Source organism: Arvicola amphibius, chromosome 8 (assembly GCF_903992535.2).
Source record: "Arvicola amphibius chromosome 8, mArvAmp1.2, whole genome shotgun sequence".
NCBI lineage: Eukaryota > Metazoa > Chordata > Mammalia > Rodentia > Cricetidae > Arvicola > Arvicola amphibius.
Window position 1 is genome coordinate 127788890 of NC_052054.1, and position 288358 is coordinate 128077247.

At 42.0% G+C, this 288358-nt stretch overlaps 2 protein-coding genes across 2 annotated transcripts; both read right to left on the reverse strand.

Annotated features, from left to right (window-relative positions):
* Nucleotides 1-6487: 6487 nt before the first annotated feature.
* Nucleotides 6488-165948, reverse strand: Adam23 (ADAM metallopeptidase domain 23). The gene is made up of 26 exons (XM_042055634.1): nt 165856-165948; nt 165276-165422; nt 133646-133722; nt 91144-91207; nt 78045-78127; nt 76617-76680; nt 72680-72752; nt 71835-71908; nt 69986-70051; nt 63463-63534; nt 61065-61228; nt 60207-60291; nt 59265-59355; nt 57289-57337; nt 55244-55343; nt 51834-51905; nt 51123-51212; nt 49610-49690; nt 38457-38507; nt 37750-37813; nt 35767-35872; nt 34451-34570; nt 32269-32437; nt 29532-29643; nt 16986-17076; nt 6488-9731 (listed from the first exon to the last, which is right to left on the reverse strand). Exons 1-26 carry the CDS (start codon nt 165946-165948, stop codon nt 9683-9685), a joined length of 2307 nt encoding a protein of 768 aa, XP_041911568.1. The 3' UTR covers nt 6488-9682.
* A 56868-nt stretch (nt 165949-222816) lies between these two features.
* LOC119821397 (zinc finger CCHC domain-containing protein 10-like) lies at nt 222817-223537 on the reverse strand. The gene is given in 2 exon segments (XM_038340393.1): nt 222817-223219; nt 223222-223537. Coding segments are annotated over 2 exon segments (498 nt in total). The 3' UTR covers nt 222817-223037.
* Between the last annotated feature and the right edge of the window lie 64821 nt (nt 223538-288358).

Below are 288358 nucleotides of genomic sequence, written 5' to 3' on the forward strand. Positions count from 1 at the left end.
AAAAGTTCTTTCATCCTAAATTTTTCTTTTTCATATATTCCATTTTCCTTGGTAACGGTTTTGTGTTGTCCTCTATAAAAACCCACTTTTCATTCTGTAGCATATTCAGAAGGAGGATCTAATTCATTCTCTCTGAATAAATTTTGTTCTCGTGAACAATAGCATCTGACTCTTTCAGCACACAGAAAGCACCTCCTCGAATTAATGACTTCTTGCTGTATATTGTTCCTTATTTTGACCCAGATACTTTAGCCTCCTCTCTCCATTTCCATTTTGATGATATCCCTCCTTAGAAACTGCCTCATGCTTTTATGGCTTAAGTTGTATCTTGAACTGACTCAAATGCTAATGTCTATCATAGTTCTCAAGCAAGTACTTCCAACTGAATCCCACTGGAGAATACCATAACTCCGTTGCAGCAGCCTGTAGATGTCTTTGCCTAGATTCCTTCGCCTGGATCCCCTCGACCTCAACAGTCCAGCAGTGTAACAGATCTTTGCTTTCTGGGCCAAGTTCTCTCTCAGTCTGTCTCTGTCATCCTAAATCCCTAGGTGTCAAACCCAACCTTCATCTTTTACTCCCCTCCCCACTTGCTTCACACAATCAGAGGCTCCACTTGCTGATTCTGAAGGATCCTTCCCTGCCTCTCCATTTTCAACAGCAGTTCAGTTGCTCAGATCAGTGACTCCTCATCTTAGATCTCTACTGTTGGCCCCACAGCCTAAACGGTTTGTCCATGATCTGCATCTTCCTCCACAGTCCATCCTGGAGGTTATTTTCAACAGCTTCCATTACTCTGATCCATAGAGATCTGCTCACAATTGCTGCAAGAATCAATTCTACATGTGACAACTCTGGACATCTCTCACTTCACCCCGAGTTAGTTTCCCTCTTATTTGCTTCCTTTCCAAAAAGTTGGTTCAGTGATCATCCCAGATGAGACCTTTCAGAAACAGTCTGTGGGGAGTGGCTTACAGATCAGAAGCATTTTAGACATGAATTTTCCATAACAGTAGAAAGGGAGGGGAGAAAATAGGACAGATTATACAGGGAGGAGGATGAGCTTCCCCTCAAAATAACTTTTTGAAACTGGGATGGCTTTTCAGAGCTGTCCTGAGCTATGGGAGAGAGAACAATCTGATTGGTCCCACTTAGATACATCATTAGATACAGTTACTTTGAGGAGGACAGTTTCCTTTAGCAGAGACAGCTATCAACATGGCCCTGCAACTGATGTCCATCTTCCCATGACATTCCCAGAAGATGAATAAACAAACAAGCCCCGGAAGCAAATCAGAGAAGTATTTCATGATGCCAGTTTATTGGTCACACTTCTACAGTTTTGTGGGGGCAGTATTTTTTAAGTTTTGAAGCAGACTGTGCCACAGCTTGAGTGTGGCCCCCAAAAGCCCATGTATTGAGAATCTCGGTTCTTCAGCGTGTTCTTGCTGGGAGGTGGGGACTAGTGAGGGTTTCTTTGGGCATGAAGGGTGTATGCTCAGGTATGGATTTTTTTTGGAGGGTGACCAGTACTGGATTAGTTGGCAACAGGGTGGATTGTTATTAAGCATGTCCCACCCTCATGTCTTACCTTTGCCACACTTCTTAACTTTTCTACCAAACTATAATATCCTGCAAGGGTGAGTCTGAGCCTAGTTCTGACCCACCATGTCTAGCTAGAATTCTTCTACTGAGTAGATATTTGCATTATAGGTTAACTCAGTGACGTTCCTAATGATAATTGGTGTTCTTATAATTTTCCTTCATAAGCTTCGCGACAGGAAACTGTTTAACTCATCACACACAATCAAAAAGTGCCATTTCTTCTCGTCTCCTTTCTGAAAACACCCATCCTTTTCAAGTGAGTGCTCCAGGAATGTGTCTGCAACCTTCCCCCAGAAAAGGCTTGCTAGCTGCCCTGGCTCCACACCTGCTGGGTTCAGTCTTCTGAAAGGGTTGGAATTCCTATCTGGAGAGTGAAGTATTTCAAAAGCACATACCCTCCATGTGGATGCTTTCCCCTTGTCCTCATGGTTGGCAATGGCACCAGGTGTACCCAGGAATGCCACAAGTAATTCTAACTGGGGTCTTCTATCTCAGAGGGCTCCTGCCACCCTGCTTGTCCACTTCTTTGGGTCAAATGTGCTATGGTCTGTAGTCTCCTGTGTCCAGGAAAGGACTTAGAATGGAGATCCCTATATCATGATTTTGGGCCTGGTGCTTACTAGAACAGTTACTTCAAAGAAGATGCTTCAAATCTGCGACTTTGAGCTTTATCTATAGCACAGAGGAACCTGAGTATGGACTCTGAGGCATGAAATGCCTGGGCTCTCATCTTAGACCTGCTACTGACTTAAGCCCCTGCATTCTCTGTGTATATAAGAAGTTCTGGAAGGATCAAGAGTGAGGTCATGATGTTTGATGAAGTGACTCAGGGTGTGTGACCCTTTGATGATGTGTCTGATAGGTGGAGGTACAGGAAGGCTGTCTGCCCCCAAGATACTGATCTATTCTTTTCTGGATCTACTGGCATATGGAACATGCACATAGAAGTGAGCACGCGTGCACACACACGCACACACACATACACATGCATACAGATAGAATGTCAACCCCTCTTCCAAGGGCATCTTTATACAATGCCCCTGGGATTGGGGGAGAGGGGACAATTACAAGAAAATAAAAGATCAGAGGGAAACACTGAAGAGATTACAGGTTGATTAGAGTACAGTGATCTTCATTTTCTTCTTTAAGATTCTATTTGTTTTCCAAATATGAAAATCTGTACATGTAGGTTTTTATAATTAGTAAGGAAATGATTGCTTTAAACAACTAGCAGCTGGTCCTTTCCTGCTGTGTTTGGAGATTTTGCATCTCTTAGGCTAAGAATCCTAATTTCACTGACACAGAAAACATGAGGATGCTGGGGCTAACTCTATAGATGAACAGGCCTTGAAAATCAACAATAGAAAGAAAGGCCTTATAAAAGTAGAGCCAGTCGGATACGGGAGGATGCTGCACAACAGACATTTGTAATCAACCACAGCACTCTGATAGTAGCTGTGACTCTGGGCTCAATGGGTAGCCTGTTACCCGCACTGGAAGCAAGGCCATATTTGTATTCTCATAGGAAAACTAACATATTTAATATGTCCTGTTAGTTTAAGCTCACTTGCTTTGGAAGGACCAGCAGCCTATGAGAAGATTGTTTCCATTTCTACTGTCTTGATTCATATAGACTTTTTTATAACATGAATGAGTTTTGATATTAGAGAAATGGATTATGTAAAAACCAGGTTCTGACTATTCTAGGAAAACAAATGGAATGGGCACTGGCAGGCCCACTTTCCATCGAGTGACAATTGGCTGGATCTGAGCAGAAACTGCTTCCTTCAGGACAAGATGTGTGCTATCCAGCTCAGCTTGACCATCCTCAGCCCTTTGGGCTCCCCTTCTGTTCAACTTGGTAACCAACTCTCCTGCAGAAATTTTGCTTTGTGATCCTTGCATTGTAACCACTTTGCCTCCACAGGAAAAGCGCATGAAGCTGTCATGTGAGATGGCCACACTATTCACCACCTCTCTGTGAGTTACAACGATGTTAGAAGACTGTGACCCTTAGGGAAGCAGAGGCCTCTCTGCTGTAACCCACAGTCCATGCCACTTTTTTCTGTCTTGATCCAAAGACCAGGAACTGAAGGGGCAGCTCTGCTTCTGGCTCATTTACCCCCTAAGGGCTAGAGGCTATTTAAAGCTCCAGAGAGTCCTGAAGGACTCTTGATACACTTGTGATCATTCAAGATGCAGAAATTTTTGTTTTGCTTTGCCGTTTTTTGAAGGACTTCATTAACATGCCAATTGGGATTTCAGTGATCATACTTAAGATATTCCTCTACTAGTGGACTCTGGTGTCATGACCGTCATAACAGCCACACCAGGGCACATATGTTCACATGCAATCAGCTGGCAAAGGAATATCCCCAGATCCCAGGAGGGCAGCTATTCCATATAACAAGGGCCATGGCATTTCCTTCGTGTGGCTACAGACTTGTTATAGGCAAGGAGCCAGACCTGCTAATGCATTTCTTACAAGGTTGAAGAAGAGCAATCTTCCCTCCAGGGTAAAACAGAAAGGCAAACCCTAATTTTGGTTGGCTGCGAAGTATGGCTGCCCTTAGAAAATAATGCTGACCCTTCATTAGTACAAAGACTCACTAAATGATGCTTTAACCGTTTATGATTCTTCTCCATTCTCTCACTCCTGATTGAGCTTAGCCAGTATCTTTATGGTCAGAGAAAAAAATACTACAAGGTTCACCGTTCAAGTGCAGAAATTCTCTTTGCCATTACTATCATCCCAAGCATAGAAGACAGATTCATAATAAACACCTTAGTGAGAAAATATCCAAAAATATAAAGTTCTAACAGCCATATTAGCCTTGACACAAACAAGATACCCCAAAATCTAGATTTGACAATTAGATCTGAACCTTACTAGATATTCTACCTCCAAGCATTTATGAGCAAACTTTCCTACCAAAATGTTAGCTATTGCTGAATATAATTTGGCATTAGATCCTTTGGTACAATCTTTTACTCAAATACCTCCTCCTTTTTGAAATCATCCTAATCCCAAGTGTAGGAAAAGCCTCCATCCTCTCTAGACCCTCTACTGTATATCGAGAGTGAATTATGTCATTTTTAAAGGATGCGCTTTGCTCACAAAATTGAGATCGCATCACTGTGCTTAGGATACGGAATAGGACTAGACTCATATTCAACCAGCGTTTGTCAAAGGTGAGAAGGTGGATGAAGGCAGAAAAGGAAACTCAAGCCGAACATACCAGACACTTGGGTCTCCTTTCCTTAAAGGTCTGGCTCTTTCTACGAGGTCTGTGTGTACATTGCTTCTGTGACTTGAGTATGATTTTCATTTTATTAGTGATGAAGTCTAAATATCTTTTCAAATATATCAAAACTCACTTTTGTCAGGAAGCCCCCTATACCCACCTCTTCTTTTTTCCTTTTATTTACGCTCTCCAATAATTAATTTCTTACTTTGGGCTCAAAGACTTCTACTTAATGTTTTTCTCTTAGTGATTAACTGAGCAACTGGAAGGCAAGAGTTTTCTTGTGTTTTTTCATTTTCTAAACTCTTATCACAAAGCACAGACTTTTGGGTGGATGAATGGATAAGAAATCTCTGACCTTTTCATGTTAATTTCAAGAGATTTTAAGTTATTCAGAAATTCTATCTTGAGCAAATAGATCATCTACTTAACTGAGCTCTTGTTTAGGAAGTTTTCTGAGTCCCATTTCTGGGTCACTTTTTCTGTTGCTGCTGTCAAGGGAGAATGAACAACTCATTTCAATGTCAGCCTCAAAAACTGGACAACCTAAAGGACAGTGTATCACAGATTCGGATCATTCCTTTAAAGTCTACTATAAATGGCACCATGCTTACTTTCTTAAACTATGTTATTTGTGCTGTTTAAGTGTTTCTGCATTTCCCTTACTACACGAAGTTACACAGAAACCAGAGAATAAGAGACAATGGACACAAAATCTTGAGACAACCATTCCGACTCGGTAGATGGGGAAACTCTACGATGACTAAGAGGAAGAGTGAGTTCTACCGAAAGCAAAAGGGTGAGGTCATGAGATCAGCAGCTCACAGGCTCATTACTGAGTCTATAAAGTAGCCTTCGGAAATAAAGATGGCTTCTAGACTTTTGTGATGAAAGGAGGGAAACCAGCAGCTGTGTGTGCCTGTGCTATATCACACAGATAACTAAGGCACAGCTGGATGCAGGGAAGTGCTATTGAAGATGTTCATCAGGAAGGATGTAAGTTGGTCGCTAGTTTTATATGAGCTGTCAAGGTAACTTACTTTATGTCTGATAATATTATGTACATAACTTCTTCCTCCTTTATCCTCCCTTTCATCTCCTCCCACCTCCTCCTCTCTCTCCTGCCCCTCCTGTTCTCCCCCCAACTGTGTGTGTGTGTGTGTGTGTGTGTGTGTGTGTGTGTACACATCCTCACCTTCATTGTTAATTTGGTACCAAATCAAAGTGTGGATGTTACTGCTAGCCATCAACTCTTTAAACTCAGATGACAAGACACTAAAAACACAAAATAAACCAACAGTGGTATGATTCTCACTATTTTCTTTTTGCTTTCCGATCATATGAGGCAAAGGACTTCCAGTGATCCCCCAAAAGTTCTAATCCATTAACCAGAGATTTTCTTTTGCTCCATTGACTGCCTTGATTTTCAGTGAGCCTTTGATTGAGACTGCTAAATCCCAGATGATATCAGGCACGTGGCCACTTAGCCAATTATGCAAGAAAACACAGAGACAAGAGTTAAGAAAAACCAAACAAAGCACAAAGCTACAACATTCTACATTAATAAAAGTTTTAATGTGCACTCAACTAAAAGATGCATATAAGGATGACAGAATCTCCGTTCACAGGCAGCTAACAGGATTAGAATTTATCAAACAAAAGTTCAGGTTGCGCATTTAAAGATTACAAACTATTAAAGTTGAAGGGGAAAAAAATAAAGTTAACAATGGAAGCATTAATGACCTTAAAATGGGATGGGGTGATTAAAGAAAGAATTCAAGTATTGTTGTAAAGTTTTTCAGACATCATCTCTGAAAAGCTGTGTTTCCCATCTTTGCATAGTGGAAACGAAGGACAGCACGTCACTTGGCAAAATTCCACAGCTCTATGTGATTCATGTTTCAAACATGCACCTATGTGTACTGCTCACTTAGCCGAGAGGAGTGGCTCTAGTCCAGTGGGCTCATGCACTACCCCAGTGAGCAAGGGCATTAGCAAGGGCGTTAGCGCACACCTCCTCATCCAGACACATGTCATTCGTCATCGCAGGAAAAGAATAGCCAGTGAGATGGGAACTCAGTCTTCATGAACAATGGCCAGCTTGTGCTCTGAATTCAAATGGATAAGGAGTATTCATACCATGAATAAATGGCATGTGCAAGAGAAAAGGTAGCAAAGGGTTAGAAACTTCATAACCTAACACCACTGAAAATGGCGCTAACCCATTGCGTACAGTACGACCGCACTCCCCTTTATGTCTGTGCACACATAGCTCAACACTTGTGCGTTTTACATACACGCACAGACAATTTAACACTGGAGCATAGGTTTGCCTACCTATGAAACTGTCAGTGTGACCAAAAGTTACACTGACATTTGTCATATGTACATAATATTTGGGGACCACTGTGGTCTGATTTAAAACACAGTAACATCGCACATTTACAATGTTGTTTGTGAAATGCTCAGAAGTTAACAATAGAGATCCGTTTTCTAACTGGCATGGTTTCGTGTCCAATCAAGTCACATGGTGCCTCGGAAATAGTGAAATGAGCGCAGTGTGGTTGTCAGCTGCTTGGTGTGCGTGGACCCCTTGACAATGCAACGACAGGGAGCAATGCCAAGTTACCTGAATTTCCTCCAACCTTCCTCCAAGCTGAGCCACTGCCTTTCCATAAAGGGGTGCAACCTGTGTCTTATAAAACCAGGAATAAGGCCAATAAACCTTATAGATAGCCCTGTTGTCGTTATATAAGCAAACAGCAAGTTCAAGCAAGAGACTGCATACCCGCATAGCACCTGATTCCCAGAAAGCCACCCGAGGATTCAGATGTTAGGTTATGGTCTGGGGTAGTATACAGCAATCAAGATGTATGTGCTGTGAGTGTGAAACTTCCATAACTAAAGATATCTGTGAGGGAAGAGGAGAAACTCCAGCTCTAAGCAGCCCATTTTCAGGAAATCCTCCCTTCTAGTCCAGAAGAATGTCAAACTCGCTGCTTGAGTCTTGTTGGAAAGGGGTTTAGAGCTAAGTGCAGATCTCGGGGGTTTAAATTCCAGATGGGGTTCGCTGAAGCCATCCTGCACAATTCTGAGGATCTAAAACAAAGACTAAAGCAGAGAATTTCTTCAGGAACCTGTTGCCCTAACACTTCAATGGACGCTATCCTGGCTATATGTTAAAGAAGGAATGGGGGAAGGAAAGGGAAGGGAAATCTAGAATCTCAGGAATGCCAAGATTCTCTCTCCCGAGCTACTGTAGGAAAAAGAGTGTGGGTTCATATGTGGTGGAACCCCATGACAGTCCCCCAGAGTCCACAGGCCAGATAAACACTGAGGGCCAAGCGAGCTCCCGAAATCACCAAGCTGAATGACAGGCCGAAATGACCAGAAGGCTACCCGCTGCTCTGCCCCATCGCGCTGGCGTTCTGAGGCGGGAAGATGAAGCATAAATGAAATTTGACAAAAATATATAGGAACAGAATGGAAAGCTTAACTTTTCTCCAAGCTTTCAACATTTAAAAGTTATTAATTTTTATTTAAGGCTTTAAGTTTCTCCTCCTTTCACATTTAAGACAGGGAAACCAAAAACTAAGATCATGAGCTTGGCACTTTTGTGATTCATTTGAGAAGGGTCTCTGTTTTCTTACATTATATACATGTGCTTACGGTGACATCAAAAATTTTAGACTAATCAGAACATATATACTCACATTTACATAATTGTTGTGTTCTTCATATGGGTTGTTTTGTGTCCTCTTTTTTTTTTTTTCTTAATTTTGGTTTCAAGCATAATAGCTTTGTTTTGTGCCCAAACTCCCTGTATCTGGGGCTACATCATCTGTGCTGTTAAGCAAGCCCAACAATCATTGGACATGTTATAAGAGAGGACAGAGAAAATGAAGGAAAGAAAACGAGAGAAAAGAAAGAAAAAGAGGATGTGGAGCAAGCAACAACTCATGTAGGGAGAATCTTCGCAAGGAAAACATTCCAGTATAGACAAGTGAAAATGGCATGTCAAAATCTCCTATTTCCATATTTACATTTATAAAAGAACTATACAACAACATTGTTCAAATTCCAGATCCTATTTCCAGAGGATGCTTGGTCCAGGGGAGAAAATGGTGGGGAAAGGGAATTCAGCAAGAGTGTAGTCTGGCTCAGTGCTGCCGTGGGTTGGTCTAGAGCAGGAGGGACACGGAGGTGAGGGAAAGGGATGGGGGGGGCGGGTGGAGAGGATACGGAAGGGGGATAGAGGGAGGAAGCGGTATCCAGGCCTAGGCAGCTTCTGTGTGTTCCTCTGTCATCTTCCCCTTAGGACTTGCATTGTGGGTTTTGCTGAAGATCGGCTTGCTAGCTTGGTGTTATATATGCCATGCAGTTTTTTTATCCTTTCCAAAATTGGATCTTCATGCCACTGGAGTTTGTCTTTGATAGCAAAGGGGAAAAATCATGCCAAATCACTTAGAAGATACTAGGTGTCAGCAGGCTAAAGGGAAAATCATTTGCTATGTGTTCTTTATTGCGCTTTGCTGTTCTTCCTTTCTCCTTTAGTTAGAAAGAAAAAAATAGAGGATTCTGAACAGTTTTTTTTTAATGACATGGTCTTTAACCCCCTCCCCTTTATGGACAGGTGACTGGAGGGTTTACTTGAAGTTATTTCCAAAAGGGACAGTTGTCTTGTACCCCATCCCCATTTCCACATTTAAGTTCTGTAGTTATTACCACCCAATGGTCTTGTTTCCAGACTTCAGAGTTCCGGCAGCATGGCTGAAAACCCATCACACCCAGAACCCAACAGTACAAGGTGGCCTTCCTCCAGTGCGGCTGACTCAGATGGGGCCTTGCTGAGTGGGATCGAACCTCCTCTTCTTGACGTTTCTTCCAGAGTACATTAAAAGAAGATTCGGGAAAAGGGAAAGAAAAGCCACAATATTAATCAGATGATGTTGTAGGATAACGGATGGCAACAACAATGGTGCTAGTTCCAGAGCAGAGTAACCAGCTCACACGGAGGCAGTCTCCAGAGTAACCCAGAATACGGAAGAGCTAATTGTGCTGGAATGGCTTCCCACTCCCTCATAAGATGACAAACTTTGGGGAGGATCAAGAGAAACTTCATTTTCAATCACAAATGGACTAATTCCAGAGGTAAATGCCATTGCTAATTGATTAGAGGAAAAGCACTACAGGATAGCCTCCCAAGGGAACTAAGAACAACCCGGAAGGTCCTGTAGGTGTTTCCCCCAAGCCCCCAGAGTTCTGTAGCAATGGAAGGCTCTCATATAGGTGGCAAAAAAAGCCTGGCTGTGCCTGGTTATTTCTGCCTTGGCTGTGTCAGGTTGTATTCCACTATGGAACAAGCACTTTTAATGGCGGATAGTTGGCAGACAGAGTGCACGGGGAGGTGGTACACTCAGGAGAATGAACACAGGCTGGGTTAGCCAAGCAAATGCAGCAGTTAAGCTTTGCCGAGAGGAGCAAGTTCAAATGCCTTGCTCATAGTGTCCAGTCTCCTAAAAAGTGACTCCTGTGCAGAGAGAGAAAGAGAGAGAGAGAGAGAGAGAGAGAGAGAGAGAGAGAGAGAGAGAGAGAGAGAGAATCAGCAAGGCACAACAAGGCAACAACATGAGTTGACTATAACCTCCCCATGGTCTGGCTTCATGTGGGGCATCAAGCAAGGGGCTCATGCATTAGTCTGCAGACTGGCGGGCGCAACACTGCCGCCACCAAGGCATCATGCAAAACTGGAGACTGAGGAGCCCTCTGCTCCCTCATTCCCACGCCCACATACTCAGGGCCAACTGGATGCCTTCACAGGCCCTAAGCACCAAAACATTGCAGCAGACTCCTCCTCACCCACGTCCTTCCAAACAAAACACAAGCAAAGCTTGAAGTAGGCAGAAAAGTGCCCTGCAAAGTTCCTGTCTTTCCCAGAAGACCCTCTTGGCTGCTCCTCTTTCGTAACATCAAGCATTGCCATCTGCAACAAAAATATCCCTTTTCTTTTTCTGAAACTGCCATTGGAAAGTTTTTTCATGAAAGCTTGGACATGTTGTATTCTGGCTTAAGGACTTAATTCACTGCTGTAAACACTCTTTGCACTAGGGTTGCTGACTTTTCTTACCACCCAGACCTCTGTGAAGGTCTTGAACACAGGCATCACTGACTGCGCCGGAAGCATAGGTAAGGATGCGTGGGACATCTCTAAAGTGTGTCTGTCACCAAATGAACTTTGTGGAACTCGGGACCTGCATCTGCCATCAAGACCCGTGCTCTCTGAGAAGATGTTTAAGAGAGGTAATTCCTACTAAAGACTCATGGAAGAGAAACACCAACTGTCTGACCTTGAGAAATTCGCCCTGAGGACCAGGGACCCTACCCAAGTCAGCTGCCTGTTGATGGAACTCAGAAGAACCATCAAACTAGCTCAACATGTCAACCCAGAGGACAGAACAAACCCAGTGAGCACTGAACAGGTTGTGCCCTCACTACACAACTTCGGATTCTTTAATTCATGTAGCTACTGTTCAAGGCTGGAACCAAACTAGGCAGCCTGTTTTTAAGGAGAGATCTAAAATTCTCATTCAGCCTAGCACCCAGGAAACTCTAGTGTCCAAAGTGTGTGTTCCTCTTAAATGTAGGTTTTGAAGCTTAGATTGCACTCTCCCATAGAACAACAGTCTACAGGGTTACCAGGATCTTAGGCCAGACTAAGAAGTCGTTACCCTACTGGAGCCCCATGTTTTCACTGAACGTACCAACAGCAGACTGGAGGACATTATCTCTTCCACTGAAGTCCCAGCAGTGGAGAAAGCAAGCTGCAGCACAGGGGAGAGGAAAACCAGAGATGAGCAGAGAAAGAACCCTGCAAGCCCTCTGTGAGGTTCCTTCATAGTTAAACCATACAGCCACTAGGGGCCACTATACATTGAACACTGCCTGCTCTGGATTTTCTACATGTTCATAAGGCTCTTTCCGTTGAGCTTTAGTATGAAAGTGAAAACTATAGTATATGGGTCCTTGATGGCTCCCTTCCCAAACTGTTTTGTCTGAATGCCCTCTGCTCACTGAATTTTGAAGGTAACTTTGCTATTACAACCAGAAAGGTATTTCTGGATCATCGTAAAATATCAACACGATCCCTTAGGATTACCATGACACCATGTTTACCAGTCTTTTTGTACTTGTGGGAAATCTAAGCTTTTGCCTAAATGTATGTAATTATATACATCCACATGACATTAAGATCTCTAGGTAACAGCAGATGGGTCTTCTGACAAGGATGGAGAGTTAGCCACTACTACAGCCTTTAACAGAAATATGTGTGAATGTTGTGCCTGGACGGATGTAAGTGTGTCGTTCATGCCCAATGCCCTGGAATTGAGGAAGAGAGCACCAGCTCGGCCGGAACTGGAGTTTTAGAGAGTTGCAAGCTACCATGTGGGGACCAAAGCCCAGTCCTCTGAAAGAGCATAGAGTGCTCTTCACTGCCGACCCACCTCTAGCCACTTATTGTCACCAAAGACCCCCCAACATACACTTAACCTCTAGGCCACCTTGCATTGAACTCATTTCCTTGGGGGTTTGAGTCAGGAAAGTCATGTTCTCGGTTGGCCTGGCATCATGATGTATGAAGAATAAAGGGTCTAATCCAAGGGTCTTGGACAATAAGGAAATGTGGCTCTGCACTGGAATATGACATGGAATTTAGAAGCGAAAGCAACAATTTAGTTATTCTGCTCATAGAGAAACTGAATAAAATTTATTCCACTTCCTAACTTCAAGAAAGTTAAAATAATTCCCTTCCCCATCAAGACTCAGTTATTTTTCTGGCTATAGCCCATTCACCTGTCATTTTAGAAGAGGACCAATTATGACAATCTTTTATTTGGATAAGAAATGGAATACAATGGAGCCTAGGCTAACAAAAAAATGGTTTCGAGCTAAGAGAAAGTGCTAAAGCAAGTGCTTCCTCAGAGAGAGAGATGAGAGAGTAGTTTTTCCGGACGATGCCTTAGCAGACCGAGAGATGAGAGTTGAGGAGCTGTGATGAGAAGAGAGAGAGCCGCCTGTGATAATCACAGGCTCTGATAAAGAGCCATCTCAGCAGGAACTGCTCCAAGAGGGCTTATAACCGCCCGTATAGTCTCTGCTGGCAATGGTGGAAACCTGTTTGCCATTGGGACCTATGGAGATCAGGTGGGATAGTGGGCCAAGTGATAGTTTTCCAATATGAAGACATTGTAACATGGTGGAAGGGCCCACTCTCACTCTGGCATCAACGCCAGCAAACTACCTCACTGTCAGCTTCATGTCCTTCTCTTGCCCTGCCAAGAACTTTGTTTTCCCCATAGCTATCACTTGAAATATTGGTAAATATTGTGCACATGGGCTCACATCTAAATTCTTGGGTTCAAACTTTGGGTGCTGTGCTGAATGGTCTTAAACTCGACACAGCTCGAGTCAGACAGAGGGATGAGCCTCAACTCAGGCAAGCCTATAGGCAATCTTAAATAATGCTTGATGGGGGAGGGGCCAGAGCATTGTAGGTGGGGCATCCCCTGGCTGGTGGACCTGGGTTCTATAAGAAAGCAGGCTGAGCAAGTCATGAGGAGCAAGCCAGAAAGCAGGACTCCTCCATGGCCTCGGTATTAGTTCCTGCCTACAGGTTCCTTCCCTGTTTTAATTCCTGTTCTGGCTTCCTTCAATGGTAGACTATAATACAGAAGTGTAAAACTAATAAACCCTCTCCCCCCCCAAGTTGTTTTCTGGTCATGGTGTTTCGTTGCAGCAGTAGTAACCCTAACTAAGACAGGGGTGTTACATTCTTCAATGTAATAATAGCAGCACAGTTAATTTTTTTTTAATGCATGTGCAAAATCTAGTTCCATTTTCCCTAAGCTTAGGGGAAGATGCTACTAAAATAATCTATCGTCTACTTTATGTGTTCAAATGTCCAGTAAAAGCCAGTTACTCTAGTAGTTTGGGTATCATTATTACTCAGCATGAATTAGGGATCAGGGGCCCGTGGGTCAACCAGGACAGAGTTAGAGACTCCCTCACCACAGCTCACAACTTCATTCTGTAGAGGAAGAGGAAAAGGATGGAGCCAAGAAAAAAAAAAGGAGGTTCAGGAAGAAGCGGGCAGGTTGGTGTGCCAAAGCCTGTGTTTGTTTTCCACATAATGCCTCAGAAGTAACCACAAGATTCTCAACACCTGGAAACTTGGCCATTCAGTCATGCCTTAGTACCCTCCAGACCTCAAAACGGAGTCTGAATTTACCCAACATTACTGCATGCCCATTTGACATTACTCTATATATCTGAATGCATGAATGTCATAACAGGAATCCCAACAAAGAGTACTTTTTTCTTTTTGGGGGGAATTCTACAACTTGGTATGTGGATGGCCTGTGTACATTAACCAAGGGTTTCAGACTCTATGATCTAAAAAGAAGCAGCCTAAATTTGTGTTAATTTCAGATCACAATACTTCTGATACATTTGCATAACGTTATGAACATAAAGTGCCCCCCTCCCACATATCCACATCCTCCCAAAGTCCTGTCCTTCAACATCTAAGGCACAAGTGTGCTGTAAAAATCAACGAGACAGTGGTGACTGGCAGCGCTGTGTCTCCTGCCTGGCTCTGTGCCTGTCCAGGTAAAGCGTGGCTGTGACCCTCCTCCACATCTAACCCACTCAGCAAATCACACTAAGGGGAGGTGACAGCAGGGAAAAGTGCTGTCACCTGTTTACCCACCCACAAAGGTTTCCGGCAACTTTGCTCTCTCTGCTTCCAGGAATAATGCCCCCATTTCAGGAAGGATTTCCAACAGTGCTATCTAGAACAATCTTCTTTACCAGCTATTTCCAATTTCTGCTTCTAAAGGAAACTTTTTATTTACACTGAACTCAGTGACGCTCTGAAACGCTTCCCACTCAGTACTTCAAATTATCTCCATTCGTCTTCAAAACTGTCCAAGTGGTGGGAAAACGTGAGCATGATTGCTGAGCACAGACAGCCTTCCATTGTGAGGTAGGAATAACAATTCCCAGCTCAATAAGAACTACCAGGCCTCGGCAAGATCTAAAGTAAACAGCGTGGCAACTCGTAGCATGGAGTACAAGAGCGTCTCCAAATTCCAGTTCCAGAAGTTAAACAAAGGAGAAGTTAAAGCTTTGAGAAACACTCTCGGTCAGCTGTCCCCAAGGCATCAAAGTCTTTACAGCACACTTTGTGCAGGATTGTGCCTTTCTACACTTTATCAGAAGTGACAGCAGGAAATCAAAAGGGGCTTTAACTGTGCTCACCAGGAATGGTCCCTGTACCACAGTCCCCACACAAAGTTGGCTGAGCCGGTTATGAAGCCTTGCTTGGTTGACAGTGTCAACCCCTCACCCTGTGCCCTGCTCTTCTGGTGACTGCACAGCTCTCTTAGATGGAAATCGTTCGCACAGAGCCCAACCCACAAATCGACACAGTGATAAAGGCTTCTCCCCAGGACATGCGGTTCAAGCTGAGAGCCAGCCAGGCTGCTGTTTGAGGTCCTGCTACAGAACAATGCGCTCTCATCAAGAACAAAGAAACAGTGCATCTGGCATCGCATGGCATGGCGTTGGGTGGCCATGAAGCGCAGGAGACAGTTTCTTGGGCCTTTGAAATGAATGCTTCTTAAAGCTAAGGAGGCGAACGCCACAGTATGAGCCGACTTTCTTTTCTGGAGGCGTATGTATTTTTTTTTTAAAAGGAAGCATTATAAATAGAATGCACAATTTCTATAATATATAGTGACTTTTTCACAGTAGTGGGGCACTAAGAAAAGTTTTCCCCTGCAATGGGGAAAAATCCAAAGAAAAACGCACCACTTCTGAGATTCCCCTTATGTGATCCAGGATGGACAATGGTCTAAAATGAGAAGAAATCCAAATATGAGGGGCCTGCTCAGTTTGCATGTTTCTGCCAGCGTGCTGACGAGGAAAGTACTATTTCACTGAGCGCGACTTTCTAGACAGCTGCGTAGAAAGCAAGCTCCATTCGATAAACATTCCAAGTAGAAGCCCCTGAAACGCTATGGACCTATTCATTAAATCTTAACACTGTAATAAATTAGCAGAAAAAGGTTCATTTATTTTGATCACATCTTTTCTTTCATAATCAACTTCTAATAATAATGTTTTAACTGGTTTAATGAAGGCCACTACACATTCATGCCAAATAAAGCTTCTTCCACTGAGTGGCTGGATGGAAGCAAAGTGGGGGCTTTGGTTTGACTACAGGTTTTATTTCCCACTTAAATTCATCCCAAACAATATGGATGAAACTTAATTTATGAAAGAGACTATAAGGCAGAGGAAGGCTTACCTACAAATAATAAAAACCAAATCACCAGAGATCAAAACATATGGAAGTGACTCTCTATTAAATCTGAGATTCAAAATATCCAAAATAGATAAACCATAAATAGGTTTAAAAATGTTAAACACAATAGGGTTTATCTGTGATTATGCAGTATGGTCTACTTTAATAATCTTGGTTATCAATATGCAATCTAAATTAAAAGTCATTATGAAAGCATAGCAGGCCACTCAGCTATGTAAATGTTACAGTAAAGGCCACAAAGCCATTGCTTTCAAATTTTGTTGGTTAGAGAAATAATAAAAGTATTTTTTCAAGTAGGTTGTAAGTAATGAAGGTCTTCAAATTACAAAGTTGCATGTTAGGTGGTGGCTGAGGTTGTAGCTAACCCCTGTGACTGACTAGAATCAGTGCCTAGCAGAAACAATTAGGAATTTATGTACACTTATGTCCAATATGTCTCCATGGTCACATAACTGTACCCAAAAGCACCCCCGGAGACTTGCTCCCACAAGCAAGGAAGTCTCCTACTTAAGTGCTCTGGCTTCACATTCAAGTGACCACCTTCCATTGCCAATGCTTCCCTGTCTGCCTGCAGATGGCATTTGAAGCTCATGTCCTTCGTTTTCAGCCCACTGCTGGGTAAAAGCACATTCTTTTTGTGGTTGTGCTCTTAACAACAAAGTCTCGTAGCAGGAACTCAAAACCAGGTTATGTAAGCAGAAAAGAGAGGTGCCCGAGCCACAGAGAAAAAGACATGCGGCATTGCTTACTTAAATCCCCAGCCTGTGCCCCCAAGGACAATAGCTGCTACCAGGATGGCACCAGCGATGGAGCCTATTATGAGATTGGTGGCACTAGGACCTGTGACAAAGGATCATGGGAAGAAAGTCATGTGAGCCAACTACTTTCATTACCACAAGGGAAAGGCAGGTAAGCAGCTTCAGGAACTAAACCCCTGCTGTGCAAAGTCCCTAAATGTGTTTGTTCATTGCTTTCTTGTGTTAGCTTTAATTCCATGCCGGATGCCTCCATCAGTGATTGATTGGATTAGTTGCCTTTGAATCTACCCTTTCTTTGCCACTGACGTTAAATTCATCTTCCTGAAAACCTGAAACAGAGCAGCACCATCTGCTTTCAGGGCACGTGTGTTGTCTTTTCCTCCTCTTTCCCCGTATCATAAATCAAACAGGTTTGTGCAAATACAGAACACGGCTCCATTAGCACTAGCTCCAGCTGATTGTCAAATACAGGAGATAAATGATCCTGTGACCGTGCTTCTCCAAACAACAAGACAACCAACACAGCACATTCTTGATTTTTTTTTGTTGTTGTTGTTCTATACTAGGAGACAGGAAGAATTTAGCCAGAAAAAGTCAACCAATAAAGATTTGGCTTTGAAATTTTGTCTTCAGATATTTCTTCCTGGTTCTTCAGTGTTAAACCCCCCAAATGGGCTTGCAGGTACAGGAGACCTAAAATTTATAAAAGTAATCTCTAGGAAACAGAGGAGGGGAAAGATTTCTTTATATTCCATTTGAGAATATCTTTTAAATTTTCATTTCTCACTGAGAAATCTGAAATGTGGCAACATATTTAAAAAGTGGAGAGGACGTCAAAGACGACAACATAGTGAAGAGACCACCATTGATAAGTTGGTAGAAATTACAGTAACTCTACTCTTCTCCTGCATTCGTCCCTTAAAGATCAAAACAAAGTTATACGTAGTTTAGATGTTTAAACTAAGAATGAAATTTCACATCCTCTAAGATCTACTATGTATACGCATAGCAGTGCAATACCCAAATACCTTCAAGTGCTAGCAACATATACCTGCCCATAAGTCACAACTAGACAAATTTGCTGGTTTTCCTAAAACCCTTAGGTTTATTACAGACATTCATTGCCAGACAGAAGAATCTTTCTTCTCTCTTCATAGTAGTGAACGCCATTGCTTACATTATCACAACTGTGATGGCTCTGCCCAGAAACTACGTAGAACGAGAGGTGGGAGTGTGTGTGTAGAGGGTGGTACAACAGAGTTGCAAGATGGGGTCATCTTTGGTTCCTGGGTTTTGACATGCTCTTAAAACACAGAGGGTCTATAGAACATGAATCTCAGTGGCCTCTGGAGACAGATCGAGGAATAACAGCAATGAGAATGATAAATGCCTTTGAAAGACTGTATAGTGAGCACCAACTCCACTCATATTTGACATATCTCACTGATTCCTCACCAAGGAACATGTGAGGCAGGAATGTGGGCCATCCTGACTTCAAGACTTGTGTTATAAATCAAGGGTCAGCAGACCAAATTTGTCCTCACTAACTGATAGGGCAAAGACATTTTGCTGTAGCAAAGCCATGGTTTTTTTTAAACCTATATACTGGCTATGGCTGCTTTGGGCAGCAACATTGAATGGTTGTGATGGATACCTTGCAGCTAGGAAGACAAAACTATGGACACCTGGCCCGTCACAGAAAGTTGGTGAATGACTGCTCTGACGAAACTTCACTCTACTTCCCACATTTCCTTCCACTTCTCCACGGTGCAATCTGAAGAAATCGCTTCTTCAAAAGTAGTCATAGTACCATGTATGCACCTACACTTAAGTCAACCTGCATTTTGTTGGCTCAGAAAACGGGTTGGAATCAAATTCAATACAGAATCCATGATAAGTGATTCCTGGTGTACAGCTCTAAACTAAGGAATAGAAATTTAGAAGTTAAATCTGCCCCTGGAAGCCTTATTGATTAAGTGAACATCGTACTATCAATTATTCCAGGAAGTATTAAAACTCTCTTGTACTATATGGTTCTATTTTCTAAAAATTTATTACTTATCAATTACAAATAAATGGAACTTGATGGGGGAAAGACAGTAAGCCACTAGAGAAAACATTCATGAAACAAGAACAACATTACTTATTTTTATGGAAAACAATGTACACTTACACACTTACCTGTCACAAGCATAAATAGCAACAAATTAGCCACACTGGAAAGGATGGATGGGAACAAATGCTGGCAACAGGGCTGTTTACAACAAAGGTTTGTTTTTTGGTGTGTGTGATGGGACCTATCCATCTCTAAGGCTTGAAGGATGACCAGAATTTACTGCTTTGGCTGTATCAGAAGGCACTGAAACTGTGGCCAGTAAGCGTCAATTGAGAGGATCTTTTAAAAACTACCTTTCTTCTTTGAAGAATTTCACATAAATTTCCATGCCTAGAATTTGTCCCTGGGATAGGAACATTTAGCCAACAGTCACAAGGTGCAAGTTCTTGTAGTCAAACATATTAGCACTGTTACATGCTTCATTTTCTCACGATAAAAAGAAATACAAGCCCCTTTCCAGTGTTCCTCCCTCTCTCCTGATCTAACTAGCTTCACAGACTATATTGATGAAACTTGAGTTAAAGGGCATAGTGCTAAACTGGGCATGAGAGCTCATATCTGCAATAGCACTTAGGAATCTGAGGCAGAAGGATTGCTGCAACGTCAAGGCTAGCCTTGGCTACACAGTAAGTACCAGATGAACAAAGCAGTTGAGAGACAAGACTCTGTCTCAATATCATTCTGGAAAGACCCAAGGCTAGCAAGGCCTTCTGACTATAGTAGAACAGCTTCATGTATACCCTACACACCTGCTCCCCTCCTACTGCTATCTTGTGCCCAAATTGCCTGACTCGAGTATGTAAGGAGAGCTGATGTGTCCCCAAATAGTGCAACTGAGGGCTGTGCTCACAGTGGCCATGCACACTCTTTGGGCTAAGTCAAGGATAGCTGGTGTCTCCTTAAGACTCTGATAATTCATTCTTTGGCCACTATAAAGTGCTAGCAGAACCCCAGTACACAGAAACACAATGTGTGAAGGGTGGTTCCTGCCGTGTGTGTGTGTGTGTGTGTGTGTGTGTGTGTGTGTGTGTAAATGCTCTCTGGGTAATGAAGAGAAACAGGCTTCTGATAAGCTAGCCAGCGCCTAGCAACCTCAGCCATCCGGAGGGTGTGGATCAAGGGCAGCGAGAGAGCTAACTCAAGCCTCAGGAGCGTTTAATGGGTAAGTGACACACGACACACTGGGTAGACACCGCATATTTGAAAGACAAACCAAGCAGATGATTTGCAGCTGTTCCCTAAGGTTGTGTGGGTTTGAAATCAATATATTTTCATTTTTCATGTTCCTTGCTCCAGTGTTTATGAAAACTTCAAAGCTGAACTATGAACCAATGTTATAACAACAAAAAAGAAAAAAGAATAAGAAAGCAGTGTCCTTAATATCTTCTTTTGAAAAACTGAATTGAAGCCCTCTATATCATTCTAAACAAATAGAAAAGCAACCAGTGGCTATCATTATCACCATCTTTAAAAAGTGTGATAGCTGTTGGTATTTCTAACTGTATACAGATATATATAGATTAATTTGAGTGGTAAAGGTAAATTTATTATAATGCTTCTATAAAACTCTCACACAAAATCATTTTGCCAATTAATAGAAAAAATTAAGATCTGTACAAGTGGGAGAGTAAAGGAAGTTTTGGGCTCTTGCCTTAATTGTAAATAAGTACCCCAACATTGTTTTATGCCCCACATTGTTCCAGACAGGAGAAGGTTCTAAAGTGCATGAGAAAATCACAAGACACAAAGACGTCCACATCACCACAGATCACAGCAGCACAGGAACGACCAACAAGACAAAACACGGAAGGGCCAGGGATCAAGCATCACCTCATACACCAAGAACCAAAGAAAGACACGCAGAAACTCACGAGGGTATGCTTACTCTATGCCCCACCCTGTGCCTCCAAAAATCACCCCCAGGGCCAGAATGGTGCCAGCTACAGCCCCTATGAGCCTGCTTGTGGCCATGTTCACTGTGTGGAGGGAAAACGGAGATTTTTTTTTAACAAAGGAAATCACACACTGATTTCACTATCATACAAAATAATCTCTCCAGGAAATGCTTTGAAAGGTAGCTAGATGTGGATATCTTTGCTTTTAAAGTTTGAAAATAAGATGGACATACACTGGAGAATATATGAAATAATTTTTATCTTCATACTCTATATGCCCTGCTTTAAAGAATAATCCCTTTAAATATTTTTAAGAAAAAAATATTTTTAAGCTCATAACTAGCCCAATTTGAGTTATACTTCTTAGCAGTATGAAGTAAAATTTAATTATATTACAGCAAATCTGTTTAATTATAAACTAAACATTAATGCATATTTTTTCAAACTGCAAAATATACTTAACATCATCTAAATGAAGAACGCATTATCTAATTTTTTGAAAAGACATTCAAAAGAGTAGCTTTGAAATTCTGTGCAATTTTCCTGGGAAGTTATTAGAGGGTATATTCTGAATAACTACAAAGTTTGGATTTCAGTCATAGGAAATGGACATTTGGTTCTTTGGCCACAGATTCCAGCATCTATCTGTGTGCTGAGAGGAAGCCAGGGTCTCTGAAAACTGTAGAGGTTGCTGTAGGACCACCAGACAGTTATTGCTGCACAGCAGAAACACTCAACACCATGCACCACCACTTCTGTGCAACGCTTGCAAGTGCTGGCAAGCAGCCCTGGAACAGGTAAACACCCAACACTTTCTCTACAAGACTACTTACACGAAAGCAGATAGTTGAAATAGGAGGAACTGTTATTTAGGGTTGGTTTTGTCTACAAGTGTTCAAGGGAACTCGTTCACAGACACTTAGCTCTTGTTTCCACATAGACGAAAGGCAGTGAATGCCGATGACCTTACCAACGGTAACGACTCCCGTCAACAGGATGATGTTACACAGACTGAATGAACAGAGGGGATCGGAACCAAGAGCGGAGACTCACAGCCACAACTGTAATGGTTCCTAGTGTTCATGGATCTTTTGGTAAGATATTGTCTCAAAGGAAGAGACCCCTGGATCTCCTCTAAGTTCTCTAAGCCTGTCTAGCAATTTCACAATTACTTAATTTTATCACAAGGCAAATAATATAAACAAGAACCTAAGGGTTATTATCTAAACACAACCAGTTATCCTCTAAGAAGTAAAAAGATAGGAAGACAACAAAGAACAGAGAAAGTCTAGTGAGAACTAAGGGGAGGAGAAGGAAGTGTTAAGGTGGTGACCCATGGCATGACCACACGTGCCCAAACAAAATGATCCTACTATAGTGCAGAGTTCCAAACTGTGTAAAGGGACACTGGGAAGGAAAAGGTGGTACAAGTATAAAACTTGTTTTTTTTTTTTTTTTAAAGAAAATCATTGATTTCAGAATACTAAATAAACAAATGTGTTAGTTCATAACTTTTGGGGGGAGGATGTTGTGTTTAAATTCTAAGTGCTGGCTCTCAGAGCTGAAACCAGTCAATCCTACTTTCCCTTCGACCCTTCTATAAAGTAGCTACAATCAATGACAGAAAAACATTTCCTTCCTCTCCCATAGAATGTGATGCTAAATGAATACTTGCTAATTTTTAAAATTATAACTACCACATGAAAGAGGAATAACAATTTTGAGAACTCTCCCATGTTTGTTGTGGTGTAATTCCTCCTTGGAGAAGGGAGAGGATTAGGTGATCCCGTGTGCATGTATTAGAAACCTTATCAGGGAAGCAAAAAGAGAAAAAATGCTGCAGATACTTCAAGCACGTATTCCAGGCCAGCAGATGGGCCTTAATCAGTACTGAGGAAGAATAATTATCTTCAGATTCGTAACAGACAAGTACTCTTAACAAAAGCAAATGAGAAGAGGCCGGGGAAGTGGCTTCAGAGCCCATCTCTGTGTGCGTTTGACGCTCTCAGCCCTGGCACACTGGAAAAACACAAAGATGCACCAGGTCCCTTGTTATGCTCCCGAATGGGATTTTACTTCTTTAAATTCAGACTCAATCTGTTTTCAGATCTGTGTGGCAGGGACTGATTGCGTGACCACCAGGTGGGCAGCGTTCCACAGGGTCAAGTTTGCAGACAAACTGCCGCAGTTGTTAACAGCTACAGTGGAAAATTGCAAATATTTTTCCTTGGGCCTTCGGAAGCTCACGACGTTGCTTTTCTCCATACTCATCAGTTTATTGTGTTTTTGTTCATTATTTCGCTCGTTCATACTCGTCCATCATCTGTGAATGCCTCTTTTTCTCCTAGGCTCTAGGCTGTAGGCACAATGGCATGCCTTTGTTTTCTCCTATGACCTGACCATGGCACTCTCAAGGCTCACAGCTGATAACACGGTACTGGTTGAGGGAAGCTTGATTTTGTCCCCTCGCCGTCTGACACACTTGCCCTGCTTGACAGCGTGCGGGTCGATCACGCTCATTACCTCGATATCTTTGCACGTGTGTGTGTGTGCTGTCTGTGGGTTTATTATTTTTAGTCCTGCTTCCTGTTCTCTAGGTTGACTGGTCCTTAAAAAAGTACAACTTTTAGTAACTGTGTAATATTAAAATGCAAACTATAAATTGTCTCCTTTTATTGAAAAAAAAAGATTCTCTATTTTGCATGTAGAATTTCTGCACAGGTAAGCAGACTTCACATATTTAAAGGATGGGACTCACTTAGAAGTTGCATGTTCCTTTCTGAGTTTCCAAAGTAGGAAGGTGCAGAGTTTCTCCTATGTGATTCCAGGGGCTAACAGGGGCTAAGAGCTTTCACCCCGTGGCACTTCAAAGGCCGTCGGCAGCAAAGCCATCGGCAGCGAAGCCGGTGGCGGCAGCGAAGTCGGCAAAGCCGGCAGAAGTAAAGCAGACACTGCTAGTCTCTAAGGCCACAGTTCCTCTGCCGGGATTTACTTTGCTAAACTGAAGGTTAGAAATAAACACTAAATGCACCCTTTTATTTTGAAGCATAATATTGATATTATAGAAATATTTTATCTTGTTAAAAATTTCAGTTTGTTAGACAAAAAATCAGATCTCTTTTCCATGAAATACAAAATAAGTTCAATTTTAGTCTACTGGGAGACATGTCTGGAGGGACATGGAATAACTTACTTAATGACAAATATTATTTCAACTGACTATAAAGGCACACATTTATAATACCAGCAGCAGGGGTCTGTGGGTTTCCGGGCAGCCAGAGAACTACATAGCAAAATACTATCTCAAAAGCCAAAACAACAACAATAACAACACTTGAAATACTGCAATTTATGCTATCAACAAAAATACAGAGGCTTTTCTGGATCTATACAAGATAACTTCATAGCCACTAAAATACTTTAAAATACAGTAAATCCTTAAGCTTTGGTGAGTCTACAGTTCATAAGAAAGTGCCTGACATATGATTATACATAATACATCATACTCACACATGAGAATCATTTAATGCTCTAAGCTACAAAATCAAAGGCTGGTCATTTGGAAGTCACCTAAAGGCTCTATGCTAAAGCTACAATAAATAATATCTGGTGAATTATAAACATTTAGAAGTCACTGTTTTCAAAATTCTAAACTCTAATAATAGACTGTTTCTTCAGAGCCATAATAAGCTCTGCAGGCGAATAATGGGTCCTCTAATGGGCTTAATTGCTGCTGGGCTATAGTCATGGCTTCTTCTATTGTGCACAAAGAACAAGCAGAAGGGCTTAGCATTCTGCCTTAAATGAGGCAGAGGCAGACTAGGCACTCAGGTTAAGCTCATGTGATCACATTTTATTTAATTATCTGTTAGCGCTGATAATTAGTTTTCTCATTTGTGAAGCAGTGGGTCTGGATGAATTGCCTTTAAGGTCCTTTCTATCTCAATTCGATGACTATGGTCTTCATTAAAGAGTCTGGCCCAGCCTTCCTTCCTAGGAATCCTATCCATGCCCACAGCAGTGAAAGTGACATAACCCACTTTCTCCTCTTTCTCTTGTCACCGTGATGCTAGCCATCAAGTGAGAAGAACTCATGATAGCCACAATATGCACTGAGCAAAGTGAATGCAAATAATAATAATTAATAAAGAATGAATGGGCATGACTCACCTTTCAGAAGGTAGTCTCTCTCTCTCTCTCTCTTTCTCTCTCTCTCTCTCTCTCTCTGTGTGTGTGTGTGTGTGTGTGTGTGTACGCGCGCGTGTGTGTTTATGGGTACATGTAAATATGACTGCGTATTAAGAGTGAGGACATATGTGTGGAGAAGTTTGCATTGGGGTCTTCCCTGGTCACTTCTCTACCTTAGTTTTTGAGGCAGGGTCTCTCATTAAACCTGGAATTCACCATAAAGGTTCTAGACCAGAACTAAGGTCTTCAGGCCAACACTATTGTCACAAAGCCATTTCGTCAGTCCCTAGAAAGTCCTTTAAACATAACTGTAGGGCATCCTATCCTTGTATAATAAAGGGAAAGAAATCTTTTCAGTTGTCTCAACACAAACAGGTTGACGTAAGAGAACTCAAAGGTTTTCACACATACAATCAACGGCAACATAGGTATGGATGACGTGTAATAGTAAATAGTTTTCTGAAAATCCTTTCATAGGTATCGATGATGTGTAGTGGTAAATAGTTTTCTGAAAATCCTTTCCCAGAGGACTGGAAATATAGCTCAGTGGTAGAACTTACCAAGTAAGCATGAGACCCTGAGTTCCACTGAAAAGAGAAAAACGGGGCAGGAAAAAGGACAGTAGAGAGGAAGGAAGGAAATCCCCATCCACATGCCTTGAAGGTCTAGAGATCTTTCTCAACTGTCTGTGGTTTGGGGTCTGGCAGGAATAACTTAACCATGGCACTGTGGGTCCATCATAGACAGCCTTGGCCAGTCAATGACTACACAGCATTCATGTTTAGATTCTACCCAGATCTATATGATCTGCCTAGAATTGAATTTCAAGATCTCTAATATAAGGAAGTCCATTTCTGACATTCTCAAGTCAGTGGAAAGGGAGCTGAAGAATTTGCCTATTCTAATGTGGTCTTGATCCAAAGGGCTGCAGTTGGGTTCTATTTATCTCTTATGCCAACTTGGCATGATAAAAAGGCAATATTTCTATTATGCTTCTTAGATTTTTCTCCATTTCAGGTGAATACAATTAAATAGAGATAGATAGGTTTGTTTTATGTTCTTTGGGGTTTAGAGATAATCTCACTACCTAGCCTGGCCTGGAACGCTTGTGTATTCCAAGCTGGCCTTAAAGTTAAGATCCTTCTGCTTCAGTCTCCCAAGTGTTGAGATTACAGGAGCACATGGTAGCAATATGACAGGCAGATTACCACCATGTCTGCCTCTAACACATAGTATTCTGGTATGTTCTTGCTACATCTACCCAGGAGACTTAATTTGTAGATGTGAATGGCTAGACCATGTGGCTGCTACTCACTATGTATGGCAAGCATCTGGGGAAGGCAGAACAAGTGCAGCCAAACCAACTGGTTGCTGGAAAAGATGATACAGTAAGTCACTATCAAGGGAAGCGTGGCACCCATGCAGAACCGACAGTTGAATAAGTTTGGTTTATTGCACGGATACACTGACTTTGTACAAACGAGCATGTGTAAACGGAAGATCAGCACTAACTTCCACATTCCTTTTTGTTGTTGTTTTTGTGTTTTGTTTTGTTGTTTCCTGGCTGCCCTGGAACTCACTATGTAGTAGAGCAGGATAGCTTTAAACTTGAGCCTCCTTGGGCTCGGCTTCCTGACTGCTGGGATTATGTGCCCATTCTACTTCTTCTTCTGGGAGGGGAGAGACTATTTACTAAACACCCACGAGGTGCAGAGCACATGTTCCCTTAAAATACTAGACAGACAAAATATATCTGCCAAATGGGTGAATACCAAGGTCAAGGGTACAGCTATACTCTCTTTCACTATGTTTTATGAGGGATTATAAACACTAAAATTATAAAAATTGACAACAGCATTGTGGAATGAATGTCTGATTTCTGTTGTTTCTCATTTTATTAGCGTATTCATTAGCCCCATATTCATATAGAATATGAAGAGATACAAATAGTTAATGGGGCTGTTATTTAAGTGTTTCTAGATTTATTTTGTGTGTATGTGTGTGTGTGTGTGTGTTTTGCTTATATGCACGTATGTATATCATATGTAGCCTGACCCCCAGGGAGGTCAGAGGAGGGTGAGGGATCCCATGGAACTGGAGCTGCCGTGGGGTGCTGGGAACTGAACCCAGGTCCTCTGCAAGAACAGCAAGTGTTCTTAACCACTGAACCATCTCTCCAGCCCAAAAATAGAGCTATTATTTACTTGTACTAAAATTGTTTGATTTACCTGGACATTTGTTTACAAAATAACTGATTTACATTTATGTTAAATAATGACATTTTTGTTTAATCAAAATTGTTAGAAATTCACACTGACAGCCGGGCAGTGGTAGTGCACGCCTTTAATCCCAGCACTCCAGAGGCAGAGGCAGGTGGATCTCTGTGAGTTCAAGGCCAGCCTGGTTTACAAGAGCTAGTTCCAGGACAGGCTCCAAAGCTTCAGAGAGACCCTGTCTCAAAAAAAAGAAAAAAAATTCACACTGACTTCAACCATTTTTATAACCAACTTGCCCCTATTACTTGCTGTCATCAGTAAAAGGAGAAAAAGAAAAAAACGTGTGAAGAGAGTGAGCAGTCTGAACGTGCACGCTAATTACCTCTGAGCTGTGGCGCCACCAATAATTTTTACTGTCTTTCATTCCTTTCTTGTATTTCCTAAAATAAATACTTATTTACTATAATGAACATGCATGATTTGAATTACAAAAAAGGGCGGAGTATTTTCTTAAACATAGTAAAGATTGCCATCACATAAGACGGGAGAAGGTCAAACAAAAGACAGTGGCAAACGTTCTCCCCGCTAGACAGTGAGGTTTGCTTTGTGGCTCCAAGTTTGGCTTTTCTTGGTGAATGAGCAGGTGAAGAGATGGCAAACCGAAACAGCTAATAAAGTCCCACCTCATCTAACACGTGGGCATGATCTAAAGAAGCTCTGTCGGCACACAAACATGCTAAGTGTCAGGGAGGGAAGGAGCGCGGGGTGTCTATGACAGTCAGGGCTGCACTACGCAGAGGGGTTGGAGACAGAAGCTCAGTTCTCTATTCAGTGCCTAAATCTCCCAAGCTAACTTCTGAAGGTGGAGCCAAGAATGCTTTGTTCTAGTTTTAAAGTAACAAAAGCCTGTGAAAGTGGAGTAGCTTTGTTTTTAGAAACAGAGGGAAAACAGAAACAGACTGTGCGGGTGTGATACTTATTCTTATAGAATTTCAATATCCTGGGCATATTAAGCCGAAGAAGGAAGGGTACTTGAACACACTCACTGTTGTGGGACTCACACGCATCCAGCTCAGGCTATGTCTCTTCAGGAGCTTTGTCTGCTTTGAGGGGCATGTTTTCCTACATGCAGAGTTTAAATGAGCTTTCACAAAATGAAGGTGATCAACTCCGTGCTAGTCCTGTGTGCATTTTCCTGCTTGCAGGGGGAAAAAGGAATGGCAGATGATTTATAGGATACCAGAAGCAGCACCATCGAAAGAAGCTGCAGTACAACGCCGTGGTCAAATGTCAAAACTGCTACAAGCAATTGTTTGCTTTCTTGGGTACCAGAGGCTTAGATGCCTCGTGAAGCTTATTGTAACTGACAGCTTTTCAAGATCGAACTGGGGGGGAAGGGGGAATAATGAGAAAATGACTGTCATATTCATTTTTACATAGGCAATACTATACAATAATGTAATCGAAGCAAGCACGCTCCCAGGTTGGCCTCTGGTTGCCTGGGTAACGGGTATGTCACCTGACCTCAGGGCCTGAGCGTTCTCATCTTCAGATCACGTGGTGACTATGAACTGCACAGACTCATTATGCTAAATTCTAATCTCGCTCTTCTCCTAGTGGCTCCCTAGAACAAAGCTGCGGCCTTTCCTTACGTCTCCTTTGAAAAACTGAAGCTATCTGAAGAGCTGATTCTTTTGCCAAATCAAAAGAATTCGTTAGAATGGGGCATAAAGGACTACAACTTTCGTCTGCAGAGAACGCGATATTGAGGAAAGATAAAAAGTCTCATGTCAGCCCCCAAAACTGTACCTATTTGAAAATGGAATGGCTTGTAAAAATAATTAGCTTTTGTGAAAGTAGGGGAAGTCTAAGCTTAAAGGACAGAGAAGAAACTGGGATTAAAGGACGTCAGTATATTTTTCTCTTCCTAATTCAGTTCTAGGTTAAGAAGTAATTTAAATATGCCCCGGAAAACAGGACACACACAGAACTGTGCATCTTACGGCAAAATGATGTATTCTGCTGTGCCTCCTTCCACAGCCATGGCAGTGTGGTACTGGAGCAGTGGGGGAAGTGCAGGCGAATGCAGCCTGCAATGAGACAAAATTGAAATCACACAAACCCTTAGGTCCTTCGTCCTTCGGGGGGTTGGGGTTCCGAACGGGATCCCGGATGCTACAGTCTGTGCCTGCCCAAGTGAAGTCACAGATGCAGGTGGCTTCATTGCTACACACCTAGGAAGGAAAGAGAGAGATGCAGTACTGTGGATCACCAATGGAAAATATAATCTAAGGGGCAGGGTGCACAAAGGAATCTCTCAACGTCATTTAGAAGGCTTTGGGGCCTGGGTTCATTGCTCAAATTACTGAATTTTTTTTCCCTTGATAATTATAGAAAAAATAATGATTAAGATGAAGAAAACTTTTTAAACTTGTAGTAGTCATGATTACTTAGATACACAAATGTCCAATAAAGTAGCCTTTTTTCCCAAAACAAACATTTCTAGAAACATTCATGAAAAACATACATGCTTAATTCAGTAAATTAACAGTCCCGGGGTTCAAAAGACACTTCCAAGGGGTTATCCTTGAGATAAAAGACCGAGAGACACAGTCACTAGCACACCGCGTGACCTCAGCACGCCTAGCTCATTTGGTGGCACTTTGCTTGCTGGATAAGCACTCCCCCCCCCCCCCCCCCATCTGTGAAGTCACTCTTTCCTAGCGGAAGCTTCCATCAAGCCACAAATGGCATGGACTTCCAATTTACATGAATCAAATAAAACCCTCTGCAAGCTAGAAAGAAAGGTGCTTAGACCCTTTTATCATTAGGAATGATCAAATCAAATGCCAAAGCTTTTAAATCTCAGGTACTGTGGTATATGATTATGATTATTAAGACTGAACTTTGCTTTTTAAAAAATGGCAAAAATGAGAGGGGGAAAAAAGCAAAAAGGAGCTTTTATGTCTCATTTTTTTAGAGCAATAACTAAAATGTTTAAAAAGTCTGCCTGGTGATTTTATTTTCCATAGCAATTTTGTTGAACACTCATTAGGTGTCAGGGTCTTATGCTAAGAACTTTATGAAAAACTTCTCATTTCTCCTCACACCAGCACCTAAGGGTAAGTACCCACCTACCCAGACCTCTAAGATGCCAAGAAGTAGAGCCAGGATTTAAATCCACAACCCTCCCTAACCCCTGAATCCATGTTCTTAAGTCACCAGGTAAGATGCTGACTTCAGTCTCATGATGGGAATGAGTGGGGCACACCTTTGGGGGGCGTCTCTGAGTGAGTTTCCAGAATGGTTAGCTGTAGGCCATAGGGTAAAGGCCCAGCCTGAATGCGGGCCACTGTGTCATCCCATGGAATGGGGTCCTGGACTGAATAAATGGGGGACCTGTGATCCCCGTTCTTGCTTTCTGACTTGACGAGAGTGCAGAATAAGCTTCGGGCATCTGCCCTTTCCCATAACGCTGGACCGTGGCCCTTGCACCATGATCCAAGCCACCCTCTGCTCTCTGCAGTTGTTAATGTCAGGTACCCAGTCACATCAGCCAGCAGAGTGACTAGCACACCAGGCTACACGGCCTTCCTGTGAGTGTGCTCAGCCAAGCATCACCGCAAGAGGGGCTTTGTGAGCCTATCTGCTTGACTCTGCCTCTGCTCAGCCTCACCTGCCTATCTCTCGACGTTGGGTTTTTCTGACCTTCATTCCAGACCCTCCTTTTTTTAATTATTATTTCTCTATTTCTTTGCACCCATTTTTCTGATTTCTGAAGTCTGTATAAATTTTGAAGCGCTTTAATTTCACTAAGTCCAATATAAATCACTGTTATAATTTAAGTACTATTATTATCAGTATTAAACTTCGATTTTTCCAGGAAAGGCAACATTCTCAAACACTTTAGTCACAGAATTAAAGCTATGCACAGGTTTCAATATGGACAGCGTCTTTTTCCAGGGGTGGGGACTGGGGGGGATGAGGACAGCCCAAGCATAACTGGGCATCATTAGAAGTCTGGAACCATCTGTGTTACGTTCTCCTGTCAGTGTGACCTGAGATGAAAGTCAGTCACTAATATGACATATGTTGTTTTGTGCTATTAAAAAATACGGATACAGAGCCTCCAGTCCCTTAGCAACCACATCGATTTTCTCCCAACTTCTAAGATGTCGTGGTGGCTAATTTTATGTGCCAAGTTAACTGGGCTGTGGGGTGCCCAATTGAGCATCGTTTCTGGATGGGTCCATGAAAGCGTTTCCAGACAAGAGCAACGTCTGAATGGGTGAACTCTGCGGAGCTGATTGCACTCCCAACAGGCACTGAGCAGAGCACAGAAAGAGGAGCAAACAGAGTTCAACCTCTTTCCTTCCTTCAGCGTTCACCCTGAGCCTCTTCATCTTCTCCAGCCCTAGAACTCGGGTGTGCACCCTCAGCTCATGTCAGCAGACTCAGAATGTACAAGATCTCCATTTGATAAACAGCAACAGTGGGACATCACAGCCTCCATAATCATGTGAGCCAATTATTCATAATAAATCTTCTTAGACAGATAGAGGATAGATACATAGACAGGTGAGCAGATAGAAGATTTATGGCATTTTTCTACAGACTATTGACTAACACAGATGTCCAGTTATAGTTGGGGAACATGGTCAAAACAAATAATCAATAATGATATGAGAAATAACAAAATAAAATCAAATTAATTTATAAATAATTACTTTAGCAGATAAAGCTACTGAGAAAATGACAACAGTTAGGGCATAGAATGTGTCCACAGCCTCAGTAAGAAATGACTGTCCTGTCACTGTGAGCTGAGGAAGAGTCAAACTGCAACACTGAAGTCTACTTACCCCATGGCCTGAACAGACTTTGCCCTTGGAGTCAAGTGGGCAGCTGCTCATATTCAGGGCTTGAATCTGTAGGCACTTCCGGTCTAAGCACATCATGGATGGACCACATGGAGTACCATCTTCTACGTAGCCCACATCGGTATCGTCATCTAAAACCACATGAGCACCACTGGAAACAGAGAGAGATCCACATGAGCATAGGCACCGCACCCACAGTCCTGTGCCTGCGCCAACAAGACTCGCCATTCACGAAACAGAGAAGATTGTTACAGCTCACAGCGCTGTTCAAGCCTATCTCCGCTGCCCCCACCCCCAGAGGAGCGCCAGGAAGACACTGCCTCTCCTCATCAACAGCAGACATCCCCAGGAACAACTATTATTGCTAGGCAGCCTTCTGACTTGTCCATTGTTTCCAATATTAAGGCTAAATGAAGGTATTTGTGTAAAAAGAGAAGAAATGCCTGGTTCTCCAAGGCGTTGTAGGGAAAGGCAGAATGGGGGGAATAATGGCAAGCAGAAACAGCAAAATAAGGTATTTAAAAATTATTATTACCCTCAAAGGATTTAGCTATCACAATTAAAAAGATAAATCCAGGCGAAGTCTTCTTTACTAACGTAGACTTCTTATGTTTCAAAGTGAGGGGCAGTTAGAGTTTGAATGATAATTAATGGCATAATTACTAACAGAGAATCTTGCTGAATGTTCTACAAATATGACAGTTTGCAATATAACCATATAATTTAACAAGGTTATTAAAACATGCGAGAATGTATACATTGAAAGAGTGCTTGTGTACGTAGAGGGTACTAAATATAATACAACAGATGTATTCCATGGACGAGCTTACTGCCTAAGGCCTCATTAGAATTACCTCAGAGTCATTTAACAAGATGGAAAAGTAGCAGTCATCTGATCAAGACATTATCCAATTGTGCAGAATTACTCTTCGATAATTTCCAATAATCATTCACTCCCAGAAAAAAAATGCTTTCGGAGTCTCAAGAAAGTGAAAGGGCAGATGCTGTGTAGTAGGTGTGGGGTGTTTTTCTAACATCAATAAACTATATTTTAATAACTATTTTCTGTATGTGATTTGGTGCTTGTTAGGTCGTCATCTAAACCAGACACATGCAACATAAAATACAGAGAAAAAAAATAAAACACAGTGGAGTGTTACACTCCAGTGCTCCAAAGATTTATCTAGGGGTAAAATGAGCCCAGGTTGAGTGTTCCTAACCCAAAACTCTCTGAAATGTTCCAAACTCTGAGCACTGGCAGGATGCCATGACTGGAAAAATCCAGCTAAAACACAGCCGCACTTGAAATGCAGGGACAGCGAAGGTACTGGAGAAAAACCGCTGCTCGAAATCAGAAATAGAAATGGCCAGTAATTACAAGAAAGTCCAATATGATTCAGGGAACTGCAATTCAAGCCGCACTAAGATGCCATCTCAATTTACTTAATGCAGCTACCATAAAAAAAATTACAAACACAGGCTAGAGTAAAGAGAAAAAAAGAACCTGAATATACTAAGAGTGGCGGTGTAAATTAGTATAGCCTTCAACAAAACAGAATGGGGGTTTCTTTAAAACACTAGGTAGCGCTACCGTGTGTTTACTGAGGCATTATCACAATCGCCAAGCGGCAGAGTCAACCGACCCATCAGCAGAAATGGACGTGGGAGATATGGTGCATACAGAGCAGACTACCACTTAGCCACGGAGAAGAATGGCTGTCATTTTTAGAACGTATGTGAACTATGTTGCACACTGAAAGATAGGTGCGACGTGCCATCTCGCAGATGCATGAGCTTGTAAACGTTGTCTGAGCAGTGGAATAGTGAAGAGTGGGGTTGTAGATTATGCAGTGTGGGGTGGACGTAAGGATCCATGCTACAGCCCTGCGTGGAGGTCTTCAGTAAGCGCTGCTAACATACACGGATACTATGCTAATAAAACAGATGCAAAACCATAAACATTTCCTTCAGTCTGTAGTTTAAGGTACAAATGAAACATGAGTAAATTCCATTCTTAGTCCTGGGTTTCATCCTTGGGATGAAATGTTAGGTCGTTGATGTTTCCAAATTTTGCTGGTCTGAGACTGTGATCGGGTCGCCTGATGTGTTACCTGCAGTCAACGAGTCGGCCTTGAAACTGTGATCAGGTCGCCTTACACGTTACCTGCAGTCAATGACTCTGCCTTGATGGTAGAAGGACGTGGGGATGATCTCTCCTTGAAGCTGGCCAATCCTCGGCGCTCGGGTAAGATTGGTGCAGAGTAAAAATCCACAGAACACATCGCTGCACGGGTTTCAGAAGGCAGAAGACAAAAAGGGTCTGGCTCAAAACTCACAGACCTCACTGCACACACATTAGCTCTCATACTGTGCGGCTCTGGGAAGCGAACCCAGAGCCTTGCAGATGCCAGGCAGGCAGTTACTGCCGAGCCCGATCATCTCCACTCCTGAAATCTCTCAATCCTCTCTCCACTGCGGAATAAAAGCACTCGGGCCCTCTGGCTTAGCTAGGACCCTCCTTGCCCACGGGACGGCCTCACTCATGAAGTGTGCACCCTTGAAAAGAAAGGCCGGGGGTGTTCTCAACAGCACTCCTATCCCTACATCCACTGGTCTCACACACCCCTCCTCTCCACTCCAGACTGACAACAGCACAGCCAGATCACAGGGCTAGAAGGATGGCACTTGCAGACAACAGAAGACAGAACCTGTGAATGTGTGGTTTCTACATCTTGCAACCATGAATTCACGAGTGCACGAATTTAAAAGTCAACATAATAAAGATGGCACAGCGGAAGGGAAGCCATCATCTAGATCTTTGGTGGCATTATTCAATGACTCACCTGCTGCCGTGAGGACACTTCTACCTCCAGCCTAGCTGCTCAATAAACAATGACTCATACAGGATGACGGCAAGAAGTGAAGTTGCCACATCACCAGAAAGGAAACCTGCGTGGAAATGAGCTAAATTCCACTCATAACCCGAGAAACGCAAACTAAAACCGTGCCAAGATAGCTGTCCACAGACACAAGAACTGATAAAGGTAATATATACACACACATATATATATATATGGTAAGGTGAAGTATTGGTGAAAGCAGCATATATTATGGAAGGGTTTCCTAGAGCACAACTGTTTTTAGGATTGATATCATCTGCTGACAATGAAAACATGCATCTGTGACCTAGCAACCGTCTTGCTAAGTACACGCCCTGGAGAGACGGACGCGGTCTACACTGCACTATATGGACAAGAATGTCCACAGCAGGGTAGTTCATGTTTTCCTCTTCTTTTCACATTTATCTATTTTAAAATAGGGGAGTTGTGGATGCAATGTATAATTCATCTTCTGACAGTTTCATACAGGTATGCATTGCATCCACAACTCCCCTATTTTCTGTCCACTTTGTGCTTGCCTCAGCCTGGGAGTGTGGTTGCTATGCCCCAGCGGTTGCTATGCACCAGGGTGCTCACTCACTGTTTGCTGCATTGGATCCACCGGTCTCCGTCTTTGCCACAGTTGCCCTTCTCAGTGCCTTCCGTGTTCAGCTTCTCATAGCAGAACTTGTCTGACCCTGCAGCCTCTATCAGAGACGGATGAGAGAAGAAAACACATTCTACTTCTCTGGGCTACTCACACGCAGTGGGCTGCCGCCAAGTGTCCATCAACTGCCTCTCAGAGACAGGGGGAAAAGGGACTCTTGATTGCCAGTTCCTACGGTGAAAACATTCAAGGGCTGACTTCAAGCTGTGGATGTGCCATTCCCTGGCTTATCAAAACCTCCAAAACTCAGCTGCTTTTGTAGGCTAGTGCAAAACTGCTCCAGCACAGCACTGTCTGCGATATGAGAACTCTCTGGCCAGATCTCGCTGGTGGGTTTAAGGGGACCAGTGAGGAAAATCACTAGCAGCAACAAGCACACCACCACACACAGTAAACAAATATGTATTCTTAATCCTGTTTTATTTTAGCGTGTGTGTGTGGTGGGGGTGGGTATCTGTGGGTGTCATGCTTAGATGTGCATGCAATGTCAGATGAGGCCAGAAGAGGGCATCAGATCCCCTGGAAATGGAGTTACTGACAGCTGTTAGACACCATCTTAGTGTTGGGACATGTGGAAGAGCAACCAGTGCTCTTAACCACCGAGCCATCTCTCCAACCTTCTTAATCCTATTTTATGTTAATATTCAGAGATGAATTTAAAAGTCTCAGTCACTGAGGTTGTTAGGCTTTGTTTTGTTGTTTAAACAATCCACTCTTTAACCAAGCTGGCCTTTAGCTAGTAGTAGTCGTCCTGCCTCAACTTCCCAAATGCTAAGACTGCAGGTGTGAGCCATCGTGCCTGGTTCTGCTGACTGATTTTTACATCAACTCTTGAATTTTGATATTTAAATTTTAGGAAGACGTTATGTCCTAATCATCTAAGTGAAGCACTGAGTACAAATCATGCGTGTGAATGACACCTGTCAAACACTGAAATCACTCATATGACCTCTTTTGTGCACTTTCTTCGAGATGAAAGACCCAGCCTCAGCCAGCTAGAGAGTCTCAGTTCTCGTCCTTCCAGTCCTGAGCAGTTTTTATCAACTTGATACAACTAGAGGCACCTCAAAAGAGGGGAGTTCAATTGAAAAACTACCTCCACCAGATGAGCCTGTAGGCAAGTAGAGGGGCATTTTCTTGCTTAATGCTTGATGTGGGAGGGCCCAGACCTCTCCTGGGCAGGTGTTTTGGGGTTGTGTAAGGAGCAAGCCGGGTAAGCAGCACTCCTCCACGGTCTCTGCTTCAGTTCCTTCATCTGGCTTCCTGCCTTGAGTCCCAGACCAAACCTTACTCAGTATGACAGGAACACACAAGCCAAATAAATCTTTTCCTCCCCAGGATGATTCTTCTCGGTGTTTTTATCAGAAAGCAAAGCAGGGCAATTCTTATGTGGCTCTCCTGAACCGAACAGTTCTGAGTCACTGCCAATGTCAGCCAGAGACATGTGTATTAACATTCAGGCAACATGTCAGAGATTTGTCACCATGGTCCTGTCTGCTCCCAGGGAAATTCCTGCGTGTCATCACTTTAACTGGGACAGTGAATGACAACAAAAAACCAAAACAACAACGAAACCAAGTCTGCTCCTCTCCCCAGGCGAACCAGCAAGGCACACAGCAAGGCATGCGATTGTGTAAGTGGTCAGATAATGACTGTGACCGTGGCACCCAGCCTTGTGGTCGCAAGTAAAGGCCAAGGAAAGACACTTTGGTTTGCATGGCAAGATCTCACTTGGTTATCGGTTTGCCACAGCTTTTGCTGCATCATCATCACTATTTGAGGTTGACTGGGAATTGAACCGAAAGCCTCTCACGAATTCTTTCACATCACTCCGTGCTGGGTATCTCTGTCACGGGCTGGAAGAAAGAACTGTGAAGAGAACACTGTACGGCCGTCAGGCAGGAGGATGCAACCTACTTGTTCCCCAGATGTACTGACACTGGTTGTCCCTCGTCTTGCACTCCCCACTGTAGCAGCGACCCTGAGAGAAAAAGCAGGTATGTTGTGAGTCACAGATCACAGGGCCGTTTTCTCCAAAATTCTGAGTTCAAGGTCCCTCTCTGGGTGAGCCACACAACGTTCTCTTCACTCCATCCCCACGTATCTCCACAGTGGCCAATAAGAAACATAAACATATTTAAAGAAGTGGAAGGTGCACCATATTAAAATGTAGGAGCTCAGGGTACACTTAATAGCACAGCTCTTTAAATGTAAAATAGTTATTGTAACTTAAATTTTTATGGGGAACAAAATTTGTACCATTCTGCAAATGATACCAAAATGACTATTAGCCTCTCTTCTATGTGAATGGTCGGGGCTATAGTGCTGACTCGAGAAAAGTCTCATAGAAGACTGTCATCTTTCTGCTAAATAGACAGGCTAAAATTATTTAGGGATGGTCACAACCCAGCAAATTAGAGCCCCAGTTTCTGCAGCCATTACATTTCTTTTCCTTCAATCTGGACAATTTGTCACTGATCAAACATATGTAATATTTAGATGAAATAAAGCTAATATAAAGCAGCACCCCACTTCCCTCTAAAGTTACACTTAACAAAAAGGGGAAATAAACAGCACTAATCCTTTCAAAATTACACTGAAATCTTACTTAGAGCCTAGCATACCTGATTTTGATTGCAGGCATAGCCATCTTGTTTATGGAGATTTGGCGGGCACTGAAAAAATATTATCATTTTAGTTGATGTACAGCATATAAAATACTTTCAGAAAAACGTGTTTAATATAATAACGAGAGGGAAAGTAAATATACAATTAGGAACATTTAGAAAAGCACATAAAACTCCATTAATGGGTTATTTAATGTAATTATATCATTACTAAAATGAATAAAGTCCATGCAGTTAATCATTTTTATGTTTCTCTATTTTACCAGGAGATGGGCCAGATAATAAATAACGTTTACTTGTCAAGGAGTTACAAGCAGAAGGGGCTAAAGTGGGCAGCGAAAGGAATGGATCAGCTTGCTGCACAGCAGTGGACACATTAAGAACTAATTTGTAGGACCTTTTGCAGCTTCTTGTACATGTCGAATCTGCATGTGAAATGGGGACATGTGCCTACAGGACACTCTACAGAAACAGGAGAAACAGTCTCGCACTGCAATGCCATCAACGTAGGTGCTGTACCGCCGTGGCAGTGCTGACCTCTCACACCTGACTTGGACTAGAATGATCTATGGGGAAGTAGGGTATTTTGGTTTTGTTTTAGCCAAACTATCTATCACACCATTTTCAAGTGCGCTTCATTTTCCCCAACAGGTATCCAGAGTAAGTGACGTCACACTTTTACGGAAAGGCAGGTGCAGCCGTGTTGAAAGAGTTTGGACAAGGACTCCAAAACATAGTGAGACACACTGAGGGCCTCCTTGCTCCCCACTTCCTCGGAAAATGGCTTTTCAACCTAACAGTGGCTCTGGCCTCAATCCAGAGTCTCCATCCTTCTTCATCTGTCTCCCCGTACTTGTCTTTTTGTCTCTCACACACCATCCAGTATGGCTGCAAATCCTCAGATTCACTTCGAAACATCAGCTCTTTTCCTCAACTTCTACCATTTAATCCCCAGGCAGGTTAGGCTGCCACGATTAGAACCGGGACTGTAATCTCCAACCGATGCCTCCCTGCTTAGATCCGGTTCCCTGTACTGCTCCCAGAGAGATCCCTTAAAACACAGACGCTAAACCATGTTGGTAGCCTGCTCAAAAGTTTTCAATGGCTCCCAAGTTCCATGTGATCTGCTCCTTCCATCGACACCCCACTAGATCCCTGACCTCATTCCCAACTATCTCAACAGTTGATGTGGCTCTGTGCACTAAGCCAGGCATGTTGCCAGCCCACTGCCTGATTACTGCAGTGCTCACTCCATCTCCTCCTTAGGGGTTTGGCTCAAATATCACCCTCCCCAAAAGCCTTCTTTAACCACGGTCTTAAAGTGGCAGCACCCTCCCAAGCTGGCATCCTCAGTTCCCCATTGCCTATGTTCTCCTTCTCCACCACACCTGGCACCAACTGACAAACTATGCATTTCCCTTGTTTGCTCACTTTTGTTCCCATAGCTACATGGGCTCCATGCAGGCAGGATTTTCTGTTTGGTTTCCTGCTGCATAAAGCAACATCAGGATGTGGTGGGTGCTCAATTACTACTAGCTGACCAAGAAAATGAATGGATCACCCATAGTGGTAAAATGGAGTTCTTTAATGTGGCACACATACGGCTGTGCACTGAGCTTGCCACAGAAAGATGAAGGACTCGTGCAGCGTTCCCAGGGAGCAATGACACACTCCAGAACACGTTGCAATAAAATGGCAGTTTGATATCTTCCTAAAGGCTGGAGCCCCTACGGTTTCATTCACCACAGCTTTTCACTCGGCCTGGTGCTGAGTATCTCAGGGATGCATTGATTGACACCAGAACAAACTTTACAAAAGCAGAAATCTCTGTGGCCTCTTCTATCTCTCTAAATTCTCTCAGAATACAATCATCATCTCATTAATCAGCTTTCATAAATTATTCACTTGCCCTAAAACCAGTACAACCACTGTAAATAGAAATGGGTGGGGGGAAGGCATTCCTAGAATAGGCATGTCATTCTTATGAAGTCTTAAAAGGAGAGGAGGGGAGGGGAGGGGAGAGGGGAGGGGAGGGGAGGGGAGAGGAGGAAAAAGGAAGATTGCTTTACTGGAAAAAAAAAAAAGTCCTCATTATAAACTGTCTCAGCTACAAGTGAGCCGATTTCTAATCCACCTGTTTTTAGTTGAGGCCAAGAAAAGACAGTTGTTCGACAGGTGTGGCAGGGCACACCTGCTGCAGTGGTCTGAATGAGAGGGGCCCCATGGGTACATGTATTTGAATTCTTGATCCCCATTGCTAAGTTTGGCTTTTATAAGTCAAGGCACTGTCACCATGATAGTAATCGGGACCACCAGGAGGTGGCAATGGAATGCTCATGACTAGCCTGAACCTCGAACAAACACACAAACAAAAAATCACTAAGGGCAGTTGCTCATCACTGAAACGTTTAACAGGGAACCCGTTCTTCTCACATCCTCTAAGGGTGTTCAGAACACGAGCAAATCTGGACACTTTCCTCCCGGAGTAAAGCTGGGGAATCTGACCACCACTGCACCCCTGGCCCACCTGGGATACCATGCAGCAAGATTCACCTGGAGCATTTCAACGGTGCTCATTTTAAATTGTGGAATACCCCCGCTGATCGCTAGTGCTTGCAGGGAGGGACCAATTCCACAGCTTTCAAATATCTTTGCTATGCCACTGTGTTGTTTGCCAAGAATTTCTTTCAGTTGCTCGAGTATTGATTATTCTGTCATAAACTGTGCAGTGAAAAATAAACAAAGGGTTCAACATAGCTCTAAATGATGTGCCACTATCAAATCCCTCCCCTCAGAACTCAGAGAAATCAACAGAAGAGAAGTTAGGAGTGGGGGAGACAGGGGCTGGAGGACACCAGGAAAACAAGGCCCCCTAAAACAACTGAGCAAAGCTCACATGAACTCAGAGACTGAAGCAGCAAGCACAGGGCCTACACGGGTCTGCACCAGGTCCTCTGTGTAGATTACAGCCTTCAGCTTTGCACTGTTGCAGGATGCCTTAACGTGTGAGCAGGTGGTCTCTGATGTGTCTCCTGGAGCTCTTTTAGTGTCATCTTGGCTTGGATTGTTCAACTTCAATACGACGGTTTTTGTTTCATCTTATTCTATTTTATTTTGTTATGTTTTAAAATGAAGAAAAAGGAGTTCAGAGATACCAGTAAATGTGAATATAAAAATGAATTAGAAACATGGCATCAAAAAGATAAGGGTATAATACAGTCTTACAGACACTAGTTCTCAGGGATGTAAAAATTCTGTTTTCATAAAAACTCTGAATATCAACAAATTTAAAATTCTTTGTCCCTTACAAAACAGAAGAAAATATTATGGCTTTTATGTCCTTCTACTTCAACTACATACTTTGCTTTCATTCTGATGATCAGATTTTAAAATTACTAATAAAATAGCATTCTATTCTAATGTGCCACTCACTGAAAGATTAATTTAGCAGTACAATTTTCACCATCAAAGATAAAAGAGATAAAAAGAAAAACAATTGCATTTCTTAGACAATAAAATGGGTTGAACAAAGAGGCCCTATTTTAGTCTACTTGTGTGTATATGTGTGTATAGTGAATGAGTATATGTGTATTGTGGTGTGTGTGTGTGCGTGCATGTACATACGTGCTTACGTATGTGCACACTGGGCTCCATGTCTGCCTGTGAAAATCAGAGGTTGATATTGGGTATCTTCTTACCTTACTTCACATCTATGTTTTGAGACAGGGCCTCTCACTTGACCTGGAACTCACCATTACCTAGACTAGCTGCTCAGGTATTCTCCTGTGTCTGCCTCCCGTGCTGAGATTACAGGCGTGTGACACTCCCTCTGGCTTTCATGAAGCTGCTGGAGATGCAAACCCATGCTCCCAGGCTTGCACAGGAAGCCCTTTATCGACTGAATCACTAGCCAGCACCAATATCCTCATTTCAAAATCCTTATTTCCAGAAAATTCTTTGGCAACTCAGGAATTAAAGATTGAAATTGAAACCTATCACTCTAAAAAGACTGAACATGATAGCCAAGGGCATATATTGCAGTTGTGAAAAAACAATAGTTAATTCTATAAAACTAACAACAAAGTCAAATTCTGTGTCAGGATAGTTAGACTCGTGAAAGACAGAATCCACAGTTCTTGTACTCTGTCATTACACTATAGAAAAAAGTTACAAAGGAGTCTGCTAACACATCTATATATAAGAGGCAGATGTGTAAGAAGAACACACATATAAAGAGTCAGGACTCCATTTTTCCATTTTTCCATTTGCTATATATAATTAACAGAGCCACGGGTAATAAATATGAAGACCTTTCTAAAGGTTAACCAGCATATTTTCTTTCTCTCTTCCCATGTTCCCTTTGAGCAAATAAAACTCAGTACAGTGTCAACTCTCTGCTCTTCCACCACTGGAATGATTGACTGATACATTAGCAAATAATAATTAGACATTCTGAGCCAGAAAGTGTAATGTGGTTAGAAAGCAAGCATTGCCCACTGCTTCTCCAGGCTGTGGAAGGGCCTGCCTCTGCAGGAAGTCACCCTGGAGCCCACTGTGTCAGTAACCTGTCACTACAATCTGAACCAGGATCTATTAAGAGACACATGTGGCCCTTGTATGGTTATCTCTAGCTGGTCATTTTTGTTATTTATAGTATGATCTTTGACATCAAACTGTTCTACATTTGTTGTGATCCCAGTGGAAGCCACTATATCTTACAGTGGGTAACTCCAGTCCTTGGACTTAACCTAGAGAGATAACCCTACTTGAGAGATAGTCCTACAAGTGCACGGAGGTCTTTACTTCCATACTGACAAAACAATGAAAGAATAGAAAATCTAAATGGTAACCTCTGGATAACAATCAAATGCTATATTAGCATCATGTGACAATAAAGCAACACAATAGCACAGGAGAGCCTTCGGGAGACACATCAGAAAGAAAATGAAGTCAAACGAGATCCCACGTCCTTTCTGTGGTGCAGAGGCCCTGCGGGCCAGAACCCTGATATTCTTTTTTTAAATGTTTTTATTGGGCTATATATTTTTCTCCGTTTCCCTCCCTTCTTCTCTCCTCCCCTTCCACTCTCTCCCATGGTCCCCATGCTCCCAATTTACTCAGGAGATCTTGTCTTTTTCTACTTCCCATGTAGAGTAGATCTATGTAAATCTCTCTTAGGGTCCTCATTGTTGTCTAGGTTCTCTGGGGTTGTGAACTGTAGGCTGGATTTTCTTTGCTTTATATCTAAAAGCCACTTATGAATGACTACATACTATATTTGTCTTTCTGTGTCTGGGTTACCTCACTCAATATGATGTTTTCTAAATACATCCATTTGCCTGCCAATTTCAAGAAGTCATTATTTTTTTTCCACTGTGAGTACGCCATTGTGTAAATGTACCACAATTTCTTTATCCATTCTTTGGTCGAAGGGCATTTAGGTTGTTCCCAGGTTCTGGCTATGACAAACAATGTTGCTATGAAAATAGTTGAGCACATGTCCTTGTGGTATGATTGAGCATCCTTTGGGTATATACCCAAAAGTGGTAATGCTGGGTGTTGAAGTAGGTTGTTTCCTAATTTTCTGAGAAATTGCCATACTGATTTCCAAAGTGGTTGTACCAGCTTGCACTTCCACCAGCCATAGAGGAGTGTTCCCTTTACCCCACATCCTCTCCAGCATAAGCTGTCATCAGTGTTTTTGATCTTGGCCATTCTGATAGGTGTAAAATGGAATCTTGAAGTTATTTTGATGTGCATTCTCTATGGCTAAGGATGCTGAGCATTTTCATTGATTTGCAATTCTCTTTCTTAGTAATGTCCTTGTGTGGTTTTGATATCAGGTAATTATACCCTCAAAAAAAGATTTTGGCAATGTACTTTCAGTTTCTATTGTGTGGAATAATTTGAGGAGGTATTAGTTCTTCTTTGAAAATCTTGTAGAATTCTGTGCTGAAATTATCTGGTCCTGGGCTTCTTTTGGTTGGGAGACTTTTGATGACTGTTTGATGTGGGACTCCCCTTTGTATGCTGTGATTACCATTAATGTATAAAGAAAACTGCTTTGGCCTGTTGATAGGGCAGAACTTAGATAGGTGGGGAAAACTAAACTGAATACTGGGAGTAAGGAGGTGGAGTCAGAGAGAAGCCATGTAGCCCCACCAGAGATAGAACTTTAGCCAGTAAGCCATAGCCACGTGGGGATACACAGATTAATGGATATGAGTTAAATTAATATGTAAGAGTTAGTCAATAAGAAGCTAGAGCTAATGGGCCAAGCAGTAATTTAAATAATATAGTTTCTGTGTGATTATTTCAGGAACTAACCAGTAGCCTCCTTACAACAAATTGGTGCCAACGTGGCTAACTAAAATCCACTTAAAACACGAAAGAGCTTGAAAAGGAATCCTAGACACAAAAGAACAGAGTTAAGCATGGTTTGGTGGTGGTATTTTCTTGGGTGGGCTCTGTTTGCTAGAAGCAAGCAGAGGCATGGCTCCTTTAAGAGAGATTTTGCTGATTCAGTGGTAGCAGAAAAAAAAGGCATGCTGCTTTGAAACAGCTGTTTTCTGGGCCATGCTGCCAGCAAGAACTGACTCTTTCAGGAGGCTGAGCATTTAAATGGGTTTTGTGGACAGCGTGCTGCAAATTACTTGGTGGCAGCATGGGCCAACTGATTATCAGAGTTGAGATGGTGAGGACAGCTCCAACCTCGTAGTCTAAGGCAATCAACAGACTTCTACCATGTTGTAGTGTGTGGAGCAAGCAGGTAGGACCGTATATACCCTAGTAATGCTGCAGCTTAAGTTTTTAAGAAGTGCTTAGCATTTTTAGAAGTTCTCCTGGATAGTAAAGAATTACAGATACACAATATGACAGATTCAGATATAAAAGACCTCTAAAAGAGTCATAGTGTTAGATAAATGTACATAGACTTAGCAGAGAGAAAAAAATAATATAGACAGTTAAAAAAAGTAAATTTTTTTAAAAAGGTAAAGTCTTTACAGAGACAGAGTGCAGACAGTCACAGATTAAAAGAAGTAAAAAAGAATAAGATATACAAAGAATATTCGAAAAGAGTCTGGATTATGTATATTATTGTATTTTCTTTGAATTTTTTGACTGTGAAGGAGCTGAGTATCCAACATATATACTTTAAATGTATTTTGTCTTCAAAATTTGAGTCTAAGGATATGTTGCTTTGGAAAAGAGGTTCTTCTTTTGTTTCCACAGAGGATGAGAACCTGTGGATTGCTTCTAGACTAATGTGGTTTTCTGGACCAAGATTCCCTGAAAGGTTGCCATGAATACCCCCCAAAATTACTTCTCCCAACAAAAAGCAGAAAGCAGTCTGGAGAAGAACCATGCCCATATTCCCAAATATTGTTTATAAATGATTCTTTACATTTAAAGGGAGATATGCTATAGAGATTTGTTTTTATATGGATCTTGGTTTATTGATACAAATGTAAGGTCAATTTCATTATATGTATTCTGCTCTTGATTAAGGTATTGTGCTTGTCCAGCTTATTTAAAAATTTAATGTATAATTAAGAAATATAGGTCAATAGATAGTCATCTATAATAGTCAAGTTTGTAGTCATGTTAGTTGGGTTTTTTTAGATATACGGAGATGTATTTCAGATGCATCTTTATTCTTCAAATCTTTTGAAGAGTACAGAATATGGCATTTAAAGTGTTTTAAGAACTTAGAACTTTTCATGACATTCGAGATACATCTGTTCCTGGCAGCACCAATTACTTCAAGAAGATGGTGGGTACCGAAGAGGCTCCTTATGGCATTGGCTAGCCATTTGGGCAAAAAAACGGTTCTTGCCTGGACTGCTTGATGGTGTGTTAGGTGGACTGGACTTGCAGGACCCACAGAGAAATGACTTTGAACTTGCCTAAAGGTGAGACAATCCTTTGGAGTTCTTGCTTTATAAAAGAGTCTGCTAGACATTCTGCAGGTCACAGAAGAAAGTGACTGACAAACTGCCAATATAGGCAGAATTGATTTTTGAAATTTTCTGCTTCGTGGAAAAGTCTGCTGGATACTATGGACCTGTGGGCTGAAGATGGATGCCCCAATGTTACAGAAGAACCTTGGGTGACTGTCTAGGCAGCAAGGTGTCTCTTTCAATTCTAGAATTTTGGAAGTTGTTTACAATGAATTTCCTGCTTACTTAGGTAATTTTATCCTTCTGATGTCTTTGATAGAGCTGAAGAATTTATAGTTTTCCTTAATTATGATAAAAGATAAAGTAGATATAAATATTGTAACTGTAATTCTTGCTTGATAACTGTTTTGTTACATGTAATTCTTCTGTGTTAAAGCTAAAACCTTTTTTTTATTTAAACAGAAAAGGGGAAGTGATGTGGGAGTCCCCTCTGTATACTGCTATTACCATTAATGAATAAAGAAAACCTCCATGGCCTGTTGATAGAACTTAGATAGGCAGGAAAACCTAAACTGAATGCTGGGAGTAAAGAGGTGGAGTTAGAGAGAAGCCATGTAGCCCTGCCAGAGACAAACACCAGAACGTTAGCTGGTAAGCCAGAGCCACATGGTGATACTCAGATTAATGGAGATGGGTTAAATTAAGATGTAAGAGGTAGCCAATAACAAGCTAGAGCTAATGGGCCAAGCAGTAATTTAAATAATATAGTTTCTGTGTGATTATTTCAGGTTACAGGTCTATTTAATTTGCTTATCTAGTCTTGATTTAATTTTGGTAAGTGATATTCATCCAGAAAATTGTCCATTTCCTTTAAGTTTTCCAATTCTGTGGACTACAAGTTTTTGAAGTATGACCTGATGATTCTCTAGACTTCCTCAGTGTCTCCTGTTAAGTCCCCCCCTTTCATTTTGATTTTGTTAATTTGGATATTCTCTCTTTGTCTTTTGGTTAGTTTGGATAAAGGTTTGTCTATTTTGTTGATTTTCTTGAAGAAACAACTCTTTGTCTCACTGATTCTTTGTATTGTTTTCTTTGTTTCTATTGTGTTGATTTCAGCTCTCAATTTGATTATTTCTTGCCATCTAGTATTTCTGGGAGAGTTTGTTTTCTTACTGTTCTAGAGTTTACAAATGTTCTGTTAACTCACTAGTGTGGGATTTTTCCATCTTTTTTATGTAGGCATTTAATGCTATGAACTTCCCTCTTAACACTGCTTTCATTGTGTCCCATAAATTTAGGTATGTTTTGTGATCATTTTTGCTGAATTTTAGGAAGTCTTCAATTTCTTTATTTCTTCCTTGATCAGTTGGTGATTTGGGCAGCATTATTTAATTTCCATGTGTTTGTAGGCTTTTTGAAATTAGTGTTGCTGTTGAATTCTAATTTTAAGCCATGGTGATCCAATAAGATACATGGGGTTATTCCAATTTATATATATATCTGTTGAGGTCTGCTTTGTTACCTAATACGGGTCAATTTTTTAGAAGGTTCCATGAGGTGCTCAAAAGAAGGTATATTCTTTTATGTTTGGATGGACTATTTCATCTGTCTGTTAAGTCATTTGATTAATAACATCTGTTAGTTCCCTTATTTCTCTATTAATTTTCTGTCTGACAGACCTGTCCAGTGGTGAGATTGGGGTGTTAAAGTCTCCCACTATTAGTGTGTGGGGTTTAATGTGTGATTTAAGCTTTAGCAGTGTTTCTTTTACATATGAGGGTTCCATTGTATTTGAGGCATATATGTTCAGTATTGACGGATTTTTCCTGTGCCATATATAAAATGTCTTTCTTTGACTCTTTTGATTGATTTTAGCTTGATGTCTATTTTGTTAGATATTAGGATAGCTATACCAGCTTGTTTCTTAGGTCCATTTGATTGGAAAAAATTTTCCAACCCTTTACTCTTGTCTTTGTCTTGTCTTGTCTTTGATGTTGAGGTATGTTTCTTGTATGCAGCAGAAGTGTGGATTCTGTTTTCATATCCAATCTGCTAGGCAGTGTCTTTTTATAGGTGAGTTGAGTCCATTTATATTTGGGTTTTAATGACCAGTGTTTGCTAGTTCCTGTTATTTTAATTTTCACTGTTGGTGATGTTATTTTGTGTGTCTTCCCCTTTTTTGGGAATTGCTTCTGTGAGCTCATCTATTGTCTGTATTTTTGTGGATATAGCTAACCTCCTTGCGTTGGAGTTTTCCTTCTAATACTTTATTTAGGGTTAAGTTCGTTGCTAGGCATTGGTTAAATCTGCAGAACACTGAAATTCTTTTGAAACTTCTTCTTCTATCCTCAAGCTTTGTCTGCTTTTATTCCACTTCCTGAAGAAGCCATGCCTCTGCAGTGACTGTCTACACACTAATTCCTTCCACAGTGACTTCAGTACCATCTCCTCCAGGAAGGCTCATTTGTTTGACCCAACATAATATCCTTCCACACTCTTCTTCACACAGCACCTTATTTTATACATATTCATTTACACACATACACACACACACACACACACACACACACACACACACACACATCTCTTACTAATCTCTCTACACACAACAAACCCCAAATTTCACTAGAGCAAGCACTAGACAATCATGCTCTCTTCCATGTTCTGGCATTTATAGCAGTACTTGGCAAGTAACTCCACAGATGTTCATTTGAATGGCAAATAAGGACGTAAAATAGCATGTTATCAATAAAAAGCACAAAAAATATACAATGAGGGATTCAAAAAGTCAGTATTAATTACAGTGCTATAATCATTTTAACAGGCCAAAATCGTGTCAAAGCACAGAGGTCGAGAAGCAGGACTATGCATGGGGACAGGGGCTGTGACAGTGAATTAGAAGTTCTGCTTGCTCCTGGTCTCCTAGATCAGCTGCCTTCCAAAATTCATTTTTAAAAAATGTGTTCAAAATACTTGACTACAGCATGTAAGATGTGGGAGCCTAGAGGAAAAGGCTTATGAGTTGAGTATAAATCATCTAAAGATATATATGAAGGGGACATTTAGGGGAAAAAAAAGGGAGATGAAAATCCCAAAACACTATACCAAACTTCCTGAAGTAATAGGTGTAGAGAGCTAGAAACATCTAGAGAACAAAGCTAAAGAAACCAAAACGAGTTCACACATGTAGTCTTTATCAAAGGAATTAAAATGTGTATTACACAATACAGAAGCTAAAGGTTTCCATACCTGGCCAGAGTCTCCAGTGCAGTATTCAGTGATATCACAGCTGTTTACGGCATCCCGACATTCATACCCTCGTGACTGAAACTAAAAATCAAAACCCGACATTAGGAGCTGGTGTTAACTGACTTTCCAGAAGGCTGCATTCTTACAACCACCAACAGTTCTACGCTTCATCATAATCATCACCCACCTGCCTCACAACTTAGTAAAATCATTTCAGGCTGGGCGGTGGTGGCGCACACCTTTAATCCCAGCACTTGGGAGGCAGCGGCAGGTGGATCTCTGTGAGTTCGAGACCAGCCTGGTCTGCAGAGCGAGTTTCAGGACAGGCTCCAAAGCCACAGAGAACCCGTCTTGAAATACAAAACAAACAAAGAAGAAGGAAATGAGGCTCAGATGCTTGTCCTACACTGAAGAGCATCAAACCACTGTGTAAAGACCGCGAAACCCACCGTCTCCACGTGTTAAGAAAACAGTGCGATGAAAATTATATAGAGAAGAAACACTGGTTTAGCTCAACACGAAGGAACAAAATACCGTCATTAAATATTTAAGATTTTCCTGAAGGACTGATATGTATACCAAACCATCACTAATCTGTCCAATAGCTTGAGTATTAATCTTGCTTTACATAAATACACCCAACAAAATTACAATCCATATGAATCCATATAAATCACCTTCAGTGGTGTCCATGACTGCCTATGATAGAACATTTTGTTTGTCTGCCAAAGGATGGGCAAATATGAAGTTTTAATTAGCCTCAAGCAATATATCATTTGGTAGGTAATGTGAAGCAGCCACAAACTAAGCTGAAATCTTCTATAATATCATGATGTGAAACCTCCCTTGATATTGAAAAAATGTAATAAAATTTCATAATTTTTATACTTATCAGAAATGTCACAGATCTGCCATCTGAGAAAAAAGAGTATTAAAATGATTTTTCAAAAGTAACTAGCAGTCACTGTAGATGAAAGACTCTGTACACACACACACACACACACACGCACGCACGCACGCACGCACGCACGCACGCACGCCTGCAAACATAGGTAAATACTTTCTCATCTGGCTTTCTTGACTTTACAAAGAATTCAAAAAGTTGAATGGGTGCTATAGCACTAGTGTTTATACTGTGGGTCTAGAACAAAGTAGGGTCAGTTTTGGAGAACGAAAGACAGAAGTAGATTGCATTATTTAAAAGACCAACTGAATTGTTCCCTTCTGTCTGACAATTTAATCTGTTCATCTGGTCTACTAGGGCAACTTATTTAGTTTGGAGGATGTACTAGTACACCCTCTAGAGGAAGACTGGGGGGGTAGGGGTGCAGAGTGACTAAGAGATGAAATGCTGTGAGCCTCAGAAGTTGGGTAGAATTACTGATTCTACAGAATTGTTGGACTAACATGCATAAATTTGTGTCAAGTCACTCAAAACCTCAGCAGACCTCCTGAAATGGTTGGGTAAATTGTCAATGAATGGGAAGAAAGATGAAACTTCCAGGGGACTCACAAGACAGGAGGTGCCGTTGCAGCAGGGGCCATCACTGCAGTGGGCTCCATTGGAGAGCGAGCATTTCTTACAGCAAACTCCGTAGCATTCCTAGAGAAAACACGTCTCTGAGTAAACCAGATCAGGGCCACTGCCCATCATCCAGCACCCCCTCCGTGTGTAGCTTATTCATCAGATAACCAGACTTCTACAGACAGTACACTAACATTTAAAAGGAGTCACTCACTTTATATGATGACAGAGCCCAGCCACATGCCTCAGCTGACTGACCTCCCACAAGTATGATGACTCCTTACCAGACCCTGGCCCCAACACACACATCTCTGTAACTCTACCATGTTCTCAATGCCCGGGTTTAGTTTTATGAAGGAAACACACACACACACACACACACACACACACACACACAGAGCATGGGCAAATGTTGATGATTTTGTAGAAGGTGCCTGAGATGAATATGAGCCCTGAAGTAACTTTTTAAAGGTCAGGAATTTGATTAGAACAATCCATTAGGCTTTTCAGACAAGGCCGTACAACAACATAACTAATTCTTACGTGTCTGAGCTAGGATGAAGCATTAATCAAAGTGGTCGGGAAAAAGGAAAGAATAAGGCAAGGACCCCATAACGAATGATGATGGCTGCTCACTACTGTTCTTGTTGACTCAGAGGATGGCCCGCACTGAGAGTAGAGATGGTCTCTTATACCTACCACATGGAAACCACAGTCACATTCCTCCCCGGCCTCTACGTATCCATTCCCACATTCTGTGGGCTCAAACAGCTGAAAGAAGGGGAGAATGCAGAGAGAAACATTTGAATTTATCACAGAAAATCCACACACCAACCTGGCCACAGGCACAGCTATGTTACCCGCTGATGTATGACTCTTCTATGGTTTATTATGATTCTATATTTCTTTTTACTTATGTGTATGTGTGTAGTGATGTAAGTGTATGCATACAAGCACCTGGGTAGCCACAGAGTCCAGAAAAGAGCTCTGGGTCCCCTGGAGCTGGAGATACAAAAGGGTTGTAAGCTGTGCAGCATCGAGCAGAGACCCAAACTCCAGGCTGCTGAAAGAGCAGCACGCTCTCTTACCTGCTGAGCCATCCTCCGAACCCCAGGATTTATTACTATGGTACCTTATATATTGTGTCTGTGTGGGGAATACTATCCGCTTATTAGTAACACTCTTAAAACCATGTTAGAAAGGGGGGATCGCTAGGGATTTCCTCAGTGGGGACCCAAGAGATACCCTTCAGCGTAAGAGTGACTTCTGATGGAGATAAGCCGTCAAGAGAAATGGATCACTTTCCATGTTTCCTAATGGAACCAAAATGTATTACTAATAAGACTCGTAGATATCTAATTTGCTGACTTGACTGAAGACAACTGAGAAGATATCAAAACTGTCAGAAAGACAAATATGTTTAGTAGAAGCCAAATGTGAGAATTACAATCAAGGAGATGCCAGTAAGCTTAGAACAATGTTGCCAGAGATTCAAATCCATCACACTCATTGGAGAGAAATCTGCATTGTCTGGCACAAAGTGCCGCCATTGCATTTCTTGAATTACCTATGAGCAGAAAGAAAATGAATCCAGTAACTCGGGAATTTCATTCAATTAACTATGTGCAAATCCATCTCTTAATACCCAATTTAGTTTCATAAAGAAAAAATTAAGTTGATGTATAGACACATGAATGAATACACAGAACTCTCTCAGTCATTGCTGCAGTCATAACAGAGGCAAGTTTCTAGAATATTCCCCCCTAGTGATGCCATGAACTTGTTTCTGAATAAAAACATAGCAGTGCAATTGTTAAGGAAGTTGATTACTTATGACAAATGTGTCTATTTCCTATTGGCACAGAATTTCTCTGGGTCTGAGCACCACTTGTGGGTGTGTGTTGTGGGGGTCTGGAACAGCACATCCCAACACAAATGTTCAAAGCCATAAACAAGAGAAGAAGAGCCTGTCCCCAGCAGCCATATACACTGTGGACGGACGTCAGTTCCCTTCCACTGAGCTACCCAAGAAAGACCTGGCTCTACTAGTTCCAGGAAGGAACCGCTATACAAAGCAAGGAAACATTGCTAACACGCTGGATGGAGCCAATAGTATTGATCTCAGTGCTACTTAGATTTGCAGGCAGAGGAAAACAGAAAGGGTTGGAACAGCTAAAAGATAACCAACACTTGGTTCCAGGCTTCCCAGCCTTTCCTTCTTGGGTTCTTTCCCCTTCCTGAGATAGGTCACCATCTCAAACCAGACGGAAATCACAGCAATTGTCATGATTCCTAAAGCATGGAAAATATGCATATAACCCGAACAGAACAAGCAACACACGCCTATGCATATCCACTGGCTAGGAACACTGGGGAGAAAAAGTAGCTCTTAGACATATGCATTTAAACTAGTCACTGGAATCCATGGGGCCTTATTTTTTTAATCATTGTAACTTGTAGTTTAAAAAGAGAAAGTATCCTTCTGAAATTGAATATGTAAACATGGTTATTTTTTGATAATTGTCTTCCTGCACACAGGTAACCTGAGAAATGCAATGATGGACCTGCGTGTATACCCTCGAAACCTTCACCTCCCCAGACAAGCAAATCTTGTTTCCTCAAGCTGCGTGCTTACAACTAGCTGGCAGCTGCAGGGCAAGGTAACACTAACCGTGCGCTGTGTGATTCAAAACTGCCAGCAGTTCCTATTAGTTCTTCATTACAGATCCACTCATTTCAAACACCTTGGAGTCTTCTGGTTTCTGTGCCTGGCAGTGCCTGTCAGGCTATTTTATTAGTGCAAAGTATCTTTAAAAGTCTCAATTCTTTTTCTGGAATTTACAGAGCTTTTCTTTCCCTAAGATTTTACAGGGATGCCTGATCCCAGGCTTCCATTCCCTGACCCCAGCTGTATCTCTCAGCTGTGGGTATGGAATTAATTAGTCTATCCGTTGTTTGTCTTCGTCACCATTTTTTTTTAAAAAAGGAAAGGTCGACATGATATTGCCACTCTTTACATTTGGAGAGTATCGAACACTTTCCATGCAAATGAACTCTGCCTGACTCATGAGGTATATTCTAAAGACAATACTGTCTTTTTAGCTGCTGGCCTGCTTTATTTCCAAGCTCTATAAAAAACACAGGGCTTTATGCAAAGGCTTTAGCCTGTCAGTTTGAGAATTCTGTCTTTGCTGGACTTCAGCAAAGTATGATGGCTGGCTGTGTTTAACGTCAGATATCTTACAAACAAACAATTTCATGCTTCCACAGCAAGACATAAATATTTACATCATGAGGACTGAATTAAGATTTTCAAAATTAAGGAGATTTGCTGTCAAATGTGTTTCCTGAAAACTCCTAAAAACCTCTTCTGGAAATGTGTATTTTTTTTTTAATTTGTGGCTAAGGAGTTGCAATATTGTTTCTACATACACCTGTGAATGTCAGTGACAGCTTGTGTTCCCAAGGGAAGGGGACTGTGTAACAGAAATACGTAAGGTGTTTATGGAACCTGTAAATGTTAGACCAAGATCATTTGGGTGGGGCGGGGAGGAGGGGCTTGGCTGACATCAGTAATGCTTCCTTCCTGGATCAGATCCCTCCAGAAAATGGAGGAGTTGGGGTTGGAGGGCAGACAGACGAGGCTCTCAGGAGGAGAGGGAAAATAAGTCTCCCGAAAGAATGCCAGGGTTAAATGAGATTGCTGGCAGAGAACGGATTCAAGTAAGTAAGGGCTTTTCATTCTCATTCCCCATCTCTTAGTGGAAAGGTGAAAACAGTAACATAAAAATTTGGGGAAGTTTTTGCACTTGGGGGGACTTGGGGGGTCTGCAAGCAAACACTGAACACTGATGCCTCATGTGATCTTTCACTCCGTCTTCAGCATGCAGAGGCTTCCTATAACTTTCTATAACTGAACATCTTTCCATGGTGGTTAGAGCAGTCCCTGCCTTAATTCTAGCTCTGGAAGGTCGAGAAAGGCAGATAGCTTGTAACAATATACTAAGCCGTGTGACAAGAGACCCGTTTTCTGAGAGAAATCGCTGATGTCTGGCACATTCTTACTCCTAAGCATTGGAAAAAATAATTTCACTTCCTAAATGACTGACCTTTGTTGGCCTGTTGAAAAGGCAGGCCCCGCCTCCCCTCTGTAAAAAGTCTCGGTACTCTGAGATGCTGCACTTGGAGAACTTCCGAGAGTGGGATACCCTTAAGAAGCAAAGAATCAAGTGTGTAAACAATTTAAGAAAAGCAATCATAAGCAATCATAAGAGAAGAAAATGAAAGGCCACTGAATGCTCACTCTGGGTGTAGACGAATCTATACAAATATTGACGTGTGGACCCAAGTGTCTACATATATGAGGTAGAGTATGTAAAAGAAAGAAAAAGGAAACCATCACAGAATTGGGGGCTTGGTTATTCCCCTTCCACCAACCCTCGTAAAATCTCTGTCTTGAAACACAGCTTGAGAGGGTTGCTATAAAACCTTACATCGAAGCTAGGTTTTAAAGTTTGATTATTTTTACTTACTATGTCTCAATAAAGGGAATCTTTTTCTTCTACTCTGTTCTGAATAAAAGGGGTTCATCAGCCTACCAGACCTTGTTTGTTGGAAGAGGGAGTCAGGAGGGTCGATTTATTAAAGACAATGTTACTCAGGCTTCAATAATTCAAATTTTAAGTAAATGAATAAACCCTGAAGAATGTGCTGGATCATACATGCATATGCTATTAGTGTGTATGCCCACAGCAAAAAGGAATTAAGGCATGTTCCCATGAGCAATGGCTCTTTATTCTTCATTTCAAATACAATTATTGAGCAATATTCATGATTTAGCATGAATAAAAAATGAACCTCTCTCTGATTTATTCAATCAAATTAAGACCCCTATGTCAGTACACAAGGGAATAGCATACACACATCAAGGTTAAGCTAAATCATACACGATGGTTCCTTGGGAATGTCTGCAATAGTGCCTGATGTGAGAGGCCATTCTAGAATATAATACAACAGTTTATGTATTCTGATATATGAGGGTACATATAGGATTAAACTCACCTCTATTGACAGTGATGTCTTATAAGAAGTATATCAAATATATATCAAATACATTAACTTCAAATAGTTTTCTTTATCTTTTGAGTAGTCAATCCAAAACTCATTTAGAAATCGACAGTTTAAAAGACCATAATATTCCATACAAAACCAACATTATAAATGGTACTGTCCTCTATGGTAGCTATTAAACAGGACTCGACTATGTGGCACAGTAACGTGGCTGGGGAAGGCAAGAATTTCAAGACGAGACTGCACTTCCAAGAATACGTTTTAACTCACATGGATAACGGCTAAGAGTACAAACCTTCTCCTATCCAGGGTCTGGTAGAAGAAGAAGGAAGGGGCCCTGTAGAAGGAGGTGGCACCTTTGGTAGCCAGTGCAGAACAAGGTAGGACTAGAAATTGCCAGCATGCGGGTGCCCAGTCTGAACAAACAGAGTAAGAGACACCTCTCCTCCAGCTCCAGAGGCCTTGTGTCAGCCTGCACAGTCAGGTGTCTCCTGGAGACAGCAGTGGCTCCAGGGCTCTCCACACAGACGCTAGGGAACAGCTGGTCCAGTTACATAAATGCCCACCAAGGAAGACAGGTGGATTGATGTGGATTGTCCACCACTTGACAACTCTCTTGTTTAACTGTATAACTCTGAATTTAAAAAAGCTCTGTTGACTCTATAAACAATATAGTACAAATTTATTACCAAAAAATACATTTTATAAGTTCCTAAAAATGTAAATAGATGACTGAATTGATTCTCTCTGACTGCTTCTGATAGACCATCTGCTTTTATTCTACGTTTATTAAAAGATTAATGCCTCCCCTAAATGCAGAAGTGTTTAGTCATGTGACTCCTGTAAGGGTTAATAAATAGAAGTAGCCAATACATTTCGCTTTTCTCCCCAACCTTAAATTAAAAATTAAAATATAAAGTGAATTAGCACTGTCAGTTTTAAAATATCAGACAATTAATTATTGAATTTATACTAAGTGCTTAGTCAAAAACACCAGTACCTGGGAGACTGTGTCTCTAATTATTATACATGCAGCAATTTTTGCAACAGGCATACATCAAATGCAAGAGTAACGCAGACTCACCCTGTTTCCTCCATGATGCAGCCGCCCCAGGATTCTATGCATTCACATTCTAGTCCAGTGAATAACAGAGCAACAAAGGGAGGGAAGAAAACAAAGACACAGCTTCAGTTTGCTCCAGCTCCTGCAAAAACTCCTCAGTACCAGTCTACACCACAGCAGCGCAGCGCAGCGCAAAGGCTCCTTTATGTTCTCTACATCAATGGCCCCTTAAGCCTGCAATACAGGTTGCTTCCTAAGAGAAAACTTGGGCCTCTCTTTGGTTTTTGTAACTCAGACATGCCAATTAGAGTCATAAAACACAGTGTTTAGTTACAAGTATGATGGGCTAGAAACAAAAGGCTGGATTCTAATCTACCGCTAGGGAATAGGGAAGCCACTCAGCTCTTTTTTGGGGGGCGGGGGGTGTCTGCTTCTAAAATGAAAGTGCTGTCTCTCTGCCTGTCTCCCAGAGTGGTTCTAGGGTCAACACAGATGGCATCCCTGGGTGATCTGAAAGAATACAGTACAATGTCACCAAAGTCCTTCAGACACAGAGCAGTTAAAGAAAGGAATTCAATTTGCTGGAGTCCCTGCCAGAATCAGTCAGAGACTTGGAGAGCAATCTCATCCTGTGCTGCTACACCATCCAACCCATTAACACCTCTCAGGTGACCCCAGTACTGGCCTCCAGGATTTTCAATTAAGTTATTAAACCCGGTGATTCTCCTTACTGATTATGTGCCATCTGGGCCAGATTCTAAAACTTTAATGTGGTGTAACCACTGCCATGAGAAAGCAAATGCTCTGAGCAAGATATTAGTAAAGAAAGCTTGTAGAGATTTGCAAAATGTTGCAGGTGTTGTCACGACTGTGTGCTTGGTCATTAACGAACTTACTCATAAAGGGAATCAAGCCTGTGGACACTTCCCCACAGTGCTATATATTAATCACACAGAGGACAGCAAGCAAGATAATGCATTTCTCTTTTCTTCTCTGGGAAGGTCTTGGTGGGAAAAGAGACTTTTACTCCTGGCTCTGACGATTATAGTAAGAGGATGACGACTTCAGCTTATTTTCTCATTAAATGAACAATGGGCGGACATACTGCTATCTTTCTCCTCAAGGTCCTATTGTGATGTTTTGCCTTCTAACCACAAAAATTTTTCAAAATTATATTTGACTACTGCGCTAGCACAAAGAGGACTATAATTTGGGTAGGACTTTATCCTGCTTTTAAAAGAAATGAGGTGTGGACTTTAGCCTGATTTTAAAAAGAAATAAGGTATTTCCAGAAGATTCTAAATCTCTGATGGCTCTTACTACTCGGTCCACTGGGAAAGTTCGTTCTTTCCTTCCTTTTCTCATCAGGTCAACAAAAATGTTGACCAATGAAGTGACATCAATGGGCGCTTGTTTTACTTTGGTTGCTGCAGGGGTCAGAGGCCATGGGTGAGCTCCCTCATGGACCTACCTCTCAACCACAGGACTAGTCCATCCCCCTTCACCTATCCCAACCTTAAAAGGCCAGCGGCAGGCTTTTCCAGGAAAGGGGAGCAAGGGGCTCATCTTTCTGGATGTGACTATGTGGGGAAGGATTGTGAGCATTTAAATATAAAACCCTTGTCCACGCTAGACCTCAGCTCCTTCCCAGTCCACTGTATCTTTGATAAACTTTTCACGGAGCTGTTGCTGGTATGTTGTGTCTATGGTTAGGACTCAGAGAAGCGTATCAATCAACCACCACCCCACCTTGTCTCAACAGTCTCAAGAAGAAAAAACTGACCAAGTATGAGCTTATGGACTTTGAAAGAGAAATATCTCCCACCTAAAGAGTCTAATAATTATCTCAAGGCGTTCAAGACTTTTTTTTTAAAGGAATGACATAACACTATAATTAAACTACAGTGACTTAGGGCATAAAACATTCTCAATGACTGGACATGCATTACACAGACAGAATTATACATGAACTCAAGTAAGAAAGTCAGTGTACATACTTGGCTTTCTACTAGAAGGTTCCCACTGGATTCCAAGGTTTTGAGCCAGGCTCTGAGACAATACTTGTGCCACTGCCATTGGAAGACCATACTGGTTTTCCGAGTTGAAAGTGTGTGGGAAACATTTGAGAGAGTGCACAGAGTTATTATTCCTTAGCTGTTGTCACTATCATTCCAAGTCCCCAAGTAGAGCTTCACAACATCTAAAGATGACATATGACCTGAATCATTTCCCCCTTGAGACGGTGCCACTAGAAGCATTGAGTACAGTAAGATTTCCACATGGAAACAGAAAATACAAGTCACCAAGCTTGTGCTCCAACTGAATGTGAGCTAAGGATAAACTCAGTGCAAATATGGTAAGAAAGGCCTCCCACTGAACAAGTGGGACTGCCTGCTAAAGCAGACTCCAGTGCTGGTCAGGATTTTGACATAGTTGGCTAGGCTTTGGGGTGCTTCTTTTAATTAAGAATTTTCATAATAAACATACTCAAACAATAATTCTATGAAAACATTCACTATAATTCATACCAAACTTAGGCAGAAAACATAAAAATGAAAATTTGTATAGAGAGACAAACATTAATCTGTAAACTTTTGATTTAAAGGTATTAATTTTAATATATGCAGGAAAGCACTAAAAATTAAAAAAATCATGGGAAAAAGATTGATAGGTTTATAAAAACTTAACGTCTCAGCTATACAGGCCTAAAAACAAATCTCTGAGCCTATTTTCAGGTAATTTTTACACTTTGCAAAACTACCATGATGCTATCCAAAGCTATCATTATAAACTTAAAGGAGGGCTTTGGGCTCTGTTTACTGATCTGTCATCCAGGTTACATTGTCAATGCCATCATTCAAAACATGCACTATTATATACCGGGTCTTAACGAATAAAGAGGAGCAGTTGCAGAGACAACTCTAGTTAAAGAAAGTTACCTCATTTACACCGACCCCTCTAACGCGAGAGCACACACCTCCGAAGTAACTCAGACTGCTTCTCTTGTAATGGAATGTCACACGCCTTGGGGAAACAAAGCACTGTTAGAAAACACCACGTAAACACTCCCAACCCACGTGCATTCGCCCACACACCCAACAGCCTGGACACCACCCTCAACTGGAAATCAAAACTGATTCAAAAATATTTCAGTGCATGCTCTTAGGAACACATTGACTCTTTCTACTAGAGAATAGCTTATGCTAAATTATTATAAATTGATGACGGCTGAGAAAGAAGTTAAAGGTAACGATGGCATGGCAGGAAGGTGTTGCTTGGTTTGATTGCAGGACAGAATCGTGGAGGCATGTGGGAAAGAAACAGCTTTGAGAGGAAAAGAGGAAAAAATGATAAGAAGTATAGGACTCTTCCTTAGTGACAGAAACATAACTATTTTCAATAGTTCATCTAAAAAGACGCTTCCTAGACTTCCTACAGCTAGGTGCGGCCATGTGACTATGACCCAGCAAACTGTGTGAACCGGATGGATGCACACAAGCTCGGGCAACCTGCTTTACAGACGCTGACTTTACAGAAGGAATACCCTCTTGCCCGTCTCCAAGCCTGGCATCCCTGATGCCTGCACTGAAGACAACAGTGCCGTAGCATCTTAGATGCAGGATGGGAGCTCTGTGCCCGGACAGTAGAACCACAGCGTGCCAGCCCTGGAATCCCACCTCTCTGAACAGAGAAGGGGGCCAGCAGCAACACTGTAGAAGTCACTGCTCCCTGATACCGAGCAGAGATAAAGATAAACCCGAGTCGAAACCGCAGTAACCGTCGGAAGGAGCACGTACGAGATGAGGTGGACAGCATCGGCATGCTGCTTGATGCGCTGCCGGTACTTGGAGAACTCATACAGCATCTGCACGGGGTTGATGGTGATGTCAATTTGATCCTTCTCAGTCCAGGTCTCTACGGCCACTAGGACAACCCTAGTGTTGAGCTGTTCCTTGTAAATCTGAGGGTATACAACAGGACAGGTGCAGGAGGAAACACTGGGTCAAACAGGCACAATCAGTGAGTCAGTCAGCGGAAGGGAAGAGGGGGGAGGTGAGAGAACATGGGGTCAGAATTAGCTAATCACACAGAACCCGCTTTAATCTCTCTTTTCCAAGAACCAAAACAAAGAAGAAAACTCATATAACTAAGTATTCTCTACTCTCCTAAAGATTATTCCTTCTCTCACCTTAGCATCTTCAGTTGCCTGGAATCTTAGGAGAGGGATACAGGGATGATAAGATTCTCAAGTCAGGACCTGCTCTGACAACAGGGTTCAGCAAAATAACCTTTCCAAACCCCGCAGGAGGCAAGAAGCCGGAGCCTGACATAGTGACTCTATGTACAATATAACCTGCAGCTTTAGACAGTTCATCAAACAGTACAGCTGCCTTGCCACACAACGTAATAATCCTCAGAGTGAATCCTAGAGCTGAGGCCAAGAGAGGGGAACAAACAGATTTACATCACCAATCTCAACCTCGCTGCAGAGTGGAATCACTCATACACAGTTTGCTAGTCTTCTGTGCTCTCTACTTGGGGCCAAATAAATAGCGCACAGAGTTAAGCAGCTTCAATGAGAGTTGCCATGGTGTCTTACTTTTAAACTATCTGAGAAAACAAATGAATGGCCTTTGAAGATACTGAATAAAGAAATTATCAAAAAGTTGATGCTATAGTGGCTTTACACAAAGATAAGTTAAGTGTAATATACTTTTGCAATCAGTGATGAGCTTCAGAACTTTACAAATATAACACAAACTAAAATTAAATTTTGTAAAGTATGCTTCTATTCAATCATGCAAAAATTACTAATGCAGAGATGCTGCCTAATAAATAGATTTTGCATGGGAGAAGATGTATTTAAGATTCTCTTTTCCATATCCATCTATGCCTTTCCTGTGAGCAGAATGACAAGAGCTAAAATTAAAGAAAAGTAATAAGGCAGATGTAAACTGGCTCTCAGGGGCTCAACCTTAATTTTATATTACATATTCTATGCACATCAACTCATATTACAATTTTGTCAGCTGTGCCTATGAGGCACATAACATATGCTAGGTGCACAAAATATGTTATGAATATTTACATGACGGGTGGTTTGGGGCTGTTTAAAAGGCAGATCCTCAGAGTGAGTAGCATTGAGATGCTCGGCAATTTATAAAAACGATTTTTTTTCCGCAGTTAAGAGGGACCATACAAAAAAAATACAAGATAAAAATATATTTAACCTAACAAAGTAGCACTTCACAGAAGAATACATAAATTCATTTATGTGAGTCAAATTGAATTATTTATTGGAACATAATGGATGAAATCCAGCTCTGTGGGGTTACTACCTAAGGTGGGAAACAAGAAGAAAATCTAAATGATCATTCTTTGGAACTTAGGAGGGGACAGGAATGGAAAGGCACGCCACAGTGAAGATATGGAGGGTTGGCTCCCCTTTGAAAGAAGTAGACGTTTTATCATTTCAAATTATTTTATGAGGTGATGACACCCAATTCTGTCACCTAGAATACTAGAAATTAAATCTGAAATATTCCACCATGGGAGAACTAAGATAATAAATACATGGTCTTGAAATTTTTATCTATCTAAAGCCTCCAAATACATTCTGCCTCAATCCATTAGGACTTCTCAACTTACGCAAAATATTTAGGAAAAGCTCAAGTAGTTATTAATAAAGTCTCATTTGCGGAGGCTAATTTCCAGCTTTCCAGTCTTCCTCCGTTGCTCTTTATCCCCCATGGACTCCGGTACCAGCAGAGGCAATGCTATACTATTACTGTCGGTTAATAAAAATTTCTCACTGTTTAAGGAGGTGGCGATGCTAGCTACTCTGATTTGCTCATTAGATACAGTACACATGTATCAAATTATTACACTGCACCCCACAGATACATAGAATTAAAATGATAATTAATGAAAGTCAATAAGCTTAAAAGAAAGAAACAATACTAAAGTATCCTGGGGATTCTGAGAATTCTAAAGCCCAGAATACTTTTCATAAAGCTTACCATCCGACAGTCTATTCACCAGGATACGAATATGAATATGTATAGATATGTATGTGAAGAAATTTTTTATTTCATCCAACTAAGAGCTAACAAAATCAGTGAATAGAGAGAAGGAGGCATAAGCCAAGACTTTTCAGTTAACAAAGAGAAGTTTCAAGAAAACCAAGCTACTTACAGAATCTACCAGGTTGACCACAGACTTTGCAAAGTTGTTGGTGTGCGCGTGAGAAGAGCGGTGCTTCTTATACTGGGGAGCAAAAAGATAAACAGTCACTATCAAATCCTAATCGACGCTATGAGCAGAGACCTCTGCGGGATACTAGAAATGTGCATCAAAAGGTCAGAAATTGGTTTGTGCCACACTGGAGACAGTGTTGCTTTTTTTTTTCTTCTTCTTCTTGTTCTTTCCCTGCAACCGAAACCAAGGCAGCAAAACTGTAAAATACTCAAGATATCCCAGGGCATGAAGGAGCCTACAGAAGTGTTCCTGGAAACTCTGTCCCTAGAAGTCAACCTTTCATTCAGTCTTAAAAGCAACCTATTTGGCTCTTTTGTTTTTATAAAAATGAATCTTTACCATCTACAAAGGGCTTAGACGAAAACCCAGTGTCAATGGGACACCTTCCTCACTTTAAACTCAAGGCCATGCACAGGTCAAGACCATTTCTTTTCAGGTAGCACTCCAGATATTGTCCAAGATGGGGAAGAATTTGCCTTGCATTCAGTAAGTCCCTCGTGAGGATGCCACTCCTAGAGCAAGCCTTAATTTTGCATGATCAAATCCAAAGAAGGACTAAAAAGTCAAAGAAGTATGCCAAACAATAATGGATCACTATAATTACTTAAGGAAACTTAGCAAAAGCGCTCTATATGTCAATACGTGGGCCTGGCATAGTGATGCACATCTATAATCTCAGCATTTGTGGGACAGAGGTAGGAAGAGCCCTTGAGTCCAAGAGTTCCAAAACTGCCTGTCAATATAACCAGGCTCTGTCTCAAGAACAGAGCAAAACATCTATGGGCATTTGCTTGGGTTTGGGGGAGGTCTGGTTTTGTTTGTACTACAGGAGACACAGTCCAAGACTGCATGTTCTACCACTGTAGAACAAACGTTCCACCGTTGTACTCTGCATCCCCCACTAATGGGCTGCATTTTTATCAGGAAGTCGGATACTTTACTTAACATATGTTGAAGAGGAGGACCTCCGAAAGCTCAAGTCTGCTGTAGGAGCACCATGACCTCAACTCCTCCATGAGGCTATTGCTAGCTTTACAACCACAAGAAAAAATAAAAACATGGTTTAAACCAATGATTTTTTGTACTATGCAAATCTTTGAAATTTATCTTCAATTACAGTTATTAAATCAATTATATCTTTCAGAAAGATTAAGAATATTTATAATAAAAATCACATTTTTTCCTCCTCCTATAATCTTAGATACTTCCCAAAGACCCTACCTCTGAATACCACGACCATGTGAATTTGAAAACTGTTCCTAAACTATGAATTTCAAAAGACACATTGGGACCAGTGCAGGAATTCTGAACTGTGATTCCGAGGTACCAAATGTGAACGGCCTGTTTAGTGCCAAAACAAAGATGCTGAGTTCACAGTTAGTTCCCTGAGTACGGAACTCAGAAGTCTAGAGCTCTGAAGTATGGGCTGGAAGATCTCAGGTCATAATCCTATTTAAAGACTTCAAGCTGGAAGCCATCGTCAGGAAGGGCCACAGAGTCCTGAGTCAACTTAGAGGTTGGGGCTGGGGAGTAGGCAGATACAATATCTGAGAAGTCAGATATTAAACAGTTAGAGGGAGGACTACTGTCTTAGAAACCAGAAAAGAAGAAAGCTGTTCAAAAAGGAAAGAAAAAGAGAGAAAGAGGGAAGAAGGGGGGAGAGAGAGAGGGAAAGAGGGGGGAGGGAGAGAGGGAGAGAGGGGGGAGGGAGGGAGAGAGGGAGAGAGGGAGGCAAGGAGGGAGGGAGAGGAGAGCAGGGGCAGACCAGGGCTGAGGAGGAAGCTCAGGAGAGTGACTTGCTGGGTTCCCAGCCCCACAGAGGAAACACTAGTTTTATTAACTTGAAATCCCATTTCCTGGGCACCTAGGATCGATGAACAACTGTCTCTCCTTCAACACAGCTTTATGGAAGTGAGATTTATTAATCCTCAAATAATTTATCTGGGATCATGGGGCTGAAAACAAATTTGTCTTATTCTGAGCTGGAAGATGAGATTAACTTATTCAGTTATGAAATTCTTATGAAAGAGTTATAAGCTACTGTTTATTAAATAGCCCCAACAAGTCAGGATCACTGATAAAAATTTGTAATTTGTTTGGTACATAAAAAAAAATACAGTGGTTTTTAAATAAGGAAAACCAAATGAGGTTTTAATTGAAAAAATATTTGAGCCATCATTGATTTTCACTTACTGGTTCATATTTAATAACGCAGCAGTAATGGAAGCAAAACACTGGCTTTGTGTGTGCTTTAAAATATCTCAACCAATTTTTTATTAGGCAGTTTTTTAATATTTATTTTTATCTTAAGCAGCTCAAAGAAATGTTTGCAGACTGTTATCAAGCTATAATTGCTCACAGATTCGGTTCCGCCAGCTAGGTACCAAGATGCTGTCTCCAAATTTGAGAGATTTTTTTTTTCCTTTCTAATTGAAAGCCACTGATAATTGGGCTGCTTGTTCAAAATACGATAGGTGCAATTTTTCAGGCAGCCAATATTAGAGAGAGGAGCTTTAATGCAAATGTAGGCAAAATGTTTCCATTTCCTGCATGAATGAGAACTAATCTGGCAAATAAAGAAAAGCACGCAAGCTCCATTTATGACAGAACCTACCTTCACGTTTTCTGATCACCGAAAACCATTTCCATTTAAACCAGCAAACTGGCTTTCGCTTCCTGAATAAATGAGCCCCTTAAGAAATGTGCCCTTTTGAAAACAATTAAATCAGAACCTTATTTTCAACCCAAAGGTAAGAATTATAAAATCCCGCTGACTCATACAGGACGAACACTGCGAGAAGGGGCTTCTGATGGGAAGATCATGCTAAAGCCCGGCAGCTTGTCTCCAGGCATAGGAAACTGAGGGATTCACTTAGCCCAGCTCACCCTGGCTTGCAGCCCAGGAGGGCGGTGCTCTGCTCCCTACCCGGTCACTGCATTTCTGCAGCAATTTATATTTTAAAACTTCGCTCAGTAGAAAGATTTCCTCCAAAAGGGCTTTTCTCAAATCCTATGAGGGTTCTTAAAAATGAATATTCATTAGGGACGATGATAGAACAGAATGCAACCTATTCTATCTAAGACAAGGGGAATATTTAATGCTATTAGTCCATAGCAATCATTTTTTAAATGCTAGAAACTCTCAGCTTGTTTCACTTTAACCTGGGAATTATCACCATTCAAAAATCAAAGTTGTTTGTTTGTTTTCATTTTGAAAATATATCTCCCCAATTTATCATTAAAATATCATGCCCAATTCTCATCCAATATAAATTTTTGCAATGCAATGAAAATCCAAACTTTGTTGATTTAAAAGCTTTAAATTTCTTTTTTTAATTAAAAGACACGCACTGATAAGAAGGCTCAGTGAGTAACGCTTGCCTCGTAATCCTGGTAACATTAGTCCTCTGAATCCACATAGAGAGAGAGAGAGAGAGAGAGAGAGAGAGAGAGAGAGAGCCTCGTAATCCTGGCAACATTAGTCCTCTGAATCCACAGAGAGAGAGAGAGAGAGAGAGAGAGAGAGAGAGAGAGAGCCTCGTAATCCTGGCAACATTAGTCCTCTGAATCCACAGAGAGAGAGAGAGAGAGAGAGAGAGAGAGAGAGCCTCGTAATCCTGGCAACATTAGTCCTCTGAATCCACAGAGAGAGAGAGAGAGAGAGAGAGAGAGAGCCTCGTAATCCTGGCAACATTAGTCCTCTGAATCCACATGAGAGAGAGAGAGAGAGAGAGAGAGAGAGAGAGAGAGAGAGAGAGAGCCTCGTAATCCTGGCAACATTAGTCCTCTGAATCCACAGAGAGAGAGAGAGAGAGAGAGAGAGAGAGAGAGAGAGAGAGCCTCGTAATCCTGGCAACATTAGTCCTCTGAATCCACATGAGAGAGAGAGAGAGAGAGAGAGCCAGAATTCATGTCAGGCATCTGTAATTCCAGCACCCTATGGTGAGGCAGGGAGTGGAGACTGACTTGCCAGCTGGTCTTGAGCACAGCACAGCAGAAGCAACAAGATAGAAGAAAAAACACTGATCCCTGAAAGCTGATCTCTGACTTCCACACCATGAATGCCTACAGCCATGACACCACACACACACACACACACACACACACACTAATAAACTAATAATAAAAAATAAACATTTTATTTTAAACAAATGTTTAAAATAAATTAAAGGATATTATACCCCAAATAAGATGGTGATTTTTATCACAAAATACGTGGCATAAGCAAATAAAGTTTTCTCTGTAGAAAGTAATATTTTTTGAGAAAGGAGCTATTGCATTTTATGAACAATTGGGGACACTGTGGTACTCTTGCGAGCTCCTTCTCTCTCTCTCTCTCTCTCTCTCTCTCTCTCTCTCTCTCTCACACACACACACACACACACACACACACTAATAATAGGGAACAAAATAAACCTCTAAAGAACTGATATTCCCAGCTACTCATATGGGCAGAATGCACACGCACTTTGCATGTTCAACAGTGTGGTACACAGCTTACTTATTGTATCCATACATTACAAGGGTTGTATAATGGGTGTTAGGGAAAGCTCAAGCTTCTAAAGTCATAATTTCACAGCATGCACAACCATCAGGTTTGAAAAGTAGTTGGGAAAACCTCAGCCTGCAAAAGGGGGCTAAGATGGAGATGCCCCCCCCCCCCCAGCAATGTTCAGAAACTCCGACTGAAGTCTTTCCCAGAGCGAGTCACCACCTAACACTTGGTTCTCCTTACCAGGAACGACTTTCAGGTATACGTAATTCTAACAAATTTTCCTTCTTACTGGCATATCTCAAGAAATTTATTTAAAGACTGGCAGAAAATTAAGTATGTCTACAAAAATAAAAAGAATTCCATGGGGAAAATTATTTTCAATACAACTGAATTAGTATTTAGTAATTAATGGTAATTAATTCGAACATCCTTTAAGGTAAAAGACTCAAATAAAAATTTAAATGTACAGTAAGCCTTTTGTTATGTACAGTCTTAAGGGTTTCTCTGAAGGAACTGTTGACTAGAACTTCATGTGGTCAGCTCAGTACAAAGTACAATTTTATCATAAAGTTTAACTTTGGTTTTCATAAAAAGGACTTAATACTGTTCAAATTTTTATTTCAATATTTTATAAGATTTTACTCATATCTGATGTTTAAATATTTTTCAAAGTTTTCATCTTCCTAGTCTTTCAAAAATATAACTCCATTTCTGTAAAATCAACTAAAACCAATTAATTAGCAATTTTTAGGATTAAACTGCATAACTATAGCAAATAATCACTGGCCTAAAGAGTTTGAAGATTGCAGAAGAAAAATTCAGTCACATCCTTACCTAGCTTCAAATCAAGAGTCTCACTACAGTGGCTTGAAATCACCCACCATGGGAACAGGTGAGCACTGGAGGTGAGCCAATTTTTTAAAAAGTGTATCTAAAAATCTAAAAAATGACTAGGAGGCTCAAATGGGGAGTGGAGATTTCTGCCCATATTTCTCTTCAGCGTTACCGAGTGCAACGTGTTTCACTTGTACAGGTGTAACACAAAGTTATTTGTATCGTCGATATTTGGTAAAAATAAAGCACTGGTTTAAAATGGTCTCTTCAGATAGACCTTTAATTTGTTTGTTTATTTGTTTTCCATTACTAGGGATGGAACACACACACTATGTATCTATCTATCTATCTATCTATCTATCTATCTATCTATCTATATGGTATTTAACAGGAATGTTTTATATGACATTGTATAAGCATTTTATTGTATTATCTCTAAAGCTGTTGTGCACAGAACAAAGGCATGGAACAAAATAATGAATCAGTGACCAAACACCAAGATGTGAAATTTAAAATAAGAATTTTAAACATAGAAAAGTGATAAACATCATATTGGTAAATATCCCCATTGTAATCTCTATTAAAGAGATTACAATTCATAGCTGTAAAAAATTAGTTACTATCTCTTTCTCATCTAGAACACAGTGCTCCATTAGAATCACCAAAAGATTGTGTCTAAATATAGGTACTTTATTATTACAAGCAACAGCTGAAGTGAAATGCATTTCTTGTTTCGCAAGCTATTGGGTATGCTGTGGAGGCCCTGAATGAAAATGTCCCAGAGGCTCACATATTTGAATGCTTGGCCCTAGTTGGTGAAACTGTTTGGGAAGGATTAGGAGGCGTGGCCTTGTTGGAGGAGGTGTGTCACTGGGCATGGGCTTTGATGCTTTAAAAGCCAATGCCAGTCCCTCCATCCTTGCCTCCTGCTTATTGATCAAATGTAAGCTCTCAGCTACTGCTCAGCATCATGCCTGCCTGCCACACTCCCACCTGATGATCATGGACTCACCCTCTGAGGCTGTGTGCAAGGCCCCGATTCAATGCTTTCTTTTATAAGTTGCCTTGGTCATGGTGTCTCTTCACAGCAACAGAGCAGTGACTAAGACAGCATCAATTCTTTAGTCTTACCGTCTTGTGATCATTTACGATCATAAGTTCCAAATACTTCATTTCTTCAAACACACCACGTGATGGCTAAAGAAAATGAGAGATGCATGGTCAGAATGGTGATTGCCATAATGCCTCTCTATTTCTCGGTCAAATCACAGGTAAGCCTTGGATTTCAGGACTCTTCGTTGCCTGTAGTATAAACACCCCAAACAGAAGCCTGGCGAGGCAACCATGCACAGGTGACTAAAAAACGTCAGTGAAAAAACAAGAATTTAGAAAAGACGATTTCAATATCTCTGCTCACCAAAGTTGGAAACAGATCATGTTGTTTCTGTCTGTGTAGTTTTCTTCTGTATGAAATTAGTCTAGAGGAAAAGATACTATGCATATCATAGTAGCTAAAAGTAAATAAATTCCCCTTTCTATGGCATTAAATGATAAAATATTCATATTTACTTAAAATGTCAAAGGGAATTTAAATGCATTTGATGAGAACATCATGCATCTCTGAAATAGGAATCAAAGCGGTAAACAAGAACTAACAGAATGGAATAGAAGTCTAGTAACGGTGTACCAGTTCCCAGCTACTAACAGGAATGGGGCTGGCAGATAACACTTTAGGACTAGAGGCTGTTGGGCTTCTCATTCACATGTATTTATTTTTACAGTTGAAAAGTTAATATGATGGTTTTTTTTTCTCCTTAGTGTACACAGTAACAGGTCCATCTGGGGTAGACGGTAGTAGAAGGGAAGCTGTAGGAGGCAGCTGCTCTTTCAAGAGGAAGCAAAGATCACTAAGTGCACATAAAAATAGTATTCATGGTTAGCATACCAGTATACACTACGCAAGAAAATGATTCAAACTTGAACTAACTTTTAGATCGCTGGGGCGTCTAATTAATTTAACACAGAAAATACATTCAACTAAGTACTATCCAAACTGTGTAATTTGTGCTATAATTACTCATTAAGTTATCTAGAGAATTACCATGTAACCTATAAGCTGTAGAATTAATTCTTGGTTACATGGCATTCACCATATAATTACCGAACAGTCCCAGTCATTAAAGTCTTCTGATCTACTACAAAAAGACTATGGACATATTTAGTTACAACGCCACTGTGCATTTATTAGTGCACAAGAAACATGCAACCGTTACTGGTTATACCATTTCCCATTATTTAGCCACTGTCCCATCACCGATGGAGAAATGACTTTCTGACATTCTGTTCTGAAAAGCTCATTCAGCTTTCAAATTTGGTATAACAGAGTTCTTCATTTTTCATTTGGAAGAAAGACAAATCAACTTGATTGGCCAATATTTCAAAACCCAACTCTTACTAAACTTTTGACAGAAATGTTTTATATGACATTGCACAATCAATATCATCTCTAAAGCTGTTGTGCACTATCCTTATTGCTTGCTTGCTCGTTTGTTTGTTTGTTTGTTTGTTTGTTTTTGTTTGTATCGGGAGGGTGAGCACACGCAGAAGTCATAGATTAACTACTGGAATCAATTCTCTCCTTCCACCTTCAGTGCCAAGGATGGAACTCTGGTTATTAAGCTTCACCTGGTCCGCCATCTCACCAGCCCTACTGTGATTTTCATTAGGAAAACATGTACTCCCATTTTTATAAGAAAAACACGTTGAAAACAGAACTAAAACAACACATTTTTTTTACATGACATCAGAGCTCACAGGACACTCTTATCATTAGTAGGGAGAGAGGAGTAAATAGCATTGTGTGAGAGATGCTCTTGAGACGGAGGCTGTTCCGTGCAGTTTGTTCTGAAGGGGAGAGTCTAGACAGGGTGGAGCAGACTCCCAAGGGGAAGAGGAAGCCTGCGGCCCGGGCCACACTCACACTCACTGCTCTCTTCCTTCTTCTCAGCCACTGTAATTCAGGTAGCAAAGGCCACTGGTCACTGCCATCTGAGCCTGTGTAAGAGGAAAATGAGCATCAAATGGATCTGGACAGCGTTCCACTGAGAATAGTCTCCAAATATTACATGAAAGAACAGTACCGTTGTTAATAATAAATGTCACCACAACGCCAAAATAGCCTGTAGTGAAACGGTGCATAGACTGTCCAACATTTCACGCTCACAAAGACAGCTCAAAATCTATTTCCCTCTTATCTTAAAAAAACATGAGGTATCCAAGGTTGATCAGATGATAGCTGTTTGACCTACAACCATTTAACAACATCATATGAACTCTACTACATATTCCGCCCTATTTTAGAATTTAAAATGATATGTGGCATAAAGTTTTGTATAAATTATGAAAGACTCTGGGCATTAGTATACAGGCATATTATCACATGCCCTCAGGAAATCGAAAGAAGCCTTTGCCCCGATTAAACATGCTACAGATGCTTCGAGGGTGAACAGCCGAGGCAGCGCAGAATGGCGGGTAAACTAACCGCAAGCATGAATGTCCACCCGGTCAGAAAGCAATCATTAATTTACGTTTGGCCACACTCAGGTTCCCAGCCCAGCTTCACGCCAGAGATTCATTTGTCATCGCCACTGAAACATCTCTCGATGTCTCATCCCACGCAAGGCTCAGCTGGGACTCCACTCCCCACCCACGCTGCCGATCTCAGCTCTCAGACCAATTTCCCTTCCCAGCAAGCCTGCACGACTCCAGCGGTCTGTCAAGTCACAGCCCGCAGCACATATCATGGCTATTTTAATTAAAACTTACTGAGATTCTTCATCAGCTTAGAATATTGTCCTGCCAGGGTTTTCTGGATTATGTGTGGTCGGCCTGTGCTTTTCTGAAACAAAGACAATTGCCGGAAATGGAGAAGTGAGACGTGAAGACACTGGGCATCTGTGTTAGTGGGATGCTTTGCTCTAATACCCTTCTACCGTGGGGGCGTTAGTTATCAGAAGGAAAGGGATATGCTTGTTGAATCTCTAATTTTAAATAAAACAGTGCCCTTCAACTCCCCCCCCCCTTTAGATCAAAGCACAGTTTTGTCCGTTCCTCTTAAATCTCAGCTTCTTTCAAAGCCCCGAGTAGGAAACACATAAAAAAGGAGCAGAATGTCCACCAGCATGAGAAAATGTTAGTGCTTTAATATGCTTTTAAAACACAAATTTTAGGGAGATAAAACGGCAATTTTCCCACCAAGCTGTAAATGATTTAAAAATTACGACATCCATAGTTAATTACAGCTACAAGGCAGAACGTACTCACACATCACTGGTAGCATCGTTTGAGAAAGATTTTGAAAATATCCATAAGCAACCTTGAAAACACTCATATCCCTTGCCTAGACATGACACTGACTCCTTAGTATTAGAAGTGGGAGCAGCTTTGAAAGCCGAGAGCTGAGTGCCTGCTAACCAGCGTCGACTTGTGCATTATCCAATTTGTTCCCAACAGGAAGCCCGTGTGGTCTGTACTCTATCCCTGCCCTGTGGTTTCTGCTGCAATGACAAAACATTTACCAAAACCAATCTGAGAAGGAGAGGGTTTGTTCCAGCTTGAGGGTTACAGTCAGTCACGGAAGAAACTGAAGACAGGAGGCAGGAACTGAAGCAGAGACCATGGAGGAGTGCTGCTCACTGCCTGCCCTCCCCTGGTTAGCTCGGCTACCTTTTTATACAGCCCGGGATCCCTATTTAATTCCACCAGTCTAGGGATAGTACCACCCACAGTGGGTGTGGCTATCCTATATGAATCAGCAATTAAGAAAAGGCTCCATAGGCCATTCTGAGGGAGACGGTTCTTCAGCTGAGCTTCCCTCTTCTTAGGTATACCAAGTTGACAACCTAGATCAACCATCACATTTCTATTTAACGAATAGAAATGCTGAGATTCAGAGAAGAAACATGATTGGGTTAAGTTGTGCTATGAAATGATCCAATCAATGTATTTAAAATATACATGGAATTGTCTAATTGAAAAAGGTGATAAGACATTATCTTTGGGGATGGTATGGTGGATCACTACTATTTAGTTAAGCATTTTGCTTTTCAAATTGCCAAATATATTACTAGATTTGGCGTTTTTTGTAATATTGGTAATTGAACCCAGACTCTCATGAATACTAAGCAAGATCTGGGCCACTAAGCAATCCCTAGCCTGCTTTTTGTTTTGTTTTGTTTGGTGTTGTTCTGGTTGTTCATTTTTGTTTGTTTGTTTGAACATATTTGAGACAAGGTCTCACTAAGCTTCCCAGGCTGGCCTTGATCTGAAGTTCCTCTGGTTTCACCTTCCTGTGTAGTGGGGATGACAGGCATACATCACCATACTCAGCTAATACTTAGTTTATGATCATAAAAATATTTATTTAAAAGGCCCTTCTTATTACCTTTGATTGAAAACAATAATTAAAGACATTGCTATTTACTTTCCATTTGCAACAGAATGTGAATTCTCACTGGAACTTTCCTCTCCATACTTCTAACTTACTACAAAGTATGCTAAAATTAATAGTAATAATAATGTGGCCATCCAAAAATCCAAATTCTCTTTTGGTCAGCTCTTTATTCTGGGAACATAAAAAGGCACCTACCATAGGGAAGCTTACCTCTGAATTGCAACACGATTTTTACAACTAATTTCAAGATTCAAGTTCTGCTCCTTTGCCCCCACCCACAGTGGAAACGAGAAGAAATCATTTGTGAACAAAAGGGAGGCAGTGGGAGGCAGGCAGGGAACAGGGGATAATAAGCACGTAGCTATCAGCCTCAAGCAGAATAATTACAGCTACGGCGGTGAAGAACCAGTTCTTTAAACATTTTGATAATAAGAGTTTACATGTACATAAACCCTTTCAGCAGTTCAGTGGGTACTGTAACACATTTATGAATTCACCAGTCTGCAAAAATTGTCCTATTACAGATGCGCTGGAAATTACCTCATTTGCACATTCTTAAAATGAGAAAGCTTAGAGAACTCCCTTGGACTTATTGTCATTGCTTTCTTTGGGGGTTTCTTTGGGGAGGGAGGTAAGAGAGAAGTTGATCACAGCTGAAAGTTAGGTGTTCTGCTGAGTGTCTGACAGGTTTGCTGTAGTGCGGATATCTACCCGCTCACAGAGCAGGGAGAGCGTCTGCTCATCAGAGGATGTAATAATCTAGGGTAAACTGTCATCCTTGCCTAGAAAGTTTTGAAATTATTCATCAAAACCCATACAGGCTTGTTCAAATATCACCTCATACAATTTAATGGCTTTTCTGCCTCAAATTTGAAAGGTTATTCCACAATCATATGTGAGTACGTGTGCAAAGGTCTCACACACACATCACACACATACACACACACACACACACAAACAAATGGTGCCATTTTTGTCAAAAGACTAGATGTTTGGGTTGGAGAGGCTGCTCAGCAGTTAAGAGCTCTCGTTGCCCTTACAGACACAGGCTCAGTTTCCAGCACCCACATGCCTACCTATAATCCTTTATAACTCCACTTCCTGGGGCTCTGATGTCCCTCTACTCACCTCCTCAAGCACTGCACACACAGAGAACACTCATCCATATTAAATGAATAGATAGACAAATAGGTAGACAGACAGATAGACAGACAGGTATGTGGATAGGTAGATGGATGGATTGATGATGGATGGATGGATGGATGGACGGACGGACGGATGGACAGACAGACAGAGAGACAGACATATTATTAATTCCTCACTGACTACTATAGTCTCAAAAGAAAAAACTTTAATGTTCAGTCTGAACATGGTGGCACACACAGAACATTCGGGATGCCTGGATAGCGTAATGACACCCTGTGCCCCACCAAAATGGTTTTCTGCTCTCCATCGAATGGCTGCATTATTGTGATCATCACTCTCAAAACACAGCTTTCCTCAGTACCAGTTGCCTCCCCTGCTGTGACCTCACCGTGTCTTCGCCTGCCAATTTCCACTTTGTCTGAACAGTCGGGTTTCCTAAAGACAGCAGGACACAGCAAGCAGCACCCATCCCAGGGCCTTGGTAACTTCACGGCTCTGGGAGTTTCGATTCCCTTAAGGCCTTTACTCAAGATCCCACACCCACTCACAGCTTGATGGCCCTTTGTGGTCCTCAGCAGGTGTCACCATCTGAAATACCGTGTGTGACCTCTTATTCATTTTTTGCATCCCTGTTCATGGGTCTCAGGACATCAGTTTTATCATGAATGTAAAATGTAGCAAGCTCTCAATATAATATTGGTGTCTACACATTAGACTGCAGAGCTGGTAACACTGTCAGTGGACAGCTTGGCTGGGACACGGGATTTCTGATGACGGCTGCTGGCCTAAACAGGATGAAACACTGTCTCCTTCTCCGTCTCTATCTAACTGTGTGCTGCATCATGTACTCACAGATTTCCCCCACTGAATATTTCTAGGAACAGAAAATAAGTATATTCTTAAACAATTATCTAAAGAAGGTACTAGAAATGAAAGCTTGTCTTATGGAGTCCAGTGCAAAGCAAAGGGCCTCCCTGCTCTCTCTAAAGACCAGAAAGAAGGGGCTTGCTTCAGAATGCCTCGGTAGGATACCTCTGATCTGCTGCCACTGGCACAAGGGTCTAGCATTGTGCCTTCTAAGTCTGAAATCATATAACATGGATGAATGCTCTTGGATGTATTTCACCTTCACCTGATATAAGAAAATTGATGTCACAGACCCACCTCATCATGAATGAGTTCCAGTGGCTCTATCATATACATGAAGGTATTGTCCTCAAACATGCCGCTGTAACACAAGACATCAGAAAGAGAGTCAGCAATGGGGCATCCCAGCAGTGCCTTCATACAGTCCCACATGAACTCCCAGTAGCTGCAGGGAATCCTGCCATGGTCTCAGTGCGCCAAGGACTCTGTTGGGCAGAATGCAAGCTACTAAAGCATGAAGCAGTCCCCCAGAGAGTGCAACCTCTACATGACATGAATCGTTTTTTATTTTTTAAATAAGCCAGTGACAATGGTGATCGGGGATAAGATTTCCCACATCATGAGGAAGGCTCATTTATTTTAGAACCATATGCAATAAGTATAATCTTCTTGTTATGCAAATTATGTATCATCTACGAGAAAGCTGACCACTCCATCACCTAGGAATATTCTAAAACCATCTCTGATTCTGAAGAGGCCGGTAGAAATACGCTTACACTTGTAAATTGTGAATGCCTATTACGTAGTATGCCGTAAATACCACATTTAACTTAGGGAGACATGAGATTTATTTGAAAAGGGTTTTAAGAGCCTTTTTCATTTCATCATCAAAGCTAACTCTTCATCTGAGGCACCATTTAATTTGGATCTAAAATGTGTTTGTGCACGGTTTCAAAGAGTCTGCCTCTGGAAAATGCCTCTTAGCATCCCGTCCTTCCCTGGTTGGTGCCTACTTAGACTCAGATCGACATCTACTGATACCACGTTTGACACACATACCTGTAGGTGCTGCATCGACTAGACCGAGTCACTCTGTTAGCTCCCTGCTAGAGTTTGGGTCTTACATGTTCCCATAGGTCCACTACTAAGGATGCACGCCAGCGGGGTGATACTGGGAGGTGGTGGCACTACCATGAGGTAAGCATCAAGAGCCATGGCGGGGGTCGGGAGAAATGCCTTGCAGGGTATCGTGGGACAAAGTCTCCTCACTCCTCTCTCTCCTAGCCATATGCTGAGCAGTTTTGTTGTCTTATATACATTCAACCCCCAGTGATGTGGTTCCTCAAAGTGGCTCACAGTAATGAGGGCAATCATCATGGATTCAAACCTCCAAAGCCTGAGCTAAATACTCCTTTTCTTGTTATAAGGTAATCATCTCAGGCATTTTGTTCCAGTAACAGACATCTAATTAATACACCCCTTTCCATTCCCTTCACAGAATTAAACAAAATGGGAATTATTGACTTATGTGATCATTTGTTTAATTTCCGAGTTTCCTATACAGGTGTGGACTTAAGCTCCCTGGAACTGCTTTTATCTAACCCCCAACACATCATTGACATAAAAAAGTCACTAAGATAAAACATCTTGAAAATAAAAACTAGGAAGAATGAGTAGATATGAGCAAGCCTGGAGGTCGAGAGGACCAAGGAGATCCCCACATACTGGAGGCCATTGCACGTCGACAGAGCTGCCCTGGAGTCTTGGACGCCTCTGATGCTCCCATGATAGTAGCAGTGTTCTCCCCCCTACAAAACAGAGGAGGAGTTACTGACCACGTCTCACACGTTGGTAACTCTGCTCCTGATAGTTCTGCAGAGAAAGGCCATCAAGGATCAGAATGCATCTGCCAGAGAAACTCAAAGCCAGAAACTTTCTTGTGATTAAGGGAGGGGAAAGGGGCTTTCATGGGGAATAAAACCAAGCAAATGCATTTCTTAAATATGCATCACAGAAGCAGATGTGATTACACAGTAGTTTTCTCTCTCCTTTTCACACCACAGCTCTTCCAGATGTTTCTTCTCGTGTTTATACACATTTTGAATAGAATCTTTTTACTGCTATCATCTGATTCACCCCACTTTAGAAATTATCTTCCTGAGGTACTCTCTACATTATCAAAATAGAAACATAAACACCAAGCCAACCACAAACCTTTTATCTACAATGGTGTACCACCTCCAAGATAGGCCAGGGAAATAATGGCACAAAATGTTTGGAAGTAACCAACCAAAAACTGATTTTCTCAAGGCCCACTCCACAAGATGGAACCCATACCTGACACCGCCTGGGACCAGATAGCCCAGGGACCTAGGATAAAACTGTAATACTGATCTAAAAAAAAGAAAAAGAAAAATGGTAGTCATAAACTGACTCTTAATGATATTCTGCTATACTTAAAGATCAACACTTTGTTAAGGCATCATCAAAAAAGCTTCTTCCTGCAGTAGATGGGAACAAAGATAGAGACATAGAGCCAGACATTACATAAAGAAAATATATATTCAAGAAAAATCTTGAAACACTTAGCCTTAAAGAGGGTGTCTCTATCAAAGGCGTTTCCTCAGAGCTCAGGAATCCCCAAGGAAGAGGAAGAAATTAAGTGCCAGGAAGGTTGGGGATTTCTAAATGATGAGCAAAGCTCCTAGGAACTCAGACTGAGGCATCATGCGCAGGGCCCGCCCCATCTGTGCCCCATCTGCATCTGCAGGACCACTGCACCCACAGCATGGCTTCCGGCTCAGCATTTTTACAGGAGTTCTGCGTGTGTGGAGGGGTGGGTCTCTGGTTCTTGCGCCTTCTCTTGAGCTCTTTTCCTCATGTTGATTTGTCTTTGTACAACTTGGAAGTGATAGTTTTTGTTTTATCTTATTATATCTTTTTTGTTACAGCTTTTAAAAAGAACAAATGAATGAATGAATACCTAGCCACTAGGGTAAAGGTAATTTATGCTTGCTGAGAGAGGGGAGGACACTGGGTATATCAACTACTCCAGGGCAGAGAAGTTGACAACAAACAAGGCCGCCTCAGTTTCCGTGTGCTCTTATTTGGTCACAGCTTGTTGTTTTCTTTGTGAGTGGTGTTCTAGTCTGTGTTCTTGGCTTGCGGGGATTTTATTGCTGTGTTTCGTTTTTATTGGTTTTTGAGAAAGAACTTAAAGTTAGGTTGGTATTGAGGGGCAGAGGACCTGGAAGGACTTGAGAGAGGGGAAGAATATGGTCAAATATATTTCAATTTAAAAAATGTTTTAAATAAGAAAAAAAATCATAAGCAAAAAGTTTTTGGTTGTATTTGTATTATATACCAATAACATTAAGATAAAAAAATAAACAAGAAAGTCACTCCCTAATACAGACTCATGAAATGCCTCTCATCCCAATACATTTCAATACCACTACCCATCTTGGGTTGAGCCGCTAGTTAGTGTTCATATTATGACTCTGGAAAAGTGTTCAGAGCTGTACTATGGCTTCATTACATTTTCTATTTTTCTATGTTTTTAATTCGAGGAGATATTTTGTTTCACTATTTGCATCTTTGTTTTATATGTAATTAACATCCTCTAGCCTCTAAGAGTAATATAAAACTCCTCCTCTGTGATCAATGTATCAGTCAACGTGGCATGCTCATTTTGTTCCAAGGGACACTGTGGTGTTTGCCTTCAGCCCCATGCTTCAGTCCACCCCTTTGTTTTCTGGGTCCCTCTAAGAGGCAGCATGCAGGACTTCTCTGGTCCACTAGGAGGCAGCATGCAAGACTTCTCTGGAAACTTATGCAATCTTTTTTTGCCTGCCTTCTGCGTTTGACCCTAAATTCCATGTCTTCTTCATTTATAGTCATCACCGCCATCCTCCTTAGAGAGGCACACAGTGTCTGACACTTTTTTGAAAAGTATTTATGATAAAGTGAGCAGTCACAATGGTAAACTTTTCCTCAGCCTCACAGTTGAGCCGCAAGATGGGTAGGAAATACCAAACTGACCATGACTTCCTCTTGGAACTTCAGAAACCTATATTCTTCTAGTTTCTGATGTTGCTGATTCAGAGACGATTACAGCATTAGGCATTTTCTATAAAATCTATGGTTTCTTTTTAAAGAGGTCTTCGGGGCTCCTATTCAGCTCCATGTCCACAGTCTTGGCATGAGCCTTCGTATGGATCTTTCGTCTCCATCAATCTAAGTCTCCAGAACACTCAGAACTGAAAACAGCTCGTGTGCTTCCCTCTGGGAAGCAGGCTTTTATTATGTCTTTGCCCATTTCCTCTCCAAGCTCTTTTATATACTGGCTACTTCAACCAACTGGAGATGGGGTGGTCACCCGGCTATGTGGGTAAAGAGTGAATTGGGGTGGGTAGCGTTAGTTATTCCAAGTACACCTTTCACCTCACCACCCCTTTCCAGACGCCACTGACTCCTGGACCTCTCTGGCCTTAATAACATGAGCCAGCTTGCCGTTAGCAGCCTCCTCTCAAAATAATTCAACGGGGTAAGCAGTGTTCATGCATAAGAGAATAGTTACTGACCTTCCTGCTGCCCACGTCCTAAAACTGCATGAACATTTCCTACTGCCCTCTCCACTTGGCTTTGTCCTAGTAGGCTTATTTCCCTTTTGAATGGGTTATTGGGAAGACACAAGATATCACATATTATAAGTGCTCTATATGTGGGTTGCTCCTCAGTTCTCAAATAGCAAAGTTGCTTATAAATATTGACTCATATATAGCATGTCAAGTTCTATTTGTGTATTTAACACTGAAACCTATAAGGACAAAAGGGTTCACACATCTCAGCAACTTGAGAATCCAGGTCAGAATACAGCAATTACATTTCAAATTCTTCACATAGTTCTCAATTACATATATTATAATTGTATATATTTATAATACATATAACATATAAGATGTATTAGACACATATATACATATATGCAGTAACTGTAAATTCTACCCAAGTTGTTCTTTAGAACTTTGTGTAACAAAAAAAAAGCTATCCTAAGCCAAGTGGTTGGAAGAAGTACACAGAAAACAGTCATATTCACTTGGCCTTCCCAAGAGTAACTGTTTTCCAATTTTCCTTTAAGATATTCTTATTTTCTGCGTAAGCTATTGTATGCTGATATTACCAGCTCTTCTTAGACATACATTCCATCCTCTTGTACTAATGAGAGGAAGTTGACTCTCTAATGGTTACCTATTGAATTAAGGTAGGAAACTGTATTTGACCATGTCTTATCAAGTTCTTTGAGCCTCAAGTGAGACTGCAGATAACGTTCAATCCTTGTCCTAACACCATACTCAGCCTTAACATCTAAAGTACACAGCTAGTTATATTAAAGCATTATGAGTAGTTTGGTGATGTCCATTTTAGTGCTTCTATTGGAATATTTTCTGAGTTTCTTGTTAAATTTATAGAAAGTTTTTTTTAAAGTATGTTGAAAAATATCACTTGGCAACTCTGCAGATTCATGTTGCTGCTGTAGTTGATTGGGACAGAAAGGACAGAAATCCCACATGAGGAATCTCACTTGCTGTGACACAGAACAATCCCTGAGAATCCACTATCTTGACTGATCACTATTGGACTGTGACCACAATCTTCGTGTACAAGTTAGGAGATGGGTAGTGTGCACTAAAGGCTCTGGCAAGAGTAGCAAAAAGACTGGCTGATGTCACATCGTCAGGAGCTCTAGTCCACAAATCTTCTTCCAGGTAAGAAAAGCTCAGACTACTATAGAGGTCGAGTCAGTGTTGACCAAGAGTGGGCACAGAAGTCAGCGTTGACCAAGAGTGGGCACAGATTTGGGATTAAGCAAGCAGTAGCAAGAGCTAAGTCAATGTGTGTCTCCACTGATGTTTATATTTTCAGATCCAAAAATGTTCTTCTGTTAATTAGATCTGACAAAAATGGATCCTTTAACAAGCAGAACTTTTTGGTAGTCAGAGGGAATGAGGATTTTTAGGAAGTCAACTTTCTCAGTCATGTATTCCTCACGACCAAGGACCCCAAGAGCTAAGTCATGTTCATGTTCACATAGTAACGGGCTCCTGCATTAGGTTGGCAAGCTCAGAATTCCGCGGCAAACCTCCGGTGCATCCTTCACTGTTTTGTTCTTGTTCACTGGCTTAGGGGTGGCTGTTTGTTTCTAGTTTTGTTTGTTTGAGGGCTTGTCTGCCTGTTCGTGTGTGTGTGTGTGTGTGTGTGTGTGTGTGTGTGTTGCTAGGGACTGAAGCCAGGACCCTGAGCATACTGAGTAAGTACTCTATCACTAATCTACACTCCCCAATTCATGTGATTCTCATCTCATCTTTTAAAACATTTCCTCACCGGGTGGTGGTGGCACACGCCTTTAACCCCAGCACTCCGGAGGCAGAGGCAGGCGGATCTCTGTGAGTTCAAGGCCAGCCTGGTCTACAAAGCAGTTCCAGGACAGCCAGGACAGTTACCCAGAGAAATCCTATATCAAAAATAAATAAACAAACAAATAAATAATCAGAAATGAGTGGAGAAAGCAACTTAATGATTCAAGCCATAATAACTGGAAAGTTGGGGGGGGGGGTCTATTCTATGACTTCATTGCTGTATTAATAGGCATTATTTGATTCCACTCACTTTAATAAAAAGGAACATTTCTACTCTCCCAGTAACCCACTCAAATAACAATGACATAAAAAAGCCACATTAACCCACACGACAGAGGACAGAGAAAAGAGCTGGAAGTGGACGGGGTGCCTGTGAAGGCGCGGGAGATGGCCCGCAGATTGGTGGGAATGACCCTCTTAGATTTGAGGTTTGGGGATGAAACCAAAGGGAAGCAAAACCAACAATTAATTTTTAAAATTTTTCCAACCTTTTGTATCTGTTTAATTATCTCAACCACTTAAGCAAAATTCAATCTGTCAGTGTGTGTGAGAGCTTCGCAGCCCAAGAAACGCAGGTAGACCTAGTCATTCACGATGACTGAGAACTGGGGTCTTACCCTTGGTTACTCAAGGTCTTGTAAACATTTACAAACAACGGACACCACCCATCTCAAAGAGCTCTGCAGACTAGGAGAGCTCGACCTCCCATCTCGAAGAGCTCTGCAGACTAGGAGAGCTCGACCTGGGAAGTGCTGAAACGAAGATGCCACCGCAGTGATTATTTTACGTCTGGGTTTTTGCCTTCGCTTTACAAATTTGCCTACTGACAAAGCAATGCCAGCCTATTTTTAAAGTGAGTGGTCTGTAACTGATTACGAGTGCCTGGATTTGCTGCAGAATGAGAAAATGAAAAACTACGTTCAGATAGTTGGGGAATTTGAAATTTCAGCACCATTTTAATAATTTATCTTCATTAAATTCAACAGGGAAAGAACTCTTCCAGTAGTGTATTGATAAAGTGTGAGACCATTTCAGCTCTGCCAATGCCATATAACTTTAATACTTCATATTAATTATATTGCTCAAACTTAAAATAGCTTTGCAAGGAACGAATGTTGTCTGCTAGCTGGATTTTATAGGGCGATTTTTAACACCCCCCCATGTTTCTTTCATGTTCTTGAATGTCTTCAGAATATTGCCAAAAAAGGTAATATTTTGAATGATCAACAACAGCATTCTTAACTTTAAACTGGAAATCTTAATGACTTTAATTTTATACTTAATATAAATGTTCTAACATGTATAATCTTTCCCTGTTATAACTTAAATTGCTTATTATTTACCTAATAGTAAACAACTTTTAAGCTAGCAACTAATTCAAAGACTACAAAAATATCACAATGAATATACAAGTAATTAGCGGCCCATTTAAATTTACTGTAAGAGTAGAAACCCAAACTTTCTGGTTGGGAACAAAACATAAAAATGAGAACTTTTTATTCAAATGTGCCTTAGAAGTAAGAAATAGATGGAGAACACGGTCTGAGAAAATTCATTAAATAACAATAAAGGAAGACATTACGGGAAAAGAGAAAAAGGAACATGGAGAAGAAGGGGGGAAAAGAAACCAGAGAAGAAAACACAAGACTGAAATCGTCCTGTCCAGTGCAGGTGCCCTAGCTCAGCTCTAACACCTAGAGGCAGTGCCCTCCCCTCCACTATCAGGACCACTGGAGACAGTGTCCTCCCCTCCCCTATCATCAGGACCACTGGAGGCAGTGCCCTCCCCTCCCCTATCAGGACCACTGGAGGCAGTGCTCTCCCCTCCCCTACCAATCAGGACCACTGGAGGCAGTGCTCTCCCCTCCCCTACCAATCAGGACCACTGGAGGCAGTGCCCTCCCCTCCCCTATCAGGACCACTGGAGGCAGTACTCTCCCCTCCCCTATCGGGACCACTGGAGGCAGTGGCCTCCCCTCCCCTAACATCAGGACCACTGGAGGCAGTGCCCTTCCCTCCACTATCTGGACCACTGAGCCTACAGCACTCTCAGGGCCAGCATCTGCAGATTCAACCAATATCATGATGAAGAAACTTAGCAAAAACTACTATTTCTTTGAGGAATGTGTATAAACCACCATCCTTGACAGACAGATTTCTCTACACCAGTGGTTCTCAACCTTTCTAATGCTGTGACCCTTGAGTACAGTTCCACATATTGTGGTGACCCCCAACCATAAAATTATTTTTATTGCTACTTCATTACTGTAATTTTGCTACTGTTATGAATCCTAAAGTAAATACCTGATATGCAGGATATCTGATATGCAACCCCTGTGAGAGGGTCATTTAACCCCCCCTAGAGGTTTAGAACCAGGTATGGAGTCTAAACAGTCAGCTATTTTTGCACGTATTCATATTGCACTTGGTATTGTAAGCTACAGATGACTTAAATGATTTAATAGGATGTGTGAGGTTCACAAATCCAAGCAAGTTTTATACAGGAAACTTGAGCGTCCGTGGATTGGAATGTCCCCTGTGTCATCCTGGAACAAGGGACGACTAAAGACATGGTGCTGAGGACATGTCCTCTCCAAACCCCCGGGCTCCGCTGACTTCTACCTCCACCTCAGGAGTCATGCCTATCAAGGACCCACTCACCCGGATGGCTTCCCTGCCATCCTTCTCCACAGCCCTCACAGACACCGTGAGCTGCAGGCAACCCAAGCTCGAGCTGTGGCTGAGGGAAAGAAGAAGGTAAGGACAAAGCCTTCTCCCCACGGAGAAGGGGCACGCCTCTGGCTCCCTGGTGCTTGTGATTTACCTAAAACAGAAACCAGGTCAGAAAAGGAGTTGAACTGATATTTTTTTGCTGAACATGCATGTGTGTGTGTGTGTGTGTGTGTGTGTGTGTGTGTGGTCAGTGTGGTATAGAACACGATGTTTTGTTATGGGTAATGAAATGATTGTTGGTCAAGCACACTGGTGTGTCTCCTGTGAGTACCTAGGAAAGAATATTGGAAATCTACTGTCAGCAATTCCGTCACGTGACAGTATCACTGACAACAATTCTCACACTGCACACTAGATTCCACACGTATGTTCTACGTCATGGGTAATTTTGACCTACATCTTTCCATTTTCAGTGGATACCTGGCCCTGACCCTTGACCCCTGACCTCTGGCCCCCTGACCCTAGAAATCACAGTACTGCTCTTTTCAATATTTTGGCTTCCTTAGAACCCATGTACTCTCCTCACTAAAGGAATCTTTTTCTTCCTGTCTACATTATATCATTGTACATAAATGCAGTGGACTGGTATTCAGTCTTTCAACAGAGATGCTGCCATTTGCAACAACATGGATGACCCTGGAGTACATATTTACCCACTGGCCACATTCATATTTAACATGGGAATCTTGTCCCCAGTGTGTGTGAATACACCACATTTTCTCTACTCATTCATCCACTGATGACCTCGACAGTTGCCTTCAGTTCTGGATTGTTGTAAAGAATACTGCCGTGAGCATCTATGTGCCTCTTTCTATGTGGACATGTTCTTGTCTGGCTGTGTGTGTGTGTGTGTGTGTGTGTGTGTGTGTGTGTGTGTGTGTGTGCGCGCGCACGTGTGTGGAGAGAGAGAGAGACAGAGACAGAGACAGAGGCAGAGAGACGCGGTCTTCTGCGTCTCTCTACCTTACTGCCTTGAGACAGGGTCTCTCACCGAACCAGAAGTTTACTGATTTATCTGGGCTGATTGACCAAGGAGCTCTCAGGATCCACCTAATTCCATTCCCCAGTGTTGGGGTTACAACCACACATAGACATGCCTGGCTTTTTACATGAGCACTGGGGATAAACACTCAGGTCTCCATATGTGTAGACAAGTGCTCTTGCCCCACCAAGCCATCTCCATGGTCCCAAGGACCTATGTCTTAACTCACGGAAACACACCTAAGATCGTCAGAGGCATGCAAAATTAAACTACAGTGAGCTATGCCTCACACTTACTAGAATGACTATTGTAGAAAAAAGAAAAAAGGCAAGCAATATATGTTAGAATGGTTTGTGAGCTGAAACATTTGTAGATCTACAGATTGGCATGGCCAATTCAAGAGTGCATATTCATTCAAAAATAGAAAGGAACTCTAAATCTCAAAGAGAACTGCACTGTAGGCTCGTCTCAGCTTCATTCACGCTGCCAAGCTGGAGAAACTGATGGAAGTGTGAATGAAGAAATCTGTCCCCAGTGGAAGACCCAGCCCTGGCAGGAGGGAAATCCTGCCTCTATGCAACACGGGGGCCCTGTGCTAAGTGGAAGAACCCAGCAGAGAAAGACAAATGCTGTACTGACCCTCAGAGGTAGCATGCGAGTCCAGATCATGGATCAGAGGGTCGAATAGTGGCTCTCAGGGGCAAGAGGAGATCGGGCAGATGAAGAGATGTTGGTCAACGCATAGAAAACTCAGAGTGTGGGTGAAACAGACTGTGGAGACAGTGCCACGCGTGACTACATACTTAAGAATCCGCCGTGAAGTAGATTTTAAGTGTTCTCACTAACAAATGTAAGTACAGGAAGTAAAGGATGTGTTCATCAGGGGATGCTAATTGTTCCCCAGCGGACCCATGCAAAGCATGACATTTGGCACAACTCAACTATATAATATTCTTATGTAACCCAACTATATAATATTCTTATGTATAAAATCCAAGTCGCACACCTTAAATATACAATTTGCATTTTTCAATTATACTTCAATAAAGCTGGGGGAAAAAAAACACTCACAAAGGACCACATATTTTAGGATTTCATTTATGTTCCAAATAGGCAATTTATAGAGACAGAAAAGTAGATTAGCAGTTACCTATGATGGGAGGGAGAGCCGCTAGGGAACAACCACTAATAGATAAGGCGTTTCTTTGTGGGGGTGATGAAAAATGTCTTAAAATTAGATTATGTTAATGGATGCATGATTTTGCAAATATAGTAAAAAAATTTAATTGTGTACTTTACAGTATATAAATTACGCCCCAATAAACCTGTTTAAACCAAAGAAAACATAAATAAGTTGCTTTTTAAATGAGTAAAATGAAATCAACAGAGTTGTTTTATTGTATATTACACTGCACTTTGTCAAGGGGCAGCAGACAGAATTGTAATAAAATCTGCTTGGCTGGGCACATAAAGAAGCTGCTCCGTGTGCGTTAGCAAACATTTGCCTGGCACCTCGCCAGTGAACCTGATGATTCTTTTCCTCTCCAGTTCCTGTATTTACTTCTCTTTTGAGTCCACTTTCACTCAGCAGAAGTAAAAGACATTAACCTCATCTAGGAACGGGAATGAGGGACCGTTCGGTACAGGGAGACAGAAAGGCTGTAACCGTGAGCTCAGAGTACCCAGGCATCGGGATTTTCATCCCAACAGGAATTTATGCAAAGAATACCAAGTCCCAGAGGATTTTAAGTATCCACATCTCTATTATACCTCATGGCCCTCATAGGCTGTTTATGATTCCAGGCTTCTCTAGTCGGATAACAGCAGACAGTGGGTGTGGGGAGTGTTTATGTTTATACCTCCTTTGTCTAAACAGTTAAAGTGTCTTTTATATTTTAATTAGAAGTATATGGGAAGTGTAGTGGAAACTTGCATGTGAATGTAGAATCCAGAAAAGGGCTTTTGGATGCCCTGGAGGTAGAGCTACAAGCAGGAGAAGGGCATACTCTTACCCACTAGGCCACCTCTAGGGCTACCTGAGATCAGCTTACAGGACGGGTAGAAACCCCCGCCACTCCTCCGCATTAACGTCTTCTGGTACTCCTTTCAAAAGCCTCCTCAGATAGCACAGCACCTAATCTTCGTAAAATTCACTTTTAAAATGCTCCTAAGTTTATGGGTGTAATGCGAACATGAATTTAGGCATAATTTCAGATGCAAAAATTGTCATTATGACCAAAAGTCATAAACTATATACAACTCTTTGATCCAGAGAGTCTTATTCTTAAAATGAATCCTTCATCACTTACAGTGTATTTAGACTGCACCTGGGAAATTTGTCCTTAGGACAATTGTGAGGGAAGGCTGGAAGCAAGCTAGATGTCTGTGGCTTAATATTCTTAAATGAATAATAACAACTTAGAAGAACATTATTCAGGTATTTTTTTTATAAAATAATGAGCCAATAAAAACATAGGTTTCATGCATGCTAATTAGACTATCATTAGATTTTATAAATCCTGCACAGAATGTGTGTGTGTGTGTGTGTGTGTGTGTGTGTGTGTGACGTCTTCTTGGGTCTTAAGGATGTGTACGTCAGTGTGTGCGTCCGTGTGTGTGTGTGTGTGTGTGTGTACATATACATATATATAAAAACTAGGATATTGCCACTAAGCTGCTATCATTAATCCATTATCTGTGGACAAGTCAGTTTGGGTACATGAGCTGTTAAAGGAAATGTATCATAAATGAAACAAAGGGGATGGAGGTAAAGTCAAACTACAGTGAACATAGCTCCTTTTGCCAGAGTTGATGTAGCTTTTGCTTTAAATATGTTACAACCACAGGAGGTTTGGTATATCTTATTATTAAAAAGCCCTCATTTGCAGTACTTCAAATGAACTCTGTACACCAATTAGCTATTATACTTCTAAAATAAGTGTGAGCTCCTTAGAAGTTCAGGTCAGGTTCCTGAGGCTGCAAAGGTGTGCCGTTTGCTGAGTCTGAAAAGTCCTTGCATGATCTCCTCCAGGTTCATGAGTCAGCACGCACCCGGTTCACAGCCCTGGTGCAGCTGACAGCAGCATGGTTTCGCACAAACACCAGCAAGCACCGTTCTGGTGCTTCAGTTGGCACTGCTGGTCCCTTCCCATGGCCTTAGTCTCAGGGGATTCAACCCTCCCAGATCCAGCTGAAGGAGAGAGCGGACAGTAGTTAAGAGCCACAAGCGTGCAAGTCCCCCGTCTGTGGAAACAGCTCAAAGGCCAAAGGACGCTGCAAATGTGCCCACTGCTAACTAGACAGATCTAAGTCCCAAGTCCCGCGTGACTGTGGGCAGTGTTTCTAATTAGGTCACCCATAAACACGTGCTGAGACGGTATGGCCTGGAAATCCCGGGCTCCCTGCCTCACAGCTTTGCAAGTCTGGACGCTTGGTACCGCTGCTGCGCTGATGTTCACAAGCCGTCTGCAAAACACAAACCCTTGTTTCCCCCATTGCTTGTTTCTGGCTTGCCGCCCAATTGCTGTGGTTTACATGGGCACTACTGAGAGCCTCGGTGGCACCAGGACAACCACTAAAAGTCATAATTTCTTTTCTGTACCCATTCCATGGATTTTTCTGGCTGACTTATGGAAATCACTGTTTGGTAGGCACTACCAGCGATATCCCTTTTGCTCGCGTTTAACCCAACTTGTTCCTTATTGGTTCTTCATGGTCAGAAGAAAAGATCGCCTCCACCTAAATAATTTCAGGTGCCCCACTATGTTTAGGTTGCAGCCTGTGGTGGCCCTGGGCAAGTTTCTTGCCTTCTCTATGTCTCTGTGCATTTCGTCTTACTATAGGGACCTGTTGCAATGGTCAAGCCGGGAAGGGCTGGGGCCACAGTGCCGTGGTAGAGCACTGTCTAGCATGCCCAAGGTCCTGAGTTTGGTCCCCAGCAGGAAAAAGTAAATAAAATAAAATAATGAAATAAAGTTGGAAATATGAGTGCATGCCTGTAAACTCGGCATTTGGAGCCAACCTGGGTTACACACAGCCTCAAAAGAGGGGAAAAAGAAGAATATCCCCCGGATCTCATTTCCCCAACTGCCTTCTCCCCATGCGCACGACGCGCTTGGACTAAACTGCCACTGTAAGAGTTGTTCACGCAGTCCTATAATTTTGATTCCATGGCCATGAAAGCCTGAAATCAAGTCTCCAAAACTCGAAAACTCAGAGTGCCAGCATTACAGCAGGGGTGGAAAAATTCACATCACAAAACTGTTTCATAAACAAAATTGTCTAAAATGTACAAAATTGCCTTCAAGCTGTGCATGTATGGGGTAGGTGAAACATAAATTAAAGAACTATATCTCCAAATATCGCTTTGTATACACAGCTACTTTAAAAAATTAAAGCCAAAAGACTTCTGGTTCCAAGTATTTTTAAATAAGGTTACCCAAATGGTATTTAGTATATGGAACAGTGAGGTTCATCTGATCATTGAACAAGGTAATGGATGTAAAATCAAAACACTAAAATTCCCTTATTGTCCTGAGTATACAGAATCTAACATGGCCTCAGCACTTTGAGTTCTCGTGAATTCTTCCTCAGTAAGTCAGTTCCTTGCATAGGAGGCTGGGCGATCTTACTGACTGACCTCAGGACAGATACACTTTATGATGCAGGAGATCTGGCCCTTTTACTATACCTTAGAGTACATTGGTTTCCCATTCTCATAATGAATCTCCACGTAGTCAGAAGACAGCAAACCACTGCAAAAGGAAAGAAGAAAGAGTGAATTCTGCATCCAAATGCTAGGGGTTTCAAGATAGCTCGATAATGGATAAGGGGAGCCTGGAAAGCGCAGACTACAGTCAGAGAAAAGCAGTCTGGGGTCAAGTCTCCAAACAACACCCGGGGAAGCAGGAAGAGAAGGAAAGGCAGGAAGAAAGGAAGGGACAGAGGGAGAGAGGGGAGGGGAGGGGAGGGGAAGGAGGGAGGGGGGGGAGAGGAAGGGGGGGAGGGAGGGAGGGGGGGGAGGGGGGGGAGAGGAGGGAGGGAAGGAGGGGAGGGAGGGGAGGGGAGGGAGGGAGGGAGGGGGAGGGAGGGAGGGAGGGGAAGGGAAGGGACGAAAGGAGGGGAAGGGAAGGGACGAAAAGAGGGGGGAGGGGAGGGAAGGGGAGGGGAGGGAGGGCAGGGAGGGAGGGGAGGGAAAGGGATGAAAGGAGGGGAGGGGAGGGAGGGGAGGGGAGGGAGGGGAGGGAGGGGGGGGAGGGGGGGGAGGGAAGGGAGGGGAGGGAGGGAGTGGAGGGAGAGGGGGGAGAGGAGGGAGGGGAGGGAGAGGAGGGAGAGGAGGGAGGGAGGGGAGCGGTGGGGAGGAAAGAGGAGGGGAGGGAAAGGAGGGAGGGAGGGAGGGGCAGGGAGGGGGGAGGGAGGAAGGAAGGAAGGAAGGAAAATCCTCCAGTCTACTGAGGAAGATAAAACATGGTCAATTTGAGGGAAACCCTTAGATTCAGCACCTGAGGACCTGTCAGTCAAAACAACCAAACTAAGCAGCATGTAGAAGACAAGCCCTATTAAACACACACAATTATGCTCTAATGGATCATTGGGGAGGAATACAGAAAAGATCTGGCAAACATTCCCCATAAAGGCCAAATAGTAAACACTGTGGCTCTGCCAGCACTGTGCTCCCTGCGGTAACAATTGACTTCGCCATCCTATCAATGATACATAAACAAATGAGCATGGCTGTGTCCCAATAATGTTTTATTTGTGGAGAATCATATCTGGATCTCATACAATTCTAGTGCACTATGAAATGGCATTACTTTGAATTTTTAAATCCATTTAGAAATGCATAGAGCCAGCCGGGCGGTGGCTCAGCCTGTAAGGTGCGCTCGCGCGAGTAAGTGTGGTCCCGAGTTCGAATCCCATGTGATTCTGTCACGTGTGTCGTGTCTATCCGTGTGTGCTTGTGCGAACCGTGTCCCACGGCTTCTTGTGGGAAAAAAAAGAAATGCATAGAGCCATCAAGACAGTCCAATGGAAAAAAGCACTTGCCACACAAACCTAACAAGCTGAGGTCAATCCACAGGTCCCATTGGAAGAAGAGACTGGTTACTGTAAGTTGTCCTCTGAACTGCACACAGTGGACGGACACACATTCTACTTCACACCCAAAACACAATAAAAAATAAATTCTAATTTTAAAAATTAACAACATAAACTTGGAAGTCAGAACAGGTTTTAGACCTAGCACAGTCCACGGATGGAGGTGTCGCCACGGGCAAGTTTCACTAACTTGTGTAAAATACAGTTTTCAAAAATATGAAAATCACAGGCACTGTGAAGAAAAAATTGACTAAGTTAAACCACAAATATGCATAACTTAGCCTGGAAATCAGCACTGGGTACTCAGTGTTGGGTACTGGGACGGTCGCTGCTGTCGTCATGTGACCGTCGCTGCTGTCAGTCATTTTAACTCAAGTTTTAAAAATGCATTCACCTGAACACAACCTAAATGCCCTTGACTGAAGAATGGAAAAGGAAAATGTGGTACATTTACACAATGGAGTACTACACAGCAGAGAAAAATGACATCTTGAAATTTGCAGGCAAATAGATGGATCTAGAATATATCATGTTGAGTGAGGTAACCCAGACCCAGAAGGACAAATATCATATGTACTCACTCATAAGTGGCTTTTAAACATAAAGCAAAGAAAAACCAGCCTACAAATCACAATCCCAGAGAACTTAGACAACAATGAGGACCCTAAGAGAGACTTACATGGATCTAATCTACATGGGAAGTAGAAAAAGACAAGATCTCCTGAGTAAATTGGGAGCATGGGGACCGTGGGAGAGGGTTGAAGGGAGGAGGGGAGAGGTAGGGAGAGGAGCAGAGAAAAATGTATAGCTCAATAAAATCAATTTTTTTTAAAAAAAAAAAATGCATTCTCCCCAATGGAAGTGTGAAATAAGCACTTGGTCACGAGAGTGGAGGGAGACTTGAGTGCCTGTTCTGTCGATAAGGACAATGCCTCAGGCCCATGGGGACGGGCAAAGCCCTCCTGCGTCTGCTTGAAAGTGTTGGTAGCGTGCACAGAACATGTTGGTAGTGTGCACAGAACGTGTTGGTAGTGTGCACAGAACGTGTTGGTAGTGTGCACAGAACGTGTTGGTAGCGTGCACAGAACGTGTCCAGCAGCTTCCTCCTCCAGGTGCTTCCCCAACAGAAGCCTCCTACTGACTCCTTCCCCCATTGCTGTACATAGCAAGCACGAGGAGGTTCCAGGTTGTTGAGCAGCTGGTGCCCCGCCATCAGAGCAGGCATGGCACCCTGATTCCAGCTTCTCCAGACACCCATGTGTCTGTCCTTCCTTCATTCCTTCATCGCTACAGTCAGATATCCAGAACCCAGCGCAGGGTGCTCCCTGCCCACCTAAGAGTGCTGGGTTAGAACACCTGGATGGTGAAGGCGACCCCGGAACAGTGGGAGCTTCCTCCCAGATCCCCAGATTAGGCACAAACCACACCCAAACACCTGTTTTCACAGAGCTATCCTTTATTAAGGGCAAGAAAACTTAAGTGGCTGCTCTCTGACTTGAGCAGAAAAACAGCAGCAAATGACCTTGCAGGTGTCATTTTTAAGAAGAGAAAGGAACAAGGGGAAGGGGAGAAGGGACATCTGTCCTGGTGGGGCAGAGGACCGCCTCCTGACAGAGGGACACAGATGTGGCACATAAGCAGAAGTAAATGGGGAAGGCCCATGTTAGGATGAGGTCTTTAATTTTAACTGGGTATGTTAATTAGGTGAACCAAAGGGTGCTTTTGATAGCTGGACTTTGGTAGTCAGCCTCAGGAGAAGAAAGTAGTCAAATAAGGGAACAGGCCTGATGTTTAGCTTTAGGAAAGCAATCTCATGGTTTTCAGAAAGGAAGCGGGAATGGGGGAACAGGACATGGTCTGTCAGAGCCACCCTCACCGTGCTCAAGCTGGCCAGAGTCCTTCGAGTGTCTGTCCAGATCTGCCACCAGAGTAATGACAGGAGTGACAGGTCACACTATGGGACACTTACTCCTTCATCTTCACGCCACACACATGTCCTAACCAAGGGTCTTTGTTTCCTCTTCTACAAAAGGGAAGGCTGCAACAGGTGACTCTGCAGGGCCCACCCCACTCAGGCACGCTGACCCTACTAGAAGTCACTCTTGTTTATTATTTCTTTTTCAAGACAGGGTTTCTCTTTAGCTTTGGAGCCTGTCCTGGAACTAGCTCTTGTAGACCAGGCTGGCCTCAAACTCACAGAGATCTGCCTGTTTCTGCCTCCTTGGTGCTGAGATTAAAGGCGTGCGCCACCACAGCCCAGACCTCTAGAAATCACTCCTAACAGTAGGTTTATATGTAAGGAAACTTCAAACGACTGACAGAAGAATTGGAGGACTCGTGATTCTGTGTATAGTTCAGATCAATTCCTGATGCACCCTTATGTGACTCCATAGGAGGCTTTGGAATGGATGCTCCGAGCCTGTCAGCAGTTAAGGAGGAACCTCCCCTACATCTAGCATGCCCTCTGTGCACCAAATGACAGTTTTTACAACACAAATAACATGATGAATAACATAGTGTCTGTGGTGGTTTGAATGGCCCCCATAGGCTTATATGTTTGAATACTTGGTCCCCAATTGGTGAAACTGTTTGGGAAGGATTTGGAGGTGTGGCCTGGTTAGAGGAGATCGCTACGTTTGAGGTTTCAAAGGATACACGTACCAACTCATTCCCAGTGAGCTCCCTCCCTCTTTCTCTCCTTTTGCCCCCTACTTGTAGCTTAAGATGTGAAGTCTTAGCTGTTTGTGTTGCCATAGCTTTGCTCGGCCATCATGAACCCTCACCCTCTGACACAGCAATCTGGTCACAGGCTTTGTTTTCTAAGCTGCCTTGGTCGTGGGGGTTGTCTCAGGACCAGAAAGGGAACTAGGACAGCATCTATACTTAGACACGTGTCCATGTTCACCCAAACAACCCCTGACAAATTCCAAGAACTCTCATTCATATCATTCACAGCAGCTCAGAGTTGTCAGTTCATGTAACTAGCTAGCTCAGGCAGCTAATGCTGGGCACCACGCGAACTCAGCTTCACACCATGCCTGCTCCCTCCATCCACCAGAAGCGTCTCTCTTTTTCTCTTTTTTTCACAACGTGTGCGTGCGTGCGTGCGTGCGTGCGTGCGTGTGTGTGTGTGTGTGTGTGTGTGTGTGTGTGGCGTGAGAGACAGTGCGTATGTAAAATGGTGGACTTCATCCTTTCCTCAGGAGCTGTACACCTTAGTTTTTGAGGCAAGGTCTCTCCTGGGGAGCTGAGGCTCAGTAACTCAGCTAGGCTTGCCAGCTAGCACGCCCCAGGAATCCTCCTGCCACCACCTCCTCCTCTAGCGTGTGCTTCATTTGGAGCTTTTTGTACAGAAATGCTAGGGATTGAAGTCAGGTCTACATGCTTGTGAGGCAAGGACTTTACCCACCGAGATGCCCCACACTCCCTGCTTATGATATTTTTAATTCATCAAATGATTACCTCCTTAAATAGTGAGGAATTTAGGTTAATAGATTCATACAAGCATAAGTTTATTACCTACAATGATGCTTCTGCCCTTAAATATATATATATATATATATATTTTAAGCAATGGTTTTAAAAGCAAAAAGGGCTTGTCAATTGCTGTTTTTCTCAAGTGTAGGGGCAAAGTATTACTCCTTTGAGTCTAAACAATAAAATAAGAGTTTAAAGTGGGTTAAAAGGCCGGGATTTAAGAGTATAGCAATGATACACCTGGTGGGTGAGAATGATTACAGGTTAAATAGAGGCTTTGTGTTAAGTTAGACAAAGACGCGTGCTAGGCAAAGGCACAGTGTGAGCACAGTTCAAGGGAGCTGAGCTGCAGGCGGAGAAAAAACCTAGCAAGAGCGGGGTAGGAAGGAGCAAGGATTAAGGCACTGAAGGGCTACAAGAGGAATTTGATGGCTTCCTCGATGACATGGGAGGTTATATCAGAAATCTCACAGTACAGGTGTTCCTTAGCTCTGCGGTGATGAGCCCATGTGCCAGAATACAGTTTAAAAACCCTAGTACAAGGAGAACAAGAAATACAGGACTGTGACTTCAGAGTGAAGAGAGGAAAAGAAGAGGATTTAGGTGAAAAACATCATACTGGCTTTAGGTGTATAGCGTCAAGGGTGAGACTCCGCACTCAAAGGGCTTGATCAACCAGCACGATCAAACTCCCTTCCGAGGAGGCAGCTTCAGAGCATGTGAAGCAGCTGAACTACTGTGTGGCTATCCGTGTGTCCACGAGAGTCAGCCAGGATCTGTTAGCAGCCTGACGGGCAGCATTCCATCCAGAAGAAATGGCTGCTCCCAGTCTAGTCCTTACCAGTCCTATTGAAAACAAACAGCAGCAGCAACAAGGACAACAAACACCTCACGTCATTCAGGACCATGTTCCAGTTTTCCCAGGCATGGGAAAATGGCCCAAAGAATAAAAAGAAGCCAATACGGAAAAAAAAAAAAACCTATCAGAAGTAGGGCTGGAGAAATAGAAAACTATCAGAAATGAGTTAAGAGAATTGACTGCTCTTCCAGAGCACCTGGGTTCGATTCCCAGCACCCACATGGCCAGGGCACCCAACATCTCATACAGACATGCATGCAGGCAAAACACCAATGTACATAAATAAAAAATTAAACTATCAGAAATAGTAAGATAACTGGTTACAAGATAAATATGAAGCACACATTCCTATGTAAAGCAGCAAAAACAATCTAGAGATGATGTTGTGGTTTTTTATTTGCTTTGTTTTTTTTGTTTTTTTTTTGTTTGTTTGTTTTTTTGAGACAGTGTTTCTCTGAAGTTTTTTAGAGCCTGTCCTGGAACTAGCTCTTGTAGACCAGGCTGGTCTCGAACTCAGAGATCCGCCTGCCTCTGCCTCCCGAGTGCTGGGATTAAAGGCGTGCGCCACCACCGCCTGGCTGTTGTGTTTTTTTTTTTAAAAACCACAACAGATGATATAGGTGGAGTTCCCAGGATAATAATAAACTTTAGATAAACATAATACCCACATACACATGTTACTACTTAATGCCCTAAGAATAAATAAGTGTAAATACACATGAAATTAACAGCAAATCCTTAGCTTTAAAAAACAAAAAAATAAAATAAAATAAGTCATCACTGAATGTAGCAGTCTCAATTCCCCATGGGAACAGTCCACATGACAACAATGTCCATCACTGTCAACCTACTTGAACATTAGTGAAATTCCAAACAAAATCTCAAGAGTTTTGTTGTTGTTTTTTTTAACATGATAAAATTACTCAAATACATCTTTAAGAAAAAATGTGCATTATTTTTCAAATAAAATGAGGAAAACCAGGACTTTGGATCAGTATTACAGGAACTAAGGTGAACAGTGGCCCCATCATCAACCCCAAAACACAGCAGAACATCCAGAAAACTCCCCAGTTCACAGAAAAAGCTTCACGGTGGGAAGAGCAGCATTTACATCTAAAAAGTGGAAAACTGGAAATCACCAGACGGCCATGACTAAATATTTGGGGAAAACTGTCCCCTATCCCACGCCTTATACAAAACCAAGACCATGTTTTGAAGTTGTGTGCATTTAGTAAAGGACAAGCTAACTACACAAGTGCAGGTGAACACCAAAAGGAAGTCTTTGAATAGATGACCTTGATCCCAAAAGCAGAGATAAAACTGTAAGAGTAAAATATATGGAGATAAGCTGATAAAACAACCAAAATTCAAAACAGATTTTTAAAAAATATGTGCAAAACAAAGATTTCTATCTTTAATTTAAGGGTCTTCTAAAAACCGAGAACATTTCAAAAGAAAATTGGACAAAAGACAACCAGGAGGCCACCTGGTCAAGGAACAAGTCTTGTAAAATCTGACAAGAGCTGCTAAGGGTGATCAATCCCGTACAATACACAACTGCAACAGCCTTGAGAGACTTAAAAATTAAAATAACAAAAGAGGACATTTACTCGCTCCATTTACAAAATAAAAGTGAGTGACAGTAGCAAGTGCTGGCAGGGTTGCGGGGAAACCTCCACCCCAGAGGCCCATTTGGCAAAGGGTGTCAAAGGCTGCAGTGTGTTCCCCTTCCATCCAGTTCTGAGGAGGAAAGATAACAAGTCAAAAGCAACATGCTCTCTTGCACAGATACACATATTCATACATTCGCACACACTCACATACATCAACAGTCACATCTACAGTCACATCTACACTCACACACTTCACACGCACACTCACATGTATATACACACGTATGTCCACTCCCATCCAGACTCATACTTATTCACATATCCATACTCACACCTATACTCACTCATATGCACACACATGTGCACGCACGTGCATGCACGCACACACACACACACACACACACACACACACACTTACTTAGATGTGAGCAGGTTGATTTGTGCTATTTTACAGACACTTGGAGAAATGTTCACACGATCGAGGAGAAGAAGCCGTGTGAAAATTTCGGACCCCTTCAGGATGTGTATCTGTGTCCAGTCACAAGCAGAAGATTTCCTCCCCAGCTATTGCTTCCTATGGAAAATCCCATCATTTTCCTTTCTTTCTTCTGTTTACCTAAATTTCCCTCGGTGATCATAAGGCTACCTTCTTTTTTTTTCTTCTTTTGAGACAAATTTCACTATGTGGCCCTCACAGAGAAACTCACAGAGATCTGTGTGTCTCCGCCTCCTGTGCACTAGAATTAAAGGTGTGCACCGCACACCTGGCATAGAGCACCCATCGAATGACATCATCGCAAAAGCTTAATATTTTAGACCAACAAATATTACGCACTCTATTTTGCTGTAAAGCATATAGAACTCAATTTAATATGCTAAACTTATTAAAACTATAAGACAAAAACCAAAATACTTTGCAAAAATGTTATTTTGTATACATGTAGCTTAATCATTAGCAAATAAATCTTTTTTAATTTAGTTTTTAAGTTTTGCATACAATGTAATTTGGTCATATTTATTTCTCCCAAACTCTTTCCAGATCCCCATTTACCTACCCAACATCATATTCTTTCTCTCTCTTGAAAAACAAAGGCAAATCACACACACACACTATACACACACAAAACAAAACAACAACAACAAAACCCCTTGAGCATGCAGGAGGGGTGGGCTTAAAAAGTCAGGTTGTGACAGTACACAGGCTTAAGCAAGGGCTTGGTCCTTCCAAAGAAACGAATGAGAATTTGGATTTGGAAAGCTATCTATAAATGCTGAAAGCAAGCATTACATCCTCTGTCCAAAGAGAATCCGAGGTCTTTAGGACCAGGCACAGGCTGACACAGAGAGGCTCCTTTACTGGGTCAATTAGAGCCATCAGCAAAGTAATTAATGTTAGCAGCAGGACAGAGCTGCAAGAAGCAAGCACACACACTAGGAAGTGTTCTCTCCACGTATGAGACCCTGGAGTGTAACCCTCCTTCACTCATTTGATTAATTGAGGAAATCTGAATGAGACAGGAAAGATGAGAATTCAACAATTAAGAGAAATGAAAGATTAATTTATAACAAAATATTTCCATTCTTTAACTTTTATTAGAAAATCCATTAGGCAAGGGCCAGCTATATTTTGTAGGTGTAGGAATGGGTGTGTGCCTGTATATATGTATATGTGTGTGTGTGTGTGGCGTGTGTGCGCATGTGTATGTATGTGTGGTGTGTGTGCATGTGTATGTGCATATGTGTGTGGTGTGTATGTACATGTGTGTTTTATATGTGTGTGTGGTGTGTGTATCTGTAAATGTGTATGTATAGAGTCAATACTGAGTGTCTTCCTCAGTTGCTCCCCACCTTAGTTTTTGAGACAGGATCCATTATTGAACCTGGAGCTCACTGATTGGCTAGATTGACTGATCAGCAAGTCCAAGTGGGCAGTATATCCAAAGTCCTCCCAAAATTAAGGAAGGAACTACCACAATGGTGCAGTCAGAGATATACTTTTTCCACAACAGCAAACCACTGTGACAAATAGCACAACATAGCAAAAAAGGAAGAGAAGAGGATATAAGGAAAAAATGAGTAACCTTCAACAGCTTCTTCATGAAACACAGAATTACTACCACACAAACAGCACACGGTTTTTAACTACCATTTAGGAAAATGGCCTTCAGGCAATTCTAACCTCGGAGCACAACCATAGCACCCCAAAATTGTCAACTGACCTTGAACTGCTTTTTATGATTTTTTTTATGATTTACCTAGGGTACTGCTGATTTCTCTAAAGGCAATTTTCATTCTCCCAGATGGGATATTTTAAAATATTAGCAAGGCCAACGGGCTTGGGAAGAAAATTAAGGAATTTTCTAGAAACATAGCCATTCTTGTGTAACTTCTTTCAGAAGAACCCTCTCCTCTTGATGATGACTTTGAAGCAGTATCATTTCTTAACTTGCTATCTGGGCATCTTTGGGTTTACTGTTTAGCCTTGGTGCCTTGGTCCCAAAAGAAAGCCTTGACTAGACACACCCTAGAGCTGTCTCTAAGATCTAGGAGAACTCTCTCACACTGTGGAACTACTTTGTCCCTAGCAGAAAAACCAGGAACCCTGGATTACTGGATGCTTAAAGAAACCTCCAACTCTCAAACAGCGCCTGTGTGATGGTCTTCACCTCCGGCCTTTACGGTCAGACTTTGAGAGAGCTCATCGGCTGCTGGCACTGTTCTGGGAGGCTGTGGAACCCACAGAAGATAGCACCCACCAGCAGAAGTAGGCCTCACAGGGGAGGTGTGATCTCCTGCTTCCTGTTTCCTCAGGATGTTATTACCCTTTGGCACACACCCCCACCATCATGAAGCGAGCTGCTCCATTGTGCCTTCCTCACCAAGACAGAATTGAACCATTTGAAACCATGAACCAAAACAAAAACTCCTTCCTTTAAGACATTTCTGTCAGTGACACAGGAGTAGGTAAGACACCCCCTAAAAGGAAAGGATGCTAGTAACGGTGACATACACGGTCCATCTGGAAGGTGCATTCTTTGTCAGATAATCAGCTGTGGGAACAATGAGATGCCTGTAGGCCAATCTTCTCCATAAAATGCTGGGAACCAGCTCCACTCTTACCACCTCCACACTGGGGAAAACTGCTTACACTTTCCCTAACTCTACACATTTCTACACACCTCGACCAAAAGAGAACGCCTCTATTTACAAGATAGTCAAGATATTATCTGATATTGTTTTTACAGATCTGATTAATAATTAACAAAAAAAACCTCTCTTACACAGAAACTAATCTGAAGGCCAAAAATCAAGAGTTGCCAAAGTTACATTTGTGTTAACCAATCTAAACAGTCTGCAAAACCATTACTTCGCTGTGACAAAAATAAATCCGAAACTTCATGATCACATTAACATGCTTTATCATAAAAATGCTAAAAAAGCAGGGATAACAGGGAGAAATCAGTGCCCATTCTGCAACTATCTTATAATTAGCAAATTGGAGAGCAATTAATGTCACTTTGAGAGACGTGTATAAAATAGTAATTAGAGGTGAGTAATTTAATCTATTCCAGTCTAATTATAGAGTCTAGACATTTTGCATAATATTAAAACTGGATTTTTATCTCTTAAAAGCTATTTAGAGCATTGTTTGTGCATGACATTCTAAAAATGTATCTTAAGATCACTTTCAATACTTTAGAGGTAAACAAACATTCCTTCTATCCTGGTGTAGATGTGGCCTGCCAGCAACACAGTGGCTTTAAAACACAGAACAGATCTGTAGGTCAGAGTCTGAAAACAATCTCTGTACATTGGGCTTTTTCCTACAGCTAGACAACTCTCACTGCGTGCTCTTAAAATCTTAGTCCAGGTCAACAATCTTACATTCACAAAGTGACTCTCGATATTTGGATCAAAAGCAAAACCTTTGTAAGATTCCAGAAGCTGACAAATCCCAGAGAGACTGACATAGAAAAAAAAAGGTTAAAAAAAAACTCTTCTATTTGGGTCTTCCAGGGGATATATTTATAGTTTAATTTTAAAACCAATGCTTTTAGTGCCCTGGTAGAAACTAGCATTAACTGTATATGATCCACACTGATACATTTACTAAGCATTAATACAGGTCTCAGACCCATAAGAGATTAGGACTAGAGACAACAGAGAAATAGGTGGGCTCTAAATTATCTGATTCGCGTCTAAGGAGGCCACATCAAAAAGACAACTCATAATAGAGCAGAAAGCAGCATGAGTGATTTCACGGGGAAAAATGAGAAATCTAGTAGATTCAAAATTCTGGACCTAGACAATAGTCAAGACTTGCAATGTCTACAGAGGCCGAGAACACGGCAAATGGTGCCCACGAGGAAAGCAGGGAGGCTCCCCGAAAACCTCATCCCATGGCAAGTGCGCCTACCATAGTGCCCCTAGAGAACCCCATGACCGTGGAGCCCCCGTGACAGGACTGATGCTCCCTCTTCAGGGGTTACCACTCAGCTCCCAAACACACACACACTGAGGCTTATTCTTCCTTAGAAAGCCCACCCTTAGCTTGGCTTGTTTATAGCCAGCTTTTCTTAACTTAAATTATCCCATCTACTTTTTGCCTTTAGGCTTTTACCTTTCTTTATTCTATATTCCTTTCTTTCCTTGTTACTTCTTGGCTGGCAGTGTGGCTGGGTGGCTGGACCTTGGTCCCTCTCCTTCTTTTCTCACCTTCTTCTCTCTTCTCTCTTGAGCCTATATTTCTCTTCCTACTTATTTTCTCTGTCTGGCAGCCCCCCCCCATCCCTCTCTCCCGCCTAATTATCAGCCATTCAGCTCTATATTAGGTGTTTTAGGCAGGCAAAGTTAAACAAATGCAACATAAAAGAATGCAACACATCTTTGCATCCTTAAGCAAATATTTGACAGCATAAATGAGTGTGACACATCTTAAACTAGTATTCCACAACTGTCTTTTAAGCAGAAACCTGTGTAGCATGGATCATGAGTAAGGGCCTAAGTTTTCTGACCAGCACAAAGAAGGAAAAAAATGAAGAAAAAAGCAGGAGGAGAGAAAGACACCAGAGAGTGTACTTCCTATTTTTCTCAATGCAATGTGAAGACCCAGCAAGACATTCATGAGCTAGCCAAGAAGAGAGATTCGCCAGCAGCTAAGCTTGTCAGGTAGTTAAGTGCTCAGTTTATGACATAGTATCAGCATGAACCTAAGTAGATGAAAACAACGGGTAAGCCTCTTCTTAATCCTAGACAAGATCTTTAATAGAATATTAAAAATAAATAAACATAAACCTATTTTACCATTATTACTGAAAATTCTATTGTAATCACTTTTAAAAAATTAGATATAGTTTATTTTATGTGTATAAGTGTTTTACCTGTGTGTATATATGCAAAATGTGTATGCCTGGTGCCTACCGAAGTGAGAAAAGGGGGATCAGATCCCCTACAGCTGGAGTTAGGGATGACTGTGAGCCACCATGTGGATACTGGGAACTGAACCTGAGTCCCCTGCAAGTACAACAAGAGCTCTGAAGTACTGAATCATCCATCACTCCAGACTCCTGCTGCTACCACATTTTGTAATAAGGCTATTTGTTTGTTTTATGGTTTTATTTGTTTTGTGAGGTTTTTGCTTGTTTGTTTGTTTTGGGATAAAAAATTCTAAATCTACTACCTAAACTTCAGGATGAGAAGTTATCACTGGTAGGCGAGGTTGGTGGAGGACACGTGGCAATCAGGGACACAACGAGGATAACTAAGACTCGACCCTGCGTGTCTACCAGAGGGATGAATATGGAGGAATGCGCATTTATCATGCTGTGATTATTTGTTTAGGCAAAGTCTAGCATTTCGGGCCAGCTCCAAACTTGCTCTGTCCAAGGATGACCTTTAACTTCAGATCTTGCCTCTGCCTGCAGAGTGCTCTGGCTGCAGGTATTCGCCACCTTGTCCATGTGGTGCTGGCGGTCAAATCCTAGTCCTCGCGCCTGCCAAATAAGCTTTCTGTCCACTGGTCAGGGAAAGGAATCCAAAATGTCTACAGTTAACAGAAACAGAAAGGCTTAGTCTAATTCTGACACTAAAAATTTAGAGTATGAAACAAATTGAGCCAGAATGAGACCAGGGCAAAAACATCTGGCATAGAGAGCTGTCACCGTTAAGGCCAGAGAGCACATGGGAGGAGAAGGGCAGAGAAGAGAAGAGGGACTTGCTCCTTCTCTAGAAACAGCAGCAATCAAGCCGCTTCTGGCCTCTCGTGTGCATGGAAGAATCCATTCCTGTATGAAGAGGGAGGGAATGTCGGGAAGGGAAAGGAATTACTGCAGAAGAGTAAAGCACAGATGAGAGGCCTTCAGAAAGGCCAACACGCAACAGGACTCACATTTGTGTGTCATCCAGATAATTAACTCCTATATGAGGAGAGCTAAAGGAACAGAAACCCAATGTTTACCTAACTCCAAAGTCAGCCAAAAATATTCTAAATACATGAAATAGTCCTCCAAGATCTCAAAAAGACTTGACAATCAAAACTTTGCTTTTCAAGGATAGAGAACAGTTATGGTGCTGACATAACTGTATATAAACATGTAAAAGAATGAAAATAGACCCATATCTATCACCATGCACAAAATTCAAGTCCAAATGGATCAAAGACCTCAACATAAAGCCAACCACACTGAACCTCACAGAAGAGAAGTGGGAAGTACACTTGAACACACTGGCACAGGAGACCACTTCCTAAATATAACCCAAGTAGTACAGACACTGAGAGCAAGCATTAATAAATGGGACCTCCTGAACCTGAGAAGCTTCTGTAAAGAAAAGGACATGGTCAACAAGACAAAATGGCAGCCTACAGAATGGGAAAATATCTTTACCAATCCCACATCAGACAGAGGGCTGATCTCTAAAATATACAAAGAATTCAAGAAATTGGTCATCAAAAGAACAAATAATCCAGTAAAAAAAAGGGGGGGGGGGATCCATACCTAAACAGAGAACAGATGAATCTAAAATGGCTGAAAGACACTTAAGGAAATGCTTAACATCCTTAGCCATAGAGAAATGCAAATCAAAACAACTCTGAGATTCTATCTTATGTCTGTAAGAATGGCCAGGATCAAAAACACTGATGATAACTTATGCTGGAGAGTATGTGGGGTAAAGGCAATACTCCTGCATTGCTGGTGGGAGTGCAAGCTGGTACAGCCCCTTTGGATATCAATATGGTGATTTTCAGAAAATTAGAAAACAACCTTCCTCAAGACCCAGCAATACCACTTTTGGGTATATACCCAAAGGATGCTCAATCATACCACAAGGACCTGTGCTCAACTATGTTCATAGCAGGATTGTTTGTCATAGCCAGAAACTGGAAACAACCTAAATGCCCCTCTATCAAATAATGGATAAGGAAAATGTAGTACATTTACATAATGGAGTACTACACAGCAGAAAAAAATAATAACAACTCGAAATTTGCAAGCCAATAGGTGGATCTAGAAAACATATGGAATGAAGTAATCCAGACCCAAAAAGACAAATATCACATGTACTCACTCATAAGTGGCTTTTAAACATAAAGCAAAGAAAACCAGGCTACAATTCATAACCCCGGAGAACCTAGACAACAAAAAGGACCCTAAAAGAGATATACGTGGATCTAATCTACATGGGAAGTAGAAAAAGACTAGACCTCCTGAGTAAATTGGGAGCATGGGGACCTTGGGAGAGTAGAAGAGGAGGGGAGAGAAAGGGAGGGGAACAGAGAAAAATATATAGCTCAATAAAAACAATTAGAAATACTTCTGAATTCATAATAACAAGTGTCATCCATAGCTCATTTACTGTATTGACATATGTGCTTATATAGAACAGATGTTCCCCACCTGTGGGCTGTGACCTCCTTGGGAAGCCTCATATCCACCCAGCATATCAGATAAATATCAACGGTAGCAGAATTACAGTTATGAAGTAGCAATAAAATAATTTTAAGTTCAGGGATCACTACAACATGAGGAGCTGCACTGAAGGCATTAGAAGGCTGGGAACCACTAATACAGAGGAAGGTGAATTGCCTGGGTGGCAACACCAAGGGAGTCTAGGGGAAAACAAGGCCACAACACACTTCACTGACAGGTCCTCACGCACAGGGTCCTGTGTGTTTTGCTCAGGCTGGATTCTCTCTTTTTAATCAGACGATATGTCACAGTGTGAGTATGTGGGACACCAGCAATCTCGAAGAGGCTTGTTCTAGGAGTGTTTTTAAATGCGTAATCAGAGGGTCAGATCAGTGTTTTAAATTGCTCTACTTATACGCATAATTTTTCTAAGTCCTAAGTCCATGTAATGGCACTTAACAGCCTTTCTGGTGATTAATAATATCTCAAACCAGAGACATTTCTGAAATGGGTAATAATTGAAACAACCACTCAAAATGGCAATCCAAAATCAGAAAGGGTGAAGACAACAGCGTAATGAGGCCCTTCTGCCTCCTCTCGGAGCCTCACGCCTGATCATTTCTATACCTCTTAATTAGGAAGAGATTTCACTTCGCTCATCTCTTTAAAGCAGACTGTTTGGGAAACTGAAAAGTAACTCTAAATTTTATGGGTTTTTTTTTTAATTGACATAATTACGCTCTCTAAGAGGGACAATGTGCTAATCTTGTTAAAATGGGCAGTGATCAAAATCGGGTGAGCTGAATGTCCATCTCCCCTAACAGTTACCATTCCTTTGTGGCAGGTGCCGCTGAGATCTGCTCTACTGCTCTTTATGAGGCACATAATACATTTCTCTGTGCTGTAGGCACTCTCTGTGCAGACTCCTGAGGACCTGTATTTTTTGTGCCTGTTATCGAACCTGCCTTTGTCTTTCCCCTCCTCTCCTTCTTCCCTCCAGTGGCCACTACTGTCCTTTCTTATTTCTTACAATTCGATGTTCTCAGGTTCTACATACACATAAGAAGACAGATCCAGCATTTTAGTTCATGACCACAAGAAATAAAGCATCCAGATCCCAGTGACTTATAGCTGTCCCAGGCTTTCTCGTGTGCATCAGTGACCTGACTCTCTAAGCTCCCAAACTTCTGCATCTCCACCTGATACTGGGTAGCCCTGGCAACCTGCATGCTCCGAACTCCCTCCTCCACTCTGGAACCCAATGTAACATGCAGACAACAATGCCTAGTGATAAAAAGATATATTTCAAAGGTCAGAAAATGCTTTCCTGCCAACTTTCTGAGACTGCAATTAATTTTTACACCATATACAACTAATTACCTCATAAACAATCACAGTATCTAAAAGAGGAACAAGAAAAAATACAGTCATGACTGTAATCTCGAACTACCAAAAAAAACATGAAGCTGAGCATTGTACAACTGAGCCAACATACACCACTTAGAACATGAGGAGGTCAGGGCACCTTGGAGGTGAAGAGAAGAATAACGGGACTGCATCCCCAGGCTCTCCTCCATTCCCTGGGCACTCTGCCCTTGGCTTCATGACGCCCCTGGCCCCCACTGAGAGAGACCCCTCTCTGAGGAGGACAACACTCCAGTGAAAAGTGACCAAAGCAACAAACTCCAAATTAGTTAAAGAGTGCTAGCTTGTCCCTCCCTTCCTGTGTCTCCTCACACTCTTCCCCACATCCTACTTCAGCAGATTGCTCTATGCACCAACTAATCATATATATACATATATAATTACATATGCATGTGTCATATATATGTCTAAATACATATATGTGGGCCTAGGTCTAGGCATTGAAGAAGAAGCAAAGTGTCAAAGTCCAGGAGAGACGAAGGATGTGCATCAGAAGAAAACAGCAGAAATGCTTAACTTCTGTGGAATTGAAGGAATTTTAGAAATAACTTCTTCTATAAAAAGGAAGTCAAAGAAATATTAAAAATAATATAAAAAGGAAGCTGGTAAAGTTCAGAATGAAATTGAAATAAAAATAATTATTGGAAGGTATCAATCAAATCACAAAGAGAAAACGGATAAAGAATAAAAACTCATTCAGGACTCAAATATGATACTGTGATACCGGACAAGTAAGAATCACATCATATCATTGGTGTCCCTGAAATAAATTAAAAATATGAAAGGGAAATAAAATAAGAAAACGTAATGGAGTTAGAAAGTTGGCTATGTGGTTAAGAACACTTATTGCTCTTGCAGAGGACCTAAATGATGACGTACAGTCAACTGTAACTCCAGTCCCAGGCTATCCGATGCCCTCTCTGACCTCCATGGGCACCAGACATGCACACAGGACCCACATATATGTAGACAACATACCCATACTTGTAAAAGAATAAAATAAATAAATCTTAAAAGATATTCTTTTATAAAAAGAAGAAAAATACAATGAACTTGCAATTCCAAAAGGCAAGTCATGTTCATAGTGAAATCAAAAAACAGTCTTATTAATGAGTGGTCAAGTTATCAATCAAGAATAATGATGATAAACTCTCTAAAAGAAAGACATACTCTCTGACACTGACATCTTACTCACACGCCAGGGCAGGCTGCATGCTGGACCGACACAAAGCAGACCCCACGTGTGTTTGCCTTCTCTTTTCAGTGTGTGTGTGTGTGTGTGTGTGTGTGTGTGTGTGTGTGCGCACGCGCGCACGCGTGAGTGTGCACATGCACACGTGCGCGTACACACACACACTTTTTTATACTTCTCATATTTTGGTTTGATTTTAGTTTTCTTTTAAAGAGAGAGAAAGAATGTGAAAAGAGATAGGTGCGTGGGTGAGTCTGGGTGAACTCAAGGAGCAGGAGAAAGAACAGGACCAAAGTATATGTATGAAAACAGTTATAAATCAATGTTTCTAATAAATTAAAGACACATTCTCTGGAAAAGGAATTGCAATTGTCTGAGATTTATTCATAGGAATTAGCAGGCCCACAGATAGCCATTCTTGAAACACTCCAGGGAAAAGAGGCTGAAGTGTGTCATATTTTCCTAGATTGTTCCTCAATTGCAAAGACAGCAGGAAAGCATTTATTTAGAAATGAAGTCATAAGATAACACTCAAAGCTCAACCTTGAATGATCTGCTTTTCAGCTAATTCCAGTCAAGCAAGACACAAACAGCTAAGGAAAGAAGTAGAAAATACAGTAAAGGACTCATAGTGACCCTTAGAAACTATCTCAAAATTAATATTTTGGTTCATGATAAAAAGGCAAATCTTGCAAAATTTGACAATGTGAAAAGAGCATTATAACTCACAAAGGAATTAAGTGAAAGAAGTTTTAGTACATTGGTTTTTCTTCAAATATACAATCTAGTTGATTATATAAAATTATGTCTAGTTTTTTAATTGATTAATAACAATGATTATCATAATTTTAATGGAATTCAATTGCTTTTGTTATGAAGAAGAAACATTCTTTGATGATTCTTTTTAAATTCTATTATTTCTGTTTTAAGGAATTATAACATTCAATAAAATCATTTACTTTAATTATCATAAAATAATTTCACATTTGTAAACTATTTACTAAGATTGCCATTGGTCTTGGTAGTGCTGTAAACTAAATAAACAGATATAACAGTTACTTACAAACAATATCATGAGTTGTGTTATTCTTTTGGCCCTTTAAGGGGCAAGCCATGCCCACTCCCGGGGACCCCTGACCTCTCGCCGCCATCTTGAATCTCTCTCTCCCCTTCTCTCTCTCCCTCTCCCCCCTCTCTTTTCTCCTCTCTCTCTCTCTCTCTCTCTCTCTCTCTCTCTCTCTCTCTCTCTCTCTCTCTCTCTCTCTTCCCCCTTATCTCTTTCCCCTCCATAACTCCCTGAATAAATATTCAACATGTTCTGTCTATGTCTCTGTCTCCTGTCCACCCACCCCTGCCGCAAGCCGCTCTGGGATTCAGCACCGAGGACCTTCAAAGAGGCTCCAGGCCTGCCGGGCTCCTGCTGCTTATTTATTTAAAAAAAAAAAAAAAAAAACTTTTCATAATAAAAAGAGACAGGTTGGCTCCTAGCAACAGCTCTCTGCTCCCTCCAAAGAAGACAGACACTCACAGAACAATGTCCTTCTACAGTTCACGTCTACTGCCAAGCGCTAACCATTGGGAAAACTGCCTTTCATCTAAAGACCTCTAGACGTGGACGGAATCGCTGGAATCAACAGCCTAGCTGCTCAGGTCAAGGTAGGCCTGTCTTCCTACAGGTTTCTTAGCCCACAGGGTCTTCTGGAGCCTGGCAGGCCTGCGCTAACCAGCAAAGGTCAAGTGCAACCTTCAGCGACCATGGAGGACCCAAAAAAGAGTAGCTCTGGGTGCCAACCAAGTAAGTTCTCTGTCATTTTTTAATCAATAACTTAAGTAAAATCTTATCCTTCTCAAAGATCTCTGACAGTTTGATAGCTGAGAGGTTTGGCCAGGTTACCTCACCAAATAAATTTCACCAAATAAATTTCAAATCAAATTTATCTCTTATGCTGCCTTCCATAATATTAAAAAATACTTTTCATTGTACAAAAATATGCTACAGTCATTTTGTGTCTAAAACTTCTGTTTTCACAAACCCAAGGAGTTCTTGTGAGTTCCAGGGGGGGGCGAATTAAAGAATCCACCTTAAACAGGTCAGATACTTCCCCTCAATTCCCTGATCTTAAAAAAAAATTTCCTTAATTTAACTTTGTTCTTTGTTCTGCCAATACCTTAAACAGGATAAGGGACACCAGATATTTCCATGCCAGAGACACCCGGTCGGGAGCAAAGAGACCAGCTATGCCAAGATGTGGCCAGCACTCAGCCTTCTCTCAGGTCCCCCCCACCCCCAAAGACAACACCGACAAATCAACCGGAAGCAGTTTTGAGAATCCGCCGCCCAATTCTGTCAAACTGTGGTGTCTAATCTCCTGCTTTTTATTACAAGGAAGACCTGGAAATGTTATTCTTTTGGTCCTTTAAGGGGCAAACCACGCCCACTCCCAGGGACCCCTGACCTCTTGCTGCCATCTTGAATCTCTCTCTTCCTGTCTTGGCCTGTGCACACGTGTCTCTCTGTCTCTCTTTCTCCTCTCTCTCTCTCTCTCTCTCTCTCTCTCTCTCTCTCTCTCTCTCTCTCTCTCTCTCTATCTCTCTCTCTGCCCCCCTTCTCCCTTTCCCCTCCATAACCCCCTAAACAAATATTCAACATGTTGTATCTGTCCATGTCTCTCTCTCCTGTCCACCCCCCTCCCCCCCAGCCACAAGCCTCTCTGGGATTTGGCACTGGGACCCGCTAGCAGCTCCAGACCCGCTGGGTTCTTGCTGGTCTGTGAGCTCGCTGCCTGCTCACATGGCCCCCTGGGATCTTGCAGGGACCCACAATCATCTCTGCCTTGGGACTGGCTGCTCCCAGAGTCCGCTGCCTGCCTACAGCTGCTGCCTGGGACTTTCTGCATTTTTAAAAGAACAACAAATTGTTTTTTGCTTTTTTTCTGCATTATTTGAATTCTCTCTTGAAATTTTATGAATAGCAGTTTTTTTTGTAGAAACAATACTATATTTTTTCATAAATTTGGTTTTCTCAGTCATTCTCCCGTGTCTTAGAAGTACAGGGATCATGAACAACAAGTAACTAAGTGTCCACCATTAGTTGTGCTTTGTATAAAGATTCAATAACATGTCCATGACTTCAGTATGGAGGAGGGCCACTGCTTCACTGTGCCAAGCTGCCATTTTAAGGAAGCCTTATTTCTGATTGGAAACCAGCAACTTCAGGGAAGGGATTATCCATCATTATACTGAGGCATTTTTGTTTAAATCTTTGCTGTTGCTGACAAATACGACAAAATCTTTATTATTCAAATAAAAAATGCCTGCTTCAGCATCTAGGACTTAGTCGGTGTCCAATGCACGCTAGCTTTTAACTTACTAAATGTTATCCAAAAGACAGAGGGCTACGATGAAAAACCCATTGGTAGGAGAAAATGAAAGATGAAACTGGGGGAGGGGGACTATTTATCTCTTCCCCATCAATCCACAAAACCCTTAGTCCTAATCAAGAACAGATCGAGGAAGGCCCGCAAGGCTATGCAGTTATCCCTGTTCTGCAGGTCCATGTTCTAGACTTGCCATCTGCTCCCAGTTCATTATGACAAGGGCAGAAATAAGTCTATAGGGAAAACAGAACACCCCGACAGAATATAAAGCACGGATTTATGAAGCATGTCTGTGTGGAGACCCAAAACTGTGAGCCTATTCCACCTTGTCCGCTGAAGGTCAGAGAGTCTGAGGGTGCTCACAGTTGTTGACAACAAGTGTGGCTACACACCCTGACCTAGGCTGTGGTTACTCCGTGTTTTGGACATTAAGGTGGCCCATAGAGGTAGATCCGCTCCACCCTGACCGAAGGTCAGAGAATTCAAGCATACTTCTGCTCCTTCTTTTGAATTAGACGTTTTGAACTAGGGAGTGCCTGCCTTCAGGACACTTGGTCTAAGGTGGGACCACTGCCTAAACAACAGAATGCTTTTCTCATGAATTAACAGCTTGATGTCTCCAAGTATTGAAGCAAGTAACTGTTGAAGCTGTCCTTTGAAGCTTGTTGAAGCCGTCTTTTGCCTCCCCACACATACCCCGTTTTATATTGGGGTATAAAAGTGTATGGAAATTTAAACACAGGGCGAACTCAGAACTCAGGACCCAGAAGAACTCAGCATTCAGAGTCTGCTGAGTGGCCCTCCTGTTACTGTCCTGTGTCTCTGGGGTTCTTTCTTATCTTTGTTCCTCCTACACAACATTTCTAATCCTCATACCCCTACCCTGGAATGTACAAACCCGCCATGGGGCTAGGACAGTGGCAGAAATCACCCCAAAAAGGCAGCTTACATGTTCACAACTTTTATATTCGTGAGACCAAATACAAACATCAAATTATGACCTGGAAATACTGAGCCCTGGACCATCGGACAAAACTTTCCTTTAAAAGAGTCCACTTGTGAATGAGGCAACGGGAAACCAACGGCCATCTCCTTCAGACAGGCTTTGGCTTCGTCCTGTGCGACAAAATGCCGTGACTTTATCCACAGGCAACACTTTAAATCCACATTATAGAGTTGGGAAAATAGCCTTTCATTTACTTCTTGGAATGTCAATGTTGAAAGACAAGAGAACTAAAAATAGGTGCGAGCTGCCTCCTACCACAAGATAAGGTACAATCTGATCCCAACGCGTCTTTCAGATCCTCTGATCACCTTTTCGCAGTTTTTAAATGATCTCAAACTTTCCGCTCCTTTTCATTTATACTTTTGAGTTTACACAACCATGAATTTCGACAAACACCTGCTGTTCAATGTCAAAATAAAAGACTGGTTAACTGGAAAGCAGGGTTTTTCTCATTCTAGTTACGGAAAGCTAAAGGACATGCTAACTTGATACGGGTTTAAGAATAAGGTTCTTTGGTGAACACGAACGAGGTTAAGAAAGTTCCTCGAGTGGTAACACAGCACAGGAGGCTTTATCCTCCATGCACACAGTAGGATCACATTTGCAACCCATCAAGGGGAAAGCTAACTGAAGGTCATGTGTCAGCTTTCACATGCAATTACAGACTTCAGCCTATAAGGAATGCTTCCAGCAGCAAAGGCCAGAGTCTGGGAGTTTAGGAGTATTGGGGTGCATGGGGGATTGTATTGTGGGTGGGTGGGGTAACCCTGGAGAACGACTCCTAAATTGTGCTCTCAAACTAGAAAAGCCCCAGCTTCTCAGCAATGCTTGAGACAGAGGCCAGCTATCACTCTTCCATTTCATATGCTACTCTTTGCACGCTCGTCCCCACCCTATCTCAAAGGCTAATGAATTTCTCTGCAGAATTTTCCTTTGGGACAAAGGGTGCCTCTGTTGAAGAAGTCTGCCTCTTGGTAAGAGAGATATCAGTGTGGAGAGAAAAAAGGCTTTGTCCAGAGTCTTGGTAAGAAATTACATGGAGCCCAGTGGTATGAAAGGCATATAGGAATTTAAGGGCAGAGAACTGACTCCATCTTGTGTGTATGAAGCCTCTAAACTTTAGCTCTTCTTTCATTTGAGACAGGGTAGAGCAGGGTCTCATGGTGTAATCCAAACAGACCTGGAATGTGAATTCCTGCCTCTGCCTCCTGACTGCTGGGGTCACACAGACGAGCTACACTTTCAGCTCTACCTATGACTCTTCTTACTGTAAGAAGCATTTTATAAAGGAAAGCTGGACCTCTCAGCTGTCCATCAATGCTCCCCTCCGCCCCACAGGCATCCAGCTAGCCTCTGCACTCAAAGCTAGACGGAACTGCCTTTTCCGAGAGCCAAGAGAGCACTGGAGCTCCAAGGTAATCAAGTTTCAAATATGCGAGATACATAAGCTTCACTGTGAGGCCTCAGTTCCTCCATGCCTCTGACCCATTGTTTGTAAACAGGACTAATAATAACCCATCTTTGCGCACTGTGAGGACCAAAGACTTAAATCATACATGCACTTGGGCACTGCAGAGGGCACTGCAGAGAGCGCTGGACATGCTCAGTAGGTCACGTCACTGCTGTTATTTTTATGGGAATTCCAAGTTCCAACACCACAGTCTACCTGAGTTGAGATTTACATCCTTTTGCTGCTAATCCAAGAGATATAAATCAGATTAAAGTCTTATTGTTGCAAACTTTAGTTTGTACTCTTAATCAGTAGTTTTGATAGTCCCTTCTTTCTTCTCTGTGTATGAGTGTGTAGTGTGTATGTGTGTGTTCATGTTTGTACATGTGTGTTTGTGTGGGTGTATGTGGTCAGATATCAGCATCGGGTATCTTCTCTTGCTTTCTGTTTTATCTTTTGAGACAGGGTCTCTTCCTTAGCTCAGCATTTCCCAGCTTGCTGGACTGGCTGGCCAGACTCTGGTTATCCACCTGTCTCCATCCTTCTCCACTCGGAAATACTAAGGTCACAGATGTATACAAAAGGACAGCACGTAACGTGGGCATACTCAGGTCCTCAAACTTGTATGACAGTCACTTTATTCCCAGAGTCATCTCCCCAACTCCTGACAGTCCCCTCTTGTACTACAAGCCACCTGCCTCAGCCACTCAAGAAAGGAGACTTTAGGGAATGAGATCAGGCATTTCAATCTTCTGATCTTAAATTCTCAGTCTCAGATTCCTCATCAGAGTTCTTACACACCTAGTCTTCTTTCTATTTAATCTCTACTATCTAAATATTCTGACATATTTAGACACACACTACACCGCTTATTAATTCTATGTGCATAACTGGTAACTAACATACAGAAGGGCCATGCTAGCAATGCTCTCCGCATAACAAGAGGAGGTAAGAGATGCTGTAAGCTGGAACTCCAGAGTCCTCGATTCCGGGCCTCAGCATATCTTAGGGAGGTGACACCAAAAGAGACTGTCCATTGCCACATTTCAGAGTGTGTTAGTTAACTCTTCTGTCCCTTTGATGAAATGCCTGAGATCAACGGCTTAAAGAAAGAAAGGTATACATTCTGACTCAAGGCCATAGAAATTCTAGTCCGCAGAAGGCTGGCTCAACTGCTGTGGGTCTACGGTAAAGCAGACATAGTGGCAGCAGGGTGTGGAGAAGGTAAATAGTGTACGTCATGGCAACCAGGATGGAAAGAGGGGAGCAGGGGCGTGCAGAGGGGGAAAGGGAGAAAAGGAAAAGGTAGAGGGGCAGAGAGGGGAAGAAAATGAAGCAGAGAAGAGAGAGAGAATGAGAGATGCAGAAAAGAAAGAGAGAGGAAAAAACCAGAAGGAGGGGGATAGAAGAAAGGAGGGGAAAGAAGAGAGGTACATAGAAGTGAATAAGGGAGGGGAGGAGGGGGGAAGGGAAAGGAGGAAAGCGTGGAGGAGATAGAGGGGAGGGAAGGAGAGCAGGGGAAGAAGGGGAGAAAAGATGAAGGAAAAGGAGGCAGGAGAAGGGGGAGAAAGGGGAGGGCAAAAGAAAGATGAAGGGGAAATGAGGGAAGAAAGGAGAGAAGATGGGAGAGGAGGGGAGGGGAGGGGAGGGGAGAGGAGAGGAGAGGAGAGGAGAGAGGACGAACTCCTCAAAGACAACTTCCTCCAGCCAGTCCTTTCCCTGTAGTATTTGGTAAACTGGTGATCTACCTTGTGATCTACCTGCCTCCCATAATGCCCTCGCCTGGGAACCAAGCCTTCGGTAGAGGAGCCTTCACAGAGTCGCTTCCTAATTTAAGCCAGAAAAATCTATAAGTAATGGACTGGGTACAAGTTCCATGATGCTACAAATTGCTTGTCCAGTCAACAGCCACATTTCTAGAGTAAAAGAAACCCCTTTATGTATGCAGCCTTAGATGCCTGTTACTCAGAAGCATCCTGGAACAAGACCAACATTCACAACACAACACGTAAAGAATCAAGCTTCAAAGACTCCGTTAATGGTGGAGCATCTCCCTTCTTATAAAGGTTTATTCATTTTTATTTTATGAGCATGAGTGTTCTGCCTTTATGTGGGGGATGTGCCTGGTGTACCCAGGGAGTGTCATGTTCCTTGGAATTGAAGTTACAGCCAATTTGAACCACCATGTTAGGTGCTAGGAGCTGAACCACGGTCATCTGGAAGAGTTCTTGTCTGCTGACCATTTCCCCAGCCTCTAAAGGGAGAGAGCTTGCTTAACATCCGAACCAGAGAGACATCAAGTCTTTCACGCTGCTAACTCCTGACTTACATAAAAGGTGAACAATTTTAGTTAGTTCTCATTCTAAAACACGTCAAGCGGAAGACAGATTATTAAGAACCTGGCTGAAATGGCAGACAAACTGACATGAGTGGCAGCTGCCAGCAAAATAGGAGCCACGAACTCACCACAACGCTGATGACGCAGTTGCAGCAGTGGCTGCACCCTCAGAAGGGGACATCACGGCTGTGCCAGTCCATCCGAGGCACAGAAGCTAATTAACAGATTTTGAAGAATTCTTTTTTATCAATAATGACTTTTCTAACATTTGGGGGCTGGAAAGGTGTCTCAGTGGTTAAAAGCACTTGCTGCTCTTACAGAGGACACAAGTTTGACTCCCAGCACCATGTGGCAGCTCACAACCATCTGTAACTCCAATCCCAAGGGATCTGATGCCCTTTTCTGACCTCCAACGGCACGCATGTGGTATAAAGACAAACGAGCAAAGAAAACACTAGGCACATGCAATAACAAAATACAAAGTTTAACAAATTAAGGGCTAAATATTGTTATTCGGAAACACTGTGTAATGTAGAACTCATTCCACAGCAATCCTGTGTGAATGAGGCTTCACAATACAGGTGCTTAAAATGGTTCTTTATGTGTTTTAGGTGGTGAGAAAAATACAGGTCAAAATTTACATAGTCACGCCTATACAACTGTATAAGTGAAGCTAGTAATTTTTTGTTTGTTTGGTTGGTTGGTTTTGCTTTTTCGAGACAGTGTTTTTCGGTAACTTTGGAACATGTCCTGGAACTAGCTCTTGTGGACCAGGCTGGCCTTGAACTCACAGAGATCTGCCTGCCTCTGAAGCTGATAATTTTAAGAAGATTTTTAAAAATAGACTATGACAATATAGTCAATTAAGTACTTCTATGAATAACAAAACTAAGTGGCTGTCTACTTCACACCAAAAAGCCAAGACTAGACCCAGCCTGTGGAAGACTAACTGCAGAATGAATTTGAGGACCAGCCAGGGCTTAACACATGTACTTTGGCAAAGGAACGGAGCCGTTGGGTGCCTAGTATAACCACGATCCCTGTCACACAGTGCTCCCCAGCCCGCCCCCACCAATCTCAGCTAACAGTTCAATGAACTGAGAATCAGACTGGTCCCATGGTTCATGCAAATGACAGAATCAGGAAATACAGCAACAGACTTTGCTACCAATCGAAAGCATACTTTCCGTTACAGCTCACGGTCAGCTTAGTCATCACAGGCTGCATGGCGGCTGCGCCTCACAGGCGGTGGCGGACCCTTTCTCCTCCTTTTCCACTTTGCCCATCCTCTTACCTGATTTCCACACAGACACCTTCCCGACTGTCAGCTGTAAAAGTTGCTCCTTCAATCTTGTGACCTTTGCTCTACACCAAGGGCCCTCTTGACTGGTGGTGTGACACGTGGCTTTGAGTACATACGAATCCTGTCCTTTACACTGAATAAATAACATGACGGTGACACTGGACAACATAGTTGCTGAAAGAGTAAAACTCCATTCCCATAAGGACCACAGTCACCTAAACAAATTAACACAGTCCTGTGAGAACTAATTTATACTAAAGATGGTGTTTCTCAGAAGGTTTAATCTTCTGTTCCTGAAAGTACTGCCCACTAAAAATAGTCAACAGCATTCTCAACAAGAGTAGGGATTCGGATGCTCTGTGCAGCACTGAGCTCTGCTCAGGGATAGACAAGTGTAGGCTGTCTGGAGGATTGACCCACAATACTACAGCAAGGCTGGGGAAACGTTAGAGGGGCTCTCACACAGGACTGTGGGCTGTGTTTACACTGACTCACACAAACACATTAGAATGAGGCTTATGGATGCACAGAGCCAAAGGGAATCTAGATTTCTCTCCGTGGGTGAATGACAGGATATTGGATTCACTCCACCAGATCCACTGTTGCAGTTAGACACGGTTACAGACACTGATCTTCAAATACCATGTCGAATAAATATCTATGGAGAACACCCTTTATGGGAAGACCTATGAAACAATAATTCACATTTTAGAAGAACATACACAAATAAAAGATTGTATAAAACACATTCACAAATAAGATTGGAAAAAGAAGGGAGGTAGAAGGAAATAGATAAGAAAAAATATTAAAGAAAAACAAAATACTGGGGTCTTGCTCCAACCAATGACAATGCATGCTATGAATGTGAACATTGAGTGCAGCCTTCTAAGCCTGGTGTGCACTGGAAACCCAGACTGACATAAGCTATTATCTCAAACATCCTTCTATTAAGTGGTAGGTTTCCTTGTTCTTCAAAGTCAATGAGAAAACACTGATTGTTTTTTACCACCAATATTAGTATTATACACTAAACATTCAATGAACAGCTTGTCAGAATCACAGAAAAAGCGGAAGACATAACTATTTAGGGGTAAAGAGGTAGTGCTTGTCATGACATGCATACGAAGGTCACGGGACAGCTTTATGGAGCTGGTTTTCTCCTTCTGCCTTTATGTGGGTTCTAGAGATCGAAACCAGGTCACCAGGCTTGCACGGCAAGTGTCTTTCCATGCTGAGCCATCTCACCAGCCTAGAAAATTCTTTTTAGTACCTAAATGGAGAGAAGTTTCTGTTGGCTGGCAGTAAAGGTGGGAGGAAATCACTGCAATTATCTGTTAGGGTTTCCAGTTTCCCAGGTGAAGTTTTAAAGTCACCAAGGGGTGACTTGTTTTCAACCAGCTGCATGTTAGATATGCTAAAGAGAATTAGCAAATAATAAATATCAAAAAGTACAGCATTTCACACTAATGGCTTGTATACAGCTCTGTCATTTCCAAAGACAACGGAAAAGGCACTATGCTTTGATCACTTTCTTCCCAATACAATCAGATCAGGTGCAGATTAATTTTTAGCAACAAGAAATATTCTGTCTGAAGAAGAAATTAAAGCAGCATTTCGGCTGCCGCACCTTAATCTTAAACAGAACGTTAATATTCCCTCCTTCAGGTAGGGCGGTTGGTTCTGTGTAGATTACTTTCAGCTGTCCCTCACTGCATGCCTCTGGATGGTCCTCTAGGATAGAACGCACTGAGTCTATCTCATCAGTAAAACACTGAGAAAGCACACTGGAGGAGAAAACTAGAGATGGCTTTCACCTTTCGGAAAGTTCTTAAGGACTTTAAAATGCCCTTTTGTGCCCGACAAAAGTGCCTGCTGCTCGACCACACAGAGCACAGCAGGGAAGGACTATAAATAGGAACTTACACTAGAGATGTGCGCTTCTCGTGTATTAGAAAATTTCTTTCTGAAACTTTCTCTTCTTCTTGGAAAAGGCCCTGTACTCTTTGTACCCTGGCTGAACATATGAACAAAATTTTGGCTATTTTCTTGGGGACAATAGCAATCTCAGAGACCATTTTCCAAAAGGTACAGGTAAGTGGTTAAAGTACACTAATGTTCAGCGTCCGAGACTGAGTGGCTTTTAAGTACAAGAAAAGAGAACAAGATATATATATATATATATATATATGTTCAGGAAATAGGACCTGCTGGCTGGTCTAAGAATCAATCCTGTCAGGCCCAGGGTATCCTCAGCGGGGACAAGAAGAGACTACCTCACATGGGGAGCAAACCTGTGAGGCTTTTAAGAGTTCAATCCCAGTTTCTCATGACAAAAAGAAATCAATAGAAAAAAAGCAAGTTATCCTTAGAGACAGGAAGTGCACAGACGGGAGCATTAGTATTCTCATTTATGGGTCTTAATGAAAGCTCTTTGCCTCATCCTGGGAGCCTTTATGAACCCCTCCACCTTCGAAGCAGAGATTTCCAAGTGACACACTCGGCCAACTCCAACAAGTACTAACAACACATGTGACCGCCTTTCTTCACTCAGAAACAAGACCACTAAAACGGAAACTATATCACCGGTTTAAACTTAGAAAACCACCAGGTCGGGAATATGCTGTGATTAAAATGCAACTCTCAAAAGACAAGCTAGACTCATGTTTCCTTCCTTCCATAGTACGGATAGGCCATCTTCTACTTGAGGACCTGTGGGAGAGGCGTACATTCAAAACAGGGAAGTATCAAACGAGTGTTTTGTTCGCGGTGCTGGGTATAAAACAGTTTCCTGCCTTGAATCCACAGAGCTGCAAACCTTACCTCCAACTGCCTTTATTATAAGAAATATCTAATCATTTCTTGTAGTTTGCTCTTATTGCTCGGTTAACTACCTCAGAAGCACACACAGAATCCAGGAGTGCTAAGGAGTGGAGAGGTTACTAACTCTTGAGAGTGCTGTTGTCTCTCAACATCTGCATTAGACAGCACTAATGACATCACAGGAACAAAGCGAATGAGGCTTGGGTGTTTTTCTAATCCCCACTGAAGTATCAGGACTTCTTTCTGCAGCCCATAAAACACTGCTGGAGATGCATCTGGGAGAGACATCCGTGAAAAGAAAGGATGTGAAACAGAGTAACAGCTCGTTGCTCCTGCAGCTAGTAAACACTGCAGGTTGGTGACTCATCTGGCAAAAAAACTCACGGGTGCTCAGAAAGAATTATTCCCCTGCTTCACATCCAAAAGTACTGAGCAACCTAGTCATCCTTGAGCTACTTGCCCTAAAACTTCAGTAACAGGCCCCTCCTTTCCCTGATCCTAAACGGTGGGCTCTTTAGAACTTAGTCTCACTCTAGTCCTATAGGCAAACACTGTACAGAAAATGGGCAGAAGGGAGGTGGGTGGGAAGAACAACGAAAGACCTCCTAACCCACCTGAATATTGTTAAAGACTGGGGCATGTTCTTAAGTCCAAGTAGGATCAGCATGGTGGGATTCCCCCAATACTGTTAGATCTCTGCGAAATCCCTCCTCGGTGAAAAGGGAAGAAGAGAGGAAGGAAGGTCAGTTAATCAGGATGAAGAGTGTCTAGGAATAGGACGGACTGCATGGGGGCTGAGCCGTCGCTGGCAACAGCACGATGGTGCTGCGCTGTGTGCTCGGGTTTGGTAAGAGGGGAGATTTCTGTACATTTTCACATCTAAAAAATGAGTCAAGAAGAAAAGAAGAGGAGGGGGAGGGAGGAGGAGGAAAAGAGGAGGAGATGGGAGAAGAAAGAGGAGAAGGAGGAAAGAAGGATCAGGAAAAGATAATCATAAAGGAGCAGTTAGTATGTCTGTTAGCTTGAGTACCATGGTGACCTAACAGTATATAGATATCAAAACAACACACTATGTACTTTTTAAAAGTATAGCCTTGTTAATTGCATCTCAATAAAACTGGAAGGGATTAAAAAACAGAACACTCGAGGAACTGTAAGAGATCTAGTTTGTCCTTGTGGACTCCTCTAGTCACAAGTCAGGTGGTAGTTCCTTGGAAGGCAGAGGCAGGAGGATCTCTGTAAGTCTGAGGCCAGCCTGGTCTACAGAGCAAGTTCCAGGACAGCTAAGAACAGCTAACGCTAAACAGACAAACCCTGTCTCTAAAAAACAAAAGGAGGTGGAGGAGGAGGAAGAGGAGGACAAGCTTTGTAAGAAGAGAAACAAGAAAGAAAGAAAATGTATACTGCATGGTGTGTCAGGAATTTTTAGCCTCTTATTTGAAAAGCATCCATTTCCAAAAAGGTAAATATAATTTTAATTATATTAAACTTGAAAGTTTTTTGCTGAAAAAATTAAGCCTTTATGAGTTGTTTTCTTTTAAAACAATTTGAAAGCTGAAGCACAAGAATGTCAACGGGGAAGATGAATTAGAAGTGACATTTCCGAAAAGTGCATTTTAATAAACACATCATCACAGGCTGTTGTTAGGATGCTAATATTGGTGCTTCTAATTTATAATTAATTTGAACAGAGCAGAGAAATGACTTTCTGGGTGAATATGGTCTGTGAATCACCGAAAAAAAAAATAGTTCTAAAAGTAACACAGTCTTTACTGGCAACGGACAACCACCAAAGTTCCTAATGAGTCGTTTCTTCTGGTTATTAAGCTGTGACTTTATATAAATCCATACACAATCAAGATGAAAGTTTAATAAATCATTGTTTAGGGCAGATTTATACATGAAATAGGAATTATAAAAACAAACCGACATGAAAAGACAAGTGGCATATCGTTTCTTTTCTCTAAGGTTCATCTCTAGGGCTTTTCAAACCTATCTGGCATGTGTCCTCAAACTGGAAGTTAGCCTTCCGGGGATGCTGTTAAGAGGTGGGCATTGGGACAACGGCAAGGCCATGAGGGCTCTGCTCACATGAAATGGGATTAGTGCTCTTGCAAGACAGGCTTCAGAAAAACTGCCTCAACCTCCCTCTCTTCCCCAGTTGTGAGGACACTTTGTCCTCCTCCCCTGAGTGGGTGCGGTGACATCCCAAAGCAGGTATCCTTCGCCAGATTCAAATCTTCTTGCTCCTTGGACTCGGACTTCTCCAACTCCAGAACCACAGGAATAAATTTCCATTGTTCTGCAATACGTTGCAGTATTTTGAAATAACTTTATACGTGAACTTAGGTGATGTCTCAACTCATGTAGGCTTTGATATCAGAAAGTCCTGGGTTTCTGCTAACAGCTGCCATTAGCAGTCTCTGTGAATGTTTGCTCATCTCCTTAACCTCCATTTTCTCTTACTCCAAACCTCCAGGTCTCCACTTTCAAATCTCTACCTGGACAACTCCTAAAAATAAGCTTTAGGTGTAATTTGAAACATTGATTTCCATAAACACCAAACTCCATACCCGTTCCTACACTTAATGTAACTCATGTCCTTCCTATGTGAGTAAAAGCATCCTGCATTCTTTACTAGAGAACTTGGAGGACTTTCATTAAGTTCCTGTGGTCTTACCTTTTTCCTCCACCACCCTGTGAGCATCAAGGGGAGAAGAGCCCTCTCTTACAATCTTAACACCGTCTGGCACTTAGCAGACACACAAGAAACATCATGAAATAAAAGTACTTGCAATGGTTTATGAAAGGCTTCCTTCCATCAGTGCAAATTTATTGGACATTTCAATGATGTTAGAAAGAGCGTTAGGTACTTGGTACATACAGAAGGTCAAAATGAGAAGCCCATTTATGTATTATTGCTGCTCCTTTGCAAAATGATGGTTATCCCTATTAACCATAATGCTGATAAATGTCTCACTGTACCAGACCAAAGGGAAATATTTCCTTGGCAGAAAAATATTTTTATCTGTAGACAGACAGACGAACTCTTATCAGACGGTGAAAATTATACAACCCAAGATATTGCTTTTCTCAACCAACTGTCAGAAAATTAAGACCTAACTTCAGTAACGTCTGCAATTAGCACATCCCCAATGGCTACTCGCCCAGACCCACTGGGCTCTTCGCTATTTTGTCACGATAACTTCTGCTAGAATCTTTGTGTATGAAACCAGTATGTGCTCTGAAGGAAGGATAAAGTCCTGATTATTTGGCCGTATTTCACACCAGGCTGGTTGCCTGCATGGGGTCTCTTTTTATCTAGCAATCAAGAAATAGCTTCCTGGTTCCCTAGGTTTGTATTTTATATCCCGTATTGAATAACAAGTGCAATTAGATTCTTTTGATTCTGATATGAATTCTTGGCTGTCACGTTTCTTCTCTGCGGTAGCCACCAGGTTCTTGTTCAAGGCCACTCTAAAACTAGCTCCTGCGGCAAATCTGGTCTTCCTGGCCTTGATCATTCATCCCTGACATATGTTGTCAACAGGCAGCAAGAACTGCGACCGGATGGCTTCTTACTTTAAGTAGAAGGCAAGCATTGGCTTGTCTGTCTGTCTGTCTTGTCTGCTGTCGAAATCAAGAATCAATACACAGACTAGAGAAACAGCACTGGACTTACACGCACAAAGCCCTGGTTCAAGCCTGGGAATTCCAAGCAGGGAGGGTGGGGAGAGAAATGACTATATTTGTATTGTGGGTTTTTGTTGTTTTTTGGAGACAGGGTCTCTCTATCATGTAACTCTGGCTGGTATGGATCTCTCTATATAGATCAGGCTGGCCCCAAACTCACAGAGATCTGCTTTGTATAGCCTCTGCTGAGTGTAGGGATTAAAGACATGTCGCTGCTGTCATTGTGTTTAATTGTGAAAGCTATTCTCAGGCCATTTTTAAATAGATGGGATAAACACTGAAAATACCCAGAACAGGAGCCTGCTAATATTTGGGGAGTACTTTTCTTAATTTAAAGTTTTTTTTCACAGTGACTGGACCTGATCTTACAACACAACCATGACTCATCAGAAGCACATAATATCTAAAGCATCCAACACAGGCCTAGCTCTCCAGACAGAAATGTCCAGGGTGAGACCTGCTAAGTTCTTTTTTTTTTTTAAAAAAAATGGTTATTATTTTATGATTTATTTATTTTTACTTTATGTGCATTGGTATTTTGTCTGCATGTATGCCATGCAAGGGAGTCAGATCCCTGGAGGTAGAGTTACCAGCAATTGTAAGCAGCCATGTGAGTGCTGGGAATTGAACCCAGGTCCTCTGGAAGAACAGCCAGTGCTCTTAACTGCTGAGCCATCTCTACAGCCCCAAGACCTGCTAAGTTCTTATCTGGTCAGAGAAAACATGGCAAACATGAGAGCTACCTGGACGCCTGGAATCAAAATGTTCAAAACTAAACAGGAGAGAAGGTCTAAAGAGGCGAAACCCCTTAGCAACTCCTTCCCCCGACAGGAGAAAACTTTCCGTAGTGATTCCAGGCAGTGAGCACGCAATTAATCTGAATCATATTACATGTGGCAGCGTCCAATCAGAATTTATATCCCTGGAAACTGCTTCTTAAGATTCCCTACTATTACGGAAACTTTTTTTCTGAATTTACCAAAATAGTTCAAGTCTTCCTAAAATATGTAACTGCAAAAGAGCCCAGTCTCATGCCAGCGTGTGGAAATGCAGTCGGCTAAGCAGAGGTACAAGACAAACAGATTCCCTTACTACCAACAGCACTGCCGCTGCATCCTGGGCTGAAGTGAATCGGGTGGTGGATCGTAGACTGAGGAACCACTGGTGAAGTGCCAGGATGGCAGCTTACACGAACGAACAAAAGAACTTATCTCCCCAGTCTTGGGAACCCAAGAACAAGATGTCGGCAGGGTTGATGAAACTCTGCAGGCCTCTGCCTGCCTCCTCACCGTCTCCTGACCTTTGTGTATATTCATGGCCTCTCAGATTTCTTGTTCTTATGAGGGAACCTGTCACACTGAATTTGGGGTTTCCCCAAAAGACTGTGTTTTGACTGATTACCTTCTAACAGACCTTGCTCCAACCTCAGCTGCGTGGTGAGGCACTGAAGTTCACGAAGATTCTGCATTTGCTTTTGCACTTTAATTTAGAGGCGAGAGACAGAAGTCAATTCGTGACACAGGGCCAAGTTCAATGCATGGGGCTGTTTTAAAAGCAGCTGGAGCCTTGTGCGTGTACTTTATATTGTTAAAAGCTGATCAATATTGTTTTGTTCTTTTCTCCTCAGTCAACATGGACATCTGAAATCATGAGAAGCATGCCTGGCTCACTAGGAGATTAACAGCTCAGCGCTGTAATCACGGAACAGCCGCAGAAAAGGCTCCGTCAGACAGTCAGGCTGGAATTCTAAACTGCAGGTACTCACCAGGTCTCAGGCTGCCTGGCAGCAGAGGAGATAAACATATATCAACTATAAAGGGTGTGAAAGGACTTTAAATGAAATGTGGGTACAGGGCCTAGGTGACAGTCTAACCATTGTTAGTATAACACAGAAGTCTCCTTCTGCTGACCCCTTGATTTTAGGAAAGAAGGCATTTGCGCTAAGTAGCAACATCTAAAGGCACAGCATCCTGACACGGATTCTGTACACTGTGAACACCGGCTACTCTAACTTCTACAGACAAAAGCCCTGAGAGCGTGTCCGCCGGTTACCTCAGCTGCAGGGCTCAGGTGGAAAGTCTACATTCCAAACTTCCTGAGCTCTCTCAAAGGTGAGAGAGGAAGTCAGCAGTGAAGCTAACATGCTGAGAGAAAGGAGAGGAAAGGTGCACTGACACAAAACGGCCATCTTAGAGCAGAGTCAGGAAGTCCAGAATTCAAGACCTGGACAACACTACAGCCTGGGGCTAGGAACAAGTCAGTCGGCTTGCTACACACACACACTTGAGGGTTTTTTTTACTTCTTAAGATTATAATTACATTGTTTCCCCCTTTTCTTCCTCCAAACCTCCCATATACCCACTCCCTTGCTCTCTTTCAAATTTATGACCTCTTTTTCTTTAACTGCTGTTACGTGTACGTGTGTGTGTGTGTGTTCCTAAATACAACCCACTCAATCTGTATAATGTTACTTGTATTCATGCTCTCCGGGCTGACCATTTGGTACTGGATAACCAACTGGTGCGTCCTTCCCTGACCCATCATGTTTTAATATCATCTGTGTACATATTAATTCCATTTCTCTGTCTTGGATTCTTTTCTTTTTCTTTTCACTGTGAACTCTTGGAAAGGGGGAAAACCCTCTGGGTTTGAATTCCCTATGCTGCTCGGCACAGCCTCTCCACAAACTAGATGCTCGACGTGCTAACTAGCTGAAGGATGAATTAACTATGTCAGTCAGCATGAAAGTCGGGTTCTTTATTTAACCTAGCTCAAACTATTTTAGCATGGCTGTTTTCTTCTTTCAAGAGTACAGCATGAACTGCCTTTAATGAGCAAATTACTGTGTGCATATGTTTCTGTAAATCTGCGTTTTCTAGACATTCATCTTGAACACCCCTGAGTCCCAGAAAATTCAACCAAAGATCTCAACAAATCCAAAACTACCTTCCTGGATACAGCATAGTGACACTATGTTTTTAAGTCCTGCCTTTTCTACTCACTCAACTCTTTGCTGGGGCCATCCCCACCCACACAGAGACCCTGAGCCTGCTGGAGTCATCTGCATCCTCTTATTCATGCACCATTCCCCTGCACATCTCCTCACTGTGAACCCACACCGCACCTCCGGGAAAAGAGGAACGTGACTACCAGTCAGGGTGATGCCCTACGCACAGAAGATTGCTGCCTCGGGACTTGTGTGCTACTCAGAAGCCCACACCATCTTTCCTCTCCCACGCCTGCTCTCGGCACGGCCCACCTGGTCCAGTCTGAGTCACTCCTCTCAGCTCACCTGGTTATTGATAAAGCAACCTTCTTACTCTCCCCAAGTTCCATGCCTGCAGCTCCCAGTTTTAGGTTACTTTTGAGCTCCTACCGTTTCAAGCAGAGCTCTCCCTGAGCGCTGTCAAGACTCTCACCAGAATGTCCCTGCCCGGTTAACAACCTAGAATGTGTGAACACTGGTACACAGTGAGAATCCTTCTCTCCCTGTCCTATGTGTAGGCCAGTAGTAGACAGGCATTTATTTCATTACGGGGTCTTTCTATGTCGCCCTAGCTGGCCTAGAGCTTATCAGACTGGCTTTGAATGTGCAGGGGATCCTCCTACCTCTGCTACCCCAAGTGCTGAGATTACAGGTATGGGCCTTTAAATAAACAGGAAAGCATGATGGGAGACTCGGAGCCAATCGCTTGACTTGGAAATATAAGCATCCAAAATTCCAATCCATCTGCAAGTCCTGTTATTTTCTAAATCAGTGACTAGTGAGCAGCTACAGGGCAGCAGAAAGCATGCCACATGAACCACAGCACGTTTTCAATGCAATGGAGAATGATATCCAAGGATCCGCTCCATAGACTATCCCTTCTGTGTCATTAACCCCTCCCTCATCAGCTCCATCTTCCAGTTAATCAGCTCATTCCATCATCACAGTCACCCTGATACATTCTGACTCTCTCCCAGTCGATCGTCCAGTGGCCATTTGCTGTCTCCAAGTCATGTTCTCTCATTCATCCCTCGCCCTGTGACCCTTCCCCACAACAACCCCAGCTTCACTCAAACGGCTCTCTTCCAACCACCAGTGACAAATCAACCGGAAAATCCGAAGGATGCTCCTTGCTTCTTAACTCTCCAGTGCACTCAACTACACATAACAATGCCAATCATATCTTTCAGTTCTGAAACCGTCAACATCGTTAGTCTGTGGAATCTCCTCCTATGTCCCAGGCACTTGTCCTCTCCTTCCCTGGTTCCTCTCCTCACCTCCAGCCTAAGCCCCTCTCCTCCTTCCTTTAAAGACATATTGGTCATTATATGGAAGTGACTGGCAAGGTGACTTCGGCCAGCTCCCATTTCTCAGCCAGTTTCATTCAGCCACCCTCTAGACACAAACTGTCTAGTCGAGACACTTCTATGGCTTTTTTTTTCTGCTTTATCATCCCCATCAAACAAATTCTAGTGATTCTGACCAACTGAAGACGTCTTAGAAAGGCACCCCCCCCCCCCCCAGCTTGCTTCTTAGCACCACCTGAGAACAAGAGTCTGTTTACGGCCCTTGACTTTTTACAGCCTTGGGAATAGATACTAAGCACTTGAGCACAAATACTGCATTGTCCATGAGTTTCTTATCAAAGGAAAAAACTTAAACACTCAAGCTTCCCTTGCTTTTGGTCAACACGGAGATCACTAATTTTGGATGTCGGACAGCTGGGTGACACATTATTAATCTCTATAGATCTGCCATGGGTAACATCTCTGTTATGTGGACTATAATCACAATATTCCCTGGGTTACTTTTTAGGGGACTTTAATTAAGGCTGTGAACTCTCCACCGGGACCTATATGTGCTTCTGGGATGACTGAAAGTGACAAAAGGCTTGCTTGGCATCTTTCTCTTCATAGTGTGCGACATTCGTTAATTTGTTGTGGATATTATTTAGTTGCTTGTTTTCTTCCTCCTTCTGCTCCTCTTCCTGCTTCTCTTCCTCCTGCCTCTCCTCCTGCTCCTCCTCCTGCTCCTCTTCCTGGTCCTCCTCCTCTCCCCCTCCTGCTGTTTCACCTCCTCCTCCTCCTCCTGCTCCTCCTCCTGCTCCTCTTCCTCCTGCCTCTCCTCCTGCTCCTCTTCTCCTGCTCCTCCTCTTCCTGCTGTTTCTCCTGCTCCTCTTCCTCCTGTTCCTTCTCTTGTAGCCCCTCCTCCTGCCCCTCCTCCTGCCCCTCCTCCTGCCCCTCCTCCTGCTCCTTCGGACTTAACCTTGGCAGCTGATACTCAGCTCTGCAAACAGACATGCTGACCAATTAGAAATGATTCGTCCAGAACTCTAACATTCTAATTTGATCTAGCCGCCTAATCTCTCTCCTCCTCCTTCAGCTCCACATCAATGAATATCCGACTTTGAAAGGAGTCGAAAGAGGTCAGCCCTGAAAGCTCTTCACCTCTTCTCAGGTGGGCTCCTCGTCACAGAGCTCAGTCTTCCTTGGTATAGTACTTCACAACTCCTCAACTGCTTGGAACTCAAAGACTAGTTTGTGAGCAAAGTCCCCTCTTTTCCATTCTTCCACCACTGACTATGCTTCTTACTGTCCTCAACACTCATATCCTACATACTGATTTTCCCCTGGGCTTAGATCTTCAGGACTGTCTCCCTCTGTCTCACCCTTGTAACTTATGAAAAATTCAACAACTCTCCCTTCATGCACAACATTATGTGACCCTGTCTTCTCATCATACACTATTACAGATCTGTTAAACTGGGACCAGACTTCTTTCTCTACCCTTTTATCTGCTATAAAAGAAATGATGGACACCCTATCGTGCTGTCTGTGTGTCTGTAATCCTCACTTCCCCAAAAGAATTTTAACAAGCACATTTAACAACGGGGGTTAAGGTGACCATCCTGTATGATAAACACATGGCAACTAAAGAATTAACCTTCCCCAATTCTCCTGGGACTCAGAAACCACCTGACTGCAAGCACCGACTGTAGGCTAATCATCCACTTCATAGTGGACCTGTCCACATCTCAGAAACCTATAAGAAGGGACCCTGGTAGCCTGGCGGGTCTTAACTCTCACATATACCCACCTGCTTGTTTATAGTGTTCATGCTTCCTCTAATAAATATCTCATCCCAAAAGATAATCTACTCTGAATTTCTTTTGAACCCCCTAAATCTAAGACCTTCCGATGCCTGGATACCCTTCTCCATCTTCTCTGTCTCCCTCTTCCTCTCCATTCCCAATGCTCTCTTTGCTGATAATCTGTCTAACAAGATAGGTGTCCAATAGTGTCCCTTCTAGATAAATTTTCACATTCGTTCAGCCTAAAGATCTGCCTCTCCTTGGTGAGATGACTAACTGCAAAACTGAAACTTTTTGTTGCATGCAAAATAAGATGCTGTCCCTTTCAACGGCTACTGCCATCCTTTCCTATTGTGTTTAGTTACTGCAGGCAGATGCAGCACCAGTTTAAGCCAGTTGTCCGGAGTAAACTTTGTTCATTATAACGCTAAACCCTCTGTATGAGAAGTTATATTCTCTGGTTGCTCCCAGCCACCATTTTTGCACATGTGGTTTATGTAGAAGTTTATTCACATGATCAAGAATGATCAAGAGTCGACATGTGCTGACAATATGAATACGCATATGAATCTTCCCAATATGAATACGCATAAGGCTTCAGAATGAAATCCCAAGCCTTCTGTGTACAGAGACACTACTTTGGGGGAAGCCATCTTTACCCCCAGCGTTGTATTTATTGGCTGTAAGTAATAACTCTTCCTTTCCTGGTTGTACTTCCTGGCCTTGCACTCAGGGAGGAGTAAACCTCTTGGGTTTGGCCCCACCCCCATAGCACTCCATGTTAACCTTTGGCACAGTGCACTTCACACTCTTCTAAAGTTTTTTATATCTCTATCAATCAACCCCCACCTAGACCCAACTCCTCAAACAAGGATATCCACAAGAGGTATTCAATCTGAGTCCTTTTGTGTTAAATGGTAATAAGTATTTTCTGGTCTGCCTCTGGAACTCTAAGGACTCTGGGATATCCAATATGACCCTTTCTCAGGCATCGCTTCTTTGACTGGAATGTTCCGCTGGGGTCATGATATGCTAATATTAAGGATCCATAGCATTTGGGACAGCCCTGGTGGTGCAGTAGTAAGCAGAACTGCCCTCCAAAGACTGATTTTAACCTCCATCTCAGAAAGCTGAAACAAACTAAAATTAGCCACATCCTGGTACTCAACATAGCCTAAGACCTGGCAAGACCATCCTTTATGCAGGCACAGTGCTGACAGAGCATGATGAGCTGGAATTCAACCAAAGAAGAAAACCTGCAATATCTTTAACACAGAAATTTTGAGTTCTGCTGACTCATTTTGACTTAAAGCTGCAATAACACTTGAGTAAGGAGCATCCAAGCTTACTCTGCACTTTTTTTCCTGCAGAGCTGACAGAATTTGGCATATAAGAAATTTGATAGCCTTCTGCAGTTCTACTGATCTTGACTGTGGTCACCTGCATTATAGTGTCTGGTAGCATTAATTAACAGTTTTTTTATAAGTTGTAGTCCTGTTTAAACTATGGAAGAGAGCTAAAAATCCTGTCTAGTGTTTCTGCAACTGAAGAGAGTCACACAGGAAGCCACCTTCCCCAAAGGCTTGGTGTCAGTTCGATGTGATCTCTTTAGTCCTGGATAAGGCAAGAGCACCTGTATAAACTCTTCTGATTTGGGAAAAAGCATTTAAATATTAATATAATTAATAAACAAACAGAGACAATGTGGTAAATTTTCATCAGAACAAAGTTTCAAAGAATCTACATTAGTGTGAATCCTGAAGCAAAGAAGAGTCTTCTCAAAATAGACACTTGTGAGTCATTGCTTACTGTCGTCTTCCTACATAAGTCATGTGGTGCATTATAAAAAGTAAAATGGAAGAAATTTCTAGACTGAAGTCTAATTATGCTTCAGTCAGTAGTTTATTATGCTTCTTATATACTGATTACTACAGTTAGCATTTCATTAACTAGGAATGCTTCAAATATTTATTCCATTTAAAACCATAATATGACAAGATTGGGCCCATCAACCATTAATCAGAGAGGGGCACAGGGCCCTACCTCTCCTTACTGAATTACTGGCTATTTTAATGGATTATGGGGGAGGGGTAATAATTGTCTTTGGTTATGTATCAACCCCTAAGTCCACTAGACTCCAGTGGGTAGTTTCAAACCCCACAATAACACAGACAATTCTGCTTAAACTTAGTGGGCCTCAGGAAAAAAAAATAAGATATAAATGTGGAAAGAAAACTTGAAGAGCAAAAGGACACTATTATGACAGGTGAGGGTACAGTAACTAGAAAGTTCTTTATATATGTATGGAAGTATCAAATTATCAACAGCTCAATAAAAGTTACTAAAATCCTAATATATAAGTTCTCCATTTGGGACATGAAACATGAAAAGGAAATAAGGATACAGTTACTAACCAAACTTCTCCCTCTTCTTCAAGTTTTCTTTGCCACATAATCAACTCAAAAACATCAGTTGCTTCAGCACAGACATTGTGGTGGTGACTCTTAGAAATGAAGGTTTACTATCCCTGCTTCCTCAGAGGCTTTGCTGCGTACTTACTTGTTCAGTATGAGATCAAGAATGAACTTGGAGCCAAAGGCTTCAATCTGGAAGCTCGCCTGGGCCAGATGGACAGCCTAAATGCAGAAAGAGAAGGAGACTTAAAAGATGTTAACAGAATCAGCATTTTTTTATGTAGACTTTTTAATGCATCTTTAGGAATCTTTAAAGGATTAGGTGCACCATCTTGGTCCTCCTGGAAGACTTACATATGTAAGCAGCAAAGAGCTAATACAAAATCCTCCAAAACAAACCCACAAAGGCAAGAATCAGCAGCATGCCCTGCTGGACTTCCAAAGTGAACATGATAAACTGAGCAGAACTCCAATTGAGGTTTGATTCTGGACTATTCCGTGCTCCAAATGAAGCTCGCTGCACACCCAAATGAGAGTCCCTGCCAGCACTCTGCCCTTCTGCGGGAAGAGGAACTTCCTCTGTGATGCGCCTGCAGACTGTGACAATAATATGAAATGCCAAGCTTCTGACTCCTGAGAGCACTTGGACTACAGCCCCTTGGGAACATTGCATTTACATCCTCCTAAGAGTCACGGGTTTACAAACAGTGTCTTAATCCAGAAACCAACAATAATCCCACCTAAGCCAGAATCATATTTAGCAGTGTTAAAAGATTAGCATAGGCCAAAGAAGTTTCCTGAATAATGTAAATCAACAAACCAATGAAGAGCTGTCAAAAAGTATTACCCAACATAAAGCTGTACTTTGCTATCCTATCAAGTGAGAGAGAGGGGGGCTATATGTGATAACCACACCAATTAGACCCACTCCTAAGGTAGAGGGAGAACCAAAGAACAGATGAAATGCTCTGCCCGGTAACTGGAGGTCAACTTACACACACCAGACTTCCTCTCCAAGGACTGTATCTTCCCAGCTCCCCCACTGCCGATGCAGGCCTCTCTCGGCTCTCTCTGACATTTTATTTATCAAATGCTCCCATCCTTCAAAGCATCCCAATCGCCCTCCATCACACACACTCAGGCATAAACTCTGGTCCTCAGAGCTGCAGGGCACTTTGTTTCCCCCTCCTCTGTCTGTGGGGTATTTGCTTCCTTCCATCCTCTCCAAGGACAGTAAACACCGTGACACACATCACAGGCATCTTGCAAATGATCCTTCCAATTCAAAACTCACCGAACAAGCCTATTATCTTGCCGCAGCCATAAAAAGACCATCAATAAAACCATGGTTTTTATTTCAGTCAGTCACAACCGCCAGCTACTCAATAAAATCAGTAAATATAATTTTAAAGGCAATTAACACATACTAAATTTTAAACAAAACCAATAAGTGGTCCGTGCTACCCTAACACCATCAGCCTCCGTCCCGAAGTCCAAACCACACAGAGTAAGATCATCACACGAGTCCGAGGTTCCTGAATCAAAACATAAAAATAGAAATTCCCTGTCTTGCCAAGTGAGGTCTCTGTCACCTGCAGTAGATTCTCTACACAGCCAGTACAAACTGCAGGGTCTTTACATGAATTCATTTTGTATCTTACACCATCAGTTTTTGCTTGAAGACATTGATAAAGATGAATAAACATGATAAGATTTCTTTCAGCTATGGTTTCCAAAAGCTTGTCTAAAAATCTAACACTTATTTCCTGAGAATATAAGTAATCAAGCTTTATATTTTCCTCATAAAAATATTACATAGCAGAGAAATGTTCACTGTGGCAATCTGATTTAACCAAGCTGATCTGTAAGCTCCTAAAACTTCTGATATCAGCCTGGTATCAACCCAGAAAAAGCTTATGTCCCAGTAAACAAAAGACGAATAGAAACATCAAAAGGATCCCATTAAAAAAAAAAAAAAAAGAGGGCAGCCTGGTGGCAAACACAGCAAACCCGTTTTGTGCAACAGCTTGAACTTACACAACATGATTTTTGCTAAGTTTATCCCAAGTCAGCGCAACAGGCTTCAGGGTCACAGAATCCAATAGAGACTTAGCACTGGGTTAGCTTTGCCCTTCCAGGAGGCTCACTGCACAAGCGCCTGTGGAGATACCTCCCAGACAGCCACCCCTACTGAGGCCGAGCCACACTCCAGGCAGCCTCAGGACAGCAACTGTGGAGCGACTTCCCTGACAAAGTGCTCCCTGGAAGAAATTTCGAAAGGTAAAATATGAATCCAGCTATGAGGGGAACAAAGATGTACTTACAAAAATAGGATCCGAAACACGAATGTGGGAATAAAGAACCCTTTCTGCATTTTAAAAGCAGTACATGTGCCCTGTAGGCAAATAACGTGGGGAGTAAAAGTCAATGGATCCGAAAGGTGGGCTGCCCACTGGAAGGCTTTGTGTGACACGCTCAGTGACTTAGGATGACAAGTGTGCACGTGGGGCCATGCAGCCACCTTTCCTCAGGCTCACTCATTCCTCCGGTTCACTCAGCAGGTCACAGGGCCACCATCATTGTTCTCCAAATACATGAATCTGCAACTCCCCAGAAGGGCTGAGGTACTCAGCCAAACTAGCAACAATGTGCCTGTTTTCCACAGGAGAAAAAAACACAGCTCCTTATCTTTATCTACAGAGGTGTTTTAACAATTTAACTTATTTCATTTCTAACAGGGAGGCAGCACATTTTTTATAAAAATAAGTCTCTTCCACATATTGATCTCCCTGCTCATACTATCAAAAAAAAACTGTAAATTTACTTAATAGAGTTGTGTACATTGTGAAAAATACATTTGTCTTACATTCTGTTTTCCTTCCCACTGCTTTTCATAATGCAATGGTCCACACAGGACAGAGTCTACGCCCCTGGCAGGGGCTTCTTTCCCTACCCTTCCGTCATCCCCACATTATTCTTGACACCACACTTAGACAGATTATCATCTCTGAACTCAGTCATTACATTCCAATTTATAAGATTTTATTAACAAAATTATACAGTTTTACAATTTTTAAATTTGTAATATACATTATAATCAGGCCAAGTGAGTCCTTCACTACTGAGTGTGCATGTTTACATGTGCATATCTTTCTTACTTTTGAGACAAGTTCTTTAGGGGTGATGTTTCGTTTTTTGGTTTGGTTTGGTTTTGAGGGGGAGGGTTATTTGTTTGTTTGTTTGTTTGTTTGTTTTTCCAAAACAAGCTTTCTCTGTGGCTATCTTGGAACTCCTTCTGTATTCATAGCTGGCCTTGAACTCAGAGATCTGCCTGCCTCTGCCTCCACGAGCGCTGGGATTAAAGGCACAGCCACCACACCCAGCTTTGAGGCAGATTCTTATATAAGCAGGCGAGACTCAAACTCACCACATACCTGAGGGTGGCCTGAATTCCTGCCACTGCATCCCAAGTGCTAAGATTATGCAAGTAAAAATCATGTCTAGATCATACAATTTTTATTTACACACCTAAACACATACATATAGTTATATATTTACACACACACACAAACAGAGCACACACACATGCCTTTCAAGCGATAGGAAGTTAGACAAATAGCAGAAATGGGTAGAGTTCCACGTAAGACCGCTTCTGATCGCTCTAACACGTGTTTAGAAGCGATAAGATGCTACACGTCGCTGAAAATACAAAGGGATGGCACGGCAAGGTTTATATAAAACGAGCTTCTCAGACCACTTCCAAGAGAACTGACCGCACACAAGGTCAGCTGTTTTGTCCTTCAAGACGTCTGTTAGACAGTCTTGTTTTGATAAGGACATTCTCCGTAATGGCACTGGGGAAGGCCATAGAGTTTTGCAGGCGAGAAGCATCATTCCACGAGAAGGAGCGCGTGGCTGGGCTCAGAGCTGCCACCCCGAAGGACTGGAAACAGCTGCGAGTCAGCACCTCAGTACTTTGCTGGGGACTAAGAATCTGGCCCAGGGAAATTGCAGGAGTTTCATAAACAAAAACAACTAACTGCAATTATATATACACAAATCTCCTTCGCCAGAGACAATTCGCAAGTCTTTAAAGTACCCTTCTGTTCTCCTGACTCCTTCCTTCCTTCCTTCCTTCCTTCCTTCTAGTAGACGGCACCTAATGCTACCCCTATTAAGCAACGTTAGAAGCCCACTCTATCCTAGGGCAGCTGCCACAGTATGCTTTGCCATCACACAATGCCACAATATAACGCAAGCAGCTTGTATCAGGCACACTGCATACCTGAAGAGACACGGTTCTTGAGACATATTCAAGGGCAGCTAGTAGACATTAAAATGAGCAGAACTACACCTCCACTTATAATTTTTTTTAAAAAAAAATGGTCATTTGAACATGCGCACACTGTCATGAAACGTCTCCCACTGCCTTTTGTGGGAGCTGGGCTTTCTAGGGTGTACCTATCACTAGAACTAACACTGGGAAACAGAAACTCTTCACTGTCCCACTTACAAAGCCTAACTTCAGACTTCAGTAAAATATGAAAAGGTTGCAGAACGGCAAGTCTGTGATGTCAGTCCCCACGCCTCTTTACCTCTGTGTGTATGCTCTTCTCTACCGAGCTCAGGAAGCAGAGGACAATCTGGAAGTTGTTTTCTCTTAACTGTGATCTGTTATTGATGAAGACTTTCACCCAAGTAATTGAGGAAATATTAAAAGCGACATATAAAAGGTTGGAGAGATGACTTTGCAGTTAAGAGCGCTGGCTGTTCTTACAGAGGACTTGAGCAAATGTCCTTCATCAGTCAGCTCAAGTCGCACCCCTTGTAACTCCAGGACATTCAACTCTGGCCTCCTCAGACATTGCACTCACATTCACACACATATACAGGCATAATTTAAGAATAAAAAGAAATTTAAGTGGCATATTCATCTCCTTCTTGGGTTTTAATCATTCCAGAGCACCGTCATATCTGCCCAGAATGCCCAAGAAATTGGCAGGACAGATGTTCATACTGCTTATAAAAAGAAAAAAAAAGAAGGAAAAATATTAAGGAATAGAAGGTCAAGTGAGATTCTTGTCCAAGGTTGTACATCAGAGGAGTGCAAGATATTAGCTTCAGTTCAGCAAGAAGTGCCAAGTCCATGTCAGAAGTCCTTCAATCTTCAAGCCTCCATGGTTTCTAGCTATTAAAATATAAATAATAATAGTGTACCACAAAGATGTGTATGAGGATTAAATTAGGTCATAATGTAACAGAGACTTACTAGAAAAGGTTGATTACATTGAAACGGCTTAATCATTTAGAGAAAAGCAATGTGGACTGAGAAAGGAGAATATATTAACATTTTAGAGAGGGTAGAAATGTCACCTCGCCTCAGAATTCCCTCCCAATATATCTGCTTACCTTCTAGCAAATTCCAATGTGCATTTATATGCTGCAAAATTTGAATGTTATATTTTTATTACTCACTACCATTATAGATTATGCTTTGACCTTGTTCAAGTGCTGTGTCTTTGAAACAATATGAATCATTTTCTTACGAAGTGAAACAGCTGCAAACGTTTCACGAAGGCAGCTTTACAAATTAAAGTAATTTGCTGAACAATTCCTGCCAAGTCACATTTAAATAGGTAGTCCGTGGAAAAGAATATATTCATGTGTTCTTCTACTGTATTCTAATGCCCAGTATTATGAGTTAACCCACTAACAAATTTGAATAGAAAACCTACTTTGTATGAGCTACCGTGGAAGATGTGAGGTTATAGAGAAATTGAGATTCACGTTTAAGAACCCAACCATCTGGGACATGAAATGAAAAACAAGTGAGTACAAAATACAATGCACTGATTAAATATTAACAAAAACTATTTATCATCGTGGGACATATAAGCGTGATTAATCATCGAGTGCGGGGTGTGGACAAGTGTATTAGAATTTGAAGGGGGATTTTGGAGTCTGGAAATAAGGGACAATTGCTTATGCGGGAGTCTCGCATGTAAAGATTAGCAGACCTCAGATCGCTCAAGGACTCAGTAGGATGAAATTATCAAGTGTTTCTAATGTTTGCTAATGAATAGATACATCAGAAACACACTTTTAAAGCAAAACGCAGACTGTCTTCCATTCTGGAGCATTAAGCTGCAGTTTAGATTGTGGTGATAGTCAAACTTGGCAATGCATCATAAGGCATTCCATGACATCAATAAATGTGATAAATGTGCAAACCCCCAAAAATGCTAATGCATTTTGCTAACCAATCTATCTTTGGCAGGAACTAGGAGGCTGAAGCCATGTCCTTTGGAGGATTTTACTGAAATGGGACCAGTACATCAGCCAAGCTCGGGTGGCACACAGGCTACAGATCAGCCTCTCCCAATGAAAGAAGAGGGTCACTGCCTGACTTCCTTCTCTAAGCCATTCTCACCAAGAAAGAGGGAACATGGGGTCTGAAAGAAACCTAGCCAGCATTCAATTACCAAAACTGATGACAGAGAAGAAGGGAAGCGTGGGCTGATAGATCCATGAGACCTCTGGCAAACCTCCTGCAAGAACTCAATTTCAAATTAGCCATCCATTTAGAGACTCCAGTTTCATCTACTTCCTTTTCTCATCGTCCTTCACCCTGAGGTACCCTTAAAGTCTGATACAGAAAATAGGTGAACAAAAGACGAAGAGAAGCCACAGACAGTGGTGACCCGCACAGGCATTCCAATAAATAAGCAGGGACTCGTGTGCACTGATTTTCTTTGTAGACTCTAAAGAAGAGTCAGAGAAAAGAAGCCATCTTTAATATTATGAGGAGAGATAAAGGGACCAAGGAAATTTTCTCCGGGTGATTATGTAGCAGCCCTGAAGGCTCTGTGAATATATCACTGACAAAGCACCTTTGGACATTTGCCTTAAATATTTTCTAAATTCTAACCTTTGATAATTATTCTCCTTCTGTATACTCAACTTACAATGCCAACAAAACAGACTAAATCACAGGCCTCCAGAGCGATTTACTCAAAGACGAGGAAAGCACGACCAATATCACAACAGCTGTATTCTTTGCTTTCATGTAGTTTGCGAAAGACGAGTAAGAATCCAACTATGACAACAGTTGCCATGGAAGCAGTTTCTTTCTGCTGCCTTCCTGAATGGTAACATTTAATGAGATGCATTAATCTAGTGGCTGAGGTGTGACTCACCGTCTTATTTCTCCTCATCAATTCCTACATCACCAAACTGCACAACTCCAAATGGGTCTTCCTCTCCAACTCTTTTGTCCTAAAGTAAGAACATATTCTGTCTCTCTGGACACAATGACTAAACACCCACTAAGTAATCTCAGTGAAAGCGAGGAATAGTGATGCTGGGCCGTGGCTCAATGACGGAGTATTTGCCCAGAATGCATGATGCCCTAGTCCCCAGTCCTGAAGGAGAAAGATGGGGGGAGGGGGAAGAGGAGAAGAAGAAAAATGATGGGGGTGGGAAAAGGGTGGAGAGGGAGGATGATATACAAGAAAATTTGGAAAGGAAATAAATCAAGCCTCATGCTTGTTGTCAGTGACTCACTGCCATTTTCCTCAGAACTCCTTACATAACAGTAGGACCATCCTGAAAACCAGCTTCCTGCAGAGAGCGCCTGATGACAACCCAGCCTGCTGCTTGCTCCTTGGAATGCTGGCTATAACTCAATCAACTTCTTTCCATTTCAATATCTCTCTGGGACAGATGGTGCTTTAACTTATGATGGCCATATAAGGCTTTGGTAAGACTTAATAAAATGAGAATTAGGGTCCAGTTATTACACACTTCGCCTGAGTATCCAGGAGACCATAAGTGATACAGTATAGAGCCAAATATTCATTTCAACTTCTCCCTCAGGAAAAAAAAACACTAGAGACAAATAACTTGGGGGTGCTAAGCACATGGCTCTAACACTACAAGTTAGAAAACATGCTTTTTCTTTAAACATGTTGCTGATGGTCCCATACCATTCTTCCCAGTTAGGCTGGAGGGATGGCTCAGGGGTTTAAGAGCACTAGCTGTTCTTCCCAGAGAACCTGGGTTCAATTCCTGATGGAGGAGTGTCTATGTGTTACTTTTATTGGTTAATAAAGAAACTGCCGTGGCCCCTTTAATAGTCAGAACATAGGTGGGTGGAGTAGACAAAACAGGATGCTGGGAGAGAGAAGACAAACGCTTTAGGCAGTCGCCATAGACAATTGCCATGTTTCTCCTCTCCAAGACAGACACAGGTTAAGATCTCTCCTGATAAGCGACCACCTCATGGTGCTATACAAATTACTAAATATGGGTTAATTAGCCAATAAGAGGCTAAAACTAATGGGCCAGACAATGTTTAAAAGAATACAGTTTCCACTCCATCAACAAATTCCCAGCACCTACTTGGTGGCTCACAACTGTCTATAACCACTAGTCCCAGTGACTATGGCCAGATCTCCACATCACAGCCTCTTGTTTCTTTCTACATGGATTCCCCAGGTTCTGCTTAGGAGAATGCTCAGCGTTCTCCCTAAATGTGCACTGTTTAACAACATTATTCCTAAGAGACCTTGGCTTTCCTTCACTACTTTCCACAAGACTTAAGCTGCCTAACACTGGGGTACAGTTTCTGTTTTTTGTCTATAGGAACTCATAGAATATAGAGTTCTCTGAACTTTCTGGGGTTCAGCTATCGTTGCTTCTGTCCTTTGCTATGAATTTTGACCTTGACTACAATCATCGATGGTATTCTTCCTGCCCCTTTGGAGATAAAGAGTAACTTTCAAACTAGAAGATGCCCCAAAGATGGACTTTCCCCATTTTACAAGGCTGCAGGTAGGTGTCTCTAGACTTCCTTTTAAAACCAAAGAGGGGAGGGGCATTGATTATGTATACAGTCTTCTTCCCTCGTGTATGACTACCACCAGAAGAGGGCACCTGGTTTCATTATAGATGGTTGTTGGGAATTGAACTCAGGACCTCTGGAAAAGCAGCCAGTGGTCTTAACCTCTGAGGCATCTCTCCAGCCCTAAACTTCTTTAACACTAATAACACTGGAGCCTGTTTTCTGCCAAAGAGGGTCAAGGTTATCTTATTTTAAAGTTTTGTTCATGTGCATACCTAGCAAATGAAAATTCCAGGCAGAAGAAACAGCTAGTTGTGAAAGCCCTACCGCAGGGCATGCTGGCTACGTCAGAGAAGAGCAGAAAGCTCGGTGTGGGCGATGTGGTGCAGGTGAAGGGCAGCAGCTTGAGCAGCGAGTTCGAGACGCAATGAGGGTTAGTTGTGAGAGAGCTTATAAGCAAGGCTGAGATTTGGCCTTGTGCTCTGAATAAGATAAGAGTCACCAAGTCACAACGGGGTCTCCAGTCTAACAGCACACTCAGGGTTCTTCCCAGCATTGGACTAAAGATGTCGGGTGACTAAAGGAAGCAAAGGGTCCAAACTGAGGTTGCCATGGAGATGCCAGGAAGTCACCGGGCTCTGGTAGCAGTCAAGGACACTGCTCACAGATTTTACGTGAATTACGAGCAATGCAACTGAAAGAGAAAGCACATTGGCCTGAGTAATCAAAAGGAACAGGAAACTTCCTGAGTTAGGGAAGTTGGCCAGGGTTTTCGGCCATTTTGTATCTGTTACAGGCATAAAATGTCCTAGGAGAGTAAATACATGGTCCCTATCCTTGATGTTAGTGAATGTTTACCAATGGTCTAAGAAAATTAAGAAAGAATGAACAAATAAGTCACTGATCCAGCATATGAATTAATGAACACATAATGAACTTTGGAGATACAAACCAGTTCCAGTAAAAAACCTTGGGGCACATTAATCAGCTTTCCAATACCAAGTACTCAGTCCTAAAAACACACGCATTCCAGCTTCATTATCTGGGCTAAGCAGGACATACTTATATATCTAATAATACACACACATACCAATAATTAAAGAAAAAAGGCCTATGAAAGTTAAAGAGAGCAAGGTAGGGGTACATGGAGAGGTTGGAGGGTAGAAAGAAAGGGGGAAATGATGTAGCTATATTATATTCTCAAAAATTATAATAAAAATAATGGGGTGTTGCTCTTGCAGAGGACTCAGGTTCTCAGCATCCATGTGGCAGCTCATAGCATCTATAACTCCATTTCCAGGGGATCCATTGCCCTCTTCTGACATCTGCAGATACCAGGCACACATGTGCTTTACAGATGCCATACATGAAGGCAAAACACTCATACACAAAAAATAAAGCTTAAAAAAATAAAGATCTGAAGGAGGAAGTAAATTCAACAGAACACATACTCTGCGACAGAACTAAGGTTTGAGTAAAAAGCAAAATTAAATGGGAAATTACACAAGTCAACACAACTCTACTTAGGAGGTCTAAAAACACCATTTTCAAGCACAACGATTAAGTGACATTTTTGTATCCCAAGAGACAGTGTATACTATAAAATTCCTCCCCTCAAAAATAAAATATTAAGCACAAAAGCATTAACCTCAATGGTCAGTACATGTTAGCTCTCTTCCAAAGCACAGAGGTCATTTTGTGGCTGTGTATGTCAAGTATTCTTAAGGAACGATGCAAAGTTTACCTGTGCATTTTTGAAAGTTCATCTCCCTATTTTAGAAGCTATGCTATCGTCATTCTTAATATTTCAAATGTGTCATTGCTGTTTGGTATGTATTGTCACAGCCCTTTGGGAATTCTGAAAGTCATTCTTACTGATTTTATTTTATTGTCTACAGCTTTCATCTCAAAGACCTGTTCTTAAATCAGGGAAATTAAGATATATCTCACATTCTACATTACATTTTCTCAAGTAATGTCATTTTCTCAAGGTCTCTTCTGATTTAGTGACCAAGGTTTGGACTGTGGAGCTGGTAAGATTGCTTAGTGGGAAAGTCTGAGTTCAGTCTTCAAAGCCACCGTGAAAGGGAGAACCAAAAATTGTCCTCTTATCTCCACTGTCTTTGTGTCTCTGTGCCTCCTTCCCGACTTTTCTCAATCAATCTCTCCCTCCCCTCCCCTCTCTCTCTCTCTCTCTCTCTCTGTGTCTCTCTCTTATACACATATACACACACAAACACATACACACACACACACACACACACACACTGCTACTTAAACCAACAAGTGAAAGAGAAAAGAAATTTTTTGTGAATATTTCTTTTTAAACCACAGTGATCCAATATATAGGAAAGAAATTAGGTAATTTTTCAATTTTTTAAATTTTATTTATAGTTATGTCAAGTGGTTTTTATTACCTGACATAAGCAAATAACTACATTAGGGTAATATTTAGTTATCAATGATTACAGAGAACACAATGCTATCAATATTTGATAAATAGCCAAAAATAAAAACTACTTAGATAACATTAATTTTCTAAAATATATCTTATAATAAATGTAATACTTTTCTCTTGCAAAAAAAGGAGATGGCATTTAAATGAAGACAGTAGCATATTCTTTCTGCCTTCTGTTTCAATGAACACTAAATTAGCCAGTTCCCTACAAAGTCAAAAATTTACAAAATATATAAGAAAGTTCCAGGACTTACATGAAGGTGGCCAAAGACTACATTTGCTGGCTCAGTATGCAAACAGATACCCTATAGAAAGTAGTGTTGGTGGACAGTTCTGTTTTCTAGTTTACAGGTTTGCAAGGTCTCTCACAGGGTCTCTCAGCCTCAGCACACCTGGCAACTTGAACTCAATGTTTCTTAGATTGGGGATGGGAGACTATCTACACAACATGTTGGCAGCACCCCAGTCTCTACCCATAGATGATCCCAGCATCTGATCCTCAACTTGGGACAACTACAAAATATCTCTTGGCATTGCCCAGTGATCTATAAGAGCCAAAACTACCCTTAGTTAAGAATCCCTGTTTTGTATATGCAGGAGCTATGTGGATGTAGATTCTTCTAGACACATTGCCTTTACACAAATTCGTTTAACCTTCTTTTCAAAGCCCCTTTGCAGCCATCAACAAAGTCCTTTAGATAAAACAGAAACTAAATGGTAAAGAAAAAGACAAAGTTCAGTTTTTTTCCGTAGGTAGAGTAAGCCACCTGAGGAGTGGGGAATTTAAATTTTTTATACCCATAGAGACTCCTCAAAATTAAAGCCCTGGTTTAAATCTGTCACAAGAGCTCACACACATTCTTCAAAAAATAATAAAGAAAGCAATAATGAAACTATGTACACAGTACAAGATTTCAATCTCTTTTAAAGGATGTTTAAAATGACTTTCTTTCCTCCTGAAGTGACAGCTTCTTATTATCCTTTGAAATGTCATTTGGTGACACAAAAGCAAACAAATGTACTGTAAGCAGCTGGAAATGAGAGGGAATGGAGTCATAATGGAGCCTGCGTTCGGAGGCTACTAAGCTGTCTCTCCACAATTGAGGCAATATCCTCTCAGAGGATGAAACTCCCTGATTTCTCAATGTCATTTGCTTGACGAAGGTTCCCACATCTCCACCCCACTTCGCCCTGTCCCTGACACCACAACTAAGTCACTCATTGACCAGACATTCTCTGCAGCAAAGTGCAGAGAATGCTTGCTTCTAAGCTTCCTCCACAGGCTCCCTGGGAAAGGTTCAGCAGGCATTCCAGACTTCTGGGTTAGTTTCTTATGCCTGACATAGTGAATGCCTATAAATATCAGAGTTACAAACAACACAAATTGTTATCTGACACTTCTGGAGGTCAAAGGTCCAAATCAAAGTCTAGAGACTAAAGTGTTTTCATCTGTAGAGTTCCAGGAAGAGTCTAGTTCCTTCTTGTCTGATATCCCAAGAATGAACATACTCCTGGGCTCATGGGTCCCCCTGAGCACGCATCTGCATCCACTGTCATCTCCTCTTCTCTCTGATTCATTTGGGCCACAGTGCTCACATGTGGTCTTCCACCCTCATTTTACAATCCTTTAATTAATTATACCTACCAAATCTCTTTTGTCAGGGAAGGTACCCTATTCAGATCTTGGAGATGCAGATGTGGACAGCTTAGGGGAAGAGAGATTCATCTACACATCACAGCCCCTCTCCTGTTCCAGCACAGTTACCAGAAAACCGGAAGATTCATCTCTAAACATGTACTAAATCTAGCTATTTATCTTCCATGCTCCTGCTACTGCCCCAGCAAAGACCACACTGCCTCTGCCCTAGACAGCTGTGCACAGGCCCCAAAAGATCTCCTACATCCACCCTTGCCCTACAGTACTCCATCCTGAATAGGATTGCCAGATTGTCTCTTTAAAATATGAATCAGGTAATGTTTGTTCCCTTCTTTTAAAATATTTCCACATCTTCTTAACATAACAAGAAAGCAATCCTAACAAGACCATTATCCTTTGGTCCTTTCTTACCTTGAACAAATAACACAGCAGGAAATATGCAATACTTTTTCATCCACAAAATGTCTCTCTATCCTTCACCATCAACTTCCCAAGGCCTTACACACTGAGCATGCACTCCTGGCAACCCATCATAGAAGCATAATTTGTTCTGGCTGCTCTCCCTGGGTCTCCAAGTTCATCTCTCTCTCCAGAGGCCAAAGACTACAACTTGACACATAATTCTAAAAGTAAATCCCTTCAAGATTATTTTAAGTGTATAATGCCTGATAAAATCACACACACACAAAGGGAAAGAAAATATGTCAGAAATAAAAGTCAGGAATTGGGGAAGACACAGGCACACCATAGTGAAATAAGCTCACCTTTCCTCTCAACAGAGAAAAGATAATATCTTAAGTTGATGGGGATCTAAAAATAGGACAGAAATAAATTATTAAATTTTATAAGAACTAAAAACAGAATTCAACAGCCTTGGGAGAGGGCTCAGAAAGAGACTTGCTATTCATCTTGTGCCACTGTGAACTCTGAATTCTTAGATTATGTTGGGAAATGTAAGAGTAACTATGAATTTCACACAACATGTCTATGCCAACGTCACACATGGAAATGTGCATCTTTACATATATCTGCCATCAGTTTTTCACCTATTATAACATTCCTTTGCCCTGGAGTCCCAGCATTGCTCTTAGGAATTCTACAATCCAGAAACTGTCTTGCTAAGGACCTCATGATAAGTCAGGGGTGCAACATGATCCAGGTAGTGGTGTTTCTATTTAAAACCACTCCTCAGCCACTCCTTAGCTTTACTTTTCAAAACTCTTCTCTTTGGGTCACTTTACACCATTCATTCCTGAAGCCTGTCACTCCCCCACACACACACCCTCTTTGGTACTACATGTTCCTGTGAGTCTTTGAATAGGGACACTTCAGTTGTGTGGAGGTTAAAGGCGTCAAATATCTTCCTCGATGTTCCCCACCTAATTTTCTGAAACAGAGTCTCTCACTGAACCTGCAACTCATGAGTTCACCTAGTCTAGCTGGCCAGTGAGCCCTTGGGATCTATCTACCCATCTCAATGCCCCAAATATAAGTTACAGACATGAGCTGCCATGGTCAGCTTTTCTTTACATGGGTTATTATAGACCCAAACACAAGACTTCAAGCCTGCACAGCAGACCACTGAAATGAGCCATCTTCCCACCATACCTTTTTTATTTTCAGATAAATATCCACAATTTATTATTCCTATTCTTTGTTTAATACCCCAGTTTCAGAAGGTAGCTATTGCACAGACAAAGCTAATCCTAGAAATAATGAAAGACCCTTCACTTGACAACACCTACCTCTTTTTGAAGGACATTCCATGGATACACAACCTGTGAGTGTTGTATCAAATGAACTATCCCACATCAAAATTAAATGACACATAACAATTCAAATCACTGGATCCCACACACCTTTTCAGCAACCTCCCAGGCAGATCCAAATCACACTAAAACATCCCAAAATCTAATTCAATCTTCTTAGGATTAAAATGACAAACTTTAAATACAGATAAATAACTTACCCAAAGTTGGATGCCTACTAATCAATCATTCATCCCATAGCATGGATTCCTTTTTAAAGAAATGTGTGCAAAAATTAATAGAAGGAAATTATCTTTATATTTATTATTGTTGCTATTGAAACAAAAATGCTCTATATCTAAACTTACAGCTAACATGATGCTGAATAGTAAAGACTAAGTTCAGAAAGAAAATGAAGGTACTTATCTTTGCCACTTCTATTCAACACTATAATGAAAGTCTCAGCCAAAGTAATTTGCTGTAGGATAATGCTCTTGTACACTGTAAAATTTGTCACTTGTGTTGGTTTTTTAAAAAATGCTGGTTGGCAAGAAGTGACCAGACTAAGAGAATTCTGGGAAGAAAAACTGCAAAGAAGCAGCAACAGCATCATCATCAGCAACAACAAAAAGCCAGACAAAAAGGAAGCAAGATGAGAATGCCTTACTGAGAAAAGGTACCAAGCAATGGCTAAACATAGATAAGAATTGTGGGTTAATTTAAGTTATAAGAGAAAGTTAACAATAAATGTGAACCAATAGGCCAAACAGTTTATAATTAATATAAGCTTCTGTGTTTCTTTGAGACTGAACAGCTGTAGGACTGGGCAAGACATCAAATTTGTCTACAGTAATTAAGCAAGAAAAAGAAATAAAGGCATCCAAATTGGAAAGACAAACAGAAATTCATCTGTCCATGCATGACATAATTTCATATACAGAAAATCCTACAGTCTACAAAAAGAAATCAAAGAGTAGTAAATAAATAAATTCAGAAAGTTTGCAGAGTACAAAAGCCACACTTAGAATTCAATTTGAAGGGCTGGGTGTGTAGCTCAGTGGTAAAGTGCTTACTAGGGTGTGTGAGACCCTGAGAAGATCCCCAGAACCACAAAATAATGTCTGATATCCTCGTGCTAGCAATAAACAATCTGAAAATTAAATTAATCAAGCAACCCCATTCACAATGAAATGATGAATAAATTTATTAAATATGCAAAAGATATGTCTCTAAAACCACAAAACTAGATGAAAGAAACCTACAGCCACAAATATATGGGTATCCATCAGGGTTCATGGATTTAAAACTCAAGAGAAAAAAGTGCAAACACTACTCTAAGCAATCGATAGAGTGATCGAAGCCCAGAAATAGAAAAATCCATCCTAAGGTTTATAATGGAATCTCAAAAGACCCCCAAACAACCAAATCCACTTGAAGAACAGAGCCTACAGGTGTAGCTTAGTGGCAGAATATATGCTTATCATGCATGTGGTCCCTGGTTTCAGTCAATGCAGGGGAGAGAGATCTGACACTCACTGACTTCAAAACTTACTGCAAAGCTATGATAATCAAAAGTAAGCTAGTGACCTAAAGAAAAACATGAAGGCCATTAGAGTACAGTATAAAGTCTCATGAAAATGTAGTCAGACAATACTCAACAAGGATACTACGGCAGTTTAAAGTAGGAAAATGGTCTTTTCAATATACAATACGGAGAAAACTGGATATGCACATGCAAAAAAAAATTGGAACCAGACCTTACAAGACATAGACAAATTAAATAAATGGTCATCAAGAACCTAAACTTAAGCCTTAAATAATAACTTTCAGGAAAAAAAAACATGGGAGCAGGAAAAATTATGGGGAGAACCTCATTACACAGGAGCTGGTGATGATTCCTTAGCTACTACACTAAAAGCATGGGCATCAAAAGAAAAACTAAATGAGACATCACAAAAATGATAACATTTGCACATCAAAAAATACTATTTACCTAGTAGAACAGGCCCATAATTCTAGCTATTCTAGAGGCTAAAGGAGGAAGGTTGCAAGCTTGGGGCCAACCTGGGACACAAAGTGAGTTCAAGGGGAACTGGACAACTTAATAAGATCTTATCTCAAAATAAAAAAGTAGAAAGATAGATGGTAGAACCCTTGCCTATCAATCAGAACCCTTGCCTGTCATGCCTTTGAGCCAATTCCCAACGAGGGGAGGGAAGGGATGTCAACAGGATGACAGAGTCCACACAGGATGCAAGAAAACATTTGCAGGTCAAGAGACTGAGGATTGATACTCAGAACATGTGAAGAATTTCTACATATCTACAACAGATAACAAACACAAAGGGACAAAAAATGAATAAGCAACTTCTCCAGAGAATATAGATAGATAGATAGATAGATAGATAGATAGATAGATAGATAGATAGATAGATAGATATTATCAATGACTATATCAAAAAGTGTTCAACCTTAGTAACACTGAAGAAATAAAGACAAAGCCTGTGGACTTACTACTTGACACCTATAAAGATAGTATCTAAAAAACTGAAGATAAAAAGTGTACACAAGATGTGAAACCCTTACACAGTACTAGTGAGATTGCAAAATACACACACACACACACACACACACACACACACACACAGGTTTGTCCTCTCTTCTCTGCCCAGAAAGTTCGAAGTTTGCAGAATGGTGTATTTCCATAAAAGCCCTCCTGCCAAAATTCTGTGAGGATGTCTGTTATCACTGTTGAGTCTCTACACTTGGCCCTAGATACCCAGAAGTAGGAAAGAGCCTCTTCCTGTGGAAATAAAAATAATGATTAGACCACAAAACAGCCTTTCCCTTAGCCAAATCCAGAAGCATCAACTTCTCAAGTCACTGACCCATAAAAGCATTCTGGGCAGAAAAGATGCCCTTTAATGTATCACAACATCAGCAAATATATTCAGAGGATGCTCTTCTTTTCTATTGTTATAATTTAAAAACCCACTTTAATTCCAAGGTTTAAAATTTTAAAATAAGAAAACAAAAACTTTTTATTAGAATGCAAATTAATCAAAGCACATAAGTAATTTTGGTATATAATTTTAATTTCTTATTTAAACATAATTACATTAAATTGAATTGATTTCTGTGGGAAGTGAATTCTATAAAGTATAGCTTATTATATTTCAGATCACTGGTGAAACTGATATTTAAATACTACTCATTTCTCTAATTCATGTGTTCAAAGACATAAACATAAAGAACACTAGCACTTCTGTCTATCCAAATACAGTAGCAACAGCTCAGCTTTCTTTAGTGACCTCATCATTATGATTGGAAGAGCAGAAGTCACTGAGAAGATGGGAGGCTCCTAGGGTTGCTGAGCCGAGGTGACATAATCCAAACAGGATTTGGACGCCCTCGTTTTTGCCTGATGTGTGCAGAAATGACAAGAGAGGGAGGAGGGAGGTAAGAGCTGACAAGACGGTGTAGGCAGAGGTGATGGCACACTGGACCAGCTTGGCAGAGGTTCTGCGTGGCAGTGGCGTCAGTGGCTTGAAGTGATGCTTTAGGAGAAGGAGTGGGAGAAGGCTCTTAGCCCGAGCAACTGTCTGGAAGAACACAGGAAGAACATGGAGGGGTGGGCTGACACGGGAGATGTTAGCATGAACATGGTAAGCCTAGGCTGTCTCCTACATATCAACGAAGAAACAAAGGGTGAGGGTGACCTTCGGGTCGGGGGCTCTCAGACCTTACACTGCGAATGAGTGCTTCATAGCAGTGAGCCATCTTAGCTCAGGAACTTCTAACATATTAGAGTGTAGAAACACCCAGGAGAACCCAAGCAGGGGAAATCTGAATGAAAAGACAAACTTATGGTCTCATATAGGCAGACTTTTAGATTTCAGTTATGCATAAAGAATCTATTTTATAGAAAATAGGATAAGAGGTAATTATGAAGACAGTGTGGGAAGAGCTAGTTTATAAACACACTATTTGAGCAACAATATTAAATGCTTCAGTACTTTATTAAAATGATGGATACCACCCAAATAAAAGAACAAGTAAAATAAAAAAATAGGTATTAAATTAATTATAAGAGAAGGGAATAATGATTAACCATTTCTGAAAACAATTTTACACACCATTACAAAACCAAAAACAACAAAATGTCATTTGAACATCTGATCTGAAGGGAGCAAGTGATGGTGTTCACAAAGCTCAACAGGGATGAACACTGCTAGCTTTTGTATGTACGTTCCGCGGAGATAAAAGGCCACTTTGTCACACAGGACAACCTACAGCAATTAGCAAAGCAATTAGTGAGAGCTCACTACAAAGCCATCATTTCTAAGCGGTGGAGAATCTGTGTGCCAGCTCTTCAGGCACACAGGCACACAGATTCCACCTCCTGGCCGTGGCCTGTTCCACTGTATCCCGCAGCGAAAATAAAAGCAAACTGTATGTCTGTTAGTTTAGTCCTGTTTTGGTTTTTTCTAGTTGGCAGACATAGGCACACTCTATTTGTCATGGTCTCGTCCTTGCTATAATTTATTTCCAAGCCAGAGAACTTTCAAAGGCAAATCTAAGTTGTTCTCAGGCTTGAATTGGGAGAATTGAAGAGAGGGAAGAAAGGTGAATGGCGTCTAACTGGGACCGTTCTTGGGAAAATTATCTTTTTTATTATTATTATTTAGAGCACAAGTATTGGGGGCTTTATCAATACCCTCAAAGCGGAACAAAACGAAGCCCTGAGGCGGGAGGGGGGGGCGCGTAGCTCAGTAGCAGAGCACTGGCCTGACACTCCCAGGCCTTGGCTTCCACTCCTGCACTGCCAAGAATGAAGAAAAGGTGAGGAGAGAAAGGTTTGCCTTTCAACTCACTAAGATGCCCCATTTCCAAACCTCACGTTTAGGGAAAGCTCCTCTAACTGCCACCATGGTTTGGCAAGGGCCACCGCTAATTAATTCATCTCGCACATCCTCCCACATTCACTCCTTGTCAGAGTCCCACCCCAGCCTCCCAGGAGCTGAGGCAAGATCGTGCCGCCTGCCTCAGTCTTTACGCCATCTTCCATCTGATACGGACCCAACTCATCTGCAGATCAAACCAAGACTCTGAAAACCCTGAATCCTTCTTCATCACTCTCTAGCAACAAGGGTAGCAGGAGGGGACGAAGGATATGTCCTGATACTCGAAGCAGGTGTGATAAACACCTCAGTAAAACAACCTAAGGAAAGAAGCCCCCTGCGCTCCTGCTCTCAGAGGCTTCCGCCCGCCCGTACTCAGCGGGCTCAGCAGAGGCACATGGCGAGCACTGCTCAGGTCACGGTGGCCAGGAAACAGCAGGGTGAAACAGCCCCAAATTCTACTTCCCACAGCCAGGCCCCACCTCCTGATGTGTCCATCATCTCTTAAAATAGCAACACCAGCTGGGGATTAAGCCTTTTAACACACGAGCCTGTGGGGGGGGGGGGAGGGAGGATTTCATATTCAAACCACAACAATGGCCATATTTTTTTTTAAATCCTATTTGTCCCACAAATAAATGGATATACCGGGTCATTAAATGGCCATTTCCTTACTTTGAGTTGAAATACCATCTTTGTATTGAATCACGGGTTACGCTGCATTTCACGTGCTGATAAAAAGGCTAAATTGGGAGTTCTGTCTTTTTTTTCTACTAAAAACTAAAGGGTGGCTGTACCAGCTTTACCAGTTCTTGTTAAATAAGCTTACTTCAGACGCCCACCTCCTTAAGCTGTGAGTTCCTATAAAGTATACAAGAATATTTTCCAAAAAAAGAAGTCAGTTCTAAAATGAGTAGACGTCTGGCACAGCTTGGAAACACCAAACAAGTCCATCTCATTTTTAACATAAAGAAGGAAAACCTGATAGAAAAAATTAAATTAAATTGAAGGCTAACAAGGAAGGTGCCAGGCCTGGTAGGAAACCCCTGCAATCCCAGTGTTCAGGAAGCTGAAACCACAGTTTCTTAAGCGTAGCTTGGGTTACATTGTGAGTTCAAGGCTAGCCTGGGTTGCTTAGTATAAACCTGTCTCAAAAATTAAAAAGCAAGAAAGAAGAGAAGGAGGAAGAGAGGAGAGGAAAGAGGGAGAGAGAGGGGAAGGGAAAATATAAAGACCAAAAAAGCCATTGAATGCAGGGAAATCCTGAAGACAGTGTGTCGGGGAATATACACAGGTACACAGCGCAGGTGTCATTCGCTCACCTCAGTAGACTTTTGATCAAGAAGATGAAAGTCTGGGCAGAGAGATGGTTCAGTGGTTAAGAGCATGCACTGCTCCTCTGAGATGGTTCACATTGCCTGTAACTCCAGCTCTAGGGAAAAGGACTCCCTCTCTTAGTCTCTGCACTCATGCATTCATAAGCACACACCACACACACACACACACACACACTAATGTAAATATTTAAAAAGAAGTATTTTGAAAAAATTTAGATAAATACTTTTTTAAAACATCTAAAAGAGAAGGCAAGTTCTCTATGCCCCATCCATGGAATTGTGATTTTTTTAAAAAAAAAAAAAAAATAGCAAGACTGGAAGTCTGGAGACACAAATTCCACATCCAGAACACAGAAATAATAATCATCTCAGTAGTTTTGCCATGAGGATCGTCTGTGGTTTTATGTATGACAACACTGCCATAAAACTGTTCAAGTCCAATTCAAAAGCTGTTGGGTTATATTCGCTGTTGTTAAGCATTGGAGAGTTGAGCTGCAAGTTAATTCATTGTGTTTTATTTCACTAAAAAAATAAATAGTTGGGAGATACATGGGGGAAAGACTTATCTACGCATTCAGTGATTTACAATGAGGTGGACTCCATCCACAGTGGCTTTTTTATATGTATTAGCAGGCCTCTGTATGCTGTGAATACCACTGGTTAGTAAAGAAACTGCTTTGGACCTATAACAGGGCAGAGCTTAGGTAGGTGGGAAAAATAAACTGAATGCTGGGAGAAAGGCAGCAGAGTCAGGAAAAGCCATGTAGTCCCGCCGGACACGGACGCCAGAACTTTAGCCAGTAAGCCACAGCCACATAGCAATACACAGATTAATAGAAATGGGTTAAATTAATATGTAAGAAGTAGCTAACAAGAATATAGAGCTAACAGGTCAAGTAATGATTTAAATAATATAGTTTCTGTGGGATTATTTCGGGGGTAAGCGGCCAGGAACCAACAAGCGGCCTCCTTACTACGGCCTGGTGACAAAAGACAGCCCAAAACACCAACTAAGCAAGCCGGACAGCGACTTACCACCGCAGTTTTTAAACGTCCATACTGAGAGGAAGCATGCTCCATTGAGATCCTGGAATTCAGCAGGCACTCAAAATATTAAAATCAATGCCATTATTGTTGGTTTATTTTTTTCTCCCCAGTAGTGCAAGAGATCAGACCCAGTGCCAGCGAGCACTAGACAAGCTAGGCAAGCACCCTACAGCTGAGCTCTACCCCCAGCCCTCTTGGAGGGCTTTGGTTTTTCCCTGTTGCGGTTTATTTTGTTTTAGGTTGTTTTTGTTGCAGCTGTTTTTTTGATTTGCTCTGCTTTGTTTTATTTTTCGTGTATCAGCTGCTGCCCATGCTTGGGTCAGACTACTCCTGAATGTATCTTTACTCATACTGTGCAAAAAAAAGAAGTCCAGAAGCACTGGTCAGCCAGGTACCACTGTCCGGCTAGGACTTAAAGCTTGACAAGACTGGTCCCTTGGCACTACACCGCCACAGGGATAAGTAAGAGACAAATGTCCCCAGCTGTGTAATGATAGATTTAAACCTAGTCATCCTTGGGTTTAGCAGCCTACTGAGACTTAACTGTTGAGTAGTTACTGTCCATGGTGTAGAGGGGATACGCTTGTGTTCCCAGCCTTCTCACCCCAAGCCCTTAGAAGACATTTCGTTTTGCTAAGGCCGTTCCTGGTACCATTAGAAAAACGCTTAGTGTTAAGGTGGATCTTGTTAACGAACACGTGCATTTCACAGAAGAATTCAAAGAGGAGCTCAGTTCACCAATCTGTAGTTTTTCAGGTAAGGAAATGTGCTTCTGTCCAGGCTCTAGCCAAAAAAGGAATCAAGAAAACAAAACTTTGAGGATCTGGACTAAGTCACAGCTGCACCAGAGTGGTTCCCAGGATGGAGACTTCTATTCCCCTCCACTGCCATGAATGAGGATGACTTTTTCTCAGGATCATTACTCCAAATAAAAGATAATTTGATCTATCCTTCTTGTAATAGAATTTCTAGCATTAAACTCAATTAAAGTTGTACTAAATGTACAGAATTCTAAACACAAAGACTCCCCAGAACTACTGCAAAACCCGACATCCAGTGAGCTGTGGCTAAGGGGCCTTTTCTAAGGGGACCTGTGTCACCTGAGAAAGGAATGCTTTGTGTGAATAAAACTTTATGATTATGTACTTCATGATTTATGTGCTTTCTGGAAAGGAAAAGAATTGATTCTGAAAGCTCAAACCTTAGGAACAACTAACCTTTCAGGCCTTAAAGATGGATTTGACGAGATCCACTGAACTAAGCAGGAATTTAACGGAATCTGACCTTCAAAGCCTCAAGCCATATTTACTAACAGATTAGGGTCTTCCCAGGGAGACATACATTTTCTGAGAGTACCCCCACAGTTTGGACAGATACAATAAAATCACACACGCAGACTTCCCCGTAGGCGGACTGACCTTTGCACAAAGAGACCCAGAAGAAGGCTGGAAGAGGAAGAACAGGAGCCCGTGGTCTAAGAGGAACGCGGAGGAGTGCACCCTGTGCTCTGCCCAAGGAAAGTTATCTAGCTGCAAGGATGTGTGCTGGATGTGAATAAAGGGAGTCACGTGATAGGTGAATCTGTCAGCAGTGGGACTGATGGATTGGCAGAGAATGAGGCAAGAGGCAACGACAAGAGCACAGTGTAGAGAGGAGGGGTGGGCTCGGGGCTCAGCATCCAGACTTGATCCGTGACTATTTATAGACAGGAAGTGAAGAAGAGAAGAGGCAAAGACGCTCCCCAAGTTCACTCTTCCATGCACAGAGACAACATCCCAGAGAGAATGGGGATGGTGAGCAGCTCTCTCCTTGCCTGAACTATTTCACGCAGACTGAAACCACCAAACCTGGGCAATCACACCACACAAAGAGTCCTGGGTTATCTTCTGACTGGCTGAAAAGAGGGCCAGTGGGCCACTAACCCCGAGAAGAGGAGGCAGGGTGCTGGCACCAGTTATACAGTTGCCAAGAAGGAATCAGGCCCTGAGCAAAAGGCATTATTCGGGGCCACACCGTGTAGCTGGACTTTGAGCATGGGTCAGCTGTGAGCTGCTCAGATTGATTCGGAGAGGGGAGGTAGATGAACAAAAATGGTCTAGACTTGATAGAAGAAAAGACTCAGAGACAAGGATCCAAATTCAAATACGCAAAGACACCAAGGAAGCCAAAGAAATACAGAAGGTTACAACTGAGGCAGGAGGAAGCCTTAGCCTTTTGTCTGCTGCTATAACTGAATGCTACAGACTAGATGTCTTCGAGAGAACATAGGTGCATTTGGCTCGTGACTCTAGAGGCTGGAAAGTCCCGGGCCATGGCACTGGCATGTGCAAAAAGACCTTCTTGCTGCATCCTGACAAGGCTGAGGGCATCACATGGCACACCAAATGTCCTAGCTAGAGTGTCTCTATTGCTTTTCACATCAAACCATCAATGCGATCATGGGGTCCCTACCATCAATGCGATCATGGGGTCCCTACCATCAATGCGATCATGGGGTCCCTACCATCAATGCGATCACGGGGTCCCTACCATCAATGCGATCATGGGGTCCCTACCATCAATGCGATCATGGGGTCCCTACCATCAATGTGATCATGGGGTCCCTACCATCAGAACCTCCTCCCATCCTAATCACCTCCCAAGGCTTCACCAGCACACACCACTAAAGCATGAGTTTGAGAATAGCACCTCCAACACAAAATTATGTAGAACATGTTCAAACCTCAGTCTGTGGAGTAGAATTGGGACCCAGGCCAGTTCTTTATTCTCTCTGACTTCCTTGAGCAAAGGTTAGTCCCCTCCTCTGCATGTCTACCATGTTCCAGCAGCTAGCAATGACACAGACATGAACTACACACCGCAGCACCTTGGTTCTGACACTCCACCAGGAGAAAGAGAAGGCACTAAGTGTTGCTCTCTGTCTTTTCCTATCCTTATCTAAAGCGTATGCCCACATTACCTCGACAGGACTCACTTCTTAGCAACTGGCGCACTTGTCACACCCAGACTCCTAGGCCCACTCTGCCCTTTATAGGCGATCACTGTGCCCACTATTCTTGTTATTTTACCTTCTCCGGGTACCTGTCAGTGCTCAGAATGAATGGGCCAGATTTACTAACATCCTGTAGGAAAGTGAGCTCTCTGCAGGTCACGGAATGGACGCTCGAGAGCATGCTCACTCCTTAAGCCCCTCTCATGACTCGCAGTGTGACATGGAATAAATCAAACTCTCCATCTGTCTCCAGTCTTGACAACCTCCCACTTGTCCCGGCTCTCTCAACTGCACAGTCTATCAACCTTGGTCTCTAGATTTCTAGAGAATTACAAGGGCCTTTTTCTCACTAACCACACCCCATCCCTGGTCTCCCAAATGACTCACTGTGCTGCATCACCTTCCGCCTTGTCCACAGCTGAGCTGCAAGTGGAATACCTCAGAGAAACACCGTGAATGGAGGAGGGGCCACCACAGAGATATTTTTGCTATCTTACACAGTATAAACATATGTTTAGCAACTTATACAATGCCAAAACTCAAGACTAAAATTACCTCTCCTGATGATCTAGCCCAGCACCAAAAATAACTAAAAGAATCCGGAGGTTGTTTTCTAAGTTCAGTAAGACTATAACATTAAATGCTATGGCGATCACCACATTCTTTCCATATATTTTCTTATATATGGATGTTTACACAAAAATTCCCTCAACAGATACACTAGTCCAACTCCCACAAACAACACAATAGTAAACAGAGTTCAGCACAAGCTTGCAATGATTGCCTAGAAACTCCTGGGAAACTTAGGAAGTTTGTTGAGGTGAATATTAAAGTCCATATTCTCATATAATCTTTATAGGGAGTTATTCAACAGAGGAAGGGCTCTGCACCACTCAGACCTGGCCATCAGACTCACAGAGTTTGCTGATGCAGAAGCAGGGGTGCATCCACAACATAAGATTTTACAAACAGATCTTTTGCTAAAACTTGGACATGTGAAAGAAACTTTCAGGCCAGATTCCTTTTTCCCAATTCCACAATAGTGATACTTCCTCTTAATAGACAAAAATCATAAAAACATATCCCTGACTTCTAAAGATTATTGAAAAACATCCTGCAGGAGAAACGCTTGGGACTTCCTTGTCCCATACTGCTCTTCCTATTGTCGCATAGCAAGAAGAACGGAGCTTCTGGCATCTAGAAAATCAAAAACTGAGAACTGGGAAATAGGATGATAGGGTGCATCATGTCAAATTCCCAAATAACCAATAAAAATATTGTTTAAAAAACTGAAGTAAACTCAAAAGCATAATTGCTATGGTCCAAATTCACTTACAGCCAAGATGCGGCTGTGGTAAATGTATGTTTAACACACACGATTCTCTGGATTCAACCCCCAGGAAGGAAGAAATTGAATTCACTAAACTGTGTCTTTTTTTTCTCCTCAATCTGGAACTGTAGGGAGTAAGGAGCAGACTGTTTACCTAAAAGTCAGTCCACAGCATGAGGTCAGTGTTTCGGTGACTCCTTTGATAACTGGTTCACATTCTCCTGACCCTAAGCTGTGGCTCGTGTTTCTTAGGAACAGACTTTACAGAATCACCTCAAGAAGCGCATGAGTGAAGAATGCTCCTCAACCTTTGTCCATTTTATTAGTATCCTGCATCGATAATACATTACTGTGTGTAATAATCATATTATTAGTGCCCTGTATCAATAATACATTACTGTGTGTAATAATCATATTATTAGTACCCTGCATCGATTCTACATTACTGTGTGTAATAATCATATTATTAGTACCCTGCATAGATAATACATTACTGTGTGTAATAATCATATTATTAGTGCCCTGTATCAATAAATTACTGTATGTAATAATCATATTATTAGTACCCTGCATCGATACTACATTACTGTGTGTAATAATTATATTATTAGTACCCTGTATCGATAATACATTACTGTGTATAATAATCATATTATTAATACTCTGCATAGATAATACATTACTGTGTGTAATAATCATATTATTAGTACCCTCCATCGATACTACATTACTGTGTCTAATAATTATATCATTCCACCTAGATTCATAAAGCTGGGCAAGTCTTATAACAAAGAGACATAAAAACATGCAAAGCTCATCTTCCATCTCACACACCAGTGCTAACATGAGTTGTCTGGGGCTTCTTCCCTACACATCAAGCAACTGGCAGGTTCTTTACAATGAACAAGTCAGGTGCTCTCTAATTCAATTTTGTTCTGACACTATACATCTGGAGATACTGTCAGATCTCACAGGTTGAAGGCTGAGTCCCACAAGACTTCAGATGTCAGTAACAAGTCCCAGGCTAGAGCCTGTGCTGGTGGAAGCTGGCTATAACTCAGGAGTCTCAGCACTCCCTGCTCAGGGTTGATCATCTTGCTCAAAGCAGCTCACTGAGCTCTGGGGAAACATGTACTGGTTGCTATGAAGGACATTATAGAAAAGACAGATAAGCAGCCAGGCAGAAGAGATGCATAAGGCCAGGTATGGGAGAAAGGTGTTGAGCTTCCAGGCTCTGTTTGGGTACCACTCCATCTCGGAACCTCCACATATTCGGATATCTGAAAGCTCCCAGAATCCGTGCATTTGGATCTTCAGGGAAGCTTTATTAGGTAGGTATGGTTGATTGTGTCACTAGACACTGACAGTCAACCAAATGTTAAGCCCCTTTCCTGCTGGGCAAGGCTGAAAGCCTCAACCCTTCAGTCACACCTTTGTCTTTATAGTGGCTAGACCCCCAGGCTAAAGCATCCTGGAGGGCCAGCCTCCAGTCATTGCAGTCCCACAAAAGAGCCCTCAGGACCTGATGGTTTCAGGAAGACTGAACCTGTGTGACAGAAAATAGGACGGACAACCGGTCTGTATTTTCCAGTATCACACGAAATGACCAATTTCTGTAGCAGGCCCTAATACTGCTACATCATATTAAACTGACTTTATAATAAACTATCAGCCAATAATACTGTCTATAAAGGAATCTTAATTTGGGAAAGCACCAAAAGCCAAAAAAAAGTTTAGGTCTGAGGGGCCTATTCATTCTCTGCCTTCTCTGGCTGTCTTAGTTGATGCCTCATATCCTGGCATAGTTATAGCTGTGCTCATGTCTCTCAAAAATGGAGCTGTTTGGACAACTGTTTGTACAACATTTCGACTATGTAGAACCTGAAGTGATTCCTGTTATAGTTTGCTTTCTGCGACTGTGATAAAACACCTTGACCAAAGCAACTTGGGGAGTAAAGAGTTTATTTGGCTCACACATTCCAAATTGTTGTCTATCACTGAGAGAGTCTGAGTAGGAACTCAAGCCAGAAGCCTGGAGACAGGAACTTGAGTAGAGGCCTTGGAGGAGTGCTTCTTACTGGCTGTCTTATAAAACCCAGGACCACCTGCCCAGGGGTAGCCCTGCTCACAGTAAGCAAGGACCTTCCACATTAATTATTAATCAAGAGGATGTCCCCAAGAGTGGCTTACGGGCCATCTGATGGAGGCACTTTCTCAATTGAAATTTCCTCTTCCCAAATGTTCTTAGTTTGTGTCAAATTGATAGACCAAAAAAACTAACATGCACAATTCCTCAGCCTTCCTTGACATAAAAAAAAGCTATGATTTTTCAAACCCAATAACATATACCGAGGTGGACTACACAAGCAGCTTTCAGACTCCCCTACTGTGAAAGAGTTAATAAGCATTTTAACTTTTCATGTATCCACATGCAAGATTATGAAACTTCTTCCGACATAAATGTGGAGCTTGGCCTTGCAACCTAGATTTGGGAAAGTCCCATTTCAGTCCTCCCCCCAGTCCCAGGGATTCAGAAGCGAGGCACAGTGACTCAGCATTTCTAAGGCGTTCATTAGAATACGTGCCTCAGTGCAACAGAACCCAAGTGGAGGAAAAGTTCAAGTCCGCAGATATTAAAATCAAAAACTATTTCTTTAAAGCAACGAGGATGGAATTCTATGCTTTCTCATTGGAACTTATGGAAGGCAGACAAGCTGACGAGTCTCTCATCACTGATATTAAGCAAGCCATCATAAGATCCAATGGAAAACATACAATATTGCTCCATCCTAGTTAGCAACAGAAACTCCATTTTGGCCCAGACTGCCAATCTGCCCTGAGCTACTAACCAAGTTACCTAAGGCAAGGCTGCAGCCCCCGTAACCCTCGCATAGCCACTGCACGCCCCTAGCCCCACACACAGCACCCCCAGTCTCGCACACAAGCATTCTACCCTTTTCTGATTGGTTGGCCCAGAGCTGGTCCAAACCACCAAACCACAGAACTCCCTGACAGGCTGAAATTGTGTCACCATCAAAGTCCCCAACTGCTTCTTCCAGTATTATACTCTGATTGGATGGGACTCTGGAGCAGTCTCTGAGGCCCCTGCCTCGGGACACAGTTTAGAACCCCAACCCTGCCGCCTCCCTGATATCAGGTTTTTCCTAAATAAATTTTTGGATTGCGCGAACCCTGTCTTTTGTGGTGAATTATTTCCAGATTACTGGATGTTAACAATACTTCTTATCAACCTGTCCAAGAAAACCCTAAAGATACCGGGGGGGGGGGGACCATGAACCACAAAAGGAAATTTCAGGTGGCACCAAATCAGATCGGCACTATTAAAATCTGACCCAGGCACATCTCAGAATCTTGCTTATGCCAAGCCTGTGTCTCCTGGAGAATAAATACAACTTTTTCATTCTTGCAACTCTTATCTCTTATCTGTGAACCCTTGCCATACAGCTTTATATATGAGAAATATATAACAGATATTTACAGAATTAAACTAAAAAGAAAAAAAAGAGTTTCGAATATCATTTCTGCCTAAACATTCTTTTCAAAAGTCAAAAAGAAGTTCGTCTATGGGGGAGGGGCAGTCAAGAAGCTTAGTCACTCCAGCATCAAACCAGGCTCCACAGGAACTCCCTGTGCCTCTATATAGTGACAGGTAAAGGTTCAACAGATGTTACTATCATTAAGTCAGACATATGATGTAAAATCACACCCACAAGCAAAACAGCCATCTAAGGCTAGACCACAAGGCAAGCATTAGTCACAGAGTTCAACGCCCAAGTTAAAAAGAAATTCCACTGAAGTTTCTTTCAGATCTCGGCTGAGGAGGGCTTAGACGTTCTTTAAAGCCAGCTTTGGAGCAGCTTTGGCCTTCCTCCAAGGACCTGTGCAAAGGACCTGGAGTTTAAAAACTAGGGCTACAGAGCACAGCCCATCCCCCACTTGGCACAAGGATCATTCATAAGGGAAGCTATTCAGTCTTCAATGCTCGCTTGACCTTGGATGTCTCTTCCTAAAGACAAGACCCTCGCCGGGTGGTGGTGGCGCACGCCTTTAATCCCAGCACTCGGGAGACAGAGGCAGGCGGATCTCTGTGAGTTCGAGACCAGCCTGGTCTACAAGAGCTAGCTCCAGGACAGGCTCCAAAGCCACAGAGAAACCCTGTCTCGAAAAACCAAAAAAAAAAAAGAAAAAAAAAAAGACAACACCCTCTCCCTCTATCCATAAGACGTAAAGTGTTAGTTGCTCCACTGAAAACCTTCTGAGGGAAAGACCTGGCCAAGGAGAAGTTCATGATCTGAACCACGGTGGACAAAAACCACTTCAAAGTCACACAAACAAGCCGAACAGGGTTAACAAAATCATTCAGTAGGAAGAAAACTTTGTTTCAGGGACCTCACTTGTTCTAAAAATAGCAGCAATTAACAGTTCAAATCTAAAAGCTACTTTACAACCTTCAGAAGAGTCATAGAAAGGCTTTGTATCCTTATCTACCCATTTATGAAATGGGGAAGGACATTGTACTTACCCCATTTCAGTAAACTAACCACACACTGGTGCAAATCACAGAAACTTGACCTAAATTCTACATGCATAATTAGTTCCTTCTCTTGCCAACTGAACAGGAACCGTTCAAAAGGAAATACATAACGTAAGGGGTCTGTTTTCTTTTTCTGCACCTAATACAGAACAGAGGCTCCACCACGTCGCTGTGTAGACCTGGTTCGGATCCAGTGACACAGGAGAAGGATCCCTTAAACTCTTAGGACATTAAGTACTTCTGTCTTCAATTGAGTCCCTTTTTCAAGCGCAATACCACTTTCTAAACCAACCTAGAAGCTCATGTTCCCCATTGACGCAGAGTGTCCTCAAGGAGGTTGTCAACCCAAACTAGCCGTTATCTTAGGCAAGTCATGGTCTCCTGCTCTTCAGAGCCTCTTGAAATGCCAAATGGTTTACTGCCAAAAAACATCATAGCCCCATGCCAACCCAATGCCCAGCTAAAGAAATAAAGTAAACTCAAATGCAAGTTCTACAGGAAAAGACTGCTGGGGAAACCACAGCCACATTGCCTATCGGCGAGGCCTTCTGTGGACAGACTGCCAGGAGCTTTTATCTCCTGACAGGTAGATTCCTGCATCCTTACGTAAAGGTCCCAAAAACACGTTCGCTCTACTGTTTAGTACCAAAGCACCTGAGAGACACGGGAACCAAGTTTCTCACGGGACATCTGAAATTGTTCAGTTTCACTTAGTCAAAGAAACAAACCGTAAACCCTGCCCTAGTCGATCCCAAGTTAATTCCCTCTAGTTTCTCTTTTCTCATCATATTAATTGCTTTCTTAATAAAATGCTGCACTAAAATTTGTGAAATCAGATTCTGGCAGAAAGTCAAACCAAAGGAGAAGTCTGCATGGCAGCAACCCGGGCCTACTCAGCCCCCGCCTACCTTGTTGTGTTTCTGCTGATGTCTGGCCTTTGTGTCGAGCACATGATAAGGGCTTTCGGAGTCCTGGTTGATGTAATACACCAGTCTTGAAGGCAGTGTGATTTCCTTCTGCATTGCACTGCTGGAGCTGGCATTGCTACTGCTGTTCTGTTGCAATGCATTGTCTTCATTTGCCAGGATTCCCAAGTTTTTCTCTGCAGTTTCATTCCAATGCAGAGCTGGGGGGTGGGGTGGGGGGAGAGCAGGAAGAACAAATATACACAAACATACACATAGACATCCAGTAAGTATGTACATTCTAAAACGCACCTTTCCGTTAACTGCGTGAACAAAGTTTTCCTATTTATAAGGAGGGAGGAAGTGGAGACGTAGGAAAACAAGTGATTCTAACAGTGGGATGCCCTGGGTGAGTTCGGAGCCGGGGAAGCTTATACAATCGTGGCTCTATATTATATATTATACTATAGCCATGTGGACCTTTCCTAACTAGTCTTCCATCTGAATGTCCCAACGATGAGGGGGCAGGGACAGAAAAGACTGAGAGAAGAGTTAGCAACTGGACATGCTCAAGGGTCCTGACCTTCATCCCCTTCCTCTTTGGAGGACAGAGCAGTTCAACTGGACCAAGCTTAGCAGCAGCATCCCGTCTGGGAGCTAAGAACACTCCTGACATGACTTGGGGGCTGAATTCATGAGCCTTGAAAGTAAAGTGATTCTTTCAACAATATATATATATATATATATATATATCATATATATCATATATATCACATATATATATATGATTTCTTTTTCTTTTTTAACTTTGAGATGAGGGGAAAAACTGTTTTGTCATAAAGGGCTACAGAAGTTGGCAGCTTTCCAAATTCTTTTTCTTTTACTTCCAAGGTCAGCTTTCTGCTTTCAGTGACTTCCAATCACCAGTGTGCTCAACGCTGTATTCTTCTGATTGCTCATTATGACAAGCATTTTGGGAAAACACAGTCAAAGGTCATGCGCAAAGTGTGTCTTGGAGACTTTCATTCTCTGGTCCCCAAAGTATGCCTCCCTCACCTTAATTCCAACAGCAGAGACTAAACCTAGTGGGGAATTTGAAGAAACAAGCATTTGCCACTATTATCGCATGCTCCCCTCATTCATAGGAAGGTTCCCCAAAGCAAGAGGCAACTTGCTTGCTCACTGTGTATCCCTGTCCCTGGAAGTTACATAGAGAGCGCCAAAGGACTCAGGAGACACGAAATACCTCTGGGTGGAACCCACAGTCATTGGAATGGGTCTTTAGTGAATGCAACAGAAACGGACTTCCAAAAGTAAACTAGCATGAACCTGGGCTTGGGACTGAGAGACAGAGAGGCGCTCAAAGGCCAGGCTGTGTGCCCTTCTCTCTCCTCCCAAGGGCCCCATGGAAAAGGCAACGAAAAGGGCACCGGCCATACCCACCGCTGGGAGCAGCGGCCCCCCAGGCGCGGGGCCGGGACGAGGCGGCGAGCGCTGGCAGCAGGAGAAGGACGAGGAGCAGGCAGCAGGGCGGCGCGCGGGCCAGCACCGGGCCGGCGGGGCAGCGACAGGGGCCGCGGGAGGCGCCGGCCAGGCTGCAGCCGGCCAGGGGCAGCCGCCGGGAGCTGCTGCCGGGCGGCTTCATGGCTCATCGCTCCCGGGCGCCGGTCCGAGTGACCCGCGAGAGCTCCGGGCTGGGCTGCGGGGCGGCTGCGGGCGGAGCCGGTCACGCCGGCTGGGCGCGCATGCTGCGGCCGCGGGCAGGGGTCAGGGGCCGGGGACTCGGGGACGGCGGCGCGCCCTCCTCGGCTATTTCCTCCTTTCAGGGAGCGGCCCGCAGAGAGGGTCCCCTCCGCTCAGCCAAATTAGAGCCTCCCCAGTGGCTGCACCCTCCCAGTGGCGGGCGCGGCCGCTCCAGTGACTGCGGGGGTTGCTGCCGGGCCTAAGGATGCTGAGGAGGAGCATGGGAGCGAGCGGCGCGGGCACGCGCGGCGCGGGCACGCGACACGGGGACGCGCAGCGCGGTACTGCACCCCACCCTCCGGGAGCGCGCCCGAGCGGGCTTTCGGGTGCGGATGCTGATGCTCTTGCAGATGCTGATGCTGTGGCCCGCATGGACCGCACTGCGCATGCTCTACTGTTGGATCCCAGAGGAGGTGTGGGGAGAAGAGGTGCAGAGTGATACAGCATCCCAGGCAGCATCAGAAGAGATGGTGGCACCTCCAAAGATGGGGGTTGGGGAGAATCAAGCCTACAGTCAGGGTTGAACCCAAAGAGAAAAGTGCAGAAGATTCCAGTCCTGGGGTGGGCCTGATCTAGCAACAACTTGCCGAGGAAAACGACCCATCCTCAGCACCCACTTCTATACCAACCCTCTCCAGCGCAGGGAAAACTGAGACCACGCATTTTTCTTGTAAAATCTTTATTTACTTCCTTTCTTCAAATAAATATAAAGGGCCGCTGCCGGGGAAGTAAAAATAACTGTGCTCCTCATAACATGACAGCGGAAAGCTCTGCGGGGCATCTGCAGGCTTGCCTGTATGGGCATTGAGCCACTGAGATCCCCTTGCAGGGTCGTGGGTCCTTCCTGCTTGTGCCCATGGGCTTGAGGAAAGCTAAGTTCAGAAAGTATGACGGGCCATGGCCTAGAAAAAAATAAATACGGAAGAGTAGACACCAATCGTGGCAGCTATCTTGGGAAATCTATCGTTTGTCAACCCACCTTGGCGGTGGACAGACATTTCTGAGAAAACATTTCTATTTTTGGGATCCAGTCTTACATTGTTCAGAGAAAGGGGATATTTTCTCTCACTTCTGTCGGTTCCCTGGCTTGAGTGGGTTAGCAGCAATTGCTAATTCTGGTGGTGCAAGTTAGAATTCAAGACACATTTCTACCACCAGACTCTAGTAATACCAGCATGAACTTATTCACTCTCCCAAAAATGGCTGAATAATAACAGTGCTATCTTATTCCACAATCTGTATTTAAAATAGAGGTAAAATATATACTTGAAGAGGGTCAGGGAGGGTTCAAGAAGTTAACCCAAACCCTAAGCCTAACTCTAACCTGTGCCCAATCCCTAACCCTAATCCTAACCCAAACCCAAACCCAAACCCTAACCTGAACCCTAACCGTAACCCTAAACCTGACCCTAATCCTAAAAAAGAAAAGAAGCTAAGCTTCCATCACCATTACGCTGTCAACACTGTTTGCTGCCTTCTCCATTCCAGCTTCACCACAAGAACTTCTGGGGAGAGACAAGGATGGACAGACCTACACACAGACCTCAGATTGTTGGGATGTCGGATATTGACTTTAACCTTTTCATTGCAAATTTTAGCAGGAGCATTTATGGGACACATCAATTTGTAATTAGTATTAACACTACACACACACACACACACAGACTCCGTATGAGGTCAGCCACAGTTTTCCTTTTCATTCACATTGTAGCCCCAAGTCCTAACATGATAGTTAAGGCCCAGGGAACTCTCTTGGATAATACATGATCAATGAGTAAGCTAAGAGGCTGTATAGATGAGCCAGCACAATGGTATAGCTAAGCTGGTGAGCGTGTAGGTGTCTTTGCTCCCTAAGGCCAGTATTTCTGCAAAGGTCTTGCTCAAGAGATCAAGGTGGTTAGGTTGTCCCAACTTTATTTGTTATACTACGCATCCTGGAAATGGATTTGGGAAAACAAAACCAGAAAGAAGATAGCCAAGGACTTTCAAGGGAGAAGGAGATGAAGGAGAAAGCTGTCCCGGCGCAAGTTATTTCAAAGGCCTGTCTCATAACCGAGTGACAGTTTCTCAGTCTGCTCCCTTACATAAATCTACCATCTGAGCTGGGCTAACAGGTCACCACCAGTTACAACCCACCAGCCTACACAGGATGCGGTTCCTTTTGGTTTCTGATAAGGAGTGGGGATATTTACAAGGAAGGATGCTGATTTATGCTGTGTAAAATGAAAAACAGCATTTATATATAGAAGTGTAATGTTTACAGATGCATTTGGAGGCAAGACAGTGTCCCCAGCAAGTGAGGCAGGAAATGAATAAACCACCCAGGAAAGGTTATTAACACTTTCTATCTAACCTCTATTTAAACAAAGGTCAACAGAATTACATATTCTTTAGTTGCACATTTATTATATTTATCATTATTCTCATTAGGTAGTTTAAGATGTCTCATTGTAATAGAGTTTACTTCTGAATAGTCCCATTTTTACCATTGTGGTGTATGTTGTTAAAGACTTTCATGATTCCTCTCCAATGCCTTGCTCTGCATATGCAAATCGGATTTTCCCTAACAAAACTTACCAAAAACAGGTGCTAGGGGTGTAGTGCTGACCTAGCATGCGAGAGGCCTTGAAGGTCCCATTCCAGCATTTCACACACACACACACACACACACACACACACACGCATGCACACATGCACACGCACGCATATGCACACAAATCTGCCACGGCAGGTGAGGATGTCAAAAGACAACTGAATTCGGGTAGCAACAGGGGAGATTCTGCAAGCTTAGCTAGAGTTAAGAAAATTAAAGATCATAAGTTTGAGATCAGCCTGGCTCTGGAAACAAAGGTGCACTGGTTGCGGAGGTCTCCGGTGGACCGCTGGGACGATGATCTGGTCAGAATGGCAGACGTGGGAGGTGATTACTGTGAGGGCTCGTGGGGCAAATCAGACTATACAGTATGGACACCAGTGTCTCCAAGCAGCCTCCAGACTGGGCAGTCAAGTACTTGCAGAAATGGTTCAGCTGGCCTGGACGGGAACGCCACTTGACTGACGCCTCCCTTTGCCATAGTCTGCTTGCTGGTTTTAAAACCCACGAGACCATTAAAATGAAATAAGAAAAAGAAAAAGTCAAGCCATGGAAATATTAGATTTAGAAGGCACGTGGCCCAAAAGAGTCCCAGGAGAGGAGGGTGGAAGGAGGTGGAAAAGGAGGGGGGTGTGACAGAATAGGCTCAGGAGAACAATTAACATGACTTGGTCACGTTGGAAGCTGGTGCTGAGAAAAGGAGACAGTAAAAGCTCAAACAAGAGCAGAGGGGGCTGCCCCACAGCTGAGGAGTAACTGGCATCACAGAGCCGGCTGTGGCTGATTATGTCATAGGCTTTCCACGGGAGATGTCACTGTATCTCGTTCTGGTGACTGTGAACACTGAGTAAACAGGTAAAATACTGTACTAAAGAAAAGAACAAAATTCATTTCTTAGTAAGCGTGTAAAACGAGTGAGCTCTGTTGTTAGTACTTTCCACACACCTCAGGAGCCAGCACGTTTTCTGGAAAGTATCACTTAGTCAATATCGTGGGCTCTGTGGGATATGTGGTCTCTGTCACTTATTTTATTCTTAACAACAGTTTAGAAATGTAAAAATCAGTGCCAGGAAGTCTTGGTAGGTAAAGGTGCCTGAGTTCAATCCCTGGGAACCACTTGAAGTCAATAAATGATAGCTACAAGTGTCACTTGGGTCATGACCTCCACAAATATACTCCACAAGCAAACATGCACAGTGCACATTCTCTCTCTCTCTCTCTCTCTCTCTCTCTCTCTCTCTCTCTCTCTCTCTCTCTCGTGTGTGTGTGTGTGCATGTGTGAACTGAGTGTGTTGAATGGTGCATGCCTTAAATCTCAGCATTCCAGAAGATGAGACCACAACCGGCCTGAACTACACCACAAGTTCCAGACTGGCAAAAATTACATGTAAGGCTCTATCTCAAATACATAAATAAGTGTAATAAAAAATAATCTTCATGTAATAAAAATCTAGGCTGCAGGCTAGATATGTCTGCATGATGCACTACACAGTCAAATACACTAAAGTTCATAGTTATAAATTGCATTGTGTCCTGTGGCTTGTGAGTAGAAAGGTGAGGCAGGCAGGTACAGCATTCTATTTTCAAAAGAACCTGGGTCTGGTGAGGTTGCTCAGCAGGTAAATGTGCTTGCTGCCAAGCCTGACACCTGAGCTCTCATGGTGGAAGAAGAAAACCAACTCCCAAAGGTTGTCCTCTGATAGCCACCCATGTACTATGAAACGTGTGTGTGTGTGTGTTTGTGTGTATAATATATATATGTATATATATATATGTTTATATAATATATCTGTATGTATATGTAATATATATGTATGTGTGAATCTGATCACCCTTGTTCAATGGTTTGCTTTTAATCAGTAGGTATCAGCAAGCTGTCACTAACTTCTTCAAAGATGTTCAATACATGAAAGAGCTCCTAAGGAAAAAGCATCTCTCCTTTTTGGTGCTAATTCCCAGCACTTAAATGGTGGGACAAGTATCAGAATTTATTCACCAAAACAATACAGATGTCAAAACTTTCCTTTATTGTGCCAAACTGTATTTTCTGGAGAGCAAAGAGGTTTGAGTGAACATTACAGCCATGAGAAGTCAGAAGACAAGGTAACACACGCCGTGACATCCTTTCTGCGAGCCCGTCACCATCGGTGTTCTGCCTTTGCTCCTCACACTCAGGCCTGGACATCAGATGCAGGATAGTGAGTCTGTGCTCGAGACACAGCACAGCACATGGTGTGACCCAAAACAAGCGTTTATGAAAAATTAGCCTGCAAGTCCGCATAACACCTCTGTTTGAGGGCTGGGTTTTAGCTCTGCCTCTGCGTTTATTCCCCAGCATAAAACGAGGAATGGAGGTACACACCTGCAATCCCAGCAGGTGGCTAATATAGGCAGAAGGGCCAATTTTCAAGGTCATTCTAAGCCACTTAGCAAGTTCAGTAGCCTACTATGCATAAGGACCTACTGGGAAAGCTAACCGATCAGTTAATTAACTTAAAAGTTTTAAAGTATACTAGTATTTATTCTGAAGGGTGACACGGTTTCAGAAGTCATAATGTAACTGACTCCTATACTACTAGGAAAAAGAAAAAGAATTCCCTACAAAAGGGACGCTGGGGACCATTAAACAGAGAGTCCCGTGTGACTGTGGTGTGCTGCACACCTGGCAGAAGATACTCCCTGAAAAGAATCAGTTTTGAAAGGTTGTTATACCAAATGCAGTTTAACTGGAAATTTCTGAGAGAACAAAATTGAAAAAGCAGTTCATCTTTCTCTCACTTGGCAAACATTGGCCTCATTTGTCCCATAGTTTTGTGTATTTACAAACCACGGCACAAAGCACCAAACAAGTATGTGCTCTACAAACATGCAAGAATGTGTTGATTAGCAGGAGCCACTGAGTTGTCAAATGACACTCAAACTCACACTAGGTCCTTCTCACAGAGGAATTTCTGCAGCCAGGGACTGATGGCAAGGACTGGGGTCATGAAAGCACGGCCGTTCTTACACAGAAACTGAATGTTCTCTGAGAATGTTTGAACTCAAGCCACAAAGTTAATATGCTAATTATAATCCTTCCTTGTACATAATAGCACTTGCTGAAAACCTTTAATACAACTTTACTAATGCAATGTTTGAGAGAAGAATAAAATGAAATAATAAACAACAAAAATGCAACTTTACTAATTATTGTACATTTATGCAATGCAGAGGGTTTTAATCTGTGCCTAGCTATAGGATGCTCAACCCCACAGCTTAAGGACACTGCTATTACTCATTTTAGGAGTTCCACCTTGGGTGAGGGGACACCAGGACTTACATGTGTGACCTGACAGTGATCCTCTACCTGACTGCATGTTTACTCACCTGAAAAGCTTTTCATCAAAAATTGTAGAGCATAATGTCTTGATATACATAGCAAAATCGCCAGCCAGCGACAGTTTCCCGCTGCAGCCTGGTGCAACCACGGCAGCCCCTTTTGGAAATCAATGCTGGAATAAAGCTGGGAGTCTAGACTTTGCTGTAGAAAAGAATTTCATAAACTGTCAGTATGAAGCAGTTGAAGTTTATTAGAAAAACATTTTAACATAGATTTAAGCACCTGGGTTACTAGGAAAGGAGGCTGTCACACCATGTGACACCCATGTGCCAACAGCTACAGTGCTTTAGGAGTTAACCTAAATGGAGCAAGGAGGGAATGAAAAAAATGACAGACACACACACAGCAAAACGGGAATCGTGTGGGCTGTGTGCGCTAGTGAAGGTGTACCAGCAGCTCAGACATTCGCCGCCATGTTTATTATATGCCGCTGATCCTGACTCAGCTAATCTCAGTAAGAAGTCTACAAGGGAGCAGTCTCAGGTTGCAATCATCTGGGTGGAGGAAGCTTTGGCTTCTCAAACACTGTCAACATCTGCACATAGATCAGAGGAAGACTTGCTGTTGACCCAGGTTTCTGTCCCACCCGGTCCTTCAGTCATTCAGTCCCATAGCAACACACAGAGGTTTAATCTTTAATTAATTAATTAATTTAATTAATCTTTAATTAATTAAAGAGGTTTAATCTTTAATCCCAGCACTTAGGAGGGAGAGGCAGGAAGATATCTGCTCTGCAGAGTAAGTTCCAAGATAGATGGGGCTAAAAAGAAAAGCCCTGTCTCAACAAAAAAAGCCAGGAATGAAGGAGGGAGGGAAGGAAGGAAGAGGAAAGACAGACAGGAAGAGTACAGAGGAAGTTAAAGTGTTTTTATCACAAAGTTAATAGTTTTCCTTGTCAAATTCCTGGAAAAGGAGGTCTTATACTCCCAGGCCTCAGCATGGTTCACTGCTATTTTAACATTCTAATTCGGAAATATATCTGCACAAAAATAATATACTTCCTGTAGCGGCAACTGTTACAGCAAGTTCTATTAATTGTTCTGTAATTCTTGGCTCTCAACTGATAGAGACCTAAGTCAGACTTAAAGGAGAGAAGCCCCCGTCTCTTCCCACATCCTCTTAATTTTCCCTGCCTTTCTAGCCTGTTTCAAATCATTGTTATAGTCAAGCAACTTAGCCTACCCATCATCTGACATAATGAACCACATATTTTGTGTAATAGGAACACCTGAAATCCACCCTTAGTAATTTTCCAGGATGCCCTACTATGCTACTAACTCTAGTCCAGGCCACACACCAAACCTCTAGACTTACCTAGCCTACCTAAAGCAACTCTGTACCTTGGGACCTAAATCTCACCAGTTCTTCTACCTCCTTCCCCTGGTAACCACTGGAGTCTGTTCAAGGGAACAAAATTATTATTTCTTCTATTGTTCATGTCTCAAGTCCAAGGGACAAGTTTTGCATCCAATGATACTTGGTTCCCAGTATAGCCATGTTAAGCGGTGAGGAAACCTTGAAGAGATGTGGCCTAGTGGGAGGCAAGTTTGGTGTCTTAGTGCCTGTGATAAAACATCATACCAAAAGCAACTTGGGGAGGAAATGGTTTGTTTAGCCTGTACTTCTACATCATAGTCTATGGTGAACGAGAGTGGCCCCATAGGCTCATGTGTGGTCCCCAGTGGTACTATTTGGGAAGGATTAGAAAGTGTCGTCTTGTTGGAGGTTTCCAAAGCCCTTGCCAGGTCCAGCAGTTCTCATGAGATCTTGAATAGTTACTGATAGTTAGAAGCCTGGCCCTCTGTGCTCTCTACCATGTGTGATGTCATCTGACCTGGATATAACACAACCTGGAGTGTGCTTACCAGAATGCCCTCATCCTCCAAAACTGTGAGAAAATAGCCATCTTTTCTCTATAAAATAGTCTATCTTGGATATTTCAATACAGTGATGGAATTTAATTCAGATATTCCTTTATTCTTTCAGCAATTCTTTTCTTCCTTTTTTCTTACATGTTTTTATTTATTTTACATACCAGTCACAGTTTCCCCTCCCTCCTCTCTTTCTGTTCCCTTCCCCACCTCCTATCTACACCCCATCTACTCCTCCTCAAAATGGACGGGCCTCCCGTAGGAATCAACAAAGCCCGAGCTCCTCCCGGTGTGGGAATAGGTTCCGAAAGCCAGCTCCTGTGCCAGGGACAGGGTCTGATCCCACTACTGGCGGCCCCACAAAAGACCAAGCTACATGATTGCCACCCACAAGCAAAGGGCCTAGATCAAGTCCCATGCAGACTCCAGAGTCTGTGAGTTCCCATTATCTCAGGCCGCTGTCTCTGTGGGCTCCCCTGTCATGATCACCCTGGCTCTTACAATCCCTCATCCCTTTCTTCAGCAAGACTCCAGGAGCTCAGCGCTTTGTAGACTGTGGATCCCTGCATCTACTTCCATCAGTTACTGGATGAAGGCTCTCTGTTGACAACTAAGGTAGTCACCAATCTAATTACAGGGAATGGCCAGTTCAGGCACACTCTCCGCTATTGCTAGGAGTCTTTGCGGGGGTCATCCTTATGGGTTCCTGGGAGTTTTCCTGGCACCAGGGGAAAGCTGACTACTACAAACCCTGCTTTAACTGCTGAGGAACTGAGCTTTGGAAAGATTTCATAACTATCTGAGCTCTAAGAAGCAGACTGGGTTGGGAGCTCATAGTTGCCTAACTCAGAAGTATTAATTCTCAACCACATCATAATAAGTCTCAAACAGTATCAATCTGTCAAGTGTCATCCTAGGAACATTTCAAATACTTGAAAAAGGAAACCAAGTTTTGACTCTCTCTCTCTGCTCCTTCTCTATTAGCAATTAATTGTGTTTAAAATTAGAGTTGAAAAAAGAGTTGATCTTGTATAGTCAATTTGACCACACAAGACAATGTCCTCAAAAGAACAATAGCATTTGAAATTGTGCACTTAGCTAGAAATACAATCTACATTTTACGTTTAAGATTTTGCCGTTATTGCTGTGCCTGTGTGTGCACTAGGATGTGCTATGGCGCATGTGGGGGGGCCAGAGGACAGTTTTGTGGAGTTGTGTGTGCACTAGGATGTGCTATGGCGCATGTGGGGGGGCCAGAGGACAGTTTTGTGGTTGCTTCTCTTCTTCCACTTCCGTGGATTCTAGGGCTCAAACTCAGGTCGTCAGACTGTACAGCAAATACACTACCCTGCTGAGTCTTGCCAGCCCTTAAATTTTATTTTTGTCTATTTAAAACCGCCCACTTATTTATTCACACACTTCTGTTCTAAATTCTGTTCCTAATTTTATATTAAGGATTTTTGAAATCCAGTCATTATATGCAATTATTTGTAGAATTATGGAACAAAAACCTAATTGTGGCCCAGATGTTTCTTACAACAGAGTTCACGCTACAAGATCTTTAGTTACCAGTGAATTTTATCTTTTTTCTAAATTTTAAATTAACCAATATAAGCACCTATTATGTTTTGCTTAATATGATTAATTATAATTTGCAACATTTATTCACCCATCCCAGTAAAATTAGCTTTTGGCATATTAAGATGTTTGGATTTCTAAGAAAATAATTATAAAAGCTCAAACCCTCGGCAGAATTCATTAGATGTTTTTATTCTCTTGTTCTAATACAAAAAGACAGACCAGCCCAGAGCACAGGGCATGCTCTTGCATAGTTCCTGCTACTTAGTGCCCTGAGCTCTGCAGACCGGTGCTGAGCTGCTGTGTTACTGCTTGGCGTTGTCATGGGAGTAGATTAGTCATGCCATGAATACAGACATGCCTCAGAGACGGGAACTGAACAGCAGAAACCGGCAACTGCTTCTCCAATAGCAGATGAATCCCTGGACTGCCCAGAAGTTTCCCCGCGCCTAAAACTTCTCCTTTGTTAATTTGATAAGTTATCAAAAAGAATGCAGGATAAAATGTCCTTTCTTGTAGGAAACACTCTTTTCACATGGACTACGTGTTTGGATGAACTAAGATAAATTGTAAACAGATTTTTCCGAGGCCGGGTTACACGGCCAGAAATTAGGATTAGAGTTTTAATGTCAGAAATACATTTTGGAAAAAGCAATCTAAGCTGTTTATATATAAACAGACACTTGTCCCACCTCAAAACCTCAGTGCACACATAGATTGATATCCAAATGACAGCTGGCAATAACACACACACACAATCATATACACACCCAATATATATTTTCAACTTAGACATGGGAAACAGGCAATAGAGTCTATATTGACTAATCCTGAAATGAAAGAATTTCATCTTAAAATACCAACAAAAAAATATTGTAGACCAAATAGAAAAGACATTCAAATTTGCACACTGCAAAGGGCTGGGTGCTGTCGAAGAGAAAGCATTATTAATGGCTCACTGAGAACAACCTAAAATGATAAGAACCAGACACTGGTACAATGGAGAATGGGAGAAGTTCATTTCAAAGCCTTAGAAGTCATGGCCTGTGTTAGTAAGGTGACAAAACCATTCTAAACCTGGACTATGTTAATGTGGAATTAGCATCTGAAATTTTAGAGAGTATTTTGGGGGAATATTAATAACAAGCAGATCCATAAATTGGTATGTAGCGGGCCCTTCTCGAGGTAACTTCCTTGGCCAGATAACCCTTCACTTTTGAAAATACTTTAGGAAAGAGGACCCCAAGCCCACATCTGTATCTCACCTTCTTTTTCCTCCTGAACCCCAGTCATTGCTTGTCCTATTTGCCAGCCTCAGTGTGGACAATAAGCATCTTTAATTATGAGTTTGTTTGGGTTTTTTTTTAAGTTTCTGCTTTTTTAATCTTTAAAACTGGTACTACTTAAAAAGAATCGTGTCCTTCTCCCCGGATGTGAAGGCCAGCCGTGCTGTCTCTGTTTTCAGAAGGTGAGGATGACATCTTCTTCGTAGTGAACATCACAAGGCTCCTACCTGGGAGACCACATCCATTATTCCTAAACCCAGACACTTTGGGAATGAGACAAATGCTAAAACATTGTCAGAACATAGGGCATAAACTAGAAATGCCTTGGGCAAATTGAGTCACAGAACCCGTGTAGACCTTCCTAACCCAAAGACACTGTCTCTGATAGCCAAATGTTCCCGTGTTTGCTTCTGGGTCCAGCATTTGATATCTCGGGGTCTGATACTAAGAAGAAAAATCTTCCCTGTCATGATAATACTAGGGTTAATTCAATGCTGTCTTTAGTATTGCCAGTTGTTACAAGGAAAGTTATTCAAAATAAGAAAGGGTTTGTCAGCCAGCTTCTGGGGGTGCCGCCAGCAGACAGTCTTGGTCCTCAGATTACACAGGGGCTCCTTTAGAGTAGAGAGTCATGCTGCCCAGGGGCATGTCATTCCTAGCATGAAGCTCTTGAGTAACTGTACAGGCAAAAGCATGGAGTCTTGAACAGGCACAGTGGGTGCAATGGACAGCAAATAAAAGTACCAAAAGCCTAAATCAATCAAGTCCCTGATAAACAGTGAATTGTGTTTTGGTTGTAAAGATGGCTCAACAGGCAAAGGTGCTCAGTTTGATTCCTTAGATCCCATTGTGCATGGAGAGAAGCAACCCCAGAAAATTGTTTCCTGACTTTCACATGTGGCACGCACACAATCACACACAAATAAGTAAACAAATACAATCAAAAATGTATTTGGATCTAAAATTCAGGTTCGCTGAGTTCTTATATTCTCATCAGGCTGTCCAACTTTCCAGGTAATACGCTCTTGAACATAAGGCATTCAAAACCGGCCTCGGCTGCTTGGTGAGTTCAAGTCCAGCTTGGTTACGTGAGACACTCCCTCAAACAAACAAACCAAAAAAATGATGAATGTGTTTAGAGCAGTATCAGTAGTGATTTCATGTTAACAGAAATGACCCAAGGGCACCGCAGGGACAAAAGGGCAAGCTTCACCTGGCAATGGATGGAGATAGAGACAGAGACCCACACTGGAGCTCAGGACTGAGCTCCCAAGGCCCAAATGAGGACCCGAAGGAGGGAGAACATGAGCAAGGAAGTCAGGACCACGAGGAGTGCGCCCACACACTGAGACCGCGGGGCTGGTCTAATGGGAGCTCACCAAGGCCAGTGAGACCTGGACTGAAAAATCATGGGATCAAACCGGATTCTCTGAAGGTGTCGGACAATGAAGGCTGACTGAGAAGCCAAGAACAATGGCAGTGGGTTTTGATCCTACCACATGTACTGGCTTTTGGGGAGCCTAGTCTGTTTAGATGCGCACCTTCCTGGTCCTAGATGGTGTGGGTTGGACCTTGGACTTCCCGCAGGGCAGGGAACCCTGACTGCTCCTTGGTCTGGAGAGGGAAGGGGAGGGAAGTGGAGGGAGGGGGAGGGAAATGGGAGGTGGAGAGGAGGCTGAAATTTTTAATAATAATAATAATAAAACACCAGTGGGATGGAAAATAAATAGAAATAAAAAAAGACCCAGAAATAAAATAAGGATTTTCTGAAAGAACGGAGCAGAGGAAGATGAGCAGCCTTTCACAATGCAAGCTTTTGCAAGCCGTTGCTTGTCTGTCTTATTAGAAGCCAGGAAAGGCTAGAAAGATGGCTCTGTAGTTGATCACATTCAGCTCTTGCAGAAGACTGGAATTAGATTCTCAGCACTCAAATCTGGCAGCTCACCATCACCTATAACTCCACCTCCTGGGGAATCCAGTATTTCTATCCTCCTCTGACCCTGCTCTCATGTGTGGGTACTCACTCACACAGTTGCACATGAACGCCCCCACAATCTTTAAAATCGAAAATATATACATTTTTAAAGCCATGGATTTTAGGATTGGGTATGGTTCAGTGGTAGAATGCTTACCTAGGATACTGGTTCAATCCCCAACACTGAAAAAATTGATTAATATTATATAAGCAGTGTCTTTCAAAAATTATTTTATGTGTCTTAGTGTTTTGTTTCTGTGTATATACACAGAATGCCATATGCATGCCTTGTACCCTTGGGGGTCAAAAGAAGGTATCAGTTCCTCTAGGACTGTAGTTAACAGATGGTTGTGAGCTGCCAAGTTGGTTCTGGGAATTGAACCTGGGTCCTTTACAAGAGCAATAAGTAGTTTAAACTACTAAGCCAATGCTCCATTTCCCAGTAGTTAACTATTTTTAACAGCACAGCCTATGTAAAACCTGAAACTTCATCTTACATTAAAATCCATAGGTCTTACATGTAACAGAAGGTAATCTCAGCAAATTCCAGATATTTCCCTTCAGAAGGGTCATATTTATGATACACTAGTGCCAGAATTTCTCTGAGTTTTCAATAAGCTTTATGAACACAAGTTGAACCCTTGTGTGATTCATACATAGATAGACTCATTTCCTTTTTATGGTACCTAATTTTGTTGCCTTTTAAAAAAATACTAGTAGTCAATCTTTTATTTATTTGATATATTTCATGTTCAAAGTCAAGAAGCAACCTTGAATTATAACATCACTCTGGTGGGAATTTGCAGTCCACTTTGTGATGATTTGCTTGAGTGAAGGGTTTACAGGAAATGCATTTTAGCGAGATTCAAGAGCTGCTGAGAGCAGCCAGAAGGCAGTACCCGGCAGCAGCAGGAGCCAGCAATTCAAAATCAAAGGGTCAAAGGTCATATCTTCCCACCGCAATAAGAGGGCTTTAAAAGGCAGTGGCCTGGAAACTCCCTCACTGTAGAACTGTCAGCTGCTGTATTTAATAAAATGTTTATTAGGCCAATGCACATTATTAAAGGGAAATAGCTGACTTGGCATACATCTGGTATTTGATATTGTCCTGGAAGAAAACCTTGCTCTTTTTTATAACCTGTGCCTTCAAATGGGTCATGGGTTATAGTTTGTTGATAAATAACAACATACACTCCATTCTTTTTTCTAGAATGTTTCCCAGAGATGGAGCAACATTTGTGAGAGGGCCGGTCAGCCCACAAAGTTGATCTTCGGCATATATAGCAACATTGCGCTGTTCTGTCTCTGCCAGCATCCATGTTCCCTATGAGGTAGAAGAGCAGAGAGCTCCTTTTTGCGGAACAGCAAGGCTCGCCGTTTCCTCGGTTTCTGTCAATTACTACTATGTTCAATCAACAAGAAGAGATGAACACCGAGTGTTTCTCTGCCAGCCTGGTATTAAGCTCTACTGAGAAGCGCCAAAGGTGTTTGGAAGCCGGATCCACGGGTTCTCCCTGAGTGGCTCCACAGCGCGCGCCTTCTGTTAACGCTTTCCCTAATTCTGCTCCAACCTTAACCCCCTGCCTCACTAGCTTCCTGGGGATCCACGTTTTGGTCACTCCCTGTTCTACTGCCAACAATGTTCTAACAAATGTTTTGTGCTGGGAGTGGACCTGCCTGCTCGTTTAATTGGTCCTCTTCGTGGTTGATTCCCCCTCCCTTATTCACTGCAGAAGCTATTTAGGTTTCCAAACACAATTCAGTGTTCCATTATTTGTAATACCCAGTCCTTTGTGGGAGCCCATGGATGTGGATTCATTTCACCTTGACCAAAGGCCAGAGCGTTCAGTCTAATTCTTTCTCCTTCAAGGTTAGGATGGTTACTAACGGGCAGTTTTGACCTAGGGTGTGGTTACTTCATGCTTTGGGAATTGAGAAGGTGATTACTTTGTTCCTTGTGCGGTGGTAAAGAAACCTCTGGTCGTCCCCCTCCTCTTTGGATGGGGATGTACAAAGCCCATGAGAAATAAACACGGGCGATTCAGTATTCATTGGGTTGCCCTCCTGACTCTACCCTGTGTCTCCTCTTTTCTTTTGTATCTCTTTTCCTACCTGCCATTTCTTAATCCTAATGCCTCCCTACAAGCACGGACGAACAAGCCTGGAGAACCCGGCTGATGTCGCCCAAACACAGGAAGCAGCATACTTGAAGTTTCTGCTTTATTTTGAAGCACTGTTCCCTGCTTTATTGCTGCTTGGATTTATCAGTCACTTCCTTGGGCTGACTTTGGGAAATGTGCCCACGCTCCCCGGCCTGGGGGCTCAGCACTCACACATAAAGCCGCATCAGGCAATTGCAAAGGTGGGCAGGAGCTGGAGCTGTGACGGTGTTGTGTGGCGGTGTTGAGTGATGGCAGGGACGGCAAGCCCGGACATCACCCTGCCAGAGCGAGCAGCAAGGGAGCCTGGGCGCTAGGAAAGGACGTGCTGAGAAGATTCGCTGGCTCCAGCAAATCTGGCCATCTGCCCACTTGGCCTATTATCAGGCCTCTCTATAGAGTATGTTGGCTACCTTTGTGTTTATGGCCAGATGAAAATGTCTCCTGGTTTCATCGTTTCTAGAAAATGAACAGGTATATATTAAAAATAACATATTACAAAGGAACCTTATCATATAAGGTGAAGACCAGCTAACCTGACCAACTTCCGGTTGTGAGAAAGTTGACGGTACCCTCACACATTTCAGCGCTGCTAAGCCTGAGTTCCTGCTTACATTGAAGCAAAACCCATTTCCCACTGTACACCTCTGGCCTAAGGAACAGCACAGGGGAACTCCATTCCCTAAATTTCCTTTATTATTGCCAAAATATTCTTCAATACGGACGATAAGATGGTGATGGCAAATGGAAGGCAATACAGTAGAGAAGGGGCAAATAACACCAGAGTTGTCCGATAAAGCCTCGAGGGATCATATTATTTTATATTTACCTAAAATCATATACAGCACTTGGAAGTATATGTGTGTATGTATGTATGTATGTATGTACGTATGCGTGTATGTTATATATTAAATAAAGTTATGCCACTTGGGCTGGCATAGTGCTCCTCCACAAGAACCATAGCCTAACAAAAACCCCAGTAGAGGCATAAGAAACTTCCTTTCAAGTTGTTAGTCAGGGCAGTCCAAGTGACTCCTAAAACAATGTAAGCTATTACCATTGCCCTTGGTTGACTCTCAGAAATTTAAGGTAACGTAAGTCCCTATTGCTGAAAATACCACACTCAAGACACAGGCCATCGATGGTTTGCTTGGGATCTAACCTGAGAGTGTTCCCCTTCAGTGTAGCTTCTATGGTACCAGAAATTGCTACTTAAGCTGCCAAGGGTGCTGTGCTACAGCTGAAACCATACACACACACACAGACAAACAACAAAAGTAGACACAGTGGGTTGTAGTTATATATTTGTGCATATGTATAAGGTATAACAATAATCATTAAAGAAAAAGAGGCTTTCAATTTGAGAAGGAGAGGAAACATGGGAGAAGCTAGAAGGAAGAAAGGGATAAATAATGAAAATATATTTTAATTAAAAATGTATTACAAAGGGCAAAGTAAAATAAACATGTGTTATAGTAAAAAGAGGAAGAGATGCAAAAGTTATAAAAACATATATGAATTGAAGTAATTTCAGATCTGTCTTATGGGTTCTTAGAAATGATAGAGATGGGGCTAGGTGGGATAGAGATGGTGTGGGAAAACTCCACAGATTTGTCATGGAATTGTTGCCTAATTAAACTCCTTTACTTCCTACATAAAGTTCTTGGTAAGAGGTTATTCATAGGCAAACATATGATTAAACATAAAACACAAAAACAAGATTTAGTAACTTGAGCCAGGCAGTGGTGGTGCACGCCTTTAATCCCAGCACTTGGGAGGCAAAGGCAGGCAGATCTCTGTGAGTTTGAGACCAGCCTCGTCTACAAGAGCCAGTTCCAGGACAGTCTGCAAAGCTACAGCAAAACTCTGTCTTGAAAAACAAAAACAAACAAACAAACAAACAAGCAAAAAGATTCAGTAATTTGTGCTTTTGTCTTCAATAACTGATGCCTGAAAGATAATTCATTTTATTTTCATAAATCTAATTTTACATTTAAAAACAAATGATCCTTCAAAACAGTGTCCAACTAAGCCTTTGCTACTTCTTACCTTTTTCAACCCATCAATTCTCTCCACATTGCCTTTTTTAATTCACTGATTGCTGGGTGACAATTTTCTTTAAACTATTTTCACCTTGCTGTTTTTCCAGTACCCACAGAACTCTCTATTGATTTTCATTTACAGTGTATCTTTGTCTAGCCTACAGCTGCCCACTTAAATCTCCCTGCTTCTTCCCTCTGCTCTAATAACTTGTTAGCAGAAACGACCCTTCCATCAGTAGCATTTCTTTCCAAGGGGGAAAAATCTATTACATTCTATGTCAGGATTTTCTCTGTCCCTTTGCTTTTCACACTTCTGGGGTAGAGATGATTTATCTGGTGACTAAATTGGAGAAGTCTACACTGAGCATGCTCACATCAGTGTCCCTCTTTGCTCTTGTCTTCCTTTCTTTACTGCATTGAGCTCCCCGCTGAGATCAGATGAAGCATAATCTCCAACCATAATAGGGTGGTGCTTGGAACACCATCTGTCTCTCATCTTGCACAGAATGTGGTTGCAAAACTGGGGAGCTGTTTATTGAGTACTCTGAAGGATGCAATTCACCTATTCCTCAACTCAGGGGATTCTGAAAACCCTTGCCGGCCATTACACCCCGAAGCACCCTCAGACTTTCCTTTTGTGTCACCATGAATTGCAGATATCAAAGAGAGTTCCAGAAGTTTAAGCTGCCTGTCCTAAGCTACCTGTTAATGACAGATTTTAGACTGCATTTTTTTAAACTCTTTAAATATTACTAAATCACACTTTATCTCCAATTAAACTAATCATTAAAGGGTTTTCTTAATGAGAAACAAACTTCAAAACTCTCATCATGGATTCTAAAATTATCAATTGTATGTTTTTCTATAAAATTTACATACTCTTATTGCTTACCGAAAACTATAATTAAAAAAAAAAATCTAACCTTGGACTTGAGAAATGGTTCAGTTTACAAAATGCTAGCCTATGAGCATGAAAAGCTGGATTCCATTCCTAGAAGCCATATTAAAAAAAGAAGTCTGTGTGGAGTGGTACACATTGCCTGTAATCCTAGCACTGGGAAGACAGAGAAAGGGGAATCTCTGGACTCACGAACCTAGCCTACTTGAATTCAAAGCCAATTCAGGGTAGAGACCAGAAGAGTCAGAAGCAGTGGATGGACACAAGAAAGCATTGTTTTCTAGGTCTGGCAATGCGCATATGGACACACAGTCATGTGACAGCATTCACAAGACCTGTGTGAACTCAAGCCAGATAAAACCCAGGCACAGAGAGGGAGGTGGATGTGAAGTCCCACTCTATTTGAGGAACTGCTTGTGACTGAGCTGCGTGAAAGGGAGAGTCATTTCCTTAAGGGATTGGTCCCAGCGAGGCTGACTGGAATGCTACCAATCCAGGTGTGTAGGCAGCACAAATTGGGCTTGATGCTTTTTTTTTAAGAAAAAAAAAATGAAAGTACACAAGTTAGGTGGGTAGGGAAGGGGGTATATCTGAGAGAAATCTGGGTAAGGGAGTAAAAATGATCTAAATGCATTGTACAAAATTCCCCAAAACAGAAATGGACGGCACCTGAGGAACGGTACCCACGGTTATCACCTGGCCTCCACAAGCGGTACACACTCATCTGCACTCTCACACACGTATGCGCAATCACACGGAAAGAGCCTACACTCTAACTCATTTGTTTTATAAAAGTTGATCTCCTAGCCTAGCACTATGTTAGTTTGGTTTGGATTGGATTTTTGAAACTGGGTCTCACTGTGTCAGCCTGACTGGCCTGTAATCTGGGCTGCTTTGGCAGTTTTCATTCCTCAGAAAGAACTATAGCAGAATCAGAGTTCCTCAGAGAAACAGAATTGATACTAAGGAGTTGTCTCACATGATTATGAAGGTGATATGTAGTCAGTAACCTGGAGACGCAATCTGTAGTTCCAGTCTACGCGGGGGTCAGAAGAGCCAACAGCATCAGTGCTATCTACAAAACAGCACCCCAAGTGATCAAGCAGATGCCAGTCCTTATTCACAAGAGATGCCAGCCATAGATGGAAGGATGCACTCATGGGGGCGGTGGGTACTGTGCATGACCCAGTCTACATATTCAAGTTAGTCTCATCCAGAAATGTCATCATAGACACATCCATGATAATGCTTGGCCAAAAGTATCTAGCAACTCAACTCATGGCCTAGTCGAGTTGACTCATAAAATGAACTATCACAAGCCCACCTCTTGTCAACTTAGTATACAAACAAATCTTTGAGTCATACTGATCTCCAAAGAAAGACCCCAGCTCAATAAAACATGATACAACTATCTTGAATACAACAAGTGTTCTGCCCTTCTTTAGAAAAGAATATGAAGTCATGGAACACTATCTGCTGTTCTCACAGTGTAACATGAGGGCCTGCTTGTCGGGGTTTCTGTTCTGCCCAGTTCCCACAGCCAGTAAGCCCCAAAGAAATCACACAGAGGTCTACAAAGTTATAAACTGATTGGCCCATTAGCTCAGGCTTCTTATTAACTCTTGTGACTTACATAGTCCATTATTATTATCTGTGTTAACCACAAGGCTTGGTACCTTTTTCAGCAGGGCAGGTCACATCTGCTTCTTCCATGTCTGGCAGGACTCGGGAGGAATGGGCTTCCCTCTTCCCAGAATTCTCCTGTCCTCATTGTTCTGCCTCCTGTCTGGTTATCCCACCTATACTTCCTGCCTGGCTATTGGCCAATCAGCATTTATTAAAACATAATTGACAGAATACAGAATTGTCCCACACCATCACAGCTTGAATATTTTTATGTGTGTTGGGTTGCTTTTAATAACATTTTTACTCTCTGAAGGTTTCAGACATTTGTACACTGTTTACTGGTTCTATCCTTCCACTAATGCCTCTCTCTCACATCTCTTAGTTCCCCCACCATGTCTCACAACAACTTTATGTTCTCTTTTTTACTGTTATTTTGAAAATAGTTTTAATTGAAATAAAATTACATCACTTGTCTTTCTCTCCGTCAAGCCCCTTCTATGTGCCCTCCTCCCAACACATCCACGGCCCCGATTCTCAAATTGATAGTCTTATTTTCTTTGATTATTATTATTACATATATATGCACAAATACATAAATGTAGCCTGCTGGGTGTTTTTGTTGTTGTGTATGTATGGTTTCATGGCTAACGGCTCCATATTGGGTAACCACCTCATCTCTGGGAGAGGTCGGTTTTTCCTCTCCACACATTCATTAGTTGCCTCCTGTTCTTTGTCTAGAGAGAGGACCCTGATAAATTTTCCCACTTCTGAGTTAGCATGTCTATTGATATGTTTACTTTTTTGCTTTTGTTTGTTTTTTTGTTTTGTTTTGTTTTTCAAGACAGGGTTTCTCTGAAGCTTTGGCACCTGTCCTAGAACTTGCTCTGCAGACCAGATTGGTCTCAAGCTCAAAGAGATCTGCCTGTCTCTGCCTCCTGAGTGCTGGGATTAAAGGTGTGAGCCATCACCATCCAGCACAATAGTCTCACTTTTAGGTCTCCTTAATCTAAAGGCCAGGAAACTCAATCACTTAATACAACCACATACCTATGCATACAAAGTTGATAGACCTGTTAACTCTGCCCCAAATTAAGGAGATATAATTATTTATATTTATTTTCTGAGGTTCTATTAGAGGGTTGTTATAAACAAAAAATATTTGTTGAAAACTATTTGAGATCAGACCTCTGTCTGATGTGGGGTTAGTGAAGATCTTTTCCCATTCTGTAGGCTGTCATTTTGTCTTGTTGAGAATGTCCTTTGCTTTACAGAAGCTTTTCAGTTTCAGGAGGTCCCATTTATTAATTGTTTCTCTCAGTGTCTGTGCTGCTGGGGTTATATTTCAGAAGTGGTTCCCTGTGTCAATGCGTTCAAGTGTACTTCCCACTTTCTCTTCTATAAGGTTCTGTGTGGCTGGCTTTATGTTGAGGTCTTTACCCATTTGAACTTGAGTTTTGTGCATAATGATAGACATGGGTCTATTTTCATTTTTCTACATGTTGATATCCAGTTATGCCAGCACCACTTGTTAAATATGCTTTCTTTTTTCCATTTGATATTTTCTGCTTCTTTATCAAATATCAGGTGTCCAAAGATGTGTGGATTTATATTCGGGACTTTTATTTAATTCTATTGGTCCTCCTGCCTCTTCTTATGCCAGTACCAGACTGTAGCTCTGTAGTAGAGTTTGAAGTCAGGGATTGTGATGCCTCCAGAAGTTCTTTTATTTCCCAGGATTATTTTGACTATCCTGAGTTTTTTTGCTTTTCCAAATGAAGTTGAGTACCATTCTTTTGGGGTCTTTGAATAATTTTGCTGAGATTTTGATAGGCATTGCATTGAATCTGTAGATTGCTTTCAGTAAGATTGCCATTTTTACTATATTAATTCTGCCTACCCAAGTGCATGGGAGGTCTTTTCACTTTCTGGTACCTTCTTCAATTTCTTTCTTCAAAGATTTAAAGTTCTTGTCATACAAGTATTCCATTTGTTTGATTAGAGTTACTCCAAGATATTATATGCTATTTGTGACTATTGTGAAGGGTGTTGTTTCTTTGATTTCTTTCCCAGCCCTTTTATCATCTGTGTACAGGAGGGTTACTGAATATTTTTGAGTTAATCTTGTATCCTGCTACATTGCTGAAAGTGTTTATGAGTTGTAGAAGTTCCTTGGTAGAATTTTTGGGATCACTTATGTAAACTATCATATCATCAGCAAACAGTAAGAGTTTGACTTTTTCTTTTGCAATATGTATCCCCTTGATCTCCCTTTGGTATCTTATTGTTCTAGCTATGACCTCAAGAACTATATTGAATAGATATAGAGAGTGGACAAGCTTGTCTTGTTCCTGATTTCAGTGAAATCACTGGGAGTTTCTCTCCATTTAGTTTGATGTTGGCTGTTGGCTTGCTGTACATTGCCTTATTTATGTTTAGGTATGTTCCTTGTATTCTTGCTCTCTCCAAGACCCTTATCATGAAGGCATGTTGTATTTTGTCAAATGCTTTTTTGGCATCTAATGAGATGATTGTGTGGTTTTTATTTATCAGCTTGTTTATATGGTGGATTATGTTGACAGATTTTCGTATGTTGAACCATCCCTGCATCTGTGGGATGAAGTCTACTTGGTCATGGTGGATGATGGTTCTGATGTGTTCTTGAATTCAATTTGCTAGTATTTGATTTAGTATTTTTGCATCAATGTTCATGAATGAGATTGGTCTGTAATTTTCTTTCTTAGTAATGTGTTTCTGTGGTTTGGGTATCAGGGTAATTGTAGCCCCATAAAAAGAGTTTGGCAATATTCCCTCTGTTTCTATTGTGTGGAACAATTTGAGGAGTATTGGTATTAGTTCCTCTTTGAGAGTTTTATAGAATTCTGAGCTGAAACCATCTGGTCCTGGGATTTTTTTTTTTTTTGATTGAAAGACTTTTGATGAATGTTTCTATTTCTTCAGCAATTATAGGTCTGTTTAATTTGCTTATCTGGTCTTGATTTAATTTTGGTAAGTGATATTTATCAAGAAATTAGTCCATTTCCTTAAAGTTTTCCAATTTTGTGGAGTACAGATTTTCAAAATATGACCTGATGATCCTCTGTATTTCTTCCATGTCTGTTGTTATGTCCCCCTTTTTCATTTATGATTTTGTTAATTTGGATATTCTCTCTCTGCCTTTTGGTTAGTTTGGATAAAGGTTTGTCTATTTTGTTGATTTTGTTGAAGAGCCAACTCTTTGTCTCATTATTCTTTGCATTGTTTTCTTTGTTTTTATTTTGTTGATATCAGCTCTCAATTTGATTATTTCCTGCTATCTAGTTCTCTTAGGTGAGTTTGCTTCTTTTTGTTCTAAAGTTTTCAAATGTTCTGTTAATTCACTAGTGTGGGATTTTTCCAGCTTCTTTACATAGGCATTTAATGCTATGAACTTGCCATTTAACACTGCTTTCAGTGTGTCCCATAAGTTTGGGTATGTTGTGTAGTCATTTTCACTTAATTTTAGGAAATCTTTAATTTCTCCCTTTATTTCTTCCTTGACCCATTGATGATTCAGGCAAACATTGTTTAATTTCCATGTCTTTGTGGGTTTTCTGGAATTGGTATTGCTGTTTACTTCTAGTTTTAAAGCATGGTGATCTGATAAGGTACATTGGGTTATTCTAATTTTTTGGTATTTGTTGAGGTTTGTTTTGTTACTGAGTATTTGGTCAATTTTTGAGAAGGTTCCATGAGGTGCTGAGAAGGTGTATTCTTTTCTGTTTGGGTGAAATATTCTATAGATGTCTGTTAAGTCCATTTGAGTCATAACATCTGTTAGTTCTCTTATTTCTCTGTTCATTTTTTGTCTGACTGACCTGTCCAGTGGTGAGAGAGGAGTACTGAAGTCTCTCACTATTAGTGTGTGGGGTTTAATATATAATTTAAGCTTTAGAAGCATTATTTTGAACTATGAGGGTGCCCTTGTATTTGGGGCATAGATGTTCAGTACTGAGATTTCCTCTTGACGGATTTTTTCTGTGACTAATATGAAATGGCATTCTTTGTCTCTTCTGACTGATTTTAGCTTGAAGTCTATTTTGTTAGATATTAGGATAGCTACACCCACTTGTTTTTTAGGTTCATTTGATTGGTATATTTTTCCCAACCTTTTACTCTGAGATGATGTTTGTCTTTGAGGTTGAGATGCATTTCTTATATGCAGAAGAGGGATGGATTCTGTTTTCGTATCCAATTTGTTAGCCTGTGCCTTTTTATGGGTGAGTTGAGTCCATTTACATTAAGGGACATTAAGGACCAGTGGTTGCTATCTCCTATTAATTTAGTTTTCATCATTGGTGATATTAATTTGTGCATTATTTTTCTTCTTTGGGATTTGCTGTAATGAGATCATCAATTGTCTGTTTTTTTGTTGATGTAGCCAACTTCCTTGGGTTGGAGTTATCCTTCTAGTATTTTGTGTAGGGCTGGGTTTATGGCTAGGTATTGGTGAAATATAGATTTGTCATGGAATATCTTGTTTTGTCCTTCTATGGTAATCAACAGTTTTGCTGGGTATAGTAGTCTGGGCTGGCATCTGTGGTCTCTTAATGTCTGCATAATGCTTGACCATGACCTTCTGGCTTTCACTGTCTTTAATGAGAAGTAAGGTGTAATTCTGATAGGTGTACCTTTATATGTTATTTGGCCCTTTTCCTTTGCAGCTCTTAATATTCTTTCTTTACCCTGTATGATTATTGATTATTATGTGGTGAGAGAACCTTTTTTTGGATCCAGTCTCTTTGGTGTTCTGTAAGCTTCTTGTATCTTCATAGGCATATCTTTCTTTAGGTAAGGAAAGTTTTCTTCTATGATTTTGTTAAATAAATTTTCTGTGCCTTTGAGTTGAACTTCTCTTTCTTTTATACCTATAACTAAGATTTGGCCTTTTTATGTTGTCCCATATTTCATGGATATTTTGGGTTAAGCTTTTGTTAGATTTAATGTTTTCTTTAACTGATGAGTCTATTTCCTCTGTTTTATCTTCAGTGCTTGAGATTCTCTCTTTTATTTCTTGTATTCTGTTGTTCATACTTGTATTTGTGGTTCCTGCTCTTTTTCTCATGATTTCTGTTCCTATAATTTCCTCGGCTTGTGTTTTCTTTATTTTTTTCTATCTCAGTTTTCAAGTCATGAATAGTTTCTTTTATATGTTTGAGTTCTTTTTCTTGGTTTTCTTTAAATGATTTGCTGATATCTTCCAATTTTTGTTTGTGTTTTTTTCCATTTCTTTAAAGTAATTTCTCATTTCATCTTTAAGAATTTCAAGCATTCTCTTGAGATTATTTTTTAAATCATTTTCTTCTGGTTCATCCATATTTGGTTGTTCAGGTCTTACTTTTGTAGGGTCATTAGGTTTTACTGGTATTGTGTTGCTCTTTGTGGTGTAGCATGTGATCTTTTGGGGCTGTCTGAGATTCCGTTGGATGATCTTTAGGTGCCAGTGAATCCAAAGCTCAGATGATTGTTCCTCATGGTACAGTCAGTGTCACAGTTCTAGTTACCCCGTTGGTTATTCCTGTTCCTGGAGGTAGCTCAGTGCTTCTGTGCTTTGCTCTGCTCCCTTGGGGTTTGCTGTCTCTGCTTTGGCCTAGGCTGCTGGCTTTGATCTGTTCCTGTAAATCCTGATCTGGATCTCTTCCTGCAGAAGTCCCTGGCTTGGAGTTAGACCTGTTCTGGTGGCGATCACTGACTCTGGATCTGGTCTGCTGGGTCAATCGTGATTCACCCCTATCCCTGGACTGGGTTTGCTCCTGGTGGAGCTTGTTCTCTCTGTGTCTTAGGTCACTGGTTCAGTCCCACTCCGGTTCTGGTGGAGGTTGCAGACTCTGAATCAGGTCGTTGGCTCAATCCTGGTCTGCCAGTGTGGCAGGACTTGGTTGGCTCCCATGGCTGGGTTTGCTCCTGGCTTCTGCTCCCGGTGGAGCTTGTTTCTTCAGGCTCTCTCTGTCCTAGGAGTCTCGTTCAATTCCACTCCAGTGAAATTTGTTGCCCAAGGTGGACTTCCTTGCCTCAGGGCAGCTTTGGCTTAGGTTACCAGTTTTGAACCGGTTTTGACCTGTATCTGTAGATCCTAGTCTGGATTCCCTCCTGAAGAAGTTCCTGGGTTGGAGTTTAACCTGGAAAGGTTTCTGGTTCCAATCTAATGACTAGGAAGTTCCAGGTTTGGGTGTGGCCAAATCCGCAGAGGACCTGCTTACTTCCTCAGAGGTCTCAGACTCGTGCTGGGACCTGCAGGGGTTCCAGGTTCCTGCCTATTCCCTTTGATGTCCCAAACCAATGCCCAGACGCACCAAGGATCTTGCTCAGGCCTACTGTCTCTGGTTCCTGAACCCGCCAAAATCTCTGGTTCCTGCCTATTCCCTCAGAGGACCCAGATTCACTCACACTCAGGCTGACAGAGGTCCTGGCTCTGGTCTAGTTATTGGGAGGTCCTAGACTCTCACCCAGACCCACCAGGGTGTTGGCTTAGGTCTACTCCTTTGAAGGTCCTGGATTCACATCTGGACCCTCAGCAGTCTCTGGCTCTGGCTCGGTTTCTCTCAATGTACAAAGAACTCAAGAAATTGGACACCAAAAGATCACATAATCCAATTAAAAAAATGGAGTACAGACCTAAACAGAGAATTCTCAACAGAGGAATCTAAAATGGCTGAAAGACACTTAAGAAAATGTTGAACATTCTTAGTCATCAGAGAAATGCAAATCAAAACAACTCTGAGATTCCATCTAACACCTGTAAGAATGGCCAAGATCAAAAACACGGATGACAACTTATGCTGGAGAGGTTGTGAGGAAAAGGTACACTCCTGCATGGCTGGTGGGAATGCAAGCTGGTACAGCCCCTTTGGATGTCAGTGTGGCGATTTCTCAGAAAATTAGGAAACAACCTTCCTCAAGACCCAGTAATACCACTTTTGGGTAAATATCCAAAGGATGCTCAATTGTGCCATAAGGACATGTGCTCAACTATGTTCATAGCAGCTTTGTTTGTCATAACCAGAACCTGGAAACAACCTAAATGCCCCTCGACCAAAGAATGGATAAGGAAAAATGTGGTACATTTACACAATAGAGAAAAAAATAATGACAGCTTGAATTTTGCAGGAAAATAGATGGAACTAGAAAATATTATTTTGAGTGAGATAACACAGACACAGAAAGACAATTATCACATGTACTCACTCAAAGGTGGTTTTTAAACATAAAGCAAATAGAGCCAGCCTACAAACCACAATCCCAGAGAACTTAGACAACAATACGGACACTAAGAGAGACTTACATAGACATAATCTACATGGGAAGTAGAATGTATAAAAAGACAAGATCTCCTGACTAAATTGGGAGCATGGGGACCTTGGGGGAGGGTTGAAGGAGGGAGGGGAAAGGCAGGGAGGGGAGCAGAGAAAAATGTAGAGCTCAATTAATATCATGGAAAATAATAATAATAAAACCTCAATAAAGTATTGATAAAGTAAAAAAAAAAAAAGCTAAAGAAACCCTGTCTCAAAAAAAAAAAAAAAGAGTTCTACTTGTTGGCTGGTGTGGTAAGATTTGCTGAAGGAGGCAGAGGCAGGAGGATCACGATTTCGAGTCAGGAAAAAAGAAAAGAAAACTACGTGAGGACATCATTCCAAGGTATGGTATTCCTATCCTCTTAAGTTGAGACAATGGACCAGCCTTTATCTCTCAGGTAATGCAGCTCCTGGTAAGGGCACTGGGGGCAATTTGGAAATTGCATTTGCTTATAGGCCCTAGAGTTCAGGTCAGGTCGAGCACATAAACAGGACCCTAAAAGAGAACCTTACCAAATTAACACTGAAACCTGACAGTGACTGGGTGGCCATGCCCCCCTTCACCCTTTTTAGGGCTCAAAATTCGCCCTATACCTTGGGACTAGCTCCTTAGAAATCATGTTTGGGAGATACCCTCCTATTTTGCCCAACTTAAAAATCGAGCTAAGCTGCGTTTGATGATGTTAACCTGGCTGTTTGCCTCGAGGCCGTGGCTCTCGTGCATAAGGCGTGCATATGGTCTCGCCTGAGGGTCATTTATGAGACAGCTCTATCACCCACACCACACGAGTTTCGGCCAGGAAAATGGGTCTTCATAAAGAGACATTGGAGGGAGACCCTTTGCCACGGTGGAAAGGGCTGTGTACCATGATCCGAACAGCTCCAACAACCCTAAAGATAGCCGGCATTGCCACCTGGATTCATCACACCAACGCCAGGCCGACAGATCCAGAGATAGAGGATCCCACAAAATCACCCCAGAAAAAAAGGGTCCCTCAGGCTGGAGAGTCGAATGTCAAGGTAACCTGCTCAAGCTCAAACTTAGCCGTCACCCTCCATCATGAAGGTCCTATACGTGCTGGTACTGTTCATCCTTCACCACCCCATGTTTCCTGCTAATCCACACGAGCCTGCAGAACTCACTTGGACTGTCGGCGACACATCCTCTGGAGAAACCCTCAAACAAGAATCAGCTAACGCTCCTCCTAGGACCTGGTACCCTCCTCTAGAATCTGAGGTGCAGGATTTATTTCTGGCCAACCGAAACAGGCACCAGCTAAGAGAGAATAATTTTTATGACTGCAAGGGACACAAGACCAGAAAGTCCTGGCGCTGACAATGTGGGGGAGCCGAATCGTTACTTCTGTGCATCGTGGAAATGTGAGTACTGGACCTATCTGGTGGATGCCGCCAGTAAGAGATGATCTGACCACTGCCCAATGAGGGATATATGATGTGGCTGTGGGTCCCATGGAAGGCAGAAATGCAACCCTCTCAGGATAGAATTTATTTACTGATCAAGGAAAATGAACCTGGGGCATTCAAATCTGCCATGACCCTGGGCCTTGTCTTGGGATGGTCCCACGGTCACTCTTCACTGTTAGATTAGAGGTTCAAACAAACCCCCAATGGCAATAGAACATAATCCAGTCTTGGTACCTCAGGAGGCTCCAGTCACCAGACCCCCCAGGAGGGGGCCGGGAGTCAGTAGTCCACTTGGGAACCACCCCTCAAAGGCCAAGATTCTTCATGTAGTTAACACCCTTTATGGGACTTGGTTTCTAAAATCTCCCAGGTGATAAATGCCTTTAAACCCGATTTGATTGAAAAATGCTGGCTTTGTCTAAATGCACAACCCCCTTTCTATGTGGGTATTGCAATAGTTGGTGATTACACCTCAGTCTCCCCAAAATCTTGCCCTTGGGGAAAACAAGGAAAAATTTATCTACAACAGGTGACAAGTATGAGGACCTATGTGTTACCCCCTGGAAGGCAAGCCCCAGCAGGTCTATGTAACCAGACATCACCATACAAAATAACACCTCTATTCAGTGTCTGCTGGCTTGCACTTGGGGACTCACTCCCTGCATCCATGGGACAGTCCTTAACACAGGACAGGTTTTTGTGTGATGTTCCATTGCTCCCCAACATGAAATACTATACAGAGGCCCAAATGGAACTGACCTATGCCCTCTCCTGCCAGGGCAAAACTGGCTATAGGGGTAGCAGCTGTCTTGCTCTCTTCCCTGATAGGACTGGGCATAGCTGAAGCAATGGGGGTGGGCACCTCAGCCTTAATCCTCCAAAATAAAAACTACAAGGCAGTACAATCAGCCATTAATTTGGATCTCAAAAACATAGAACAGTCTATACTCAAGTTAGAGACCTCTTTAGATTCCCTGGCTGAAGTTGCCTTACAGAATCAAAGAGGCTTGGACCTCCTCTTCATGCAACAAGAAGGCCTATGTGCCTTGGGGGAAGAATGTTGTTTCTATGCCAATCACTCCAGAGTAATTACAGATTTAATACCTTGTTAAGAAACAGGATTAATGACATGGAACAGAATGTATGTGCAGAAGCTGGATGGTATGAAGACTTGCTCACCTGGTCTCCTTGGTTAACCACTTTACATCCAGCTCTAGCAGGCCCCGAATGCTCCTGTTCCTAATACTTACTCTTGGTCCCAGCCTCAACAGGCTGATGGCTTTTGTTAGAAAGCAGGTCAATACTGTTCAACTGATGGTACTGAGGTCCCAGTATCACCCTCTTGAGCCCCTGGACAGACAGAACCCATGATTGAGTTCTGTCATGGGTACTTGTGAAGGGGAAAATATAGGGCAGCCTGGTAAACACCCATCAAGATGGTAGACTTGAGTCTCTGTTTGCCCTAGGCAATACTAGCCCCTAAGCTCCCTCCTGTTCCCATTTCACCCTGAGACTTTTTCCTTGCCTTCTCAGCATTAACAGCTGGATACAAACTTGTTCCATTTTTACCCTCAGAACAAAGTTTATCAGATATACCTGGGCAGCCCTCATACTTCAGAGATCTGCAGAATGCGGCATTTAAAATGATGATTTAAAAGCTTATTATATTAGACAGAGACTCCTAAATCCTAGCAGTGACCCAAGGTCTCCAAAGAAGATTATGGACATCATGATGTCTCCACCTGGATTATGATGATGTTGACCACTGGGCAAGATGCCCCAGTGCAACACCTGCTGCCTTGACCTGGTCCAGACTGTGGACAAACAGCAGACATTGGAGAATTGATTGCATCATTTTTGCCTTGACAAAATATGGTCAGTCTTTTCCATGTCCCTCTTCCACAGGGAAAAAATTCACCTGTGGGCCTGGCTAAGACCGTAAGACTGCTGTTCTGATACTTCTGCCTCCAGTGCTATAGAGACCTGAGTATGGCTAACTCTATATGGACTCTGGTCCCTGTCATTTTTAATAGATTGGAAGCTCCTTGATCTGTATTCAGGTATACTTTATTTATCCTTCTGGGATCTTTTATAGCATTGATGGTTATGCTAGCTCTAACTTTGTTAGCTTAGCTTAGCAGCAGCAAGTGTTATGTCCAGATCACAGAGTACCCCCAAAACCAATGAGAAGACTGAGTCCTGTATGTAAAAGCAAAGAGCCTTTATTCTTACACAAGTTTGCAAACTTGTACTCTCTGTGTGTCCAACGTATTGGAATGGTCTGAGAGCCCTGAGCTCAGCTGGGGTTGGGTTTTGTAATAGCAAAGGTAAGAGTTAGGGATTTCTAAGGTTCAGGACCCCTGATTGGCTGACATTTGTCTAGGAGTGATGGTGTGTGCTGACAGATGATCCTATCTGGATGGTTTGTTCCTGGGTGGTGCCTGGGTAGTCTCAGTTAGTGGCCTTTGTTTGGTCAAAAGTGAGACCCCAGCCCTCTAACACCCCTATATCCAGAGAGTCTGGAATGTAATATTAAGCTGGAAGCGTCACTCCAGCCCCTGGCCTAAGCGTTGCCTTGATTCCAGATTCCAACTCCCAGCCTGCCAAGTGCTGACCCCTTCCCAGGGAGGGTCAGAACCACTCCCACAGGCTATTTAGGCTGACACCAGAAAAAGGAACACGTGTCTCTGGGGTTTGCATGGGCTCCTCTCCCGCCATGCTGTCCCAGTCTACCCGGATCGCAGCATTTATTAAATGTGGGCATTTTTGATTTAGTCTAATCTAATTGGAGTTATTTTGCATTGGCGGAGAGGCTCTTCTTAATGTTATTTCTAACAGTCTTTCTTGGAACCAGGATAAACTGCTGAGACTTGGGCCTCTATTGAGCTTATTATGGCTGGGTCCTACACAGGCATCCAGATCCTTCCTCAAGACTATAGCCAGCTTGTTAGCTCATTTTATATATACAGAAATCAAGCCTTGCTTTTTCTAAAGCTACTAGGTCTCTTAATTAAAACACTGTTTTACAATATAAAAGCTCATAAGTTTTAAGGGTCTAAAAATTATTTAAGATGTAAATACAGGTTAATATATGAAATTTTTTCTGATTTCGTCCTCCCTTCTATGGTATAGTTCTGATAAGCTGATAGAGCAATTACTGTTTAGGTCACAAGTTCAATATTTTAGATTTATTCTGTTTGCCATATAAATATGAACTTAAAGGTGTTTCTCATCAGGTCAAAGATATCTCTGTCCATTTTATACCTGGCTCTCTGGACAACAGAAAAATATACATGCTTCTAATTAAAATCTGTAATTTTTGCTAGGGTTCAAAGGTATGACTTTATTCCTGCTGTTTTACAGATACTTGTTATCTACTTTCTTTCTACAATGTGGATTTCAACACAGGCCTGAAAGTTTCAACTGTATTATTTTCCTTTAAGTACACAAATTTTAACTTCTGTTCCTACTTTAAACTTATCTCAATAGGTTTCTACTTCTTTGGCAGATATATCTAAGCCTCAGTTGCTAACTACACCCTGCTCCAAATGACTGTGAACCTTGGACTTTCTGAAAGCTGATGTGGACCAGTCCAGCTGTTGGGAATGTTCTGGTCTCTTCAAGAGTCTATAAACCAAATATTTAGGATGAGTGTCCCATTGCCTGAATTCCCTATCCTTTCAGCCTTCTTGGGTCCTGAACACAATACCCCAATGTCAGCTCGAAGTAGTTACAGAAGAGAACATGTGGTCCCATACTCCCTGCCCACAGTATATTGAAAATCTAAGACAAGGGGGAATTCCCTGGCATGGGGGATACAAATGGCTACCTATAATGCCCATTGACATACCAAAAAAAAGTAGGCCCAGAGTTGTCAATTAATGGATTTATTAAATAAAATGGTTCTTAGGTCCCAATAATATCTTCTTAAAACCATGGGCAAGCAGGACCCATGGTTAGGTTCTGGCATTGGTACTTGTGAAGGGGGAAATGTAGGACCCAGCCATGACAAAGTCAATAGAGGCCTGAGTCTCAGAAGTTTACCCTAAGGCAATGCCTGGTTCCAAGAAAGACCACAAACTGTGATCACCCAGGCACCACCCAGGAACAGACCATCCAAAGGAAATTCCTAATATTCCAACCATTGTAGACAGTGTCACCTGCCAGCACACACCAATTGCTTTTCACCATGACACCCCTAGACAAATGTCAGCCAGTCAGGGGTCCTGAACCTTAGAAATCCCTAACCCCCACTTTTGCTACTATAAAAACCCAATTGTTATCATTTATAAAGATATGGTGGTGGGGGACAGGTCCCACAGGGGGTGGCAGCGGGTAATCAGAGGCCTCAGTGAGTTCCCTGGCAGATGGCCGGAGGCCTTCATGGGAGACACACAGACAGATACTCCATTGCAGAGAGAGCTGAGATATAGAGTTTATTTACTGGATTATGGAGGGGGAAGGGAAGGGGAGAAGTAGGGGAAGGGGAGAGGGGAGGAGGGAGAGGCAGAACCTGCCTCTCCAGAAGAAGGGGGGGAGAGAGAGAGAGAGAGAAAGAGAGAGAGAGAGAGAGAGAGAGAGAGAGAGAGAGATGGAGTCATGAGAGAGGAGATCAGAGAGATCAAAGAAAAAATACAAACCAAAGCATCAAGACCTCCATCAACCTTCTTTCTCTCTCTATTTCTCTAGCTCCTCCGCTGCCCGCCTCTAGCTATCCCTCTCCTCTCTTCTATCGATCGAGCGCTAGCAGCCCCTTGAGAGGATTTGGACTGCAAAATAGGAAGGTTGGGAGTGAATGTGACTTGTCTCTTAAAGAGACAGGGAACCCAGGTGACAGACTAGGCCAGCAGACTACAACATACCCATCTTTTCCTTATAATAAAAAGGTGAGGAGTTAGGAATAGCAGGTTGAAGGAATTGGGACGGTGGATTGTCAAGACTGCATCCTGCTTATTTGTGGGTGTTGAAGTCTGTCTTGGGGGGCCTGAGATAGCTGGGTGCTGGTCACATGCAGCAGCAGCTGGTCACTTTATTCCTATCCAGGAATTATGGTATGGAATTATCCGGTGTCTCTTGGACCCGGCAAAGTGTTGGTAGAGCAGAGGACAAAGTTAAGTTTAAGTAGAAAAATTTTCAGACCAGGGAATTGAGACGGGTGTACCTGACCTGTTTAAGGTGGATCCTTTACATTGACTCCTTGGAACTCACAGAATTCTTTGAGTTTGTGAAAACATAAGTTTTAGACACATACACTGTATAAACAGCAGCATATTTATGTCAGAATGACTGTGACAGATGTTTTTGCATAATGAAAAGTATCTTTAAGACTATGAAAGGCAGTGTGAGAGAGAGATTTTGCAAGATATAATCATGCAACCCTTCTAACCATTGTAACTTTTCTTAAGCTCTATTGCTGACTGTCCTATGAAGGCCATAGCTACCGCTGACCCTCAGAGGTTGGGTCAAAGGGAGTATAACGCCTGTAAGCCCCCTTTAAACGTTTAAGAAACATAGATGGCAGAGCCCTGTGGTGATAGACTGTCAGCTTCTCCTACCGCTTTAAGTTTGACCTTGAAAGCATACACAGCGAACTAGATAAGGCCCATATCTGTTTACACATTTTTTTTAACCAAAATCTCTCTTGCTTTTTAGACAACATATCAAAAATTTCTCTTGCTTTTTAGACAACATAGCAAAAATCTCTCTTGCCTTTTAGACAACCTAAAAACTCTTACCAAAGTCTTTTTTGGTGGTTTTTCTCAGTGGGGATGTATGGCTACATTTTGAACAAAAACAGCACATAATATCCTGTACCAGTGTGAAACATTTGAGACCAATCATAGGGTTTTTTAAAAAACATTAACCAACAATAATTTGTAAACAAGAACAGCACATAAAATCCTGTACCAGTGTGAAACATTTAACCAGCCCCTATAAATGATGACAGATACTTATAACCCATAGGATCTGAAAGAGTTCTTCACCTGTGGAGCCAAGCCTTGGTCAGCTTTGACCAAAGGTTGGAGGCATGCAGCTCGCAGGGCAGGCGGAGGGAACTCATCCATCAGCATGGGGGAGGGGGGACAGGGTGGTCCGCAGCACTGGGGAAAAAAGATTGTTAACCTCTTTAGGCTATAGCGATTACCCTCAGATTTTTTTGTTTAGTGTTTGAAATCCTATTGGGGTACATCTGCCTTCTATAACTGTGTCTGGCAGCCTCAATACCTTGTAACAGCAAAGCTGAATAACCCAGCCATCCATACAAGCATGCTGCCCTGCAGCCACGTGCTTGGGGCCGAGGCTGACTTTAATGAAATATACCCCTATGCTTATGGCCCTATTTCTAAAGTCTTGTAAGTGGTCACAATACCAAAGTAAAATAAGTCATGATTTGAGTACGTCAGCGTCAGTCTAAGTCAGGACAAAAGCACAACACACATTATACAGACATACAGGACAGGGCACCAAACAAACCAAAGACACAGCTTCAAGCTGCTTCGTGGGTGTGACTCTCCCCGCTTTCTAAATGAGACCGCTATCCACGCATGTCTCTACAGAGAACTGATCACACCACTCATGTGTCATACCACAGAACTGAGAAACGCCACCCGCGTATCTCACCAGACAACTGAACACACCACCTACGTGTAAGACAAAACAGAGACTGAAGATATACAGACAAAGGCTAACAAAACTTAGACAAAACCATTGATCCAGGGTCAACATCACAAGTAAGAAAATAAAAGACTGAAGACACACAAGACACGCAAATAAATGTCCGTCTCCACCGAGAGAAATTCCAGAAGTACAGACGGCTGAGAGGACATAGTTCCTCCAATCCAGGAGAACTTCCATATCCTCACCAGCACCCAGATGGGAATCTCCCAGGCGTCCCTGGGTCACTTCTCACCTCCCAGGACATCTCCCAGGCAGCAGTCGGTGATCTAGCATGTCTGCTGATCACTCCCTTCGTCTCCTCCCAAGACATGAGCCACTGCAAAACCGATAATGTAGAACCTGACCTCAGCTCGCATGGAAACACAAAGACACAGACACGGCCGTAACCTCAAAGTACAGAACCTGAACCTGAATTCAACCGGCATGGAAACACACACAAAGGCACGACTGTAAACTCGAATGTACAAACCTGAACCTGGCACAACAGGCACAAAAACACACAAAGGACCTGCCTTGCACACAGACAGAACACACACAGATAATGTCACACCTCCAACCCCCAAGTGGGTCTTCGGAGATGAGGGCGGTCGCTAATCCCGGAAACGAGCCCCCAAATGAAAGACCCCCAGTGTGGGGAGACTCCCACTCGTCGTCGAACTCTTCCCCTGCGTGGGTTATGAGTCTCGGCCCCAGTGCACTGGTTCCCGTCTCATCTCATCATTAAACCTCGTGTGATTGCAGCAAGGTCGGTCTCTTGTGAGTTACTGGGGGGGTCGTGTTATCCCGAGACTTGAGTGAGAGTCTCCCCACACTGGGGGTCTTCCAATTTAATAACTTGTATTTGTCCTCACACCTTTATAACTTGCAGGTATGCATTTTAATAACTTGCATTTGTATATCTTAAAACACCTTTTATTTAGACCATATTAAGAAGTTATATTAAAATTTGTTTGGTGAAGTTGTCCATTTAAACTGATAAAATCTCTTAGCTGTCAAACTGTATAAGAGATCTTTGAGAGGATAAATTTTACTTGAGGAGTTACTGTTTAAGAAATGACTCGGTTTAAGAACTTACTTGGTTGTCCACCTAGAGCCTCTCCTCAGGGTCCTCCTGGTCGTTGAGGGTCATATTTATGTTTTGCTATTTAGCGCAGGACGTGCCAGGTTTTAGAAGATCCTGTGGATTAGAAAATCTGTAGGAAAGCAAACCTACCTCAGCTGAGCAGCTAGGCAGTCAATTCCATTTGATTCTTTCTCCATATCTTGAGATTTTCAGTTTAGATGAAAGGCAGTGGTTAGTAGTTTCACTTGATAAAGCCAATTGCGGGTGGACGTTGTTCTATGCCCAGCTGTCTTCTCTCTTTATTGGAGCAAATAAAGTGCTGCTGCTAGGAGCCAACCTGTCTCTCTCTTATGAAAAGTCTTTTAATATTAAACATTTAAATGCCGCATTTCCCAGATCTCTGAGCAGTTGAGGGCTGTTTATAGGGTATAACTACAGCATAGATCTGCCTGGAGAGCTGGGTCAGAGCTGACTGCACTGGCTCTTGACTTAACAGGTGAGATTTGTGAAGAACGGTGAAGAAAAATTGTTTGCAACAGAAGCTGACAATAGTGGGAAACCCGCTTAATATATTTTAGAGCAGGGTTGGATTACATATACAGTAATGCATAGCAATTTAAAATATGAGACATTACTTTCTTAGTCTGGAATGAGATATAAGGAACAGATTATTTAAAGCATTTTTTTTTACAGTAAGTACAGTTGAATTTAAGTTTTATACACATATACACATATACGGTATACAGTGCTGTAGGAAGACTTGCAGCTTGTGATTACCCGCCTACTGGGGCGTGGCCTCTCATACATACTACATACACAGATGCAGAACCTGCATCCGCCCCTTTTTTCCTTCCTCCTTTTCACCGGCTGCTTGTTCAGATTGTTGGATTCAACCTCTGTCCACCGTTCAAGCAGAGAATTCTAATTTGTGAGTTTAGCCCCAAATAAATATTTCTCAATTCTGAGCTAGTGTGGGATTTCTTTTAAGCATCCATTAATCACCTCTTCAATACACACAATGTTAAAGTTAACTTTTGTTAATACGTAAAATAAACTCAAGAGTCACATGCACGCACATATATATTAAACAGAAGTTGGATGTAGTGGATGCTTTGGTGGGCCCTACTGAAAGCATGCCACTGCGCAAAACACACATGTAACAGAGTCAGTAAGAGGAATTTAGGGACGTAAGGAAACCATGAGACTAGGCAAGGAATACCTCAGTAAAGACGGTGACTTGACACCTAACCTGACCTCAGTCAAGATGGTGGTGAGGTCATCTGACCTGCCCTTCGTCAAAATGGCAGTGGTCATGTGTTTCGGGGAGAAACCACATTTTCAGAGCTGTAGCGGGAAATTTAAACAGATAGAAATAACAAGAGCAACATAGAGGCTGTGTGGAAAGATCACACATTTGAAACAGAATTACATCTGTGTGGCCGCAGCATACACACATTTTTTTTTTTTTTTTTTTTTTTTTGTTTTGTTTTTCGAGACAGGGTTTCACACATTCTTTCATACAGGAAGTAGACAGAGAAATTACTCAGCGCTGCCAGCCACTGGGCGCCCGTCACCATGCCACCCGCGGCCGAGGGGCTCGAGGGCTGGGAGTGGACCCGGCCAGTTTTGCTGGTTACTGCAGGACCAGCAGCTGCAGCTATGGCAGAGACAGAATAGGAGCACGTAAAAGAATAGGTACAGGCGGGAAAGGAAAAGTGGACAGGCGTGAGATACCGGTTGGACACTGGCAGTGGATGAAACCTTTTTAATCTGCCTGTTTGCTGGTAGGAATTAAAAAGCTCTCAGTTTAGGTTGTTATTTAAGGAGTACATAGGCCATTTGTTAGTGCAAAGGCGGGTAAGGTTAGGAATGTGTAAGTAAGGCAGAGGTTTTAGGGTCTGTAAAAGACACAGCAGGGGGAGGTTGGACAGATAGTTTTAGGTGTATTTCCCAAGGCAAGAGTGTGAGAAAGGCGAGGACCCAAAAGCTCTTAACCAGAACGTCTTCCGGATGATGCGAAGGTCGAAGACTAGGTCAAGCCAATTGGAGACCCGTCGGTACAGGAATTGGGGACCAGATAGGACCTGTCCACGTGGCCTAAGAGAGGACAACAGTCCAAGCAGCGAGGTCCTTAGCTGTGGGGAATAACCAGAGATAAATATCAGCAAAAGCTGACTTGGAGAAGGGGACCTTACCATTTGAAGCAATGAAGCCAGCACAGGATGTTGGAAAGTGGTCCGGGTCCAAAGTTTCCATATGTCCTTAGCCGGCCCACCTGCTGTGGGCAGGAGGGAACGTGGAGAGCGCCTGACCCAGTCACGCACCAATTTTATCATTTATAAAGATATGGTGGTGGAGGATCCGTCCCACGAGGGGGGCAGCAGGTCATCCCAGGCCTCCGCGGGTCCCCTGGTGGGTGACCTGAGGACTCAGCGGAGGGACACAGACAGATAGATAGGACATGCAGAGAGAGCTGCGGTATAGAGCTTATTTAGTGGGTTATGGAGGGGGAAGGGAAGGGGAGAAGAGGGAAGAAGAGAAAGAGACAGAAGCTGCTTCTCCAAAAGAAGAGAGAGAGAGAGAGAGAGAGAGAGAGAGAGAGAGAGAGAGAGAGAGAGAGAGAGAGAGAGAGAGAGAGAGAGAGAGAGAGAGTGCTGGAGAGGATGTGGGATGGTGGAAGGGGAGGCTGGGAGTGGGTGGGGCTTCACATGATAAAATCTTAGAAAGTTTTTTAAAAGTTCATTTACAAGGAACCTTCTTTAAAGCTTGTTTCTTACATGCATAAGTGTTTTACCTGCATGTATGTCTGCTCCCCATGTGTATGTAGGGCCCATAGGGCCGGAAGAGGGTGCACTCTGAAACTGGAGTTACAGATGTCTATGATCTATTATTTGGGTTCTGGGGATTGAACCCAGGACCTCTAGGAAAGCAACCAGTGCTCTAACCACTAAGCTATCTCTACAGCCCTACTTGCAAGGCGTTTTTATACAGCATAGGAAAGTTCTACCGTTGCATTGTTAGGTGATAAAAACTGAATACAAATTAGCATATGAGTTGCAAATTCACCCATTAAAAATTTACACTTACCACACTCAAAAAAATACTTAAATGGCAACTGAATAATGAGATCTTAGGCTTCTAGTCTCCCTTTCTTTATCTTTTTGTAGGTTCACAATTCTCTACAGGAATAGTACTTTATTTTTAAAGTCATAAAATATTATTTAAAATCATGTCTTTGGAATCTGTATGAGATTTAAAATAGTTTTGTGTTCTTGGAAATGAAGTTCAGGGCTTTGTTGTGTAGCAGTAAAAATGTTTTTTAGCAAAACCAAAAATACATAATTATATATAGTATAGCTATAACTGTTTAACTTTGATTTAAAAAAATCGTATCTATATTAAGAAAGGCAAACTCCAAAATGGTAATTGTGAATATCTATAGTAATACTGAATATTCTCATTTGTGTTCCTTTTTTTCAGCATTATACAGTTTTACACAATGAGAGTATGTTGATTTTATAACAACAACTAAAATTCTGTAGCTTTTAATTCAGAGTTCAACTTGGTAGCTAATCTTGGTGGAAAATTTTAAGTGAAAGATTAAGTAAGACTAAATTAGATTTGATCAAATGACCATGTGGGGAGAAACCTTTGACAGAAAATATCCTTTGGACTAAAACAGCCACATTGTCAGCTTTAAAAGACCCCTTTCAAGCCCATTTCATGATCTAAGTCTGCGATCACAGTTGGACTCGAGATCTCAGCTCCACTCTGGCCCTCTTTCCAGTGTTATAAGACAGCCACTGTCTTCCTCACCACAATAACTTAGTTACGCCAATTATTAAACCCAAAGCTTTTCCAGAAACAAGACCCTGCCTGATAGACACAAAGTTTTATTAAACTCTGGTGTCTCCTGGTCCTTTTCATCCTCGTGTGTTTTACTAAAATTCATTTATCAAACAGTGGCAGATGGTAGAGTTCAGTCCAATGGGGCATGGCCCCCCTCACATGGTCAGAGTCTTTCTGCCTGTCGAATCGATGGCATATTCTGCTAATACGGTTGCTGTTTCCTCCCTGGAGATGAGTTTTGTCTTCTTCCTGCAATGCCTTTCTTCAGCTGCATCATTCTAACAATGTGAGTGTTGGGAAGCCATGATGCTATCCAAAACTATCCTGAGAGAGCTACAGTTTAAGCATGTGTGTTTTCTAATGACTAACTACTTGAAAAAAAAAAAAGCATTCAAATGATGGAATATTTCTTCTCCCCTTCAGAACAAAATATGCAGGTCATTTTGTGTTTGTGCTGAGAAAGGAAAAGAAGTTTCTAACAAACAGCATTTAATGCTGAGTCTTAAACTAAGATTTGATCTTTTCTAATAAAGCAGTGAGTACATGAGAAAAGGCATTTACCCAGAAGCCTCCTCTACCCTTTTACCCTGAGGTCATCACCCTGAACCACATTATCACACACACAAAGGTTCTTAGACATGTCAAGAGATTCCTTCAAGTTCATCCCAACACTTGACTCTGTCCTTTACATTCACATATTTTATACTTAAAATGAAAACCAGAATGATATATATGGTTTTAAAAAAAACAAAACATTAAAAAAAAAACAGAATGGACACACAGATACACAGATAGCAAAGGCAGCAAAATATGATAAACAAAAAGACATTGTGATAAAGAGGCTAATTATTCAAGAATAGCCAACATCCTTCTTCTTTGTGATCACATAACAAAACCACATTTCCAGTTATGAGAAGACACTTGACTGAGCTGTAACCAATAAAATGCAGGCAGAAGAAACAAATATCACTTTTAAACCTGGACCACAAAAATGTCTTATGTGCAATCCTGAAAATTTTACTTTGCTTTCCAATTGAATGGAGAAAATCTCCAGGATTTTTTTAATTATAAAAAAGATATTGTAATGGAAAAATTAAAAATGCTGCAGGATTCCCAGCAACAGTAGGCAACAGAAATGCTGTAGGTCCCCAAGCAGTGGTAGCAGGCTATGTGGCAGCAGGCAGTGGGCCCTGAGAACAGCCAGTCTCAGGCAGAGATGGCTGCAGGTCCCCGAGTGGTGGCTAGTCCCAGGCAGGGAGACACATGGCGGGAGGGCAAGAGACAGAGACATAGACAGACACAACATACAGAGTGAGGTTGAATATTTATTCAGGGGGTTATAGAGGGGGAAAGGAGAAGAGGAGAAGAGGAGAGAGAGAGAGAGAGAGAGAGAGAGAGAGAGAGAGAGAGGGAGGGAGGGGGAGGAGGAGGAGGAGAGAAAGAGAAGGTGGGGAAGTGAGTGGAGAAGTGGGGAGAGAGGCAGAAGCGAAGCTGCCTCTCCGAGAGGAAGACAGAAGAGAGAGAGAGAGAGCTCAGGCCAGAAGCTGAAGATCAGCCTGCCTCAGCGGATGGGGGGAGGGAGTGGGTGTGGCTTGTCTCTTAAAGACACAACAATCATTACAGATATATTGCTAGATATGGTGGTTTAGTCCAATAATCTCAACACTTTGTAAACTGAAGCAAAAGAAGTTCTATAAATTTGAGAACAATTGGGGATACATAGTGAATTCTAAGCACACTTGGACTACAAAGTAAGACTCTTAAAAATAAATAAATATATTAGGAGAAGAGAGTAAAGAAGGGGGAAGGAGACAATATTAATAATTACTTATAATTAATAATAATAAATTTAGTGATAATAAACAATGATGAAGGAAAGCTACCCAGTAACATTCATACCAAACTACTGCTTGAAGAAGTAACATTTCAGTTCAATCTTGAAAACTGCCTAAGAGTAAAATAATGTGAGTAGCCTGTTAGGAATAATCTTAAGAGGAGCCTCCCCACTGACCAAATAATTCCAATCAGACCAAATTAGACTGAATATAAGATGCCATTGTTTAATGTAGTGCTCCTGGGTGGCCAGGAAAACATGGCGAGGAAAAGGGAGCTGGGGAGACCACGCAAAACCCGAAGACCACATGTTCCTTTTCTGGGCTGCACCCTGAATAGCCTGTGGGAGTGATCCACCTCTTGGCGGGCTTTTTGGCCCTCCCAGGGGAGGAGTCACTCCTTGGCGGGCTTTCCTGGAGTGGAGTCTGGACCAAGGCAACTTCCAGGAGAGAGAGCTTCCAAAGATAGATATTAGAGGCTAGGATGAGGCCCCTAACTTAGTATTACATAACCTTCTAGAATTTTAAATAACAAAGAGCTCTTACAGATAAGAAACAAAAAGCCAGAAGAAAGGGAACTTGTACAAAGTCACACAACTAGACTATAGCCGTCCTTGAGAGAGATGGGGAATCTAGTGTTTCCTGTATTTCTCAAATTCCCCACTGTCAAGGACGAGCCTCAACAAAAGTACCTCTTGCCAGGGTAGAGGTGTGGGGATTTAGAAATATTGTAAAGAATATGAAGACACAAATGAAAATAATAAAACGGAGAAGCATATAGGATAGTATTGGGAGGGAATTCCAGTGAGTACTGAAATTTGCCTGCATTTGATTTCCAACTATTTAACATACCCTTGACCCCAAACGGTAGGAGTAAGACAAAAAAAAAAAAAAAAAAAAAAAAAAAAAAACTACATTAACATGATAAAAGGAAATTAACATATCAATTGAAAGTTGTGGGCTACATTCATAGTTAAGCATTCTGTTGCTGGAACAAAGCAAGTCAGGCTCACACCCTAGACCAAAACATTCTGTAGGCAAACCATTCCCCGGGTGGAATCCAAAGTTATCTCTTTAATAGAACTGGAACTCAGTTGGATCCTTAGACTTTTGTTTGAGACAGAAACAAATCTACTTCTCTATTCCTGAAATACAAGGTCTGGCTATTAGCCACACCTGTTGACAACAACCTTGAGAGAGCAGAACTCTCTGATCTACATCTAGGTGGGACCTTTGTTTGAAGTAGAAGCACAATAACCTTGAAGGAACTAGAAGTAAGTTCCAACTCTCTGGCCTTTGGTCAACTGGAAATAGGCTCACATTTTCGTGCCTCCACACCCCACATCACTGTACCTAGGAAAAGTTAAACAGTCTCTGAATTACCTGTAGAAGACAATGACTCTACACATGTTCAGATTTTCAAACACTTACCCCACACACACTTAGAAACAGTCTTACATAAACCTAGGGAAGTCCCTAGATGATAGGAACAGAATTTCCTATGTAGATATTTCCATTTTTAGGGACATTTAGAAATTACTATCCTATCCTTGCTGTCTCCAAACTGCCATTATCCTAAATAACAACTAATCTTCAGTGATGCTCCCAAACCACATGCTTCATGGCATGCTTCCTTCCTTGCATGCTTCCCTGCTTTTATTCTTAAAGACTAAGTAGCTGGGCAGCTGCGCGTAGCTGCGCGGAGACCTGCGGAACACGTGTGACCAGGGCGGCGGGTGAACAGGCGGTGCAGCGGTGGGTTAACGGCACAGTCACAGAAAATAGACATAAAGCTTTATTAAAGGAGAGAGGGAGAGAGGGGGAGAGGGAGGGAGAGAGAGAAAGAGAGGGGAGGCCTGTGCACACGCAAAAGGGGGCAGTGAGAAGAGAGAGAGGGAAAAGATTGAGGATGACTCCAAGAGACCAGAGGTCGCTGGGAGTGGGCGTGGAAAGGGGCGGGGACCAAAAGAATAACACCTGCTATCCTTGTAACCTTCCCAATAGGACTTCACCAGAGAAGAAAGCTTCAAGAAAGGTTTCTGTGCCCCTCCTTTTGGCTATTAGACTATTGAGACAATGAAAAAGAATTAGAATTTCTACAAAAGTCTCATGTTTGGAAGGAAAAGGTTGAAAACCAGGCACCAATCAGAAAGGATGCTTGTCCCCCAGAAAAAGATTTCACATGTGCTGACAACTTGCAGGACAGACAAGGAGCCAGAACTAGTGGCCATGCTATATCAGTAATCAGTAGATGGTGGGTGGGACCATGCCCTGACCAGGGATATTCGGTTACACATATCTCTTGTCTTTGTTTCTTACACCTAAACTTCATGTGAGACCTCTGAAGATGAGCAAAGGGTATGGGGGGCTTGAATGCCAGCCTCAGTACTCCCTCAGGGCTCAGGGTTACAGCAGGCAAGGGTCTGAGGGTAAAAAAATTAACTCAAGTACGTTACCTCTGCATGTTCTTTATTTTTTGTGCAAGGGGAAAAAGTGAAGTGAATGGGTGCAAAGAAGGAAGAAGAAGAAGAAGAAGAAGAAGAAGAAGAAGAAGAAGAAGAAGAAGAAGAAGAAGAAGAAGAAGAAGAAGAAGAAGAAGAAGAAAAGGAAGAAGAGTAAAGGGAAGAAAGAATGAGAGTAAGGTGAAAAGTAGAAGTAGCAAGGAAAAGAAGAATAAAGAGAAGAGTAAAGGCCGATCTCCAAGAGGCTTCTAGTTTTTTATAGACTAGTTAGAAAATTCCATAGCCAAGAACAATGATAATAAGCCCATCAAAATCACAAAAAGGGCAGGTAGAACCTGTCAAAGCAGTACTCTGGAATGGGTGGCTTGACCCAGGAAAGAGCCCAGACTTGTTTGTTAGCAAAGGTGGGGCATGCTGCCTTCCTGCTCAGTGCCTGTCTTCTATAGAAATTTCTATGTGGTCTGTAAGCAGGGAATTTTGTGGGACTGACTCTATGTAAATTTGACTGATAGAACAAAGAGTAAAAGCTACCACTCTAAGGCCTCCTGGTGTGGGGGAATGGAGCAAGGTTACTCCTTACCCGTGTAGAAGTAACACTGCTGAGAGGTGTTTTGGGAATGAATCCCATTTCGAAGGAAAGAATCAGGGCTTCACAAGGTTTCCACAGATATTGCAGTGACTTTTCCAAAAGACAAATATTCCCGTAGTTCTGCAGAACGAGTTACTCCATGTGGACGTGGAAGTATACACTTATCTGCCTACTGATCTGCCAGCTGTGCATTCACTGTAGGGTCTGGTGGGCTCCAACAGTAGGGGTCACAGGCCCTCTTTATTTGTTCCTTTCCTAAGGTGGCCAGCCATACTGGGTCAATGCCTTCCTCTGCTTTTCATTACTACTATTGTGCCTTCAACTGACCTGCTAAGTGAGTTAGTTTGTTATCAGATCTTCAGGTCCCACAAGCTTTGACAGCTTCAGTGATTTTGAATTCCCAGACAAATGCAGCCAAAACGACAACAGTACAGATTTCAGGCTTTAAAAGACTGGCTGGCTCTGGTTCTTCTGTCTTGAAACATATTCCATTTGGATATTCAGAGCCACCAAGTATGAGACGCAGGAGCCCAGCTAGAAAGACTACGTCGAGGCAATGTCAACGGGAAAGGCCTGAGTCGACATGAAGATTGGGGGGAAAGAAAGCCCAACTCTCTCAAGATCCTGCCACAGTGACCTGGAATCAGGTGGGAGCTGCAGTAGCTGCTGTTATTCTTTTGGCCCTTTAAGGGGCAAGCCTCGCCCATTCCCGGGGACACCCCCCACCTCTCGCCGCCATCTTGAACCTCTCTCTTCCTGTCCTCTCTGGGCATGTGTGTGTGTGTGTCTGTCTGTCTGTCTGTCTGTCTGTCTGTCTCTTTCCCTCCCTCCCTCCGTCCCTCCCTCCCTCCCTCTCCCTCTCCCTCTCCCTCCTCTCCCTCTCCCTCCTCTCCCTCTCCCTCACCCTCTTCCTCTCCCTCTCCCCCCCTCTCTCTCTGCCCCCTTCTCCCTTTCCCCTCTATAACCCCCTGAATAAATATTCAAAATGTGTCTGTCCATGTCTCTGTCTTCTGCCCACCTCCCCTTCTCCCCCCTTCCCCCCCCCCCCAGCACCGTGGACTCGCTAGCATTTCCCTCTGCTAGATGCTCTGTGAACTCGCAGCCTGTTCACATGGCCCCCGGGGATCTTGCAGGGACCCACAGTTGTCTCTGCCTTGGGACTGGCTGCTCCCAGAGTCCGCTGCCTGCCTACAGCTGCCGCCTGGGACCTTATAGCATTTTTTAAAGAACAACATCTGCTCTTCAAAGACGGGTCCTATCACTCCATAACCCTCAATGCATGTGTCCCGAGAGTCTCAATACGAATAGTGTCTTCTCTAAATGTCTATGAACTAAAGGTTTGCTCCCTCAGGTGGTACTAGGAGGCCATGGAAACTTTGGGAAGAAGAACCTGGGAGGAAAAAATTAATTAGCATGTGACTCTGGGTAGACCGTCCCTTGGTGTATGTGTTAGCTAGCTTCCCATCACTCGCGGACACAAAAGGAACCCGAAGGAAGACTGATTTATTTGGGACACTGTTGCAGAGATTTCAGCCCGTGTCTGGCAGGATCCATAGTTTTCAGGGCTGCAGCAAGACAACAAAATCCCAGTGGACAGGCACAGTGAGGGAAAGCTGCTCCCCTCGGGGCAGCCAGAAAGACACAAGAGGAAGAGAGGCCAGCCATATCCTTTATTCATAGGTGTGTCTAATGTCTTCTGACATCACCAGACATGAAAACAGAACTCACACCAGCAGCCCCTGGGGTGCTGAGGCTTTCAGACCTAGATTGAGCTACACACTGGAACTAGTACATATAATACAGAGTATATAATATATATATATATACATATATACATATATATATACATGTATACGGAGAGGAGAGAAACTATATAGATATATAGAAAGAAGATATACATATAGGTATTGATATATAAAGAGGCACATCTGTAGAGATTCTGTCTCCTTGAGGGAATCTGACAATGTCAGCTCATAGGCCAGACTCTGGAAGTGAGCCTGCTGTAGTGAATCACAGTTAAAACTTCATGTTCATAAGTACAAGCACTGGTTCTGAGCAAATGAGACTCAACATTAACCATCCTAACCCAATGTAAGACTATATATCAGAAGGGAAGAAGGGAAGACTGTTGAAAAATGAATAAAAAGATTGGCAGGGAAAAGAGCAAGAGTAACATTACCGTGAACCTCGACAATTCTACAGACAGATATGCTCTTCCTTCCCTTCTCTTACTCCCATCCCATGTTCCCATACTGCAAAAGAGTAAGGCAAAGAAGGTACCAACAAGTCACAGAACAAAGTGAGTCCCGAATGTAGGTACAGGCTAGTGCCCTTGGATATACAAGCCCGAGTTGGGCGATAGAGACAGTACCATCAACATAGACAAGTCAAGAGATAGTTCTGGTGATGGATGATGGGAGGCGGCAAATTAGAAGGAGGCAGAGAGAGGCTGTTGGCATAAATTCTAAGTGGAGAAAAATACACATATTTGAAGATGCGGAAAAAAAAGAAAGGTTGGAATAAGGTGAGACAGGCTGTTAATCTACACATACAAATGGTTGAAATTATCTTATCTAACAGCCACAAGCTTGTTGCAGACATTGGGGTTACATATACAAATCTTCTTATAAGACTTATCACAGTGAGCAAAGACCATGTCTTAATCATCTTGGTATCTACAGTTCCCAGGACCGCGTATGGTCATTAAGCGCTTGCTTAGAAATATGATGACAATCAGAAATAAATGAGTAAGTGATAATGGCTGCAGTTGGAGTCAGATGTGCATTAAATAGATTTACGTGCTATTATTTAGACTAGCTCTTTATGTTTAAGTCACACTGAATTGCTGCATGCCAGATGAAAACAGTCATTAATAAATACTAAGGATAAAAATATGCATCATCTGAGCTGAAATTAGATCTAATTCTGTGCAGAGAACTAGCCTTATTTTCATTAATTAAAGTTATTTCTCGAACCAGAGTGGGGAGGGTGCGCAGGAAAGCACTTAATCAATGACAGAGAACTGTGACAAAGGGTCCTGGGTGGTTACAAGAATCAATTCGTCTCTTCAATTACCTTCCATACGCAAAAACTAAGTGGAACACCATCAACTTATCCAAGTGACAGATCACAACGACGAACACAAACTTATCGAGAGCCAGTTTGCTAAGTTCAGAAAGGTCTTGTTAATTATGTGACATCTCCTGAGACCTTCCGTAATGAGCTCCCTGAGGTTGCAAGGATAACACACCCAGCTTGACATGCAGAGGCCCATAAAACCTTATTGATCTCTCAGTACCTTACTCCAAGACTCAACTTTGATAAAGGCTAGAGGAAGTGCACCCCTGCCCACATCACAATATATTTCATAATTTCTTCTCAGATCAGTTTCTCCTTTCAATCAGTTAACCCATTTAATGCCAAGTAATAATTAGGAGGACTGTTACCAGGGGAGATGATACAAGTGTCTCGTTCAGTTGGGTTTGCAGGATGTGAGGGGATAATATTCAGGGAATATACTTCTGTTTTTCCAGCCTTATTAAGGGCATACTTAACAAATACAAATTATACATATTTAGAGTGCATATGACGTTTTGATCATGTATATATTATGAAATTATTATGGTAATCAAGCTGATTAGCATATCAGTCATTCAGTTCTTTAGTAGTGAGGTCATTTCATTCTCTCAGTAAGTTCCAAGTGCTGAATACAGCAGTATTAATGATCACTTCCACATTCTGTATTCACTCTCCAGAACTAGTTCCCCTTCCGCTTAATGTGTTTAGATTCTGGGGTTCTGTCTATTGTTCTCTCCCAAGGGCGTTCTGATACTGTCCACTCTATTCTTTCACGATGTGACACTGAATTATGCTGTGTCTCAAACATCCAGTAAGTACTAACTCTACCAGAAATCTTAGCATTACTATATACCTAAGTCTTCTGAATTATATGGAGAATCTTACTTCGCAATGCTAAAATCAATTTTGTCTTCTGGTAAGCAAGTTACTCTTCTAGAGCTGTCTTTTACCTACTTTACATGCATGAGGTTCAAAGGAGTTGAGCTTGCAACTTGGTTCAGGAGTAGGGTAACAGGATCAGCTAGCAGGAATATCCCTATCAGCCATGTTTGGCCCAGAGGTGTGTCTATTGTCCAATTAAACAAGTTGAAGCTAATTCTGGATATTTTCTAGAGCGAATAAGAAAAGAGCTCCCTGTCCATCTTCCAAACAAGAGGAGAACGCTTATATGAGAAAGGAACAAATGAAGGGTGAAAAAAACTGGAAAAGTAACATAGTGATAAATACCTACTTTGGGGGGGCAATAGACTGTCTTTCACACTTGCAGCTCCTCGGCTTGGCTTTTATATAATTATAATTTGATTTTTCTGATATGAAGAGAATTTAAAACATTCTAAAAATTAAGGAAATGCAGTTGTCACTAAAGATTGGGCAAAGATTTTTTAAAAACATGGGGATCCACTTCGAACCCCAGAATTGATGTAAAGATTGCTTTCAGTTAAAATGGTTCCACGGGCTCTCAGAATATCTGACTGAAGGTAGAAATTTCTGGCAGTGGAGGTGCATCAGTTTCCTCTCTGGGAAGCTGAAAGGGGTCATTTTTTCTCACTGCCCAGCAGCTGTTTCCCCCTCCCCTTTTCTTCTCTGGGTTCCATGTTCGAATCTCTCCTTCCACCCGCTTGTCAGCTGCTTCTTTTGTTAAGTCTGGGAGCACATGTGCAGATTTGTCCTTGTCTTCAACTGTCTCATGTCAGCTTAATTTGCAAACTCCCACCTCAGAAGATACAAGGGCTGAGTAAAAATATCTTCCCCCCAAGGGAGGACAAAGGGAAGAAGATGAAAGCTGAGGTATCTACTCAGGTCCCCAGAAGAGCCCCTCCCAAATCCATCTTTCTTTCCGTCTGCCTTTCATCTTATCAAATCATAGGGGTAATAAGAAGACTAAGAAAATGTGCACCAAAACATGAATATAACTTTTTTGCTCTAAATTTTTTAAAGTAACTTCAGAGTAGCTATGGATATTTACTTCAACAATTTATTGCCTTGCCCCCGTGCCATTCTACAAACTCAAAGTAAAAGTTGTGTTTCTGAAAGCACACGATGACATTTATTATTCCTCGGCAAATGGCCATCCTCTGATTGATGGCTGGTCTACTCACGCTTAGCTGACTCACCGTCCTCCATCAGGCTAAAGGCTGACAAACCCATTAACATTTCAGCCTAAAGTCTAAACAGAGAATTGATCATCCCCATTCCTTAACAAAGTTCAGGTTTCCAACACCCACATCCCACGGTAATCCTCTGATAGGTAAATTTTCTTTGTGTGAAGCATAAACTGTCCCAGAAATGCTCAAGAATCTGGACATAGTGGCTCACGCTTGTAAGCCCAGCAGTCGGGAGGAAGAGGCTACCGAGTCTCAGTGATTTTGAGGCTACCCTGATCTTCACAGAGAATTCCAGGCCAAGGGCTACATAAAAAAGGCCTTGTCTCAAAGAGAGTGAAGGGTGATGGGGTCGAGAAAGAAAAAAGAGGAGAAAGAAAAGACTTGTGGGCATGGACCGAGCCGCTGAGCGAAGGGCAATAGCGGTGACGGTTTCACATCACTGCGTTTTAGGGGGTCTCACATCACCGCGTTTTAGGGGGTCTCATATCACCGCGTTTTAGGGTAGCCCTGTTTTGCAATTTGTCTCTTGTAAATTAATCTTTGTTTCGTTTTAGGTTCCTTTGCCTGATGTACTAAATTCTAAATTAACTCACCATGTCTGACTGAGGGGTTATTTGTTATCCTCTAATATTGCAGGGTGTGAGGGGGACTGTGAGGCAGAATACCAGTGTTCATATCGCCTGTCGCCACAGCATCAATGAACAGAGTCAGACTCTGGCTCTTTAAGCTGGGTTTATTCAGAGAACCACCCGTCTGGAAGGACAGACGTCTGACATCCCCAAGTCTTTTCTCCTCTCTCAACTCCAGCGGGCACATTGTCTAGAGAACCGGATAGCCTGCCATGCCTGGTGCCCATGGCATTTGTAGTGTTTCTCCTCTTGTACTTCTTTCATCGTCTTATTTCTTTGGGTACAGAGGCTCCCAAGGCCACTTAGCTTTATATTCCTCCCAAATCGCCACTTAGGTTAAAGGTTAACCCCAAACTAACCATTAGCAAATGTGCAACACGAAGTACAGACACATTCTACCAATATAGAATATGGAGGCTCCCTCTCTGCGTCTCTTGTTCCCCGTCCTTTCCAATGTCTATCGTTACTCTTATAACTGTTAGATGTGTCACGTACGACAAATAGCACCCTGCTGTCATGCGTCCAGTCAATTGTTAGCATGGTGCCTTCTTCAGTTGCTGCGATATAAAACCATGACAAAAAGAAACTTGGGGAAGAACACGTTTGTTTTGCTTACAGGTTATAGTCCATCATAAAGGGAAGGGGGGCGGGAACCTGGAAGAGGCAACTGAAGCAGAGACCGTAGGAAAATGTCTCTTATCGTCTTGTTCTACTGGCTTTTCCGGATACCCCAGAACCATCTGCCCAGGAGCGGCAGCACCTACGGTATTTGGGCCCGCCCATATCGGTCATTCGTCAAGAAAACATCCCACAACCTTATCCACAGACCAGTCTGATGGAGGGATTCTCTCAGTTAAGTTTTCTTCTTCCCAGATGACCTAGCTTGTGTCTGACTCTGACAAAAAAAACCAAGCAAACAAACAAACTCTACCCAGCATACATGGCTACTTAGCAGCGAAGGAGCTTTCTGGGGGTAAAGTCGTCCACATCAGAACATGCCATAGGCAACAGAAGACAGCTCTGTTGAGAGTGGCTTTAACACAAAAGCAAGGAAGGCTTCTGTGGAGTCTGAAAAGCTCAGCAGCCAGGAATAAGAAAAGAGACTAAAACTGAAGAAATATTTTCTCTCTTTTATAAAATATGATTTTATTAAACTTTTTAATGCACCCTGTGGAAACAACACAATTTTTCGAAGATGAAATGCTTGTATCATTGCTTCTTCCACTAGAGCGTGTGTCCAGGACCAGAGAAATACTGTCCCCTCTTCCCTTAGAGCATATTTCCAGGACCATAGAAATACTCACCGCTAGGATCCTTAATAGTCCTCCTTTTTTTTTTTTTTTTTTTTTTTTTTTTTGAAGGTTTTCAGAGCCTGGGACATCTGGTGATTTTTAGTCCAAAAGTATGGGCTAAACCTTTGCCAACCTTGTTCTTTAATTAAAAGTGGAATAATGTTTAATGTTCAGGAAAACAATGCATTCTTTAAAGACTCATAGAAATTGGCCAAGGAGATGAAAGTTGATTGGTATCTCAGGGATTTTCTGGCAACAGAAAAGAGAGAACACAGGCCCTGGGTGACAAACACCCTGCACAGCACACAGCCTTTATGTCTACTCTCCCGGACACCACCTCTTCTACCCACACCAGACTGACAGCTTCAAGATGCTTTTTGCCTGGGGGACAATTTTAGATGTACATGCAGATATAGTCTCAAGGACAGCTCTGAATAGACCCTTTTTCCTTCTTAGCGACTGAGACTCCCGAGTACCAGCCTTCAAGCAGTAAACAGATTGTAGACTGGATTCTAGTAACACTGCAAGCACCTGAGCTAAAGCCATATTAATGAAGATTTTGGTGCCTTCTGTTGTAAGCTGGGAAGGTAAATACAACAGCCCACCCTGGGCCTCTATGAGGTCTAGTATATCCCTACTTCATAGTAGATTTCTTTTAAATGTATTTACTGATTGGATTTTATTGTGGATTGTTTTTATTGTTGTTGTTTTGTTTTGTTTTTGAAACAGGGTTTCTCTGTGTAGCCCTGGCTATCCCGGAACTCACTCTGTAAAACAGACTGGTCTCAAACTCAGAGATATGCCCACCTCTGCCTCCCAAGCGCTGGGATTAAGAACGTGAGCCACCACCTCTGGGATAGTAAATTTAATTTTAAACTTAGGGAAACAATACAAAAACCAGGCAATGTGGTGCTTACACTTTATCCTGGCACTTGGTGGCTGAGGCCAATGTTTGTGTTTGAGGTTAGTCTGGGTTCCATAGTGAGGCCCTATATTGAAAGAGAAGGAGAGAGACAGAGAGAAAAAGGGGGGAGGAAGAAGAGAGGGAGGAAGGGAAGAAAAGGAGGAAGAAAAAGAGGGAGGAAAAGAGAGAGACAGAGACAGAGAGATAGAGAGAGAGAGAAAAGAAGGGAGGGAAGGAGGAAGAGAGGGAAGAAGGGAAGAAAGGAAAAAAAGTAAGTCCATGAATGGTTGCCAATTTTTTGTTGTTTTCTATGACTTGGAAAAAAAGGTTGAAGTATAACTGATACCATGAGTACGAGATGTGGGTTCTTTAAGAGTTAATTAGGTCAGCCGGGGCGGTGATGGCTCACGCCTTTCTCTGTGAGTTCGAGGTCAGCCTGTTCTACAAGAGTTAGTTCCAGGACAGGCTCCAAAGCTACAGAAAAACCCTGTCTCAAAAAAAACAAAAACAAACAAACAAAAAAAGAGTTAACTAGGTCATAATCATCCCATCCTCAAGAATGGACTAATGCTGTGATCACAGAAGTACATTCTTTATCTCTATCCTTGTCCGTCTTGCCCTCCCCTCTCTCTTTCTGTCACCTCCCCTTGGTCTCACGATGCAATGCCTTCTGCATTCTATCATGTAGCAAGAAAGCTCGGCTGATGCAGTCCCCCCATCTTGAACACCTGGCCTCCAGTACTGTAAGCCAAATAAACTTCTGCAGTTTATAAGTCACAGTCTTTGGTGCCTTGTGACAGAAGCAAGGAAGATAGACTAAGACACAATGCTGTCTATAACTGTAGAATGTTGGGAAAATTCGCCTCTATGACCCTCAGGGGCTGGAGACAGCTGCACAAGGGGGCATAGAGCCACCTCCTGGGATGCTCTTTAGGATCTACCTAGGGATTTTCTCCTTACCCCTCTCTGTTATTTACCTGCTCAGGATCCTGACCTAGGTAGATCCTGTATTTTGTTCTCTAAATGAGAGTGTAGGGTGGGTTCTTAACTACATGGCTGTTTTGACTCCAACTTTGTCAAAAGATGTTGGAATCTAAATGAATGGCAATTTCAGACAAAATGGAAATTGATGGGAAAACATCTGTGACCCAAAGATGCCACAAGAATGTCCCACTCTTGACACTATTTCGGAAGCATTCATGTTCCCCTGTCTCCCTTGCCTCTTGGGTATAATGTTGATCAATGCTAGCAGGAGAACAAAAAGCTTCAAGGGACAGAATTGTCCAGGCCACTTGTTGATGTGTCCTATTCCTACAACAGATGGGAATGTGTTCTTTTTAAAATTCTTAGAGAAACTGTTATGGATTGTTTTGTGTTATTTTTGGAGGCACATGGTCACGATGTAGCCCTGACTGACCTGAAACTTACTACATAGATCAGGCTAGCCTAGAACTCACAGAGATTGCCTGACTCTGACTCTTGAGTGTTGGCTTCAAAGGTGTGCACCACCACATATGTCTGGTAAGCTGGTTTTTGTGGGATGCAAATGGAAGCTTCTTCTTTACAAAAGACCAGAGGGGCTGGTCACAGTGGGCACCTTCTTACTTCCTTACTGCTCACTGGCTTACTCCCTTTCTCTGCTCTGCCTTCCCCACTTGATTCATCCACTGTTAAGTCTGGTGTCCTATGGCCAGCCCATGGTTGCTCCCATATGGGTCTCTGCTTTCTATGACACCTCCTCAGAGTATGAGCTCGGGTGAAGTTCAGTTTTGCCAGCCATATTTTAGGGCACTGCCTTCTGATTTCCCCAACACGTTTCATCTTGTCTAAACAGCTCTAACGAGTCTACAGAGCTAGAAACACAAGTGTGCATTAGTAAGCAACATACACACTCTTATGAAGTCAAAAATGATTCCAATGAACTTCCCTTCTCAACTGAAAAGCCAGAAAACATTAAAACCACATTCGTCAAGCAAATTAAGCACACCCTGCATGGTGAATGAAAATATGGAATTCATTCTTAAATGAAATGTTTTCCTTTAACTATGCATATAGTAACTTAAATTGAGCCTGAGGGCTTATCAGATCTGGGTTCTTTAGACTGTTTTGATGAACAAGACACGTACTGCTCCTCCTTCCACAGCTTGTTACTGTTTATCTTGTTCATTTTCTTTCTTCCTCCATACCCACCGCTTTGAGAAACACTACATGTTTCACTATTTTTATTAATCGCTGTTTCCTGCTCCAGAGGCCTGGGAGTCTGTGTTGTTCGCTGGTCTAGCCCACACAGTAGAACAGTGTTTGGCACACTCAAGAGCAGAAATAGAGTTTACTGAATGAACAAATGAAGCATATACAAAAGCCTGCACACTCTGATAGTAGCTTTGCATTTTTTGTGTGTGTATATGTAGACACCAGGAGTCATCCTTGGCTATAGTTTCTCAGGAGCTGTCCACCTTGGTAGTTTGAGACAGTCTCTTTTTCTCTGAACACTTACGGCTCCCCAACTCATCTAGGTTGTCCAGCCAGCAAGTTCCAGGGTTCTCCTGTGTACGTTCCCCAGTGCTGAGATTGCAAATGTAAGCCACTGCCCAGCTTTTTACAGAGGTGCTAGGGCCCCCATATGTTTATACAGTAGGTGCTTTATCACCTGAGCCATCTCTCCAGCCCTCTCTTGAACTTTTTTTTTGGGGGGGGTTGTTTTTTTTTGTTTTTCTTTTTTTAAAAAAAATACATTTATTAACTGTAGGAAAGCTACAATTGCTATAACAATGTATCAAATCTCACATAAGAAACACAGCAAAAAGAGCAACTTCTTGATATTCTGATACGGTATCTTCAAAGCCTGTCCTATACACTCCTTACCACATACCCACATAAAGTATCCAGGTCACAGGCAGAAAAAATGCCTTATCATTGAAACAGATTTCCTAGTTTTCAGCTTTATGTTTTTATAGATACACTTAAAATACTAGGAAAAAAAGTCAACAACAAAAGCTGAACATGGTGGCACATTTCTAGGAGAAGCAGAAGCAGGTAGATCTGTAAAATCAAGGCCAGCCTCTTCTACATAGTGAGTTTCAGGCCAGCCAGGCCTATAAAGAGAAACCCTCTCATCTTTAAAAGAAGAAAAACAGAAAAATAGCAAAATAACAGAAAAAGAAAAGAAAAACAGCAAGAACACAATATTCATTCCTAAAATAAATGTCTTATATATATATATATTTTCTTTTATTAATATTTCATACAATGGCAAATACTTAGAAAGTTCTGAATTCTAACAAGCTGACCAGCTAACTTGCTTGCTTGAGCATGTTTTCAGTTCCCCTGTGAGTCAAACTGATGTTTTTGGTCCATTAGTCCAGTGTAGGGAGAGTTCTATTTCTTTTTCCTCTTCTTGGGCGGCTCATCATCAGAGCTGCTCTCTGTACTGCTGCTGCTGCTGCTGGAGGAGCTGGAGTCCGAGTCTGAGTCCAAGGAGGAGGAAGACGAGGAGGTGTAAACTGAGGAGGAGGAGCTAGAGCGGCTGTCGTCTGAGTCACTGTCCTCTGAGGAGGATTAGTCTCGCTCTCTGATGAAGACTCACTGGCAGAACTGTCACTGCTAGAGGTACTGGAACTTGTGACACTCTTAGACCTCTTCTTCTTGATCTTTCTCTCTGCATTAGTCTCTCCAATGCTTTGCTGCAAGAATCTGTTTTCTTTCTCTTTTAAAGCTTTCTTCAGCTCCGCTGTTCCGGAAGGCCTGTGCAGGTACTTTCTTTTTCCTTTGCATTCGTATGTCCAATGTCCAAATTCCAAGCATTTCTGACATCTTACAAGTTGTTTATTGGCTTCAGCCTGTCTCCGAGCTATGAGCCGATGCATGGGAGTCGCCATCTTGGAGCTGCCGGAGCCTGCTGCACGGGTTTTTGGGACTTTTTTTTGGTTTTTCAAGACAGGGTTTCGCTGTAGTTTGGGGGCTTGTCCTGGAACTAGCTCTTGTAGACCAAGCTAGCCTTGAACTCACAGAGATCCGCCTGCCTCTGCCTCCTAAGTGCTGGGATTAAAGGCGTGCACCACCACCGCCTGATTTGATCTTTTGTAAAGATAAAAACCAATCACTTTTGTTGCCAAAACCCATACAACCACCTCTTTTTCTTATTCTCTCTAAAGATTGAAAATATAATTTGAAAGTCATCTGATACTTTTCCCATTATTTTTTATTTCTTTAAAGAGGTTTGTCTCCTGATTAGTGTTTTTGTCTGCTGTTTTTTAGTGGTAACTTTCTCATGATTGGTTCCCGTGACTGGTCTTGTCAACTTTAAGAAATTTGGCATTGTGATATAGGTGCTCATGTAGCTCAGATTGGCCTCACACTCAATATGTAGCCAAGAATGACTTGAGCCTTTGATCCTCCTGCCTTTGGCTCTAGAGTTGAGACTGAGGAGTCTACCATCATCCATGATTTCTGTAGTGCTGGAGATCAGACCCAGAACTTCGTGTATGCAGGAAATCACCCTGCCAGGTGAGCCATAGCCTCAGACCTCCCTGGTATGATTAAAATCACCTAGGAGACACACGTGTGGGTGTCTGTGAGGGCATTCCCAGGCAGGTTGAAGTGAGGTGGGAAGATTCCCCTTGAACTGTGACCTGCACCATGCCGTGGTCTCGAGTGCCAGACTAAATAAAAAGGAGAAAGCAGATGGAGACCAGCATCTGTCCCTCCCAGCTTCCTGATGGTGAACGCACCATGACTATCCATCACCCTCACACGCCTGCTGACACAGCTTCGAGTTCATCTAGCACCACTCCATCCCCGCCACGATGGGCTATATCCTCAATCCATGAGCCAAAATAAACCCTCCCTCCCTTAAGTTACACTTGTCACGTATTTTGTCAAGCCACCGGTACAGTAACTATGACAGTGGTCTTGCGCTGGGCAGTAGGCTCATCTTGATTTGGTGTGGTTTAAGTTACCAATTGTCTTTCTCACTGTGCTGACCCCTGCCTGCCTATAACTTTTACAGTTCCCTTCACTCCAAGGAAAACCACCACAGAGATTCAGAACCAGGTCTTTCTGTTTGTTCCAGAAACAGGACTGAGCCAGCAACCTATGCTGGAGCAGGCCTAAGACAGAGAACTTCACAGGAGCAGTTATAGGGGAGCAACTACTGAGGGAGTGGGCCAGAGCCAGAGACCTCTGTGGATTTGTGCATGAGTCTGGGACTTCCAAGGGAGTAGGCAGGAACCAGAGACTTCTGTGGGTCTGGGGGTGAGTCTGGGATCTCTGAAGGAGTAAGCAGGAACCAGAGACCTCTGCAGGTCTGAGCATGAGTCTGGGACCTCTGAGAGAGTAGGCTTGAGCCAGGACCTCTGCGGCTCTGGGCTCACCGGAGTCTGGAACCTCCGAGGGAGTAGATTGGAGACAGAGTCTTTGCAGGACAAACCCCAAGCCAGGGACTTCCTCAGGAATGGATCCAGACCAGGGACATTTAAAGAAACAAGACCAAGCCAGCAACCTAGGCTGGAGCAGGCCTGAGACAGTGAACTCCACAGGAACAGAGCAAACCCCAGGAGCACAGAGCGACCTCTAGGAACAAGGAGTGACCAACGGGGTGACTGGAACCATAGCACTGACTGTATCACAAGGAGTAATCATCTGAGCCTTAGATCTACTGCCACCTGCAAGATTGATCAACAGAATCACAGACAGCCCAAACTACACCAATCAGAGGAAAAGATGGGTATACAAGGTAATAACATATACAACACCACAAAGAGCAACATACCAGCAAAAACTAGTGACCCTACAACAGCAAGACTTGAACAACCAAATATCGATGAAGTAGAAGAAAATGACCTAAAAATAACTTTAAGAGAATGTTTGAGGCCATTGAAGAGGAAATGAAAAATTCCCTCAATGAAATGGAGGAAAAACAAACAAAAAATTGAAAGATACCAACAAATCCTTAAAGAAAACCAAGAAAAAAGCAAACATAGTTTGATTCAAAAACAGTTTCTTTAAAGAAACTATTCAAGACTTGAAAACGGAAATAGAGACAATAAAGAAAATACAAGCTGAGGAAATTATAGAAACAGAAATCATGAGAAAACAATCAGGAACCACAAATGCAAGCATAAATAGCAGAATATAAGAGATGGAAGAGAGAATCTCAAACACCGAAGATACAATAGAGGAAACAAACTCGACAGTCAAAGAAAACGTTAAATCTAACAAAAATTTAATACAGAATATCCAGGAAATATGGGACACCATGAAAAGGCCAAACCCTAGAATAATAGGTATAGAAGGGGGAGTTCAACTCAAAAGCACAGAAAATATGTCTAACAAAATTATAGAAGAAAACTTTCTCAAGCCAAAGAAAGATATGCCTATAATGATATAAGAAGCTTACAGAGCACCAAATAGACTGGATAAAAAAAGCCCCTTGTCACATAATAATCAAAACACTAAACATACAGAATATGGAAAGAATATTAAGAGTTGCAAAGGAAAAAGCCAAGTAACACAGAGGTCTATGTTAATCATAAACTTGTTGGTCTATTAGCTCAGGCTTCTTATTAATTAATTCTTACATCTTCTATTAGCCCATTATTTTTGTCTGTGTTAGGCACATGACTTGGTACCTTTCATCAGTGAGGCATTCTCATCTTGCTTCCTCTCTGTCTGGGTGATGACCACAGACTGTGTCTTTCCTCTTCCCAGAATTCTCCTGCTTTCGTTGTCCCGCATCTACTTCCTGCCTGGTCATCCTGCCTATACTTCCTGCATGTCTACTAGGCAGTCAGGATTTTATTTAACAAGTACAAGAAACAAATCTTTACAGGGTAAAACCATTGTCCCACAGCAGAAATAAAGGAAGTAACAAATGATATGACTAAAATGTACTAAACAGACATCTATAGAAAATTCCATCCAAACATAAAAGAATATGCCTTCTTCTCATCACCTCCTGGAACCTTCTAAAAATTGAGCACATACTCGGTAACAAAACAAACATAAACAGATACAAACATTTGGAATAACCCCATGTATCTTATCAGCTCACCATAGCTTAAAATTATAATTCAACAGCAACACTAATTCCAGAAAGCCCACAAACACATGGAAATTAAACAATGCTCACCTCATCAGTGGCTCAAGGAAGAAATAAAGGGAGAAATTAAAGACTTCCTAAAATTCAATGAAAATGACCACACAACATACCTAGATTTATGAGACACAATGAAAGCAATGTTAAGGGGAAAGTTCATAGCACTAAATGCCTACATAAAGAAACAGGAAGAATTCCACACTGGTGAATTAACAGAACATTTGAAAACTTTAGAACAAAGAGCAGCCAAGGCACCCAAGAGAACTAGAGGACAGGAAATAATCAAATTGAGAGCTGTAACCAACAATATCAAAACAACAAAAAAAAAATACAAAGAATCAATGAGACAAAGACTTTGTTATTTGAGAAAGTCAACAAAATATACAAACTTTTATCCAAACTAACTAAAAGGCAGAGAGAGAATATCCAAAATAATAAAATCAGAAATGAAAAAGGGGACATAACAGACACAGAGGAAATCCAGAGAATCATCAAGTCATATTTCGGAAACCTGTAATCCACAACATTGGAAAACTTAAAGGAAATGAACTTTCTGGATAAATATCACTTACCAAAATTAAATCAAGACCAGATAAACAAATTTAATAGACCTATAAGTGCTAAATAAATAGAAACAGTCATCAAAAGTCTCCCCAACACCTCCCAAAAAACCCTCAGGCCAAATGGTTTCAGTGTAGAATTCTACAAGATTTTCAAAGAAGAACTAATACCAATACTCCTCAAATTGTTCCACAAAAAAAAATCAGAAGGAACATTGCCAAACTCTTTTTATGAGGCTAGAATTACCCTGATACCCAAACCACAGAAAGACATTACTAAGAAAGAGAATCACAGACAAATCTCACTCATGAATAATGATGCAAAAATATTAAATAAAATACAGACAAATTGCATCCAAGAACACATCAGAACCATCACCCACCATGATCAAGTCAGCTTCATCCCATAGATAGAGGGATGCTTCAACATATCAAAATCTGTCAATGTAACCCACCATATAAACAAACTTAAAAACAAAAACCCCATTATCATCTCATTAGTGCTGAAAAAGCCTTCGACAAAATACAATATCCCTTCATGATAAAGGTCTTGGAGAGAGCAGGGATACAAGGAACATACCTAAACATAATAAAGGCAATATACAGCAAACCAAGAGCCAACATCAAACTAAATGGAGAGAAACTCCCAGTGATTCCACTAAAATCAGGAACAAGACAAGGCTGTCCACTCTCTCCATATATGTTCAATATAGTTCTTAGGTCCTAGCTAGAGCAATAAGACACCAAAAGGAGATCAGGGGGATACAGATCAGAAAAGAAGAAGTCAAACTCTCAATATTTGTGGATGATATGATAGTTTACATAAGCAACCCCAAAAATTCTACCAAGGAACTTCTATGACTCATAAACACTTTCAATAATGTAGCAGGATACAAGATTAACTAAAAAAAAAAAAAAAAAAACAGTAGCCCTCCTTTACACAGATGATAAATGGTCTGAGACAGAAATCAGAGAAACAAAACCCTTCATAATAGGCACAAATAGCATAAATATCTCGGAGTAACCTTAACCAAACAAGTGGAAGACTTGTATGACAAGAACTTTAAACTTTTGAAGAAAGAAATTGAAGAAGATACCAGAAAGTGGGAAGATCTCGCATGTTCTTGTTTAGGTAAAATTAACATAATAAAAATGGCAATCTTACCTAAAGCAATCTATAGATTCAAAGCAATGTACATCAAAATCCCAGCAAAATTCTTCACAGACCTTGAAAGAACAGTACTCAACTTCATATGGAAAGGCACAAAACACAGGATAACCAAAACAATCCTATACAGTAAAAGAACTTCTGAAGGCTTCACAATTCCTGACTTCAAACTCTACTACAGAGCTACAGTACTGAAAACAGCCTAGTATTGGCATAAAAACAGATAGTAGGACCAATGGAACCTAATCTATGACCCAGATATTAATCCACACAACTATGAACACCTGATTTTTGACAAAGAAGCAAAAAATATCAAATGAAAAAAAGAAAGCATATTTAACAAAGGGTGCTGGCATAACTGGATATCAACATGTAGAAGAATGAAAATAGATTCATATCTATTACCATGCACAAAATTCAAGTCCAAATGGATCAATGACATCAACATAAAGCCAGCCACACTGAGCTTCACAGAAAAGAAAGTGGGAAGTACACTTGAATGCATTGGCACAGGGACCACTTCCTAAATATAACCCCAGCAGCACAGACACTGAGAGAAACAATTAATAAATGGGACCTCCTGAAACTGAAAAGCTTCTGTAAAGCAAAGGATCTGGTCAACAAGACAAAACGACAGCCTACAGAATGGGAAAAGATCTTCACCAACCCCACATCGAACAGAGGTCTGATGTTCAATATATACAAAGATCTCAAGAAATTTGTCATTAAAAAAATAATCCAATAAAAAATGAGATAAAGACCTAAATAGAGAACTCTCTACAGAGGAATCTAATACGGCTGAAAGACACTTAAGGAAATGTTCAACATCCTTTGTCATCAGAGATATGCAAATCAAAACAACTCTGAGATTCCATCTTACACCTGTAAGAATGGCCATGACAAAACACTGATGACAAATCATGCTGGAGAGGTTGTGGGGAAAAGGGAACACTCCTGCATTGCTGGTGGAAGTGCAAGCTGGTACAGCACCTTTGGATATCAGTATGGCGATTTCTCAGAAAATTGGAAAACAACCTACCTCACAACCCAGCAACACCACTTTTGGGCATATATCCTAAGGATGCTCAATTGTACCACAAAGACATGTGCTCAACTATGTTCATAGCAGCTTTGTTTGTCATAGCCAGAACCTGGAAAAACCTAAATGCCCTTCAACCAAAGAATGGATAAGGAAAATGTGGTATATTTACACAATGGAATACTACACAGTAGAAAAAAATAATGACATCTTGAAATTTGTAGGAAAATGGATGGATCTAAAAAAACATCATATTGAGAGGTAACCCCGACACAGAAAGATAATTATCATATGTATTCACTCATAAGTGTTTTTTAAACATAAAGCAAAGAAAATCAGCCTACAAATTACAACCCCAAAGAACCTAGACAACAATGAGGACCCTAAGAGAGACTTACATAGATCTAATCTACATGGGAAGTAGAAAAAGACAAGATCTTCTGAGTAAATTGGGAGCATGTAGACCGTGAGGAGGGTTGAAGGGGAAGGGAGAGGCAGGGTGGGAAGCAGAGAAAAATGTATAGATCAATAAAATCAGTTTAAAAAAAACACTAAAAAAAAGAAATATGGATAGACAGAAAAATCTAGTACTTAAGCCAAGCCTTTCCCACTGTGTAGCTTATTCTGTGTCTCCCTGTCCCCTATAGGAGTTGGCCTTTAGACACCCACAGCTCCAAAGGTGGCCAGCGCTGTTCTTCATAGTCATGAGAAGCCCGCCCAGCCTCTACACACAGCGTTACACAGAGAGGTTGACTCTAGTGCTCTGTCTCATGTGGCCACTTTGGTTTTCACTGCCTTGCAGGAGCCACACTCCTAGCTCTGTCTGTTTCGGGACCTCCAGCCCAAACGGCCTGCACTACAGTTCCCACTACTGACAGCTGTTTCCGTTTTCTGGCCCCCATCTCCTAACTGCTTTGTCCTTTAAGTTTGGGAGTAGGCAAGAAAATATTGAAGATACACTCACAATATTCTTTTTTTGTTTTTTGAGACAGGGTTTCTCTGTAGCTTTGGAGCCTGGAACTAGCTCTTATAGATTAGGCTGGCCTTGAACTCACAGAGATCCCCCTGCCTCTGCCTCCTGAATGCATAATATTCTTCCTTAATGGAGATGTCTGGAAAGAAGAGAAAGAAATGTGTTGCTACAACTAAATCAGGGATCCAGAAGTTAAAAAAGCATTGCAGGCTTGCTTTAGGAGAGCCCTGTTTCATAAGATAGAAACAAGCCAGCCAAAGGTGCAGACTTTAGTTATCCACCCCCATGCCTAAAACTCGGGAGAAACATAACCCAGAGACTATGATGCTAGGATCAAAATTTCCCTGAAACCCACCACTGCAGTGGCAGAAGCCTCTTCTTGCACGGTGCAGAGATTTACAGTGAACAGCTCACTACTCTTCTGGCCTTTCTCTCAGATACTTTTGTTTCTGTTTGTGGTTACTCTAAATGTTAATATGTCTTTATTTGCTTTTATTTGTGTCCATTTTTGAAGTGTCCAGATGCCAAACTGAGCTTCATACCCACTTCAAATTCAGTCTGTGATCAACCCCTAAAAGGCATCTCCAAGCATCTGATATTTCTTGCCTTGTTCCCATGGCTTCCTGTCCCCCCCACCGCTCCCCTCTCTCTCTCTCTTCAGCTTCCTTCTGAAGTCCAATGATGTCATTTATGCTAAGAACCCTGCCCTTTCAAACTTCCCAGATTTTCCTTCAAGACAACCAGGCTTCCTATATTCAATTTCCCTTCTGCCTCCACATTTGTTCCAGGCTGAGAAGCCACCCATCAACACATTCTGAACTAGAGTAACTGTGGGTGACACTTCTCGAGTCTCAAGTAGTGCAAGAAAAAGCAACATGCCATCCTGCACGTAGTTTCTAGTTGTCTCTCACACCAGCGAAAAGCATCGCTTTTCCGACCATGTTCTGCAGCTGCACAGTCTATCAACTCCAGCTTCAGAATCCATTCCCCAGGGAATTCCTATCTCTTTCAGGTAGATTTCATTTCTCCCCCAATTCCACCTGCTCCTAATGCAGCTTCAGGCTCCTCCACAATATGTAGGCTTGCGCCGTTCTCTAACTGGCGCGATGCTTTCCGTTATGCTCGGTCCACTTGATCTCAAGGGGAAAATCTGTTTTTTAAAGCTAATCTACAGCATTCTGGCAGTGGTGAAAATCTTTGTATTTTCCAAGAAGATACATACTCGGGTCTTGAAACTAGCTGCACTGAGGGATGAAGGGGAGCTGGGAAGGATGAAGGAAAGTATAGAAGATAATTATATATATAAAATTATATAATATATATTATATATATAATTATCCTCTATCCTTTATATATATAATTATCTTTTATATATAATTATATATATAATATATATATTATATAATTATCTTCTATATATTATATGTGTGTACATATGTATATATATGATAATAATATATACATATATATGTAATTTAACTTTATTTTATGTGCATTGGTGTAAAGGTATCAGATCTCCTGGAACTGGAGTTACAGACAGTTGTGAGCTGCCATATGGGTGCTGGGAATTGAACTCAGGTCTTCTGGAAGAACAGCCAGTGCTCTTAACCACTGAGCCATCTCTCTAGCCCCCTGGGAGAGAATTCTTATGACCATGAAGTAAAAAGATTCTTCTTAGACGTTAAAAGCAACATGAAAAACACAGAAACAAAAAGCAGGGAAAAGAAGACTGAAAAGCATGGCACCATAAACATTAAGCCTGCATGACAGAAGACTCCAGAAATAGAACTGAGAGAGCAGAGCGGAGCAGAGCCAGTGGGAAGAGAGAGTCCAGGCAGCATACCCACAGAGTCGCAAGACGAGACAAGCAATGCAATGAACGTGCAAAGACAGACTATGGAGGGACAGTCCCAGGAGGGAAAATGCAAGGGACTAATAGATATGGGAAGATCCTGAACTTCGAGAAGGCAGAGAAATGTAAATTAAACCAACAATGTCACACTGTGTATCTCCATTAGAATGGAAACAAGAGGGTTTTTTTCTGTTTTGTTTGTATGACTTTTTGTTTTGTTTTTACCGTGTTAAGAAAGTGGATACTTTGATGTATAAACTGGTTCAGGTAATTGCCCACTCCCTAAAACCCAGCAGTTCATCCATGGGGATTTCTCCTCAAGAAAAATGCTAGAAAAGACACATGAGAAGATGTGTATGTAAAACTTCTGCGCAGGACAGTGTACCATGAACAAAATTAGCAGCACTTTAATTGTCTATCAATAAAGAGACTGATGTGGGATGTCCCTCTGTATATGTGTTGCTTTTATTGGTTAATTAATAAATTGGTTTGGTCAGTGACTTAGCAGAGTAAAGGCAGGAGGGAAATCCAAATAGAGATAAAGAGAAAAAGTAGGCAAACTCACAGAGACACCAAGAAGCTGTCAAAGGAGAAAGACGCCAGAACCTTACCAGTAAGCCACAGCCTCATGGAGATACAGAGACTAATAGAAATGGGTTAATTTAAGATATAAGAACTAGCTAGAAATATGCCTGAGCATCAGCCAAACATGTTATGCATGCACAGTAACATATTGTGGAACATTTAGAAGGTACATACTTCAACAGATATATTTGTGTCAGCATAGACAAGTCTCAAGACACTAATGCAAAGTAAAAAGGAAGCTCCAAAATAGGAATAATACATTATGCCATTGTCAATCATACACGCAAACACTAAAATCATATCGTGAAATCGTAGAGTAATTACCTGTAGGGATTAGGAAAGGTGTGTCATAAGTAGAAAGTAGAATAAAGAAACTATCATTGATAAAGTGCTTAGTAAGTGTCTTATGGTATTTATATACCTTAATTGTATTCCTGATATGTAATCCTTAAAACCACTCCAGGAGATAGATAACAACATTCATTCACCAGAGAAGGAAACCTAGGGACATATGATTTAAGTAACTTGTCTAGTATTGCCCAGCCAGCTAATGGAGCAATAACGTAAAATTTGTTCCTAGACAATTTGGCTCCAGTCGTTCCCAAAACTAATCTCCTCTATTGTCTAAGGTGCCAACCATCAGATGGTGGCCTACAGGGGGATGGTTCAAGAATCACTCACATAAAGATTAATAGTTGATAGGGAAAATGTATGTCACAAATGTCACTATATATCTTAGAAGAGATCACATTCAAAATGAAAATAATAAGTAAACAAGAGCAAGGGAGGGAGGAACAGAGGGAAGAAGGGAGAGAGAAACGAGACGAGCTGGTTAGCCCTCTCCATCTGTTTGGTGATACATTTCACAGCCCCGACTAATCAAACACCACAGTGCTCCAAAATCCATGCCAGGCTTTCATCTCATTGCAGGTTGAGAGGAAGGGAGATAAAAGGAAGGCAAAACTGGAGACTGTTCCCTTATCCAGACACGGCATCTCTGCTCCATGAGCATCTCAGAGAAAGATCATTTGTTTTGAGAAAAGTTCTCCTTTGCCCTTGGAATTAATTATAGCACACAAGATGCAGTTCTGGGTCATTAGATGAAGGATGTGCTTGGTCTGCAGTCGCCCCATTGCTTGGCTTTACTGGAAGATGTCTCCTACCAGATCGAGAACAGGTTTGATACCGGTTTCTAAATAGCCAGTCAATGAGAGAAACCCACAACAGATAAGCTAAAAAGAAATGTGTGCCAGGAACCATGGTCAGTCTTCCCTTTAGCACAGAGAAAGTTCCAGACCCAAGATGTATTCTTAGACTTGACCAATCTACCATCAGAGGGTAACCTATTCGTGGGTGGGGTAACAGCTGCAGTGAGCTGGGAGCTCCACCGTGTGGTGGAAGCTTCCTACCAACTCTGGTGGGGCTAATGTTTCCAAAGGCTAGATCCCTCTAGTCTATGTGTCATTCCCTTATGTCTTTGTTTTTTATAGTGTCTCTGCGACAGCGTATCATGATAAGAGCTCTTGGGTGCTGTCAACACTTTGAATGCCAAAGCCATTGTGGCCGGAGTTAGCCCGGAATATGTTCCCAATAACAGGCAATGCAGTATGCTTACGCATAACTGTCTTTGTCAATCCACACTACGCTTCTTATGCAGACGGATTGTCCGAACTGGTTTTTATTTAGTCGTATCTGATTTCCAAATGTCCCTATGCCCAAGGAGACAAATAACTCTAATGTCTGCCGTTGTCTCTGACGCAGCCCTTGAAAGAAGGCATTTAGTCCTATGACTAAGAACAAAATAAACCCTCTCCCCACCGGAAACCTTTCGTGACCTGACAAAACTTGCAGCCCCTTCTCCACCCTGGCCTAGGGACTCCTCCTGGGTACAGAACAAGCCTTTAATTTGGCAGCTTTTGTTGCGGTAGCAACATCTCCTCAAGAAAAAGTTCTCTCGCATAGAGAAAGGGACCAAAACTGCAAGGCAAATCACAAGTGCTCACCCCATATGTGATGATATAGTTATCTAAGACCATAAGTCTAGGGATTGTTCCCCAATGCTGCAAATCCTCCACTCTCCGGTGAGACTTTTCAAATGCTAATTTAAATAAAGCAGTATCTTTTGCCTGTCCTCTTATAAAGATTTTTAAGGACTTGAATGCTGCCTGGATATAAAGAAAAATAGATAATAGACAATTTGCTTTAGAAAATAAGTTGGAAAAAACCATTTGGTTCCTTTTTACAAAATCATGTCACAGCTCAGTTATAAAATCAGAGGAAAGGTTTATGCATGAAGATTCTTACTGAAGTCTTGCACGTAGACTACAAACAATCTAAATAAGCTAACAGCCAGGGATTGGCTACCATTATTGTTTCCTCAGCCTAATGGTTCTCCTTTTTAGCTTCACATCAAAATCTATGAAGCACAGAAAACAAACCTCATGGGAAGTAGAACCCAGGCGTGTATGGTACCTAACACTACCCGGGATTTCTACGTGCAGCAGGGCCCAGAGCACTAGGCTAAGGAAGCTCTGGTGGATCACTATGCAATCGCAATTATGCAATCAAATAAAACAGCCTGGTTTTGTCTGAGAACAGAGCTCAAGGTAGAGCATTTGCCTAGCATATGGGAGACCCTGTCCTTAGTATCAGAAGGAAATACAGATATAGATACAGATGGGTATAGCCTATCAAAAAGTTGTACGAAACAAAGGGCTTCTTGAAATCCATCTTCAGAGACGACATTCAAGGTTAGCCCATTAAAAGCCTTTTCAAAAGTGAAGGACCCATCCAGTTCAAAATTACACATTGACCACAGTTCTTAGACTCTCTGACTTTCATGTCCTTAATCTTTGAAGATTATGGGACAATCAGTTTTAGAGAATGTGTTTCACGGTGGGGCGTCAGAGTCCCCGAGGCCATCCTTAGATTTGAAGATTCTTCTGATTCCATGGACAGTCATATTCTTGGCTAAGTTCATTACAACCAGAGAAGATAAAGCAAATTCAGTGAAAGACCAGAGCATGATGGGTAAACTCCAGAGCGCCTCAGGTGCATGTTCCCAAAGAGTCCCAGCCGACACAGCTAACTCCCCAGCACTGAGCTGTAAGAATATCTCCAAAACGCTGCCCACCAGGAAAGCTTACTAAAGGCTCGAGGCCCATGGTAAGGCTTTCACCCGAGGTGGCAAGGCACTTTGTCTAATAAGTGCCCACATTCCAACCTCCCGAAAGGAAAACAGGAATTCAGCATAGGCTACAATCCTCAGAGACATTGTCTAAGCACAGTAGGGCACTCGTGTAGGTTATTATGGCAAGAACTTTCCTGCAACCCACTTCCCAGCTGCTAACCAAGAGCCAGCCTTGGCCGCAGTCTTTTTAAACACTGCCGTAGGCCTGCTGAGTTAAGCAGTTCTTGCCTACACAGCGGATTTGTTTGAACTCTCCCGTAATCAGACCCAGGTAATGTATTTATGCTGGACTCTCGCAGATGTCACATTGTCGATGCCGCCGTTTGATGGAACATGACAGCTAATGGTGGCTACTCACAGTCCATTGCTTCATTTTGTTAAAGCAGCTGCTAACACCTGAGAGCTCTCAAGCTTTTTCTTCTTCCTCTGTCACTCATTTGGGCAAGCTATTAAGAAAACCCGGATTTTCTTTTCTTGAGTGCCAGCGGGAAAAGTCCAAACTCCACGAGGCCTGGCCACAGTTGGAGCCCTCATCCAAGAGCTGTCCCATTGAGTACAATAATAAAAGCTGAAGCCAGGCCAAGCGTGATGGTGAACTCCTGTGATCCCTCACCCGAGAGACTCCCTGCCAGTTTGGGGCCAGCGTGGTCTACATAACAAGTTCCACACCAGTCAGGCCTGTTTCAAAAACAAGTAAGCAGTCAAAGCCCACCCCTCTACCCTCTCAGCCATTTCCAGACCAGCTGTGGTCCTGCTCCTTCTCCTCTGAAAACCTCAGTTCAAGAGCACAACACCTCCTTTTCTCCTTAGTACAGTGTGTGGCAATATCAGCCTTCACATTTGAAACCACAGGGCAGGGTACACAGCACCTCACAGCTGCAAAAGCCCCTTGTCATCAAGACAAGATTCCTAAATCTTCAGCCATGATTTTCCCCTTCTGCGATCAATAAACAGTATACAGAATTATAACTTGTTTCAACATAAAGTTCTACTCACCTACTGGCTTTGGCAGTCATTCATATTCATTGCCAAGTTGAAAGTTTCTGATAAAGTCAGTCCTTTCTTTTATGTGTGTGTGTGTGTGTGTGTGTGTGTGTGTGTGTGTGTGCATGTGTGTTTGCGTGTGCGCGTGTAAATGTCTTGTGTATGTAGGTAACCCCTTGCAGGCCACACAAAGGCATGGGATCTATTAGAGCTAGAGTCAGATACAGTTTTGAACCCCCTTATGTGGTAGCAAGAAGAGTCAGGAAAATCATGAATTTAAGGCCAGTCTTGGCTTCAGAGCATTTTCCAAGCCAGACTGAGAAAGAGAGAGAGTGGAGAAATTTAAAAAAATTCCCTTCCCAACTTTATAAAAGAAACACTATTATCACATTGACTCCAACATAGTGATAGTTGTGACACCATTATCTCATTCTCTCCAATTAATAGGTCATTCACACAAAATCTAAACAGAGACATTTTGAGCTAAATGACATCATTAAACAATGAATTTAGCAGACATCCACAGAACATCCATTCAAATTCTATAGAATACACTTTCTTCTCATCAGCCCACAGAGCTTTCTCCAAATTTGTCCACATATTTGGACACAAAGAAAGCCTCAATAGATATAGGAAATTTGACATAACATCCTGTGTCCTATGCAACCACGACAAAATAAAGATATAGCAACAATAGAAACACCAGAAAGTATGTAAATTCAGGGAACCTAAACAACATACTACTTAATGAAAACTGGGTCAAGAGATTAAATTAAGAAGGAAAATTTTAAATTCCTAGAATTGAATGAAAATGAAATACAACATACCACCTTGTTGTGAAGGTGGTGCACGCCTTTAATCCCAGCACTTGGGAGGCAGTGGCAAGCGAATCTTTGTGAGTTCAAGGACAGCCAGGGCTACATAGAAAAACCCTGTCTAGAATAAAAAAAAGACCCACGGAAAAATATACCAAAATCAATGGGACACGATGAAGAAATCCCTGGGAGTAAAAGATCTTTCAAAAATGGATAAATGGAATATAAAGTTATAGAGATGGGGAAATACTGGAATAAGAAGGATGAAGTGGGGTGGAAGATGGGAGGAAGGTTATGTGGAAAGGGATAACTAACACTAAAGGCCTTTTGTAAAAACTGTAAGGAAGCCTACTATTATAGAATCTTCCTAAAAGCATACAAATATATCAAAAGAGTTTAAATGAGATTACTTTGTAATAGGAGGGGGCAATACTCAACTAGACACTATACACTACCAAATAAAACTCCCAGTACCAGGAATGGGTTAGCTGCTTTTGACTTGGTGGCCAATGGGGTCCCACTTTCCCTTAAACATTATAGGCTACTGCCAATGTTCTTAGTGACTCTAGAATTAGATGGGAAGACCCTATTGCTGAAGACACAATGCACTTGAGCCCTAAGCTTGAAGAAATCTAATGGGTACTGACTTGGAAGAATTGGTAGGTAATCATCAGTCTCACCGTGCTGCGAAATCTTCAAGCCACAGTAAATGACCTATCTGGAAAATTTGTCCACTGGTACATTAGTGGCACAAACATTATGGGAGCAACCGGCCATTGTCTGCTCAGATTTAAGATTCACCTTAATGAGCCGGGCGGTGGTGGCGCACGCCTTTAATCCCAGCACTCGGGAGGCAGAGGCAGGCAGATCTCTATGAGTTCGAGACCAGCCTGGTCTACAAGAGCTATCTCCAGGACAGGCTCTAAAAGCTGCAGAGAAACCCTGTCTGGAAAAACCAAAATAAATAAATAAATAAATATTTTTAAAAAGTTAAAAAATTAAAGATTCACCTTAATGGAGATGGAACCCATATCTGGCACTGTTAATGAGGCAAAAACTTGCAACTGATATGTCATAGTCCCTAAGGGAGAACCCACTAACATTCTTCTGCTAAATAGACATATCAGTAAAATGACTCCTGAAGTTTTCCTATTATACCCACAGATCAGTGGGTTTATCACTCACCCTTTATCTAAGAAGCTTCTTATTTCAGTAGATGGACATTAACACAGAAGTCAATGCCAGAAAATAAGAGATCAGACTGCTTGTGGCTAAACAGAACATTTGTATCACACCCTCTCCTCAAGGAAATGGGGGCCAGGAAGATTACAAGAGTCAGAGGTGATGGGTGATCCAAAGAAACGGTGTTACACTATGAACTCACGGTGATTAGGACAGCATTCACAACACCTGTGTAAGCTCAAGACAAACAGTCCCAGCAGGGAGTTGGGGAGGTAAGCATGAGGTCTCACCCTTATCTGAAAAGCCATTGGCATTTGACAGTTGCTAGGAGAAGGAGGGTCAGTTTTCTTTAATGACGTGATCTCTGATACAGCGTCTCCACTCCAGGGCAGGGTCCATACCCAATACAGACTGGACTCAACAGGTTAGAGTAAGAGAGAACATGAAACTGGGTACAAGAGGAGGTAGACGTGGAGGTGGAACCGACAGGAGTTTGGGGTAGTAATATCAAAATGCGTTGTATGAAATTCTCAAAGATTTAATAAAAGTATTATTAAAAAACATTGCCTTCAAGCGCAGCATTTTTCTTAGTTTTTCCTTATTTTCAAAGGTTTTTTATTTTTACTACATATCCATGTATTTATTTTGTGTGTGTTGGGGTGAGTTCGGAGGGCAGCTTTTGAGAGTCGGTTTTCTCCTTCTTCCATGTGGATCTCAGAGACTGAACCCAGGCCATCAGCTTTGGCGACAGGAGCCTTTTTCTGAACCACCCCGCTGACCCACTGCTTTCAAAAATGTAAAACAATGTTATAGATCATCTTCACAGTGAATGATTAAAACATACAACTGAGATAAACTACATTCTCCTTAAAATAAGTAGTAAAATGAAGGCGGAAAAGAGAAAGAGCAATGTCCTAAATTTTGTGACCATTTTTGGTATGATCTTATGAATTTTAATATCAATATTAGAAAGTCTTCTTACTAAAACATCGTCCCCTCACCACCACCACCAAAATGTAGTATTCAGAATCCAAAAGACTTGCTATTTCAAACAAATAGTACATGAGCCTATCTTCTCATGCTGACCTAACCACTCCTCAATGACAGTCACTAGCCAAAGACCCTGCGGCATCTGACACAGGAGCCAGAAATCTGGCTCTAACTGTCTAGATGCCTAACTTAATGCTTTGATGCCACAAATAAAATTCAGAGTTGGCACTGAGCTTTTTACGCTAACACTGGACGTCTATGGAATTCAAGAAAGAAGGGAAGTGTCATTAAACCATTAAGGACAAACGTGTGGGAGAAGCAGGAATGGAACCTGGATTGTTGTCCAGCTCTGTAGGTAGCATGTCTTCCAGGAGTCTTTACCATCTTATGACAATAAACTTGGTTATTTGCAGGATCTAAAGAACCTCTGAGTAAAGATAATTTGCCTGAATTAACATAAAGAAAATTCAAATCATCTTCCCTCCAAAATGCAAACATTGTGCATCCTTATTCACAGATTCCCCTGTAAAATCCAGCAGTTAACGTAAGTCTTGTGTGTTTGGTATGGCTAATTCAGTTTTCTGCTTCCCTGTGCATACATATTAAAGGACTCAATGACATAATCGGCTTCGCTTTTCACTTGGTTGCTTAGGGCTTTAAAAAATAAAACAGAAATATCCACAGCTGTTATAGGCAATCACTCAGCTCTTCGGGAAGAAAATATGGATGTGGAGACAGGTGGTTCATCTCCAGGCACACATGTGGAGTCAAGGAACAGGCGCTACAACTGTGTTGCCCAGAGATTACTAGCAAACTCCCAGGATCTCATTGCTAAATATGGTTGCATATGGACAGTCAAGATCAAGGCAATGGCTTTTCTTGAGTCTTGCTTCTCCTGGAAGTTAACCAAGTTTCCACTATCAGGGATACCTCAGGATTTCTGATTGGGGCTATGGAGGTATTTCAGCAGCCTAGATAAATGGGATTTGGCAGGAGACCTGACAAGAAGCCCTCTTGCCATTTTGACAGCTACCCTGATGGGAAAATCTTGACTTTGGAGTCCAGTTCAGAAAAATAAAGGAGATAAGCACGGGAAGCTGATAGCTCACATAGCTTTACAGAATAACAAAGTGATGGCACTGTCTAATTCTACCTTTCAGATGCCACAAACCAAGCCTAGCCAAACCTTCTCACCGCTCTTGAAAGAATGTGGAACCATAGCAACCGAGACTCTTTTAAACACCACCTGCCGCCTGCCCAGGCTGTCTCCAGCTCCTTTCAGCTGCCTGAAAAGCTTGCCTTATAAGCCTTTGGATCTCAGTGTCCCTGCACACTGCCTCCATCTTGGTCCCATGAGTCACAGATATGACCAAGACAGACTACTCCCAGGCAGTGAGACTGAACAACAAATCAAACAGTGTAAATCTCTATAGGAACGGTCTATCCTATAGTAGCCCGGTCCACATCAACCCATGGAGCTATGCCTCATTGCTGGTCCTTGCTTCTGGTCATGGAGCTGCAGAAAGAGGCAGCTTACCTTGGTTGCCCCTCCTTTCCCTTCCACAGTGGTAAACTCTTCTCTCATAACAGAGGTGAATTCTTGAGTATGCATATTCTCTTCCAACCCCACGGCACACACATTTTAATTTATCCATTGAGTACCAGACACTTCTAGATGAGAATATTCAAAAGTAGTTGCATACACACAGAGACTGATTTTTTAAAAAAAAAGATTTTATTTATTCACAATGTGTACGGTGTTCTGCCTATATGTATGCTTGCAGGTCAGAAAAGGGCACTAGATCTCATTACAGATGTTTGTGAGCCACCATGTGGTTGCCAGGAATTGAACTCAGAACCTCTGAAAGAGCAATCAGTGTTCTTAATCACTGAGCCATTTCTCCAACCCCAACATGGATGGAATTTTAAAACCACTGCACATGCTCAGGAAAAGGCCAGGCTCACAAAAAGACAACTTTGTTCAAACTTAGCCCAAGAACTGGCACAGTCATAGCCTATAACAAAGGTAAAATAAATAAGATACAAGAGATACTGGAGAAGAAGAACCTGGATTCTGATGTCAACACATACACTTGAAAATGCACAGAAAAACAGGGAAGCATGGTCCATGCAAAGAGAAAAAGGTTGATAATAGAAACTTCCCCTGAAAGAGACATGAAGCAGATATACTAGACAAAGATTTTTGAGCAACTTATTTGGCCAGGTATGGTGATACATGACTATATGAAAACACTTTGGGTAGAGACATGAGGCTCGTGAGTTCAATGCCAGCCTAGGACACACAAGTTCCAGTCCAGCATAAAATACATACTTGTCTCCAAATGCAAAAAAAAAAATAAGCAAACAATAGCAACAAAAACATTAAGACACCCAGAAAACGAGAGTAAAAGAAAGAAATGCTAGGGAAACAATAGAGGCACAAAGTGGAACTATCAACAGACTGGAAAGCTAACACGAAGCCAACAAGCGAGTCTCAGAGTGGAAATCACTGCGACGAGACAAAACAATTGCTAGAGAGAATCAAATGTAGGTTTCATCAACCAGAAGTTATTGAGACCACAGACAGAAATAAATAAAAGTAAAGAAAAGTGAGCAGAGCCTAGGAGACCTGGAACACCATCAGAGCAACCGAACCTACATCCGGTGAGTCCCACAAGGGATGGAAGGGGAGGCGGGAAAGGTAGAAGAATGAAAAGGAGTATTTATTGATTTATTTATTTTTTTTTATTTAATTGTTTTGTTTTTTGAGACAGGGTATCTCTGTAGCTTTGGTGTCTGTCCTGGAGCTAGCTCTTATAGACCAGGCTGGTCTCGAACACACAGAGATCCGCCTGCCTCTGCGTCCCAAGTGCTGGGATTAAATCCGATTTTTTATATATTCTTTTGTGGGAGAGGCTACGAGGGTGGGAATGTACTTGAAAGGACTGGAAAATGAGTGGGATTAGGGTGAGTGGTGTGAAATTCCCAAAGAATCAATAAAAAATATTTTTTAAACTTACTTTTGGAAGCCAGACAGCAAGGACCTGATGTATTAAAATGCAACAAATTATTAAACAAAACCACTTTGAACAAGAATCTTATATTTGATGATATATCCCCTAATAATGAAAATTATGTGAGCTCAGGAGATGAACCAATAAATAAAGTGTGTGCTGCGCCAACATCCGAACCTGTGTTTAGATCCACAGCATCCACAAAAAAAGCAAGGGGTGGAGATGCGTGTCTGAAGTTCCAGCATTAGGAAACAGAGACAGGATGACCCCCAGGGCATGTTGGCCACTTTGTCTAGCTGAGTCTATTAGCTTCATATTTAGTGAGTCTGTCTCAAATAAAGCGAAGAGCCAGTGAGACGGTTCAGTGGATAAATGTTCCTGCTGCCATGCTGGATGACCCAAGGTTAGCCCCAGGGAAATCTCACGGTGGAAGGAGGTCACTGTCTCCTGCATGTTGTCCTCTGACCTCCACTGTGCGCCAGCACACGACCCCACACACAATCACACACCTCTGCAAAATACATAAAGGAGAACGGTACAGAGAAGGTGCCGAATATTGACCTCTGGCATCCACAAGTGCTCCTGTGTGCACACACATGCACACGTCACGTTTACACACATCCATACCATACCTGTAGGAAAAGATAAACCAGGGCTAAAGGAACCTCTTACCATTGTAGGCTGGCCCTGAAAGAAATGCTTAAAAGGAGTCCTACCAGTTTAAAAAAAAAAGACATTAGGTGGTCACCTGAAGCCATACAAACTAAAGAAATATAAATAACAAATAACAGTATGGTAAATACACAGGCAATTATAAAAAACAGAATTATGTAACAAAATTTTGTGATTCCTCTGTTCATATTTTTCACATGGTTTGAGATCAGTACATTAAAAAATTATTAGTCTAAGTCCTATTTAAACCCATGTTGTAGTTTTCTTTCTAATTTGAGGCATATATTTTTCAAGTATTAGCTTAAGATTTGTGGTGGAGCATGTAAATACACAATTTTATCAAGGCAGCTACTAACAGATGTAGGAACTAGGACATAAAGGAGCAGGATTTTTTATGATGTTGGTGTTAAGCAGGAATAAGTTCAAATTTGATTATTACACACTTAGGGTATTAAATTCCAATTACAGTTTTTTTCCAAAATAATGAAAGCAATCTTAAAATTGATTTCAAACCACAGCAGACCCTGGGTATCCTAGACAACCTGAGTGAAAGTAAACAGCTAGATAAGGTTACAGCTCAGGGTAGAGCACTTACCTGGCAGTCAGGAGGTCCTCGGTCCAATCCCCAGTACAAAAGATAGACAGGAAGACAGGCAGACAGACGGGCAGACGACGCGAAGACGGCGACAGGCAGAAAGGGAAGTTAGGGAAGGAGAGAGAAGAATACTAGAAATTTACTATCTAATTTCAAAATATAGTACAAGCTAGTAATTAAAACACCATGGTGCTAGCTAAACAAACAAAACCCAGATACGCACAAGAATAGAGAACACAAATAAATCTGTGCATTTATAGTCAGAAGATCTTTAATAAAGGCACAAGGAATAAACAACTGGAATAAGGACAGTTTATTAGTCGGGATTCTCTAGAGGAACACAAAAGATAGACTGAATATATGTGTGTGTGGTGTGTGTGTGTGTGTGTGTGTGTGTGTGTGTGTGTGTGAAGTGTGTATGCTATTTACTAAACCAGCTTGCCATTAAAATGGTCACAAGTTGGCTCACATGTAAAAGGCTGAGATCTTGGTAGTTTCTGGGTCCCACAGTGGCTGTCTCACATTGGTGAGACTGACAATCAGATAGTTGCTGGGTCTACAAGCTGGGTGCCTCAGCAGTTCCAGTCTGGCACCAGAAAACTGGAAAGTTCTGGAAAGTCACTGCTCCTGAGTCAGTGGGGGAGCCTAGAAAGGCTGGTTCTGCTCAGCAGAGGGCTCAGCAGTCACAGTACAAGAGAAATCAACTCAAGAGGCAGAAAGAAGGCTGAATAAGCAAGAGGGAAGGTCAGCAGAGTGAATAGTTTTCCTTCTGCTGGGCCCTTTTTAAAAGACTTAGTTATTTTTATGAGCATGGGTGTTTTGTCTACATGTATTTCTATGTACTAAGTGCATGCATTGCCCACCGATGCCAGATCCCCTGGACTTGAGTTACAGACAGTTGTGAGCAGCCATGTGGGTGCTGGGAATAGATTCTGGATTCTGTGGACGAGAATGTAGTCCTTTTTAACTGTGGAACCATCTCTCCACCCCCACGAGTCCTTTTCCATTTGGGATGCCACGAGAAAGCACCACTCACATGTGGAGTGGGTCTTCCCCACAAATGAGCAATCTGGTTATTTCTTCAGGTAAGGGTCCCTACTTCAGGGACATAATTTGTGGCAAGCTGGCACCAAAACCAACCATCTCAGAAGGGATCTTCAACAGTGATGTTGGAAAAACAGGGTCTCTGTATGCAGAAGAATGAAATGATCTTACACCAGGCATGAAAATCAACTTAAATGCATTAAAGCATCCAATGTAAGATGTGAAACAGAAAAGCTACTAGGAAAAATAAAAAATTGCTTGTGCTTTTCAAATAGAAGCTTTTGATTAGCATATATTAATCACACAAAACGATTACATCGTATTTTCATACTTGCACATAATATACTTGAATTATATCTATGCTGCTATTCCTCCCCCTCTCTTGCCCCACTTCCCTCTACCCTTAGTCTAACAGTCTTCCCAAACAGCACCCCTTTCATATCTTTTCTTTGTAGCTTCTATGTATGAAAGCATGGCATTTTTCTTCCTGAATGGGCTTATTTCATTTAATATGATGATCTCCAGCTGCACCTATTTTCCCGAGAATAGCATAATTTCATTCTTCTCTGTGGCCTAATGAAACCCCATTGTGTAGATGCACCACATGTCTTTTATTCAGCAGCTAATGGACACCTAGGATGAGTCCATCGCTTTTCAGCTGAGAACGGTGCCTCGGTAAGTGTGTATGCAGGTGTTCTTATTTCCTTTCTGATAAATCACGGACAAGAAGCAACCGAGGGGAGCTCCCATTTCCAAGTCACAGCCCGTCATTGAGGGGAGTCAGGGACTCGAAGTAGAAACGGCGGAGGAATACTGCTTGCTGACTCGCTCGCAGGCTCATGCCTAGCTGGCTTCCTTGTATTGCTCATGAGCGTCTGCTAAAGATGGGTGGCTTGCAGTGAGCTGGGACCTCCTGCATCATAACAGATCAGGACAACCCCTCAGACACACCCACGAGCCCATCTCACCTGGTAAGCCCTCAGCCGACTCCAGGCTCTGTCTAGTTGACAAGGAAGGCTGACTGGAACAGCAGGTCCCTACCTTACATCCTGACTTAAACTTCTCCAGGCATATACCCAAGAGTAAGATAACAGCTTAGCCGTATGGTAGTTCTATTTTTAACTCCTTGAGAACCCACCATCCTAATTTCCACAGTGGCCGGGCTAATTTACATTCCTACCAACATCATGTAAGGGTTCCTGGAGAAAGATTTTTTTATCTTGGCCCGCACAGTGATTTTGTTTGGGTATGGCACTAATACGACATACAACAAAATAAAAATTAGACAAATAACTTTAAACTTCATTTAAAAGTTTCTGCATAGTACATAATACAATCAATGAAATAAAGTGACAGTATATAGAATGTGAGAAAATCTTTACAAACCATGCACCCTAAAAGGTAGGCATTAATATCCAAAATATGCAAGGAATTCAACTCAATACCAAGAAACAAATACTACTATGTGAAAATGGGCAGGAGACATATCTAAAGAGCACACACACAAATTGCCAGCAGGTATATGAAAAATAGTATTTGGCACCATAAACCATCAGGGAAATTGTACCAGACCACAGCTACCATCCAACACCTGTGAAAATGGCCATCATAAAAATGACAACGGAATGGTAGTGAGGAGATGTGGAGAGAGTAGAACCCTTGTCTGCAGCTGATAAAGATGTAAATTAGTATAGGCTTGTGGAAAAACGCAAGGCGAGCAGTGACATGCCCTCGCAATCCCATCCTGGGATTGCGTCCTAAGGAAAGGAAAGGAAAGCCACGCCTCAGGCATCATCTGCCCTGCTGTGTTCACCGCAGCAGCCATCACTCACAATAACCAAGATATGGAAGCAACTCGAGTGTCGCCTAACAGATAACTGAGTGAAGAAAACGTGTGTGTGTGTGTGTGTGTGTGTGTGTGTGTGTGTGTGTGTGTGTGTGTGTGGTCCTGACGTACTCCCTAAGTATATACGATTTTTATTTGTTGATCATGGCATAATAAAGCCGGGGTGGTGACAGGGTGGAAGAGAGATAGCTGCACAGTGCCAGCTGGAGACTGCAGTAGCCTGCTCAGTAAGGAACAGACTGTCAGGCAGAGACGAGTGAGAGAGCCGGGGAGATGAACACCATCATTCCTTAACCAGATCCAACGACATCTACAGCTAAAACAGAATCACAGCGTGAGGTATTGCCCAATAATGGCCATGTATGAGGCCACAAATTCTCAACAGATTTTCAAAGACAAAAGTCATACATAGTATCTTCTCCTACCACACTGAGATGAGGTTAGAAATCAGGAACCCCAAGAAATGGAAAATTCATCAATTTATAGAAATGAAAAAAAAACAACTTAACCTATGCATACAAGGAGAAATGACAAGAGGAAAATTTTTAAAAAAATACTTAGGAGTGAGTGGAACAATATACCAAAACTTACTGGACACTATATAGATATAGATGATATAGATATATAAGAGAGGAGTTCGTAGCCAAACCACCACAATAGAAGCATGATGCATATTAACTCCATAAAAAGAATCACTTAGCCCAAAGGATGATGGTCACACAGCATGGTATAGATTTAAGCCATGATCCTCCCAGCCACTGCCTGCCTTCTCATGTGCCAGCACTTTGCAATGGAGGATCATCTTTCTGACAGAATTCCAGGGAGGCACACGTAAGAAACAGGGAGTGTGTCTGCTCTTCTTAGGAATCCATTTAGTACCATCTTGAGGACCCAAATTTATGACCCATATAAGCTCAGTCATCACCTGAGGGTCCTACCTCCAAATGCCATACATGTGAACTTAGAGACCAAGTTTCCAACACAGGAAGTTTTGGAAACATGCTTAACTCACAGCACATCAACTTATTGTTGGTTGATCCCTTTGTCGTGTGCCTTCGATTAGTCTATAAACCGCAGCAGCTGGAGAGTTTCTGTCCTGTTTCCCATTATGTCACCTTCATCTAGCAAAGGTCTCAGTGGAAGAGTCTCAATATATAGTCACTGAATGGGCAAAGAATTAAAAGAACTTAGTAACGTGGATAAATCAAGGACCTCTGTGATCAAGACTTTTGTTATGCTGTGTTGAGCATCTGAGACACCATCATTCCCTGGTTGCCTGCCCACTACCCACTGGTGGCAAAGTCCTCTCAAAGCAAACCAAGTGATGGTTTGGGGCTAGTGACCTGAAGAAGAGTTTATAAAAGTTGAAAGTCTAATGGGGGTTAAAAGGGAAAATGCTGGTTAGGGGCCCAGACATTTCAGGGGTAGACTTCTCGGATCAGAACCATGTGGGAAGCCAATCTTTTCTCAAGAAGTTTCCACTGGGTTGGAATCGAGCCAGTCATAAAAGAAAAGTCCCTGGGTCTGACTAAGCCAGATAGAAGGAACACGAATCACAGTGGGCAGGAACTTCAGCCTTGAAGTCCTTCAGGCCTGCCATCAACCAAGTGACCACTGAGATTTCTAAGGGGCCAAAAGACACTGTGAGCTCAAGAACACAGAATCTCTTGGAGCTGGAAGGTTCTGTGAGTAAGTGCCTTGAGATCTCTTCTGGAAATTGAACAAGAATAATAAGATCTAAAACACCAACAATCAGGCCAGGTGTGGTGGTGCACGCTTTTAATCCCAGCTTTCAAGAGACAGAGGTAAGGGGATCTCTCTGGGAGTTTGAGACCAGCCTGGTCTACATGATGAGTTCCAGGACAGCCAGAGCTATGTAGTGAGCTGTCTCAAAAACAAAGAAAGAAACAAACAAATAAATAAACCAAAGATCAAAACAACTGTTGCTAAAAATCTCTGAACTGATATAAATGAGCTTTCTTCTTTCTTCTGCCTTATAGAAATACGACTACTTCAGTTTCAGAGAAATAATGAATTTCCATTTTCTGAAGAGATTCAAGTGACAATAGAAGACTAGCAAAAGATTTTACAGCAAGTAAATGAAAAAGCCCTGCTGGATGGTGGTTTGGGAAACCAAACCACAAACCAAGGCCCTATAGGGCTCACTCAATTATTATTTGTCACGTCCTTACTCTCTAGCCTTATAAATCGATGCAAAGACAATTAGAGACTAGAGGTGGCTCAGCTGGCAAACTGCTTGTCACAAAAGCATAAGAACTTTGAGTTCGAACCCCAGAACCCATATTTTAAAAGCTAAATGTGGTGCTATATGCTTATAATGCCAGTCTTGGAGAAGTAGAGATAGGAGGGGCCTGATGACCAGCAAGTCTATCCAACTTGGTCAAGCACAGATTTATAAGAGTCCCTGCACCAAAAAACGTGGATGGAGTTCCTGAGCAATAGCACCAGAGGTTGCTGACCTCTATCCTTTACACAGATGCACAGTATACACACTTGGACACACATACACACAGTCACACAAGTTTTTAAGACATCTAGAACTTGTCAGTACTTGAGCAATCCTAATTTTGAGCATCTCTCCTTGCTTTACAGATGAGGTCGTGAGTAGCACGGATGCTCACTCATCAGCTGGTTCCCTTTGAGAAGCTCTCCAAACACCATCAAGACAAGGCCACACAGGAATTCCTGGACAAGGCTCCTCTACAGGTGACATCATCCCCACCCAGGCCTGTCCTGCACCCCGTCATAGCACCAGGCTCGCGGACTCTCACTGCCTCATGCAGACTCTCAGTTCTTCACATGGACCCTGCGTCTGATGCCTAGGTGAGAACTGTTGTCATTCTTGACTGTGTTCTGACACAGACCCTGCTCCACGTCTGACCATTTGCTCTTGCTTGGACACCGTGGTGATAAAGACGTACAAGCATCCTTCTGATCAGTCTCTCTTCACTTTCCACCTAGCCCTCAGAGCCTCACACAAGCTACTGACAGGTCTATCCTGATATTGGCAAATGAGACTGTCATTTATCACTCCTTAATTTCTTCGACTCAATTATAGATTTCTTGAAACAAGGATTATTAATCTTCATAGTCTTTCCCACTCTGCCTAATATAGTTCCTGGTGACAAAATTATTAGTTAATGGATTCAAATTACTCCCTTATCACCAATATAAGTCCCACATCATGCTCTGAGTAAGCAGAGTGGACAGCTGCTGGCTTGGTGTAAATTTAGTGTTTAGGAAATCTCTCCCTGCCAAAGGTCCACCCTCTGCCAGGAGACCCAAAATAACCACTCACTCACTCCTTTGAGTCAAGGCCTTGAGAGCCCTTGTTAAAATGTGAATGTCATCTAGGAGGGATAACATGAGGCTATCAATGCCTATTAATAACATCAAATGTTACTAGATTAGCAGAGAATAAGAACGATACAGAATATGAAAAAACAGACTTGAGTCTGCCCAACAATCGAGGGCCAAATCATGAACAATGTTTTGGCCATAGGTGGAGGCCTACAGAAAAAAATACGGGTCCCTAAAAATTCAGGGGAGATAAGAATTTTAAAAGCATCTGGCAGGGCACAAAAACAAAGATTAATAACTCCTATGTTTTAACCTGGTCTGTGCTAGTAGCATTCTATATCTATATCATTTTATTTCAGAGTAAACTTGTCTCTGAAACTAAAATAAGGATTACCTCCCCCTTTTTTTTAAGTGTAGAAACCAAGGCAGACAGTATGAAGACAAGCACTGACATCTTCCACACTGCAGAGCTAAGAATTAAGCATGAAGGTTTGGCCTCTGGTGTCCATGAAAGCTCTGTGCACCACGGTCCCTCTGTTCCATTGCTGTTTTGGTTACTATGGTCCTGCGCTTACAGATGGTGTCCCGTTCACTCAATGAGCTGTCCGTCAGAGTTATTTTTCTGGTTCTCTTAAAAAACACTCTGCAAAAGCAACTTGATGGACTTGATGGAGAAAGGGCTTATTCGGGCTCACAGTTTGAGGGTACTGTCCATCATGGTGAAAGTCATAGCAGGAGCTTAAAGGGGCTACTCATATTGTATCTGCAGCCAGGAAACAAAGGAGAACCACTGGGAATCAGCTCAACTTTTCCTTTTCATGCAGTCCAGGACCTCTGGCCACTGAATGGTATCATACACAATTAAGATAGATCTCCCCACTTTAATTAGTCCTATCTAGACAATTCATCACAGGCATGCTTACAAGCCTGTCTCCTAGGTGATCTAGATGCTAATGAGTTGACAATATCAACTATCACATTGCGCCTATTCCTCCCAGTCATTTGTAAATATGCTTTTGAGAGTGGAGCTCATGAAGGTTGACTCCAGAGTCCTTACATTTCCCAAGAGACTCAACCACGCAGCCTTTTAAAAGCTTCTTAACTTTTCTTCATTTTTCTAGCTCTTTCCCTGCAATTTGCCCCCACATTAGCACCACTTGAGTCCATAGTCCTCCACTGTCTCCAAATCATCCATGCAAGAGTGACAGATGTCACATACATTTTGTACCATTGACCTGACGAAAAGCCACCAATATACTTAAGTAACAGAAAAAGAAAAGTCTTAAGCATTGTTATAAAGGATTATAAGACATAAAAATGCAACAAGTAAACAGTAACCAGGGGAAATACTCATGGCATGTATGACCAACAGCTGATTTTCCTAATTTATACTAAATTCTTAGACATACTACCATCCCCAATCAGAATATTACATATGAAGTGTGTGTGTGTGCGCGCGCGCGCGTGCATGCACGCGCGCGCAGGAAAATCAGAGGCTCAAATGCACTTAATTATGATTTAGTCATAATTAAGGAAATACTATTGAAAATCATAGTGTGGTATTATTTCATACTTATTATATTGGATAAACTTTTTAAGATTGATGCCTCATCTTAGAGAGAATAAGAAATGGATCCATAATGAACTATTGTTTAGAAGGTAATTAGTACAACTTTGAAAAGACATTCTCAAATTTACACCTTTGCCAGGGATGTATGAGACTGAATTCAGGGTCTTTTTAAACACACACACACACACACACACACACACACACACACTGATATAATGAGATCAGTATTCTGTACTTGGAAAGATACATCTTCCCATCCAGGTCTAGCCAGGCTGGGGCTGCGGTGGTCCAAGTGCTGACATTCAGAGCCTGCTGAAAACTGGAGGGGGTGCTGCCCCCCCAGACTGCCAGGAAAGAAGCAATGCAAAAAAAAAAGGCACTGGAAAAAATGGCAAAACCAAAGGGTATCTGTGAGGTCTGTCCCTCTACATCTCACTTAACAAGCAATACACCTCATGCACCATGATTGCCTGGTGGTTGCTATAGCAACAGAGGGCCGAGAAGCTGATTTTCTGTTTACTTCTTGCTGCACAATGCAGAAGTATCACACACATGGATGTTCAAGTAAGAGGAAGTCTTGGGGTGCCCAGAAGATGTTTACATCTCAGCTTTCAGTCTACGAAGTAAAACATTTTCCTTACTTCATTTCTGACTGCAAAAGTGGGCCAGGCTCGCTTTTCTATGTCTAATTGCCACACTGATTTGCCCACATTCTAGAGAGCTCTAATGCCTTTTTGATAGTTCATATAGCTTTATAACAAATTTCCCTCAAGACCTTTTCAAGCCTAAAATAGTAGCTGCTGCACTAGAACTCTTTCTCATTTGAGTAAGAAAGGTAATTTTTTTGGAGATTATTTTAAATTGTCCATTTATTATAACTAGAACACGAACATCTATTTCAAAGTCATTAAAGATTGTCTTTGAAATCCAAATACACAAAGTGTATTGATTTAAACTCTGATGGCTGGCTATATTAACTCTAATTATCTACCATAGCAACAATTTACTCAGCCAAAGAGGGTGATAATCATGGAGGCGGAGGAAACTGAAGAGGAGGAGGCAGTTTATTTCATGCAGTTTTGCCTAATTTGGCTTACCCTCCATATTTGTAAAAACTTGTTAAGAGCTAAAAGTATCGAGGCTGTTTGGTGCTGGGGGCAGCCATGCTAATTCATTGGGAATAGACAGTAGCACACGCCCCATGCCCCTCGTACATCTGTCTGGTTTCCTCGGGTGCTGCTCTCATAAAAACTGGAAATGGTTATTTTCACACCTAGCTGTCTTATTCTGCCTTGCTTCAACTGCTACAGAGTCTGCCCCGCATGTCTAAGACCCTCAGTCTCATGTAAAACTACAAGGGCCAAGCACGTTCCGAAACAATCTCAGCACTTCTTTTTCTGCACAGTGAACTCCCTTCCACGGTTTCTATTGCACTGAGGTTTGGTTTCCTCACTTGGCCTGCTCGCTTGTTTTGGGGGGAGGAGGATGTGAAACTTAAGGACCCCGATCTATCACTGAGCCATATTCTTAGCCTTTGGTAATAAGTAGCTCTGCTCAACCTTGAACTCAATCCTCCTGCCCCAGCCTTGTTAGCACTAGAAGTAAGAGATCTTGACCATAATCTCTCTGTGCTGAGTTCAGGGAGGCCTGTTGCTGGTAGCAGGGGTCTATCATCCCTGTTTCCAACTGCTTCTCTTCTGCTGCCTTTGTCCTGCAACCTTGGACCTTTCTCAGAGTGTGAATACTAACATGAATGAGGAGACTCAGTGATTAACATTGAGGCCAAATATCCTGTCCTCACGCTCTTCACAGGGATGTGAAAAGCTGCTTAAGAAGTATAAACCACCTAGGCCACGTGCCTCAGCTCTTCCGAACCAGGCAGCCCAGCAACACACTGCAGCAGTGGAGTCAGGCCTTGAAAACTGACTTCCCTAGTGTTGTGTCTATGGGGGAAGATCTGAACCCAGAGAGAGAGGGACCTGCTGACATGGGAACCACTCAAGGAGTCTACTGCTCACAAGCAAGGCTGAGGCAGGCAAACATATGAAATAGCTTACCAATTAGATCTTGATTTGGGATATACATGCCTGCTGTGGAATTATCCTTCTGTATTCTGTCAATATGTATTACTCTCATTGGTTAATAAAAAACTGACAGGTCAGTAGCCAGACAGAAAGTTAGGCAGGAAAGCCAAACTGAGAATGATGGGAAGAAGGAGGATGGAGTCAAGAAAGTCACCAGAACCTCAGGAGGAACAGGACACACTGGAGGAAAGGTAAAGCCAAGAGTCACACAGCAGAATGTAGATGAATAGAAATTGGTTAATTTAAGCTGTAAGAGTTAGTAATAAGCCTGAGCTATTGGCATGTTAAGGCTTTTGATCATCTCATGCCTGCGCATAACTAGGTATGCATATGACTAAAATCAGATGAGTTGCAGGAAGGAACATGAACAATAGAAAATGATCTTAATCTGCCAATCAAAATAGGAACCCACCAATACTATACCCCTTGGCAACCAAACCCCTCCTCCTTTTATGCTGCATAAAAGGAAGTTTCAGACAGCTATCCAGACCCTTAAGCACCTTCCTGTGGCCTGGTGTCACTATTCACAGTGTACTGACCTGTACTATCAATTTCCTTTGGATAAAGTTACCTCACTTCTTGGTTAAATCAATTTGTATATTTCAATCCTTTGAATAAGAGGCCAAGAACCTAGAGGTTCCCTGCCCAGACTCTGTAGTTACAAGGCCTCTGGGAGCCAATAGAAACTTGGTAGATAACATCCAAAAAGAACGAAATCAAATTTAACTCATCTTGAAATGCAAACCATTCTAAAACACTTTTCTTTTAAAAAGAAAAGTCTGAAGCGACCCGAAAAACTCCACCAAAGAACTCCTACAGCTGATAAACTCCTTTAGTATCGTGGCAGGTTACAAGATCAACTCCAAAAAATCAGTCGCGGGGAGGGAGGGGGGAGGAGGAGGGAAGGAGATGGAAATTTTTAAATATAAAAAAAAATAAACCATGAGAAAAAAAAAGAAAAAGAAAAAAAAAAAGACAAAAAAATCAGTCGCCCTCCTATATACAAAGGATAAGGAAGCAGAGAAAGAAATCAGAGAAGCTTCACCTTTCACGATAGCCACAAATAGCATAAAATATCTTGGGGGTAACTCTAACCAAGGAAGTGAAAGACCTATTTGACAAGAACTTTAAGTCTTTGAAGAAAGAAATTGAAGAGGATACCAGAAAATGGAAGGATCTCCCTTGCTCTTGGATTGGGAGGATCAACATAGTAAAAATGGCAATACTACCAAAGGCAATCTATAGATTTAATGCAATCCCCTTAAAGATCCCATCAAAATTCTTCACAGATCTTGAGAGGACAATAATCAACTTTATATGGAAGAACAAGAAACCCAGGATAGCCAAAACAATCTTATACAATAAAGGAACTTCTGGAGGCATTACCATCCCTGACTTCAAACTCTATTACAGAGCTACAGTATTGAAAACAGCTTGGTATTGGCATAAAAATAGAGAAGTCGACCAATGGAATCGAATAGAAGACCCAGATCTTAACCCACAAACCTATGAACACCTGATTTTTGATAAAGGAGCTAAAAGCACACAATGGAAGAAAGAAAGCATCTTCAACAAATGGTGCTGGCATAACTGGATGTCAACCTGTAGATGAATGAAAGTAGATCCGTGTCTATCACCATGCACAAAACTCAAGTCCAAATGGATTAAAGACCTCAATATCAATCTGAACACACTGAACCTGTTAGAGGAGAAAGTGGGAAGTACTCTACAACATTTGGGCACAGGAGACCTCTTCCTACGTATAGCCCCAGCAGCACAGACATTAAGGGCAACATTGAATAAATGGGACCTCCTGAAGCTGAGCAGCTTCTGTAAAGCAAAGGACACTGTCACTAAGACAAAAAGGCAGCCTACTGACTGGGAAAAGATCTTCACCAACCCCACAACAGACAAAGGTCTGATCTCCAAAATATATAAGGAACTCAAGAGACTAGACTTTAAAATGCTAATGAACCCAATTAAAAAATGGGGCACTGAACTGAACAGAGAATTCTCAACAGAAGAAGTTCGAATGGCCAAAAGACACTTAAGGGCATGCTCAACCTCCTTAGCAATCAGGGAAATGCAAATCAAAACAACGTTAAGATACCATCTTACACTTGTCAGAATGGCTAAAATCAAAAACACCAATGATAGCCTTTGCTGGAGAGGATGTGGAGTAAGGGGTACACTCATCCATTGCTCGTGGGAATGCAAACTTGTGCAACCGCTTTGGAAAGCAGTGTGGAGGTTTCTCAGGAAATTTGGGATCCACCTACCCCAGGACCCAGCAATCCCACTCTTGGGAATTTACCCAAGAGATGCCCAATCATATTACAAAAGCATCTGTTCAACTATGTTTATAGCAGCATTATTTGTAATAGCCAGAACCTGGAAACAACCTAGATGCCCTTCAGTGGAAGAATGGATGAAGAAAGTGTGGAATATATACATATTAGAGTACTACTCGGCGATAAAAAACAATGACATCTTGAATTTTGCATGCAAATGGAGGGAAATAGAAAACACCATCCTGAGTGAGGTAACCCAGGCCCAAAAAGATGAACATGGGATGTACTCACTCATAATTGGGTTCTAGCCATAAATAAAGGACATCGAGCCTATAATTCGTAAAAATCCTAGAGAAGCTATATAAGAAGGTGAACCCAAAGAAAAACATATAGTTATCCTCCTGGATACTGGAAGTAGACAAGATTGCCGGACAAAAAATGGGAACATAGGGGTGGGGTGGGATGGGGGGAGGGGGGATGGGGCGAGAAAGTGTGAAGTGGAGGATGGGAAGAGCTTGGGGGAATAGGATGGTTGGGATATAGGAAGGGTGGATATGGGAACAAGGAATTATATATCTTACTTAAGGGAGCCATTCTAGGGTTGGCAGAGACTTGACTCTAGAGGGGTTCCCAGGTGTCCAGAGGACGCCCCCAGCTAGGTCCTTGGGCAGCTGAGGAGAGGGTGCCAGAAATGTCCAGATCCTATTGCCATACTCATGAATATCTTGCATATCACCATAGAACCTTCACCTGGCATTGGATGGAGAAAATGACAGAGCCCCACATAGGAGCACCGGACTGAGCTCCCAAGGTCCCGATGAGGAGCAAAAGGAGGGAGATCATGAGCAAGGAAGTCAGGACCGTGAGGAGTGCGTTTACCCATTGAGACGGTGGGACAGATCTAACGGGAGACCACCAAGTCCAGTTGGAATGGAACTGATGGAACAGGGGACCAAACCGGGCTCTCTGAATGTGGCTGACGGTGGAGGAGGACTGAGAAACCAAGGACAACGGCAATGAATGTGAACTCTACAGCATGGACGGGCTCACTGTGAGCCTTAACCTTCACCTGGCGATGGATGGAGATAGAGACAGAGCCCCACATTGGAGCACCGGACTGAGCTCCCAAAGCTCTGATGAGGAGCAGAAGGAGAGAGATCATGAGAAAGAAAGTCAGAACCATGAGGGATGCGTTCACCCACTGAGGCGGCAGGACAGAACTAATGGGAGACCACCAAGTCCACTTGGAATGGGACTGATGGAACATGCGACCAAATTGGACTCTCTGAAAGTGGCTGATGGTGGAGGCTGACCGAGGAGCCAAGGACAATGGCGATGGGCTTGGTCTCTACGACATGTATGGGCTCTGTGTGAGCCTTGTCAGTTTGGTTGCTCACCTTCCTGGACCTGGAGGGAGTTGGGAGGACCTTGGACTCAACATAGTGTAGAGAACCCTGATGGCTCTTTGGCCTGGAGAGGGAGGGAGTGGGGGTATGGGTGGAGGGGAGGGGAGGGAAGAGGGAGGAGGAGGGGAGGAGATGGCAATTTTTAATAAAAAATAAATAAACTGGAAAAAAAAGAAAGAAAGAAAAGTCTGTAGGGCAAGGGGAGCTAGGGGTTCCCATGTTGAGGCTGCCAGGGAGAAGCTGTGACTAGAACCCACTCCACGTCCCCTGTGAGATTGTTTTCCTCTTTGGGAGCAGACACAGAAACTAAGAGTCAAAGCTTCAGGTGGTTAAACGCCTAAAACACAACACAAGAAACAGAAAGGGGCAAACAGTAGTGGAATTTGGAACTTCAGACTTCAAATAAAGAACAAACACCTGGTTCAGTAAACGGTGTTCCCTCCTCATTCCTGCACTCCTATGTCAATGTTACCTCTATCTTATTAATGAATAATGAATGAGTGAATGTTATTAATGAATAAAGTCCCATTGTTTGGGAAAAATTACTCTCCCATTGCCTAATTCTTAAAGAAAGTTCTAAATGTCTCAATGGGGAGTTGAATGTGAAGAACTGCCCAGCATGACAAAGAAGTCAGTTTACAATTACAAACTTCCAGTGAATATCCTATCCCAAGAATGTGTGTGTGTGTGTGTGCGCGCGCACACTTGTCTTGAGGTGCACATATTGAGGTCAAAGGACAACTCAGGTGTCTGTTCGCAACATCTGCCTTGTTTGAGACAAAGTTTTTCGCTGTTTGCTGCTACATATGCCAGGCTAGCTTACCCACAAACTTCCCAGATTTGTCCTTTCTCTACTCCCAGCTCCATTATCAACACTGGGATCACAGAGGCACACTACCATGTCTCTGGGGATACAAACTCAAATGTTTGCACGGCAATTCATTTACCCACGGAGCCATCTCTCTAGTCTCTCCCTCCGGTTTCATTCTACTGTTAATGCATAGGGATGTTCCTGTAGTCCTAAAACTTACATATAATTTCTCTGCTTTACTCTTTTACATTTTACCTCACAAATCTGATTTTCTGAAAAATGTCCCCACGGGCTTCTGCCAGTCTCCAGTGTGCTGTTATCTGTCACAATGCATTTCTTTGCTCCTGTTCAAATTCAACAGAACTGCTATATTTCATTTCCCATCATTCTTCCCACTTCAATTGTGAGCAGACTATAAATGCAGTCCGGATATTCTCAAGGATGAGGAGTAGAGGTCTAGTTCACACAATGATGGAAGAAATAGCATCCCTCATAAATGGTACCAGCACTTTTCCATCTCCAGGAAGATTCATATGTGGATTGGGTATGACTGAGAGTGTGGCCCTTTGTGATGTCACAGGCACACAAAATCTTCTCATCCAAGCCTAAAATCTCATGTTTCTGGTTCTATGAGAGTAAAAGTTATAGCACTGGGAAATGTAGCTCAGTGGTAGAGCACTTAACCAGAACGCATAAGGTGTTATGTACAAATAAACAAGAACAGAAATCCCAAATCTATTCAGAAGAGGAGGAAGAAAGATTCTAAGAGCCAGAGGGACTGGATGTCTCCAAGGAAGCAGCATCTTCCAGACACAGCAGGAATGAGGCACAAGTGAACTCACAGAGACTGGCAGGTGCACAGGACCTGCACAGCTTCAACCCAAGCAAAACCCAGCACAGAGATGGGAATGTGGACCCCAAGTCTCACCTCTAATACAGAACCTGTTTGCAACTGACACCCACAGAGAGAAAAATCAGGGTTTTTCCACCCAATGGAATGCCACTGGATATATTAACCACACTCCAGGGGAGGTCCCATGCCAAGGAGTGGCTGGCCAACACAAAACTGACTCCATGTTTTTGTGTGAATGCTTTTTGATTTGCTACTTCTTTTTTATCTTATTCATTGCTTTGACCTTTGTTTTTAAGAGAGAGAGAGAGAGAGAGAACATGAAGGTAAGTAGAGAGGATCTAGGATGAGTTGGGAGAGGGGAAAGAATATAATTAAAATACATTGTGTGCAAATTTTTTAATAAAAATTTTTATTGAATTCTATTAAACTATCCAGTTGAGGATACACTGAAAATAGAAATTATAAAAGAACTTTAGCTGGCCATGTGGAAGGCTCAGGATGCTAGTGACGAATCCTGCTTTGCCAACTCAACGGAAATGGTGAAGACAATACTAAGATGAGCACGCTCAGGTTGCAGCTATGACGGAAGCTGAAGCTCTGAACTGCGCGCTCACTGTGGCGGAGTTGACTGCAGGTGATGCTGGTGTTAAAGAAGTAGCAAGAGAGCTGCAGTGGCCTCTCCTGCAAACACACAGCCACCTGATCCTTTGCCTTGCCACTTAGGAGCCCTGTGTGTCTACTTGGCACAAGACAGTTTGAGATCTCTTCCTTTGGCCCAGTGTTTCCTGAATGTTTCCAATTGCTGAGAAGGAAATAAGACTTTTTAATTAGAAGACCAATAGTAATAGTCTTATTGTTGAAAGTAGCTAACATGCTATGATATGTGCCAGGCTATGCTATGGATTTACCTCACGTATTTAGACAGAGACAGATATAGATTTGATACATGTATGCATGCATACATACATAGATACATACATACATACATGCATACATACTTAGAGAGAGATTTATCCTTATGACCTGGCTCCCCTGGGGTCTCCCAAAGCTAACATTAACCATTTTCAGCCTAGGAAGCAACAAAGAGTAGGGGACAAGCAGAGACCAACCACATAAAACTAGTGACAGATCAAGTCTCTATTCCCTTGAATCTTGCCCTTCTGCTAAATTTTGAAAATTGGTAAGAAAACTATTTTTCTTCAGTTCCCTATCTCAAAGAGTCAAGTTCCCTTTGGGGATGGCATTAATAAGTCCCAGTGAGGAACAAATTAGGGCAAAAGAAGTGCTAGGCAGTCCAGCTTCTGGGGCACACATTTTATGGATCTGTGGCTTTTCAGAAGGACAATCGGGTTAGATGAGGTCTACAAAAGGAATCGGGAAAATTATGCTTTTAAGATTGTAGCTAGACTTTTCAATGGCCAACTGACCACTTCTGCATTTATTTCTGCCCTAGAAAAACTCCTTTTTTTCTACTTTATGGTGTAATGAAGTGAATCTTAGACTGACAAGGTAGTTCAGTGGGTAGGAGCGCTAAACCAAACAGCCTAACTTTGATTTGAGAATCCCACAGTGGGAGAAGGAAACCAACTATGGAAAGTTCTCCTCCTACCTCCAGACATGCAGCATGGCATGGGCTCAACACACACACACACACACAAATACACACACACATTAATGATAATAAGGGAAAAATATCTCCTTATACTATTTTGCAAGCCTTGTACTGACCCATTATCTACTTGAGACTTCTTTCATGGAGTTACTCCATTCCATCTTGGTAACAAGCCTTTTAGGCTGAGCATGGCCTTCCTAGTGGAGTCATTTCAAATATGACTAGCACTTCTTGTTGCAGGAATCCAAAGTCAGAGCAAGAACATTTGCCCTCTTGCCCTACCGAGTGGTATCTGGTAGGTGCTAGGAAGGATTCGGACTCTCTAGGACCCATCCAATTTAGGGAAGGAAGCTTTGGCAGCCTAGGTCATAGGAAACAGCACACAACAACATGGACACACGTCAACAGTGGTGGGATCGTTAACGGTGCTATCTATGTGGGAGCTCCAGCCAGGCAGCCCAGAGCAGTATGAGGACAACATGTCTTGTGGAATGCTTCAGGGGTGACCACATGCCCTGCTCGCTGTGTCTACCACTGTATTTCTTTCTAATTTCATCCTGAGAGAAGTCACTGTCAAGCAACGAGCATAATTCCTAGCCATGCCCTGTGTTCCAGGGGAGATGGTCAGAAATATTAGAATGCCACTCATGGCCTCACACCAAGGCTTCAGCCTAAGGCTAAATGTCCCACTCACAGGGAGCTTGTTTATACTGGCAGACATGCTTGTAATCCTAGGATGACTTGAGTCTAGCTGATTTCTATGGAGACAGACACTATCTGTGAGAGCCTCATCCCACTGAAGCAGAAGTGGCAGCACACAAGGTGACAGAAGTACCTGCCATCCACAGATCTACCAAATTAAGAGTGCTACCCACAAGAGCTGATGCAACGTCTGGAGATGGCAAGGCGAGTTCTGTAAGGGGATCTATATATAAGAAACTACCATCCTTTATCTGCACAGAGTACATGTGCAGAGAGCCACTAAATCCTGTTCAAGATTTGTCAAGCATTGCCCATAGAGACAGTCACCACGTTATCTAGATGGAAGTGTGGGATATGAGGGCGAGCGGCCTGTGACATCTTTCACCCCATTGGTCGCCAGGGTTGATTCGATTGATCTGGCTGGCTAGGTGGGTTTCCCCTTCCTCCCTCACCGTTCCATGTGCATCCCTCCCAAAGCATATCTCTTTATATTATTTTGCAAGCCTTGTACTGACCTGTTATCTACTTGAGACTTCTTTCATGGAGTTACTCCCTTCCACCTTGGTAACAAGCCTTTTAGGCTGAGCATGGCCTTCCTAAGGCATGTGCTCCGTCAAAGAAGACGATCTTCCCTGAATAAAGGAGAAGCTCTCAAGGAAGTGTGGATGGTAAAGGGAGAGTAGCATCAAGAGGGAACCATTGTGTTGGGCAGATAAGCAACAGTGGCTACCCGGAAGAAGCACTAAGTGTCCTTGTCCTTTCTAAAGAAGCATGTTATGGGGTAGTTGTAACGATGAGGATTTTAGGTCCTGTGCCAAACTGGAATGGCAAAAACTGAGGGACAGGGGCAGAAGGACCTTGCTGTAACTCTTTAAGTGACACTATATATACCAATGGCTGATATAAAGGATATTGATAAGAAAAACTCCCTCACATCAGCTCTATATCTATTTAATTTTTAAAAATATGTTTATTTTATGTGTATGGGATGGGTGTTTTGCCTATATGTTTGTCTGTGCATTACATTCTATCAATGTCCAAGGAGGCCAGAAGAGGATGCTGAATCCTCTGAAACTGGAGTTACAGAGAGTTGTAAGCTGTCATGTGGGTGTTGGGAATTGAACCTGACTCCTCTGTAGGAGCAGCCCATGCTCTTAACTGCTGAGCCATCTCTCCAACCCCCAGATCTATATTTGATAAAGACTTGCTAGGTGTTTGAAGCTGAACAACGCTGGGGAGATGGCTCAGTGGTCAAAGAGCCTGTAGCTCAAGCATGAGGACCTGAGTTCAAATCTCCAGAACCCACACAAGACCAGTTGCCTCTGTAATCTGCTGTTTTTACAGTAAGAAGAAAGGCAGAGACAGAGGAAGCCATGGAAGCTCACAGACAAGGTGCCTTGCCCACACATGGAGAATATCTCTAAACAATATGGAAGGCAAGAACACCCACTGTTGTCCTCTGACCTCCACACATGAACCACATGAACACACACACAAAACTGAAAATAGAAACACTACCAAACACATCCTATTATATTTCTAGGATGTCCAAAGGACTGTGCTCTGAGATAGTTTGATGCCTAGGCTATACCACATGTAGCTCTTCTGAGGACTTACGGGTCAATCGTGACCTGAACAGCTTGTGAGTCCACGCAGTGATTATAATAATTTCATTCACTGTGAAATAGGCACGTTCTGCCAAAGCGTACTCTAATTCTGAATCATATCTCACCATTCTATACCTCTTCCAAAATGGAGGAAATAGTCCAACTCCGTTCAGTTCAGTGAAGAATTGTGAGTTATACCAGAATTGTGAACAATGTCAAAAAGACAGCTCTACGGTCCTCTCATTTAAAATGCAAATAGAGCTGAGAATGAGGGGAGGAGAATGTGTTCAAAAGACATATTTTCCTTATGATAGCTTCAACCTGGTATCATAAAGACATATTCTAACCTGTGATTAATCTAACCAGTCACATGAGTCAGTAATGTCAAAATGACTTGGCTCGAACAATGAATTCTGAAAATAGTGACAACAGATGTGGAAGCAAGTGGAGAAAAGAGAATGAAGAAAAGGGTGGAAGTGGGGCAAGCCGCTTGGAGAGAAGGGAAGACCTGAATGTGAAGTGCCCCATTCCAAAGCCAACCCGTTGGCTGAGCTCAGGGACAGAAACGCTACAGCACAAGCAACTCAATGCCAGAAGAACTCCTGACTCCTGCTGAGACATTGCTTATTCATGTTTGAAACCAGTTGTTCAGAAATGCAAAGTCAATAGTCATCTCTATATATGGTATCATTTAAAGGATATCAGATGATCTATTTGGCACCCTCTCCCTCCAGTTTTTCACTTTCAACTGGACATACACCTGATATCTCTACTCTTGTAATCATTTCATCAGATTGCATTGCTATCTGGAAAATGTATAGATTCTGCTTCTGCCTGTTACATACTACCAGGTCAGCTTGATATTTGTCTGCTTGGACATCCTTCTCCTGAGCACAGCTTCTGACTGAATTAATGATGCCTACAGTCTCTGCCTTCTTTATAAATCTCCAGACTATGTTGATATGTATCATACTAAGGATGTATATCTTTAAAGATATAAAGATCTAAAGTGCCAGGTATAATGATGGATGCCTGAAACCCCACTTACTTGTGAGAATGACGCAGAAGAACCTAAGTTTAGTCAAGGAAACAAACAAAAAGGAAATAGAGAGATTGGGGCTAAGGAGAGAGAAAAACAGAAACAGATGGACCGAAAAGAGAGAAGAGGAAGAGAGGAAGGAGGAAGAGAAAGGAAGGAAATGAGGGAGGAGGAGATAGAGGGAGAGGAAAGGAGAAAGAGAAAGACTGAATTATCAAAAAATATTTCAAAGTTAAGCCAGGCATGGTTGTGCACACCTTTAATCCCATCACTTGAGAGTCAAAAGCAGGTGGATCTCTGAGTTCAATGACAGCCTGGTCTACATAGCAAGTTCCAGGACTGCCAAGACTACATAGAGAGAACTTGTCTCAAGAAAACTGTAGCTATAGATATAGATAGACATTTCAAAGTAAATCAAAGACATAAAACAGTAGAAATCTTAGAAGTAAATCTGTAAGTTTTATGACCTCAAATTCTAAAAATCATTTCTTGGATATGACATGAAAAATATAAGCAACAAAAAAAAAACATTGAGATAAACTTAAAACATTTGAACATCATAGGACATTACTAATAGAGTGGAAAGGCAACTGAAGGCATGGGAAGAAATGGAAATAATACCTCTGAAGAAAGATTATATTACCCAGGACATAGAGAGTTCCTGACTCCAAAAGGAAACCAACAACATAACTTCTTAAATGTTGTGATGATTTGAATGAAATGGTCCTCCATAGGCTCGTGTATTTGAATACTTGGTCTGTAGTTGGTGGGACTATTTGGGAAAGATTAGGAAATGTGGCCTTATTGGACAAGGTATGTCACCCTCTCTGCCTCATGCTTGTGTATCAGTAGGAGAGCTCTCAGCTGTTCCTGCTGCCATGCCTTTGATCTGCCATCATAGACACTAACGTTCCAAAACTATAAGCCACAAATAAACTCTTTCTTCTCTAAGTTACCTTGGTCATAGTGTCTTCTCATAGTGACAGTAATGAAGATAATAGGCAACACATAAACCCACACATATAAACAAGTGGGCAAAAGCATAAGCAAAGATTCTCCGGATCTCTGATCATTTGGAAAATGCTAACCAAAACTGCTGGTTACCATTCTATGCATATTAGGATGGCTCTGAAAAGAAAATACCAGGTCTGCACTCAGGACAAGCTAAGACAAGAGAATCAGAAGTTTGAGTCCAGACTGAGCCCTACAGTGAGTTTATGTCAAAACAGATTTTGGAAGGAGGAAAAGAAAGAGGGAGGGAGAGAAAGGAAGCTCTTGTGAGAATATGGAGAAGCCAAAGCCCTCTGCATTGCCAGCAGGTAGAATGAGCCAATTGCTGTGAAAAATAGTAAAATAATTTGGTTTCTCAAAAAATTGAAAATTGTTACTATATAAGCAAGCAGTTCTGCTTCTAGAAGCAGGGTCTTAGGTATGTATGTCCTTTCTCGTGAGAGGAAAAATGAGTCAGTTTACATCGACAACCTGGCATTATCTACCAGGGACCAGTCTCAACAAAAATACATCTTGCCAGGGTACAGGCATGGGGATTTAGGAAATATTAGTAAAGAATATGAAGATGTGAATGAAAATAATAAAACAGAGAAACATAGAAGAGCATCGGGAGCAGTTCCAGTATATGGCGCCCAATCTGGGGCTGATCAGTGAACCCCGAAACACACAGAAGTGTGGCCAGGCATACAAGAGAGTACATGAGGGACACGGCAAGAAAATTGAACCGCAGGTGGAGAGGTGAGTAACGAGCAGTCTAAAATAAATAAATAGTGGATAATAAAAAAGGAAAGAAAAAGGTGGGGCAAAAAATTGGGAGTAAAACTGTAAATATTTGTAAATATGGAGCAAGGATAGTATTCAATTATCTGTACAGTCTCATGGATGTATTGTGATAGCCAGAGGAGCTGACGTGGAGCAGAAACTAATACAGAGGTTTTTAGAATTTGTAAATATTATGTTCCCAACCCTGCGTGCTGGCGGCGTTTCCACCGGTGCTTTTAGTCTGCTCTAGGACTCAGAGAGGCCAAAATGAGGCCTCGCCTTCTCCCCGTGCAGCCATAGCCGCTATCTCTGCTTAGCAAGTTCAGAAGAGAGAAGGGAATGCAGGGTTTGACCTAGCAATGGTCTGGGTTACCACTGAAATCGTGGCAGTCCATGCACACACACTGTGGCCAGCTGAGTCTGACTCATGCCGTGTTGAGTCAGGAAAAGCAGTACCTGGAGTCTGTCAACGGAAACGCCTCAGTTGCTCCGACATTCAAGGAACCTATATGGATACATCTTTGGCTTTTAACAGAGGAAAGGATTCAGGAATTCTCCTAATTTTGTGATTACAAGGTTTAAAATAAAAAAGCAGGGATGGTAAAAATCAGCATGGCTATATCCACCTAAACTAGTAGTCTCACTTGGCGGTTTCAGAGCCACTACAATGGCGCAATGGCGAGCACCTGGCAACCTGAGCTAAATTTGCCGGCCGATAATGGTCGTAGTGGGACCACTGAACATAGCCTGTGTCCTGCCCAGGCTGCCTGATCCCAAGTACCCAGGCAGGACGGCCAAGCAGTGGAGGGAGCATGACTTGCACCCTGTAGCAAGGCCCAGCTTTAAGCCCAGATCCCTGTTTCCTGGCCTGACAGCCAAACTGCAAAAAAGTAGCCTCGGGGAACTGCAGCTTCAGGCCAGACAAATATCTGTTAAAACTAAATGAGGAAGTTAAGCCTGTCAGCTAGGCAGACTTGCAGTTTGGATTAGAAACAGCTTACAAACTTTTAGTAAAATATCCAATGGTGAAGACCTTATTTAAAATATCCTACAGGAGACCTTGAACCACTAAGTGAAATTCTTAAAGGGAGCAGTGATCCGAATTCCACTAGAAGCTTACAAAAGCTGCCAGACAGGTACTCTCCCAGGTACAGTGTGCTATACAGAAAGAACAAGTACATTATACTAATTGTGACCAGCCTTGGCAAGCAGGTATATTACCTACAAAGCTTACTCCTACAGCAGTTTTATGGAAAACCGGTCTGCTTTTATGACTGTGCTTTCCCATTTTGGCAATTAAGATATTAAACCCTAATTTTGAAGCAGTAGCTTGCTTAGCACAGAAAAGCTGGATGGAATCTAGGAGATATTTTGGCAGAGAACCAGCTATGATCAGTGTTCCTTATACTAAGCAACAGATTGACTGGTTATTTCAAAATAGTGATTCTTGAACAATTGCATTTCCTCAATTTGAAGGCCACAGTAATAATTTTCCCCACCTGATCCGTTGCTGTAATTCGCACAGCTGCATTGCTTTGTTTCCTTTAGTTGTAGCAAAAGATCCCTGAAAGGATGCTGTGTTAACTTTTGCAGGCGGTTCTTCTAATGGGAGAGTTTTGCGACTGCAAAACTAGTGGCACTGCATGCGGTTGGACTCTCCTCCATTACGAAAATCTTTCCTTGTCTTTTGGTTAGAATGGGTTTAAGAGGACAGTAATTCGATACTATGTTATGGTATTGGCCTGTTAAATTGTGTTATGGTCTTGACCTGCTAGTGCTTTAGTTCACTTATAAGATGTTAATGATTGGAAAAAGATTAGAACTTGTCTAAGAAAAGTTTGACATTACCACTGAACTCTTGAATTTGACATGTTTGATAAGACAAATTTAGATTTTTATACAGCTGAATACTGTTAAAAAAACACTACATCAATTCAAAGTGGGCATTCCCAACCCTAGTGATCTTCCACTCCTTTAATTAAATATTATAACCTTAGAAGTGCACATCACACAAAGTATTATTTGCTTGCTTACCATTAGCTAATTGACAGAATCTTGGCTCAGAGACACAGAGCACAGAAGTACTCTCTCCTCTAACCCTTTGATTACAGAGGTCAATAGTCAATGATGGGTTTCATTCCTCCCAACCCCAGCCACCTAAGACATGGACATGCATAGTTTGAATGCATTTCTAAAGATGGGTAAGTCTGGAAAATGGAAAAGTGTTCACCTAAGGCAGACACAATAAACTGTCATGTTGTAGAAGAACAGGCTTTATTATATATAATTAATAAAATGGGGGAATGTGGAGGCCCAAAAATATGAACCTATTTCCACATTGACCCAAGGTCAGAGAGTTGGAACTTACCTCTATCCCTACAAGATTATTGTATTTCTACCTCAAACAAAGGTCCCAACCAGATTTAAATCAGAGAGTTCTGCTCTCTCAAGGTTATTGTCAACAGGTGTGGCTAATAGCCAGATCTTGTATTTCAGAAACAGAGAAGTAGATATGTGCCTACCTCAAAAGTCTATGAATTCAACTAAGTTCTAGCTCCCTTAAGGAGAAAACTTGGATTCCACTCAGGGACTGGTTTGCCTACAGAATGTTTTGGTCTAGGGTGTGAGTATGACTTGTTTTGTTCTAGCAACAGAATGTAGCCCATGACCTTCCACTGGTCTGTTTATTTCTGTGTATCAAGTTAATGCAGTTTTTGTCTTACTCCTACCTTTTGTGGCCAAGGGTTATTTTTAAGCAATTGGAAATTAAATGCAGGTGAATTTCAGTTCTCACGGAAACTCCCTCCTGATGCTATTCTATGTTTCTCTGCTTTATTATTTTCAGTCATGTCTTCTTATTCTCTACTATGTTTTGAAATCCCCACACCCCTACCCTGGCAAGAGGTATTTTTGTTGAGACTGGCCCCCGACAATTAACATACAATGGAACAACCACAAGGGGGTGGGGGAGAAAATTCTCGTGTGTGCCACTACAAAACTGAATCTTGAGCACATTAGACTAAATTGCATGAACCAATCACAAAAGAACACATACTTGGTGACTCCACCTACACAAGAAACTGATAAAGCCAAGTTAGACAGAAGATAGAATGAAGAATATTGGAGTATGAGAGGGAGGGGGGACTCCAGAGTTGTTTAATAGAGAGGACGTCCACTGAGGAAGATGAAGAAGGTTCCAAAGAGGGATGGCGATGATGGTGATTCTTCGATTCAAATTGCTGAATGCCACTGAGCCATGCAGCTACATTGATTAATGTGTCCAATTTTGTGACGTTATATATTTTACTACAATAAAAATTTTAAAGTCAACTACAGCAAAATGTGGACCCACAACTGAAGCTCTCTATGCCAGAGAAGGAGGACACTAAGCCAGCCTTGGCTAGCTGCACAAACTATTTTGGGAACTCCACTAAAATACAAACTCTAGACCCCTCATCAAGATTCAGACTTAAGAATATCCTTATGTTCCTCAGGCCTGTCCAGTGTGCGGCCTGGTTTGAAGGCTGTTGCCCTGCAATTTCACCACTCAAAATTTACAGGCCAAAAATGAGTTGTTCATCTTTTGTTTACAATGACTTGGTCCTAAAAAGACTAATTTTATATAATGAAATTTAGATGAGAGGATATTGCTTAAACTATGCTAATGATATAACTCAACTCTTATGAACTTTGTGTTAAAATTTCTTGGCATCTGTGGAGTACTTCCTCAACTAGTACATTAAGTGTTTTCTTGTGTTGCCATGGCCAACACTAGCCTTCTAGGAATGCTTGATTCTGTACTCATGGACACGTCACAGTTTACGTTTCGAAAATCAACTTCCACCTGAGATAATCAATGTACTTTCAGTGAAAGCACTACCTAGTGATTGTACACCATCTGCATCCACAGACTCATTCATTATTAACAGCTCTGGGAATTTATATTATTGATCAGCATCTTTCTGGAGCCAGGAAAAAAATTTCAATTACATGCTAAATTAAAAGCCTGCAGATGTCTACAGGCAATTCTTGATAAGCGGTAACACATGGTAGAATGAAAACCATGGAGCTGGAAGCTGAGGGCCTAGTGTGCTGGACTGTGTGCTATCCAGAGTCCTTGTGTCCCCCTGCTCCATCCCCTCCTCCTTGGTTTAAGGAAAAATACAGCTGGCCTTCATCTTCACAGATTGCTCATCCATGGGTTCAATCAATAATGAATTAAAAGTAATTGGGGGAAAAAAACAAGTCCACACTGAATATGTAAAGACTATCTTCCTTGCCTAAACAAACACAATGTATAAGCTATATGTATAGAATTTACATTACATTAAGCATTATAATCAATATGGAGATTAAATATACGGGAGATCCAGGCATGGTGGCATACATCTGTACTTCCAACACTTGGTAGGTGAAAAATCAGAAATTCAACACAACTCTAAACAATATAGCAAGTTCAAGTCCAATTCAGGCTAAATGAGATATTGCTTAAAATAATAAAAATAAAATAAAATGTGCAGGAGGGTTGTATAGATTTACATGAAAATTTATATAAGTGACTTGAACATCGCAGAGTTTGGTATCCTTGGAGCACCCTAGAATCAAACCTCCAAAGGTACTCATTGTCTCAGCTTCATGAAAATGGCCACAGCTAAAAGGTTGTGCCTTCTTCCTCTTGGGTAACCTGAATGCAGTGACTAATGGACCCAGCTGCCCTGCGTCTCCATGGCTGCAGGTTCGTCTGAGTTTTCATCGCTAGGCTGAGGGTACATCACCATTCTGCTCCTCTCAACTAATTCTGCTTCCCTGGCTCCTAAAAGCAAGTCCTAATAAATCATCTGCTACAGAATCTCACTCTCAGAGTCTGTTGCCACGGAAACCAGAATCTCACTCTCAGAGTCTGTTGCCACGGAAACCAGACCTGCATCATTGCTGCTCTCAAGCTAGAGATGTGAATAGAAGAGTCATTTAACCATAACTCCGGCTATAATTGAAAAAAAAACTTACAAGGCTTGGAGCCAGCAGAAATTTCCAATGCTATGGCAAACCAGTGACCTGTGTGACAGAGACCTCTCCTTGCCCTTCACCTGCTAGGGCCAAATGTGTAGATTTTCAACCAGTCCCTTTGGATGGCAAGGAGGAGAAATTCTGTATCACTATAGGTTAAAGTCTGTAGGAATATAGAGTCTCTCACTGAATGGGCAATTGCCTGGGATGGGACTACCAGGTTAACCCCCAATAGCTTACCCAGGATCTCCCGACTATTAATACGTAGACATCCCAGGTTCCATCTAGGGAGAAAAGGAGAATCTGTGAGGAGCTGGGGAGTATCAGGGGTTGAGTATGATTAAAACACATCATATAAAACTCTCAAAGAATTGATAAATATACTAGACTTAAAAAAAGAAGTCCTAGGTCCCAGAAGTCCCTCAGTCCCAGATGAAGCTGAACGGTTTACCACCATTGTATGACCTTCCATGTTCCCTGGTCTTTTGGGCTTGCACAACTCATTAACCTGAGAACCTGGACTACCTGCCTTGAAAACATAAAAAAATCTAGGTTTCCCACCCCAAAGACTAGAGAAAATCAGCTAGCTACTTCCATTCCCTGCTCCCTCTTTTTAAGACTTCTCACGATTGTAGTTGTTGGTTTGCAAATATTTAATTGCTGTCTTCTGAGCTAGATTAGCTCACATGTCAAATGGAGCCTTGTGTCTTGTTTGTGGTTATGCCCTTAGTGCTTAGCAAAAGGCTGGCACATGAACAATGCTCAAAAGATGTTTGTTGACTAAGTAACTGAAAAGGAAAAAAGGAGAGGAACCTAAGGCCTGGTAGGCAAGCAAAGAATGAAGAGGGTAAAGGGCAAGTTAGTCCAGGAGAGGGAGGTAAGTATAGCGTGATGAGCATTGTGTATCTACAGACAACTTCATGCTATATTTCCATTCTTGTGTGTGTGCTACTGGGATTCTTAATTACCACTAAGCTTTTGGTTCATTCTGACAACACAGTAGAAAACATACTTGAAATTTTTACTTGTTCTTAGAATAAAATTAGGGGTCCAATTTTCAAATTTCAGGAAGACATTTGGATAGATGCACTAGGTCACCTGATAATGAGGTTTTATATCTTTGTTTGACGGAGATTTGATCAGATATTCCATTCATTCTGCATATTGAGACATATCTTGGCTCTATGGAAAGAGCGGTATCTATAATTTCTGGTATTTCTTTTTTCACTGTCTACTACTGAATAAGGCAAGTCCTTTTGTGTCCAGAAAAACACAGTGGAATTCTCTTCTTACACATTCCATGGCCATTATGGGAACGTTTCCAGTATAGTATAACTCTATACCTACTAAACAGCTGTTCCATCATGTCCTTAGACCGAAATGTGTGCTTAAAAAACGAAAGTCTCTTGTGTTCTGTGAATTTGCTTGTCGATGAGTGCCACCCAATTTCAACAGCATTCATGAAAAGAGTGCTCATATTGATGGCGCTCTCCTCTTAGCTTCTAGTATAACGATAATTAAATTTGGGATGTGAAAATGTACTCTCAGTATGAGACATTAGAATTGATTTCTGTCCTTTTTCTATTCTCGTAAATGACGTTTGTCCTTGACTAATCTAGAGTGCTTTAGAACCTAAACAGTGTTGTTTGTCAGGCTAGAGTCTGGTCTTTTATCTCAACAATCTCACAGCAACTATAAAATAGGCTTAAAATTTCATTGGTGTGCTCATCGCTGGAACTTATAGAGTACATGAACCAAATGGTATAAATAAGTCTGATAATAAATAAAAGCTTGCAATTGAAAAATTCCAAGCCTTTTTGTCCGTGGCTAGCTTCAGTGACAAACTGTGATGTCTGCCTTCTTCTGCTTCTGAGCCCCATGAGGACTCAGGCCCTGAAGGATTTTGCATGCCCCAAAAGCATAATCCATGGACCACTGGGGATCTGAGAGATGCTCTCAGGAGACCCAAGAGATAAGAAATTAATTTCCCAATAATAGTATGATATCATTTGGAGGGATTCATTTCTGTTGACAATATGAAATCATAATGAATAAAACTGCTTGTAACCAAGCACATATTGGGAAAATGGCACCAAAATGCTCTAGTGATCTTGTATACTTCACTAAAATGTAACTGTGGGGATTTCGCTGACTGCCCTTATTGAAGCAGCAAAAAAATTCATTTTGTCTTTGGTTTTTTAAGACAAGAGTCTTACTCTGTAACACAGGCTGGCCTCGATCTTAAAATCCTCCTGCTACCACCTCCCTGATGCTAGGTTTACAGGCAGGAACCACCAAGCTTGGTTTAAGAATATTTAATCTTGTTGCTGGGCATGGTGGTGCACGCCTTTAATCCCAGCACTTGGGAGGGAGCGGCAGGTTGATTTCTGAGTTTGAGGCCAGCCTGTGTCTAGTTCAAGGCCGGAAAGTCAGTCTATGAAACACTTCCCAGGATAGACATGGCTACACAGAGAAACTTTGTCTCAAAATTTCCATGTTCAGAATCTGAGTAAAAGGAAAAACAAACTAAAACAACAACAATAGTAACAACAAAGTCAGGCATGGTGTCCCACACATGTAATCCCAGCAGCACTGGGGAAGCAGGGACTTTCTTCTGGCCACACCTCCCTGAGGTGCACACGTGAGTGTGAGCACGCACACACTCACATGCACACAGGCAATACATTAATAGATAAATAAATCTTCTTTTTAAATAATTCTGAGAAGTGATACCTTTCCTGATATAAATCTGACCGTGTGGTTCTTAGGCCTTTGGAATGTAGAAGAATCTGCAACTTTGGGCTACAAAAGTCCTAGCATGCTCGAAACAGAGCTCACTGGACCGTTCTGGTGGTGACATGGAGAACAAGAATATTGAGAGAATCACAGTGAAGGCCCAGTTCATGAACAAAAAAGAACAAAGATCTATCAGGAAATGGGTTATGGTTCATTCATGTGAAACTTCACAAAGGATCTGATTTCTTTCCACCCATGGCCTGGGAATTTGAGTGACGCTGAACCTAGAGATAAACTAATTGATTAAGCAGAGGAAAGGCTGCTTTTCCATCAGAATATTTTACCAAACAGGCAAAGAAGCTAAGACACGAAGAATGCAAAGATCATTTGTGCCCCACTAGACTACAGGCTATAATTACATTTAAGGAGCTACCACTTGTTGACTGTTTTGTGTAATTTGAAAGAACAAAATCCACAACGACTGGAAACAGCTATTAAAACACATCTATTCCTTTAAATTTGTGTCTCTGTGAAGCCAAATTTTCTTCATAATTCAGCCAGCTCCACATATCGCGAAAGGTTGAATGCAGGAGAGTGAAACAATGCCGGTCTCCTCACTGCCTTTCCTTAAGTATAACTATACTTGACTAAAATGTGTCCTTTATTCTAGCATATAATAGGATGGTTACTGCTTCATTTAATTGAATTAATAAACAAAAAATTAATTTTAATTTCTAATATAAAATTATTGTAGATACATGTTACCCATGCAAACAAAGGAGTTTTTGGTATGGATTGTCAACCATTTTTAAGGAAATAAAGAAGAGCCCAGTGTAATAGTAGATGCTTGTGATCTCAGTGCCTCAGGAAACGGAGGCAGGAGGATTACAAGTTCAAGCCTAGCCTGGGCTAAGTAATGAGTTAAAAGTCAGTCTGGCTACATAGTGAGATTCTGTTTCAAAAAGAAAAGCAAAGAGTTTAAGCACTGGAAGCATGAAGGCCACTTCTTAAGATGATGAAATATTTATTTTATGTAGCCCAGTTTGAGTTCATGTTTTGTCACATACAAATAAAGTCAGAAAGAATGCAGGGGAAAAAAGAAAGGAGTTGAACTCTAGGATGAGGACTCTGTGAATATAGGTCTAATGAATGTGTAGCAGTATTCAGAATAAGAACAGCCTTCAGACATACAAGATACAAGAATAAAATGACAAATATGGAGGTCTTCTCCATCCCCTACCCCCCACTCAACAATCGGTAGAAACCGATGGGCATTCTAAATTCAAAATGGGATGTATTCAAAATACTGAAAAGAGATGATTCTGACTAACACAGGACTAAAATAGAAATTTGGTCCTGTGCAGAAAGTTTGATTTCAAGACATTATACCCTTGGATATACAACTGCTCATAAATATATTTAAAATGTTAAATATCATGAATTTTCAAGGAAATAAAAGTAAAACTACAGTGAGATACTATTTAGAAAGGGCAGCTACTATCAAAACAACAAGAAACCGCAAACATAGGTCAGATGTGAGCTAAAGAGAATTCTTCTGTTCTTTTTGCTTTACGTTAGTAAAACCTCCATTCCAGAAAGCAGAATGGGCAGCTTCTAAAAAAGTTAAAGATTCCACTACTGTATGATACAGTACCCTAACTGCTGGGCAAATACCCAAAGAAAATAAAATTAGTATGTCAAAAATACATTGAAGTCATCTGCACTCCTGTTTACTGTAGCACTCTGCACAGAAGTCCCAAAAGTGGAAACGGTTAAAGTCTTCATCGGCTGAGAGACAGACAAAGCAAACATGCATTTGTGGAAAACTACCCAGGCAGTGGGAAGTCCGACGCTGCAACAGCATGAGAGGAACTGAAGATCGTTGTATTGGGAAAAGAAGCCGTTCATCAAAGTATGACTGAGAAAGACTTGCGTTCGGGGCCACTTGATAAAGCTGATGACTCAGGAAATGGCTGGTGAATGAAAGCTTACTCCTGACCATGGAGGGAGAAAGCCTCTGCTTGCAGATTAGTCTCTCAGCTCCAAGGAACAGAAGTGTGACAGAGGACAGGAAGTAGGGGAAGAAGATAAGCTGATAATGGAGCACAGACAGATGACCCTGGAACTTAGGTGACAACTCTTGTCATTGCCTTCTGGTGTCTTTGTCATAGTCATACGGCTGCTAGGAACCTTTAGTACAAAAGTTTAGACCTCAAAGGAGACAGTCACAAAATCACAATAGAAATGCTTCTTAGCCATTCCAGTCACCCGATCAGACATCCTAAGGCCCAAGGGAAGAGTCACTGCTTTCCGCAAAAATAGCCATCAAGTCCCTGAATTGTAAATGTTATCATGCCCCACAGAGCAGGCATGTTACCTATGGTAAAGCTAGTGGGAAGTTAATAATATGCTGCTCGGACATGTGATCTCCGAAATTAGTGAACTGTAAATCACCCAGAGCAAACCAAGCTAGAGGCCTTGATTGGGCACTTTCTTGGTAACAGAAAGACAAATATGGCATAAGTTGACAGTAGAAGAGAGGTTAGCAGAGGCTGAGGGGAGTAAGAAGGAAGGAAGCAAGGATAGGAATGAAATGTTCAAAGGGTACTAAGTCATAGATGGGAACAAGAAGTTCTGGAATGCTCCTGCACAGTAGAACAAATATTAATAACAACTATGTCCTGGACATCCCAAATAGCTGGAAGATGCTCCTACCTCCTCCTCTACCCATCAACCAGCATTGGCTGTACCCATCTCACAATGCTACCACAAGAGCCAAGAGAGAAAGAAAGCAACTTGTTGAAAAACAAGCAGGGGCTGGTCTGGGTATGCATGGAGTGTGGAAAACAGAAGGGGGTAATGGGAGTGATGAACAAGAGAGTAGCCAGAAAGCCTGAAGCTGAGATAGAAGGTCCAAGAAAATGAACCTTAATCCCCCATCATCACCGGGACAAGCTTCATGGTGCCACTGGAAGGGGACTGTGGAACTCAGCACAGAGTCCTTGGGGCACACACAAGCTGGGTCTTCCACATCCCTTCAGATCCTGAGAGACATATAGCCCTGTAGATGCAAAGTTTAAGCCTTAATTCATTAGAGACAAGATTGTGACTTGCAGAGAGTGAAGTGGGTTCTAGCAGAAAATGTGTCAATAGCAGAAATCTTTGTTATCTGAAAGAACACATTGACTTAACTTGCATTACTGAGACCAGTAATCCTGTCTGTTGGGACTGATACAGATGACAATCCAAAGACAGGAGAAACCATACCCTAAAAAATAGCTTCAGGAGAATGTTTGAAACTCTTGAGGAGGAAATGAGAAGTTCCCTCAATGAAATGGAAGAAAAGACAAACAAAAAATTGGAAGACATCAGCAAATCCCTTAAAGAAAACAAAGAAAAAACAATCAAACATATGAAAGAAACTATTCAAGACTTGAAAACTGAAATAGACAATAAAGAAAACACAAGCCTAGGGAATTATAGAAACAGAAATCATGAGAAAACAATCAGGAACCACAAATGCAAGCATGAACAGCAGAATACAAGAGATGGAAGAGAGAATATCAAGTGCTGAAGATACAATAGAGGAAAGAGACTCGTCAGTCAAAGAAAACATTAAATCTAACAAAAGTTTAACCAAAAATATCCAGGAAATATGGCCATGAAAAGGCCAAACCTAAGAATAATAGGTATAGAAGGAGAAGTTTAAATCAAAAGAACAGAAAATATATTTAATACAATATAGAAGAAAACTTTCCCAACCTAAAGAAAGATATGCCTATGACAATACAAGAAGCTTACAGAACACTAAATAGACTGGATTAAAAAAAAAAGTCCCCTCTCCACATAATAATCAAAACACTAAACATACAAAGTAAAGAAAAGATATTAAGAGCTGCAAAGGAAAAAGGCCAAGTAACATATAAAGGTAGACCTATCAGAATTACACCTGACTTCTCAGTTGAGACAATGAAAGCCAGAAGGTCATGGTCAAGTATTATGCAGACATTAAGACCATGGATGCTAGCCCAGACTACTATACCCAGCAAAACTTTCAATCACCATAGAAGGACAAAACAAGAAAGTCTATGACAAAACCAGATTTAATTAATACCTAGCCACAAACCCAGCCCTACACAAAATACTAGAAGAAAAACTCCAACCCAAGGAAGTTGGCTACACCTACAAAAATACAGACAATTGATGGCCTCATAGCAGCAAATCCCAAAGAAGGTGAAAATGCATAAATTAACATCACCAACAATGAAAACTAAATTAAGAGGAGATAGCAATCACTGGTCATTAATATCCCTTAGTATAAATGGACTCAACTAACCTATAAAAAGGCACAGGCTAACAGATTGAGTATGAAAGCAGAATCCATCCTTCTCCTGAATAAAAGAAACACATCCCAACCTCAAAGACAGACATCATCTCAGAGTAAAGGATTGGGAAAAAATATTCCAATCAAAGAGACCTAAGAAACAATCAGGTATAGCTATACTAATATCTAACAAAATAGATTTCAAACTAAAATCAATCAAAAGAGACAAAGAAGCAAAAAAAAGAAGAAGAAAAAAGAAAAAGAGACTAAGAAAAACACTTCATATTAGTCATAGGAAAAAAATCCATCAAGAGGAAATCTCAGTACTGAATATCTATGCCCCAAATACAAGGGTACCCTCATATGTAAAAGAAACACTTCTAAAGCTTAAATCATACATTAAACCCCACACATTAATAATGGGAGACTTCAACACTACCCTCTCACCAATGGACAGGTCAGTCAGACAAAAAATGAACAGAAAAATAAGAGAACTAACAGATGTTATGACTCAACTAGATTTAACAAACATCTATAGAACATTCCATCCAAACAGAAAAGAATATGCCTTCTTCTCAGCACCTCATTGAACCTTCTCAAATATTGACCACATACTCAGTAACAAAACAAACCTCAACAAATACCAAAAAATTAAAATAACCCAATGTATCTTATCAGATCATCATGGTTTAAAACTAGAAGTCAACACAAATACTAATTACAGAAAGCCCACAAACACATGGAAATTAAACAATGCTCACCTGAATCATCAATGGGTCAAGAAGGAAATAAATGGAGAAATTAAAGACTTTTTAAAATTCAATGAAAATGATGACACTGAGAGAAACAATTAATAAATGGGACCTCCTGAATCTGAAAAGCTTCTGTAAAGCAAAAGACATGGTCAACAAGACAAAAAATGACAACCTACAGAGTGGGAAACGATCTTCACTAACCCCACATCAGACAGAGGTCTGATCTCCAAAATATACAAAGAACTCAAGAAATTGGTCATCAAAAGAACAACTAATCCAATTTAAAAAATGGAGTACAGACCTAAACAGAGAACTCTCAACAGAGGAATCTAAATTCCCTGAAAGATGCTTAAGGAAATGTTCAACATCTTTAGTCATTAGAGAAATGCAAATAAAAAAAAACTCTGAGATTCCATCTAACACCTGTAAGAATGGCCAAGATCAAAAAACACTGATGACAACTTATGCTGGAGAGGTTGTGGGTAAAGGGAACACACTCCTGCATTGCTGGTGAAAATGCAAGCTGGTACAGCCCCTTTGAATGTCAGTGTGGTGATTTCTCAGAAAATTAGGAAACAACCTTTCTCAAGACCCAGTAATACTATTTTTGGGTATATATCCAAAGGATGCTCAATCATACCACAAGAACACGTGCTCAACTATGTTCGTAGCAGCATGTTGTCATAGCCAGAATCTAGAAACAATCTAAATGCCCCTCGACCAAAAAAATGGATAAGGAAAATGTAGTACATTTACACAATGGAGTACTACACAGCAGAAAAAAATAACAACATCTTTAATTTTGCAGGAAAACGGGTGAAGATAGAAAACATCATATTGAGTGAGGTAACACAGACACAGAAAGACAATTATCACATATACTCACTCGTCGGTGGTTTTTAAACACAAAGCAAAGAAAACCAGCCTACAAATCACAATCCCAGAGAACTTAGAAAACAATGAGGACCCTAAGAGAGACATACATGGATCTAATCTACAGGGGAAGTAGAAAAAGACAAGATCTCCTAAGTAAATAGGAAGCATGGCGATTTTCAGGGAAGGCTGAAGGGGAGGGGAGAAAAAGGGAGGGGAACAGAGAAAAATGTAGAGCTCCATAAAAATCAATTCAAAAAGATAGCAAATACCAAGTTTCAATCTGAGATATTTCAACTGCCTTTTGCCCTTTCCTGGTCAGTTAGCCATGGTTCCTGCCATTTAGGCAAGAGTATCTGCTCTGTTACAAAATCAAAATCAATATGATTACTTCATTTTCTCTGAGAAACTGAAGGGTGTACTCAGATACAGGTGTTTACAATGCTAGTCCTCTTGAAGATGCAAAGAGACTCCTTCATTGTTCAAGAAACTGACTTAAGGGAGATCGATATCAATATCACTCCTAAATATGAACTGGAAGATCTTCTCTTCCTCAGGATACTAAGCATTCAGCAGCCTCTAAATAAGTGTTCCTGTGCATAAGCTGCGGTAATTAAACTCGCAATAGGAAGTAGTCTTTCCTTTTCTTAGGGTTTCTCTGTATTTGAAATAATATTGTGAAACAAAAACCCACCACCGCTTTGACATCCATTAGAGAAGGGTAGATACTTTTCTAACTAACTGAGAGGGACTGATAGCTCAGTCAGTGCGCACTGCAGGCTGTAAAGATGCTCTCTCACCAGGTTTGTCTGTGTGTGTGCTGTGCCATAGACCAGACCCTTTACCCCAGTTTAAAATATCTTTAGCCTAAATATCATTGACATGTCAAGAATTTTTTGAAAATACCACACTCCTTCATATATGAGGTTCATACTGTTGGTTTGTCAATACCAAACATCAGGTTAAAAATACTTAATTTTTATTTGCTCATTTCTTATTCATCAAAAGTTGATTGCCTTCACATTCCCTGCAAAATATAAAATGTGTAAGTATGCCTTGTTATTTAAATTGTTCTACAAGAGGAAAATGGCGCAGTGGTATGGTTCATTCATCAGAGAAATAATCTTCTATAAAAAAGAATATATAACAATTGTAAATATTTATTCGAAAAATCATTGGGGTTCCCAATTTCACAAAACAAACACAGAGGAATAAACTGTCACATAGATCTTGATAAAACAGTGATTATATTCTTTAGTACCCTGTGCCCATAATCTACATAAGGCTTCCAATCTAAAATTTACCAAAGAAACTCCTACTTATACCATAGATCAACTGAAATTGAGAGGTATCTACAGAATATTCCATTCAATAGATAAGGAATACACATTCTTCTCAGAACATAAAGAACCTTAAAAGCAGTCATGTTATAAGCCACAAATTAAACCTTAGGAAACACAAAATACCTTGAAATAAACCTACAGTGGAATAAAACTTTAAATCCACAACAGAAGATATTTAAAAACCATGATCACAGTCTGACATTCCCAAGACTAACAATAAAGTTTACTTTGAATCAGAGGGTGAAGCTAGTTACTAGTTGGCCAAAATTAGCCATAAAGGACTGAGGACATATCGACAGACACAGGAAGTAGTAGGGAAGGGCTTAGAAAGGGTTTTTTTTGGAGGGAAGAAAGAGAGAGAAGGTCACTGGTTCCTTCTCCACCAGACTCTGTAATTAATCAGGTTCTTACTCTAATATCTGACTCTCAAGTTTTTATTAATAAAAGAATAATTAGATAAACACTTCATTTGATGCCCGAGGTGCGGCATGAGATCACGAGGCAGCAGCTCCCACTGACTTTGCAGCTGCCAGAGGTGCCACCAAAGCTGACTTTCCCTCCCTCTTCTAAGGCCCTCTGCATAAGTCTGGGGTTTTCCCATTGCAATCTCTCTACTGCATCCTCCAGCTGCCGCCTGGCCCTGGCACCAAATGCCACAAGCAACTGACCCCATACCTGAGTTATCTGCCCACCACCAGCCAGCTCTGTCATTCAGACAGTCCCGTGCCCTCACTTCACATCACTTGGGCTTTTCCTCTCGTGCCGTCATGCCCACTTTTCAGGTGGCTCCCTCTTCCCGTGAGTTACAGGCTTCCCCTAGACCCACTCCTCAGGCTGCTGTCACACCAGCTCAGACACCTCAACATCAGCTCGGGGTTTTGCTGCTGCTGCCATCCTTACACACTTTCAGCCCCCAGCCACACACAAGCTGCTGCAGCTTCCTTCAGCCTGGCCGTGCACCACAGAGTTCTCTGCCCAGCCTTGCGGCACAGTAACAGCCAGCATCACAATTTGCTGTCCTCATCAGCAGATGTAGTGAAACAACCAGGAATTCTTAAAGGGGAGAATTAGTTTTTTTTTTTTCTTTTTCTTTTCTTTTTTTTTTTTTTTAAATGTTTCCCCCAATTTAAGATAGGAGAACAACATTATGATGCAGGGGGTTAGGTCTCTATATTATTCCACAATGGATGGTTTGAAAATGAAGAAATTAAATGAAGAGACAAGCAGCTTAGCTGGCATTGACATAATGTTGATTATAATTATTATCAGTTTGGTAATTCATGTTTCAGCCTTTGGTTTGACATTGGTGCCAAATACAAAAAACTGACTGATCAGATATGATTCTTAGAAAAATCTAGTAATGAAACTAAGAAAAATATTCACACAGAGACAGAGGAGTTTGGAGCAGAACCTATTGTACCATAGCATTTTGAAACTGGAGAGGAGCAGCCCAAGGTTATTTAAAAAACAACTTTAATTTATCCAATTATCATTCAAGAATGACCACCATAGGATACGCATATCCAAGGCTATGCAGAAATTAACTGGGATCCCGAAGAAATGCTAGATTTGAAGAGATTTAAGAAAGCAGTAACTTCGTATGGTATGCATTCACCTTTTTTGAAACAGGTGCTAAATTCATGAGCAGCTTGGAACAGAATTATTCCACAAGACTGGAAAGATTTAGTTACAGCAGTATTGGAAGTTGTTTCTGAAATACAATGGAAAACACTGTGAGAGAGGAAGTGAGGGTCATAGAATAATGAGGTAGGACTAGAAGTATGGAAATTTCCCAAAATCAGCTTCTCAGTGAAGGCCAGCATGCTGATTTGCAAAGACAGTTTAGATTTGACAACCACACCTTGGCCCTACACCGTACAGCAACTTTGAATGCTTAGGATAGGGTGGATGAATCAGGAAAGAGGACTGAGTCATTTACTAAATTATACAAGCCCCAAAAGAAGCCGTCACAGATTTTTTTTTACAAATATTGACTTCAGCTGTAAATAAAATGATATCAAATCAAAAAGTCAGAAAAATATTAATTGATTGGCTTTTTAAAATGCTAATTCATGGTGCAAAAGGGTTATTAGGTCCTTAAAGACAAGATCAGCACCAAGAGAAAATGGATTTTAAACACAGCTGATATTGGGTCCCACACTTCTAATGATACTTGGATAAGAGAAGTTATTTCTAAACATTTTAAGAAAAATCAAAAGGTTAGATATATTAATTTGTGGTAAACTAGATCATCTGAAGAGGGATTGTAGGCAAGGTGTTCCTAGAAACTCCAAACAGAAAGTCCCAGCCTGGAACATGCAGAAGGTGTGGCAATACAAGTTAGGATAAAAAGTAAATTAGGTACCAAATTTGGATTTATGAAAATAGGATAGATAATGGAATATTTTCTCTGAATTTGACAAATATAAATGGACTGGTGTCAGGTGCCACTTTTGGGGTGACTTCTGCAGCCATTCCAACTATGGCAGGTTTGCATGTTCCAGGATAGGGGGGTGAGGATTAGAAATGTTAGGTAGGAGGAACAGAAATAAGAAAGAAACACAGAGACGTAGGCTAGTATCAGGAGGGCCACTCAGGACCTCCTACATACTGAGTTCACCCATAATTTTCCATACACTTTTATACAAAAGGAGGAAGAAGGCAAAAAGACTGCTTTAACATGATGCAAAGGACAACTAGAAGCTGCTTGTCATAATACTTGAGACATTAAGTCATTATTTCTTGAGAAAACCATTCTGTTGTTTAGGCAGTGAACCTACCCTAGACCAAGAATCCTGAAGGCAGCCACTCCCTAGGTCAAACCTCCTATTTCAAAAGAGAGAAGTATGCTTGAATTTTCTGACCTTTGGTCAGGGTGGAGCGGATTTACCCCTATCTTAATGTCCAAACACCAAGTAACCACACCCTAGGTGAGGGTGTATAGTCACAGTTGTCAACAACTTTGAGCAAGCTCAAACTCTGATCTTCAGACAAGGTGGAAGAAGCTCACATTTGGGGGCCTCCACAGACTGGACATTGTGAGTGTAATTCTTCTGGTAATTTCTCTTATTGCTTATAGTTTTACCATGTTGGAGTTAAAACCTTCCCTTTTATTTGTACAAAAAGGGAAGAATGTTGAGGGATATTTTGATCACACTCTGGCATTCTCAAGACTGACAATAAAGTTTATTTAGAGTCAGAGGGTAGAGCTAACTACTAGTGGACCAAAATTAGCCATAGAAATTTTGGAGAACAGAGAGACACAGGCAGTCCTAGTGAGAGGCTTTGAAAGACACTTGGTCTTTTTGAATCAAGAAAGGAGAGAGAGAGGAGGTCACTGGTTGCTTCTCCACTTCTCTGGTCAACCAGGGTCTTACCCCAAAATCTGACTCCTCAGTTTTTATTGATGAAAGAATAATTAGATAAATTTTCAATATTTGGAGACTAAACAGTGAACTTCTATATGAATAATGATAAACCAGAGAGGGAAATTTTAAACTTATAGAATCACATAAAAATAGTACATAACTTGTAAGGACCTCAGGGCATAAGACAAGGTAGGATTTTTGCTTTTTGTTTTGAGACAGGGTCTCCCTGTATAGTCTTGGGGTCCTGGAATTTATTATATAGATCTGTCTGGCCTGGGACTCAAAGAAACCTACCTTCCTCTGCCTGGGATTAAAAGTGTGTGCCACCACATCTACCTGTGGCACACACTTTTAATCCCAGGCAGATTCTCCCAGAGGAGAATTTGTATCAGAGAATGTTCAAGTTAAAAAGTCATGATGTCTTTTAATAACAGCACTCAGGAGGCAGAAGTCAAGTCAATCTCTGGGAAATCAAGGATCATCTGGTGTACATAGCAAGTTTTAGGCTAGCCTGGACTATATATAGTGAGACTCTAAATATTGTTTTTGTAATTTTTATTTTCTTTATATGCGTATGGGTATTCTGCCTGCATTTATGACTTTACACTACATGTGTGCCTGATGCTTGCAGAGATCAGAAGAGAGTGTCAGCTGGAAGTGGAGCTACAGGTGGCTGTGAGGCACCTTGTGGGTGCTGGGAACTGTACCTGGGTCCTCTTGAAGAGCAGCAAGATCTCTTAAATGCTCAACTATCTCTTTAGACGTCGTGGACCAGCCTCGACAAAAATACCTCTTGCCAGGGTAGGGACAGTGGGATTTAGAAATATAATAAAGAATATGAAGGCACGAAAATAATAAGACAGAAAAACATAGAATAATATTGGGAGGGAGTTCCAGTGAATATTGAAATTGCCTGTGTGGTGCTGGAGAATTGTCTGTAATCTGTCAATCATGTTTTAGATAAACGCTGATTGGCTAGGCAGTAAGTATAGGTGGGAAAACCAGACAGGAAGTAGAAATGATGCAATGAGAAAGAGAATTCTGGGAAGGAAGAAGTTGATTCCTCCCACTCCTGCCCAGATCATCAAAGCAGCAGGATGTGATCTGCCCCACTGAAAAAGGTACTAAGCTACATGGCTAACATAGATCAGAATAATGGGTTAATAAAAGTTACAAGAGCTAATAAGTAGCCTGACCTAATGGGCCAATCAGCTTTATAACTTATAGAGATCATGTGATTTTCTTTGGGGCTTGCTGGCTGTGGGGAGCTGGGCTAGACAGAAACTCCAACAAGCCAGCCCTTCATGTTACACCTGTGTTTAATTTTTAATTGTTTAAAATACCTGAGCTCCCAAAGTTCTGATGAGGAGCGGATGGAGAGAGATCATGAGAAAGAAAGTCAGAACCATGAGGGATGCGTTCACCCACTGAGACGGCAGGACAGAACTAATGGGAGACCACCAAGTCCACTTGGAATGGGACTGATGGAACATGCGACCAAATTGGACTCTCTGAGGGTGGCTGATGGTGGAGGCTGACCGAGGAGCCAAGGACAATGGCGATGGGCTTGGTCTCTACGACATGGACGGGCTCTGTGTGAGCCTTGTCAGTTTGGTTGCTCACCTTCCTGGACCTGGGGGGAGTTGGGAGGACCTTGGACTCAACATAGTGTAGAGAACCCTGATGGCTGTTTGGCCTCAAGAGGGAGGGAGTGGGGGTGTGGGTGGAGGGGAGGGGAGGGAAGGGGGAGGAGGAGCGGAGGAGATGGCAATTTTTAATAAAAAATAAATAAAGTGGGAAAAAAAAGAAGTTAGAAAAAAATAAAATAAAATAAAATACCTCTGAACCCAAGAGGTAGGAGTAAGACAAAAAAACTGCACTACCATGATACAAGGAAATGAACATACCAATTGAAGATCATGGGCTATATCCATAGTTAAACATTCTGTTGCTAGAACAAAACAAGTCACTCTCACACCCTAGACCAAAACATTCTGTAGGCAAACAATTCCCTGGGTGGAATCCAAAGTTATTTCCTTAAGGGAACTAGAACTTAGTGGGATCCTTAGACTTTTGCTTGAAGTAGAAACATATCTACTTCTCTATTTCTGAAATACAAGATCTGGCTATTAGCCACACCTATTGACAATAACCTTGAGAGAGAAGAACTCTGATCTAAATCTAGGTGGGACCTTTGTTTGAGGTAGAAACGCAATAACCTTAAAGGAATAGAGGTAAGTTCCAACTCTGTGACCTTTGGTCAACGTGGAAATAAGCTCACATTTTTGGGCCTCCGCATCCAGACCCAAGACCCTTTCCTAAGCAAAAAAGAGTTGAGAGGCTCTCAGGTAAATAAACTAAATACAGCAGCTGCAAGAAATAATAAAAGTGGAAAGAAGTTAATAAAATTGAAAATAAAAGAATAAGGGGGCTGGAGAGACAGCTCAGTGGTTAAGAGCACTGACTGCTCTTCTAGAGGTCCTGAGTTCAATTCCCAGCACCCACATGGCAGCTCACAACTGTCTGAAGATCCAGTTGCAGGAGATCTGACACCTTCACACCAATGCACACAAAATAAAAGTTAAATAAACCATAAAAAATATTTTTAAATATTTTTAAAAGAATAATACATATAATCAATTAGTCAAGGAATGCTTTCTTTGAACAGATTAACAAAATTGACAAACTCTTATCCAAATAAAGATACTACCCAAATAAAGATAAAAAAAACACAAACCAATAGATTGAACATGAAAAGAGAGTTATTACATTAGAGTCCAATGAAATCTAGAGAATTATTATAGAATACTGTGAAAGTTTATATTCCAAGTCATAGAAAATCTAGAAAAATAAATAAATGTCTAAACTCACAAAATCCACCAAAATTAAATCCAGAAGATACAAACTACTGAAATAGATCCCTAACGAGCAATACTATTAAAGCAATAAATAAAAGTTCTCCATAAAATTAAGTCTAGGACTGGAACAGATCTACTTCTGAATTCTATCAATTTTCTGTTTTCAGCAAAGGTTGATCATAATGCACACACAAACACCCAGACTCTCTACTCTGGGTCAGGGACATAGGAGAATAAATAACAAGATTGCAGCTGTGCATTGACTTGGGTTATGAAAGCTAAATACATGAAAATCCAAAGCAGGTAGGTTGATTATTATATTGTTCTCTTAAGAGCCTGTTAAACAAACAGGCTGATTACACAGTAAGACAGCTGTCTTGAGTCTTAAGACCCCAAGGAATGTCATTACCTTGGCTGTGGAATCCTGCAAAAATTTCAGTCTCTAAGAATTGAAGAGCCACTTTCTTCTCCTTTGAATTTTTATTGAAAATAAAGTTTTTTCATACACTATATTCTGATCACTGTTTCTCCTCCCTTATCACCTCCCAGATCTTCCCTATCCCGCTACCTTTCCAACTCTATGCTTTCTTTCTCTCTTAAGAAAGTTAAACAAACAAGGATTAAAGCAAATTGAACAAGAAGAGAGAAAAAAAGAAACTGAGAAAGAACACAAAAAACACATATCTATACAGACACACACACAAAATTCATAAAAACTCAAAGTTGGAAGCCAGAATATATAAGCAAAAGACCACTAAGGC

Bases quoted from the DNA above. Each gene is read 5' to 3' on its own strand.
- Adam23 (XM_042055634.1), bottom strand. From the start codon at position 165,948: ATGTCAGGAGTGTTCTTAGCTCCCAGACGGGATGCTGCTGCTAAGCTT. The intron at 76,681-78,044 runs GTATGTGGGGAT...CTTGTGTTACAG, and splicing joins TCGACGTGCAATGGCCTCCA to CGGCATGTTTGAGGACAATA. The intron at 37,814-38,456 runs GTATGCTAGGCT...TTTTTCTCTCAG, and splicing joins ATGCCTGCAATCAAAATCAG to GGTCGCTGCTACAGTGGGGA.